The 288,358-nt window shown below is 37.2% G+C and overlaps 4 protein-coding genes across 5 annotated transcripts in view; 1 reads left to right on the top strand and 3 right to left on the bottom strand.

Moving 5' to 3' along the window:
* Positions 1–4,608, top strand: part of cpo (carboxypeptidase O) — a 4,823-nt gene extending 215 nt beyond the window's left edge. Inside the window, exons 2-9 of the mRNA XM_084106997.1 lie at positions 135–195; positions 276–377; positions 1,116–1,220; positions 1,696–1,812; positions 1,893–1,986; positions 2,766–2,968; positions 3,075–3,159; positions 4,079–4,608. Coding sequence (XP_083963123.1) covers positions 135–195; positions 276–377; positions 1,116–1,220; positions 1,696–1,812; positions 1,893–1,986; positions 2,766–2,968; positions 3,075–3,159; positions 4,079–4,344 — 1,033 coding nt within the window. The 3' untranslated portion in view covers positions 4,345–4,608. The remainder of the gene's footprint in view (positions 1–134; positions 196–275; positions 378–1,115; positions 1,221–1,695; positions 1,813–1,892; positions 1,987–2,765; positions 2,969–3,074; positions 3,160–4,078) is intronic.
* Positions 4,609–18,670: 14,062 nt separating this feature from the next.
* On the bottom strand, positions 18,671–88,559 carry nrp2a (neuropilin 2a). Of its 2 annotated transcripts, XM_084094187.1 has the most exons (17): positions 87,869–88,559; positions 78,618–78,795; positions 68,965–69,146; positions 58,231–58,461; positions 57,065–57,220; positions 55,907–56,076; positions 54,394–54,549; positions 47,935–48,079; positions 45,568–45,917; positions 44,907–45,051; positions 40,070–40,153; positions 39,465–39,626; positions 34,847–35,106; positions 32,935–33,028; positions 30,935–30,967; positions 22,846–22,905; positions 18,671–20,928 (listed from the first exon to the last, which is right to left on the bottom strand). In XM_084094187.1, exons 1-17 carry the CDS (start codon positions 87,939–87,941, stop codon positions 20,624–20,626), a joined length of 2,784 nt encoding a protein of 927 aa, XP_083950313.1. In that variant the 5' UTR covers positions 87,942–88,559; the 3' UTR covers positions 18,671–20,623. The 2 variants fall into 2 exon arrangements, with proteins under 2 accessions (XP_083950313.1, XP_083950314.1); XM_084094188.1 differs by lacking the exons at positions 18,671–20,928; positions 22,846–22,905 and adding an exon at positions 23,481–27,118.
* A 24,543-nt stretch (positions 88,560–113,102) lies between these two features.
* LOC311068249 (nicotinamide N-methyltransferase) lies at positions 113,103–115,384 on the bottom strand. The gene is made up of 3 exons (XM_084090573.1): positions 114,930–115,384; positions 114,652–114,859; positions 113,103–113,772 (listed from the first exon to the last, which is right to left on the bottom strand). The coding sequence occupies exons 1-3, from the start codon at positions 115,087–115,089 to the stop codon at positions 113,346–113,348; spliced, it is 795 nt and encodes a 264-aa protein (XP_083946699.1). The 5' UTR covers positions 115,090–115,384; the 3' UTR covers positions 113,103–113,345.
* A 4,725-nt stretch (positions 115,385–120,109) lies between these two features.
* pard3ba (par-3 family cell polarity regulator beta a) lies at positions 120,110–280,282 on the bottom strand. The gene is made up of 23 exons (XM_084095055.1): positions 279,756–280,282; positions 267,415–267,516; positions 241,148–241,316; positions 231,018–231,118; positions 223,696–223,787; positions 217,756–217,842; positions 216,171–216,296; positions 214,554–214,990; positions 210,651–210,790; positions 210,205–210,330; positions 203,649–203,834; positions 198,829–199,002; positions 190,720–190,849; positions 187,640–187,769; positions 186,108–186,220; positions 179,330–179,374; positions 172,161–172,376; positions 169,735–169,918; positions 154,375–154,479; positions 153,854–154,117; positions 147,176–147,284; positions 131,554–131,624; positions 120,110–122,316 (listed from the first exon to the last, which is right to left on the bottom strand). Exons 1-23 carry the CDS (start codon positions 279,870–279,872, stop codon positions 121,959–121,961), a joined length of 3,582 nt encoding a protein of 1,193 aa, XP_083951181.1. The 5' UTR covers positions 279,873–280,282; the 3' UTR covers positions 120,110–121,958.
* Between the last annotated feature and the right edge of the window lie 8,076 nt (positions 280,283–288,358).

Genomic DNA, 288,358 nt, shown 5'->3' with positions numbered 1-288,358 from the left:
AGAAAATCTGACATTGAGACATGCAATACCCTCTGAATACAAAGAGATTTGGATAGCCTTTTTTTAAGCATTACATCTGATGCATAAAGACAGCTGCTCTTCCTCATTTGAGTCAGTATTTTAATTCATTACAGATTGGCTGGTGGACTGGAACACAAATCTTATGACTACACAAAGTACCACACCATGGATGAGGTGAGATCATCCTGTACTTGCTGCTGTTGATTCATTGATTGATTGATACATTTATTGACCTAATCAATCTCTTCACACAGATTTCAGCCTGGATGAATCAGATCGAAAGGGAAAACCCAGACGTTGTGTCCAACATGACGTATGGACAAACTTATGAGAAGAGGAACATTCAATTATTAAAGGTATTATCTGTGTAGTGCAATAGTCCATTTGCTTTAAAAAAAAAAAAAAAAAAAAAGGCTATGTCCAAAATCGCATACTTCCCTACTACATAGTAGGTGAAAAACAGTAGTATGCCTGAATTCACAGTAGTCATAAAAGAGTAGGCAAAAGTGCCCAGATGAGTTACTACTTCCGGTGAGATTCTGAAGTGTGCATACGATGGACACTTTACTATCCCATGAGGCCACGGGAGAGGATTTGTGAGTGACAGTGAAGCGAAACAACTGTCGCTGGTAGGTCACATGATAATGACAACATGGCGAATGCTACGCACTACACACATTCATAAAACATACTTTTTTTTTGCTCTCGCAATGGATTTCAAACACCCTAATCATTGTATTTATTAAGCTTAAAACTATACACAACTCGATTCAGATTACATTCGATCCCCTTAATAAAAACTTCTGTGGCAATACCGTGATGCGATGATAATGGTTACACTTTATTTTACAGTATGTACTCACAGTGCACTTACCCAAGAAAGTACTGGTAATATAAGGTTACTGTGGGTTAAGGTTAGGTTTAGGGGTAGGTTCAGGGTTATTGTAATTGCTATAATAAGTACATATGAACATGTGGAACAGGACTGTAAAATAAAGTACTACCATGATAATATTACAAGGTAGCCTACTCAAAATAATGCCATGGTATTACCATAGTACTTTCATGTTCATTTGTTTGTATCTGATATGCAGATCGGCTTCAACAGCACCACACCAAAGAAAGCCGTTTGGATGGACTGTGGGATTCATGCCAGGGAATGGATCGCTCCAGCTTTCTGCCAGCATTTTGTTAAAGAGGTGAGACTTTATACAGGGAATTATTATACAGGATGCCATACACCTGTAGTGTTATTCCCAGAAATATCACATCACAATATAATGTACTGCATCTGTCTGTGAATGCAATGCCACTGCTGAGCTAAGATGTTTTAAGATGTTTAAAAATGCTTTGGATTTGGATGCTTATGTTATTTTCCTATACATGAACTGCAAAAAGATTTATATAGAGCTCACAAATATTGATACTAGAGGAAGAAAGTACACAGCATACTCAAAGCATTCACATGCTTAAATTAAACAATCAGGTAATGGATATGCAAAATAAATTGTGACAGTATTTTGAGTAGGCAAAATAATAATTATTTTTTTTATCATGATGGTTATGTGGATATAAGAGTTCAATTTGTGTTATGTTTTTTCCTCCTATAAAGCTTTATATTTATATTTAATCTAATAAATACAAATTAATTTAACTGTTTTTATGTTGAAAAAGATCCTGGGCTCCTACAAATCAGATTCGAAGGTAAACACATTGCTTAAAAATCTGGACTTTTACATCACCCCAGTGCTGAACATGGACGGATATATTTATTCCTGGAAGGATAACACAGTGAGTTTCAGCCATTTAAGTACTTCAGTATGACATTTGATGATTATACTTTTAGCAAACGTATGTGATGTGTTTTAAAGACTCGACTATGGAGAAAGTCCAGATCACCAGGCACTGAAGACTGCACATGCGTCGGCACTGATCTCAACCGCAACTTTTATGCTAACTGGGGGAGTAAGTAACAATTTTATTTATATATATATATATATATATATATATATATATATATATATATATATATATATATATATATATATATATATATATATATATATATATATATATAGTATATTTTTAGATTTAGTCATTTTGTTGTGTTTTGGTATTTTCATTTTGATAAGTTTTTATACATTTTTGTATTTCAGTTTTAGTTTTAGTTATTTTACATCAAGTTAAACAATATGAAAAGGAGAAAAGTTGAACTGAAGATGATATATATATATGTTTTATTTCAGGTAACTATAATAAACCACATGAAAGCATGAAATATTCACAAGCTATTTTTTGTGCCAAAACAAATTTACAGCACTGACATTTTTTTTTTTGATAACTGAATGAACTCTTTGGCATCTGAAAAATGTAAATAGCAGCTATATGAGAGATAAGGGTTATAAACATGAATTAACAGATGAATTAACAGCACTCAATGTACCAATCCCGTCTTTCCTATTCCCACCCTCTACATGTCATAAATTGCAGGCGTGCTTAAGGTGGCAGAGATAAACTTAATGTTGAAATAGTAAACAAATAAAAAGTTGCAAGGATAACCCCTCATTCTCATTTGCCGTGATTTTGCAAAGTAGCTTTCAAGCATGAATCATGAAATTGCAGTTATCAAGAGCAAAACATGCAACCAATGCTATTTATTTTTACACCTACACTGATGTACAGTAAGTACAGTACTGTCGAAAGCATCAGATCATGATCTAGTCCATCTGTCTTCGTTCATATAGTGGTCGGGATCTCCAGGAACTGCTGTTCAGAGATCTATAACGGTCCGACTGCTCTGTCTGAGCCTGAGGCCAAAGCCGTCACAGACTTTTTGGGAGCAAATCAAAACCACATACTCTGTTATCTCACCATCCACTCGTACGGTCAGCTGATCCTCGTCCCCTACGGACACCCCAACATCTCAGCACCCAATTACGATGAACTGGTAAGTAGAAGTGCAAATTAGTTCGGGATAAGTTAGGATTGGGAGCCTGCGAGCATACCGTACACTGTTTCGAATTAAATGTGCATGTCTGTCAATGTGTTTGCAGATGGAAGTAGGTCTCGCTGCGGCTAAAGTCATCAAAGCAGTTCATGGGAAGAGCTACAAAGTGGGCAGTTCCCCTGATGTGCTGTGTGAGTATGTTTAAAATGGTTTCCAATCATAACACATGAAGACAGTCATTCCAACGACCTAGAAGAAACGGATTTATTGCACATTATCGTGATCCCTGCTCATGGTGGCTGCCATGTTGAAATTGCATTATCAGCATTTTTGTGATGCTGCATTATATTGGTGTCAATGTCAAGTAGAGATGCTAAATATATAGTTATAGGCTGATATTAGAGATTTTTAATTTATAAGATTCATTCGATTTAGGATATTTAATTGTGTATGATCATTTAGTCTATTTTTACATTTAGATTTCCATCAGCGAATGCTCACTTAAAGAATTTTCTTATTGCCAATATGTAAACATCTTGCAACAAAACTTAAAAAAACAATACTTCCTAGGCTGTAGACTGATTTTTATGTGAAGGACTTTTGCCGGGAATAAGCATGTGACTTTTACAAGCACTCCTGAGAGCCTCTCTTCCCATTCTATGACACATGAAACTAATGCTTATACAATGTTCAGGATAATGCCGAAAGAGCCATTCTGTACTGTAATGTCCATGTGGCATGCAAAGAAAAGGGATTCATTCAAACTATAGTCTCACATAGTCATATCCATATAGTCTATAGTCTCAAAATATACTTTATAATCAAACTATCATAACAGTGTAATCAGTAAACATGATGCCGGTGAATTGCAGAGCTGGTGCAAATCTCAAAATGAATATCCATTCTTATACTGTACATTATGATACTGTGACGTTTACATTTACTTGTAGCTTTTAAAACATTTGTTTGTTTTTAGTGTTTTATTTAAAGATTTACTTATAACATTATGAAACTGTGAAAATAATTACCTGTTGCATCGCCCAGGAAAACATAAAGAAAAAAGTATTTGCAAGCTAATCACTTGTGACGATGCTTTAATATTCTTCACAGATCCAAATTCTGGCTCTTCACGTGACTTTGCCAGACTCATAGGGATCCCATACTCCTTCACCTTTGAGTTACGGGACGAAGGGCAGACCGGCTTCATTCTACCCGAGGATCAAATCCAGCCCACATGTCAAGAAGCTTACCAGGGTGCAATGTCCATCATCAACTACGTCCATGATAAGAATTTCAAAAGTGCAGCAATTACAGTCACAGCCACATTGTGGACAACACTGATAGCCTTATGGATATCAAGCACTAGTGTGCTTTAGACCACTATTTCTAAACAGATTTTGTCACATTTTTTGTCGCATCATGCATTTTTATTTCTCAAAGCTCACTTTGATGCTTAAACAAGAACTGTGCAACGAAAAACAACTTGGTTTGATATTTCACTGTAATGTAACAAAATTCAGATATTTTTAAGTGTGACTCATGTTCAAATACTTTTATATTTTAATATAGATTCAAATTGTAACCAGTTGTCTTACAAAAAGTTGAAGTGGTAAAACGGTGTAACCCTAACCCTAACCCATAAAAATAATTAATAAACAGAAACATACAAAAAAATATTTCATTTTTTTATTTTTATTACTATATCAGTGAGAAATAGTTTGTGTTTCATGATTTTTTTTTTATTTATATATTGATCGCAGAGCTCCATTTGGCCTGCTGATGGCAGTATATACACAGAAATCACTAAAGACGGTTTCAATCTTGTATAAACTGCTGTCAACATCAGCAACCTCAGATAAGATAAGATAAAACAATAAACGTATAACTAAAGAAAAAGGGACACAGATCAGTGCTTCTGGGAAAGATCCGATCAGACATTCCTTCCTAAACCGCACAGAAGTTAAACATCAGTGAAATGAGGGATAAGATGATCTCCCTCGCGTCAAGGCTGCCCTACTGAACACACTGAGGCCAGTTGTAGACTCGCTGAACACCTCCTCTATTTATCACTGACTGACTGGACGATAAGGAGAACAGACCTAGATGTGCTCTGTTTGTGATATTAACAATTCGCAGAGAGATCAAGATGGAAGATATAAAGTATGCCCCACTTCATTTCAACCCAAGGATTCCACCAAAGGTCAGGGTGGGGTCATTCTTTTGCACTGTTCGCAGTGAAATCAAGCTAAAAGACAATCAGGACGTCGTCAGCTATGACTGGAATGGAATATTAGTGTGCATTGTACTACATACTGAACGGTATTGTATATACTGTCGATGTGTGGATCAGTATGCAGTTTGTAAAATGCTACTGTTTAGAATAAAAATGCTCCAAAATTTTATAAAAATGTCAAAACTTATGTTTAATTGTTGAGTGTTGTCCAGTTATATATGTGCAAATAAATGGTTAACAAATAATATAAACAACAAATAAATAAAAAACAAATTTGTTAAAACCTAAAATTCGCATAATTAATGTTTTAATATTTAGATCACTTCTATTATTGATTGCTATCAGGATGTGAAGAGTGCTTCAACCAGTAGCTATGACAAAACGTTTTTATAAAACAAATTGCCTGTACGTTTAAGTAAAAAATAAAATATATAAAAAAATAAAAAAATAAATTATATATATATATATAGCCTATGAATAAAAATAAAATTTTCTTTATCTTTAATATTTTCATATTAAAGGGTTAGTTCACACAAAAATGAAAATTCTGTCAGTAATTACTCACCCTCATGTTGTTCCAACCCCGTAAGACTTTGTTCATCTTCGGAACACAAATTAAGATATTTTTGATGAAATCTGAGTGCTGGATCACTCCACAGGCTTATGTGCACTATAACTTGCTGGCCCAGAAAATGTATTAAAGACATTGTTAATATAGTTAATATATATGTTGCACGTCACCACGTAGGCTCACTATTGGGCGAGAGAAGGAAATGAAAAGTGGAATAAAGTTATTTTTGTTTGTTTTTGCGCACAAAAAGTATTCTCGTCGCTTTATAAACTTAAGATTGAGCCACTGGAGTCACTTGGACTATATTGACAATGTCTTTAATACATTTTCTGGGCCAGCAAGTTATAGTGTCCATAAGCCTGTGGAGGAGTGATCCAGCTCTCAGATTTCATCAAAAATATCTTAATTTGTGTTCCGAAGATGAACAAAGTCTTACGGGGTTGGAACAACATGAGGGTGAGTAATTACTGACAGAATTTTCATTTTTGTGTGAACTAACCTTTTAAGAATATATAATTTGTTTGGTTTTAATATGTATACTGTATATATTACCAAATTATAACTTGATACCCCCCAAAAATGTCTCTACATTTTTTTATTCATTATATGTATAGAAAGATTGGGATATTAGTTGCAGTCTCAAGGGAATTCTTCAAGTAAATGATCTACATCATAAGAGCTCAGCTGACAGAAAAGCTTGGGAACCCCTGATCTCATGAAGCAGACATCCAACCTTTACCCGCAACTATTGAACCATGCCACCCCTATACCCTCATGAACTATATAGATCTCCCAAAACAAGTCATGCCTTTGGACCGTCATGAGAAACAGTCCGTCTCAGAGACCTCTCCATCTCCACTCCTTCTCTGTGGTGGCCCCTTATGAGAAAGACAATCTGTGTGTGGAGGAGCAGTGCTGGTGAATAATGTGCATGAGCGTTACAGTACCAACAACAGCCATCCATCATAGCTGTGTGCTGTGACATGAAGGTAATGTGATCGTCCACTGGGCTCCAGCCAGATCTGTGAAGAGACGTTTGGAGTGGTGAAAATAGAAGTCAGACTTGACGTCTCATGATAGACGCACAGCTGGGCTTTAGTTTTTAGTTTTTTTCTTTTTTTTTACTGATCGTTCGAGTGCTATAGAAGGATTTTGATCATGGCTGTGGCGTTCATTTGCCATTGGTCGGGTTGTTGTTGTACGTTAATGTGCAACATTAAGGCATATTCATTAGTCAATGTCAAAACATTCAGTACATGCCATTTGTCATGATGTATCTACTGATCACAAGAATGTGATTTTTGGATCGTAAACTCATAACTAAACCATAAATCGTAACTAAACCGCTTTATTACCTCATATGAGACCATCTTCTTCAAATCACCCCCTCGGGAATTTTTTTCTTTTTTGGCTCAGAAGTTGCTCTTTTATATCTCAGGAGACTTAGTTTTGTATTTACAGTAAGTATAGACTTGGATTGTCATACATTCTTTATGAGAATATAAAACTATGATTATTTACAACAGTTCAAATGTTTGCGGTCAGTAAGATATTATTGTTTTTAAAAGAACTCGTTCATGCTCAGCCAAGGCAGCATTTATTTGATACAGTGAAAGCAGTAATATTGTAAAATATTATTACAATTTAGAATAACTGTTTTCTTTTGAATATATGTTAAAATGTAATTTAATCCTGTAATGCAGAGATGAATTTTCAGCATCATTACTCCAGTCTTCAGTGTCACATGATCCTTCAGAAATCATTCTAATATGCTGATTTGCTACTCGTGAAACATTTATTATTAATATTATTATTATCAGTCTTGAAAATAGTTGTGCTGCTTAACATTTTAGTGAAAACCACAATGCATTTTTTTCAGGACTCTATAAATATAATGATGTAATAATATAATCTATAATATATATATATATATCTATAATAAATAGAAAATTGATTTGGAATAGAAATATTTTGTAACAGTATAAATGCATTCACTGTTGATTAATTTAATACATCCTTGCTGAATAAAACTATTACCTTCTTTTAAAAAAAAATCTTCCTGACCACAAACATTTCAATGGTAGTGTTTATAAATCATTGTATTATAAATCATAATTCTGAAATTAATGTAGATAGCGTAACTCAGATCATTTGTGAGAACTTAATGAGAAATGTTTGAGAATATTAAATTACTTTTATTGGAGATTTTGGTGTCTTGGTGAATCTGAGATATTGTTGAGATCTCTTCTTATTCTCTTGAGGAGGCACATATGAGATTTCTGGGCTATTTTTTTATGCAAATAATCTGAAAAGCATGAAATGTCAAAAGCCTCTCTTTGCTCTCCATTTAATCTCATTGTATTTGTAGTTTTTCTCCATTGTTTTTTCTGCTTTTGTCTTTTTGTTGCTCCTCCCACCTTTCAGTTTTTCCAGCCTCCTACATTACAATTGTTTTTATTTCATTTCAAATTCCTTTCCGAATACCATCCCTCTGATGCATTTTTTTTTTCTCAACGGTGTATCGGTCAACAAGTGCAAAGACAATATGATGTTGGACTTCTAGGTCTTGCACAAAACCTTTATGAAATGCTAATATGACATATCATACAGTATATGATGCCTTATCATTGCAGTGCAACATTCGGAGCTGCCCACGTGCCATACACTCATCACCTCGACTAATGGGACTGTGACAGCCCTGCCGCCCACCTCTGTTTCCATGACAACTGCCACCAAGACTGCTTTAACCAGATCTGAGGCGTGTTTCTGCCACCCTGAAACATTCTGCTTTCTGTCATGTTCTCCCGGAGATACTTTTGGCTCGCCACTTTGTCAGATGATGGGGTCTATGATCAGCCGCCCGCTTGTTCGTTTTGATTCAGCAAGATCCTTGTTAGCAGCTAAAATAATGGCGGTATCTCATATCTGAATGGCAGACTGAAGCCACATGCCCATCCAGAGGAAAGAGGGTCAAATCACAATCTTTTTGATATTGCAACTATTTTCTCCAAAATGAGACCAACTGAACATCTCCATTTGCTTTCTATTTAAAGTCAAATCAAATTTGAGCCTGTTGCTTTCTAAATTCAGTTTTTGTCTCAATTATTTTTCTCGTTTAACTCATTATGGAAGTAAAATAAGTTGCAAGCATCGTGTGCTTCGCAGATGAAAGCAATTGCTGGTCCTGGATTTGCACTTATTGTCAAAATTAAACTCTTTATTTTTTAAATTAGAATATTTTTAAAATATTATATTCTTTTTAAAATAAAAAAGCTATTAAATTTACTAAAGATATATAAAAAAATAATACAAATATATATATATATATATATATATATATATATATATATATATATATATATATAAAAAAGTGACATTTAAATGGCTATATGTAAATTATGGGATAGTTCACCCAAAAATGTAAGTTATGCAATGAATTACTCACCCTCATGTTGTTCATGCCTGAAAGACTTTTGCTCATCTTCGAAAGAAATGAAGATATTTTTAATGAAATCTGAGAGATTTCTGTCCCTCCATTGACAGCTACACAGCTACCACATTGATGCTTCAAAAAGCTCATAAAGAGATCATAAAACTAATCCATATGAATTGAGCAGTTCAGTCCAAATTTTTTGAAGAGACTCGATCGCTTTATATGATGAACAGATTTAATTTAGGCTTTTATTCACATAAAAACATTGAACAGCAAACATAAACCGTTCAACCGAACCTGCTTGACGTGCGAGAATGAACCTCATTGGTTCTTGTGGAAGCTCAAGCGTGATGCGTAACACGAGAATGAACCTGATGCGTAACACGAGAATGAACCTCACTGGTTCTTGCGGAAGCTCAAACGTGATGTGTAACACGAGAATGAACCTCACTGGTTCTTGCGGAAGCTCAAACGTGATGCGTAACACAAGAATGAACCTCATTGGTTCTTGCGGAAGCTCAAATGTGATGCGTAACACGAGAATGAACCTCATTGGTTCTTGCGGAAGCTCAAACGTGCTGCGTAACAGGAGAATGAATCTCATTGGTTCTTGCAGAAGCTCAAACGTGAAGCATAACACACGAGAATGAACCTCATTGGTTCTTGCGGAAGCTCAAACGTGATGCATAACACACAAGAATGAACCTCATTGGTTCTTGCGGAAGCTCAAACGTGCTGCGTAACACGAGAATGAACCTCATTGGTTCTTGCGGAAGCTCAAACGTGATGCATAACACACGAAAATGAACCTCATTGGTTCTTGCAGAAGCTCAAACATGATGCGTAACATGAAAATGAAGCTCATTGGTTCTTGCGGAAGCTCAAACGTGATGCGTAACACAAGAATGAACCTCATTGGTTCTTGCGGAAGCTCAAACATGATGCGTAACACGAGAATGAACCTCATTGGTTCTTGCGGAAGCTCAAACGTGCTGCGTAACACGAGAATGAACCTCATTGGTTCTTGCGGAAGCTCAAACGTGATGCGTAACACGAGAATGAACCTCATTGGTTCTTGCAGAAGCTCAAACGTGCTGCGTAACACGAGAATGAACCTCATTGGTTCTTGCGGAAGCTCAAACGTGATGCGTAACACGAGAATGAACCTCATTGGTTCTTGCGGAAGCTCAAACGTTATGCATAACACGAGAATGAACCTCATTGGTTCTTGCGGAAGCTCAAACGTGATGCGTAACACGAGAATGAGCCTCATTGGTTCTTGCGGAAGCTCAAACGTGATGCGTAACACGAGAATGAGCCTCATTGGTTCTTGCGGAAGCTCAAACGTGATGCGTAACACGAGAATGAACCTCATTGGTTCTTGCGGAAGCTCAAACGTGATGCGTAACACGAGAATGAACCTCATTGGTTCTTGCGGAAGCTCAAACGTGATGCGTAACACGAGAATGAACCTCATTGGTTCTTGCGGAAGCTCAAACGTGATGCGTAACACGAGAATGAACCTCATTGGTTCTTGCGGAAGCTCAAACGTGATGCGTAACACGAGAATGAACCTCATTGGTTCTTGCGGAAGCTCAAACGTGATGCGTAACACGAGAATGAGCCTCATTGGTTCTTGCGGAAGCTCAAACGTGATGCGTAACACGAGAATGAACCTCATTGGTTCTTGCGGAAGCTCAAACGTGATGCGTAACACGAGAATGAACCTCATTGGTTCTTGCGGAAGCTCAAACGTGATGCGTAACACGAGAATGAGCCTCATTGGTTCTTGCGGAAGCTCAAACGTGATGCGTAACACGAGAATGAACCTCATTGGTTCTTGCGGAAGCTCAAACGTGATGCGTAACACGAGAATGAACCTCATTGGTTCTTGCGGAAGCTCAAACGTGATGCGTAACACAAGAATGAACCTTATTGGTTCTTGCGGAAGCTCAAACGTGATGCATAACACAAGAATGAACCTCATTGGGTCTTGCGGAAGCACAAACGTGATGCGTAACACGAGAATGAACCTCATTGGTTCTTGCGGAAGCTCAAACGTGATGCGTAACACATGAGAATGAACCTCATTGGTTCTTGCGGAAGCTCAAACGTGATGCATAACACAAGAATGAACCTCATTGGGTCTTGCGGAAGCACAAACGTGATGCATAACAAGAGAATGAACCTCATTGGTTCTTGCGGAAGCTCAAACGTGATGCATAACACAAGAATGAACCTCATTGGGTCTTGCGGAAGCACAAACGTGATGCATAACACGAGAATGAACCTCATTGGTTCTTGCGGAAGCTCAAACGTGATGCGTAACACAAGAATGAACCTCATTGGTTCTTGCGGAAGCTCAAACGTGATGCGTAACACGAGAATGAACCTCATTGGTTCTTGCAGAAGCTCAAACGTGATGCGTAACACGAGAATGAACCTCACTGGTTCTTGCGGAAGCTCAAACGTGATGCATAACACGAGAATGAACCTCACTGGTTCTTGCGGAAGCACAAACGTGATGCATAACACGAGAATGAACCTCATTGGTTCTTGCGGAAGCACAAACGTGATGCGCAACACGAGAATGAACCTCATTGGTTCTTGTGGAAGCTCAAACGTGATGCATAACACGAGAATGAACCTCATTGGTTCTTGCACATCAAACAAGCATGTTTGAGCTTCGGTTTACTCATAAAGAACTTGAACTTGAGAAATATGCATACTCAGGGCATCTTCCTCTGGGTAGTCTTTTGCTTGTAAAATTTAATTTCAGTATATGAATTATAATGCCTTGTTCAATATAGCATCACAGATATATGAGTAGGAGAGAAAGAGGAAGTTTGCTAGCCCAATTTTTTCTAACAGATGTTTGAGTACCCATGGGATCCAACATATGACACATGACAACGCCTTTCCCAAAATAAAGAACGGATATTGAGAGTATTTGTGTGCGGATTCTGTTTATTGTTGTAGATGGCCGTTGTGTGTATTCCTGGCTCAGGGTGTGTGTCTGTGGGTTGTGCAGAAAGGAATTGCACATGTGCGATTTGCTTATCTTCTGAAAGATAAGGTTTTTAAGGAGAGCAGAGTTTTAATTTTACTATATTGGTGAATATAAGAAAATCTCTTCCACTGCAGATTTTATTATAGCTTTTGTCCTGTGAAGCATAAAGGATTTTCTGCAATTTCAAAACTCTTTTTTGTTGTTGTTGTTCATTATAGGCTACTGTTCTAGATTTCCTTCATTCAACAGATATCTTTTGTCTTTATCTCACTTATTTTGCTGTGGAAACATTCTTTGTTACTTAACAAAAGCCTTTATCGTATGGTCTTGATTCATAGGCTGCAGGCAGACTCGGAAAATTCAAATCTCCCTGAGCTCATCCGGAGATTTCCATCTCACAACTTCCCACACTTCAATACACTATCTGCAGAGCCCACAGTATTTTCACTACCTGCATTTTCATTCAGTCCACATGATGATGGACCTCCATAAAGGGAACTTCCTTGACTTCACAAACATGCACTGCCAGTCAAAAGCTTATTTATTAATATTATTTCCCACATTTAGCAAAAACGACCTAGCAACAACTATAATTTCAATAGTAATAGGCTATATACTGATGTCGTCTGTGGTCATATTCAGGACAATCAATAACTAAAACACATGCGTTTGCATGAATCAAGAGTCTGCTGAGTGATACGACAGACAAGAAAGTAGCGCTGCTTGTTTCTATTGGAAGAGCGGTATACACACACACACACACAATAGTACCAGGTTAGACTCCATTTCGCCTTCAGAACTGCCTTCTTCATGGCAGAGATTCAACAAGGTGCTGGAAACATTCCTCAGAGATTTTGCTCCATATTGACATGACATCTTCACACAGTTGCTGCAGATTTGTTGTCTGCACATCCATGATGTGACTCTCTCCACCACATCCAAAAGATGCTTTATTTAATTGAGATCTGGTGACTGTGGAGGCCATTTGAGTTTAGTGAACTCATGTTCAAGAAACCAGTTTGACATTATTTGAATGTTGTGACATGGTGTGTTATCCTGCTGGAAGAAGCCATCAGAAGATCATAAAGGGTCATAAAGGGATGGACATGGTCAGCAACAATACTCGGCTGTGGTGTTTATACGATGCTCAATCGGTTCTAAGAGGCCCAAAGTGTGCCAAGAAAAATCCAACACACCTTTACAACACCAGCCTGAACCACTGATACAAGACATGATGGATCCATGCTTTAGTGTTGTTTACACCAAACGCTGACCCTACTATCTGAATGTTGCAGCAGAAATCAAGACTCATTAGACCAGGCAATGTTTTCCCCAGTCTTCTATTGTCCAGTTTTGTTGAGCCCGTATGGATTGTAGCCTCAGTTTCCTGTTCTCAGCAGACAGGAGTTGGAACGGTGTGTGTTTTCTGCTGATGTAACCCGTTTGCTTCAAGGTTCGATGTGTTGTTCATTTAGAGATGCTCTTCTGCAGAACTCGGTTGTAAAGAGTGGTTATTTGAGTTACTGTTTGTCTTTCTATCAACGCTAACCAGTCTGGACATTCTCCTCTGACCTGACCTCTGACATCAACAAGGCATTTTCATCCACATAACTGAAAATCCCAGTAGATCAGCAGTTACTCAGACCAGCCTGTCTGGCACCAACAACCATCAAAGTCAACGTTCAACCATTCAAAGTCACATAAATCACATTTATTCCCCATTCTGATGCTCAGTTTGAACTTCAGCAGATCTTCTTGATCATGTCTAAATGCATTTAGCTGCTGCCATATGATTGGCTGATTAGTGATGAGATATTTGCGTTGACAAGCAGGTGTACCTAATAAATTGGTCAGAGACTCCGTTTGAATGAGTGTTTGCTAATAAATGTGTTTAAGTGACACCTTCTGGTGAAGGTGAAACAACACTAAATGTCCAAACAGCTGAGCAGAACATTCACTCCTGAGACTCTTGAGTCTTACTTTTTTCAATTGACACATCATTCAAAGCTGTAACACATTTTCATGTAATTCTTCTAACATCTGTTCCAGTCTACCACTGTATTTAAAGAGTCTGCAGAGCAAGTGAAACTATGTATAGCTACAGCTATTGTGAAGCACAGTATGATAAGTTCACTTTAACTTTAACAATGGCCATTCTATTTACAGCCATGATTAAAATGCTTAGCCGGAGAAAGTATAAATATTCTTTATAAAACACAGCATTTTCATGTTCTTATTTTCATTTCACTTCAAAAAAGTTGAAAAGCACATACATTTTATTGCAAAGAGAAACACACCATATGGTGCTACAATAGCACCATATTTTGGTACTTTTTATAGTACAGACAATTTTACATGATTTTCAATCCACAATAAACTGTTGATAAAAACAGTTTTGACCTCATTTAGTTTTTGTAATTCTCTAATCCAGTTCCTCTGCTTATCTCCATCCGGAGCTGATTTCCTGCGCAGCAGATACTGAAGATACAGGAGAGTAGGAGGTCTGAAGCAGTGACTGCTGCTGTCACCAGCTCCAGTGGAAACACTGATCCCGCTTACCCCTCGACTGACCCAGATAAGAGCTTTCAACTGCTGGAGAGCTGCTTCTCTGGGAGGACGTCCCACTATCTGCTGTGTGAGCCAAAGGCCCGACCAGAGCTTGAGACAGGGAGAAGGATGTGGAAAATGAATCTATACTATTTGACAGACAATATAGGCCTAGTCCTTCATCTGCAATGTATTGGTAAATAAAGATGGTGTTTTGTGCTTAATGGAGGTACCTTTTAAAGGTGCTCTAAGCGATGTCACGTGTTTTTTAGGTTGAATTATTTATTTTTTTGTCACATACAGCAAACATCTCCTCACTATCCGCTAGCTGTCTGTCCCCTGAACACACTGTAAACACACTGCGGTCTCTGTAGACAGCCCAGACTCCACAAACGGCAACAAAAACAAACTGGCCCAGCCTGGACCACGAAACATAACAAACAGTGTTCCAGCCAATAACCGACAAGAATGATTTGGCGTTGGGTGTTTGGGGGGTTAGTGAGCGTGCACATGAAGGGGGTGTGGGGAGTGGAGGAGAGAGAAGCATGAAGAGTAAAGTTAGCTAGAGGAGAGATGTCCTAGACAACGACAACGACTAACGTTAGAATTATATTCTTTAGAATTTTGATATGTCCGACATGAGCAAAGAGACGACATTCTGATGAACAAATAGCAAAGAAGAGGGAAAAGGAGAAGGAATGCGCGAAGTCCCAAATTTACATCGGAAAAGCCTGTTTCAGGAAGCACGGAAGGGAGTGGGAGGGGACGGGATGAGGAGGAGCGAGGGTCGAGCTAGCCTCCGTTTTATTTGACTATACTTCGAACGTCAACAAGAAGTGACGTCACCCAACATCACTTAGAGCACCTTTAATTAGTAGTAGATGTTTTTGGATCAACATATTCGCTTTCTTCCTAAACACAGTGAGCTGCCTTGTTGCCTGCTGCCTACATACAAAGCAACAAAAATACAAAAAATACAATTGTTCATTATTTGTTCATGTTAATTCACAGTTCATTAACTAATGTTATTTATTTTTTTATTTTTTTATGTATTAGTAAATGTAGAAATTAAGATTAATAAATGCTTTAAAAGTATTTTTCACTGTTAGTTCGTGTCAACTAATGTAGTTTACTAATGTTAACAAATGAAACCTCACGTTGTAAAGTGTGGCTAAAATAATAAATAAATTATAATAATCAAAAAGATTCATTGCACACATAATAAAAAAAAAAACATAAAAATAATAATTATACATAGCACAGATACATATTTTTTTTAATTAAATTAAAACTATTTTATGGAAACATTTCAGTATTACATGAATATATAATGTCAACATTTCTCTTGTTTTGTCCACCATCTTGATTTTTTTATTGTAATTATTCCCATTAAATTTATACCAAACCATTAACTACCCCTAAAACCCTATTGATTTGGCAAAATCATATCAAGTTATTGATTCACCTAATGCTTGCAATGAGAGTTGAAGAAGGTCATGGAGTCTAATGAATTTTGCACATTTAGATATTTTTCCTAAGACCTCAGATACTTGGAAACAGTTCAGTACGTTGGATGTACAAGGACAGCTCAGAGTAATATGTGTTGGTGTGAAAAGTACCAGTAGAGCAAGTTGTGTTGTTATTGACTCTCAATGGCACAATATGCAGTTTTTTTTAAAGATAGAAACCATGAACTATTGATCTTACATTTTTCTGTATCTGTTCTGGTGTGCAAAACCAGGTTTAGTCGAGCTGAGGAGGTCTTGTAAGTGACCTAGCTAAGAAACAGCATCTGCTAAAATACTTAAAGTAAATGAAGAATCTGCAACATTAAAAGCTCTTCCTCAACAGAGACGGTCAGATGCCCAAAAACCTTTACATCAGAACTGACATTAAATTCAAAAAGCATCTGGGAATGGAGGAGTACAGTTGCGTGCCTCTAGTTCTCATCATTTGTCAGGTTCTTCTCTCTAGAGATGAATTAGCCCAGCGCTCTTTGTATTTCTTAGTGCGGCCCCTTCAAAAGCTGATCACCTATAAGCTTCAAGCGTGCAAGGCTGAGCTTTGATGGAAAGTCCGGCTTACTGAGAAAGAGGGAAAGCTCTCTGATCTTCACCAGCAAGGGCCCAGTGGAGAATTAGATTTCAATCTGACAGGGAGGAAAAACAACATTTACGAAACAAAAGTTTAGAATAATTTGGGTGGAAAGGCAGAGCCCGACAGCCGGGCTCCTCAGAGCAATTTCCTGGTTCTCCATCGCTCAGTCTAGCCTGCCGATCAAAGCCACACATCCAGATGCCTTGTGTTGAGTTAATAGACAGAACTTCATTAATCAAGAATCAGCCAATAGAGCATTTTGAAATATTTGGAAATTACTATTTCAGTCAAGAAAAACATTGATTTATTTCTTTAAAATGCCTTTTAGATTCTGCGTTTGAAATGACTAGTCAGATGTGCTAGTCAGAATTCTGATCTCGAGTGCAGTAAGAAGCGTGAGAAGGGTAAATGATTTTTCTCAAGATCTACATCATTGTCAAAGCTTGACTGTACAGTACTTGTACAGTCCATGTTCAGAGTCTGATGTTGTCCATATGTTCACACTGGCGACCCCTTTTTTCTTGGACTCTGCAAAAGTTTCTATGTCCTACATTTCTACTGCAATTGTGAATTAAACATTAATTTAGTGTTATTTTAGTCGTTAAAGATGAAAGATTGGTACAAGTATTTTAAACTTTTTTTTACTTTACATGCTGTTTTGACATGGTTTTATGACTGAAGAAAACTGAAGAAAAAAAATTGATTGTAAAATGGATGGCTGTGGACTGTAGGGCAGTTGTAGGTTTATATTACATGGCTTGGTTGAATTCTAATGTAGAATGCGGTCTGTTATTTCTTGATAACAGACCACTGTGAAGTATAACACACCGTTGCCATGAAAAACAGAGCGTTGCTATGGACGCAGGATTCTAACCGTAAAGACGGAACGGACTATTTTCTTTAGCGGAAGCAATACAATCGTTTTTAAATCAATAAACTCCTTTTTAAATCAATATTTTGTGTCAAATTATTGATTTATTTGGTAGGTAGCCATGTAATAAGCAGGATAATGTAGAGCGAGGCGGTTGTTATAGCGAATACAACCCCTTGTTGTACTCGGGGTCCTGATCAGCCTGTCGGGGTTATATTCGTTATAACAACCGCCTCGCTCTACATTATCCCTTACATATTTGATGATGATTTTTTAAGACCTATTCAATATTTTATTTGTCTGCCATAATAATGTCTTTGATTTTCTTGGGATCTCGGCTGATTCGATTGACCTTACTAGATCTTACTGCACACATCATTAGTCAGTAAAACAGCCACAGTGGTAAAGGCAAAGGCAGGCACACTATGGAGCAGAGAGGAAGCTGAGAAATAGTTAAATGGATGCAACTGGGTGGTTGGATGAGGTGGAGGGATGAAGGGAACTTTAGGGGGTGGAACAGTAAGGCACTTCAAAGCTTTGATGTTGTGAGCCCCTAAATGAAGGCGACTGAAGGTCCGTGCTAATGGGAGCCCATGGGGAGATGAGAGAAACTGTGGCAGACATAGCTGGAAAGAGAGAATGAGTGAGGGAGTTTGTGTGTATTTGGGATTTAATGTGTTGATGATGTTTATTGGAGTCAAAGGTTCTATTGGTGAACTTCTTTTGTTGTCAGTGAAGGTACGTTATGGTCTGGTATTTGTAGCATCAATTGCATGGTTGTGAGTGTGTTGAGCAATGTCTCTTCTAATCATTTAACAATCCCATTATCCCTTGCTCTTGTAACGTAGAAACTAAAGACGCACTGTAAAACACCAAACTCAGTCACCTTGGAATGTCCCTCTTGGATCCACCTTGGAGTATTCAACAGCACATCAACCCACTATGTTAACCATCCTTTATTAAATAATCATAATAACAATAATCATCATCATAAAAAGCACAATTTCTGTACAAAGTGTCCAAAGAGAGACTGGAATTATACCCAGTGCTGTGATTCTCAAGTATTTCGAGTGTTTAAGACAGACAAAAGCTCCAAAGCAGTCTTTTTCAGGTCCAGAGCCGAGGCTGGAACAGACTAGCTCCAAGGCACTTGCAAAAGTCCAGGGCAAGAGTCTTCAAGAAGATAAGGAGTACATGGATCAAGCAGGGTTCAGTAGAAACATCTAGGCTCGCCTATCAGTGTCTCACAACTCCATATCGAAGATCCCAGACTCTCATAACGTGTCTTATTCTGCAGAGGTGTAGTGTGCTTTGGGTGCATTTACTTTCACCAACTCCAACAATTCATTTTAGAGGGTGAGGAATCCCATCTGAGCAAGTAGGTAAAGATTTACGACATCTGTGTTCCACCTTTTCCCAGTCTTTGAAAACCACAGGGGAGTAGATTTACAACCAAACCTGTCTCCTGTTAACATAAAGCCTTAGCATGGAAACATAAAACAGAGTAAAAGAGGGATAAAATTCAATTGAGAATGAAACAAAGAAAAGTGCTGTATGATGTACATTTGAAAGTATTGGTGTTCCTCAAGGCTCTGTGTTAGGTCCTAACCGGTCTGAGAATAACCTAAAAGAATAACTGCTTAATAATTATTTAGCTTAATTCATGTTTTTCACCACTGACAGGCTTTGTAAGACTCATCTTAGCCACTCAAAAAGGATTTGAAAAAAATATATTAAATATTTATGTATACACTTTTTTTTTTTGCTTCAAATTGATCCAAATCTAAACTACTTTAACTCTATTTAAAATTTTGATGTGTAAAAAATATCTGTTTGACCCAAGAGCCAAGATATACTGTACATGACTGGCACAGCAAACCAGTGTAGATTTTAGTCTATTTTTGAAAATGAACTTTTCTTTTACAAACTACAAACAGTGGACCTGAACATCTCTGAGCCAATAACTGTAGCATTCTTGAAGGCCCAGAGTAAAAATGAGAGAAATTGTATTTCAAACCCATCCCTTAAGGGTCCGCCTTTCAACCATTGTTTCACATTATTTAATGCCTGTTTGCTAGCTCAAAGCTCACACATTAGCTTGGCAGTCTTTGTCTCCCAGTTACAGCAATCCATAGGTTGCACTGACAAAATCTTTAGTCGTTTCAAACAAGTGTGGTGACTTTTTTTTCCAGAACACAATTCACCAAACACACAGTGCCTAAAACTAAATCTACGAACCATTCGCTCCTTAATCTGTCTTACTTTTCCATTTCCAAACTGTCAGCTTGACAAGAGAAACAAAATGGTGGGCCGAAAGAAATGGGTTGTAAACACACAATAATGATGACTTATAATCACCCTGGGCTACTGAACTTCTCTGTACGAAAAAACAATAAAGCAACATTAAACCAATCCATCAAAGCCTTTAAAAACAATGCACCACATCCTAGGCCACAAAATTTACTTTTGGGAATGATGGAGGACAGAAGTTTGTGGCTTGAAAGTCCAGCCTCAGGTCTCCCATTTTAAAAACTAGACCTCTTAGAAATCTAAGCTGATATACTCTCATCTTTTTGGAATAGCAGAACATTGATATGTATCAACATTTATTTTGAGGCTGAGCCATGGAAAGGGTATCACTCTTGTGGCACCAAATGCTCTATTTTTTTTTTGTAATCCAGTGAAAGACGAAGAAGTCCTTGGCAGCAGGGTTAGAGCTGAGTAAGCACTGCTTGGAAAATAAGCTCCAGGAGAAGTTCAGTCTAGGAGCTCTCCAGCTGAGATGGACATGCATTCCAGGAATACTAAGAGATGAGGCTCGTCTCTTCAAAGAGTCAAATTGGGTTACTTTGAGGTCATTTTAGGATACTTGATATCTCCCCATCTGTTCTCCTCAAGCCTCAGAGCAGCAGCGCTGTTGGTTGAGCTTCACTTTGTGCTTAATCCCGTCGTACAGCTCAAAGTTGTAGTTCTCCAAGGTGGTGGACGAGCGTGATGTCAAGCCGCCATACGAGCAGGTGCAGTAAAGGAGGAGACCGGCGCACACGGCACCTAGGAGAACACCCAGAGAGCTCATGACGATGATGGTCAGGAGAATGGGGTCCAGGGAGTACAGCCATGCGTTGTCCTTATCGACCACACGTGTCACGGGAGGCTCTGATGGCGTTTCGGCTGTGCTCCACTCTGGAAACTGGAAACCTACAACAACATGAGGAAGGAAGAACACATTGAGAGGATACAAAATCATGCACATAAACTTTTTTTTCTGAACATGATACCATGGTAATACGATGGTTTACATTAAAGGAGTGTCATCTCCCCCTAAAAATAGTGATGATATCAGATGGTTACAAAAAAGGAGTGAAATTCATGTACCATGGTTTTTATATGGTAAACCATGGTATTTTCAAGAATACCATGGTACTACCATAGCACATGTCCAAAATATCACAGTAGTACCATGTCCGAAAACCACTTTTGTAAGTAAAAAAGTACCATGGCATTACCATGTTCTTTAAAAGAGTTTCATCTCCCCCTAAAAATATAGGCTGTCAGGTTGTACACTGTCATAGTACCATGGTAAAGAAATGGCATAAGATGGTAAAACCATGGAACTTAAATTTATATATGATGATTTTTTTTGTTGCAAAACATGATATTTTCAAGTGTACCACAGAACTAACATGGCATATGTTTAAAATATCACAGTAGTACCATGTCAAAAAAACAAAAAACAAAATAGGAAGTGAAAAAATTAGAATGGTATTACCATGCTTCATGGTGGTACTACAGTATTCTTTGAACTATTTGAGTAAATGCCATGGTACTCCAAAATACTTCAAAGCATACCATTGTATTGCATATACCTTGGTAAATTAATATAGAAATCAGTGGTATTACATCTATAGCATGTATTTGTAGGCATGTCTTGTTCAACATTGCAGCCTTTGGAGGCTAAACAGAAGTTTGTGCTTGTTTTCCTGCATATTATCCTATGGAGGATGACACATACAGTATAACAAACTAATGGTCTGGTCTGAGGGGGAACGGTGTCGGCATGGCTGTTTTCAGCTGACAAAACTAAGCCGTAAACTCTTTTGTGGCACCCTGCGCTTGCTAGCGGTTGCATTCGGCTTAATTAGGCTGCTTTTGACAGCGAGCCGATGCCAAAACTCACACCAGCTGAGCCGCTTTTGCACATTGACTGATATCTGTTGCATTTTGTTAAAGCAAATTTCCCTTTGCCCTTTTAGTTCCAACAAATGGGTTCCGAGGTGACTGACAGCTTGTGTAGAGCGTAAGCTAAACACAGACTTCATTACGTTGTATTAGAGTAGAAGGGAAAATGAGAAAAAGATGGAATACATCGATAAAGGAAGTCAGGGAGAGTGAAAGAAAGACAGACGGTGGGGGTTGACACTCTGTAAGGATGAACAGATTTCGGTTGGGTAATTAACTCATCCTTGTCTTTTTATTTATTTATTTAAGAGCCAAAACAAAGACATCTTTATGAGTTAGATGGATTCCAACTGTGCGATAGCAGGAAGGAGGAGGGCGGAAAGTCTGATAACCGGAGACGTTTTTTGTTTTTGTGCAGAAATGCGGGGTGAGGGTGATATGAGTGTGAACAAACACGTACATACCCACACAAACATGTCAGCTCTACCCATACAACCATATGCACAAAATCGCTGTGGAGTTCCACAGTGTGTGCCGAAAAATGACGGAATGGGAAGCGGCTTTAAAAACCCAATTAACTACATAATGTGATGTATAAAAAATAAAGGATTTCCGAAGAGGAAAAAAAGATTGAGAATTGATATAAATATTTTTTAAAATGTTCAAAATAACACATACTGACAGATCATTAACAATAAGACCACAAAAACATGCATTATTGAAGTAATAATTAGGTTTCAGAAGATTTCATCTTCACTTTAAATGTGTCCAAACCATCTGTATTTGTTTTGGCTTTATAATCTTAAAACCTAGAGAGAAAAAAAAAAAAAACCAATAGCTTCTCATCACTTCTGGTTCCTGCTCTTTGAAACCTGTTTAAAATATATAGCCTGCCAGGAAGCAGTATATTATAATGTACGTATCGTGGGAACTAACCTGCATTTATGTGGTCCTTCCCGTTAAAGAGACGCCCATTTCCAACCGTTGGCTTTTTAACTGTGGATAGAAGCGAAGACACTGTATTGAAATATACAAAATGATATAATGTGTTTTGTGCTCAAAGGAATATTACTTATTATTAATTTGCAAACTAGCTATAATTGTTGGGCCAGAAACATACTCTATGCAAGTATGCAGACGCTAACTCATGCACATGTTTGCGTACTACATACTTTGCGTGCATTCTTCAAATATATGTGCCAGACATAATAATAACAACATTTGATTATTCAGAATTCAGATTTACAATAACTGACTTCAACAAACCTGCTAATTTACTTACTAATTTACACAATTCACGTTCGCTTTCACAAACTTGCGTACTAGAGTCACGAGTCTTGGATTGACGGAGTATATTTTGAGACTTGAGGCAAAGCAATAAATTATTAAAGATACGAAAGATTTGTAACATAATTACAGAGTCCAGAAAATAACATCATGTGACCTACATAATTACTAATTGAAGCACACCACCAGCATTTGCACATTAAGGGGACACACAAATATAGCAGCAAAAGTAGGCCAATGTCTATTACTGCACTGATATAAATGGATATAAAAAGAAGTGACCATTAGAAAAATAAGATTTTATTGTCACATTTTAAAAGCAGGTTTTCAAGACACAAATCCATCAAGCAAAAATATTTTGTTCACATTCGCATTTTTAAACAATTTACTAATTTCAAAGTTGAGGTATAGGCTGACCACAGTTAGAAGGTACTTTCATAAAGCAAAGTGCATTATCATCATCATCCTCATCCTCATCATGATTAAATTCATAGTCTGTATCAGAAGCATCACCACCACCACCTAAGTAAGCTTTGCGGTGCAATAAAAGGCCCATAACTTTCAAATGGCTTTATGGATCAGCGTTGCTTTGTTCCAAAAATGTCCCAGTCGGAGCCTGCTGTGTCTAAAAGCAAAGAAATCAATGTGAGAGCTCGCACTCCATGGATGTGAAGGCGGTAGCCCGACTGGATCCATTGTGAGCGATCTATTCTGCCCAACTCCCCACGTCCGAGGAGGAGAACGCTGTTGACTGCTCGACAACCCCTGAGATGCTCGTGTCTAAAAGTAGAGTGAGTCATTCGAACCCGAGGAGACATTTGCAGGGATGTGAGCATCAACCGCAATCCTCCGCTTTTGAGAAAGACTGTTCTGCTTAATTAGAAGCTTCTCGGTTCAGTATACGTGATGCATTTAAGAGCCCGAGAAGAATGGTTGTTTGGCGTGACGCCTCGCTGGGTGACATGTGGACGGTGTTCTCAAGAGAACGCTCGCACTCATTAATGTGGTTTCCCGAATCGACGAGAGGCACAGGGCGGGGGCCGGAACGCCTATAGCAGCTTTAATAAATGCTATCTGGTCCATTAACTAATTAAAAAATATTAAGAGTGAAGAAAGAAGTTGGGGACACAATTTAGGGAAGAAAAGAGCGATAAAGTGGCTGCTTTAAAAGCACATTGCTTGACGGTGCCAAAACATCTCTTACCACCTCACGAAATGGCATTAAAAAGGCCCTGAGGAGCATGGAGGATTTATCTTTTTATTTCCATTTTGAACAGCTCTATATGTCCTATATTGAAATACTTTGACCCCTGATATTAGATCTGCTGAATGTTCTTAAAGGTATAGTTCAAATGAAAATGGAAATTCTGTCATCATTCACCCTCATGTCGTTCCAAACGTTTATGACTTTCTTTCAAATGTGAAAGACAAAAGTAGATGAAAAATGTCAACACTGTGTTTCTCAATAAAATAAAAGCGCAAAAGGGGATGAAAAAAAAAATAACAGAAAATTCTGATAATGACATTCGACAACCATTGTCATTTGCTGTTATTGTTGTCAAACTTGTATAGCAAATAATTGCATTATTTTTGCTCATGTGAAGCCATCGTATGGCTACATCGTAAACTACTTTTATGATTATATGGCGAGTTTTTTTGTGTGTAATGTTCACATAAAGGGGCAGTGTGGACATTTTCAATTAGTGTTTCACAGAAAAAAAGAAGCTCATAAAAGTAAGGTAAGTCTGAAATAACATGACAGTGACTTTTAATTTTTAAAACATGACTATTCCTTTTAAAAATATATATTACATAGTTGCTGCTTTGGATATTTGTAATATGGTATTACCATGGAGTACCATTTCAATAAAATGGCACATTCACATGGTAATCAAATGGTACGTCCACAGTTTGTTTGTGATGCTCACCCTGTCCTAATACAGAACTGATTAATTTAACCTATAAAACTGAAAGACAACTCAATTCAATAAATGATTCAACATGGCTATGAAAAAGCACATGGCAGTCTTGGACACCATTCACTGCTAATCATTCTCGAAGCTTCACGATGCTTCAGTGAACCAAAATTGCTAGCAGGTGTTGATATCTGCACAAAGTTTTCTCCCACCCCAGCGCTCAGTGCTTCCTCATCGCATGGAAACGGAGAAAGGAAACAGCTGTCTTTGTTTATGGGACTTGTTTTTGGAGCCTCCACACCAGCAAGCGTTTGCTCAGAATAACACACGCCAACGCAGTTTTGAGGGATCTTTTGGGAAAAATGTGAGAAATGTGAGATACAAAGGAATAACCTAGATACTGCCACAGAGAACACAGAAATGAACACAAAAACATGAAGACTCCCTTACACAATCCCCCTTCTCTTAACTCAAAGGTGGCGCCATCAATTCATTTAAGTTTAGCACATCATTGATATGAAACCATGCCTAATGAAATGTTTAAAGTCAACATGAAAGAACACCCACAAACCATTTTACTTCTATAATGATGCATTTCCAATTAAAATGGGAAAAACTGTAAGACGGGAAGACATTTTATTCATCAAGAATTGATTGGAAAAGGCCTTCAGTGGATTGTGGAGCAGAACCTACTTTTTTAAATCTGTCATTGTTTAAAGCAGTCTTTATTATGTTATTGAAAACCGGCATTAATCTACTGTGTTAAATATTGACAAGGTTTTAGAAAGGCTGCATTACCTAGGTTTACCAATAATTGGCACAATCTAAGCGACGTCAGCGGAAAAGGAAAGTCATTACACGAACATTTTTCTTGTTGAAATAATGCGCACTGCTCAATCACTCACAATAAGACCAAGAACATGGATTTTGATTTCATGTTGACTTTAACGGCAATGTTCATCATGACAGCTTAGGTGGGCTCTCCATTTTTTAGTCTTAACTCAAGTTGTTTACATGCAGAAACCTTTTATGCAATACTTCACCTTCCCTTATTACTAATTAAATCATGCTTGCGTTGTATTCAAAAAGTGCTAAGAAGCACATTCTCAGTATTGGAGCTCCCTCCTGTATGCTTTAATTTATCTGAACGCTTTGTGTTCTCTCTTTCACCAAAGGTCTGTTCCCTTGTTCGGCTATAATAAGGTAAAGAGGTGCTCGTGATCAATCTCAGGGACTAGTCAAAGTGCAAACATTGTGTCAGACAGCATGTCCACAACAGCTCTTAACTCCCCGATGTTCTGACCACATTGATTTAACATAAGTACAGCACACTGGATCAAAGTCAGTCCAGGATCAGTGATTAAGGTCATTGGATAACACGTCCTCTTGGCTCGGCATCCATCACGAGGCTGGATACAGATTCACTCCTGGAGAAGGTCCCTCCAGATGAGTATGAGCTGGCTAGATGTGGTAAACAAGCTGATCACACCAGTAAGACAGGGTCGTTAGTATCCAAGGAAGAAAAGAACACGAAGAGAATGAGGAAACAGAAAAATCGAAGTGTTGGGTTCATCTGGATGCATCCGAATCCAAGCATCTGGGAGCGTTCTTTAAGCATTCTCCTCCAACTCTTCAGTCCGAGATCTGCTTCATCAAGGACTTCCCTCATGAAGTCAGCATTTGCAGGCAAACCTCTAAACCTTTAGTCCAGGTCTCTCACCAGTAGGAATTCCCATCGCCCTTCTCAACCCATACAGTCAATTTGGGTGTCACCCCAGACCTGTGCACGCCGCCGTTTGGGTGATGTACACTGTGGGGGCTGTAGTAGGCCATTGTGGGTTGATTCCTCCTGGCCGTAAGATGGCGACAGCTAACGGCCATGACAATGACAATAATCAGGAACAAGATGGCTCCTCCACCAGCCATTATGTAATACCAGTTGGGCAAAACGGGCGGTACTGACAGCGTATCTATTGTTGGCTCACTCTTGCCAGGTAGGGCTCCCCCTGGTGGAGAGATATACAAACTGTGAAACACGCCACACTACTGCTAGGTTCAAATGCAAACACACTACTGAAAGATGCTGTATTGACTGTTTTGGCATACGGTCGTGTAGGGTAGAAGCTTCATGCTCCATGTTTCACTGTTCGAAATCAACATGAAATGATCGCTTTCCAGTAGAGGAACAGTTATTAGGGGATCTAAGTTGGGTTGCATAGCACCGTGTACAGTGAAACAATGGGTGTGAATGCAGTGCTGTTATGTAACGTGCTTTCAAATAGGCACCTGAGTCAGAGTCCAAGCATGTTGCAAATAAAGACCGCCAGGCTCTAGTCCTGGGGAGTGAGGATGCCATACTTTAAATCATATTTTTTGCATGCTGGATTTGGGACAAGCGGCTCTCCAGGACTACTCAAAGGGCAGATACTGCTGGTAGTTCTCTAAACCGTTATGTCTTAGGGGTACATTGGGGCTGCATTCAAACAAGAGGCTGTTTTGCCAAGCAGAGGCACATGCATTCTGTTCTCCCTCAGTTCGTCTTCTGGTTATTGCAGAACGCTGACAGATACTTGACTATAGCAGGAGTTTGTAAATAGGGCTGGGCATCGGCAACTTTGTCAGTATATTGTGATGCATCACTATATCATAAATGGACTCGATGTGACCGCATACAAGACTGATTCTGTGGAATCAGTTATAATCTTTTTGATTTTGCTCCAATTTTGTTTAAAATTATTATAATGACATGCATTTTTGTTTCTAACTATCAAACTTGCGTCAATCACATAAAAAAAGAAATTCTGGCATTTCAATTAAATGTGTATAATAATATTAATAATATATATTAATATAATAATTAATATAATATTAGTGATTAAATTCAGAGAGGCTGAACATGTGAACCTGCAACTTTGGCACCACTTTGATATTTTCAATTTTAGTAGGTAAAAATGTTGTAATTATTTATTTGATGAAATTTGATTATCAATAATTGAACTACTGAAATTATATGATACCCTACACACACCCTACACACACTACACTACCTAACCCTACACACACAAACAAATCAATAAATAAAAAAAAGTTAAATAAATTAATAAAAAAAAACATTAGTTAATAAACTAAAAAGGTTACAATATTATGAGAAAATTATTAATAATTGCTAGATGTATGAATTCATCTACACACATCCAACTTGTAAGTTAAATTACAACCATTTAACCATCTAGTGTAAAACTCGAGGAATTGCAATAATTTTCACACAAACCACAACGCTACTGAATGCTCAACTCCTCTAATAAGCAGAATTTAAAGCTGACGTGAAACGCCGCATGTTGAGTTTAAATTTAAAAAAGCTTTGACCAATTTCTGACGCTGAAAGTAAAAACAACCGTACAGTACATCTTGACGAAAGAAACCAAAATAGCACAACATTATGATCACACAACAAGTGGAAGCAGAGGGTCTTGTCAGCTCTGCTTTGTCTATCTCATGGATTAGTAAGCACAGTGTGAGATGCGAACATTTGAGAAAAGAATAAAAAAAAAAAAAAAAAAAACGTTCTCCTGGGACTCCGAGACATTCCCTGAGTCTCTGATGCAATGCTGCCATCTGAGCAGAACCCGGCACAGGCAGACATCTTGTTATGCTATATTCAGCCACGGAGCATGACTGAGACACTCATTAGGGAGAGCGACTTGGCTGCCTGTGTCTTTTATTGACACTCATTTCACAAAAGGAAGTGGAGGTGCTAATATGCTGGTAGCTTGTTTAGGTATTCTTGCCAATGCAAGGATTTTTAAAACCAAAAATAAAAACGAAATAGAGCTCCAAATATAAAAACCATCAAACTGTCCACTGTTGGACTGCAGTCATTTGAAGAAGAAAAATTCACGTCTATATGTCCGTATTCACTGACAAATACTGGGATCCCACACCTTTCCAACAATTCCCATGACTTTTCTAGTCGTTTGTGATTACAGATGAGGATTTTTCATTAGAAAAATCATTCGATTGATGATTTGATTTTCTATGTCAGGTACTAATTTAAGGGATAGTTCACCTAAAAATGAAAATGTTGTTTTCACCAAACCTGTATGAGTTTCTTTCTTGTGTTGAACACAAAAGATGATATTTTAAAGAATGATGATAACCAGACAGTTGACAGTAGCCATTGACTTCCTATACTATGGAAGTCAATGGCTACCATCAACTGTTTAATTACCAAAATTCTTTAAAATATCTAATTTTGTGTTCAACTGAAAAAAGAAACTCATACAGGTTTGGAACAACTTGAGGGTGAGTGACAAAATGTTCAAGTTTGGGTGAACTATCCCTTTAATGCGCTCCAGATAAACGATTAAGCACAATAGCAAAAAAAATATTACAGCATGCAGGTGACTATGATATTGCTTTTATTCAACAGTTCTATAAAAGGTTATTTTTAACTGTCCATGTACAATTGTGTGCAGTTATTTTGCTCTGCTAATGAAAAAAGGTCTAAATGAAGTCAACGCAGGATCAACCATTCTAAAACAAATCTAGATAAATAAATCTGCACTTTAGAGTTCAAACGTCTCCAATAAAACACAAATGCACATGCATTCATATACGAAACTAAGATTTAAACAGACCACATTTAAGAGCACCTCGCATCCCATAAGAAACGGTTTTCGTTAGTGACATTTGGCATCCAATGAGTCTCAAAGGAAGTTGCCCTTTCTTTATTTCCTACAGACTTTGAATATAGTATCAATTTCTTTAAAAGTGTTTAAACCATGAAATGTTTCCCAGGTTTTTCGTAACTGTAAAATTGCACAAGTGTTAGTATAGCTGCTTAACAGGCTGAAGGGAGAAAGATGGTTCCAAAATAGACTGACAGGATTCCCATCACGTTAGGACTGATTCGATTAGGCCACGTAAAAATGTCAATGGCATCAAACGTTACAATTTTGGCACAACCTGAATGAGATTTGAGAGCTATGACAGAGGGGACAATTTTCGCCGAATAATGACTGAAATATTTAATGCAAGAAAGTAGGTTTTGAAACGACATGAGGGTAAAATTTCAATGATTTCTGGGGAATTTATCCTTGAATGTCAAATCGTGTCACATTGTGGCACAACGGGTCTCTGCCATGAGCCTCAAGGGCTCAGCAGCCTGACCATGGGCGTCGGAACCATTGTATATGGGTGGGACAAGACCCACCCACTTTTTAAGACCAATGATATTGGACCCACTTACTTTTACCGTCTCTGATTCAGCGCATTTGTCTTTTCATAGTGCTGTCAGTCAAATCCAATTATTAGGGAATTCCTGAAGTGGAGTTTAGTTTACTTCCCAGGTGAAAAAGACGTAATGTTAAATGTATTAAAAATGCATTAAAGTATATTTGTATTGTACTAAAAACATACTCAAGTACATTTTTTATATATTTAATAGTACGTCTTTTTCACCTGGGTTGTTTTAATTAAAAGGCACCAGAATAGCCTACATGAAATGGTATTTACTCCAGTAACATTTTTCTGGGGGAGGACCCACCCATTTTTTTTTTTCTTCCGACGCCCATGAGCCTGACAGTCCACTTTGGACATCTTTCCCAATTGGGACCTTAACAGGTAATAAAAAATATATATCAGAAACGGATTGGTCACCTCAAATAACCGACCCAACCCCAGGTTCCTCAACTCACTGCATAAATACCACATGCTAGGAAGTAAAACAAACCCTATATCTTTCCTGTTAACAATAACTGCTGAGCAGGGCAGAGAGCAGGAAGTGCAAACATTCACACCCGAGGCAGAGAGTTTAAACTCACCGGTCATGTCCGGAGGGAACACGGGAAAAGGCTCTGGATGAGGGAGAGAAGGATGGGGAGAGACAGAGAAGGAGAGAAAGACAAACAGAGTAAAATGTTAATATGTAATGTAAGGTTAACGACGGGGTACATCCCTGCCTTACTGTATCAGAGGCTGATGACTCTGAAAACATGCACTGAACTTCATAAAATGATGAATAACCTACATCTGAGGCCACAGAGGAAATCAAATGAGGACACCAAAAGACTTTTCAGGAAATATTTCATCCTCAAATCAAAAGAACTATACAGTACCATTACGACTTTGTGGATTGCGGCATTATTTTCATGATAATTCAGCGTATGAATTTACTACAAAAACTCTCATTACTGTAATGTGTCCAGATGTTTACTTTTGTGTTTTCTCCATTAATAATAATACTTATTATCATATTATTATTACCATCATTATCTATTGTTTATTATTCGCAATTGACATATTCTCTATGTATTATTATTATTATTATTATTCCCATTATGCTAAATTAATAATAATAATAAATTACTATAATAAAAAAAATCTAGTACAGTGTTGTTGTTATTTTTTAAAACCTAAATATTAAACAAAAACAAATACTACTATGTATACTGTGAATTATTGATTTTCCCCCCAAAAATCATATCTATATTTTTTAAATCAACCATTCTAGTAACTGGTCACCATTTCCAAGTTTTACACCACTCTTAATCACTCTTTTCCTTCACTAGATCATTTAAGTAGTCCTGCTGTGTTGGTAATGAATCTTTAAAAGCACAAATATTCCATGAGGTCATGAAAATAATGAAAATATGCAAAAAAAATCTTCACAGTCCTTGATTTTTGGGATGAAATATGACCTGGACATGTTCTTGACAGGTTTTGAGATTCACACAGGTGCTGAATCCAAATGCTTTTTCTTAAAAGCATTTTTTCTTCAGCTAAATTCTCTGTCCCATCCTCATACAGTGATCAGATAAGGCATTTTGATTCTCAATTTGTTGGCAGAGGAGCATGTTTTCAAGTTTTAAGTTGTTTTCATGTTGTGAAGGTTTTGTTTTTGAAGAGTGAACACGGAGAAACAGAGGAGATTGCTTGAATTCTTGAGATGAAAACAATTAGAAAAAGACGAGGAACTATCGTGAGGGCCAGCGGCTCGGGGATCTCTTTTTGGCGGGAACTGCAAGTCCAACTGGACGGCTTGATAAGAATTCTCCCAGCATGCCTTGGGAAGAATCACAACAGGCGCATGGTGGAACACGAGCTCTGGAGGCTTCCAATTTTTGGATTCGAAATAAACCACCAAGTCCCGTAGCCTCAGAGCGAGCCAAGCGGCAACGCTGCGAGCCAAAAATGACTAAATCAAGAGTTTCTAGTTATGGACCAGGAATCGGAGTAGCGACGAGCACATGGTCACATTCAGATATCCTTAAGACCATAAATCACAAAGCTTCTGTGCAAGATCCGTCCTCAAAAAGCTCTGGCTATCAACTAATTCCGTTGAAAAGCTCTGTTTACAAACATGGAAGGAGAAGCGCGAAGGAAATAATGAAACAAAGATTAGCATCGGAGCCCAGGGGCATTTGTGGCCTAGATTTGATTCTACATTTTGCTTTTGATGGCAAACAATGAAGCGCACTTTTTTTTTGTGTGTCCTCTTTTCATGTTAATAAATTCTATTTTGAGAAGCTCTTTGAGATAGTGGCTGTGATGGCTAGGTTTGAACACATTAAAAGGAGAGGTTTATGGAGCGAGTGTCTTCAGGATCTAAACGAATTATGGTGAAAATGGTGGAACTGGAATATGTGCCATCTGTAATGAAGAGATAAAGGTGACTTCACAGGAAACCAGAAAGAGCGTTGCAGGAAGAAACATCTGGTAGAGATGATGCACGCCGTTGGCTTAAGTTGCCGCTATGAATGACAACAAAAGAATAAAGGATAAAACTAATGATGGAAGAAAAAAATGAAAGGTGCAGACTTACGAGTACACTCCTCCAGCGGTGTGTTCACACTCATGTGGACATTATCAATCCAAATGTGGCCTTTGGCACCCTCAAAAAATCCTTCGATTACCACCTGTGTGATGAATTATGAACACATAATGTCACCATGATATCTGTCAGGCTACCAAGACTAAACAAACAAATGTTTACGAGTAAACGGCGTCTAATCTTCAAACAAGTAATCACTTGGGCAATAGATTTAAGCAATTAATCACGTTTTGGGGTGAATTTCACTAAAATATTACATTTTACCCCACAATCAAAAGAAAGAAAATAAGAAATTATGTTTTGGGACCGTGAATTTTTGCATTGTGACATTACTTCATTATCCTTTTTAATTGTTTGAATTTCCATTATAATCCCATGTGATTTGTATTATAGTACAAAACAATATACTGTCATAAATTGCTTGTTTATGTTAAGTACAAAGTAGTACAACAAATATGTATAAATACTCCACAATTTAATTAATTTATCTTTAAATAGGCTTAAAACAAAAAAAACTTTGGGGTTGATAGAGACAAAATACACCTTTTCTTTTGAATTTGGGGTGAAATGTGTGAGTTTCTTCAATTAATCTCAGATTTTGAACACCACCATTATAATAATTATTTTGTTTTCTCAAGACCAAAACCAGATTTTCTTTGTTATATCAACATAAGTTCTAAGTTTGTTTACAATAAAGAAAACAAGGCTGTCTTGAGAAAACAAGACAAAATTTAACAATACTGCTTTTAAACATCATGAATCTAATATTTTTGCATGCTAACTTGACAGCCCTAATTTGACAGCCTAAATGTCCTTTTTGAAAAGATTTACCAAATACAAAGTTCTGTCATGAAACTCCAGATGGCGCAGGCTGATTGGTCCTTAAATCAATTTGTTATCGATCACATAATAGAGAGCCTAAGTCCCTCCCCTTCCGGTGGACCACCATGGGACCTTATTTCGGAAAAATATTGTATGGTAGTCAATGGCGAGAGACAACAAATATTTTGATCTCGTTTGAATTGTGCCCTGAATTACACATATGATGTTTGTCAATTTAAAAGATACATTTTAAAGTCAAGAAAGTCGCAGTTTGATGTAAAACTGTTGAGGTATAAGACTGTGAAAATACGTAATTACAAAGACTACAAACCCAAAAGGCGCACGTGTGACGTCATACCTTTTCTCTCAATGAATGAAGCTAACTTTACTGAAGTGTTTTGTACCAGACTGCACACATATGAGCAACGGATGGTGACGTACATAGTGCGAGACGAGAAATGTAGTTCATTGAGCGATTTTCACATAAAACTAAATGTTACTCTTCTGTTTTATGACAAACTACGACTTTCTTGACTTTCATAATTATTTTTTAAATTGACAAACATCATATGTGTAATTCAGGGCACAGTTCAGACGTAATAAAAAGATAAGTTGTCTCTCGCCATTGACTACCATACATATTTTTTCCGAAATAAGGTCCCATGAGCCGGAAGCGGAGGGGAGGGACTTAGGCTCTCTATTATCTACATGGTGCAGCTGATTGGTTTCTGTGGCATCAGCAGCCAATGAGCTTTCTTCTCAATATTCAAATACTTGGCATTGTTTGCTGTTAGCAGTCTGCAGTGCCCTCCAGAAACCCTCCACCTTCCCCAGCTCCACCTGTATAGATCTGCCACGGAGGTTATTTCATGTATGTTATATGTGCAGCAGCAGCATGTCTGTGAATGTATTGGCAGTAGCAAGTCTGTTCTTGCTCTGCAGCAGCAGCAACAGCATAAAAGATCTATTCCACCAAGACCAAATTATCAATCTCTCTGAGAGTTGTAATGACAGAGCTCTGTTTACAAAACATCACAGTTTAAAAGATATTCAACTTTTTATCATGTCTAATTCTGCTTACCTGAAATTCATTTGGAGATCTAGGTATGATGGTCCGTCCTTCTTTCCAGATGGGCTCCTGGTCTCCACGGAGGGACCAGAGGAGGGTTTCCTCTTGGTGTTTGTTCTGCAGCAGGACCCTGAGTGTTGCCTGATCCTCCAGCTGATAGGAGAAGATCAGGCAGAGAGGTCCGGTGTCAGGATCCACACTGGGACTGAACAGTCTGGCTTTCTGGCCCTGGGTCTCAGGACTGGCCTCAATGTAAAGGTAGTTTCCCAAACCTATGAAAGAACAAACATAATATAGTGTGTCATACAGTCTGTCCATGTCAGCATCAAAGACTTTTTATACATGAAGACTGTGCACTTGTATTACTATGAATGGGAGAAAGTGCAATACGCAATATGCCGGAATTAGTCCCGCCTCCTAAATAAAAGAGCCAATCGGCGATTAGTAAAGTCATCACGTCACTGCAGCTGTCGTTAGATGCTCCGGTTTTCTTGGAAAAATAGCCTATTTTTGCAGTGTTTCGTCAGTAGAACAATTAAATAACCCACTGAAGAGATGTATATCTATCCCTCACAGCCTCGCTTTCATTCCCATTAAAAATCAAAGATGGCGCTGCTGTGAAAAAGATCTATAGAAACAGTCAATGTTCTGAGACACGCGCTTGGTACTGCCATTGCACTCCAGCCTGAAAAATAAGCTTCTTTAACGCTATTTGAGCATAAGAAACTGCATTTATGATACAGTTGTTGTCAAATTTCATTGGTGATTTCAAATATTAAATTTGATCGTAAGCTTGGTGAACAGCTTTGGAGAATTTGATGTTTCCCCATTCAAAGAGGATGCATGACTGAAATAGCTGCCTGAGAGGCGTTTCAAAGATGGCCGCCGAGTGAAATTACTTGTCTTAAAGGGTTTAATTTGACTAGTTTTTAACAAGTGATAGAACCTTGAAGCCTTTTGGTTAGTGGCATGTAATCTTGTTTATTCCCTACTGGGCAAGATGTCCTTTAAACACATGACATTTTAACAGTCTGGATTATGTCACTTTGGGTCTAACCTATCAAACACTTCCTGAACCCAAACTGTGTTTTCGAGCAACATGATTCGCCTAAACATCACGCTGTGTGATTATACGGAAAAGTCAAGTGTGTCGCTGTGGGAAAAGTCAAGCGCCTCGTCATTAGTATTAGTGTCTTTCGTGAGCGACGGTAGCCCACTGGGCTCTACTGTAGGCATTTTAGGTGACGGGAGGTGTCTGTTTGCTAAGCCGAGAGTGAAAGAGCGTTAAGTGGGAGCAAGGCATGACCCCTACGGTGAAGAAAGAGCGGCGAGACAGGTGCACACTCTTTTATCTCTCTATATATTCGTGAATAATCTTTCCAGACGTTTCAAGGTCAAAAGACAGCTCATGTGGTGGCGGCCCCCATCTCTCTGAGTGATCCGATTGAACGAGGAGGAGACATGTGACCTATTGGAGTCTTAAACATTTTGAGAACTGTCAAGAAACGGCTATAACACCTTGCAGCTGTCGACACGCCTTGTTAAGTCTTTCAGAGAGAGCATTTAAAATTTTCCAAGGCAATGAATTTAAAATAGGTTTAGGATAACAATCCCCTTAATATCACTGGGAATGCATATATGAGGAGATGTGAAGGGGGGAATAGTGAATATCTTTTATTGATGTGAAAAAAAATCCCCTTTTTGATCATAAGTACTATATATAAGGGGAAACGAATAATGATCTCTTGAAAGAGGCTCTAAGTACATGGAAGTCTATGCAAAAATCCGCCTGGAAGGCAGGTGAAGGACTGGAATACATGGTTGGAAATGCAGTTTTTCCACAAGAATCTGCGCCTCTGAAGTCAAATAAAGATACTCGGATTTAACACTTTGCCACACAACAGCTGAAAGAGACTGATATAAGGGGTTATTGAACTTCAAGAAAGGAGTTCTGGGAAATTGTAATGCTTCTTACTTCTTTAATGTTTTGGAAATTAAATTAATGATTCAAACAGTATTGCTTAGCAATGTCTACACACATATTATATTATATTATATTATATTATATTATATTATATTATATTATATTATATTATATTATATTATATATGCTATAAATATATGCTATTTCTTTAAAAAAAAGAAATTAATACTTTTATTCAGCAAGGATGCATTGCATTGATCAAAATTGATCAAAAGTAGAGTAAATTATGTTCTTTTGTCCACAAAAATATTAAGCAGCCCAACTGTTCTTAATATTGATAATAATAAAAAACAATTCTTGAGCAGCAAATAAGCATATTATAATGATTTCTGAAGGATAGTGTGACACTGAAGGCTGAAAATTCAGCTTTGCTAATCACAGGAATGAATTTCATTCATATATTTTTTTTAATATACTGTATTAAAATAGAAAACTTTTGAACGGTGGTGTATAATTGAAAATATGTCAAATCAATAACATGAATGCAAACTTATGAAACTAATTGTTTCAGCTCTAAAATCTTGACAGAATGAGCCACATTTGAAGCTGTTGTAAAACAGCCAACATATGCAAACCAGTGACCTCACATCAATTGAATTCTATATTAATCTTTGGCAACCTTAGACAGCCTATAGTTAGGCGAAAGAATTATTTATTGTTTACTGTTAATAATTAATGCAATTATTTAGTGAATATTTGTGTCCCCGTCATATTGCATTGCTGCCTTTTTATAAAAGCAATATGTCACTCGAGAGAGACCCAGCATTACAGTGATTTTACCATGTCAACACCTGACTCAAACATGGTGAAATCACTGTAACGCATGCCCTCGGGAGGCATATTGCTTTACTAAAGGAAACATGAAATGGTAACCCATTTTACTTCCATTAGCTGATGTATTCCAGAATGAAACCAAATACTGATGAAGAAAAGAAATAAAAAATGTGGAATGAAGCCAGATTTGAAAAAAAGGGAGGCTGAGACAACATCAAAAGCAAAGTTTTGCATTTCATCATTTCGTTCTTTCACAGTCGTTCACAACAAGACAATAAAGGTGTATTAAGACAGTAAATATGGTCATTTTTGCTTTCTTATTGACCAACATGTAGTAATCTGCTCTCAATCAAAAAGTGATTGTTTCAGCATTCCAAGATTATTTCTGTCTTCACTGTCACTCTTTGTTCCTGGTGTACGCTTCTAATTGCGATGTGTCATGGGATAGAAATAAAGGGAGTGTGACAGTGTTCGGGAGGGAGAAAGGAAGAGAGAAAGCATGCCGAGCATTTATCCTGTTTTCCTCTTCTAGATCCCATGTCAGTGTCTGACATGTGGAAAGAGGACCGCCGTGTACAGGGGGAATGAGGTCACAGGAGTTTACGAGAGCACAAAAAAGGGAAAAGGCTGTTCTGGGAACAGTCCAAGTGCTTGTCTTTGGGGTGAGGCGTAAAAACGTTAATAGGAAACTGATTTGGAATCAGAATGAAGTCTTATTACACAGAAAAAGGGGCAAAATAGTCTGCTGAGTGAGTTTACACTGGCATCAATTTCTATGAGGATCCAGGCTGGTTTATGCTGGTTAGTACTGGTTTAGTGCAAGCCGAGATGTCCATTGCCAAAACTTTGCCAGAAAAGCTGGTTGAGCATGGCAGTAAAGCTTGAAAAAACTAGTTAAGAATCATGAAGAAAATTTCAAAACAGTAAAATAAAGTTAATTAAAACTAATGTATAATAAAATTTAAAAATGAGAAATATATTTATAAAAGAATTATATATATGTATAATATATATATATGTATAATATATTATATATAATATTTTTTAATGATGCTTAACTATAATTAACTAAGTTTTTGTGGTAACACTTTACAATAAGGTTCCTTTATTAAACATTAGTTAATGCATTAACTAACATGAACTAACAATGAGCAATACATTTATTACTGTTTTTGTTAATCTTTGTTAATGTTAGTTAATAAAAATAAAGCTGTTCATTGTTTGTTCATGTTAGTTCACAGTGCATTAACTAATGTTAACAAGATTTTAATAAAGTATTAGTAAATGTTGAAATTAACATTAACAAAGATGAACAAATGCTGTATAAGTGCAGTTCATTATTAGTTAATGTTAACTAATGTAGTTAACTAATGAACCTTATTGTAAAGTGTTACCGTTTTTGTAAATGTAAATAAATATTATTTTATATTATAAAATTATAATATATTTATAATATTTCATGTATATATATATATATATATATATATATATATATATATATATATATATATATATATATATGTATGTATATATATATATATATATATATATATATATATATATATCAGTATAAATATTATAAAAATAATATCTTAAAATATAATAAAGAAACAAAAATTATCAATTATAATTTATTTAAATATAATAAACGCTAAACTGTTAACTGTTCCATATTATAATATAATGTAACTGAATGTAATGTAAAATAAAATAATATAATGTAAAAAAAATAGTTTGTTGTGTAAATGTAATGCGTTTCCAAGCATAAAAACAGACAAGAGCCTACAGGCATGACAACCTCTCTATGAATGCAAATGTGTGTGTATTTGTGCACACAGTGTGTGTGTGTGTGCGTGCGTGTGTAATACTCACTGTTTGAGCCCATGGAGAGATCTTGACTTTGACCCAAGGCGGTGCTTTTGCTGGAGCTGTGTAGCGCCCAGCTGAGGTCAGAATCCGGGTCAAGGGTCCAACCACACAATCCTTGCTCAAAATCACACAGTCCTTTGTGAGATGGCAGGGCAGCACTGGTAACTGAAAAGAATACATCAATACATTCGCATTAATATTCATCAACCCTGGCAAAACATTGGACGGCTAAAGGCACTTTAAGCAAAACTGAGCTCTGACCTTTGACTTCAGCTGTTCAAAAATAAAGAAATGACAACAATTCTGCCAAACAATCCACTGAAAATCATGATAGAGTTACTTATGTTAAAGGGAGAGGGATATTTATTGAATAAAAAAGTGGTGTAAGTGTTGTGCTATATTCTAGATTGTACACAGCAATCACACAAACATTACTAAAGCAACATTTATCTTTGAAAATACAGTTTCTGTGCCTTACTGGTCCCTGCTCCCATTTCACATAATATGCAACAACAACCAAAACATGGATGATTTCTGGAGGTTTATGGTGTTTATGAAATGTATTCGTGCTTGAGTCATGTATTGAGAGTTAAAAAAAAACTACTAACCTGGACTGGGTCTCTGTGTTGTGGTGGTTCCTACAGAGGAAGGTTGAGTTGGTTTGGATGTCTCTACAGCTGGTGTGGAGGTTTCTGTGGATGGAAACACATAATTAACAATCTTATCCTAACCCAGAACAGAATGCATTTCCATTCAAACAAATCTCTTTTTCTTTCCATTTCAAATGAGATTCCCTTTCATTTTAATTATGCAGCCAGCCATGAGTCAGATATTCATAAATTAAATCATAAAGCTCTAAACTCGGAATTTATGCCAGCGCAGAGGGGAACATAAACTATGTGCACAGTATGCAATACTGTGCAAAAAACTATAATTTGGTCCTTGTATCGCCTGCGGGTCTTTACATCTGTCTTAAATGATGACATCAGACTGATGGATAGCGTTGCTGTAGGGAGAAAAACCAGACAAACCATGGGGTGTTGAACGAAAACAACACGTATACATACTAATATATAGGACCTCCAATCCATTATGCTAAAAAATAAATCAAAGTATCAGCAATTTTTAGCTGTAAAAAAAGTGTTATGAACTGAAAAATATACAGGAACCAAAATAACTTTTAAAGGTGCGTTTTCACATTTAAAACACACACACACACGTGTGTGTTCATGATATGTCAGTTGTGATTATTCTTTCTTGCAGTAAAATAAGCTTTTTAGGGGGTAGAAATTATTTAGCAGTCTTGAAACCTGCCTTGGAAACAAATAAACTGCATTAAACGAAAAGGTTTTAGACTTAAATAAGAACAGAAGTCCATCTAGTGTATGAACTGAGCGGTCACTCACACAGTAGTATCTGCAGAGGAAGCGAATCGGTGCATACATTAATATTTTGAATTCATAAAAGGTGAGCCACAGCTGGTGATATTTGTCACTGTAATGCCATGGCCTTTTCTGAAGCAATTAGCCAGCTAATACCACTTCCTCTGCCCTATCGCTAACTGCCTCCCTCTCTATGCCATCCTCTTTCCCTCCATCATTCTTTCATATGCCTCCACACCTGCAGTCTGCATCCATTTGTTTTTCTTTGTCTTCTGATTCAATTAGTACAGGGGTGATGGATAAATACCGTCACCTGCGCGGGACTGTGCTCTCGCACGCGTACACACGATGTGCAAACACTCTCCGCGCCGCGAAGATGTTCTGTCAGGGTTTAAAGGTCGCTGTGTGTCACGGTGTAATGATCTTGACCTTTCAGAGATGTGACAGTTGTGTCAGCACAACATACAAGACAAATACATGGAACGTCATCACACAAAGAGCTGTACTTCTACCGTCACACTACAAGGCTGTTCTAAAAGATCGGAAACGTAATTATGCATCCTTCTAAAATCTTCAACAGCTTTGTATGCAGCTTTCAGAGCAATCTAAGAATGCTCTGGGATGGGCTCACTAAAACGTTTGAACCAAGATTGTGTGTGAGTCAATGGAAAAATAATACAGAAGCACATCAATACAAATATTTTATGATTTTGCATACAGAGTAAGATGTGCATGCAGTGTTATTTTAGTATTTGTTATATAATATTATGGTATTTCAAAAAAAAAATATATATTTTCAGTTTTAATTTTAAGTTTTAAGTTTTGTCATTTTTGTATATTTCTATTTAGCTTAAATTATTTTTTTTATTATTTTAAGTTTTTTAAGTTGAAGCTTTTTATCTAATAAATAATAATAAAAACTATAATAAAATATAAATGTTAGGTGAAAAACTTAAACTTAAAAATCTTACCTTTAAAAGACGTTCGGTTTTATTTCAAATACTGAAAACGAATTTCAACAGTTTGCATTTTAGTTAATAATAACAACATTAACTAAATGTGTTAGTGTATGAACTATTTTCATGTAGCAGAATTTTATTTTTTGTCCTTTAATGCCACATTAGTTAAATGTGTAAACTATTCTAAATTTAGTAGCCTTTTTTTAACAAAACATGCACATTTTTTTGATAATTTTTGTGATTCATTCATTCATTCATTCATTCATTCATTTTCTTTCTGCGTATACTAAACACTGTAAGTTTACAGACATTCCCTTTAACCCTAGAACACAACACAAGGCAGTGTGTAAATCAAAATACGGTTAAAACACTTGTGAAAATCAATCAATATAGAAAATGTCTTTGTACTAACACCGTACGTCGGGCCATATTTTCATGGACTTTTCTTAGGGTGAAGGTTATTGCTGTTTCAAAATGGCTGTATATGTTATCTATCTCTTTAAACCGTACGTGTAACTGTACACCTCACCACAGGCTGCAGTTGCCTTAATGTGATTAAGACTAGCGGGAAGATCATTGCCTTCAGTGTGTGTGTGTGTGTGTGTGTGTGTGTGTGTGTGTGTGTGCGTGTGCGTGTGCGTGTGTGTGTGTGTGTGCGCGCGTGTGTGTCTGTGTGTGTGTGTCTGAGTGTGATGGAAGTAAGGCAAAGAAATGAAAGCATATTATTGATAGCTGTAATCTGTCTTCCATCCATTCCGTTCTGCTCCCCCTTTCTCAGCTCATATCCCATCATTCTCTTCTCTCTCTCTCTCTACTCTTGTCCTGTCATTTCTGCTTTCATCAAATTCTCACCCATCCTTAAGGAAAGCTGTCAAATCGTTCTCCAAAGAACCTGATTCAGCAAAAAAATAATAAATCAATAATGAAAAATAGATATATAAATATATAAATAAAACACCGTCAATTATGCATAAAGCTTGTCTGCATATTTCAGCCTGATAACCAGAGTTTGGCAGGGCTGTAAAGAGCAGTAGTGCATGCTGGGAAAATAAAACAGCTGCCTTTAGGGCCCCATAATTCACCTGAGAGAGACTCATGCAGTGTGCCATATATTACAGGATATATATATATGGTTTCACTTTATTTTGATGGTCCCTTTAACACATTCTGTTGACTATAAGTAAAGTTGCACCTACGTGTCTACTAACTCTCATTAGAGTGTTAGTTAAGTATTAATAGACTGGTAGGGTTAGGGTTAGATTAAGTTGACATGTAGTTGCAAAATTACTTATAGTCAGTAGAGTGTCTGTTGGAGGAACATCACAATAAAGTGTTTGCAGATATTAAGCAGACAGTCTACTTATACTTCAGTGAAAGTTAGTTGACATATAGTTGCAAAGTTACTTATAGTCAACAGCACGTTCAAAAGGGACCATCAAAATAAAGTGTTACCATATATATATATATATATATATATATATATATATATATATATATGTTTCATTGTTTCATGATGATCACAGCACATAAAACCTGAGGAACTGAGTATTCTCAGATACGTATGATGGCAAAACAAATTATTAATTATTTAAACCCAAGAAATAAGGAACACTGTAGGAACTACTGTACTTCTGGGAGATGTTGTTTATTCTCAAGTACATACTAAGTAACAGTGTGGGCAGGTATAGCCTATATGTTTGCATACACTACAACAGCTGTTCTGTGGGATAAACAAGTATAACATATGAGTGAATGTGTGTATGTGTGGGAGAGAGTACATGGGAAAGAGAGTATCATGGTTTCTAATGAGAAACAGAAAGAGGAGAAGTGAGGAGAGCAGGACCAGAAGAAAAACATTTACACAGGCAAGATCAAATGGTGGGAACAGAGAGAGAGAGACTGATTAGAAAACAAAGTTAGAAAACAAAAGAGAGGAAACTAGAGAGAAAGGTTGTGATTCTTAAAGGGACAGTTCACCCAAAAATGACATTTATATACTCATTTTTTCACCTTCGTATAACCTTCACTGAACCTTAGTACCGCCACAGTACATTTATGTAATTGTTAGAGTTTCTACATTTGCATTTCTGATCAATCAATCTATGCTGAAGTTCTCTAGAATTTTGAGAATTTGTTTTTCACACCTATAGAGCATACTGTACATTTGCATACACACATACGTGTACACACATGCGCACACACACACACAAACTCTCTCAATCAGATGTATCTCCAGAAGCTCTATGATAAATTATACAACATAGAGGATAATTGGCACAGGGGGTAGCTGTCTGATTATAGCAGAGCTGCGTGAGTGTGTTTGTCTGTGTCTTTCATGCTTATAATATCATAGACATGGGAACTGTGTATTCGTGCAGGTTGATGCTCTAGCAAGTCTGGTTACATAAACACATACAATCCATAATAAATGATTATAATAACATAAATACACAGTTGAAGTTAAACCACTGGAGTCACATGGATTACTTTTATGATGTCTTTACTACCTCTCTGTGGCTTGAAAGTGTTAGTTGCGTAAGCTGTCGATGGAGTGACAGAAAGCTCTCAGATTTAATGGAAAAGATCTTCATCTGTGTTCAGAAGATGAACGAAAGTCTAAAAAAGTCTAAGTAATTAAAGACAGAATTTTAACTTTAAATGAGTTAGAATGTCCCACCGTTCAAAAGTTTGAGGTCAGAAAAATTGTTTTGTTTTTTTTAAACAAATTCTTAGTTTTATTCTACAAGGATGCATTAAATTGATCAAACAAAAGATTTCAAGGTTTCAAATAAATGCTGTTCTTTTGAAATATCTATTCATCAAAAGCAGCACAACTGTTTTCAACATTGATAATAGCATGGTTTCTATATTTCTATTTTCTCTTCACATCACTTTTTTTTTTTTTTTTACTTCTCCACACCATAAATGAAAAGAAAAAAAATTGTTCAGGCTGCAATAACTTTCAGCTGACAGTGCGTTTCTGGGAAACAGCTCGGTGTCGGTTGTAGACACTGAGAATAAATTGCACCCTACAACTGGCACTGCCCAATCAACAACAGTGATTTCACAACAGTGGTGTATCTGAGGGCGGTGACCTACTGTACCTGGCAGGTTGCAGCCCAGGACTTCCATTCTCATTCCGATCCCTGCCGGAGACCAGCGCTCTGGATAGATGCGGATGAACTGTGCAGGCAGCTCCTCAAAACGTCTCAGCTCTGGGGTGTCATAGTGTGTGTTTCCCTCAAAAAGCTACGTACGGGAGGAAAAAAGAGATTACTCACACACACACTTACTGAATTACTGACATCTAAACAGCAATCACAGGAGACTGCATTTAGTTGGAAACATTTTGGTTGATTCCCTACTGGAAAATGGTTGCAAGGTTTTTAGCTGGTCAAGTTGGTCTAGATGAGTGATAGACTGGACTACCAGCAAGTGGACTTGGTTTTTGGCCTTGTAGACCATCTTAATCAAGACTGTAAGGACTGGTAAACCAACTTGGACCAGTAATAAACCATCAGCTGAATATGTCAAGCAGAATGAAGATGTTTAGAGCGAGAAGGTCATCTTATAAAAGCAACAAACCACTTACATTACTGTTCAAAAGTTTGGGGTCAGTACGTGAAACATTATTGCAATTTAAAAATAATTGTTTTAAATACATTTTAAAATTTAATTTATTCCTGTGATGCAATGCTGAATTTTCAACATCATTTCTCCAGTAATGATATTATGTTTATATTATGCTATAGACAAATGAAATACCTTTGACATGCTAGTCTTGCTATCCATTACAAAGTTCCAGTCTTTCCCATTCAGGCTGTGTGCTAGGCGATACTTCCGTACGTAAGCCCGGTTCTCAGAGCTGGTTCCTCCCTCACCGCTACGCGCTCCTTGGGTTATCACTCCTCGCACCGTCTTGGGTGTCCCGAGGTCCACCTGGAGCCATTCTTCTCCAGCTATAGGCTGGGCAGGGCCAGGAAACCATCCGGATCTACTGGCCACCAGACGTGCCGCTCCAGGGGCCCAGTGAAGGTCCCTCATTGAGGACGCTGAGATCTGGGAGTCAGGGAGGAGCCCGGACAGCATTCCCTGGAGCTCTGAACATGGAGCATCTGAGACAAAAGAGAACGAGATGTACACACCGACTTCAGCCTTTAAATGTTGAAATAGGCATGTACTAGACACTTTTATCCAAAGTGTCTTACAACGCACATTACAGTTTTACCGGGAAATTTGAGGTTAAAGAATAGTTATCCTTATTAAGCCTATTCGGGGCATCGGACTGGGGGTAAAACCAGTACTGATTACCAGGGCCCCAAGGGGAGAGAGAGCCCTTGAAAAGTCTGGAATATATTTTATTTTACCTGGATATTTTCATTTCCTAATTACATTTCATAATGAATGTCAGATGAAATGTAAAGTTGGTGTATTGGCTGAATAACTCTGTTGATTGACTGATTGGTCCCACCCCTTGCTAATGCGCCAAATGGTTTAGTCCATCTGCACGCATTTTGTTTATGTTAGTTAGTTGAGCATCTGGAGGAGCGCAAACTTCTGCTGTAGAAATGTCTTTCTCAAAGAAAGCCAAATCAGGCCACCAAAAAAGAAAGGAAAGACAGGAGAAGGAAAGAAAACAAAATGAGGGGAAACAATTGGTAACTGACTTCTTTTCAAAGAAAGGCGAGCACAAACTAGAACACGAAATCTATAGTGCTAAACTGCTTGAATATCTCCCGATTGTTAGTGCTAAAAATGAACTGACACAACCCATTGAAAGAGCAGAACATACACTTTATGTAATCTCATGTAATCTGAGGTAAAGGCTAAATAAATAAACTGTACACTAACAATGGTGTTTGCATAACACACCATTATAATAGCCTAAATTGAAACCTGTTTAATTTTAAGTTAATAGGCTATAATATCTAAAATTAGCAATAATTAGCAATTGTATAGCCTACATTGGGTGTTATATACAAAAAAAATATTGATATATCATTTAGTTTAAACTTAGTAACCAATGTAAAGTAGGCTAGAGAATGTTGGGAAAGGAGGTTTGAAATGTGTGTAGACATATGCACACATGACAAATTATCAGGCTACTCTAAGCATTACAGTTAATAGTTAATATCCTAAACATCTAGGCCTACAGATTCATCTGTACAGAGGCCATATTATTTTATTCACTTTTTTTCATTTGGGGGGTGGGGGGTGGTTGAGGAATGTGGGGGCCCATCAGCACTGCCTATGCATAGGGCCCGGGATCTTGTGCTTCGCCCCTGAGCCTACTGTATCATATTTGATACACACATTTCTAAGGACTCTAACTGATCAAAACTTTGCTGAAAAACCAAAAGGACACAATCTACTTCATACCTCATGTCATCTGATTGAGAGTTTATACTTTTTTTTAGCAAGCAAAAGGCCTTTAAGAATAATTCTAAAAATGTCCACATTCAGGTCATTTTGCTGAGAAATCTTTACTGTTTTATTAAGCAAATATAAGAATGACTTTTATATTCTTAGAAATATTTCAAGATGAAGGAACATTTTCCTTTTAAGGAATGTTTATTTGTGCATGTCTCAATCATTGTATTTGAACTTAATAATTTGTTGCATTGTATTATAAAAACTACAGAGATTTTACAGCTGATTTTTATGCATTTTATGCAAGTATTAAATCCTGCAATCTGCTATCCTGTAATAAAGATCTTTACATTACAAGCTATCAAAAAATTCATCAGATCCAAATAAACATATAAACATCAGCAACTGCACCAAATTGCATATTTTTGCTCAGTTTGTACATCTGAATAAAAACTGAGATGATTTTCCTTCAAGTATGAGCTCCATATTCTCTCTATATCATATGCCATTAAAGCCTGATATATCAAATATCATACTCAACAAAAAAACAAAACATATGCAAACTTTTTTTTAATATTTTGTCTAAAGCTTCAATAAACTGTTCCAGAAAAGAAAAAGAAAAAAAAGAGATGTTTCTATTATGTCATGTGTCAGGCTTTACAGGGAGTTTTATTTTCATTTTCAGCAAATATTTTTTTTTCCCCACTAACAGTTGCATTGTATGGTAAAATGATAAGAAACAATGTGAGTATAAACAGTCACCTGTAATCTGGCAACCATAAAGTTCAAAGCGTAGTGCAATGCCATTATTCCACGTCTGTGGGCGAATACGAACAAATCGGGCCAGAACGGGCTGAGGAACACGATTCAAAACCACCTCAGATGGATCAGTGTTGGCATGGAAAATCTGCAAAAGAAAGAAAACACAACACAGATTATACTTGCTGCAAAGCATCACCAAGTCTATTCATTGAAATCGCAAATGTGGACTTTTTCCACACTAGAAAGAGTTCTTCCCAAAAGAATATCATGTCCTTTCATGATATTCCCATCTCAGATTTTTGTTTTTCTGCATGTAAAATGGCCAGGAGGAATAAAACGTTATTCCTCAAGTTTTTAAGAGGTATGCATCTGACGGACATCTTAGCTTGATATGCACATTAAGAATGTAATGTTGTTTTCAAAGACGGGCTGTCTTTAAACACATTACAAATTAAAGGTGGGGACATTATAAACGGCTGCGATAAAACATAACTAACTCCTTCTCTCGTTCACATACCTCAGAACCACAAGAGATCCGAGAATTTCTCTGTAAAGCGTGATAAAGACTATTAGAATGAATACCAGTGAAAAATTGCTGTAGATAAGAGATGAACTTCCCATGTAGAGTGGAATGGTTGACTGATAACTGAAATCTAAACACAATTTTAGATTCAGAAAACATAAGACGTGCAGTGAGCGAGCTTGAGGCCTTGTCACAGTTGAAATCCTGTATATGTGTGTGTGTGTGTGTGTGTGTGTGTGTGTGTGTGTGTGTGTGTGTGTGTGTGTGTCAAAAATCAAATAAAAGAATCAAATACAAATACAGAGGAGACTGGAAGTTCCAAGTAGTGATTGTTAAAACGGTTGAAAACACATGACCCCCCCCCCCACACACACACACACACACACACACACACATCCGTGTAAATGTGAAAACACAAGACGTTTACCGATGGATTTGTCTTAGCCAACCGAAAACATTCCTCACCTGAGATGAAGTGTAACATAGGCCAAGATGGGCTCTAAGGGCTTTCAAAAGCGAACACACACACACAAACACACACACACACACACACACACACACACACACACACACACACACACAAGTATCCTGGCTCACTTACAAAGCTGTGACTATGACAGACACCAGTGAGGCAGTGAAACGGGTTGATTAAGTCAAGTGGCACTAGAAAAAAGTAGTGGATTAGACGAAGACAAACAAAGAGTCTATTGAGCTTGTTTTCACCACAGTTAAATTTCCCCCTATTCCTTTTTCCTCAAGGCCTAAACCTCATTCATCCCCATTGTTCGCCTCATCCTCTCCATCCAGTGGCCACAAGTCACGTCCCATCGAGAGTTACAGGCTCTGGGCAGAGTAATCCATATGGAAGAATCCCTTTTCTGTGCTCAACGCTCAAGGCTGCAAGTGCTTTATCAACTCCGTGTGAGTGTGTGTGTGTGTGTGTGTATTCCCAGTAGAGGAATTCGGCACACACACAAAGGACCACACTCATAATGCTTCAATGATGCAGTGTTGGAAGGATGGAGAGGTGGGGGGAAGGTTTTCTCGAACCCTTTTTTAAAATGCTGATCTCGAGTGTGTTGTGGCTGCTGAAGCCAGACAGACAAGACAGCCGGACTAGACGGATGACCCCTTTCCAGATGCTGGAATAAGGCGCATTCAGCCATTCAACTCTGTGGCAAAACATTGTGGCAGCTCTGCAGAGTTCACGGATAACGATGGAAGAGAAGACAGAGGTTAAACGAAAGAGACTGGAGGAGGAGCGCAGGGTCTGAGAGATGATAACATAGACCAATCAACAAGACGGATAAAATCATGGGGAAGAAAATATCATAGAGACCAGGATAACTGGAAATGTATGAGAAAGAAGGACCGGCCCATAGTCATATTTACTAAATGGCATATTTAATTTGACCAGAATTAACATGAGGTTGAGTGGGACAGAAGTACAGTCCGTTCAGTGGGACTCATTCATTTCTGTTTACATTTTTCCTATAACCAGACTGAAAAAAATCTGATTTACTTTGAAACAATTTTCTAATACACAAATTGGCTAATACATTTCACAAATAAGTACAAAGAAATAGCAAGTAGCACATTGAACTAAACATGAATTTTTGAAGTAGAAAGACTGAAACACTAGCACTTGTTAAAAGTACTCCAATAATCTTTCACAGCTTTGAAAAATATTTTTTTATAGTGTGAAATTACATTAATAACATATCAAATGTATTTGTAAATCATTCATAAAACCGTTTGTGTAAATTATTTGTAAAATTACATTCGTCCATGAATGTACATAACAAATTTGCATGAAAAAAAACAATTCCATTTTTTGCACTATATGTGTAATTACACTACAATTTGTAATAATGTCTAGACAAAAAAGTATAATAAATCTATTTTAAAAAAAATTCTTACATAACTCCTGTGCAATTCATTTCTGTGTAAATTGTGCATAAAATAATTTTTACATGAATTTATGTGACACATTTCTGTGCAAATAATTCGTAAAACCATTTGCATGTACATTTTTGTGTTTCATGAATATAGCGCATATTTTTTGTACCTGGGTATCATTTTGAATGATGTAGTTGCACACATTTTCATTAAAAAATGTGTTGTGAAATGAAATATAACTTAGATTTGTAAGCTCAAGAAAGTCCAACATGAACAAACTGTAATTCTTTTTTCCACTTTTTTCTTGTTTTGTTCACATCAAATGGCATCAGATCTATTAGACACAAAAAAGTTTTCAGAAAATATGTACATACGGAAAAGAAATATGGTACAGTTTAAGAGCAGCCAAAGGGGGTCAGAGGTCGAATTGCATATTGTTAATGCATTCAGGTTTTCTTCACCTGCTAAGATCAAAGATTCCATCAGTGGTTTCGCAGCGATCTTTGACCCCTGTCAATAAGCCTAGTTACACAGTTCAAAGGTTAATTAAGATCATAAAGAGATCCGAGCAACACTTGATGTCTGACCAAGTCATCTTGAATAATGGCCGTTTCCTGTACGAATCAATCAAAGACTATTTTTCTTTGTTGATAATGGGAGATCTTTCCTGATTGGCCTTTAGAATAACAAGCAGATTGATGGCATTCTTGCTAGAGGAATTCATTGTGTGTTTGCTATAAGAAAAGGTTGCGCAATTCAATACAATACACAAATAACCAGTAAATGATTAGTACTAAACCTTAAAGATGTGTTTTAAATTAAAATGGCACTGCATAACCAAATTTCAAATAACCTATAGAGCTATAAGCCGTTTAAGCTTTAAGCCATTCAAAGTCGTAAACAAGACCAAAATCTGCCTGACAACAAGAGTGTTGGTGGCGGGGCATCCCACGGCAGGATGGGTCCACCCATCCAGTTAAAGTAGAACACTAGCTAGTGTAACTAAATAATTAAACCTGCCATGTTGTGGGTCTATGAGTGATAGATCATGAAATTATAAAGACCCTTTCCACTGTCCCTCCAATGCTGGGAGGTGAAACCCTGCGTGAGCCCGTCTCCACCCCTGGGTTGGTCAGAGCAGACATCCCATGCAGACTGCTAGGGACAAAAGGTCTCGAGGTGTTTAAGTATTGATGAAAGTCGTGAAAGAGCACGTCTAGACAAAGACAGGAGTGGAGAAACGAAGTTGAGGAAAGAGTATATGTGTGTTTTATGATGTCTGGTGCCAAACGTTTTCAGATTTTATCATTTGCAGTAGAACACTTCTACAAAAAAGGAGAAAAAAAAAAAAAATCCTTGTTTATTAATATTCATATTAATTCAGTGATTCCCTTTTTTGTTGAAAGCCTTTGACCTAAATTAATTACGTCGAGTACCTGAAGATGTAGTTAAATTTTTAAACAAATAAAAAACTTTTTCATTCACTACTGAACAATATACCTGCTCCCCCTCCAGTGAGCTTTCTCTCAATGGCGGAAAGAAATTACAAGACTCCACCCTTAATCCAAATGTTTCATTTTCCTGCATCGTTGTGTCTCTCCTTCCATCCTTTTACACTCTCCCAGTCGTCACTTCTCTCACAAACGGTGAACGCAGAGGCTAAATGCCTTTATATGCCATATTCATCATGTATCAAGTGAGTGTGTGACAGATTTATTACTTGCTGTTCACAAGGGATTTATAGGAATTTCAATAATAAACAGGATATGCTGCAATTTGTTGTGCTTGTGGAGCCTTTTTGCCATTTATTGAGTGATTCAATGCAAAAATGCTGGGTGGTACAGTATATTGAATATTCATGAAATATGTGCAACGACTTTACTGTATAAAATCAAATAAAGCAAAAAAGTGAATTTTGTGACATTTTAAGGCACTTTTATCCTCAGAATAAAGTTACAATCATTCCTTGTGTCATGACTGGCAAATACAAGAATGTTTTAGAAGCATTTCTGATTCAAACGTCAATTCAAACTAAGTGAATCAATTAAAAATTCCTATGGATCTTACATAAAAAAACTCTATTTGGCAACAATTTGCATTAGTAAATTCTTTTTTAATAGTTTTTTTGAGAACAGTTGGGTTTATCAAAAAGCTTTTGATAACTTTTTGTCCGCATGGTCGGAAGATGATCTGAGCCAATTCTGGTGTAAATCAAAAGTTAAAAATAGTAGGTTTTTCGGAAAATTCCCAATGGTCCATTTGAATCGTCTTGAGCCAAGGAATCAGAGGGAAAAAAGTTATTAGCATAAACGTAAGTGCAATTTTTTGAGAGTTGGTGGCGCTGGAGGGATTGAGTTAGAGATAAAAAATTTGTTGTGTTTAATATTCAGACTGTTCACTTTCTGTGTGCCAAATTTCACCATTTTTCAGCAATTAGTTATATGGGCTGCCATTGACAAGAGTGGAAGGAGGAGGAAGAACAAGAACACTAACGGATAAAATAGGTGCCTTCACACCTTCTTTGCTTGGCCCCTAAATATAATTTCCAGCCTTTTGACAATATTCAAATAGATTTTTTTATATAAATAATTCCTTTATAAACTGAATATTGTCAAAAGGCTGAAAACATCAAGATACAATTTACCAACCCTCATTACTATATATAAATAATTTAGCAACCAGTATACAAACTAGTTTAACAATTTCCATCCCACCCAATATCATAAAAGTGATTTGAGACCAGGATTATGTTCGGATCTCTAATCCCAGGCATGTCCGCAGGTCAGTACTACTTTCACGTGCGACTTATTCCCAAACAGGAGACTAATCTTTTAATCAAAAGCAGATCCACTAAAAAGACGACCAAAAGGTTAATCCTAGCACTTTTATTACACGGCGCCCCTTGGCGTAACGTAGAGTTAAAATGCATAAGCATCTTTCCGAGGCTCTGATTACACTGTGGCCAACGCGGTTACAGTGGGATTAGTTGTCACGAAATGAGAAAAACGAACTTTCAAGCGATGGACAGCGTCAAAACAAACAGAGATTAGGATGTGGTTGGGCGAGTGGGGTAAATGAAGCGATGGCGGTTGATTGATGTTTAAATTACTAGCTGGGCTAATGCAAGCCAAACAAAAGCATTTCTGTCGAGTTTGCTCAGTTGTGTCCTCATCATAATTTGACTTTGCCGCAATAATCTTCACAACCCAAATGCTCTATATCCGTCTTAAATATTTTTTTTGATGGAGTTACTGAGGGTTGTCCAAAGCTCTGTGATTGAATTTGGGAAATTCCTGCCTTCTTCAAAGCAAAAATCATATTAGTCCTAATAGGATCAGTCTAGAAATGAAAACTTATTTGAAACAGTCTTACTGGTCTTCAAATGGGACAAAATCAAGAGAGGAAACCCTGAATTCCGATAACGTATGAACACGTATCAGCGTATCCCAGGCTGGTCCAGGTGTGACCGGTCACGCAGGTGTGTTTACGGCAGGTAGCTCACAGGCATTAGGAACGGCCAGAGAGATAAGGGTGCATAGAGAGCCTCATTGTTCTCCGCCACCAGATAACCATCTCTCAACTTGTTCCCATGTCACTTTCTCTGTTCAGACCAACAAAGTTCACCTGGCTGGAACTAGAGTTACTTCTTCCTGCAGATGCTCAACTGCCTCATTTCAAAAGATTTGAGGAAAAAACGGAATATTTAACCACTGATTCCATTTATCCATTTAAGTACGCATTTTTAGTCAGAACAAAAGTCTACTGATAGATTTGGGAAGGGATAGTGACTAAAATCTTTTAGTATAATGTGTAGTTAAACATAGTTCTTTGTGGATTGTTGTGTTTGTATTTATGTGACCTGGCTGGATTGACCTGAATTATAGCCTGCTAACTATCAGTGGTACACTTGGCATGCTTATTAATCACCTTTTTTCTCTATCACATATTTTAGAAATCATCATAAATTAGGAATATTAGGATATTGTAGTTATGGTCTTTTGCCACTTGTAAACACAAATGTATTGCATGGTCCTTGCCTTATGATTTTTTCCATGCCGATAGATCATCCAGTCCTCTCCATTAGTGCTGACTTCCAGTTTGAAGGTGGTGACGTAGTAGGACTTAAGAGTCTCCTTAGAGATGGCTCCTTGGGTAGCGATCCCGGTCAGAACCTTAAGGAACTGGAGATCCACCTGGGAAAGGAAGGTGATTGATGAAAGTGGGAAATAGGAAGCGATAACAACGCCCGACTGATCGGACCAAATTTAGTTTCTTTTGACAGCCGATCAATGAGGATTTCTGATGTGAGTAATGAACAGTTCCTTTGGAGTATATAAATCATGAACATGTATTGGAAGGACGTGGATAACAAGTTTATTCGTCCTAGTGACACCATATCTGTGGCTGGAAAACACAAGGGCGCTATTTTAAATAAACCATACCTACACTTTACAATTCAGCATGAAACCCAGACACACTAAACTAAACAACATCCTTCACGGAAGTGACTTTTGCATGGCAAAATAAAAATGCCATGCAAATGTTTTTTAAAATAGCGACATCTAATAATTGCATTTATTTATGCAAATAAACAATTATAAAATATAAATAATTTATTAGTTTGTTTTTTAAATATGAAATTCAGTTTGTAAGCCTATATAGATGTACAGTAAATTTTACAATTTGACATTTTAATGCTAATTGCATTTATCATACATTGCATATGTCCAATCATTCTTGATTTAACTGTATATACCATTCCATTTTATATACAATTTGCAATAAAAGTAGAATTCAACAAAATGATGCATTACTGGTCTAATTAAAACTCCTCGACCTCTACACATGCCGGCAATGCCGTCTTTACTCATCTGTCACATGTAAGAAGGAAAGGCTCCCAGACCCTCAAGCTATCAGGATCCTGGATGCAGGTGAGGGGTGTAAGGGGGGACGGTAAGAACTCTGAAATCAATAGCGCTGGAGAAGGTTGCTAACTACGGATTTCTCTAGACTGTCCCCATCCATCATCGAGCAGTTAGCATCACAGCAATCTTCCATGCATCGTCGGTCTGCACCAACACAACAAACGCAGCGCTCAAGCTAAGGGGCGTATGCTGACAGGCAAGATGGAGTGCACTATAGAGGGTGTAGAAGGTTCTGGAAATGTAGTGGTGTGTAAGAATATACCACATGTATGTGTGTGTGTGTGTGTGTGTGTGTGTGAGATTGAGAATCCCAGTGCATTAAAGGGAAGGACGGGGTAAATGGCATATTTAATGTGACGCAAACTAAAATGAGGCTATGAGGGTCAGCATAAAGCGTGGTTGCATTTCTGAACAATTATACTGATTTTTTATTTTCATGAATAAGACCAATTGAACAAATAGTACTTCCCATCACCACATCATTTTTCAAATCAAATCATATAATAAAAATGAAATGTTGCAGGTATGTCAAATGCACCAATAATCTCTACACTCTTAGAAGGTTCCAAAAAGGGGGTTTTCACAGCATCTTAATTTTTAATAGTGTAATGTGTGATTGGCTCACCTGTATGTATTCCTTGTTGCTGTCCTCAGCAGGCGTCCAGGCATTGTCCTCGTTGTTCAGACGGGCCTGACGGGGCTGCCAGCGACCATCATAAAACGAGGAGGAGGCCGAAATCTGTTCATCAGAGATCTTACTAGACTCCATTCCAAATGCATTGCTACAGTGAAATGCTGAATGAGAAAGAGAGATATTAAGACAAACTAAAACATTTACTTTTTTACTTTATTTTTGTTTATTATTAAAATGAATTTATTAATAATGACTTTTTAAAAAATATTTTATTTATATATTTAAAGACAACCTGAAGTCACAATAGACCATATTTCACTTTCTTAATAAATGACTCTATTCATACTTTCTAAATTTCTCCCAGAAATGTCACATTATGGGAGTTTAAATGTGCTGTGAATGCCATTTCATGTCATTTCTATGGAAGCTTGTTGTGACTTGTGACTTTTTTTTATCAGAAACGACTTTTTTCTCGCAATTCAGACTTCAAACTCGCTCTCTCTCACAATTCTGAGAAAAAAAATTTAATTGCAAGTTATAAAATTGAAAACGCGAATTAGAAACTTGCAATTCAGACTTTTTACTCGCCACTGTGAGTTTGTATTTCAATATCTGTTTATATCTGACAATTCTGTGGGGAAAAAAGTCAGAATTGTGAGTTATAAAATTGGAATTACAAGAAATATACTCTCAATTGTGAGAATAAAAGTCAGAATGGTGAGTTATAAACTCAGAACTGAGAGATATAAACTTGTGATTCAGACTTTTTCTTGCAATTGCAAGTTTATATCTCACAATTCTGACTTTTTTCAATTCTGAGTTTAGATATAACAAGAAATAAACTCGGCATTGCAAGAGAATTACAATTGATAGTGATAAAGTCCAAATAGATATAAACTCAATTCTGAGGGGGGAAAAGGCAGAATTGTGAGATATAAACTTCCAATCGCAAGAAAGAAAGTCACAAATGTGAAATAAAATTGCAATTATTACCTATTTCAATTTTTTATTCCGTGGCAGAAACAAGCTTCCATATAAAATAGTTTTATATGCATTTTTTACTTATAGCTGCTGGCAAAGGCAACTGACATGATCATAAACGTTACCTTTAAAAACAAAACAAAACCAAGAAACACAAATTATACTTACTGTCACTAACTTCCTTGTGAGTCATGTTATAGCGGGCAGAGAAACCATCTTTGGCCACAGCCATGTCAGTGTGGAAGGAAAGCGACAGAAGACCTGTAGAAGACTGGATCTCTGGAGGGATTTTCGTCCCACAGTATCGTCCAATCAGGGGTCCCACTGGACACAAGAAAATGGTGGAAAGGGGAAAATGAGCTGATCCCAGATCAGTTAGTGAGGCTAGAACCATTTCTCAGTGTGAAGTGGATCTGCTGAGGCATCGCGTGCCTCAAATTCCCCCAGCTCCATGGATTACCAGCTTTCCTCATGGTATTCCTCTGATTTCTCTCCTACTTATCCCTGATTTACTGTCCCTCTCCCTTCCTCCTGTGATCCCTGGATGTCAGCACAACAAGAGCTGAGTTTGATCCCAGATTGATAGCGTGTGAGATGGGACTGTGCAAGTAGTTGAGATGTTCACAATAGCATGAACGCTATCTTCTAAACACTATTTGTGCGACTTGATAAAAGAAGAATATGAGAAGAAGGTAAAAGGAAAATCTGGCAGATATCTATAACGATAACGATAAAGATACAGTTCTAAAAATTGTTCTCAATATTAAAGAATAGCAGAGTTCACCTCACAGCTATAATGATAATGGCACAGAGAAACGATATCGTTGGAATCATTTTCAGAACGATTTTATCCAGCTGATGAATGATAAAAACAATGAAAGCCAATCAGAATCAATCCTGCTGTAACGAGTTTGAGCATTTAAAGTGACAGATAACCACGCGCTTAGAATAAACAGAACGATGTATCCCCTGTTGTGAACGCTAATAGAGTTATCTTTATTGTTATCATTCTTGGTGTGAACGGGCCTTTACTGTCACTTTTGACAAATTTAATGCATCCTTGCAGAATAAAAGTATTCATGTCAAAAAACTTACAGACCCCAAACAGATAGATAGATAGATAGATAGATAGATAGATAGATAGATAGATAGATAGATAGATAGATAGATAGATAGATAGATAGATAGATAGATAGATAGATAGATAGATAGATAGATGGATGGATGGATGGATGGATGGATGGATGGATGGATGGATGGATGGATGGATGGATGGATGGATGGATGGATAAATAGATAAATGGATAGATATGTGGATAAAACCAGAAACTAACCTTGTGGTAGACCGTCCCAAACGTCCAGCCAGTCGTACTTGCAATCTCCTTCCCCCACCAGCAAAGGGTCGTTTTCCAGGTCAAAGGTCTGGAAGGTGAGTGTGACCTCCGTCTGAGGAGGAGCGATGATGATGAAGGAGCACTCCAAATTATGAGGGTACTTGTCAGGGAAACCGGGAGACTCAATCACTCCAGTTGAAGCACTGAAATTACGGAAACAGTGCTCGGCTCCTGCAGTGCAAACGGACAACACAAAAGAGAAACGAGGATTCAGATAACTCTGACAGTAATTCATTAGTGCTGCTTACTGCACACATTATGGCAGCACAATTTGTTGAGCATATATATATATATATATATATATATATATATATATATATATATATATATATATATATATTATATACATGCATATATATATATATATATATCATTATATTTAAGAGCATTAAAATGACTAGTTATATATTTTACACCTCATTTAATCACCTTAGCAAAATATTTAAACATGTATCTTTAGGCTCAGAATCAATGAATAATTTTATATTGCAAATTCAGTTTGCTAAACGAAAACATTTGTTATAAACATGTTTTATCAAACAGACACATTTCCCAAAGTAAGCAGTTCCTCAACCACTCGTAAATCTTCAGGGATATTCTGGTGAATGTTTCTCCTCTTGTTCAGCGGTATGTTATTGTGCTGTATTCTGCGCATGTGTTTGCCATACACTCGAGCGAGAGAATGTCATAAAATGAAAGCGTGGTTACTGATTCCTGGCCTCAGAGAGCTCTCGCACGCCCCTCTCCCCCTCTAATTCACATTTCAAACTGCTGTTCAACCTCTCCACTCCCCTGCTCGCGATGCCACCGCGTTTGGCACGCCGTCTGAATGCAGAGCGAATATGAGGCAGAGCGGAGCGAGAGAGACAAAGAGAGATTACACTAAACAAACAAGACTAAGTGGGTGGCAGAAGATGGACGCAGTTCGTAAAGTATACAGATTATGCACGCTGCTCACCTTGAGCAAATATGTGGCCCATCATGCCTTGCTCTCAAATGTGAGACAAAACTATATAAGGTGCTAACAGTGTTACTGGATCAAAGATCATTGGAGGATGGACCAGAGCCTTATTTAGGGACCAGAATATCATAGAAACTGACACTTATGATGTTCCCTGGTGTTAGGTTCAGTGTCAACATTTAACACTTTCATTCAGGGGCAATATTTGCCTCCTGGAACTGTTTTTCAGGGGCAGTTGTACGATGATGTGGGCATTTCATTTATAAACAAGTAAAAACACAAAGCATGCTGCCTATCTGTTGTCAAATACTTCAAACCTATACAACACTTGATGGATCTAGAAAAAATAAAATAAATAAATAAATAAAAATAAAAATATATATATATATATATATATATATATATAGCTATTATAGATGGATAGATATAATAAATATAAATAAAAACAGATTTACAATAGAATAGAATGAAATACATTCATAAAAAATAAAAATACATCATTTTGAAATATAAATTAATGATAAATTATTAAAATAATAATAAATTAAATATTATATATATAATATTTAATTTATTATTATTTTAATAATTTATTTTTATCATTTATATTTCAAAATTATGTATTTTTTATATATATATATATTTTAAATATTTTTATATATATATATATATATATAAATTGTAGCTCAAGGACTATTTACTTTCATTATATGCACAAGAACAGCATGATCCTCCTGCCTAACATGTCTGTTTGTGATGTACAGAAGGAAGAGAGTCCTACAGATTTAGAATTACATGAGGATGACATCATTTTTTGAGTCAGTGATGACAGAATTGTCATTTGTTGGTGAACTGTACCTTAAAGGAGCTCTGAAATTGGCTCCTTGTGTCTAACATAGCCACTACAATCAGATGTTTCTCAGTAAAACCATGTGAAAATTATTTGTGGTCTCCCTTGTTTGTTTCTCGCACCAATGACACCATCTAACCAACGTGTTTCCTCCACTGCAATGTTCCTTGTGGTAAACAGCCTGTGGAGGGGAGCAAATTACCCAGAATCCTATCAAAAGAAGAGACAGGTCTTATAGGTACTTGTGGCGGCTGTCAAGAGGTCAGTGTCTCGTCGTGTCTAATGAGGAGCAGCGGACCTGTGCAACTCCAGGCCAAATGAACAGCAGGTTCCAGTATGTTTGTGACACTCAACACATACGTGAATGACGGCTGGTACCGCGGTAAATGTATGTGTTGGGTGCACATGCTCACTTGAGCACAGACAAAAACCCCGGGAAGCCACACAAGCAGAAGGAAGGAAAGCAAAAATGAGATGAGATGTAGTGTAACACACACACACACAAACGCACACAAGCCTTCCTGCTTTTCAAACGCTACCTTCGCTTTGACGCTCTCCCACACAGTGATGGAAATATCACTGCTGCAGCTTGTGTGGAGGACGCTAACACCATGCCTCTATATTACACAAAGAATGGAACCTATATCAAGAGAAATTGGGATAATTTGCAGAAAAGTCTCTTAAATCGATTGCAAATGATAAAAAGAAGAGCATAGGGGAGAATGGGGTAAGATGAGCCATGTTTTGTCCCCTGTGAATAAAAAAAGAAAAAAAGAAAATGGGATTTTAAATGGCTAAGGACATTGTAGAGAGCAGGGTGAATGATGGCCAGTTCTGACATATAACAACAATTAAATTTAATTTAAGAATGGTAAATGAGACATACATCAAATTTCTTTAAACCAATGAACACTTAGGGGCAGTTCACACAGAATGCACTTTTCCATTACACTGGACTATTTTTTCATTGTATTCAATGTAATAACACGCTAAACAGACGTTTTTAACCATTGAGCTGTCCATATATATATATATATATATATCAATTTACCCTACAATGCATACACTACTCAGATGATAAGATCATGTACTTTGGTACATGTTTAAATATGATGAATAAGAATGCTGAAATCATGCAGTAATGCATATAAAAAAACACACTCATTTAATTGACAGTGGAGAGACACTGAAGGAGGACAAGCATAAGGAGAAGTGGGACATGACACAGGACACAGGCCAGGTTTGAACCCTGTGAGGCACATGCACAACTCACTCCACCATGGCTTTTGGAAAGCGTTTATGTCTGTGTTTGTTCTAAATAAAGTTCCCTTACATTGTGGGTCTGGATGCAGTAGCAGTGGGTCGTCCCGTCAAAGTCTGCTTCTATTACTCCACTTGGCCGGCTGCCCCACACACTCAAACCCTGCCATGCATACCGCCACTGCATGACTGCATTGTGTGTGTGTGTGTGTGTGTGTAAAACGCAGTCACAGGGAGCATGCATGCATGAGCGCCCACCCTTACTGCTTATTAGTTCATGCTTATGAACACACCAAAAACAGTCTCTTCCTCCTCCTCGGGACATGCCTCCCGCTGCGCTGCAGTGTCTGCGGCCCGCCTGTCACTACAGCTGACCGTACAGTAATGAAGGAGGCGTGGCAATGAAAGGGTTAGTTGCCGGGCAGAAACTGGGGTGGCGTGAACGCTCACACTCAACGTTCAAGGGATTTCCCCCTTCTGCTGTCTGTCGCTCGTTCAACTCCCTCTATCTGACCTCTCGTGGGACGACAAAGTCTGTGTTCACTCACCGCATTATTCACGCATTTTCACCAGTCGGCCGAGATCACCTCGATGCAGTGAATCTCTGACGTTTATGCTCTCTGTGTTTCATCCATCCCAGGACTTCTGGGACGTGTGAAAATAAAAATAACACACATCTATCCGTTAAATTGAACGAATAAATGGAAAATGATCATTCTGCTAAGTTGAGCGAGCAGGTTTGCTGTCAGTACTCTTTTCTTTTTAACAAATAACAAATGGAATATTTTCCCAGAAGATTGGTTATATGGTTTGCCATAGAGTTCTGTAAGATTACACAGTTGTATTAATAGATTATCTGTGATTACAAGTGAAAAGCGCTGCCTCTTATTAAGCCAGTTTAAGTCTCAAATCTGCTTTTGGGCTCTATGTTAGAGAAGGAAGATGAATGGAGAACAGCACTTGAGTCAGTAGAGAACATAGTTTCGGCATAGGCATCTGACACACTACTTACTATGTAGATAGATTATACACTACTTTCAAAAGTTTGGGTTTTTTAAATGTTTTTGAAACATTAATTTGATACAAAAAATACAGTAAAAATTGTAATATTATTATTAGTGGTAATTATCATTATGAATGTAAATCTATATTTTAAAGTGTATTCCTATGCAAATCTGCATCTTCAGTGTCACATGATCCTTTAGAAATCATTCTAATATGCTGATTTCCTGCTCAGAAAACATTTCTGATTATTATAAATGTTGAAAACAGTTGTGCTGCTTAATATTTTTGTGGAAACTGTGATACATTTTATCTTAGTTCTTTGACAAATGGAAAGTTCCAACAGCATTTATATGAAATAGAAATCTTTGTATCATTATAAATGTCTTTAATGTCACTTTTGATCAGTTTAATGAAACCTTACTTAAAGTATTAATTTCTTTAAAAAAAAAATCCCCTTGTGGTGAAAATCAAGTTTTTAATGTTGTTTATAGGTCTATGTGGTATTTGTAATATGCTTTAAGACAAACCATGTGCAAATTCAAAAGTCAACACCATTGCTGCGTATTTTCTCCTTAAAACTGCAGTGAACCAAAGACAACGAGTCAACGAGTGAATCTCTGAGCTGCTTTGAGTGAGTGGAGGCGGGGCTCATTTGCATATTAGAACGGCATATACTAAATGAGGCAAGGGTGTAGAGTTACACTGAAGCTATTTTAAGGCATGAAGAATTTTTTTTTTCAAGGAAAAACTTTTAAATATGTCATTTTGGTGATCAAAGATGAGTTTTAAGGGATAAAATGATTGAATACAGGGGGACTTTAAAAGAAAAATCCATTAATTTGCTCTCCATTTCATGCCAATGCTATCTGAGAAAGCTGGGTTTGCTGGCTTTAAGAAGAGGTAGTTATAGCTGAAGGCTTTAAATGTGGCGTTTTATAGGAGAAGAGGAAGCGAGACAGCGAGGCAGATGGCACCTGATTGAAAGCAACTGTTAAAGTGGTAGTAAATTCCACTGGGCAGCCAGGATAGGCTCCAGACCGCTTCTCCACCACAGGTGGGGGGCGGCACTGACGTTACCCAGAGCGACAGAGACCTACGGCCCTGATCGCTTCTTCTAGCGCTTTCTTTTGAGTGTGCACTCAGAAGACGGCAGCGGCGGTGGGCCCGAAGGCTGCTCAGCGGGAAGTCTTCCGCAGTAACCGTAGCAACAGCGTCACAGTCATGTGACTGGGGCAGGAGGGGTTGTTGTGTTGCACATGCCACTGGGGGTAAAAATCTGGCCTCAATAAACTGGGGCAAAGAAATATGGCAGCAAAGGGGATCGGGATCGAGGAACATGTGACCGTGCGAGATAAAGGGTCAGAGGTTGAAACAACTTTGCAGCAAGATTCAAACGTGCAATGTAAACATGAGGATGAGATTACTGTAAATGGATATGATGACAGAATTATTATTTTTGGGTGAACTTCCCGTCAAATTGTCACACAACAGCTCACTCTGTATCAGACAACACTGTGAATGCATTCATTTCAGTGTGTCTGGATCATCATAAAAGGCGTGTTCCCACTTAATTCCCAGTCGATCGTTTATATTCCCATCCGATCGCCAGCTCTTTCCACACCCTCAAAACGTGTTTTACTCATTTATATTGTGCAAAATCTCCTTCAAAGTTCGTAACTGCAAACTGCAATTGAGTTGAGAGAATTACAATGATACTTAAAGCATTAATTAGCCAAAGTATAAAATGAATGAGCATGCAATGCGCAGGGCATGCAACACATTTTATGAATGACAGGCGAGACAGTTGAGATTCTGCAGTTATCTGTGGAGATTATGTCCATGACCGAGCAAAGCATGAGCTAATCCACTTAAAGCTGCATGTTGTGAACTTTTTTAAGGTGTCTTGTCAGCACTGTTTAACTTTGAAGGTTTCAAACATGTTTTTGCTCTAAGCCAAGGAGCGTTAGTCAGCCGTAATGGCCCTAAGAGATCATCTACATAATAGTGTGACTGCATGTTACCCGAGGGTCTGTCGGAGGCCAGTGTGGGATTTCTGCATGATCGTGAACGAGGGTTTGATGTTCTCGCTCCCAGTGCTGGATAAGAGAACATGCATCGGAGGAAAGTGTTCACCAGAGATCATTATCTCTGCGACGCCTCTCCATATAAACAGACATAAACGCGGAGACTCACCCACGCTAACACTTTCCCACAACTCCAGTGAACGGAGCAGTTTGTAGAAACAACAGGTCCCTCAAAGATGAGAGTTGTTGTTTCTTTTCATTTTTGGCAGTCTTTATCTTTCAAAACCTGTAAAGTCGGATTTTCTGAACTACTCTGCCTCAAAACCTGTATTTTAACAGATAAACAACCATTATTTTGTGGCTTGCAGGAAAAGGGAACCGTCAGTCATTTGCCTTTAGCATCATGAAGATCTTACACAAAACACTAATGCTGCCTCCATGTCCTTCTCCTAAGATGCTCCTATGAGTTTAAACATTATAATCAGGCTAATATTTAATAATAACATTTATATGTAATGATATGAATATAATATTAATCTACTTAATTAATCTTAATTAATAGGCTATGTGCACAAGCGTCGCGACGAACTTCCGCTATTGTCAGTTGTCGGCATATCAGTTTCCGGTTTACGGCCGCTTCATCGGCATCCGCTGTAAACAAACAAGATGAGTGCTGCTGTTGTACGAAATAAAGAGATACTACTATGTGCGTGACACATCTAAGTTTCTAAGAACTGTAGGTGGATCTTACGGCCGTTTCCCACATACTCCGTGTGCAGTGTGTGTGTGTGTGCGGTGCAGGAGCAGCACGCGCTATAGTGCTTCATATATGATGCGTTTGCAGTGAATAACTGATTCACGGCTGTACCACAAACACTTACTATTTTTATTTAAAATCCAGAAGTTACGCTGCAACTTTTATTTAATAAAATGTTTTTTCAGCATTGCGATTCTCTTTGTACACATATAACCTACACTCTTTAATGGACGCATGCACGTTTAAACACAATTTAAACAACGTAGGGCTATTATTCCATGCATTACTTAAGTTGCTCAAGCAAGTGGTCAAATATTTAAATTGACAGCGCATGTTTCGTGGTCAAAATTAACAAAGATTGACATGAAAATGTAGTAATTTCACCATAAATGCATTTAATTAAATAAATTGTAGTCTCATTCGTGGAGGTGGAAAAACAAGTTCTTTGTGACATGCAAGATTTATTTTATTAAAATTTAAATGGAAAAGAAAAGAAAAGGCATGAGAGTCGGCTGTTTTTGTCAATTTACAGTTAAATATTTGACCACTTGCTTGAGCAACTTAAGTAATGCATGGAATAATAGCCCTACGTTGTTTAAATTGTGTTTAAACGTGCATGCGTCCATTAAAGAGTGTAGGTTATATGTGTACAAAGAGAATCGCAATGCTGAAAAAACATTTTATTAAATAAAAGTTGCAGCGTAACTTCTGGATTTTAAATAAAAATAGTAAGTGTTTGTGGTACAGCCGTGAATCAGTTATTCACTGCAAACGCATCATATATGAAGCACTATAGCGCGTGCTGCTCCTGCACCGCACACACACACACACTGCACACGGAGTATGTGGGAAACGGCCGTAAGATCCACCTACAGTTCTTAGAAACTTAGATGTGTCACGCACATAGTAGTATCTCTTTATTTCGTACAACAGCAGCACTCATCTTGTTTGTTTACAGCGGATGCCGATGAAGCGGCCGTAAACCGGAAACTGATATGCCGACAACTGACAATAGCGGAAGTTCGTCGCGACGCTTGTGCACATAGCCTATTATATTTGTTTTTTATTCAATAGAACAAATATATATTTAAATTAAAGATAAATTAAGAAAATATATTAATATGATACTACATATATTACAGTGTATATACATATTTTTGTGATCACTAAAATAACATTTATTTCCATCAAGAGGTGCATACATTTTTGGTCAAGATCTTGTGTTGTCAATGCAAGAGTCCAGCACTCTGTAGTCTCCTCCAGCACAACCCAAAACCTTTCAATGAATTTAAGGTCTGGTGCCGATTCATGTGTGAAAATGATTATTCAAACTCCCTCCCATCCATTCTGTCACAATCTGAGCCTGGTGAATCTTGATATTGTCATCCTGGAATATGGCCATGATGTGTCTTCCTACAGGGTTGTTTAAGAAATGAAATGCTACACACTCCATCAATTAGGGTTAGAAGTTAGACTGTTGCCAAACATATAACATGTCAGAAACATAATAATCTCTGCAATAATGATCCAATCATAGACTCTTAAGCATTTGCCCATTTCAATCCAAACAGCGACTTTTTTGGGGCCGGGCCGGGCAGTGTATGTTTATATATATATATTTCTATATATATATACTGTATATTATTGATTATTCTGAAATGACATGAAGTCAGCATAACACAAAAATGACAAGTGATAAAAAAAACATTTACAAGTCATAAATCTACCGTCTTCGCTCCATCGCTCTACACCCACACATGCTATATTAGCATCCCAAAAGAAGAAAGCATATCATGCCTTTATTAAAAGATGTTCTTGGGCTGTCTCTGGTTAGTCTAAAATGAGATTGTGGGCTTATCACGTGAGTCATACTACTAGAGTTAGCAACTGTATCTGTGGTAACAGTACCTGAGGGCAATGGTGATGATTTCAGCAATTACTGAGGTGAGGTGAAGGCTTAGAGATAGAATAACTCTGCTGTTTTTCCCATCAGCCGCGATGAAGCCACGGTGCTTATGTTACCAGGCTAATCATCGCTGTTGCAAAACAACATTAATCGCTGCACTCCCATGAGTGTAAAGGCTAGAGCAATATTTTTGATGGAACGCTGTAGTGCTAGTTAATGGTGTTTGCCAAGACAAATAACACTATTACTTTTGCTTATACTTACCTAAATGTAATCCCATTGACTTACGTTAAAGAAGGGACCTGAGCCATATCTACAGTCCACAATATTATAGAGACTAAAGGGTGGTCCTTTGAAAAAAAAACTAGCATCAACCCAGAACCTTTAGCAGAATGTTGCAGTGCATATATACAGTATATATATATATACACACACACACATATACTGTATACATATATATATATACACTGTAAAAAGTGAATAGTTGGATCAACTTAAAAAAAATACTTCAATTGGTAACACCTAAAGAAATTAAGTTTTCTCAACTTAAATTATCACGTTTTTCACGATAAAACGTGATAATTTAAGTTGAGAAAACTTAATTTCTTTAGGTGTTACCAATTGAAGTAATTTTTTTAAGTTGATCCAACTATTCACTTTTTACAGTGTATACATACATACACACACACATATATACATATATATATATATATGAAAAAAATATATATATATAAAGGTGGTTATAGGTGTTCATTTAAAAGTGGTCTGACCTTAGCCTGTAAAAAAAATACCTAACTAAATGCCTTGTTAGTATACTTCTAGCTAGTACAGTAAAATCCCTACAGATGGCTCCAAATGGCTCCAAAGTCCACAGACACAATTTGCCAGTGCACTCCAAACTCGAATTCCCCAAGGACAAGAGATCAGAGTCCAATTAAGAGGGCATTCCTGGCATGCTCACGGGGGGATGAAAAGAGTTAAGCGTCGCCCCTCCCCGCCTTTCCTCTAAACTCAGTTTATTTTATTTTCTTCTCTCCCTTGATGTTTAATTGGTCTGGGAGCTTTTCGGAAACTTTGAGGGAACATTTAAGAATCAGCGTGTCTGACGGCCTTGCAGCAGGACGGAGGAGCCGCGACCTTCTGGAACCGCGAGTTAAAGGTCGCAGGAGGTCATTCCGCTAACGAGATTTACAGCGTAACAAGAGCACCTCCAAAATCAACCTGAGCCACTCGTGACCCTCAAAAACCAGCCTGCTCCAATCAACCATCAATCAAAGAGCAAGACCGAGTGAGGCTTCACACATAAACACCAAGATCACTGAGCGACAAAAGAAAACAGCTAAAGGAAATGTGTTTTTCTTCACATCTGGAGAGACAGTGACCCAAAAAAATAATGGCTTATGCGAAGTGTTCCAAACGTTTCTTAAGAAATATTGCCTTGTTGAAAGGATAAACTGGATTCATTATGTTTCAAAATGCAGAATCCAAAAATTTGCAGAACTCTTGTCAGAAGGACCCTCACAACACATCTACAGCAGACACAACCCGTGAAAGTGTGTAAGCTGCATGTCACCACAGAATGTTCTCAAATGAGCTGGAAGCTTCAAAAATAGTAAAAAAAAAAAAAAAAAAAAATTCTGAAATCCATTTGTATTCAAGATGTAATTTAAATTGGTGTTTATAAATTTGAAAATATTTTGGTTTTACAAAATTTTATATATAAAATAGCCATAATTTAGTGTCCCATAGACATGGCATGAGAAAGTCTAAGCACCTGAGAAAGGAAATAAAGGATGGGAATGCTTGAGGAATGCTCAATGTCAGGAATAGAACATTTCCCTTGGAAAAAAGTGTTCCTCAAATTATCCATTTCCTTAACCACATAGGAGCAGCAGGATTGAGCTCGCTCACCAGTCTTGTAGATCTCGTAGCGCAGGGAGAATCCGGCACCCTGGTGCGCATAATCAGACACAAACTTGATGTGGATGACGGGACCGGAGGAAATGATGGCTGGAGGAGCGATGTTACTGCAGTGCTTTCCCAGCAGCTCCGCGGACTCAGAATTTCCATCTCGGATCTCAATGAAGTCATACCTAAAAGCGGAAAACAGTGCAAGTTCAAAAATATGTATCTCAAATTCTCAATATGAACTCAAATATTTCTTCCAAGACCAAATGATCTGAGCTGCTATCCACATTTATTTTATAGCTCTGTACTTTTATGGTGTGTTAAGTCAACAGCTATAATGAAAAATCTCCTATTTCTCCTAATGCAGAGTACTGTAAAATATCTACATCAGATAAAGTTGATATTTAAGCATAACTGAGATATCCATTATTAAGCCTCCTACGCAATAAAAGAGCAACCTTTGAGCAATAAAGGTTCCTCTGGAACGGACAAACATTAATGAAGTGCAATGCAATATCTTCTGCTGGGATGAGTTACTGTGAAGGAACTGCAAGGAGTTGTTTTAATTTGAGCTGGGGTGACCTTTGACCCTCAGTGGACTGCTGCCTTATCACAACAAACACACATTTTTTCATGTCACTTCAGAGACAGACTGAAGGAGTTGAGACAATGACCACCTGTCCAGCCAAAATAATCCCTTAATGTCCATTGCCCTCTTCTGCCAAAACACTTCACACACAATGTCTAAATGAGGCAAAAGACTCCCAAAAATCCAGCCGGCTGTCTGCATGAGAGCTTCCTTATAATAAATCTGGCCATAGAGAGGCATGAGTCAGACTTCTTCTCACACCTCAGGAATGCTTGCCCCATTTAACCCCTAAACAAGAACAAGATCCCTGTGAACACACGCCATCATTCCCAACCTAACTGCTTCAGAGCACAACATGCTGACCAGACTTCCTCTGTACTGAGAAAATGAATTTATGCAGCTTTAAAACAAACGCAGTCTTTGTAAGAGGCAAATGAGTTCCTTCAACATCCTGCAAGTTTAGATTTAACTTAGTGCTAAACTCTTAAAAATAAAACTTCACATCAATTAAGATGATATTGGTGCCAATTGAATCCCAATCAAATGATTCTTTTGAAACAATTCAAATAAATGATTCAGTCAAACCGATATAAATCACGGGATGTCCATCAGCTGAAGGCTCATGCAACAACATGCAACTTCAAAAAAAAGAGTGAGTGAATCAGGTTTATTGAACCGAACTGCAAGCATTAATCAATGCAGTAAATTAATGAGAATTTGAAATGTTACTTTTAAATCTCTAGTTCTTTACATCATTGCACTTGTGCTTTAAAGTAGCCAAAAAATGAAACATTGTTCAGAAACTCAAAAACACAATGATGTGAATGAAAGTGTCTGAGCTTTTTGCCTACAAAACCACAAAAGAATGAAGACGTTTTGTTTTGCTGTTTTTAATCTTTCCTTGTCGATCGGCACTGAGTTATCCATGGTTAAGCCACATAACTGCTGGCTCCACGTCACTCAGGGAGTGTGTGTGTGTGTGTGTGTGTGTGTGTGTGTGTGTGTGTGTGTGTGTGTGTGTGTGTGTGTGTGTGTGTGTGTGTGTGTGTGTGTGTGTGTGTGTGTGTGTGTGTGTGTGTGTGTGTGTAAACCTGACACGGCCCCGGGCCCCTCAGAATGACATAGAGAGGCAGGTGTCTCTGACTCTTCATTTCTCTGGACCCCCCTGGCCGACCGCACACTTGGTGACTTCAGGTACAGCGAAGTATATTTAGACCTAAGATGTCTAAACAACATATACATTCACTAGAACGCGTACATATCTATGCACAGCATCTGAATGCATAAGAGATGCACAAGAGTTTTATAATATATACATGTTATAAACACTGTCTGAACAAAATATCACAATCAAATTGTACAGTTTTTTGTTCAACATCACACACATAGATAAGGACATATAAATCATAAATCTAATTAGAAACATGATCAACTAACCCTAAATCGTACCTATTTTTTGTTGCATTTTAAAGGGAAAAAAAAGTGAGAAGTTTTCTGAGTGAGTGAGAGTGAGACAATTTACATTTACAAATCATTTTTAACCTTGAGAACACCACTTGACTAGATAGAATAGGTTAAAAATCATTTGTTCATGCTTTTGATAATATTCATAGAAATATTATTCTAATTTTTAGGTAAAAACACATTATTTACTTCATTTAAGAGTCATTTCTAACTTTGAGAACACCCTAGATAGGTGAAATAAGTAAAACATGATACAGTCTCTCAATATTTTTCAACCTTTTGATAATAGTATCATACATGTGTGTGTTTTCCACACTGTTTTTCGTTAATTTAACACAAAGAAGATTATTTAACAATTTTCTATATGCATCAATATAACAATATATAGTAAAATATAAACAGCAATATAAAGCAACATATATTTTAATTAATTATTTAAATGTATTAAAGTGTAGACCTAGAATTTTTAAGGGATGGCAGAGTTTTAATTGAACATGAACTGAAGTGATTCACATAAATGAATTGAACTTTTGCTTCTAAAGTTTCAATCATAGATTAGCAGGAAAAGGGAAAAAATAGACTAATGACGCCAACTTTAGGAAACTTAATGGCTCAAAATCAGTAAAACAAAATCACCCAGCCTCTCCCCGGACGACTTTTGGGAACAAGCTTTCTAAAGTACAGCTATAGTGAGGAAAGCCACACACACACACACACACACACACACACACACAAACTCTCACTCACTCACTCTCACTCACTCTCTTTCTGTGTCCATCTCGCCTCAGACACTAGAAAAGCTGGGGTGAAGGCTTGTAAACTGTGTGCAAAGGTAATTAGGTTGTAATTGATTTTGTAGGGGCTCTTGGTTCCTGGATTAACAGTGACAAGTGAGTGTGTCAAATGTGGATATTGACCATCTCTAGACGCCTCCACTTGGCTCCGGTGCATTTCGAGACACGCTTGAGAGTGGAAACAAACCAGGATGCCCATTGATCAACAAAAGTGCCTGGATCACTTATTTACCTTGCAAAAAATAATGCCTCAAATCAAGTGTATATATCAATTTTACAGCAATTGTGACTGAATGCAAGAAGCCTTTTCTCATTATCACAGCAATATAACGTTGTTTTATAGGCGTACAGCTCAAATTGTTTACCGTGGTGCAATAGAGCTGTGATTATGCATGCTAATTATGCACGATTCAATGGTTATTCAGGTGCTACAGGAGGCAATGAAAACTCCCTAGACAGTGGTATGCCTGTAAGTGTGCGCAGGGAAGAGAGGCTTGACATGAGGAGGGCAAAGGCCCTGTGTCCCTGTCTCATGTTCAGACATGTCTTCCTCTCCAATCTCACTTTCTGTCTCCTCTCCCCTCCAGCCTCTTCACTGCTAATTGCTTTTCACACCTACGGTGTTTTTCAAGCATTTTTTCCAGGCCTGCACAGTCCCCTGAGGTGTCACTAGCTGCCCTAAAGAGCAGTTTGTCTGGAGAAATACACAGACAGACAGATACACAGAGGTACGGATGCTACTATCCTTGTTTGTCTTGTGCATATACAGTACTACAGCATGTTTGTGTCCCACCAGTGATCAAATACAAAAAGAGAGATGTGCCCTGGTGACACTGGGCGTAACATAAGCCTGGACCCCATTAATCTCTAAACCGCGTGAAACCGACTACCTACACAATAAACAACACTCCAGCATGTGTTCCTTAAATCATAAGACCCTCCGGCTTGGAAAAAGTCACCGTCAAATCTTATATTTGGCTCAGGCACCCATTGCACCAAAAAATCTTATGTAATATTATGTATAATGGACACTACTATGATAGCATGTTCTTCTATGTACCTTATAGCACCATACATATACTGTATACAGACAGACAGATAGATGGATGAACGGACAGACAGACAGACAGACAGACAGACAGACAGACAGACAGATAGATAGAAAGATAGATAGATGGATGGATGGATGGATGGAGGGAGGGACGGACGGACAGACAGATAGATAGATAGATAGATGCTATCAGCTATTATGATAGGCTGCTTGGCATATCTTTATTAAGAAGACGCCCAGTAGCTCTCTCTTTCTCGAACTCAGTGGCTTTCAGAATATAATTCAGTCTGACACAAAATCACATTGGCTTTTCAATATCAAAAAAACACAATGGCCACTCATTTGAATTCTGCCATGCTTTTAAGCCAGCAGCCACAGGACGTGCTCCAGGACGGCTCGTCAACTGGCCAAGACACTAAAATTGAAATTAAATAATGCTGAGAGTCTGCATGGAAAGCTGCACGCTTGGCCCCCGGGGGGGCTGCCTAATAAGTTATAAGTGCCTGTGAAATATTAAGTAGATGCCGGGGAAGATTCCCAAGGGGGAGGGAGGGTTGCCATCTTCAATCCGGTCGGGAAACAAATAGCATGGCTGTCCGATACAGCGCTGACATTTACAGATGACTGGGGTAGACCTCAGGAGCCTGAGGCTTTCATAAACAACACTAAAACTGGCTATCAAGCAACATTTGTGTGTGTGTTTTTTCCCCTCAAAACTCACACCTTTAGAAAAGAGAATTTTCTGACGTTCCGGGTTTCAGTATGTTCCCGTCAAAACGTGCCGTCTCCCAATTCCCATTATGTTGCCATTGAAAGCCTTAGGCCTTATCAGAATGCATTAGGTCCTTTTTTTCCATCAACGATATTAAACTTTTTCTGGGAAAATTGGCTTCTCTGGGCAAAAAGATACTTTTTTTTTAAATCTTTGAATTCCCAAATGTGTCACTTTATACTGCTCCAGATTGATTGCATTTTTTGAGCTATCAATATCTTGATACACTCCGGGGTTGCTGATATATTTCCAATGCCCTAAAAACATCACTGAAATTGCTGTGTCCTAAAAAAACATTATTGACCTATTTGAATAGTTATCAAGCATATGAAATCATCATCAAGCTCTACTAAGACAAGCCTTTACTAACTGTAATGCATAGATATTTAAAGACTATAGACATCCAGAAAAATGTATTAAATGTGGCCAGTTATTGGACAAAGGAATAATGTATGCCAATTGCCAGTTATGCTGACAAACACATAGTTGCATATCCAAGTAAGCTGTGGTATGAAATGAACTGATATGCAATCACAGGTTTATGTAGCATACATGACATTAGGTATATCAGATTGTAGGAGCTGGAAACAATTCATAATGTTTGCTGATAAATTATTGATTTAAGAATAGCCATTATTATACTGTTCATTGTAACTGTGGTGTTTTATTTATATGACGCTTGTTTTGTGCATATGACCTGTGTGGCCTTTGGTTCGCTGGTTTTTGACCTTCTTGACCATGACCTCACTCTTCTGAACGTACTGGGTCCATTGATTCTTCATTAAGAGCAAAGGACATGCATTGATCCTTTGTCCCTAAGGAAAAGTGGAAATAGGGTGATATCATGCTCGCAATTTAGAAACGCTGATGCTGCTCAATAGCTTAGCACCTCAACATCTGCAAATATCGCTGCATAGTAAACGCGAGAACTTTCATCACTAGAGTGAAGTGTAGACTCCCTTGAGTGATGCAGACTTCATCGCTCACATCTGTCTCACTCTTACCAGTAATTCTTCTAGATTCCCTCCTCAGCCCAAATACTGTCTCTTTGTCAATATTTTATGTCTGAGAGGTGATTCTGAATCCGATCGGGTTTCGATTTAAGCCCTTCCACTGCAGTACAGCATTTAAATCCTTCTACAACAATTTACTTTACCCTCTGCATGCATTACATGAACTCAGTGTTTAGCATTCAGAAGGAACCTGCTGTTTGCATATTAATGTGTTAGGGTGAGAAAATATAATGGAGATCTATTCGGAGAATGATAATGAGACAAATGGGTGGACTGGACTAACAGAAGAATAGACAGACATACAGATAGATAGATAGATAGATAGATAGATAGATAGATAGATAGATAGATAGATAGATAGATAGATAGATAGATAGATAGATAGATAGATAGATAGATAGATAGATAGATGGATAGATGGATGGATGGATGGATGGATGGATGGATGGATGGATGGATGGATGGATGGATGGATGGGCGGACGGACGGACGGACGGACAGATGGACAGATAGATAGATAGAAAAAAAAGAAATGATCTCCTCTGACCTCACCACATTTTTTCTTTCATTTCAAAAGAGAAGAGTATCACATTAAAGATATGGCCAGATATTTCATTTGCCATTTTTATTGCATCTATCTCAGATCAATCTGCTCATAGCCCTCCAGGTAAAAGCCATCTGGCTTTGCTACTGGAATAAAAATTGCCTGTTGAAGTACCCCCTGAAAAATGTCGTCAATACCACACCTATCCTAACTACATCATGTGAGCCACAAGATGCTTTTTAGAAGCACATTAGTTAGTATGGTTTAGGGCACTAGAAGCTGCTTTGACCTTGTCTAGAGTAAATTTTGCAAGCTAAGCTAAACCGAGGCAGCTCCTCCGAGCAACGGAGACTCCGAGCCAGCACTCATAAGCACAAGGTGAATTTAAATGTGTGTGTGAGTGTTTGCCATCTAAAAGACGGAGCCAGGCCTTTCAATCATACATCGTCTAAATGTGCTGACGATGACTCACTGTATATATAGCAAAATACAGATGGAGGAGATGGACACTAGAAGTGGACCATTAGAAAGAGACCTGTTTCGCGAAGCACAGTACCGTAAAGCATCTGACACCTCTTCAGATTTTCCATCACTCATTTCTTGCCACTTTCCTTGCACTCTTTCAGTGGAACAGAGTAATGAGGGTTAAGAATGAGCGTGGTACATGGACAGCGTGTATTTTGTGATACCGTAATCTCTCAAACCCCAACTACAAAAGCTCAATTTCAGCCCACTACTGAACTGACAGCAAATAAAAACATTCCCTGCTAATATCTATCAACCTTAGACGGATTTTACGCTCTCAGAACAAATGTGCAAACATTGTACCATTAGGGGTACAATAGTTTGTCACTGGGACAATACCCTCAAAAGGACATTTATTTACCCCATAAAGGTTCATAGTAGTACCCAAAGGATACATATTACACTATTCTAAGACAATATGCACCTTTTAGGGGTAGATGAGGTACAATTTAGCCCTTTTAAGGGTACTACCCCAGTGACAAGCAGTAGTACACCTAATACAATTTTTAAACATCGTTTCTGATAGTGTATGGTGCACACAAAAAGGCAAGAGCTTTCCCAAAATGTCAAACTTTAATCTGATGGGATGGTTTTACTCAATATCCAGGGTGGGCAGGTTTATATCAGTTTGTAAGGAAATGAGACTTCCAAGGAACTACTTGCTTGATTTGGGATGTTATTGGCATTGAATCAGTGAAATCTATTCAAGAGTTTGGTTTCAGACACTTGCAAGTAAACAAGATATGCCTAAGGACATTTGCACAGGGACATTAGTGTAGCTCCAACCCTAATTAAACCATCTGAACCAACCAATCAAGGCCTTCAAGATCACTAGGAGCTAAACTTTGCAGGAAAGTGGCAATCCAAAAACAGGACTGAACACTCCTGTTTTACTGTAGATCATGCAAGAGATTATCAATACTAACTCATTCACAGAATTCTAGGCAACCACCTTTACATTTCTCGGCACTTTTACCTGTTCTGGAGTCCAACCAGGCATGTATTTCAAGGCATTCCTTCTCTGAAACCTCTGTATACTCTTTCTCATTTAGGAAGCCTAATCTTAACAACAAATACAGCCAGAGTGGAGCTGTCCAACCTGATGAAGCCACCCAAGCAGGAAAAGAGATTGAACATTTGTACACAGCAAAACCAGAATGTTTATTTGGGGAGTGAAGGGGGCATTAGCTTGAGCTGTATCAGCAGAACAGATCAACCACTGAGGTGTGTATTTTTGGTGTCTGTCCTTTTCTCTCTATCTATTCCCCCTTCTCCCAATGTCTCTTGACTGTTTGGATACATCTCCAAATGTGCCACAAAGCATAAAGCAGTGAATTTCTTGCTTGCTTACATAAACATAAATGAGGACTTGGCACATGGCCTAATTTAAAATGGTGCCTGTCTCTTCACAGCTGGTTGTTTTTTAGGGGAATCCTACAGATGTAACTGAGATACGCCCTCCCCCACTGCTGCTATACAAATTGGCGGCCCATGGGGAAGCCACAGTGGGTTTAAACCACTCATAAAGGAAAGTGCTTAAAAACAACATTCATTTCACACCAGCAGGGACAATGCAGCCCTGAAGAAGACAGATAGTTATTTCAGACAATAAATTCACAGACAGTAATTTAGACTAATGTATCCAAAGTGCAAGACCATTTGTCACTAGTCTATTAGAGAGACTTAATGGAATAATTTACCCAAAAATGAAAATTCTGTCATTGTTTTGTCTCATGTTGATTCAAAACTGAGGGTAAGAATCTCCCTTTCAATTTCCCAGAAGAAAGAAAGTCAAACAGGTTTGGAACAGCATAATGGTGAGTAAATGATGACAGGATTTTCATTTTCAGGTGAATTATCCCTTTAACGATGTACACCTTGTCCAGATTTGTCATGACTTTGGGGAATAGATTGCCACATTGCGATCTACTCAACTTTGTTTCATTGCTAGCTGTCACTATTCTTATTGCAAGTGTGATTGGCCATTTATAGTTCTACACCCCATTAAAAATTCAGAACCTGAATTCACTTTGTGAATTTGTTGATGAACAGAATATATCTTGCCATCTGTACAACAGTAAAACGTTAGAAATGTATTAAACAAATATCTTGTAGGAAAAGGGTGTCTAATCCTGCTCTTGGAGTGCCAATGTCCTGTTGAGTTTAGCTCCAACCTGCCCCAACACATTCACCTAAATGTTTCTAGCAACCCTGAACACCTTGATTAACTGGTTTGGATGTGCTTAATTAGAACTGGACCTAAACGCTGCAGGATAATGGCCATCCAGAACCAGGATTGACCCCTGTTTTAGGGATACCTAAGGGTAAAAGAAACGGACTGACATTGGTAGAACTGATTTACTGGTCATAATGTGAGTCAGAAGAGAGAGCCTGTGGATGAACATAATTAATTTTACAGCTGAGGGGAAACAGTTCCACAAAAAGCATTCTAGACGACCCCCTTTCCCAGTGACAGCTGCACTGCATCCCTGCATAAGCCCTTTAGGCTCGCTCTAAACCCTATTATATCTCTTTTAACGTCATTCCTCTTTTCACTAAGTTCCACCTTGCACTCCTGCTCTTCAAGTCGCCTTTTTCTCTTAAAGTCTTCGTACCACATATCTCTGTTTTCCACATTCTCCCTTCCCCTTCCCCCTGACTCACATCTTTCTCTCTCATCCGATAAATTAAGTATATTCCACATCTACCTCTTTCACACCCTCTTTTCCCTTATCTTCCACTTTCACCTCATCAACCATTCAGCACACAGGACAGGGTTTGCAAATGCTCCATCAGAGGTAAATTAATTGCACACACATCCTTATCGTTCGTCATTCTGTAGGACTACTGCTTAATTTCCCCCTTTTTCAATCTAATTTCCTTTATCCCACACATTCTTCTCACCTGCAATCCAGTCGTTCCAGCTCAAAGTGGGGGTTGAAGTTGAGCACGATGCGCTGTGAGGATTCAGGTGCGCTGATCACCCACTGGCAGCTCTGATGGGGCGGGTATTCCAGAGGGTATCCTGGAGAAGTGATGTAACCGGCATCGCTGGCATCCAGGTGGCCTCCACATGTCTCAGCTAAGACAAATGGGAAAGAGACACACAGAAAGAAAGTGAGGTGAGGTAGTGTTTCAGATAAGTTAGTTATTAGCCACATATACTTAACGCTAATTTGGCCAAGCAGAGTGGCGTGAACGCAAGGCAAATTAAATACATAAATCACAAGCGCTACCATATCCCTGAGGGAGCACTGCATGGTTAAGAGGAATACTTAAGTTGTCAAAACACACAAGAGACAAAAACACTGCTATATGAAGTTAAACTTAAACATATTTCCCTCATTAATATAAGTTCCTATGCAACAAACTAATGCATGTTAGATGATGTCACCAAGGTCTCTTGAAAATAGGCTACATCACATTATAGAAGTAAAACTGTTTGGGAATGCAGACTTAAAGCTAAAATGATATCTCCCTAATGGTATTGCTATGCGGAGACTGTATATCTACAATAAATAAAGTTTAAATTTGGCAATTCGTAACATTTACCTTATTCCAATTACCTTATTTTCTGTCAACCTTTCTCCACAATGCTAATAGAAGGATTCAATACATTTATGATGCTCTCTACAAAATATTATAGTCTACCATAGCCAACTCTAAGACAGGAAGTGACATGCAGGGCTCTTCTCTGGAGGTTCAAGGGTCATCCCCAAAGCTGCAATAGGATCCAGCATAACAAAGCCTTCTTCTATCACCCCACCCAATGTGCTTTCCCTGCTATCTTCACCGAACACTCCTTCCACATGCTAGCGTTCATTCTAACATGTGCAACCGCCCTCACACATAGCGGATATCATTCTGGTCATTATTATTCTAAATGGAGCTAAGATTAGGAGACAGAAATACTTTCTGGTCTTTCACCATGACAACGGTGCGGTGAGGGGTTTTTAAGCATATACCAGCCAAACGACAACTGAGGAATTAGCCGACAGGTCATTCCTACTAAGCAGCACATTTTCACGTAACCTTCATTGAATATTTGACAATTTGTAAATAAATGTGTTTGCTTATATCAGAACGATTATATTCCTTTTAAATTAGTTCACACTTTAAGATTTAACTGATGATGCCTTACTTGTCATGTCTCTGTGTGATATTCTCCTCTAAAATTAAAAACTAGGATACTAATTAAACATTGTTAGCAATCTATTCATTATTATAGCTATTTGTTAGCTAAACTTTTCTTTGAAATGTTGTTTAAAATCGGTGATCAATTCATAGGTTATTCATGTGTGTCCTCATGCACTTCACTTTATATCCTGTTAGTCTTCAGTAAAAACTCTTTAACCTATAAAAGCCAGTTCCTGAATGACATCATCCTCCAGGAAGTGACATCATTATTGTTGAGAATACAGCAGCTTAAGAACATGCCTAAATCATTCCAGATTACAGGAATCAGTTTGATAATATCAACATTTTAAAAACAGATGGTCTACACACACACACACACACACACACACACACACACACACACACACACACATGCACGCATATATATATATAAGCTGAGCTTGAACTGAGCATATTTTACTTTTCATATAATAGAAAGATATTCATTACAGAGGTACTGCATAAAGTGAATGACATTGAGAACATGGTTGCACATGATTATTACCATCAATCACATAAGAAGACAAGCCTGAAGATTACATTTTCTGTATGATAAAAAACTATATGTAGGCTACACCTCCACAAAAGGTGAGTGGAACTCACTAACACACTTATGTTTAGAAGGATACATCGCAGCACACATCGGAAAGGGAAAGTGGGAATAGTGCAGGTTCAGAGAGGAAGAGGGTGGTTTGATTGACAGTTCTGGGTCTGATGTTGGCTTCTGCAAATACATAGATAAACACGACTGTCTAGCTAGCGTTAGGAAAACTCTTCCTTCTCTCTGACTGAACAAACTTCATGACTACTTCATCCTTACCCCACAACAAGCTAGTGAAAGCTAAAAGCTTAAGAGAAAGGTAAAAGCTAGTGCATAGTAGAATCTATACCAAATCTATACAGAACGAATCTATACAGAATCTAGAATTTCTAACCTTGCTCGAGTTGCTCGAGTCTCTGATATTAAAGCAACACAGGAATAGAGATGAAGCCAGAGAGAATCAAAATTCAAATGAGATTCAGTAAAAATTAGACACAAAGAGACTCATAACCCCCAAATGCACAACTCCAGAACCCTCAATATCTAAGAATTTTCAGAAAACTTGTGAAATTGCCCTTCAAAAGCGAGCTGCAGGGCATCCTAGAACCACGTTTAAGATCTTCAGCGCTATGCATTGGTGTGGTGGAAAATCTTGAGACAAGGAGTTGACTATCGCCTGAAGCCAAGACTCCCATACGTGCTGATGTGCCAGTCATAAGAGTCTGAATAAAAGCTATAAGGATGGTTGGGGCTTCTTTCAAGTGTTGACATTTCCACTGCTATTATGTCTCTTTAAAAGGTACACTTAAAATGAGGTGGCATTTAAGGCAACAACCGAATCCTTCTAACCCTTTCAACTATATCATCTGAAGGGGAAAAGCTAGCCAAGCACACACACACTGAGATACTCATGAAAAAAAATCACAATTGTATACAATTAGGCTATCTATCTATCTATCTATCTATCTATCTATCTATCTATCTATCTATCTATCTATCTATCTATCTATCTATCTATCTATCTATCTATCTATCTATCTATCGTAGTGGATTTTTCCCTAAACCTGACTATCTAGCGTCTGCAAATCGACACTTAATAAATAAATCTGGCGTCTTCCAATCAACACTTAATAACCTTTATACTCTAGCTCTCTGCGTCTTCCGTCAACAACTGGCCGAGTCTCTTACTCTAACTTACTCGCTTCCCTAAACTTCCCTAATCACAAGATTCTAACAGACTTTCTAGTTTCATTTCCCAAACTATGTTATTTATACACGCACACACTCAAAGTCACAAGTTTTCCATTGGTTTCGTACAGTACATCCTGTTCAAATGTTAGATGTTAAATAAAGTTAGATGTTAGAAACGTGGTTAGTTTAATATACAGTTTAAAATGTCCACGACACTATCTATCTATCTATCTATCTATCTATCTATCTATCTATCTATCTATCTATCCATCTATCCATCTATCCATCCATCCATCCATCCATCCATCCATCCATCCATCCATCCATCCATCCATCCATCCATCCATATATCTATAGCATACACAAAATGAAGCTGATTTTGAAAACCATTACAGTAATGGTTGAAATCATTGAAATCAGCAAAGGCAGTTTATAAAAGAAATGTAAAATAAATGTTAATATGATGTTAAATACTTTACCATTTAAATAACATTTTTGTTCATTTTTTTTATTTTCATTAGATTAATGAGTATTGGGGGTTTGTTGTTACAGTGATCATGAAAATAATGTGACAATAGGAGAAAAATGGTTCTAACAATAGACTTCATTTTCTTTTTTTTCTTCTTTCCTTTCTTTTTTATGAAGATGACTTGACAATTCCCTTCCAGCCCTCCTCCTATGAATTCCTCACCTCATCTTGGTATTATTACCCAATATATTACAGGAACACAAAAGGACAGACAGATAGCAATCATTCTAGCATTTTCATTCAGTCTGCATGTATTCTCTGGCTGTGTCTATCGCTCTATTGTGTGTTTTCAGGGAAGAGGGTCTTGAGGATAAATCCATGAGGGGGGATTTTGCGTGCTCTGCACTTTTTTAGACAGATCTGTCCTTTCATGTAGGGAGACAGAAGGGGAGAGGGGCTACAGACAGCCTTGAGAAGAGATTTCAGACCTGGTTTCTGGAATGAACAAAGAATATTAAACATTTTAAATGGTTTGTTCATCCCAAAATAAAACCATAAACATGATCCATATGACTTGTACAACATCTTTTTTTTTTTGTGAGGAACACACTGAAAAAAAGTCATTGACAGTAAGCTGTGACCGGATCACTGGCTTAGTGAGTCTTTGTAAAGATGTCAGACCTGAATTAACCGATTCATTCAAAAGATCTGACATCTGACTGAATGATTTGTTCATAATGCACATCGCCACTTCTCTCACAAAGTTCAAACTTAATCAATCCGAGAGAGGCGTAGCCATGTCCGATTTGTGAACAAATCCTTCTTTTGAGTCATATCTTTTCAGTTAATCCAGTTTACAACACCAGTCTGAATATTTTGCTCACAGATCGGACTGATTCACTTCAATTCACTGACTCGGTGATCCAGTTGCAGGAGTTATGGATCACTAGAGGAAAGGATTAATAGTAAATAATGACTCATTTTCTTAAAGACCAACATGTTTTGAACGACAAAGATAATAATAATTGATAGATTTTTCATTTTTTTAGTCTAACCCTTTAATAAAATGAGGTTCTAGTTGATGCATTTAAAAGAGTCAAAATGCAGAAAAACAAAAAAGGACCTAAATGAACAGCTCCCTAAATACAAATCGCTATGTGTGTGTGTGTGTGTGTGTGTGTGTGTGTGTGTGTGTGTGTGTGTGTGTGTGCCCAGATGTTTTTTTGTTCATCTCTGCTGGTATTAATTTCTATTAATGGAATCATCGCTGTGCTGAGCTGTCACCGCTGCGATAAGTTGCATCCATGTAGAGAGGCCATGATATATCTCCATCTTGCTCTCTCGCTCTTTTTCTCTCCGTTTCTCTTTCCATCCTTCCATTCGCACCTTAATTAAAAAGTGCTGTCACCCGCGGTGAGGAAATCAGCACCGATCCATTCATCCTTACCAAAGCTCTCTCTTTCTCTTGCTCACTCGCACTCTTTCTCGTTCTCTTTCTCTCAAGTTTCATTGCTACCAAAAGAGTCCATACGAATGAAATTTCATTCTATTCTTCACACACAGCTTTCATATGGCTTCAAATGACATGAAATCTAACAGACTAAAGTATTATTGGCCTTTTTCATTGTACTTTTATGGTCTACTTTTTTCATATAAGCTTGTAAAAACATGAAGGTGAGTAAATGATGACAGAATTTTCATTTTTGAGAGAATCCCTTTAAAGAACATTCCCTTTTTCATTTTCATTGCTGAAACTTCCTGACTTCACTTTTTGGAACAGATTCCACATTCTCTACATCACTTTCAACCTTCTATATTCTTTAGGAGAGCTACAGCACTTTATAAACAGCACTGTAAACCACAAGACCAACAATTAGCCCGGAAATAAATAGAGTAAAATACATCAGTATTGAATAAATAATTACATGTAATAAAAGTAATCATAATAAGCAACTAACAGTTTTTTTAGACCAACTTTAGGCTGTTTCTAAGAAACAAAGAACAACAATTGCTGAATTATCATGGAATCCCAATGATGTGCGGTTATATGTGTACATGCATCCGCTATTTTACATAGACTCAGATTGTACAGATTTTATAATACACTCCAGTCACCAATTCCCGGTGAACATCTGATCATGCATCATGAATTTTACAGTTACTGTTCACCAAAACTTCTGCGGTGTCCTAATTTACAAACATCAATGTGTCACGTTCTCTGTCTTCCCACTTACACCCACATGCATGCTCCACTAAAAGCTCAAAATGACACGTACTAGGAGGGGCCATTTCAATTATTTATGCTATATTTTTAATTCCTCCTCAATTCAAGCAATCCAGGGAATTCTCAGCACCCACTGCCTCTGCAGGGATTGATCCGGTCGTGGTTTCCTGGCCCCAAATGCAAATTTTTGACCTTCTTTTCCGAGCTGAGACTGCTAGCTTCTGCATAGATTAGTACCTCTTCTATTCATGAACACCAGAAAAATAGGATGAAACAGCATACACAACCACTTTGGGTTTTGCAGATGAAAAGAGGATGTGTGTACGTGTGAGTAGATACGTGCGTGCATCTTTCAGTCTATTTGCAGGAATGCTGAGGAGAACTAAGTGCTTTGTTTGTTCACATGAAGTATTTATATGTGTCTTTTCATCCTTTAATCAGGTGTATCAAGCTAAACAGTGGACATAAAAAGCTGTCCTAGAGGTAAAGGAAAGCTGCTAACATACAGTAGGGTGAATATCACTATCACTAATGCTACAAATTGATTTAAATAAACCCTAAACCCTAAAAATGTTACTTTGGTTAAAATTGCACTGTTTGCGCTACATACGCAGGCGATACCTCAAACTGTGCAACTTGGAGAAGCATGCCATTACTTTTCTAAGACATCAGACTTTGGATGTTTGCCTGGAGTGTGATCAAATTGGCAAAAACATCCCATAGAAGTACCAGAATATCATAGAGACTTGGAGGTTGGCTCTTTTTCTTAAGTGACTACCAAAAATATCCAAGCAAAAACATATAGCAATCACCCATTACACCCTAGCATCATGGCAGCAAGTTTTGCATGAAAAAACATCACTCAAAAGAGTAAAAATGCAGTTTAATATGCTCTCTGCCACTTTCCTCCCTCTAAAAACATCAGCTAAACTCCTAAAACTTAAAATACACTGCAAAATGCATCAATGCAATCCTCCTGAACCTTTTCCCTTTTAAACAAGACTTTTCAAGAAAAGTCTAGGGTAAACATGAGGTAAACTCCCTGGAAGGACTCCTATTTGAGGGCAGTGTTTGACAAGATGTAAATAAGAGGTGTGGTTGGGAGGTACAAATGAGAGGCAAGTGAAAATAGTGCTTTTGATCATAAAAGAAAACAAGCCATTGCTAAGACACTGTTAACATATGGACTGTCTGATATCATTCTATGTGGGTCAACTTGTCATTTTTTGGCCAGGACAGAAACTGAGAAGGGCCCCTAAAGGCATGGACCTCAAACAAGAGATTGTGTGTCTTTGTTGTCCATAATTCAGCGTATTGTGTTGCGCTTGTTGCAGTCGGTGCTGCTCTGGGAGGGGGCGTTTCAGATGTACCTGCGAGACCGATGCATGTGTGCAGTTTCAGGCATTGGTCCAAATGGGTTTTTTAACCCATGACATTGAAATATTGCCATTGTCTGCACAAGAAATAAGCTCACGAATCAAAACTGTTTACATGAATTTCCCCCCAAATAAATATGAACATAATTATCAAATTGTTTCAAGTGATTGCAGAAAATAAACAACATTGTAAAACGCCTTCTCTATTCATCTGCTCTTCACACTACTGCAATTTATGAGCTTCATTTCTAAAGCGTAAGCTACTTTAAAGAGGTTATTCCTTCATAGAAATAGCAATTTGCAATGCCATAAGCCAGCTGCTTTTGAGTGAAAGTTTGTAAAGCTATTAAGAGCAATAATGCAACATTGGTGGAGAGTCCAAGTCAAGCCACAATGTCATCCATATTCAAAGTAAGACTCTACAGGGTTCATTCATCTGCAGCTGCAACTTTCCTTTATTTGAAGACCTTTCGCTTATTAAGCTGCTTCATCATTTTTTATTTTTTTATATTTTTTTTACCTATTGGCCTAAAACTGCAGGTGCTGCACTGTAAATACAGCATATTCTTTGAGATGACTAGGACAGATGACAGTTTAATAGGTCGTTGTACATGGTAGTGCCCACTTACACAAAACATCACTAAGATGTATATTGTCACAGTATCTCATAAGGTTTTGAGTCAAAAGACCAATTAGCCTAATCAAATGCTTAATTTCTCTTTTAGTAGCATTTAATGTTAAAATTAACGATGCATTGTTGACATCTCCCGAGAAAACTTGGACGGCATTGTGTTGTTGCAGACTTATCACTTTTGCTTATTTAACAGATTCTAATGAACCATTGTTTTGCTATTCCGGGAGAAATGGGCGAAACACATCGTAATGAACAAATGCGCGATAGGCTACATGTTTTGTACGCGCGTGCTGAAGTCCGCTCGCGCCTTGACTCTGTTTTCCAGTGAAAGCCCTGTGAAGACCAACAATCACCGTTTCAAAACGTCCACAACGACTGTTCACTATTCAACGGTGAGGAACCAAATATACAAAGACCTTTTTAATTAAAGTAAATTTCATCTGCTGATGTTCTTCTCGCGCAAACCTAAAATATATTTTTAGCACTGATAAAACCATCAACAAGACACACTAGCTCGTAATAGTGATTATATTTGTGCCTTAAAGATAGTTTTATCGTTTTCTCGTCGTTACAATGGCGAATATTCGCATTTGATACCATAACGGGACTGAATAGTTTAGTGACAAAACTATATGGCACTGCCTTTTTAAAACACTGGCTATATTTTGAAGTACTTCGGAATACCACAAATATCATGGAACATGAATATCGTAAACTTACTCAGTTTCATACTATAGCTTACCCTCATATAGACTATATAATACCATATAAAGAAGCGCAAAAACTTCACATAACAGTTGAATAGCCAAAATTACTTACGCTAAACTCGTAACGCGACGTAGTGATATATATTTTTTAGGTTTCAGTGAACATGGATTTCACTTTGTGATTTCTGCTTTTCACTGTTAAAAATGTATTTAGGCCTATATCGTTCTTTGTTGCAATATATATATATATAGGCTAAATACCCATTTGCTATTTGGTTCTTTATTGAATACATTACGGTAGGCTATTTAGAGCTGCATTATGATGTATTTGGGAAACTTACAAAAAAAAGTTATCATGCGACAGGCTCTAAAAGCCTTTATTTTAAGTTTTTTAGTCAAACTTACTTTTTATGATTATAAATGAACTAATTATCGGCCAGTTTGGTCTGGAAGTCTAAGTTGTCCAGCTTCCTAAGTCCGTCTCGGTTTCATCTTTAGACATGAATATTGTGGAAAAAAATAGGTAATGTCTCAGCAAAACGTTTATTTTAAGGATAGGCTATCAGTAAATAGTGCGAGGGAACGCAGGTCTGCATGGCTCAAATGATCTGTACCATTCATTTGCCCTTTGTTAGCTATAAAGCTGTTCTAAGTCTTCACTAAATAAAACCAGAAGCTCTCCTTTTCTCAGCATGGTTTGCCCGGACAGCAGAAACACACGTTCGCTTCGCCAGGAGAGAAATCTGTTTGCCATTTGCGGATAGCCTCACAGGATGGGAATTTAGACACACAGATACCGTTATGAAAGTTAAAGAAAAAAGAAAAAGACAAACTTACTTTCTTTTGCGCTGACTTTCAGAACGAAGCAAAAGATAAATGCAATCCCTTGGTGAGATATCCAGAAATCCATCTTTCCAAAATGTGCTGCCTTGAAGAAGTGACCTGTGTTCAACTAGTGATCTTCTTCAGGGAACAAACGTCGATAATTCAGACTAAGAAAAGAAAACAAAATAAGCCTTTTTGTCTTTATAATGCTCAGAATGTCCTATTCAAATGCACTTCTGTTGAGCCCATTGCGCACAGCAAATGCAAACTGTGCATGACATGATCTATGTCATGTATTGATAAAAAGTCATGCCTTGTCATAAAACAGCCTGTTTTAAAATAAATCAGAGGTCTTCAGCTGTATTCCGTTATAAAGCAGTCACGGATTTGCGTGCGTTATGGCGCTCCATTGCCTTATTGGTCTCCGATGGGTTGATAGAGGTTTCCGCAGGGATTTGTCCCTTAATCGTCTGCTTAAAACACGCTGCCCTCCGGACACAGCTTAAGTGTTCTGATATCTTCTTGCTCTCGTAACTCATTCGATCACACTCGGGAGGCACCAAGTTTTGTCCAAACTGGCAGACAGGAGTGGGATTGGTGTTGCGCACAGAAGCGTGTTGAAGCGCACTGGTGTGCTCGCGCAGAGCTGTGGCAGCAGCGCGTGTGGATGTGTGTGCTCGAGAGCGCGAGTGAGTATGTGTGTAATAGCATTTCTGAGCGGCGCAGCTATCGCATTACACTGAGCTTTCTTGGCCCGCCTCCCCTCTGTCACTGATTAGAGAACATCTCTCTCTCTCTCTCTCTCTCTCTCTCTCTCTCTCTCTCTCTCTCTCTCTCTCTCTCTCTCTCTTTAAAAGTTCGGTTCATTTCAGCGAATCAGTTCGTTTCAATGAACGGATCCATTGAATTGGTCATTGTAAGTTACCTCAGAGGTCCCGCGTGGCATTTTATCAGCCTATATTATTATTATTTTTATTATTAACATAGTAGTAGCTAAATAAATACAGAAGGATTCAGTGATTCAAATGATTTATATATATAAATTCGTTTGTGAATCATCTCTCTTTAGGCTTGTTCGACATCATGGTGCGCTGCGCAGACCGAAGCAGATGAAGCAGTGCATGCTGGTTAGAAATGTTGTCCGACTTGCGCAGAGAGCAGACGGCTGACTCAGCCAGCGCAGTTTCTCCAGAGCTCTGATAATAACACAGCTGTTCCCTGATTGGCTGGATTCAACGCATGACAACTATCACTTGCGTTTTGTGTTTATTCTGACACCTTCAGTTTCACTAATGCTCACAAATCATAGAAACGGCCATCGCTCAAAGTTACCACATAGGTCCGAGCGTGAATTTTTACATGTATTAATAGTTTTATTATTATTGTTGCAACTAAATAAATGCGAATGATTCAAGCGATTTATTAAAATATTTGTTTATCTTTTAGTGAATCATCCTTCTTTCTCTCGCGTAAGCACTGATAGCCTACTCGGATTTATTTGAGCGAATCGCTTAATTTCAATGAATTCTTTCAAAAATAATTTGTCAGGGTTTTTTTTTTGGGGGGGGGGGGGGGCAGAACTGGTAGCATTTTTGCCTACATTTTTTATTTGAAATGAAATCCTATTTTTACTTAGCAGTTTTTGAACAAGACAAATTGTTAATGTTCTCTCTAAGAGTCATGTGACGTACAGATGCTTAACTGTTTCAAAACAATGATTCATTTGTGAATCAGACATCATCTCTCTCTCTCTCTCTCTCTCTCTCTCTCTCTCTCTCACACACACACACACACACACACTTGTGTACCTCATCAGTTGCCAGTAACTCAGACGCACACTCACACAAAGCTACAGTGCATGTTATTTTTGGATTTTGACTGGCCTTCCTCTCTAGCAATACACAGCATGAAATGCAATTAACTTTCAAGATATCATATGACATGATGAAACTATGATAAATGGTACAAATTCAGGTTTCTAGGAAGGTGACATGCACGCGATACTAATGCAAAGTTCACAGTCTTGCCCACGTGCATAGTAATGGTCATCGTGACATGAGGCAGTGTGGGCAATGGACAATTAGGCTACATGAGGCAATGTGTGGCAATGTTTATTTCATGTTCTGCCATAGTCCAGAAGTCATTGCTTGATTCGCCCTGCAGGGGGACAGACCTGACCACACGGGTCGTCAAGGGCAGAGCAGGAGCAAAGCCAGATCTGTCGACCTTCACAGCCGTAGATTAATGTCGAGTGCATAGCCATTCCTTCCTGATGAACTAACATTTCACGGTTTCTTATTTCAAAAAATCTCATCCTTTTAGACTGTTAAAGGATACATTGGGGATTTCATTTTCCTCTATCTCACTCATGCACAATGCTCATGTTCAGAAGAGAATAGTACTTTTATTATTTGTGCAGTATAGACACCAGATATAATTTTTGATATTTGTTTACTAGTGGGTGCAGGACACTATAGGTCATTTGTATAAGTGAGGATAGCAAAATGAAAACTGTGACATATTATACCCAAAAATTCTTCATACAGTGGACTGCCAGTAAAATGTATAAAAATTTGGGACCAAAAATTATTCAGACACTTTGACCTGACCAAGTGTTTTTTCTTTAATTGCTAATTCAACCTTTTTACACCAGACTGAACAAAATTAAGCATTGCTTGGTAATTGGTTGACCTAAATTGGTATTATCTAATTGTGTACAGCTCACAGCTATTCAACCTAGTTCATTTGTGAGACAGTCTGACAGAAGGATGGACAAAACCAGTGAAATATCAAATATAACTCTGAGTTCTTGTCATCTTTTATTACCATTGCGAATAAACTGTGATAATGTGAGAAATGTTGAAGGTGTCTGAATACATTTTGGTTTGACTGTATATACAGCATGCAAATTTCGTGTTGCATAAAATACTTAAATCACCATTTGTCCAAAATACAACAGAACATACTTCCTAGAATGCAATGTGCTCAACATTCCCTTTCCGACTGAACCAAAAGTAATAACTCACAATATCTCTTTTTTTCACTCATAGTTGAGACAAAAGTTAAGACTTGAACTACATGCAAGACTACTTAATTTCCAAAATGATAACTAAATGCCACTCACATTAAATATTAGCATAAAATCTTAAACTTGCATCAAATCATAGAATAATGCTCACTGTTTAACTTTTTATGTAAAAAATACAGTGAAGTATAATGTTCCATACTTTAAAGCCTCAACATGCATTTTTTTTTTTTTTTTTTTTTTTGTGCCAAACACACAATTTAAGGATTAAAGGTGTGTTTCTCAGTCCGTTGGCAAAGACTAAATGACAAACGTGAGCTAAGGCCGAAATGTCATATGTTTCTGGACCGGCGGCCACAGAACAGAACCCACCCCACCCAAACCAAGCTGCTCTACAATCAAAAGCTCTAACTATAGACAGAGGTTTTTTAATGACACAGCAGAGCTATGCCGAAAATACTTCACTGAGAACTGCTTTCGGGGAGGCATTCACACCAGGAATTTACAGTAGTCAAGTGGAAGGACAGATTTTCATGCAACACAGCAGAATGTTTAACATTCAGCTTTAGTACTTACTTCTCAAACAGGCCAATTTATCGGACTTGTGCTAGATTTTATATATTTTTATGCATGTATGAAACTTTAAGCAGACAAGGTTGGAGTGCTTTTCATGCCACAGTCTAAAAATCTAAATAATAATAATAAAAAAATGGCAAAAATAATTTCAGATATTCTGGCCATATATGATGAAGAGCCAATCACAACAGATTCCATTTATATGCAAATCCTAAAGATATATTAGCAAAAAAAAAAATTTTTTTTAGAAGGTCGAAATAGTCATTATAAACTAAATTATGGTTGTTTATGGTGCAAGAAACTTTTTTGATTATAATGCATGGGGTTATTCTTATGTTTTGTGACCTGAGCTTGAGCACAGCTTTACCTTCACATTTTATATAATAATTTCACCTCCAAAAATCACATCCATCAACATATCTCGAATTTGTTTTCACCGATTTTGTGCTTTATGTCTGTCTGAGCATATCCGTGCATGTGTGACTTAAACAAAAAAAGGTGAGAGATATCATTAAAAAAATTGCATATTTTTTGAGAAAATGTCAGTGATATAACAATACATAACCTCTAGTTTAAATTAAGTGAGTAAATATCTTACAGCATTTCAGTTGACAGAATAACATAATAGATATAATAACACATATCTGATGTGATAGCACATAAAATAACTTAAAAGTAACAAAAATATATACAAACAGTCATGTATGGAAGACTTTTGTTTAAGGAACATTATAAATCTGCACAATAATATGGTGGACTGAATGCATCTGTATGATAACATGACTTTATAACACCATCAAATTGGCTAGATTTCATTTAATTGCATTACTCTGTAAATGTATTTTAAAGAGTTATTTTACTTTGGGATCAAGTCTTGAGGACACATAACAAACAAGAGGATTTCTTCATGCTTGAACCGAGTACAAATATAGGATTTACTTAATATTTTCAAACATTAAGTAGTTACCCAAGAAAGTACTGGTAATATAAGGTAACTAGTACATGGGTTAAGGTTAGGTGAAGGTGAAGGGTTAGTACCTATTTATAACTCAGTTATTGTAATTGCTATAATAAGTACAGTATGTACATGCGGAACAGGACTGTAAAATAAAGTGCTACCATATATTCAGAGTAGAAAGTACTGAATCCTTTCTATTATACATCACCACAAAATCATTTTTCCAGTGTGTTAGGAACAGAGAACCATGTGTACGATTGGCCATCGGGTCTTTCTCACTCAACACCCCTCTCTACACAGGAGCAATGGCAGGGCTTCAAAGACTATGAGGTCACATCCTGTTTCACTCCATAAGTCTGCTGTCATTCGCCGCTGTTTGTTTTATCCACTGAAATACATCTTTGTTTTAAATTAGGCTCTTCTATTTTTTCTTACTATATAAGGGGCCGTTGAAAAAGGACGATTTTCTAACTTCATCATGTCTTCAGAATATTTTTTTTTTTAATAAAAACTCAATATTGTGACAACAGTGTGGTCTGACGCATGTGGAAACTGCTAGAAAACAGCGAAGACAGATTGAAAGAATGCATCCTGTGAGTAATTAGTTTAGATGAAGGTACGTATGATTCAATGAATACGTATCAGATCCTTCATTTTCCTGGTGTTCCTGTGCACTTCCTTTCCTTGTGTTGCATGAATGCATAAACACTTATGCACACTCAATATGTGTTTATTGCTTGTGCCATTGCCAAGCACTCTGGGGAACTTCGGTATTTACGCAAGCATGTGAGTCATAGCTTCTCCGTAACACGTTAACATTAAATATCCCATTCGTACTTCCCTCTCCTTCGAAAAGCACTGCCGCATTATTATGCCCATCCACACGTCCCATTTCTTCATCCATGCATGGAAGGATCTGGGGAACATGAGTCAAACGTACCACCATAAAAGAACATTTAATGCTCTGAGGTTTATCGTTCCTATTTCGAGACAAAATGGAGCATTAACTTCTAAAATGCCATCTTTAATTTCTTCTAAAATTACTTTGGAAGATTAAAATACACACAAAATAAGACAGTTGCTGACATGCAGTAAGAGTTCAAACATAAAACTAAATGTGGGTAGCAGGTTAAATGATTTGATCTTGGAAGAATTTGATGATAAATGAGTTCATATTGAGATCTCTGGCTTTTGATTCCAGAATCTTGGCAATTCTGAGCACAATTTGAGACATTGTTGAGATATCTACTTCAACTGAAACATCTGTGGGAAAAGGTGATATTTGCTCACCATATATTCGAGAGATTTCACTTCGGATTTGGCTTTCCTAAAGGGTGAAACTTAGATCATATTCTGTGTCTGTATCTTAACAAAAGAGTTGATTGAGAAACACAACCTTGATTTCTGCTAGACAGACTTAAGACGGCAGCAGTAACGTTCTTTTATTCTTCATTTATTCCATGTTTTAGCGTTCGGGAAAGAGCAATGTCTTTCAGCATATCATACTACATAAAACCAACAGTGGTATTTGTGGCTACGACAAGAAATGTGACATTTCAGCTTCATAGATTTCCAAGTTTTCATAGAGTGCATGTCACAACATTGCGCTGAAAATGTTAAATCAATCAATGAAGAATGGAAAAGTAAGAAAACATTACACAAAACAAGGAGTATAGGTTTGGTTTTCATTCGAATGGCACAAACTGAGAATGTGATGGGGTGACGGCTAAGGGACTGGGTCACTTTCACGGGGATAATTGAAAAGTGATGAGGAACAGATGTGTGCTAAAGGCCTGGCTGGCGGTGGTGCTGCCACATTAAGAATACAAATGAAAGAGTCTGTAATCTTTATTGGAGATTAGCAGCGAAAAACAAAATCCAACCATCACTCTCTCTACAAGTCTTAAAAGTCATTTCTATAAAGATTAAAATCTTAGATGAATCAGTATCAGCTTTAACTTACTATTTATACAAGGTACGTCAGAGAGACATATAGCAGAAATGTATGGAAGCTTGTTTCCACCACGGAATAAAAGATAATTGTGACTTTTTATCTCACAATTCAGACTTTTTTTCTTGCAATTGTGATTTTATATCTCGCAATTCTGACTTTATAACTTGCAATTCTCACTTTTTTCTCGCAATTGCGAGTTTATATCTCCCGATTCTGACTTTATTACACGAAATTGCGAGTTTATACACTCTCAGAAAAAAGCTGTCACTGTGGCGGTACCTTTTCAAAAGGTACACCTTTGTACCTAAACAGTGCATATAAGTCCCTCAAAGGTACATATTGGTACCAAAAGTGTACATATTAGTACCTAAATGGTACATATTAGAACCCTTTTGAAGGGTACTGTCCCAGTGACAGCTTTTGTACCTTTTTTTCTGAGAGTGTATCATGCAATTCTGTAAATGTAATGTAAACTCGTAAACTCGCAATTGCAAAAAAAAAAAAAAAAAGTCAGAATTACCTTTTTTATTTTTTATTCTGTGGTGGAAATGAATCTCCATAGAAGTGGGCAACGATAAATGGTGGAAATTATAATGCTAAATCTGGCTGCATTAAAAAGTTAAGTCAATTGTTTTTTGATAGAAGCAGTGCAATAGTCAACAATAAGTCCTGTCTTACATTAAAGAGCCGATTCATTATTTTTTTTATTTTTTGTGTAGAACACATTTTTGCATTATTTGTGACAATTTGTGATACCATTGTTGTCATATTTTATTCCTGATTTGAAATATGCTATTGAGCAACAACTTTGACCAAACGTCTTGGAGATTTTGATTTCAAATATGGCTGTCAAGTGAAATGACTTGCTTTAAAGAGACTTTTCCCATCCCTAAATGTCAAATAAACAAATAAAAGTGAAATGTGATTGGTTGATTTGTATGTCAGTAAGAACACCTTTCAGTGTTCTGAAATAAAATAAAATATAAATATTAGATGGAACAACTTAAAATGAAATTTAGAAATGTTACTTTGGCTTAACTTACTTTGTTGAGGTACTAAAATGACTAAAACGAAAAAAGAAAAAAAAGCTAAATAGAAATATAAACAAATAAAAACAAACATTTCAACTAAAAGTTAAAATGTAAACTTAAAATATAAAAATAAAAGCTAACTGAAATAATTAAATGCTATATAAATAAATAATACAAAAAAAAAACGCTTCCAACCGCTTCATGCTGACAGTCAAAAGTCAAGCATAGTTTAGATAAACTCTCATTTGTGAACACGCTCACTATAAATTTCCTTCTGAGGTCCTTTTCGTACACAAAGTGATAAGACTATGATGTCTAAACGTCCATGACACACACACAAGCAGGAAGAAGCATAAAATACAACCCTCCACTGCCATAAATAACAGGATAGTTTATTATGCATGAGAACTCTTCTAAGATAGTTTATGAACAGTGCACAATAATTTGTCTTCCGCAAATGGCGAGACACAGTGGAGCGTCGACTGAAGCCTGCCTTTCCTCTAAAAATATGCACAGTGTCTCAGCCCACCCACTGCTCTTCCATCACACTGTAATTTATGTATATGTATCCTTTAATCTACCTATCCTGCTGGAGACGCACCCTTACAGTACACCACGTTTATATCACACCTTATGTTTTACACATTGAAAAACATTACAATAAACATGACTGCCATCTAATTAGCAATAACATCATGATGAGACATTCCAACTCAAATGAAGTGACGAGGAACAGAATGTATTTGTAATATTTTGAGCTAGATTTTCTGAAGAAAGTGGTAGTGGGTGGTTGCCAGGATGTTTCCATGAGGTTGCTAAGGTGTTTTGAGTGTTGTTGTTTTTTAGAATGTGGTTGCTAGGGTAGCAAAAAAAAAAAAAAGAAGAAAAAAAAGAAAGAAAAAAAGGCTAACCTCAACTTCATGTAATATTCTGTCTCTATATATGGTCTAAGTTCCTCCAATGTAAGTCTGATAGATTCACTCACCTGTTTTATTGTCTACAAATGCAGAAACCATGCACTTGAGAACTCATAGGGTCTTTCAACAGAGTGTGACTCCTAAGTCTGTCAATTAAACAAAAATGCAATGTTTAGTTAACATCAACCAAAGATAGATAAGGTTAATGTAAATATTTGATTGAGTCCCTCTCTAGAATGCATTGAGATGAACTTCGTTCATTCAATATGGCGAATATTATAAATTATTATAAATTAGAAATAATTAGGAAATTAGTAGCATTATTTTACTCAATATCTGTTGAGTGTTGAGTCGTTAGCTTAGCAACATACTAACATCTGACTCTATTGGAATCAAGTGAGTGTTGTGGATTTGCTTCACGTGAATAACTTTGCTATTGTTAACTAAAACTAAAACTTGAAAAAAACTAAAAAAAGCATGTGAACTGAGATATAACTGAAATAAAATATAAATATTACAAACAAACTAAAAGAGATAGTTTCCCTAAAAATTGTAATTGTCCCTCATGTCGTTCCAAACCCGTAAGGCTTTCGTTCATCCAAATATTAATCTCCAACGCACGTTCACGAGCGCACCACGACGCATGCGTTGTGTTCAATGTGATGACGCGAGAGCAGATGATGTTGCATGAACGCGCTTTGGAAATAAAGTGGTAAATTGTGTTTCTTTGCGCAAACAAACCACTCGCGTCGCTTCATAAAATAGAGGTTCAATCACTGGAGTCACATGGATTACTTTTTACTTTACTTTTCTGGTCCTTGAAAGTATTAGATGCATAGGCTGCCAATGGAGTGACAGAAAGCTCTCAGATTTCACAAAAAAAAAACCTTCATTTGTGTTCTGAAGATGAACGAAAGTAGTACAGGTTTGGAACGACATGAAGGTGAGTAATTAATGACAGAATTTTCCTTTTAGGTGAACTAACCCTTTAACAAGTGAAGGCTGCTTACTAGGGTTTGGAACAGAGCCTTGCATATTATCATACAGGCCTGTGAGTGTAACTTATATAAGCACTCTAACCATTTGTGGATAGAGTATTTGGACCATAATTAAAGTTGTCAGTTTACCTTAAGAGGATAATAAAAGATTCATTAGTAGATTCATTTAGTAATGGCTGTTGACTGCCAATGGAGAGAGAAAGTGCCAGATATGACATTATACTTCATTTCTCTGTTTTACTTCTTATGTCTGAGAACAAGAAAGAGCAGTCGTCAAAAAAGTTCCAAACAGCATGGTTTTATAAAGTTTTTTGGACATGATCTTATTAATATTTTAAAGTATACCACTGGAATTCATGTAACATGGTATTTATATGGTACTCCAAGGCATTTCCAAAAAATACCTTGTTATTCATGTCAAAAAAATGATAATACCGTGGTAATTTTTAGAGGTGTACAGACATGTACCATGGTATAACCATGTTTTAACCATGTTTGGTATTCTTTGAAGTATATTCAGTCAGTTAATTCAGTATAATAGTATACAAAATACCATGTATTTTAAGTACCAAAACATTGCTTTTTGGTTAGGGGTACAAATGTTTCAGTAGCACTTTATTTTACAGTCCTGATCTGCATGTACTTTGTACTTATTATAGCAATTACAATAACTGGGCTATAACTAGGTACTAACCCTGAACCTACCCCTAAACCTAACCTTAACCCACAGATATATTACCAGTACTCTCTTGGTTAACTACACTGTAGTACACGTACTGTAAAATAAAGTGTAACCAATGTTTCTTTGTTCTTCACACAGACATAGACACATATGAGCAGCTGGACAGGCACAGACATACTACTAGCCTGAAGGCAGATCAGAGACCTCTCAGCCAATCAGAGCGCCCCGTGACCCACCTCTCCTCGGGCTATTGGCTGGAGATGTGATGATGGACGTGCTTTTTGCTGGTGACATGACAGCATTCTCATCAGACGCCAGCTGATTATATAAGATGTGAAGGTAAAGCTGAGCTCACACTGAAGCTGAGGGCAGAAAACAAACACTGAGTGACCCCATATGAAGGACATTTTAATCAAACAATATGGTTCTCAGATGCATCATGGGACACAGTTACACTGCTGCTTAACAGCATGCTACGTATAATATTGATAACAGTGTACAGAAAACTAATATCAAACAGCATGAAGAACTCATCAGTGATTTAGCTAACACCCATTATTTTTCAATATGTTGACTATGTTGAAAAAAAGTACAGTTTGGAACAATGTTTTTGTTATATCAACATATATTATGTTTGTTCAAAAAAATTGTATGCCATTTCAATACTAAAATGAATTCAACTGAAGAAATACTAACATCATTTTAAATACATTTTAAAAAAACGGATACAAAAAAAGTTTAAAACGAACACTGTATATTTACACTACCATTCAAAAGTTTGGGGTCGGTAAGATTTTCTTAATATTTTTGAAAGAAGTCTCTTAGGCTGCATTTAATTTGATCAAAAATGGAAAAAAAACCCAGTATATTGTAAAATATATATTATTTAAAATTACTGTTTTCTATTGTAATATATTTTAAGCTGTAATTTATTCCTGTGATGGTAAAGCTGAATTTTCAGCATCATTACTCCAGTTTTCAGTGTCACATGATCCTTCAGAAATCATTGTAAATTTTAAATAACAGAGCAAAGAACAATCCTGTGTATTACCAACTGTTTACATTCTGCCATTCCTCAACTACCAGGGTTGCAAAAGAAAACCAGCCCAATTGCTTTTCAAAACCCGCCCCAAACATGTCCAAAACTAGCCCAATCGGACAAAAAAAACAACCCACGGCAACAGTGTAAAAGTAGTCCAATTCCACAGGGAAAACCACGGTCTTGGCAACACTGTCAACAACTTTGAGGATCAAACAATGTGGTGCTCTTGAAAGACTCATGGAGTTCTCCTTCAGCTCTCTATCCGTCTCTGTCACAGGAAGCTGCCACTCCTCCTGTCAGAGAGAGAGTTTACTGAGCCTTATCAACACTCATTAACACACTCTCATTGACTGCCGTTATCAGTGAAGAGTTCCTGGATGTGGTGTTAACAATGGGTGTTAAGAGACAATTCACGGCTAATTGTTATCAAAGTAAGAACGAAGAAAACAGATCGCACATACAGATAAATAACAGTGTTCAAACGGAGTAAGTTAGAAATAAGTTGAAGAAATTGTCAGGTATGGGTGTGGTGAAGGAGCGAGGACTCAATAATGCAGATTTAAGTCAACTAAACAAGGCAAACTAGGAACAGGCAAGACAAGACACGAGAGGTGTGTTCGACAATGAACCAGCACAGGACTGGAAACACAGGGAGAATAAATAGGGAGAGCAGATAATGAGGGTGGACAGGTGGGGCAAATTAATCAATAATCAGGTAACGAGATGAGCGGGGGTTAGACGATCCACAGGAGAGCACATTGCACAAGGAAACACACATGACACGCCATGTGCTCACAACAAACAGAACTAGAACACAAGCACATGGCCAGTAACACAAATCACAAGCCATGTGCTCACACAAAACGAGACATGAACACTCAGCTAATGAGAACTCATTACACAAAACATGACAACATGAGAGCACTAGGCTGACCAGAAAAATTCAGGACAGTCCCGAAATCTAAGCTGTTGTCCCGAATCCCGAATCCGGCCCTAATTGTCCCGAAAATTATACTAAAGCAAAATCTTGAGTAGTCATTGTCTGATAAAACATTAAAAACTGTCCGTGGAGGTTGAGTCGTCCTGCAGCCAGCCCCTGCCTAATGTCTGATGTCGGGTTACACAAAGCAAATCCTCTACACAATGATTTAGTTTTCTTATTTAATGACTGACAATTTAGTTGTAATAATAATTTTGGCATAAGGCTTATTAGCGTTAGGCTATAGCCTGGCTGAAAGGTCTGATTCACAACAGTCATTTTTTGTTTTCTTTCACAATGACATTTGAGTTCATGATTTTAATGTTGTTTTTTTGTGGCAGACTAAAGACTAATGACAGATTCGATCTTTGAATAAAAATATGTTTGGTTCTGGTTTTGAAATTCATTATATTTTATTATAGGCTATGTAATTTAATATCATAGTAGGCCTATGAATGTCCGAATCCCGACACAGAACCGAATCCAAACTAGACCGACGTGCCGGGATCCAAACCTCATGGCCTGCACATGTAACAAGGCATAAAGACAAGAGAGCGCACGACTCGAGCACACTCGAAACCGCACGCTCAGACAAGGACAAGACAAAACAGTCAGAGTGTCAGAGCTCTGTCACAAAACCAAGAAATAAACTAGACAGAAGTGACAGAACCCTGACAGAAATAAGATTAATTAGGAATAAGATGATTTTGTAAGTTGCTTTTAACTTGTTAACTTGTAAACAGATTGTAACTGTTGTAATCTGTTTCGTTTCTACCTCCAAATGTGCCTTGAGAAGCAACCTTTGCATTGTAAAAAAGTTTATTAGTTATGTTTGCTAAGTTAGATTTACTATTGTTCATAGTTAGAGAGCAAACATCTAACGCTAGAAGCCAATAAACTTTGGTGCATAACTCATCGAGCACCATTATCATGCGTCTATTACTTTTCTAAGTGAATACACTTATGATTTTTACCTTGTGAATGATCAAATTAATGAAAAAAAAATCCCACAGATCTGCATTTTAGGCCCTGTTTACACCTGGTATTAAAGATGTGTTTTAGTCGATCGGATCAGCAGTGGACAACGCTACATACAGGTGTAAATGAACGTTTTGAGCTTGTCCACTTTCAACCACTTCCAGAGGTAGTTGAAAACGCATTAGAATGGATTGCTTTAGTGTAAACGCTCATGTGGTCGAATGCGTTCAAACAGCCACAAAAGACCGTCTACTCTCCCCTGCTGACCTAATGCGTAAACATTATTGGAAGCGCACTAGTCAAACAGGATTTAAACTTTGTCGGCTGAAGACCGAAGTTTGGTTTGAAGATGAAAAACACACCAAGCACAATGTTCTCTCACCATTCCTGATTTCTAACACACTCACACTCACAGTTCGGTTGGTCTTGTGGCTGTCAGAGCAGAAACTAAAGCTGATGCTCTCTGTGTGTTTTCTGTCGTCTCTGGTCACATTCATTTATAAAATGCACAAGCTTACTTTGTCCATTAGATCGAAAGATCTGAAAAAGCCTATACATTTCCCCAGCCATAGACCCTCCCCTCGAAGAAATCAGGACAAAAGTGGTTGAAAGTGGACAAAAGAGACGGTTTAAAACACCAGGTGTAAATGGGAATGTGTTTCCCTTGTCTACTTGTGATCCGATTGACCAAAACACACCTTCAGGTGTAAACAGAGACTTAGAAAGGACCCAAGACATATCTAGAGAATTGACATTGGACTATTTTGACTTTCTCCTAAGCCCCAAGGTCACTGTGATTTTGTTCCTGGATCAACATGTCAGAAAATGTAGTCCTACACCTACCCATAACTTATCCCTAAAATCAGAGGGAAATGATAGGTGAATAACACTGATGTACAGTAGAAGCACCTAACACTGGTTTGTGAGCCTAAACTTGACATAAACTGTAAACCTGTCCCTCAAATCTTATTGGTTGATTTAAGTGTTGCTCCAGGATCAATAAAGAGGTTGATCCAGGAACATGTTGTACTTGGTGAAATCACTTCCCCAAAGCCCCAATGCCCTAACCACATAGCAGTGCTTTAAAAACTACTCAGAACGCCTTAGTAACCACCTAGCAACATCCTAGCAACCACCCAGAATGATTGGCATGTTATGTTGTGTCACAAATGGTATAGCAACATCCTAACAACCACCCAAAACACCCATTCAACAACCAAGAACTCCTTAGAAATAAAGAAATGCATTGGCAACAGACCTAACACATTCTGGTATTGAGGTTGTGAGTTTTGCAAGGACAATTAATCAAACGTTTAGTTTGCAATACAATCAGTATATATAATTTGACTGATGAAGTTGATCTGAGGGTTTGGATGGCAGTATGTCGGTCTGAATATGAAAAGCAGCGGTGCGATTGAGTTTGTGTGCATGTGGGTTTGCGGGGGCTAAACGAGGGATGACACGGCACACATATTTGAAGGAGGGGCAAGTTAGCATGTGCATCACTGATTGGAGTTTCTATGGGAATGAGATTGAGTCTGTGCTCATGTTTTTGTCTTTCCCAGTTAATGAGGGGGGGTTAATGTACACAAACACCATTTGTGACAACACAACATGCAAATCATTTTTATGTGTGCTGTGTAAAAAACCACTCATGCAAATGTAAATAAAAGCATGTAAACACATAATGGCTACATGGATGGGGGATTTTACAGTGTATATTTACAGTAACATCTTAAATATCCAACACAAAATTAATAGAAAAATAAAATAAATATCACAAATAGGATGAAAATGTGTCAGTTGCTTCTCCTAGACATAAATGGAGAGCAAATGGAGACTAAATTGCATGAACTCATGTGCCTCTCACAGATTATTTCCTGAAATATTTCCATTTTTGTCTGAAACTGTGATCGGATTTTCCAAGATTTCCGCATTTCTCATCTAGTAGTCATCCAAAACCAATCTATGCCATTAACATTAGGCATATCAAAACTTCTTTATGTCTTATTTCTCTTAAAAGGATAGTTTACCAAAAAATTAAAAATTTGATGGTAAAAAAAATCAATGGCTGCCGTCAACTGTCTGGTTACCAACATTCTTCAAAATATCTTCTCCTTTGTTCAACAGAAGAAAGAAACTCACACAAGTTTGGAACAACATGAGGGCGAGTAAATGATGACAGAATTTTCATCTTTGGGTGAACTATCCCTTTAATGAGTTTAGAAGACAAATCTGAGAAAAAGGTCAACCTGAGCAATAAGCCTTTCTTCTGGACTGCTATAATAGTTTAATGGATGCTACAGACACAAATTGCTAAAATAAGCATTTTTGATATGATTATTCTTAAACCAATTGGGGGGAAAATATATTAAAAAACCTATTTTACTCTTACTTTATTCTTCTGCCAATCAATTCACACAATAATACACATTGTCTATGTTGTGCTATGTTTGCTAACTGCATTGCTCTTTCATCAAAAATGCCATAAATTGGGTACGATAAACCTTTATTTAGTATTTTTGCGCTTGCGCCGCTTGCTCATTATGACCCAATAATCCCACAATAACAAGCAATTACGTTGACAATGGCTACAAAATGATAAAGACAAGTTCATTTCGATATTACATGAAGCTATTGTTGGATTCAGTCCTTTTAAGACTCTTTCTTTGCTTTCACTTCCCCTAGAATCTCTCTCACTTTCTCACAGTAAATGGATCTTAATTTAAGCGCAGCGTCCTTTGTCTTATAATACAGAAGCTCAGCTTTTTTAAAGTGCCACTGCGAGCGCACGGCCTGCCACAAATAAATCCAGTGCCTGTGACCATTAATGGGCTCTATTTATCACTCGTGTGTGTGGTTGGATGTGGGCTGGTATAAAAAGAATGGATGCTGGGCATCATTTAAGATCCATTTGGAGATTGCTTTTGTATGTGTGTGTGTGTGTGTGTATTCGTGGAGCCCATGAGAGTCACTCCTTTGGGGTCTGATCTCAAATTATTTCTTATCTGCATCAGACTTCGGGTCAGCATACAATTACTGACTCAAAGGTGCAACCTGCAAACGTCTTTTAATAACGACGTTGTACTCTTTGTTAAGGCGCTCATGAGTCTATATTTTGCGTGCTGTGTCTGTTTTCGTATCTGTGTCGGTGGGTGAGTGAAACCATGAGAGAGTGTGTGTGCACACTTGGGTAAAAGCCAGGCAAATAATTGCAGAGACACACACTGCCAAACTGGCCATTAGGAGACTCTCCCTCTCTCTCTCTCTCTCTCTCTCTCTCTGTGTGTGTGTGTGTGTGTGTGTGTGTGTTTTGGTGTAATGCTGGACTGCAGTTCTTAAAGAGATTACACTGAGGACTTTGCCAACTAGTACAAAGACTTTATGTTTTTGTCTTACTATACGCAAGCATAAATGTATAGACTTGCATCCTGCATTTTTTTGGTGTGAAAAATATTAAATGATCTATAAATCAGCATAAAGCAGAATTTGCAATCTATTTTTCCTTTCATAATGTACCGTATTTCTGGGATAAAAAGGATATAAAAACAAATTTAGGGCTGAATATTATTTTTTCCTTCGTCATTTGGATCACAAAAAATGTGTTTCAAACTACAATGAATGCAAGCTTGCTAAAGCATTTTATACATTAAACATTGATGAAAAATTATAAAGACAAACCTTTGTTCATCAATATGGACTGATGAATCATGTATGGATTGATCGAGCATGCTATATAAGAAGGACACATGTTGTGTATGCAACTGAATTTGTCTATATCAAAACCATGTCTGGAGAGCAAGGCAACAAGAGGAGAGAGAGAATGTTGAGAAATACCTGTGGCTTGAGGAGGACTGTCACTTTCTGTTGACATGTAATGAACAGGTGAACCGCAATAAGACTAACAGAGAGAGAGAGAGAGAGAGAGAGAGAGAGAGAGAGAGAGCGAGACGTGACTCTCATGTTGAAATGTCACGACAGCATGGGCTCTGAGACAAGGTCTTAACACAGGCCAACTGCATCAAAATTCCCCTAACGCTGCACTATACACACATGCAGCGACAATTATTATTACAAATAAAATAAACTTTAATTGAAATAAAATAAATCAAATATATACAAAAAAAAATAAAAACATTATTATTAAAATTAAAAATAAAATTATAAAAATAAAATCAAAAATTATTATTATTATCATCATTATTTTATTATATTATGATTTTTTTTTAATTCAATATTAAAATAAACTTTAGATAGAATAAAATTCAAACAAATAAAAATAAGTTCATTTCACTATTATGGGAAATACTTACTTTTATAATAATATTTTTTAATGGATGTCAATGGAGGAGAGGCTTCACTACGCTGAATAAACTGCTTTTGTGGGAAAACGGCTGATCAATGAATGTTCTTTTTGTCTACTAATATGTATTCGGACACACTACTCTGTTGACGTACAGTTTTCCGCACACTGTATAGTAGGGAAGTATTCGATTTCAGACGCAGCGCTAAACTCATCTATTTAGGGCAGATAGCTTGTGAATCAGAATATTATTTTAGTATAATTGAGATACTATTATAGCTTTTATAAATATTTTGATTTGTTATATTTTACATTTTCATTTTAGTTAAAGTTTTTGTAACTGCACTAGTTAACATGAACTAATAATGAACTACACTTTTACAATATTTATTAATCTTTGTTAATGCTAATTTCAACTTTACTCATACATTATTAAAATCAAAAGTTGCATCTGTTGACATTAGTTAATGCACTGTGAAGTAACAGGAACAAACAATGAACAGCTGGATTTTTATTAACTAACATTATCAAAGATGAACAAATACAGTAACAAATGTATTGCTCATGGTTAGTTCATGTTAGTTAATAATACATTCACCAATGTTAACAAATGAAACCTTGTTGTAAAGTGTTACCACGTTTATTATATTTTTTTATGGTTTTAGTTAGGCTAACTATAATAACCCTGATTATAATACAGCCATCAGGCTAAATGTCATGTGTGTGTGTGTGTGTGTGTGTGTGTGTGTGTGTGGGGGGGGGGGGTTCTTTCCCCATTTCTGTCAAAATACTCAGTGATTTATGACCCAAGGTTCCCATGGTGCAGATATGAGATGTGCTTCAGTGACCAGAGTGCCACCTTTGACCGCCTCCACACAAGCGCACACCACAGAGACATTTAGTGTAAGTGAGAGTGTGCAACCAGTCCTGCATACATGGACTGAGATCCTATGATAACGTGTGTGTGTGTGTGTGTGAGAGAGAGAGAGAAAGAGTCTGGACAGTTGCTGAAAGCAGACATATATCATCCTTCACCATATTCCTAGTGTTCACAGACTGATGCCAATGAGCCCTGACCTGAAAAATACACGGATCCCAGCACACTTCATTTGGCGTGACCCCGGTAGAGCGCGCAGGTTAACCACAGAGCAGCGGTGGCGGTCAGAGCGAGTCCGACGTGTGTCTGGACGTGCCTGTCGGGGATATGTGTGTGTGTGTGTGGGTCAAAATCAAGAGCGAATGTTTTAGCTCAGTGTGTGTGGGTGTGTGTTCAGTCGGTCCAGGCCTCGGTTTGCTCATGTCAACAGTGTTATCATAGAGGACTTATCAGCTGTTGCTCTGAACGAACAATAGCTCTGCTGTTACCTTGACACTTCCTTCAGCTTTGTCAGTTGCATTTCAGAGAGACAGACTGTGGTGTAATATTCAGAATCAAAATTTACAACACTTTCATGGTATCAAAAAAGTGAAATAAATAATTAATTACAAACGTTTAACCATTAGCACACCTAGTTCTCAACTTTTGAGATTTTTTTTTTCATATGGTTAGTGCATTTTGTTAATTTGATATGAAATTACATACAATAGTTTTATTAAAATCTCAACATGCATCTATTGTATAGCATCAATAAACAAATAAAGATTAGTAATGCGCTTACAATGGGAGTCCAAGGGCCAAGATCTTGTACCATGATAAACGTTAAATACCACAAGTGTTATCCGATCTTTCAACTCCTGTTAAGACCAAATTAAGCTTTTAAACGTTCAAAATTTGGGGGTCTAAAAAAAAAAAAAAAACCGAATTAATACATTTATTCAGCAAGGTTGCATTGAGTTGATCAAAAGTGGCAGTAAATACTTATATAATGTTATAAAAGGTTTATATTTCCAATAAATGCTGTTCTTTTGAACGTTCTACTCATCAAAGAATCCTGCAAAAATAAAAATCACACTTTCCACAAAAAAAAATAAAAAAAATTATTGAGCTGCAAATCAGCATATTAGAATGATTTCTGAAGGATAATGTGATTTTTTTTTTTTTTTTTTACAAACTGAAGGGCAAATCAAAACGATTGTCTCTAGTAATCTGATGGATGTTTTTGATTATTTTCAGACAATAATTTTAAATTAAGCTTCAAAACATGAATGGATGTTTACAACCAATTTATTTCTAAATAAAACAAGGTATTCAATGAGGGGGAAAAAAAGTAAGGCAGGACTTAATTTTTGTTCATTAGGCATAGACATTGAGAAAAGTCACAATGAGACCGAAACATTTGCCGCTTTTTCATTTAAGTAGTAGTAAATTGTTGGTTTCCCTCATTGTTAGAGTGTGCAGATTTTTGGCCTACGCACCTTTTTCAAGACATAGTGAGCATCTGGTTATTCTTCAGGACTTCATTTTGTCCATCAGAATTGATTGCATTGTTAAAAGTGGGCATAACTTGAATAGGGCTAGACGCTAACAGTATCCAATAATTGTTGTCAAACCCGAATAAGTTGGCAAAACTCAAAATATTTAAGGCAATCAGTTGCCTCAAATTTTTTAAGTTGAAAAATTCTAAGTTTAAGTAAGCAGAACTGGCAGATTTTTATTTTGTACTTATACATTTGAATTGTTCTTGACTTGCAATGTTTGAGTACACTAATTCATACATTTAACTTTAAACTTTCATGTAATCTCAATGTGAACACTTTTATTAGTATAAACTTAGCTAGCTTTGACAAGCTAGTTTGCTAACATACTAATTCGTTAACATGTTAACAATAGTATGTTATAGAGTAGCACTTGCTGTATGAGTACAGTAATATAAAGGTTTTATTTGCTCTCAAATCAACTATAACTATCCTAAAACCAACATTAACAGAAATTCTTCTAAATTAGCATAACAAAACATTAATCACTACTACATCTCCCACTTAACATTAATCTTGCACACACACACACACACACAAAAAACCCCATTATATTACACTTAATTTTAGCATTTACTCTCCCTTTCGAGTGCCATCAGCAAAGCATGCTGGGAAAAAGACATCCCAGCCGTTTGTTAAACTTAAGTTTGTCTAAATTAAAAGAAATAATTTTCATAAAACTCAAAACAATGAAACAGTTCAGTTTACTTAAAATGTATTAGTTGTGTGAACTTGAAAGAAAAAGAAAGGGCTAAATACTCATAAAAGTTAATTTGACTTTACAGTGAAACGTCGTTTCAGAGGCAGAGCAAGTTGTTCAAAGATTTTGAGGCCTTTTTTTTTTCTCTCTTTGGAAAAACATGCACAAACGAATCATTCACAATAAAAGCGGGACCATGCATTCAGAAAGTAAACAATTGTGTTAAAAAACAATCATGAGACAAATTCCTTATTTGAATGTAATGACAGCTTTTATAGGTACGCAAGTCATTTAATAGGAAAAATCTTCCATTTCACACCTGTAATGGATGAGGATTGAGGACTATGGAAAGTGATAAATAAGATCCACACGGGTAGAATACAGTGAGCCATGCCTGAACCGTCCAGTGAAGCCGGTCAGAGCCCAGCGAGGTGGTAACCCAAACCAGAGGAATGAGAGAGGGATGGAAAGTTTGTGCAGGAAGAGAGGAGTGAGTGAGAAGGGCAAGCAGTTGGTGGTGGTCACGGGGTTCGCGGGTGATTGGGGTCGAGTGAGAGAGTGTGTGAAGGAGAAGAGGGCGGGGGGTTGCTGCGAGTGGATGGATGAAAATCACCGTTTTGCTTGACAAATGCTAATTTATAAGGGTCTGATAATAACAGAATAATCAACTGCATTTTTCATGCAAACGTTTAAGGCAAAAACCTCACAGTACTAATCTTACATTTTTTTGAAACTATAGCCACCAAACATAAACATTATAGTTTGTAGTGTGAGACGTGTGATAAAAAAACAATGACTTTTACTATCCTTGTAAAGTGACATCCAATCTTTTAACTTCATTGTCATGATGAACCGTGCACGTGATCTCCACTCACATGAATTGATTATACATTATTTTATTATATAAAATAGAACCTCAGTATACCCATGATTTAGATTACTTACAGCTCATGTTTATAATCAATGCAATGCATAAAAAAATCGAAATTATTAATTAATGATTATATAAAATTAATATATATTAATTATATATATATATATATATATATATATATATATATATATATATATATATATATAATCATTAATTAATAATTTATTAATTAGTATTTTATACAATTATTTTATAATTAAAATATGTTTATAGCTATAATATAATAATTATTTATATATTTATATTATATACACATTTGTTTAATTTATATATTTTTTATATTTTTTATTATCATAATTTCTGGTCTTAACTGGTACTAACCCAGAATCAGATTTTTCTCTGGGGGAACAGAATGTGCTTTTATATGATTTTAATTTTTTTGTATATGATTTAAATTTTTATATTTACTATATACCATGGTTTTACCAATTGTAGACATATTTTCACCATCAACCAGTCAGGGACTATAGATGAAAATTATTCTGTTGGGCTAAATTTGGCACATTTGCATGATGGACTTACAGGGATAGTTCACCCAAAAATGAAAATTAGCCCATGATTTACTCACCCCTGGAGACCCTACACCCCTGTTATTAACCCCCCTGGAGCCGTGTGGAGTTCGTTTATGATGGATAGATGCACTTTTATGGACTTCAAAACAGAAACAGCAATTCACTGCCATTATAAAGCTTGGAAGAGCCAGGACATTTTTTTAATATAACCCCGATTGTATTCGTCTGAAAGAAGAATGTCATATACACCTAGGATGACTTGAGGGTGAGTAAATCATGGGCTAATTTTCATTTTTTGGGTGAACTATCCCTTTAAGAGCTCATGTTGATTATTGTGCACTGTCCCTTTAAACAAAAAAAAAAAAGAATAAAAAGAAAGAATATAGGAAAAAAAACTTTTATGTAAAACATCTGAGACAAAGTCTCCAGAAAAAGCACGATCTCTGAGCAGTAAAATGATTCTCCTGCTACATCCCGTATCTGTTAGCAAGGGTTGATATTTTGTTCAATGCAAAGTGTTTCCCAAGCTGTTTTAAAGTCTCTGTTAGGAATTGCCTGGGAAATGAGCCCTGAAATCACACAATTCCGCTCCTGACCGGCCAATTGTCTGCCAGCTGGAGAAGAAAACAAGCGTGAAACGTAAAATCAAATTTGTGAAGTCGGTCAAGATCTGGATCCGTCTGCAGGGAAATTGCAGTAGCAAGTGTGACCTCAGAGTTTATTTACGCTTTGCCAGTCTCAATTAGACAGTAATTGCACATCTTAACGAGAAAGAGAAATTTCTCAGCTGTTAATGAATCGGCGGCGTCGCATTAAACGAAGATGTGTGGCTTTCGTGCCAATGTGACGCGCCCCATTCCCGGCGGTGCCTTGACTCTGTACCAGGACGTGTGGAATTCTCCATCTGGAATCTCTCATTGGATTGGCGTGCCGGTTTCTACAGTAACTGTATATGCGACGACGGAGAATTCTGGAATGCATAAACATGGAGGGAGAGAGAGAGAGAGAGAGAGAGAGAGAGAGAGAGAGAGAGAGAGAGAGAGATCCATCAGTGTGATTTATGAGGGCTGCAGAGGTCTTGTCCAAGAACTATGATTTAATTGAAGGCACACACACAAGCCTGTATCGCTTCGTTTTCAAAAATGCCCTTTCCCGATTATCGACTAAATGAGTCAGAAGAAGAAACGGGTTGTTGTTCTTGGTGGTTATCCATCCAGACTGAGTCTGCAGAAATGTATCAACTGAAGTTAGCATAACTCAGACTGCTAACAATATTATATTAGTCTGTAGTGTAATGTAATCATCAATCTTTTAACCCAGGACATTTTCTAATTTAAATTTGCGCCATTTTTATCAAAGTTCAACCCCAGCATTGTCCAACATAGAGGTTGATGTATTAGTGTCACTATTTAGCTTTTGTTTTGTTGAGCTTATGAAAATGTATAGGTCATTTCCCTGTAGTGATGCCATGGTACTTTGCTAGATATCATGGTACTTAATGATCATTCAAATAGCCTAGCATGGTATTTAAACCAGTACTGCAAGCAACAACAACATCATCATTAACAAAAATGATAGTATCATGGTACCTTTTTGTTTGCGTCAACATACAAATGCCCATTTTGAGGTTGAAATCTCTAATCAGAGGCATCCATTTATCTTATATAGGGCTTGTGGTAATTTAAGAATGTCAAAGTAGGAGTTACTTCCAAAAGTACCATGGTAAAATACACTGCGGTAGTACCATAGTACAGTAATGGTATCAGATGACAATACCATGGTATGTTCATGGTAGGCTACTCCCAAAGGTTTTTTTTGTAACATCATGGCACTTCCATTGTACCATGTAGGCTAAGTCATGGCAATACCTTGTTACTCAATGATTATATTCATTCCATGCTTGTGAAATGATACTGAAAGATACTTCAGAGAATATTATGGTACAAAATAAACATAGTATTACCACAGTATCATGTGTCACGTTTTGAGTTTGTTTTTGCTCTGTTTTTCTGTTCTGTTCATGTCTGAGGGGCTGTTTACACGACACCGTTTTCAACTAAAAACGTAAAACTTTTTATGCGTTTTGGACGTTCGTTTACACGACAACAGCGTTTTGGGTGCCTGAAGACGCAAACTTTTGAAAACGCGTTTCAAAGTGCAAGTTTTTGAAAACGGTCTCCATGTAAAGAACAAAAACGCGAATTTCCGAAGCCGATGACGTCATGCACACGCATATTACGTGTTCAGTCTATAGTGTCAGAGAATGTCTAATAGGCAGAGAATTGGCACTCTCTGGTTACTTCCGGTTTCTGGACTGGCTGCAGTAACCCGCCTCTGTCCATGCGGGGGCGCTCACAGACGAGTGCAGAATGAATGGAGGTCTATGGCGCTATACCCATCAAAATCCACTTTTCTCAGGATATCATTTTTAGTCTAGTAATTTGAATGTTGTATTCGAAAGGAGATGCAAAGAAATTACACATTGCTGGGTGTTAGATTTTCACTTATAGAGAGTCACTTATTTGCTTTAAAATGTATTTTAAAGTGTCAATGACGTCATACACATCGTACGACCAGAGATACTGCTTTACGGCAATCCTTCAGTCACTTTGGTGCTTTCGCGCTCTGCACTTTCTTTTCTCTCGAGGCATCGACAGTTTTAAGAGTTATGCATTCCATATTCATCTTGTGCTGTTTATTAATAAACAATAAAAATCAAAACCTTTCATTATCATATTTTTTTCAGAGCTGTTGTGTATACAAATTAAAATAAAAATCAAATAAGACAGCAGGTTAAACTATGTCCTCAGAACAAGAGTGAAGTGTCTGTTTTATCGGTAAAAGCCAATAACCAACTGGATAGAAACAAACTATGCTTAAGATTTTTTTTTGTCCAGAGTCTTCCATGCCTACTCTAATATGAAGCATGCCACATGTGTACAACTACACCTTGTAAAAATGTAACATTAACTTTGCAGACATGATTCATATTAAATGGCAATATATTTGTTAATAATTAAGTGATGACTGAATACACCAAGGCCAAGCTTGGCCATATTTTCAACCAACCCAGGTAACCAACTCCCCCATTGTCTGTCACCAAAAGACTTCTCAAATAATACAAGGCTTAAGTGTGTTGGTTATTTCCCATATGTTGTGGCTTTCTGTTTTTAAAATGGTTCAAAGGCAAGGCAAAGCTCTCTTTTAAAGAGTGTCATGTAAAGAACACAAGTCATGAAATTGATTTCACAGTATGCCAATGTTTATTTCATTAGTAAATAAAAGCCATAATAAAGTAAAAAACAAAAAAAACGTTAGTTGATCAAACAGTATATATGTGTATAGTTTTAAGAGTTATGCATTCCATATTCATCTTGTGCTGTTTATTAATAAACAATAAAAATCATAGTTCTATAAAACAGGATTGATTGCATGCTCAAGTTTTAAATGCAACCGATTTTGCTTTATTATATAAATTCCTCAATTCAGTCAGAAGGTTTTCTCGCCACAAGTTGAAAAACAGCCTCAAAGTCAGACACTGAGTTGCTCTTCTGGTCTTCTACAGGCAGTATATTGAACTCGTGGATAGAGAGGCCTAAACCTCTGAGCGCTTCCTCAATATCATACTGACTCAGTCTAAGACAAGAAAAGGACTGTTCATCCACCTTGTAGAAGGTCTCACCCAGAACACCTACCATGACCAGAAGTCCACCAGGACGCAGGAGCTTGGTCAGCCCATGTAAAGCACGACGGTATGTCTGAATGTCTTTACACGCTGCTTCCAGGCACAGAGATGTAATGACGCAGTCAGCTGGTTCCAATGTGTGTGGATAGAAGGGATTCTCCAACCGGACATCACATTTTAAAACCTTTTTGACTCGTTGCTTAAGTGAAGCCTCCAAATCAGATGGGCTGAATAGTTAAAAGATTAATGAAAACCGATATAAATAAATTATAACAAAATACCAAGAAGAATGGTATCATGATAGGCTTGGCTCTGTAATTTTATAAATGGGTGTGTTTTTTTGGTTTGTTTCATCCTTAGCCTACATAGTTGAATTAGCCATTTAGCCTGCAAGTTAAAGGAACCGTATGTAAGATTGTGGCCAAAACTGGTACTGCAATCACTTTCAAATTACTGTAGAGCAGTGTTACTGTACAGCTATTCATTTAGCTGACGCTATAAGTGAAAGCGACCATGTGTTTTTTTTCACTACGTATTTCGGATTCATAACGAGGTCTTTTAGGTTTCGTAACGTTAGACATTTTTTATCCGACATGTTTGTAGCTGCAGCTGTGGTAACTAGAGCAGAGCTGGCAACCGGGATGCCGAAACACTACTGACTTCGTGATTGGTAGATAGGTGGAGGGTGGCGCTTCAGGCCAAAACACAACATGACAACATCAACATCAGTTGAGGGCTGCAACTTCACTTTTAAATGACAATATCCTGGCCGGACTACTGTTGTCAGTGATGTAAGTATTTGAAATGAACATGATTTCTTAATGTCTAGTGACATATCAGGGCCATTTTATGATTAATTGAAATACATTTCTTACATACGGTTCCTTTAATTCCAAAATTGTTTAAAAGCCTATTTCGCTGTTATTATAATGTTAGGTTCTATAGTTTGAAATGTGATGAAAATAACAATGTTAAAGTCAGGCATTGTTAGGTAATTAAACTTTAGAGAGTGAGTTTATTTTTCAAGTCCAAAGTCCTTAAGTCCAAAGAACCAAAAACTTTGAATAAACGCACAAATATAGCCTATAGCCTACATGTAGGCTTACCTTTTCCCCTCCAGTTCACAGATGTGCTGCAAAATAGGTTTCCAATCTAAACAGCCTTCTTGATTTTTCAACCATTTTTCGATTTCCATTCGATTGTTGTCAGCGAAATCAGACAGCACAATCTCATCATAGTGTTCGCACGCACTTAAGACGCTGTGGATAGATGGTCCGCTGCCCACATCAACCAGCCTCTGACCTCTATGTTCTCCTTTAAAACAAACAAACATTTGTGTTAAACCTATTTACTAAAAGTAAAACATTTAGACTTGCTTCCTTACCCGTGGAGAAAACTCGGCTAAGGCATTTTAAAACGAAAGTAAGGAAATCCTTCTCGTCAGAGTGACCGCGAGGGCAGGAATAGAAATGTTTAACATATGCACGCGAATCAAAATGCCTCTGATAGAACTCTCCCTCAGTGAAGTTCATGCATTCACTCATGATTACAACACGTAGGCCTATATGTTGACGACGACAGTAGTTGTTTTTTAAGAGTAAACTGTCCTGTCCTTAGTGGACCAGTAAAGCTAGGTTTGGTTTATACTCGACGCGTCCGCACGTGCGCGAAGTTTGCGCGTTCACGCGGATCGTTTTGACAGTGGTGTCGTCTGTACGCAGGAAAACTCAAAGAAAAAACTTCTCTGTTTCAAGCATATCGTTGTCGTGTGAGTCTCATTGTTAATCTTGTAGTCTGCTAAATAGTTCAGTTCTCATCTGTTCTCTGCCCTGTTTGTTTCTATGGGTTCTGATTGATTTTGGTATGCTATTCAGGTGTGTCATGTTAAACATCTCGTCTATTCTCGTGTATTAAAGATTTATTTTGAGTATCTCTTTCCTCATGCACTTCATTACAGCCACCGACCGTGACAATGCACAGTACAAGAACATGATAGTGTCAAACAAATCACAATGCTGAGGTCAAAATCTTTCAATACAAACATAAATTTAGCTTTTTCTATTGGTCTTATTGTAATTAACAGAAGTCAAAGTACACGTTACTTCAAAAAAGACGGTACTACTATGGTAAATGTAAAAAACAAACAAACAAAAAACAGAAACAAACAAACAAACCAAATACACCATTTAGAGATGTCAATTTACCATTTATGTGGTTGGGCTTATGGAAATTTCTCATATAAAATGGGCTGTGGTGGTACAATGGTATTACCATGGTATTTTCATGTTGCTCCAAAGTACTTTCAATAATAATATATGTCCAGAAACCATGTAGTTTTGGGTTCTTAAGTAGTAATTGATTACCATATTCATATACCATGATAGTAAAATGATACTTCAGCGAATATCTTGGTATTACCACAGTACTTTGTGTGCAAGGAAAAATGGCATTCCCAACATCAGTGCCAATGCAGTGAGTCTTAGATACACATCTCTTGGCTGCCGGCCGCAGCTCTTAGCACTAAGCTAATAGGAGCGTTCCTTTTATCCTGATGCAGGAACCCGATACTGCGGCTGAAATGTGGGACACGAGCAGCCCGCGCTGTTCTGTCAACCAAAACACCTGGCAGCACCTCCAACGGCCCATGCCAGCCGGTCAGCTGAGGAAGGTCATTAGCTGTGTGTGTGTGTGTGCATGAAGTACTATAGATCTAAATTAAGCTTCATGTCATTCTAAAGGAGGACGATTTGACTTGACCTTTGCTTCTGATACCACAAAATGTAAATACGCATACATCATTGATAATCTATTCAATTCTAAGTGAAGGACTATTTTCTTAAACAATGATCAATAGTATGAAGATCGCGGTTAAAGTGACTTTGGCTGACGTCACCTCAGTCATGTGGGCTGTTGGTAATGTTAGCCGTTTAGTCATTGGTTGTATGTAATGTAGGGTTTGTAACATCTTGCTAATAGCTACAGTAATGCAGTCATCTAATGTATAATATAATGCATGTATAACTGAACTTGATCTTCGGTCTCCATGCACGTCCTGGTCTACAAGCCTCTTTGAAAGTGGGTTTTGGTGGCGTTTGCATGGTAAACTCTGTGTGTGTGTGTGTGTGTAGAATATAACACTGAATCTGCAGGCCAAATCCAAGAAATAATGGGAGTCTGAACAAAAACAGATGGAAGAATAATTAGATGTTTGTGCGTTAGCAAAACATTGACACTCCTGTTATGCGCTGAAGTTTGATCAGTATGTGCTCAATGTCAGAATTGGTCAGCAAACTATATTTTAGTTAGCATCAGATTTCTGAGTTAAAAGCAGGGCGGATGTCTTGGGAGTGTGTTGGCTGTAAAACAGGTGTGCTCTTAGCAATTACATGACGCACTCGTGACTGAAGGCACTTACATGCAGTGTTTAAGGCAGGTGAAGGGCAGGCCAGTGTTTTCTCTGGCTGGTCTGTTCTGAGGCTCCGCTGATAACGTCTCGCTGGAGTCTCTTATAATGGCAGCATAATGAAATGAGCAAAATCCACTCAACTGGCAAGATCAGCACGGATATGAGACTCGCCAATGAAAGGAGAGGACATAATTGAAATAAACGGTTGATGACTGTGAAGGACAAGAACACAGGGATGAAATGTGTATTTCATTTTCATAGTGAGGTCATTGAGAGCTTCAAGGCCATTACAGGGGGCCTATTGGGAATGGTACATGAGTCTTAGTAGTATATTAAATTTGGTGTAGTGAGAGGTCCAATACTTCAAAAATAATTGTCAGCGTATACTTTTTTAAAACTTATTCATTTAAAACGGATTATTTAATTTTATATATATATATACAGTGGTGGTCAGAATTAATGGCACCCCTGGTAAATAAGATCAAAAATGGTGGTAAAAAATAAATCTGCATTGTTTATCCTTTTGATCTTTCATTAAAAAAATTCGCAAAAAATCTCACCTTTCATTGAAGTAAAAGAATTGAAAGTGGGGGGTAAATCACATTATAAAATAAATGTTTTTCTCCAAAACACGCTGGCCATAATTATTGTCTCCCTGTTATTAAATACTTTTTGCAACCTCCTTTTGCCAAGATAACAGCTCTGAGTCTTCTCCTATAATGCCTGATGAGTTTGGAGAATAACTGACAAGAGATCAGAGACCATTCCTCCAAACAGAATCTCTCCAGATCCTTCAGATTCACAAGTTCATGTTGGCGCTTCTTCTGCTCAGTTCAGCCCACTCATTTTCTACAGGGTTCAGTTTAGGGGACTGGGGCGGTCATGACAGAAGCTTCATTTTGTGCTCAGTTACCCATTTTTGTGTTGATTTTGATGTTTGTTTGTTTTTTGTTTTCTGTTGGTATTTGCTAGAATCTGTTTTTATTTTGATTATTTGACCAAAAAAAAGTCGCTGTATGGATTTAAATAGGCAAATGCTTAAGAGTCTATGATTGCATGTTATATGTTTGGCAACAGTTCTTCTAACCCTAACTGATCGAGTGTGTAGCTTTTTATTTCTTAAACAACCCTGTAGGAAGACACATCATGGCCATATTCCAGGATGACAATGTCAAGATTCATCAGGCTCAAATTATGAAAGAATGGATAAGAGGGAGTTTGAATAATCATTTTCACACATGAATTGGCACCAGATCTTAAATTCACTGAAAGTCTTTGGGATGTGCTGGAGGAGACTTTACAGAGTGCTGGACTCTTGCATTGACAACACAAGATCTTTATTACAAGAGTCAAGCACCCTGTAAAATCTACTCCAGCACATCCCAAAGACTTTTTTAATTATTAATTACAGATTTTCACGAATTAAAGTAATAATTACCAGAGCTTCTCTGTGATTTTAGTCCCGTCCGAATGTGCATCTCAGTGATCATTACGGACAATGTCAGTAAAGATTACGGTGACTTTTACCTTCAGTAAAAAGGTCTGGAAAAATGACCTCAGGTAATACTAGTCCCGTGCAAATAGACCCTCTTTAAATATGTACGTAAATATTTTATCATTTCGTGTTTAAAAGTAGTTTTCCGTGTTTTTTCCCCAAGTATGGAGACGCTTGAAAAAGCATTCAGTTGCGTTCTAGACGCTGGGACGAGTCTGTGGCAAAACTTTTCCACAAACCATTCAGATCAGAAAGAAGATCGAAAGCACTTGTTAGAGGCACGAAACATCTTTTAGCGTTAGGAAAGTGCCTATTACCAACACAATCCAATCTGAAGTTAATTAATACATCGTTTGACCGGACATAACTGTTTTATATAAATAAATATAGGTTATATGTGTTTGCGCACGTGATATCAGGAAGCAACGTAATACGCACATGACGACATGAGGGTGACGGCGGTGTGTAAATCGAGTTACCCCTCCCACTTCTGCTAGTTTACTGAGATATCTTATCCCGTGCGAATTGGCCATTAATATTACAGACGTCCTGTGGTAAAATTACATTACTCCATCCCGTCCCAATAGTGCTTATGAAAGCCTGTAAACTTTTTATTAACATTTTTTTTTACTTAAAATTTTTATCTGAAGGACTCGGGTTGTTTGAACCGAAGTGAATATTTACTATGTCCAGGATAATGCAGAGAGAGCTGTTCTGAAAAACTTCCCCGTGTATATCGGGGCCTTGAATCACGTTCAGTCTTTTGTATGTTACGTGCGCACGAGCAACAAGTTGCTGACTGCAGTTCACTTAACGGCCACCGATGTCGCTAATAACAAGGGTTTCTGAATCCTACATGTAGCCCCTTTAAACAAGTTTTTGCTACTGTACTTTTAATAAGTCTGTATGTAGTTGACTTAAAACTTATAAACATCAGAGGAAATCTGCAGAATGTAAGAGGTCACGCAACATGGCAGATCCCAGTGAGATGAGCACATGATAGAAAATGCATCAATGAGTCAAAGTTAATACATGATTAATGAAATTTTCTGTTGATTATTGTACTGTAAGTTCTGTAAATCATTATATTGTAAACAAATGCTAGTTTCTTTATCCATATTAAAACAATTTAGTATAAGTCTATGTAGTATAGAAATATATACTACATATATTTGAGCAAGAAATAATGTTGGAGCAAGAGATTGCTGAACATAACCACGCGTGGTGGTCCTCTCCCTAAATAATGAAGATTAAACTGATATCACACAATAGATACAGCTCTTTTCTCTCTTTTCAGATTTGATCCACCTTTTGTTGCTCTTACAATGCATTAATCCCACCTAACATCTCTCTGTCCTCATCCACGGGTTAATTAAACAGAAATTCTTGCCAAGATATATGCAAACACTTTAATGCCAAGTTCCTAATCAGCAAGATTTCCAAATAGGTCCATTAGACCCTAATAACTTCAGCGCAGCCCTCCGTAGCTTAATTGGTAGAGGATGAATTAGTACTAATCAGCTGGAGTAATTATCAGTAATGTTAGATAAGTATGTTCACTCAGTCATCATTATAAATTTGAAGCTATACGACTGTACAAAAGAACAATGAACACGAAACAGCTTCACTGAGGGATGTCATCATAACTGAGGTCATCATCAATCTGTCATAAACCAAAACCATTTTATTTACAAAAAAACAAACATACAATATTTGATTTAAAATTAACAAATAAGGTACCAAAATGTCGTAACCATTCTTAACTGATGTCATAACCATGTTATTTGCCGCAAAATTGACGCCTATAACATCTAGATTCATTTTTGTTAATGGCGTGTTTAGTAGCAAGACACACGTTTATTTCCATTTAATACAACATTTGCACAGCTTTAAAAAAATAAAAACTACACAGTAAGAATAAGGTATCAAAACAACAAAACTTTGTGTTGTCATCCATGTTATTTGATTTCTCAAGTTATGCAGACCAGCATCTTGATTTTTATAAAAATATAAGAGCCAAAAAAAAAAAAAAAAAAAAAAACTAATTTAATTTTACAAATAAAGGCTAAATAAGAAAAATTGCACAATATTTTATCTCTTCTGTTAACTTTCATAATAAATTGGAAAAAAAAAATCCTTTAACTGCTGTTAATAAAGAAAAACACATATAAAAAGATTAAATTACAACATTAACATAAAATCCAAGTAAAATAAACATAAAGATAGATTTTCCATGAACATTGAATGAAAAATGTGATATAAAAATATTATCCAAATCAACTTTTCAGTGACGAGACAGACACAAGATGGAACATCGATTGAATATCCATACATAGTATTAAGTTGATTTATGAGTAGCATGTGTACAAGATAAAAAAAAAAAAAAATAGAAACTTCATGTACTGTATTCTGCATGTTCTCAGCATCTCCAGTTTCAATCTGGCCATTTTACTGCAAACCACTTCACTCCGGCATTAAATGTGCAAAAACTGAATATAAAGTAGGTGCAAAAAGTCATTATGTTTGTTTTCGAAGTTGGTTCTTACGGGATCCTGTTTTTACTGGTAACGTGTTTTCTAACGACAATAAACAAACCAAGGACACTGCGCAACAAGTTGTACTGCGCCTAGGGGGCAGCGTTTCACACTACGTTAAAAATAAATGCCAGGAATGTTAAAATCTCAAACCCAAGATAAAAGTCAAAACAGTTGTTCGAGACTTTGAGATCAGATCAGACATTTGTGGAACCTCGCCCGTTTCCTTGTTTTTGGATCCCAGAAAAGTTTAACAAAAATGAATCAAGGAGGAAGGTGATAGAAAGAGAATATTACCCTTAAAAACATTGCACGAAAAAAAAAAAAACACTTTAGGATTGATTCATAGAATAAAACCCACAAAAAGTTAATGGAGTGTTGTAGGATGACAAGGTTACTGCAAAGGCAATAAAATGCAATAAAAATCTAAAAGAAAAACATTCTTCAACCACAAAATACATAAACTGATGGTAAATTTCTTCTCACCCGAGCTAGCATAAGGCACCCAATATATAAACATCTGGAAAAATCATAAAGCAATCTGATATTTTAGCATAATTAGAGGCTATCAATGACATAAACAAAACGAAAGGTACAACTAGGGTGGCCATACTAACCACAGCGGACCATCATATACACATCTGTGTGGCGTCATGAATTAAATACATGCAAAACATACATATACAGTATACAACCCTAAATGCTTTGTAAAGCTGTACAATTCACTGAGTCGATGTCCAGAACTGAGCAATACACACATCCCATCCTGCTAATTAAGAGGAAAAATGGCTGACATCCAAGAAGAAAAAAAAAAGAAAAAAAAAATCACAAAGTTTACTTAATCAATCAGTAATCGATGGCTATGAATACGTCTAAGAAAATGAATTAGATTGTTCCTTCAGTGTCCCCTTAAATGGACAAAATGACCTACTTCACACAACCACTTGCCTTTTCAACACAAACCTACTTCGTCCTCCTCTAGACAGCTCCGATTGGGTTTTTCTGCCGGGGATCTTGGTATTGTTCGTCTCCGTATGGCCCGTAGCGATCAGGACTGGCCGTCCGATAGTTCCCCTGGTTTAGCGTTTCATATCGCGGTGGTCCTCTGGCACCTGGGTTGAACGAGGGCGGGATATCGTGCCTCATGGGACCCCTCTGTTGCGCTGGAGAGGAAGGGTAGTCACCGCCCGTGGCCTCCATGGGTCTGGGTACGGGCAACCGGGGAGAGCGTGAAGGATAGTTGTCTCGATGGGTCTCGTAGATGGGGTTCGGGTTATGGACGGGGTCTCTCTGGCTGGACCAGTTCTGGTTCGAATAGTCCTCCACGGGCATCCTCCTGGAAAACCAAATCCAGAGTTAATGAAGGAACTAGTAAGGCTAAGATTTTTAGAGGAATAGTTTGGTCAAAAATTGGTCATTTTTCACCATCATTATTCACCCACCATAATGTTGTTCCATATCTTTGTTGTTATTTTTTTCTATGTAATACAAAACGATACATTTTTGACAAATTCCATAAATGTTCCAAAAAGTCATATGACTTTACGATAACTTAATTATTTGACTTCAGTCAAAATCAAGTCTTTATTCAATTACATATAATGACTTAAATTTTCATTTGTTCATCACAAAACTATCATATGACTTCAGAAGACTTGAAATATAGTCATAACGTGATTTATAGTCAAATATGACTTACTTATGGCGTTTTAATTATGTTTTTTGCCTTTTCTGGAGTTTGACGAATGTGGTTAGGGTTTTAAAATTCTCAGTATTTGTTCCATGGCATAAATAAAAAAGCATATGAGTTTGTAAAAACAGGAGGGCGAGTAAATAACGGCAATTTTCAAGGTCTAACTGGCGAACCAACATAACCACGGTTCTTCTGAAGCTGGTTTATCAAAGTTTTGCAGGTTAAGCTAGTTAAGAAGCCTTGCAAGGAAACCAACACACCATCATTCCATGCTAGTGAACGCAACAGGATCTTACTGTTCGGCCAAAGATATATTATTCTGTGTTTTTTACAGGTTGGGTTCGCTCTTCATCAGGGAACGCTGACAGCTTTGTTCTGGTACAAAATCAAGGAAGGTAAACCACATTAGGAAGAAGGTTAACTCCATAACTGGAACACTTAATGTGTGAACTTCCTGCAAATTAAACATTTACATTCACTCAAAGAGAGCTGATTTGCAAAAAAAGGCTGTACTGTTTATCATTTAAAGTAAATGTGTCTTGTGAATAATAAATGAAAAACAAAAGGGAATGTATGCAGTCTGGGAAATTAAGCCAAAAAGGATAAAAGCTGCAGCTACAGCAGGACCGAAGAAATAAAAAGCACGAAGCAGGGGTCTTTACAAAACTACGTGAATAAATGGAGGGCATCTGGAGATAGAAGGGTAATGGATGCTATATGAAAGAAAAGAAAAAAAACTACATTATGCATTTGCATTCTTAATATTTTCAGGGTTATGGCCTACATTACATCCATCTACGATCCATCAAGCTCCACGTGGCCTCTAAAAAAACCGAACACCGGGGAGCCGGCAACCTTTATGTCAAAGCCTGCGCTGCAGAACACGTGTGTGAAGGTTTCATGCATGCAGCGGTTGATGTTTAATATAGTTCACTCGAAAGCGTGACTGTAGTCCGTTCACTATTTCACCTGCCAAAGTTAGTTACAAACACAAGTGTGTGGGTGTGTGTAGACTGTGCACTGTACTGTGGTGTGTGTGTGTGTGTGTGTGTGTGTGTGTGTGTGTGTGTGTGTGTGTGTGTGTGTGTGTGTGTGTGTGTGTGTGGTTATGATCCGTCGGCAGCGTGTGTAGTGTGTCTGTCAGCTCTGACCACCCAAGAACAACTGAAACAGAAATACTGCAGTCTTAACCCTAAACGCAGTGTGTGTGTTCGTTTAAACGCTGGAGACAGATAAAGGCCAAACATAGCCAGACTCAAGACTCCAGACTAGCAAATGCAGTTTCATTTTGTTCTTTCAGAGCGACTATGTCGCCAGCACTCATAACACAAATGCTTCTATGAAGCATTCATTCATCATTTATGTTTACAGCAAACTAATAGGTAATAATTGCAGGTGGATTTCACAGGAATAAACATTTGTGAGACCTCAGGGAATGCATCCTTAAATCTTTACAATTCACTTTATATATAGAGCTGTTAACTTAAACTAGAGTATGAAACGCATACACATTTAAACAAATGATACAAACCTCACATACAATATACTAGGATATAATATTTAAAACACATTAGCATTAATGATTTATACATGCATACTAGAAAATGTATCTTATATACTGTAGAATGATATATACTTCCTACGATAAATCATATAAACTAGAACATATGATAAATATTATATATACACTATCATTTGACACATACTGTACCCCATGTACACTATAATATATTCAAGTCCATTTAGTTATGACATATAACCCACTAAAACATCTGCAATGTAACTGCATATATCATTAAGGCGATAATACATGATATATACCCCATTTACACCATAATATTTAAATTATGACCCATTTAATGTGCATTGCATGATATATACCTCATATACAATAGAGTATTTACCATGCCTCATTTTCACACACATTTGAAATATAAGGCAGTAATACATAATATATACCCAATTTACACTAGAATATTTCACAGGCATACACCTCAAACACATATATGGTACAAAGCCCATTTAGTCAACCATATATAATATATAACCTGTACACTAGAATATTTGATGTAGACTGAATTATATACCCCAATTAGTGTACAATAAATGATATATACCTCATATACTCTAGAATATGTGTATACCCCATTTAGACTGGAATACATTACACATACCCCATGCCCACGATACCGTGAGATAACTACAGTGGGCTTCGAGACGAAGTTAGCGTGCTAGATTAGCCATAATGAGAAATGCCGTGGGTTATAGACTGTATGCTGGCAGCTGAGGATTAAAGCAGACTCACGCTGATGCTTCTCCGCTGGGACGGACACAGCTACACTACAGCCATACCCTACAACTGACCCTGTGATCCAGTGACCTAAAGTAAGCCCAGAGGCTTAGGGTCACAGCTGAGCGAGCAACGGGTGTGTGTATGTGTGTGTGTGATGGCCAGATGTGTGCAAGTGTTCGTAATTATGTGTGTGAGAGGGAGTGTATGAATAAGCACATGTGTTTGAGATCGATGGACCAGCACGTGCATGTATGGGTAAGAGATGGACGTGCTGTTATGGTAAAGGTCATGTTTGTGTGTGTGTTATAGCACCACATGTGTTTATTTGACCAACTTTGAATTCACATTAATAATGTGATGGAGAACGCAGGCCTGTTTGGGAGTGAACATGTCTTCGAGCTTGCGTTTGTGTGTGAAAGACACTACAGCCTGCGGTAGATGGTGTGATTTAACATACACAAGCAAAAAACAAAGTAATGACAAGTCCTGCAATCCATCTCTCTCACGCTAGCACTAATCAACACTCGACGCTCGAAGAAACCCGCGTGCGAGTGAGCGAGCCGCCCGCGAACATATTTTCCGTCTTACGACAAGGGAGGAATCCGTTAGCATGAGCTCCCTGCACCTGCCCAAGACGTTCGGAAGGAAATTCTTCTCTTGGCTCCTAATTTGACCTCGACTCCTGTGTCTTCCCCCAGAGACAGACGTGCACACACAATGCCAAACAGCTGGTGGGTGAGGGCGAACAAAGGAGGGTGTGTTGAATTAGAAGTAACAGGATGAAATTATGACTAGTCAATGAGTGAGAAAGGATTAATGGACTGACTAAACAATAAACCACAACAAAAACAAGACCAGGAAATTACAGTTTGTACGTAGATGGATAGACAGACAAACAAACAGACGGACGGACGGACGGACGGACAGATAGATAGATAGATAGATAGATAGAATGCAAGGATATACAGACAGATGATAGATAGATAGATAGATAGATAGATAGATAGATAGATAGATAGATAGATAGATAGACAGAAAGAATGCAAGGATATACAGACAGATGATAGATAGATAGATTAGATAGATAGATAGATAGATAGATAGATAGATAGATAGATAGATAGATAGATAGAATGCAAGGATATACAGACAGATGATAGATAGATAGATAGATAGATAGATAGATAGATAGATAGATAGATAGATAGATAGATAGATAGATAGAAAGAATGCAAGGATATACAGACAGATGATAGATAGATAGATAGATAGATAGATAGATAGATAGATAGATAGATAGATAGATAGATAGATAGATAGATAGATAGATAGATAGATAGAATGAATGGATATACAGACAGATGATAGATATAGATAGATAGATAGATAGATAGATAGATAGATAGATAGATAGATAGATAGACAGATAGATAGAAAGAATGCAAGGATATACAGATAGATAGATAGATAGATAGATAGATAGATAGATAGATAGATAGATAGATAGATAGATAGATAGATAGATAGATAGATAGATAGAATGAATGGATATACAGACAGATGATAGATAGATAGATAGATAGATAGATAGATAGATAGATAGATAGATAGATAGATAGATAGATAGATAGATAGATAGATAGATAGATAGATAGATAGATAGAATGCAAGGATATACAGACAGATGATAGATAGATGATAGATAGATAGATAGATAGATAGATAGATAGATAGATAGATAGATAGATAGATAGATAGATAGATAGATAGATAGATAGATAGATAGATAGATAGAATGGATATACAGACAGATGATAGATAGATAGATAGATAGATAGATAGATAGATAGATAGATAGATAGATAGATAGATAGATAGATAGAAAGAATGCAAGGATATACAGACAGATGATAGATAGATAGATAGATAGATAGATAGATAGATAGATAGATAGATAGATAGATAGATAGATAGACAAAATAGACTGACAGACAATCCATCTTACTGAATAGACAGACATATAAACAGACAGATACTGTGTCTATCTACCGATCTGCCAGACTATATAAATCTATAGCCAATTATGTTTGTAGAATTGGTTAGATATATTTCATCTATGGCACTAGTTCCAGACATTAAGGCCGTAGGGAAAACAGAGGCAGAAAACAAAATAAGAGTTTCATTTCCAAACACTGATTTCATTACGGCTTCTGTGTTTCAAGGCAAACAATGTTAAAGCAGAACGCAGTCGCTGCGCTTTATTTACTTGGAAGCAAAGCGGCAGCCGCAGCCAAAACGCAATATAAAGCGGAGTGAGATGTCATGAGAGGATGAAAAGAAGTAACAGTGGTTTCTGTTGCCAAGATGAATGAACAAAGAAAAGCACACTCCTTCCTGATAATCTGAATCAAAACATCCTTTTCATAGAGGCAGAACCTCGCCATCCTAAATAAACGAATACTTCTAAATCACAATGTCACTGCATGCTCTCCAGCAGAGCTGAATGTTTTCAGGAGTGCTGCTTTTATTGGCGGTCGCACAACTGGTGGCTTTCTTGACGGCTCTGTTGTCTGTTCCAGCTACATGGAGCCTTTCCTTTAATTTTAATGATTTGGTTTCAGGGAAACTATTGTTTCAAATGAGCTAATTTGAAACACATGCTGGGACGGAAAGATCCAAACTGTACTCAGTGGAGTCCGTTCTCAACCTCTGTTTGCAGACAACCGTGGCGTTGTGTAACCTCCTGCCTCTGGCTGATCTTTATCCAATCAAATGCAGGCTTAAGACTCAGACCGATTAGCCGGCGAGTCTGCTGGGATAGATAGAGCTCTTCACCCTAATCCGCCTCCCGCTGAGGTTAAACGCTAACGGAAATTATTCTTTTGTATGCAAATGAAATGACCTAAGACACAAAGCATTCCTTAAGTTTATTACCAGTTTCTCACATGGTGACGAGGGTTATGCGAGAGCAGTAAAACAAACCTGTTGGTAGCAAAACATGGATGTGTTTATATAGTTCAGGAAAATATATTCTTTTATATTAAATGAAATGCTATACAGTGTAAACAACACAGCACAACTTAGGCCGTGTTCACACTTGGCATGTTTGGTTCGATTAAAACGAGCTCTGGTGCGATTGCTCTGTTAGTGCGGTTCATTTGAATAAGTGTGAACGCTGCCATCCGAACCCTGGTGCCACCAAACAAGTGGACCGAGACGCTGAAAAGATGGGTCTCAGTCCGCTTCCAAACGAACTCTGGTGCGGATCGAATGAAATATGAACTCAACACGAACCAAAGACATGTAAACAAACCAAAAACAGGACATGATGTCACAAGATGTGACTCTAAAAAGAACAGAATGCTTTTTTTCTCGTCACAGTCGTGATGTTTCCCATCACAGTTCAGTACAATCATCAGAACCACGCGTCTCCTCGCTGCAGGTCTTTCTTTGTGTGTGTCTTTGTTTGTGTGTGTGACGGAGGGATTCCTGCCACTGTTTTGACTCCTTTACACATTTGATAAGCTCTTCACGAGTTCTCAGCTGGTCAAAATTTAGCGCATTTAGCCCAGAACACAGCATTGTTTCAGGTGTTCGGTAAGTTCCGTCACCAGATATACGTAATAAAAGCCGACCAATCAGGTTGAACATATCCCTATGCCTTAAGGTTCAGTATCTTTAGGTGTTAAAATGCCAATGTGAACACTAAGTGGACCAGGACTTTTTGGTCTGGACCAAACGAACCAAGCGAACCGAACTACAAGTGCGAATACACCCTTAATGTAATGCAGCATAATGTTAAAAAAAAAGAAAAAAAAAGGTAAAAGAGGTAAAGACAATTGGTAAAGAGACAAAATACAACAATACTGTAAAAACATGTAATGAATCATATAGAGTATGTTAAATTACATTATAGAGAGAATAATACCTGTAAACTTTTTGAAACAAACTATGATTACTAGTTATTATGTGAGAGAATTACATAAAATATATGTAAAAGGAAACATTTTAAACAAAAATGTAACATAACAAAACATAAAACGGAGTGGAAATTTCAGCGCCATGAACAATAGTGACGGCTCACGGTTAGTTTCATTTGGGATTCAAACCAGCAACCTTCTGCTTACCAGCTCTGAGCTTTAACCACTACACCACATCACCCAGCCTCAGGCCAGCAGCAAACTGAGTGATTGTGTGTGACTGCTGCATTATGGCTCCTACAGAGGAACACAGTATAAAATTGCTCTCTGTGACAAGAGTGATGTGACATACTGTTTGAAGTGATCGGTTTCAGCCTTAAGGAACTTTTAGAAAAGACAGAAACAAGCACTTTTGCTTCTACTGAGTCACACATACACACACTGGGAGAGCGAGAGAGAGAGAGAGAGCGCACTGGGAAATATATGCTAATGTAACGGAGCGCAGTCATTTGAAAGGAAATGGGCCTGAATGAGCACCCCGAGGGAACCACAGCACAAAGTTCAGCCCTGAAAAATGTATTTCATTTCATTTAAATAGTCCGCTCTTATGAATACAGCGGGGCTTCGGGGAGAGCTGGGAGCCGCAGGAGGGCTGAGGTGGGAGTTTATTTTGGGGGAAAATATCAAAACAAGATGTGGAGCCTAAGAAAAATCAAAACAAATGATTTTATAAGTAAGGAAAACTTTGTTCAACTTGCTCTGATGTCTCATTTAGGTGTTTTACAGGTCTAAGTTCTAGAAATTATGCTCTGATGTGGCTTTGGGTGGATTTCAAAATGACTAAACGGTCCAAATCTACGTAAATTGCATGGTTTTACTACAGATTATGGTAGTACCATAGTATAGTGCTAACGTATACCAATTTACTCAATGATTGTCATATTTATTTGCCAAAGTTTTTACTAGCATCCCTACTAAGATACTTCAAAACATTGCATTATTTAACAAAATAAATGTGGTACATGTCCAAAAAACACAAACAAAAAAAACATGGTAATTCATGGTACTTATAAAAACAGGTGTCTCTTAGCATTTAGGTGTAGAAAATCTCAAAATGCAGTTTTAACTAACTTGCGTGAGAAAACTAAATTAAGAAAACAGTTGATGCTAATGCCTGTTTCTGTGGATTAGCAGCATCATCAAGAATATGCAACATATTTCTTTTTGCATTCGGATTTGATTTCAGACACATTTCGGAAAGAAATTTGCGAAGATAGAAGGATTGTGTACTTAAGTAAGTTTTTTTGGCCTTAAAAGGATAGTTCTGTTATCATTTACTCACCCTCATGTTGTTTCAAAACTGTGTGGGTGTGTCTCAATCAGCTCTCTAGGTCGTGAATCAGTATATCGTGTTCATGAATTCGGGCACTGGTAAACATTAAGGACCCTGACTCACTACACATTGGGGCACTGATAACTATTTACGGCGACATTACAACGTTCTCATTGTACAACATAAGTACATTTATAGCTGTAAACTAACTATAAATGTTAGCTAGATTATGTTCACTACCTGTCTAGCGATGTGTGTTTATGCTGGAATATAATTCAATAACGGTTTGATTATTCAAAACACCTATCGTGCGTCATTATATGTTGAGTGATTTGTTTTGGTTTTCAGAATTTCCATTAAGAGAACAGAGTGAGCAGCGATACTCCCTGGTTTCACGGTGCATTGTGGGACTTTTTAGGGAGCGAAGGATTACGCACACTGCAAAGATTTAGCGATTGAGACAGGCCTTAAAATAGTCCGACTCCCTGACCAGTGCCCTGACTACTGAACTAGGGAGCTGATTGAGACGCAACCTTTGACTTTCTTTCTTCTGTGTAACATATTTTGAAGAACGTTGGGGTCCAAACAACATGAGACCCCACTGACTTTTTTACTGTATGAACAAAAAACGTTTTTCCTGTATGAACAAATGACTTTTTTCAAAATACTCGAAGATGACAGAATCTTCGTTTATGGGTTCAAAACAAAGTGAAAATTGATAAAATGTTGTTTTATTGTTTGTAAACTACAAGAAACCAAGAATTCTCCACGTTTTTAGTGAACATTTCCACAAATTTTGCCACATCAGTCATGTCAGATCGCTTAAAAAATATCTAAATTATAATCAGAGTTAAGTTTGATTCTAATATGACTTTCACTGGCCTTTAGAATCACACAAAACCATTTTGCTTATACTATGACCTACTCATAACCAGACGCCACAATGGAGCCACGTCATATCTGCGTATGTTTCAGGAGAAAAATGATTGAAGCACTTAAGATCCCGGGATGTGAGCCAGGATAGCATTCCCAGCTTCCTGTCTGGATCCCGGTCCTTTGGGAGCAGATCAGGTGAATATTCCGGGATGAGGAAAGCTCTCGGAAGGCAAACACTCAAGATTTAATTAGGGAGCTGAAAGAGGATTAGACTGAGTGTGTGTGTGTGTGTGTGTGTGTGTGTGTGTGTGTGTGTGTGTGAAGGAAGGGAAGTCCCTCCACCTTCCTCCGTCTTGTTTTGTTGACTCTACGGATCCAACGGTGCCACATATGTCCAGCATATGGTACAAGAACAAACCTGGGTATAAGTGAAAATGCACACGCAAACACAGGCTTACCTTGGCACGGAGGCATACGGTCGATCCACGTCGTTGTATCTCGGAGCCATTCGTGGATCAGGCCCTCTGATCTGCGAAGCACAGGAAAATCAAGTAAGATTATGTCACAATCAGCTAATGTGACATTTAGATGTGGTTTTAAAGGTGAAGAGCGTAATTTCTGTACACAAGCATTACCCAACGGAAATATAAAGATGTGAAATCACAAAAAAAAGCATGGATAACTGAAAATTAAATGCATTATATAAAAAAAACATGTTTTTTTTTTAAATATGCAGGATTCATGAATTATATAACTACCTTGTGTAATGCTATAATTACCATCAGCATGAGCTGTTAACCTGATAAGTTAGCACAACCCTCAAAGTGCAGAGAGAGAAAAGAAAAACCCGAATAGACTGACAAACATGTTACTTAATTATCAATGAATTTTTTTGTCTCTGTAAACAGAAGAACATTGGATGCATTATTTTCCCATTACGTCTCTTATGGTGTTGTTATGATTACATTGAAAAAATATAGCTGCAAGCAGCAATTATCGGAGCCAAGCGCAAGAAGACGATAAGACATGCCAACATGGCTGGGAGTGTCAGACCAACTGCAGCAAGGAGCAATTAAAGACATTTTAAGATGATTTAAGGCAAAATAGCTGAATATTTATATATTCAGTAACTAAAAATATGATTGAATGGAATATCACTTTCGACCAATAGGTGGCGCAGTTATGAAATTGATGTGATGTGGTCAGAGTGAAGTGACGCCATAGGGTGCAATCGAATCGGCTTGAGCCACGTAATCAGAGGAAACAAGATTTTTGTTTCTAGCCTTTACGGTTCAAAAGTTATTTGCATAAACATGAGTGAAACTTTGGACAGTTGTTGGCGCTAGAATGAGTTAGAGACTCCAAATTTGCTATGGTGACAGTTCAGACTGTCTTCTATCAGTGTGCCAAATTTCATAACTTAGCCATAGACGTCCAGACGGAAGAATAATAATAAGAACGCCAACGATTTCAAGAGGTGCCTACGCACTTTCAGTGCTTGGCTCCTAATTAAAGCTTATTTCTCCTTGTGTGACTATTCCAAAACTTTGCAAGCTTGTATAAGATAAATAAGTGGAGTACGCCACACACCGCAGGGTTTAACAGTAGTCTCATATGACCGCAGTGGGATTGTGGGAGTTCTGCGTGTGGCAGCTCCTGACAGATGAAGGTTACAGGCATTATGTAAAGAAGGGCAGCTCATTTCTGGGGACTATGTGAGGAAAATGGTGGCATTTGTCTCAATGAGGCGTTTATAAGCGCATGTAATGGCGGCCCTCGGCTCTCTCCTGCATGCTAAGTGTGATCTTTAAACACAAAGGTGTCTCGCAGGGATCGAATGTCACCGAGAGTAAGAGAGACAGAGAGATGACGACGCGCACACGCCGTAAAGGTCAAATTTAGAGAAGCGAGAGATGATTGTGGGAATGATAGACTGCAGCGCATGCCAAATGATCAGAACGATATACAATTCCCCGCTTTCCTCTGTTCCTCTCATTCTTTCATCCGTCTATTCTGGCCATACAGGTGATCAGTCTTGCCTATTGTCAGAATTTATACTACCACTCTCCAGCTTCTCTTTCTTCACAGATAAGATCCCACTTTTGGGAGCAATGACCCAGGGTTGTATGTGTGTATGTGTGTGTGTGTGTGTGTGTGTGTGTGTGTATACACATCTAAAACTAACTTTTTACCACACCTGCCAATGGCCGGTAACTTGTATAATAAACTCATAAATACTTTTTTTCCGGCCATGGAGCTTATGACACCAACATTTTAGATACCAGTGAAAATTCACTTTTCAGGTAAAGAAATTTAATAAAGTTATCAAATGTAAAATAACACTGCTTATCCTTATTAAAGTTTCTCAAGTCAGTAAAATTACTAAACATTAAATCGCGCTTAAACCGATTCGGCTTATTGCGATTAGGGCTGCACAATATATCGAAAAATTATCATTATCGCGATAATAGTACATGCAATATCTGTATCACAGAGAGGTGTGATATATTACATTTATTTTGTGCCAAGCATTTGTGTGTTGCATGCATAGATTGTTTATCCAATTTCAACCAATCAGATGGGGCCTTACTATCTTTATACCCGCCTCCCCAGTAGGTGCTATTATGCTATTGGCTAAATCAGGCCCAAAGGGGAACCTAGTGGCTCAGAGCAGAGAGTGGAAATAAAAACTAACGGCCGGAGTAGAGACAAGCGAGGAAAATGACAACAGCAAAGAAGCTGTGCCTAAAAAGAACTGTACGTCTGAAATATGGCAATATTTTGGCTTCAATAGAGAAGACATGTCACAAATGCAGGTACTGTGTAAGGGGCCGTTCACATATCGCGTCTAAAAACGCCTGGAAAGCGTGGCGCGGCCGCTATGCAACAATGAACTGTGCTGAGCGCTTTCCATGATGACGAGGAAGTATCAGCAAAGGTTTAATTGATTTCTAGCCCTTGCATTAGCTTTACTTCTAGATATATTTATGGAGATGAGAAAAAAACCCCCGCCCTGTACAGCTATGATCAGCTGTTCGGCCGAGCTTTCGATGTTGTTATGGAAAGACCGAAGTTGATCGGTTGGTCTTTGTCACATGACCTGCAGTGAGCTTGCGGCATTTTGAAAAGTTGAGATGTTCTCATCTCGTCGCGGCATAGGCGGGCCTGGAAAAACGTGCTTCCGTTATGAGCGCGCTTTCCACGGCTACATTTGAAATAACAAATTTGCACGTGCAAAAAACGCGATATGTGAACATTAGTGAAGGTGTCACCAAGTCGTGCCGAAAAATTGTGGCCACGTCGAGAGGAAATACAACTAATCTCCACAGTTATCTGGAACGCAACCTCAGGGAGCCATATGAAGACTTCAAAAAGTGCAAGCCCAAATCTACCAAAACTGCTAACAATAACAGAGTCTCACAGACAACCATTAAAAGTTTTGCAAGTGTAACTCCTCCTAAAAAAACTGAGATATTCTTCTGAAGATCAGAAGAATATCTATTAGCCTCCCTGTTTATTTTAGTATGATCATTACATATATAAATGATTTAGAAAAAAAAAAGAAGAAAAAAAGCTTAATAAAACTAGCATTTCTCGAGGGAAATGTTATATCACAAGAAATATTGTTATCGCAATACTCAACAACATCACAGCCCTAATTGCGATTTGCTGTACAGCCAAAACAAACGTTGTTTTCCTGTTATCACTGTAAAGCCGCTTTGAAATAATCTGTATTGTAAAAAGCGCTACATAAATAAAGGTGACTTAACTTGACTATTCGCAAATGTTTTATGTGATATTACAATTTTGTGCACAAGTTAAATTCGTAACTTTGGATGGAAACATAGCTATTGTCTTCCATAGTATTTTCAATAGGGAGGGTGAGTAAATGATGACTGAATTTTAACTTTTGGATGAACTAACCCTGGATATTAATGTGATAAAACACTACCTAGTTGCTTCCATAGCGCCGGTTATTACAAAACACGAGAGACTCCAGTGACTTTAGATCTTCCACATTACCCAAGTGTTTCTCTTCACTGCCCACAGATGTTATCTTGGGCTCAGGCGATTGATCTTTACTGGGTAATTAGCATTTTAGGCAGAAAGGACAAGACGTGGGCCTGCTGCCAGACCCTTGACTCCAATTGAGAGAGAGAATTTGAAACTTTGCCACAGCAGGCTTGGTGGTCTGGGCGAGTTTTACCCTGTGGGGTCAAAAAGGATCAACAAAACCTGCTCAACCCTGCTAAACCTCACCAAAGGGAGTGGGGGGCATTGGGGCACCATGGCAACCGAGCTGCCAGAAACCAGTTAAGTCTTTGCGGTGCTGTTATCAGATCAAAACGGCTGTGTGGACGGATGAAGGACTCGTGTGCTGCTGTGCATGTTGAGAAATGTGCATGCTACGCCGGCGAACTGGACTGAGACGGCAAATACTTGCCACAACAAACGTGCAAACATTTGCAAATAGGCAAACAGCGCTCATGCGTTCAGATGCAGGGAGATCAGATGGATGTATTTGAGGAGTTTGTTTAAACATAGACACATGTTGAGCATGAACAGCAAGGTCACCGGGACTCACTGGGACTTATTCAGTCACACCTTTTTTTATACCTCGAGAACAAAACAAAACAGACATAAGCAAAGACGTTTAGCAATACACATTTAAGCTATACGTAAGAATTAAATAATATATAATATGTAAAAGACCAACAAAACTATTGTCAATTTTAAGATGTTTTTAAAAGAAGTTTCTTAGCCTGCCAAAGCTGTATCTATTTGATCAAAAATACAGTAAAACAGTAATATTGTGAAATATTATTAGTTTTCTATTTTAATATATTTTAAAAAATGAATTGCGATTAAGAGTTTATATGATTATGAGTTTATGTGGAATGAACTGAAAATGCTCCGTGCCAGTGGATGTTTTTTTTTTTTTTACAAATTAGCACCAATTCGGGGGTGGCAATTGCTTGAATGGTGGGTTCATTATTATTCTTAATATAAAAAAACACAACAACTAGAAAAAAACAACTAATTCTTTGCAGGTTCCCTATTAGCATTGAGTTTAAATCCAAAATATTGCCACATAGGTGCTTTTACATTTCGCTTTGGAACCAAATCTTCCGACATTGTCTTGTCAGTCAGCTCCTCATTCTCGTGATAAATTAAATCTGACTCCTGCTGCAACACTCGTTCGGCTCGCACTGCATTGAGCAGACACGTTCAGTTTTTAATTGTAGTGTCTGTTCTCTAACTGAACTAAATGATTGTTATTACAATAAAACAATCTAAAAACGACGGTGCCACAGTAGGCAAGTGATGGCAAGCCTAATATATATATATGTTGGACATACACGCACTACACACAAACTTAGCGGGTGCCACTACCAATTTAAAGTCCTCAGTAACTTTTGTTCTTTATCATTACTTTTTGGTAATTAGATTCCATTGATCTGGGCGCAGAGTCAAACTCCATTCCAGAGGGAATTGGCAGTCTGGACTCAAGTGAAGTTTTGTGGTTGGACTCCAACAGGACTCAAATTTAGCATGTTTCTCAACAAACACAAACTGTGCTCAGCGTTTGTCACAAGAAACTCAAGCTGTGAGTGACGTCCCTGAAAACTCAGCTGTGCTTCGTCACTTGTTCAGCTAAGTATATGTGGACCACTGTGAGCTAAAACTTCACCAGACAGATTCTTTTTTTTACATCACAGTTACACAAACAATTAAAACAGCCTGGCACTATATTAAAATAAATAACTTGTGCACTTCATTAGAGTTTATCATATACAAAAAAAAAAAAACCCTACTTACAGTTTTAGAGTACTTACAGACTGATAGACATGTTTAAAATGTCACCAAGTAATGTTTACAAAAATGTATATACTTTTCTTTACATTAAAAAAAATAACTTTCATTTTATGAAACAAAGTAGCACTTCATTTCCTAGAATGCCATTACCTATTAAATTCCTCTAAACTACAATAAATTCTACTACAAATTCTAAACTACAATAAATTATACTTCTTGTAATTCCAATTCAGTTTCTTGTGTTAAAAGCCAATATTTAAAAACCTACTGTGAAGCCGCTTGAAGGCTGCAGATTTTCACAGCGGCTATTTAGTGAGTCTTTATTTGAATTAATCATCTGATCAACACAATATCTTGGTTTAGTTTGGTTTAGGTGGGCCTCCTTCAGTTCTTAAGGCCTCGGTTCACTTCACTCTGTAAAATACATTGCAAGTTAAACAAGCTACTTAGATCAAACTTTCCACAAAGTCGGCACCATACTCCACCTCAATGCTAAAACAAACACGCCTTAAACATGCCGTGATCCTATCGCTTGTTGATTCTCTCCCTGGAGTCTCCGTGGCCGCGGTGTGTGCAGTGTTCTGATCTTTGATGTAGTGCTGCTATTGCCCAGTGCCCTCTAACGTGCCCTGAAAAGCCATGGTCATGCCGCCCAGACGGCCCAGGCTTGTTAGCAGCAGATGGTGGAACCATTTTGAGAGGGTAATTTACACACAAGGCTGTAGGAGGCTGGTCATGACCTCCTCATGTATCGAGCCCAACCCAGTGAAAGGAAGGTGCTTTTGCGGTCTAGTACTGGAGTGATGTGTTGTCCTCTGTACGACGTGCACGTGGATTGTTGTGGATGATACTAAGCACAAATACATTGGATATTTTGTCCCTTTCACATCAACAACTGAATTTTCGTTTTGTCCAAAAGTGCTGATTTGTCATAACTCTGGAACTGTTCCAATTCTATGATTCAATGGTCCAATGCTATCATTTTATTTTTATATTATATTATATATTTAAGTATTTAAGTAATATATATATAATGTAATATATATTATATCATAATCCTAATATAACATATGTATTACTGAATGATCTAGTGTTTTTGACCGAATTGTTTAAGTGATTCAATGACTCACTCGTAAATACTTGCTTCATTTCTGAATGATTCAGAGTTTTTAAACGAATCAGATGAATGAGTCACGAGTTATTTGTCGTCAACTACCGTAGCTGTGTAACCTGCAGAATGATTCACTGTAAAATCCCACCACTGATACACAGACTGACAGTCTATGATGCAAACAGTGAAAAGTCTAACTGCATAAAAACACATTTAGAAAATGTTAGGGATGTGAAAACTATAAATAGTGCTTTTTATGAAAACATAGTAACCGTTTAAATTGCCATAATCTGCCACCAAAGTGCAAAACATGTTTAAGTCCAAATAAAGAATTCGGGACACAGTTATTATTCTGTCCTTGCTCATTCCTCCCCTGAGGTCCATCTGACTGCTCCCTCCCACCGCTCTTTTCTTTTTGTTTTAGTGGCTTCATTCAGATTCCTAACCAGTATTTCCTGCTCTGAAACAAAGGCCAAGGCTCTGTGATGTGAGTTGGCTTGTCTTTGACCTACCAAGGAAGGTGTGACCTGCTTGCTAGAGCAAAGTAGAGTCAAGGCCTTTTGTTCCTCGTCCATCCCCGCCTTTCTCACTTTCTTTCACTCTTAATCTGTCTCCGTAAGCTCATGTTGATATGATTTGACATCCCAGACACCTGGTTTTAGGATTTGGGATTATTTGTCGGCTCTGCAGAGAGCCACCTAGTCGCCGTCACTCAATCTTTTTACACTCCACCGTCACGGCTGCCCGTCAAGCCGGTGTGTGTGTGTTTGGAGATGCAGATGCTGGCTTAATTAGACCTGACAGGGCCAGGATGCTCGTCTCAAGCTGTTCTGTTTCGAGGACGAGAGGATAACAATCTGAATGACAACCGTCTTAATTTTCCATCTTCTCTCTCTCTCATTCGGTTATTTTTCTTTCAGTCTCCGCATCTGCCGTCTCCTCTCTGTTCTCATTTTACTTGGATGTTCAATGGGATTACTAAGGCATTCTGGGTAGTTGCTAGGATGTTTTATGTGGTTACTAGGGCATTTTTGGTGGTTGAAATGGTTTTCCAGGTAGTAGTTAGGGTGTTCTGTGTGGTTACTTACTGGACCAGAAGAGCCCAACCCAAACTCCGTATTGGTGCTTTTCCACTGCATGGTATACGGCTCGGTACGGTTTGGTACGGCTTACTTTTGGGGGGGTTTCTACTATGTACAGAACCTAGAACTTTTTTTAGTACCACCTCTGTTGAGGTTTCAAGCGAGCCGTACCGATACTAAAATGTGACATCTAAACACTGCAGATTACTGATTGGTCAGAGAGAATTGTCACTTCCAGCATCATTGGATTTGGCACAACTATAACAATCAGTCTATAATCCCACCCACTTTGATGCGGTACTAAACTGCAGTGGAAAAGCAAACCGAGCCAAAGTAAAGCGAGCCGAGCAGAGCCATGCAGTGGAAAAGTGGCATATGATAATCTGCTCTCTAGATATTGTTTGGGTCCCTCCTTCAATGTAAGCAAGAAGGCAAAACTGTAACTTAGAAAGGTAAAAGTAAACCTCCCTTCAAGAAGCCACACAATTTGCTGCCCATAGCACAGTCTTTCAGGGGTTTGTTCGAATCACTACCCCCAAGTATGATAGCAACAGTGATGCTAGCCTTTGGAAACACCACTAATAATGTACTAATAATTATTTCTTCCATTGGTCAGAAATTCTCTACTGGTTCATCCCTACTTGTGCGGTATGAGATCATAGACACACACACACACACAAACACGCACGCACGCACACAGTTACACACGAGACAGACACACACGAGACAGACTGAAGGTCTGTGAAAACCAGTCTGTAATCCAATTAAATTCTTCTGTTGTTAATGAATCATACACCACAGCCCCTGCTGTGTGTGTGTGTGTGTGTGTGTGTGTGTGTGTGTGTGTGTGTGTGTGTGTGTGTGTGTGCGTGCGCGTCTACACCACATGCTAGTCCTTATGGTGGCCTGAACGTCCTTCTCCGTTTCTTCTGTTATTATGACAGCAACTATTCATTTCACATATTCATTCATATATTTCTGAGTAAACTGCCGCTTCTCAATGAAGTAGTAAGTTCATTTACTACACGGACAGTCAAAACCTTTACCTATGATTTTTACAGTCAACATTACCACAACTACCAATCAGCTCTAAATATGACAATATATGGCCCAAGCAATGGTTAAATACAACTATTAACTTATAGTCATTGATTATAAGAAAAAAACAGAAGAAAAAAAACCCAATATATACTACTGTTCAAAAGTTTGGGGTTGGTAAGATTTTTTAGTAACACTTTACAATCAGGTTTCATTTGTTAACATACAGTGAGGAAAATAAGTATTTGAACACCCTGCTATTTTGCAAGTTCTCACACTTGGAAATCATGGAGGGGTCTGAAATTGTCATCATAGGTGCATGTCCACTGTGAGAGACATGATCTAAAAAAAAAATCCAGAAATCACAATATATGATTTTTTAACTATTTATTTGTATGATACAGCTGCAAATAAATATTTGAACACCTGTCTATCAGCTAGAATTCTGACCCTCAAAGACCTGTTAGTCTGCCTTTAAAATGTCCACCTCCACTCCATTTATTATCCTAAATTAGATGCACCTGTTTGAGGTCGTTAGCTGCATAAAGACACCTGTCCACCCCATACAATCAGTAAGAATCCAACTACTAACATGGCCAAGACCAAAGAGCTGTCCAAAGACACTAGAGACAAAATTGTACACCTCCACAAGGCTGGAAAGGGCTACGGGGAAATTGCCAAGCAGCTTGGTGAAAAAAGGTCCACTGTTGGAGCAATCATTAGAAAATGGAAGAAGCTAAACATGACTGTCAATCTCCCTCGGACTGGGGCTCCATGCAAGATCTCACCTCGTGGGGTCTCAATGATCCTAAGAAAGGTGAGAAATCAGCCCAGAACTACACGGGAGGAGCTGGTCAATGACCTGAAAAGAGCTGGGACCACCGTTTCCAAGGTTACTGTTGGTAATACACTAAGACGTCATGGTTTGAAATCATGCATGGCACGGAAGGTTCCCCTGCTTAAACCAGCACATGTCAAGGCCCGTCTTAAGTTTGCCAGTGACCATTTGGATGATCCAGAGGAGTCATGGGAGAAAGTCATGTGGTCAGATGAGACCAAAATAGAACTTTTTAGTCATAATTCCACTAAACGTGTTTGGAGGAAGAAGAATGATGAGTACCATCCCAAGAACACCATCCCTACTGTGAAGCATGGGGGTGGTAGCATCAGCTTAGGTAGCTTTGGGGGTGTTTTTCTGCACATGGGACAGGGCGACTGCACTGTATTAAGGGGAGGATGACTGGGGCCATGTATTGCGAGATTTTGGGGAACAACCTCCTTCCCTCAGTTAGAGCATTGAAGATGGGTCGAGGCTGGGTCTTCCAACATGACAATGACCCGAAGCACACAGCCAGGATAACCAAGGAGTGGCTCTGTAAGAAGCATATCAAGGTTCTGGCGTGGCCTAGCCAGTCTCCAGACCTAAACCCAATAGAGAATCTTTGGAGGGAGCTCAAACTCCGTGTTTCTCAGCGACAGCCCAGAAACCTGACTGATCTAGAGAAGATCTGTGTGGAGGAGTGGGCCAAAATCCCTCCTGCAGTGTGTGCAAACCTGGTGAAAAACTACAGGAAACGTTTGACCTCTGTAATTGCAAACAAAGGCTACTGTACCAAATATTAACATTGATTTTCTCAGGTGTTCAAATACTTATTTGCAGCTGTATCATACAAATAAATAGTTAAAAAATCATACATTGTGATTTCTGGATTTTTTTTTTTTAGATTATGTCTCTCACAGTGGACATGCACCTACGATGACAATTTCAGACCCCTCCATGATTTCTAAGTGGGAGAACTTGCAAAATAGCAGGGTGTTCAAATACTTATTTTCCTCACTGTAGTTAACTACATTCATTTACATGAACTAACAGTGAAGAATAGTTCTAAATCATTTATTAATAGTTAATGTTAATTTTAATATTTAGTAATACATTATTAAAATCACAAGTTGTATCTGTTAACATTAGTTAAAGGGGTGGTTGATTATGATTTCACTTTTTTAATATTAGTTAGTGTGTAATGTTGCTGTTTGAGCATAAACAACATCTGCAAAGTTACAATGCTCAAAGTTCAAAGCAAAGGGAGATATTTTCTTTTAAAGAAATTGCTTTTTAAGGACTAAACGGCTGGTAAGGACTACACAACATTCCTCACGGGTTAGTGACATCACCAACCCTAAAATTTACATAAACCCCGCCCCCGGGAACGCGATCTATAGATTATCAAGACAGATGCTAATCAATGACTAGAAGATAACTACACATAAACTACATAAATTCATCAACTAACCATTCAGACACGTCCTGTTGCTTCTACATGTTGTCACTTCTTCTTGAATCTCTCCATCATTGTCTGACTCTGGTTTTAACATAAGAGGCTAAAAGTTTTTGATATTGTCTGTGTGAGGTAAAAGGACACAAGCTCTTGAAGCTCCGCCCTCTGTGCCGGGAGCAGCAGCTCATTTGCATTTAAAGGAACAGACACAAAACGGTGCGTTTTTGCTCACCCTCAAAAAGTGACAACTTTAACATGCTATATAAAAATATCTGGGGGGTATTTTGAGCTAAAACTTCACATACACACTCTGGGGACATCAGAGACTTATTTTACATCTTGTGAATAGGGCATAATACCACCCCTTTAATGGACCTGAGCTGATATGAACTAACAATGAACAGTTGTATTTTTATAAAATAACGTTAACAAAGATTAATAGATACTGTAACAAATGTATTGCTCATTATCAGATAACATTACTTAATGCATTAACTAAAGCTAACTAATGGAACCTTTTTATGTTTTTGAAAAAAGTGTTATGCTCACCAAGACTGCATTTATTTGATTTTTTTTTTTTTTTGCCATTTAGCAAAGTAAATAAAATGTGATTTGATTCTAATTAAATGTTTAATGCTGGCCAGAAATATGTTTAGACTGATCTGAATATGAGTAAATTGTGTAAACGTTATTCACAGAAATTGTATAATGGCACGTTGTTCAAACCAAATTTAAGTTGGCTGGCGGCAAAAAGCAATGCAATCTCACCAGCTAGTAAAACTGTTAATGGTCGTTAATCATTACACCATTCATTAGAACAACTGTGATGTACATTTGCTTCAATGCATCCAAATTAAAGGTTAATCTATTGACAACTCTAACCTACTGTATCATCATTTAACAAACAATGCAAGAAAAACTATTTTTCATGCAACATCGGACACTAGATACGTCACTTTCTTTCCAGCATCAGAGCTTCTATTTTCTCTCTCAGTCGTTCCTGGAAAGTCTCAATGAAGATGTGTGTAATCATATAACTATAATTGTAAACTTTGCCGAGCCCTGGACACAACCCTCAATCTCTGGAAAATGAAGTGCTGGACATCTGGGTGGACGCGAGCGTGGCTCCGGGCGCTGAAATGACAGAGTTCAGGGCTCCGATAAGTGCTTCTGAAAAAAGCCTTTATTCCAATTTAGATTGAGTTTTTGTTTTAAAGTGCCCAGAAGAGAACGCTGACAGACACCCTTGCCATTTTTAAACCATGTGATTTCTAGAAGGGATTTGAGCGAAATTGTCTATTTTCTCATCTCTGTGGTTCTGTCTGGCTTTCCCCCTTCTTTTCCTACTGTTTCAGCATATTTTCTCTCATACTTTTAATGCATAATAAATCTCATGTCTCATCTTCATAACATCTTGTTGAATGCCCCCATTTGTCATTTATTATTTTATTTTTACACAAGGAGCAGACTGTGCAAAAGAATCTTGAAAGGCAACGAGCTGAGCAAGTTTTCTCGATACTATTTTAACACTAAAAGAGATAGTTCACCCAAAAATGAAAATTCTGTCACTTCAAACCTGTATGATTTTCTCTCTTATTTAGAACACAAAAGGAGGTATTTTTTAAAGACACTGGGTCAAAACAACATTGGACCCCATTGACTTTTACTGTATGGACAAAAAAAGCATTGTTATTGTTAACTAAAAAAATAAATTAAAAAAAATGTTTTTTGGTCATTTAAATAAAGAAGAAATAAAATATTAGATGAAAACTTGTATACTTTAACTTATATATTAGATGATTAAACTTATAAATCTTATATATAAAAAAATGGAAATGTTGCCTCTGGCATATAACTGAAATAAAATAATAACTAAAAATATTCAAAATAAAAATAAAATAAAAATAAATATAGCTATATAGAAATATGTTAAAAACATAATACAAATGGAAAAAAAACAGCAAAATTTAAACTAAAATGAAAATGAAAACAGAAATTATAAATAATTCAAAATATTAATAAAATGTATATATAAATTATACTAAAATAACACTGGTTTGAAGTGACATGATTCATCTTAAAAAATAAGGAATAATTAAATAAAAATAAATAAATAAAAAAAGGCATGCAATTCTATGCAATTGTCTATTGTTTTGGATGAATTAACAGTAGAGAATATTAAAATGGCTGCGGAAAGATCTTGGCATAATCTTTGTGCCCATCTCAAATTTATGAGTGAAAAGAGAGCATTAATGCTAGCACTCATCTCTGAGCATCATCACCATGAATGACAGACTCTCATAATGCAGTGGGAGGAACCACTGAACGAGACTAACGCATGGATTAGACGGCGAGATGCATATCTTTCTTCCTTAATGACCCAAAGAGTTATTTATTAATACCGTTTTAGTTATGTATTAAGCGAGACATGTCTGGTGCTGGGAGTTTATGGGTGATAAACAGCCCTCGGTTTGCACATTAAGACCAAGACGATACTAAGACGTGCTGCTGTCATAGGGATGAAAAACAAAACCCTGACGGGAAGCTTGGAAGATTATTGCAGCTGAATTTGCATGAGTGCCCAGCGGTGCGGCGTGTAGGTGCAGGATGTCAAGGGATGGGTCAGCTCACTTAAAGCTCTGGGCAATGCAGACGCCCAACCACACACACACACACACACCCACGCACACACCCACACAAACTACTACCTAGAGAACAAGCCAACTAGACAACATCAGGATCTAAAAATACATTTGGGTTCATACAGTATGCATGCAGAAGACCATACCACGAATATCGTAAGCCTTCAATTTGAAAGCAAACCTCCAAAAAAAGACACAAAGGGGTTGAAAAAGAAAGGTGGGGATATATGGAAATAAGTGGTTGCAATAGAGTTTTCAGGGCAGATCAGAAGAGAAACTGACTTGATTAAAGGGTGAAAAAGCAACTCAAATTTGAGTTTGGAGTTCATAAAGTTGCAGGAGAATTCACACACACACGCACACGCACAAACACACACACGCAATCTCATTTTAACACAATCACCTTTGACAATGCACTTTTGAAAGTGGCCCTCAATGTACAAAATAGGGCTTGAAACCCTAAAAAAAATTGAATTATTTTCTGACAAAGACTGTGGAATGGAGGATCATGACCTTTAGAAAATATGAACAGAAATAAATCCTATATTATTTGTTTCTGACGTCTGGAGTTTTTTCAGCCCTGTTACCAAAATCTGGGACATGTCTGAAAAAAAAAAAAAAACCCAGAGTAATTTTGTTCTTTTTCAAGCAGTAAACAAAAATAACAAAATAAAAATAGCTTAAATTATATATATAAATTGTGTAATACAAATAATTATATACAATATATGTATTTATAATAATATATGAATAAATAAAAATACATACATTCATAAAATGTAATAAAAAGTAATGATTAAGATAAATAATAAATGTAAAATAATATATAAATAAATAAGTATACATACATTTATCAAATTGAATAAAAAGTAATGATTAACAGTTGAAGTACCTGAGTTACCAGATTTAGCCTAAATGATGCTGTCATTCAGCAACATCTAGCTAGTTTGGAACCAAATGTTGATCTGTAGATATTAATAAACTTTAATTACTTATAAATTAAAGGAAAACATCAGTTTGATATTACAACAACTTTGGTATGCTGGATGCTTGAGCTCGACAAATGCAGTTAACACTATAATCTGTGTGAATAAAAAAAAAAAGAGCAAGTGGAATGGGATTATTTACCCATCATGCTTTAGAAAGGGTCCAAATGATGCAACTTTCCTGTAAATGACAATTTTATGTGATGTTCCATTTTTTTTATTAATAGAAAATGATGCAGTAGATCATGAAATATGACGTTAGGTTTGTAGTACTGGAAAAAAAATCAATAATTATAAACAATCACATTATAATATGTATTCCCGTGAACAGGAAGACAATACTCGCGTTTCCATTACAGATTTGCACAAAACTTTTGCGATTTTTTCTAAATGTCGACAAAAAAACTATTGCGAAATGACGGCGTTTCCATTAACCGATGTTATGCGACTAAAACTTCATTTTTTCCTCTCGCGATAAGTAAAATCATTCCATTATTATTAATCGAAGGAGATGTATGTGTGTTTTCCAAGCATTAATGGTAAGGAACGACCCTTATTATACTTGTGAGCGGCACATATGAGGTGTTTCTGGGTGTTTCTCCCTCATATCTGCTTCGAGGTCTTGATTGTGGCATTTATTTGAGGTTTAGAATCCATTATTCCTGTAATTCTTTTGTCTTATATGAGTTTTATAAAGAACTCTGTCTCGTATTCTGTCCAAACACACCGTCATCTACATCAGCTGACCTGTAAATGTGCAAAAACTGTTTCCATTGCAGTTTTGCGAAATATCTCTATTTCGAATTGCCTGAAAAACCTCCTCATGCGAGCGGAATTTTTTTTTTTTGCGATAAATGGGAGTTTTTGCGAAATTGACGTGTTTCCATTGGGCGTATTTTCAATTCGCAATTTCAATTTGCGCAATTTGAAGGGTAACGGAAACGCGGCTAGTGAGCGGGTCCTGTGTCTAAGCAGATGAACAGATTAGTCAGAGTACTTTAGATTTGGCTTGAAACACACAGCAAGATGAACCCTGATAATCGGAGCTTTGAATCAGTGCCTGACAATCCAGACAGACTTCAGTCTGTCACTTCCTGAAAGAAAGCAAGAGAGCACACATGCACTCACTCGTGAAGGGTCGTACTCCTGGCGTCTTCGGTTACTCAGGTCTTCATAGGATGGAGCCGGTCTCACCTTTTGAAGCTGATTTCGGATTTGCTGCAATCGTTCTTCGTTACTGCAACATGAAGACAGAGAAACAAGACAGACTCCCATCAACCACTCTGGAAAACATCTTCACAAATCTAGGCAATGACCTCAAGGATAATGAGATCAATATATTCTGCTATCGGTTACAATTTATTTTACAGTATGTGTACTTACAGTGTATTTACCCAAAAAGTACTGGGTAATATGAGGTAACTGTGGGTTAAGGTTAGATTTAGGGGTAAGTTCAGGGTTAGTGCGTAGTTATAATAACCCAGTTATTGTAATTGCTTTAATAAGTACATAGTATTTACGGGGAACTGCACTATAAAATAAAGAGCTTCCCTGCAATCGATCACAATAAAAAGAAAGTCCATCAGATGAAAATGTAAGGGGAAATCTAGAAGCACATAAAGTAATCATGTATACCACAGTAAATCTGTCTCATCCTAGCGTTTAAAAAGTGTTTGATTTGAGGCCAAAGTTAATGTGCAATTCTGTTTGTCAGATTCCCAAATCAAATGCAGTGAAAATAAACTGCACTTGATGTAAAATTCAGTGTATTAAATTATCCATCTGTGAGCTCCATAAACACACATGTAACCTAAGGGCATGTATTGATTCAAAGCAGAACTTGCATTATAAAATCAACCATTTAAACTGCTTCAACTTTCACTTCAAATTCATGTAAAGCACCTTAAACAATAACAAATTTAATGTATTATAATTGTATTATTGTATTAATTAAATGCAATTATTATTGTATATTTATATTGTATTATTATTAAATCTAAACAAATAAATATAACTGACTTACACTGAACGCAAGAAATTGTCAAGTAGTGCTATGATGCATGTCAAAAAATGTTTTTACATTGGACTTACACATACACTACACATGTATAACTTTCTAGAAACTACATCCACAGATGTTGCCAACTTCAAAATAATTGAAAATACTAGAGGCAGCGATCTATGGCACTCCAGCAGCTGGTGGAGGACACGCGGAGCGGGAACGGCATCCATTATCTAATCCCAAAGAACGCAATTAGAGCTGCCATTTTGATTGAGAGTCCACATGACCCTCTGAATGAGAAACACTATCAATGTTTAATTAGCTCCCGTCGAGCATGTATGCATCATATTCATATTAGTTACAGGACTGGAGCAGACCTGGAGTGCTTTAGAGGGAGAAGGCTGGAGAAACAGAATATAGCACACAGAAATCCTGCAAAAACACATGGATGCTTAAACACACACATACACGTATAAACGAGAGCGCTTCTGAAGGCCGGCTGTCATCACCAGTTCATTTGGTGTGTTATGATAGCGGTACCGCGCAAACCGTAGAAAGGCCGGAGATATTACCTTTCCTTCTTTGAGACAGAATTAGACAAACAGAGCAATCTGAGATCATCATCACGGACCGTGTCGGTTTCCTGCTGTGTTTCACCTGTTTATGTTACATCTGAGTAAAGCTAATTAGCGCTTGTGTTGAGCAACAGAAAGCAACGCTACCTATGAGTGTGTGCGTCATCTAGTCGTGAATGTGAGCGATTTTCCTACCCTCTTCACATCAAATCATCTCAAAAGTTTTGGTTTGAAAAAACTATTTTTATATATTGCTAAATATTTTATATTTATATATATATGAAAAAATATTTATTTATTTATTTATTAGTAAAATGTTCAAATATTCATTAAATTTACATCTGAAATGTTGTGCTGTGATAACCCTTTTTTATTTTCCAAAATCAAACTAATCATTAAGGTATCCAAACGAGAGAGAGAGAGAGAGAGAGAGAGAAAGAGAGAGAGAGAGAGAGAGAGAGAGATTATTATTTTTTTATTTGTTGTATTGTTCAATAGTTTTGATGGAACAAATTGTTTGTGAATATTTTATATTTCTCTTTTTGCTTTTTCTGTGTCAAATTGGACTTGTTGGTGTAAACAGGCCTCTTTAGTCAATAAAACTTAAAATAAAACATACACTTTGACCCAAATTCCGATTGGATACGCCATGTTTGAAGCTGCTGTAAAATAGCAGATAAACTGTGATTGCACTATTATCATTATTATTATTTTTTTCAGGATTCTTAGATGAATTAGAAAGTTCAAAAGAACCACATTTATCTGAAATAGAATCTTTTGTAACACTGAGAGTGTAAGCCTTGCCTATCTAAATATTCAAGTGCAAGAAGACTTAAAAGGGAAGTCAATTAGTATCAGTATCAGTATATTGGATCCATGCTTTAGGTCTTAAAGTAACAGCAGCCTAATTATCCTGCTCTTTTCTGCATTTTTAATGTTCATAAAACAACAAAGGACAAAGAAAAAAATAACTAACTGCTCTCGACGGAATAAACTTTTGTAACTTTAATAAGGGTTAATCTGTTTAATTTCTACAGTGAAAACTATATTTACATTTATAGCCTACATTTATTAGTTAGGCTAGTAGTTTTAGCTGTGGTATCAAAATTGTAATTAAGATTTGTGACTTTTCAGTGGTATCTAAAATGTCGGAACCATAACTGTCTGTTTTTGCAAAAACAGTTTCATGGTAAAATATTCAAGTCACCGGCAATTGGGGCAAAAAGTTAGTTTTAGGCCCTGTCTGACAAGGAATGCTGGTCCTGGATCAGTTTTCACTGACTAATGAATATGATTATAGATGGGGGAATTAATCCACAATCTGACTGGGAAGCTGTCAACAAAATGGAGCCTGGACAGCCAAATAATCCCTGAATTAATAGATATTGACATACAGGTAATGCTAGAAACCGTGACGCACTTCTCTCCGCTTCTCCGTTCATTTCATCTCTATACCTCTATCTTATTTCTGCAGGACGTGTTTTATAATGAGATCTGACAACAGGCTGCCATCTTTTCCGGCTGGACGCCACCACACAGGCCCGTAATCAGAAGCGACACCCTTTTCTAAACACACCTGCCATTGAGGTCTTAATGAATATGTCCACTCCTCAATTACACAGTCTTGCTCTGTCGGGATAGGGCTGTCAGAGATGTGTGTGGCCACAAGGATCAGCACAGGAAATGCTCATGAATATCTTTCCATTTATTTCTCTGATTAATTGGATAAACATATTGAAAATATAGTTATAAGTTTCAGGATTATGGTTAACGTAATGTACAACTTTAGTTTTCCTCTTACACACACATACCATTTCAGGCCAAGACATCTGAGTTATTGTTCCTACAATTAAACTGTAGTACATTTTCATATGGAACCTAGGATTTGTTTTTCATATACATATTTTTTAATACAACTACTACTTCTATTACTACAAAATATTGTTGTTATTATTGTTACCACTGCTACTCCTAGTATATATTTTTAAGTACCTACATTATGAAATGTTTAAGTCATAGTCAAAGCCATTTGACTATTAAAATAACATTTTATTAAAATCTGTATATTTTCACACGTAAACATATATTATGTATATGTATATGTGTGTATTTTGTATGTGTGTATAATTATATGATTTATATATATATATATATATATATATATATATATATATATATATATATATATATATATATATATATATATATATATATAAATCATATAATTATAAAATAAAATCTATATCTGTATCTTTTTAGACATGAAAATATATAATGTAATATATTATGCATCAACAAAACTGAAATAAAATTGTAAACTGTAGTAGATTTTCATTAGGAGATTTCTTTTTTAAAAATAATAATAACAACAAGACGACTATTTGTATTATTGTTATTATTATATTTTAAGTACATTTTCATCAGGAACCTATGGGAATTTCCAAGTCTGTCATAGCACTTGAAGATAAAGTAAAATAATTCAAATAAAATAAAGCGAGCTTGAAAGAGGTGCCTCAATAATTTATAATAAGCAATCATTTATAATTTTCCAGTAGAAACAATTATGGTGTTACGGTGGAAAGTAGTCATCATGGTAAAAAAACAGTTTTGTGAGAGGTAAACCTAATTTTACAGTGCAATGTAGAAATACAAGCAATATGTCTACAGATCCATCTTAACAGAGTTTACTGCTCCAGCGTGATGGAGAACAACACGGAAATGGAGGGAAGGCGTTAAGAAACAGCAGTTTCTTCACAGAATTAGAGTTGGCCACAGTACACGGCTGGTGGGCCATTAGTTCGATTAGGCCCATTCCTCAGCGCTGGATGCGGTCCAGATATCTGGAGCCAGCTTTTCTGGCTGCCACTGACTCTGTGTCAGCATTTCTGCTGAGAAATGGCCGTGCGGCGCTCAAACTCTCCCAAACAAGGAAAGCGAGGCTCTATTTTCCATGTTTGATCAGCACTAACATTTATTAGCCACATCTATTATGCACAAAATGCCAGCAAGAACAAAGGGCTGTTAGGAGCAGTCAGGCGACACACGCGAGAGAGAATGGTAATTAAGTACCCTGCTAAAGTAGATGAGACATCAGCACTCGGAGAAAGCGAGACAGCGAGATGAGGAGGGGGCTTTCGCGGATCTGTCTGGCTGTTACTTTGTGGTTAATTGACCGTCTCTTTCCCGCTATCTTTCTCTCTTATTTGCTCTCTGACATGAAAATCGAGACTTGTGCGCACACACTCTAGCGATGGTTTCATTTCATAGGTCCAGGCGAGACATTTCTCACACTTTCTTCTTTGATAAGACCCTGTGTAATCTGCTCGTACTGTCACATTAGTGAGTTACACTTGTCAGACGCTGACAGATTTGACTCTATGGTGACCCAAACACGGTGCCATGATTGTTCATCATTTACTCAACCTCAAAACTAAACTACAATAAACTGAATTAAATATAGATAAAATAACTGTAGTATAATGATAATGTTTTTCAATACGTAATAAAAATATATTTTTAAGTGAATTTTCATCAGAAAGCTGTGTATTTTATATATATATATATATATATATATATGTGTGTGTATATATATATATATATATACACATACACACACACACACACACAAATATATTATATGTTTACAAACATTTATATTAGATGTGATTAATCAATTTGACAGGACTAGTATAAAATAAACATTATGCTTGAAGGAGATCCCATAATAATTTATGATTTTCCAGAATTTACAATATATGTAGGAATTATGGTAGAAACGTGGTTACCATGGTAACCATACTATCTATGTCATTTATCATCATGAAAATCATCCGGTTTTCTGTATTTATTTTAGTAAATAAAAATACATTTCCCAAACCTGTATGAAGACTTTACAAAAAGTTTGACAGTAATCATAGTTTCTGCCAAAATAGAAAAGTTGCAGCAGTTTTTCACCACAATAAATCTGTGGTCTAGTTGGTTTAGCTATGTTTCCCTCCACCTATTTTTGTGTGCATTTTGGGATATTGCATAAAAAAACACTGGATGGAAACACAAAGATGTGCATAAATTCCAAAAATGCACATAAAAAATGTATGCGCTCGGTTAAGGCGGATACAAAAAATTTATCAGATAAGAAAACATGCGCATAAACTATGATGGAAACACATTTACCGAGTAAATTCCTCGATGCGCATCAAAAAAGTCATGTGACCTTTTATCGTCAAAGTGATTCGGTATAATTATTCGGACTGCGTTCCCAGACAGCAGCATCCGATAACAGCAAGATAACATGACCGAGTTTTGTCTGTGTGCTCTGAGGCGCAAATTATTTATTATATATGAAATAAGATGCAAAATGGCTTCTCCTACTGCAGCAACTTACATTTTTCTTAGCGATATATGGCACCTGTTTATCAGGAAGTGACGATTTTGTTCGCTTCGTCTCGCTGGATGGAAACGGTGCTTTATTCCCAAATGTTATATGCGATTTACATACATTTATTATGATTTTACAGTAGTACTACTGTAGTATATATATATCGTGCTTTGTCAGGAAATGTGGTGTAGCCTTGAGAAGGTATCCAAATGTGTTTCTCAGTGTATTTCTCATGTCTGTGAGTGTGATAGGATTACAGCTCTTCTGAGCTCGGTGGACAGCACAGCGCAAGGAAGATAATCTTGTGCGAATCGATGGCAGGACTAGAGCAAGAATGAACACGGTCCCCACGGACACTGCAACACTCACGCATAATTACCGCCAGACAACAAATCAATGGGCTCGGTCGTTGAGACCACTCAACCCGGACTAAAAACTCACCAGTACATTCCCTCTGTATATATACAGACTGTACAGCTACACAGTAAATCACAAATGACTCCAGAGACACGTCTGTCAATATTTCAGCTTGATTCGACTAAAAGGCTAAAGCGTTCGTTAGCGATATGCCTGGATTTTTGGTATGTTGCATGTATTATGAATATTTTAATCATAATAATAAGATGTTAAACATATTATGATTATTATTCTTTTATCTGTTTATAACTTACTGTTGTAGTCAAACAAATGTCTAATTATTGTGTCAAATAGCCAAAATAAAACAATTACAATTATTCTGCTACTGGTTATCGGATACATAATCGGTACTGGTCACACACAAAACAAAACACACAATATTGCACAATATTTGTCATTTTATGCAATAAAAATTAGTTTGGACTGGTTCCCACCTGTCAGTCTTTGGAGGGCCGGCTCTTTGCTTGTTCACTTTTGCATAAAGTCCCTCTAGCTCCTCCTCATTGGGCGGCTCTCTGTTCGGGACGGGGACAGGAGGCTGAGAGTAGTTGTGGGTGGGAGTCCCGGATGGATACGGGGAGTGACTGGAGGCAGGGGGTTCTCTGAAATTGTTGATGCGAGCATAGTTGGGATCCAGGTCATCATCTTCGACGTCCGGGAAGGTGAAACGGTCAAGAGCAGGGCTGTTCCTTTCACTCCTGTGGGATTAAAAAAACACTCTTTAGAAATTTTTTGAACACTATTAAGCAAACATATAATAATTGAGTTTATTTTTTTCCTTCCTCTTTAATTACGTTAAGAAGAGAACAACTAATTATACAAATAGAGCATTTAACATCCAGAACTGGTTTAAGCATTTCTACATTGGTGCATTAGCATATTCTACTATTTTATTATTGAATTTTATGGGTTAAATAAAACATGTTACAATAATACTCTTATAAAGCAAACATACTTCGACAGAAACACCTCAGGTTCACTCTTGTCCATCTCCTCTTCGCTCAAAGCGCCCAGTTGTTTAGCCTTAGATTTGGCTTTATCCTCTTTTTTCCTCCCAAACCTGGATGAGGGTTTGAAGAAAGTGAGGAGAAAAAGAAAGAAAGAGAAAGAAAGAAAGAAAGAAAGAAAGAAAGAAAGAAAGAAAGAAAGAAAGAAAGAAAGCATGGACACATAAAGAGAAAAAAGGAGGATATGTTATGTTTTCATAATTGGTGACTCAACAGATTCCCTGCACTTCCAAGTACCAAAGCAGAATTTTCTGTAGAAACTTTAATGATTGGTTCCCCATGTACCAGCCTGAAAACACAAACACACACGCCTGCAAAACCAAGCGCATCAGTGCCCAATATGCCCTGTAGTGATTTCTCCAGCACATTTCTACGCCCAAACCTTCAAAAACTCACATATTCTTCTGCACTGATCTGAGGTCAGGCGGGGTCTCCTTGCTGACAGGCAGATAAAGACAGAAGAGGAAAAGGTTATATCCAGAATAAAGCTAATAATGAGAGAGAGTGGGTGAGATGATCACACGGACTCAGGAGAGTGACGCCGTAATGAAACATCAGCGTCAGGCTTTTGGTTTACTAGCTGTGTGATCAATGTGAAACTCGTGAATAGGTGCTTAGTAATGATAATTATTCTTCTTAAACATTAAAATCCAAATGATATACAACCCAACAAGAATAATGTCCAAGGTAAATTATTTTGCAAATGGTTGTGATGGGTGAATCTCAAAATAGAAGTCATATTTCACAATAAAATCAAAAGAAAAGAAAAAGGAAATAATATTGTATTATAGGAATTTTTTTGCATTGTAATATTCTTTTCATGACATTTAAGCACGTTTACATTCAATAAAAAAAAATAAAAAAAATAAAACAAAACAAAAATAAATAAATAATAATAATAATAATTTTTCTTTCTTGTAATATCAGGGTTTACAACCAAGAGTCCAACAAGTCCTACAGAAGCCTGTGAACAGTTATATAAAACATAGAATTGTATTCAGAATATTCAATTTTATACTGCATAAATTAAATTCAGGTCAACAAATAATATCATGATGCAAACTTACAATTGCACTTTTTCGATAGTATATAATTTAAATATTATTTATATTAATATACTATTTTTTAAAACATTAATATTATATAATCACAGAATAAATATTATTAAAGCATGTAATTTTATGTAAAAATTTAATATTGTGTAATGTAAATATTATAATATATAATGTTTAAATATTATAAATCATTTGTCAGAGTAATGAGAATAAAAATTGTATCGCACTATTGAAGGCAACTAATTTGGGAAGGAGGAAAATGTGCTTAATTGTCACGTCACAAAGCAATAAAATCTTAACGGTCCTAAAAATGGGCTTCATTATAATAATGCAAACATAAGATACACTTCTTTATTTATTTTTGTGAAAAATGACCTGAATATTTCTTGACAGTTTTCATGAGATTCACCCTGATAAACATATATTTGAATAACAACTGCACAACATCAATTAACAATTGAGAATTCAATTACATTTCCACAAACGCACACTCTAGTCGGGAGTAATCACAACCCTCCACTCCCAAGATTCCTACATGTCTTTTTAATTTGACACAGATATCGCCCGAGGCTTCAGTTTACTGACATAACGTACATGCATGTTTGCTGAAGATAAGCCGTGACTACATGATCCAAACGCTGAGTCTACGAGCGACTGAAGGGTCCGGTTGGATCCTGCATCCCCTCGTCGTGTCTCCTGTGTGTTATGCCTCAATAGTACTCCATTTCCCAGCCCCACACACACGCACTAATGACTGTATTTATCTCATTAGGCTGGAGCGATCTAATACCGGCAGCTGGCATGCTAGCTCTGCCTTGCCCTTAAGCACTGTCATTAAAACCAGAGGAAGTCGTGGCCTGAATATCAATGTGCCGCAGTCTTGCTCAATCCGTGTGAGAGCAGCGCCGGTCATCACGCAACACAGAGCTCGCACAACTCTACTTGATTATTGGCCACACAACATTTTTCATTGTGAACATAATACAGTACAGAGTGACCTGATCCTTATGGAAACTGACTATGCTAACCATGGTATGGAGAATTTCCAAAGTTAGATGATTGCTACTATTGTAAAAGCATAATAAATAATGTGGGATCTCCTTAAAACAGCATAATGATTTTTTTATTTATTTAGTTTTCACACCAGGGGATATATATCGTTCTGTTTATTCCAAGCGCGTGATTGTCTGTCACTTTAAATGCTCAAACTCGTTACAGCAGGATTGATTCTGATTGGCTGTCTGGATAAAATCGTTCTGAAAGTGATTCCAACGCTATCGTTTCTCTGTGCCGTTATCATTATAGCTGTGAGGTGAACTCTGCTACTCTTTAATATTAAGAACGATTTTTTAGAGCTGTATCTTTATCGTTATCATACTAAGTCATAATTATGAGATGAGTCAAAATTGACAAACATCCAATTTATGACATACTAGCATATAAGTATGAGATAAAATTTGAAATTGACATACTAAGTCATAATTATGAGATAAAAAGTCGAAATTTACATAAAAAGCATGTCATGATGTTATGACAAACATACAAATTATGACATAAGCATTAAGTATGAGATAAAAAGTTGAAATTGACATACCAAGTCATAATTATTAGATAAAAAGTCGAAACTGACATAAAAAGCATGTCATGATGTTATGACAAACATACAAATGATGACATACTAGCATATAAGTATGAGATGAAAAGTTGAAATTGACATACTAAGTCATAATTATGAGATAAAAAGTAGAAATTTACATAAAAAGCATGTCATGATGTTATGACAAACATACAAATTATGACATACTAGCATATAAGTATGAGATACAATTTGAAATTGACATACTAAGTCATAATTATGAGATAAAAAGTCGAAATTTACATAAGAAGCATGTCATGATGTTATGACAAACATACAAATTATGACATAAGCATTAAGTATGAGATAAAAAGTTGAAATTGACATACCAAGTCATAATTATTAGATAAAAAGTCGAAACTGACATAAAAAGCATGTCATGATGTTATGACAAACATACAAATTATGACATAAGCATTAAGTATGAGATAAAAAGTTGAAATTGACATACTAAGTCATAATTATGAGATAAAAAGTCGAAATTTACATAAGAAGCATGTCATGATGTTATGACAAACATCCAAATTATGACATACTAGCATTAAGTATGTGATAAAAAGTTGAAATTGACATACTAAGTCATAATTATGAGATAAAAAGTCGAAATTGACATAAAAAGAAAATTACAAATTGACAAAATGCCCAAATTATGACATACTAACTCATAAGTATACAAATTTAAAATTGACAAACTAAGTCAAAATGATCAATACAATTATGATTTACCAAAGCATGTTATTCATGTTAATTGAAATAAAACATAACTTAGCAAAGTCATTCACTACCATACACTGCAGTGCTGCTTTCTGCCATCTTTCATGTAGACATGCACCTTAAACTAAACCTAAATGTCACGTACAAACAAACTGAATTATAGTGGCTACTTTACATGTCATATCTGGTCATAATAAGCTGCAAATAGGACCAGACTTCATGCTGAGACTAAAGGCTAGCTAAGCTCTAGGTTTCCCAACACTAGTTTGCGATTCAGTGCGTGTGTCTTGAAAACCCAGCTGATGGCTCAATCTACCTGAGGCCTGAAGCGTTCAGGTGCATTCGATTGTCGTAGTAAATGCGAAACATGCCCTTGGAAGCTGATTACACTTCTAAAAGTTGTCAGCATAAGGCTGAGGCATGTAGCCCAAGGTAGCATACTAACAGTTTAATATGGTCTAAATTGAGTTTGCAAAGTGAATTAGCATCACTGTGGTTGTTAACCTGAGATTAAGATGGTCTATGTAGCTCTTGAGAGACTTAAAATTCAGACTGTGGAAATTACAGGCTAACATTAAGGGCGAAGATGTGTGAAATGAGACAAAAATGACACGAATGTTGATGAGAATCATATGCATGTGCTGTAATTACAAATCTAAAACCCAATTATGTCGTAATGTAACCTACAATACTGAAGCCGTGTTCGTGAATAGCTTTTTCTCCGGCTCTGTGCTGGCAGCTCTCGGTTTATCGATTGACTCGAGTTTACTGAGTGTTGCAATTTATCAGTCTAAACCGAAGGCTCATATTTTAGCAGACCAAACCTCAGTTTTCACACAGACAGACAGGCTGATCCATGGGAACTGGGGACGTACTGCTAAGCTGATCATTATGTTTGCATATTAATGCCTGTTTCTCCCCCTTCTGGTTTTTAAGGATCTTTCTAATTAGGCAAAACTGTCAGGAGCGGATCTGCCCCCCGCTCTCTGGTTCCTGTCTGATCATTGTTTTTATGCCTTAAAAAAAGTATTGTTTTTTTTGTTGTTGTTGAATTTATTTTACAATAAATCTTTTCACACATGCACTACTGTTCAAACAATTTGGGGTAGGTAAGATTTTTTTACGTTTTCAAAAGAGTCTCTTATGCTCACCATTTATTTGATCAAAAATACAGTAAAAATAAATAAATAAATGATTTAAAATGTATGTTTTTAAAATACAGTTTAATCCTGTGGTCAAAGATTATTTTCAGCATCATTACTCCAGTCTTCAGTGTCACATGATCCTTCAGAAATCATTCTAATATGCTGATAGCTGCTCATTTCGTTATCATCAATGGTGACAACAGTTGTGCTGCTTCATTTTTTTTTTTTTTTTTTGTGGAAATCATAATACCTTTTTGATCAATTTAATGCAGCCTTGCTAAATAAAAACAGTAATTTAAAAAGAAAAAAAAAAAGTTGAACTGTAGTGTTTTTTTCTTTATAATGGCTCTTCACAACCACAATTGAAGCCATTTATATATTTCTTTGAGGGTAATGAAATGAATCAAAACAGTTCACACATCAACAAAATCGATCTTTCACATGGAGGATGATAAAATGGGAGACAAAAATACCACAGCAACGCCTAGGTACTCCCAACAAAAACCCTGAACACCCTAGACACTCCCTAACAAACATCTACAACACCCTAACAACTGCAAATCAGCACCCTAGTAAGTAACCATTCAGGACACCATTTAGACAAGTGCCAAGTAACAAACACCCAGACAACCCAATCAACTTGCTATCAACAGAAGCCTGTATAAAACTGCCCTATTTTAGCTGGTAGAAAAACTAAATGCAATATTTCAAAGTGTATATTCTAGTATTAGAAAAAGCATTTCCCACAATGCTCTGATATGACTTTATTAAGTGACTTTTAGTTGATAATCAAGGACAAACTGTGCAACAAAGTACAAGAGATTTGAACAAGGAGAAATTAAGGAAAAGGAAACAATAAATGAGTTTCAGTAAGAAAAGAGGTTTGACGGATTAAACACAGTGACTATAATTAGCCTCAAAAACACAGTAAAAGGGGATTATCATACTAATCCCAAACCAGTGAAAATCTGACTGATTAAGTAAAGCTATATTTCAAATGCTGTTGCATCATTAGCAGTAACAGAGATCACAAAGAAAAAAGGCTAGTTGCTAAACAGAAAATATAAAGCATGAAGCATTGACCACTGAACTAAGATTAGTCACAATCTTGGAATTAATTGCAAGATCCAGCCCATCTGGCAACAGTAAATTACTTTGTTAAACACTGTAAAAATGCCATACTACAGTTGCTTTTGTAAGTTTCATCATCACTACAACATTAAACATTAGACACTGACAGTCACGTTTAATATTATTCTAAATGTAAAAGTTTTCCTCAAATACAAACATGTTTAAATGTTAGTGTTACTTATATCATATGGAGCTACTGTACAATTAAAAGAAATGGTAAAGATGTTCAGTGAAATAGAGCTATTGCAATGATAATGTATTCTACTTTATAACCAAATTTTGACACTAATTGGATGAATCAGATTCTCTTCATCATCTTCAACTAGTGCAGAAAACCAATATGTTCAGACATTGCACTAATGATGCAGATTTATCAAAACAGTTAAAAGTTGTCAAATATTTTTCCACCAGTGTCAGTGAGGTGATGAGCACGTTCTGTGACACAAATCTTGTCCTTCTGGCATTAAACGTTTAAAATCATGTGTGTTATGTTTTACACGTTTGACCAAAGTGTAAAGTCTTGCTAGTTTTGAGTGGCGTGTGTCCAAGCTGCAGATGGCGTCTTCCATAAAGCACATATCAATCAAAACGGCCGACGATGCGCTGTAAGAATGACACTTTGACTGTCGTTTGACAGCCTGCATCTGTCACTCGCCGCGAGACTGGAGCAACATCTCCGTATCTAATATTCAGACAGATGACGTTTATGGACTTCTTACCATGATGTCCATTTGAAAATATTAGTTGTCACCCATGCCGTGAAAAAAAAAGAATTCTGAAGCAAAATTATAAGTGATTTCTGACATATTAAAGTGCTTTTTTTTATATCAACTTTCATGCGGTGTGTAATGTAGCTGTTTGTGAATGTAAAAGGTCTGCAAAGTTTTAAAGATCAAGATATTGGTGATAAAGAATCGATTCTGAACTGCCAAAACTTGTCGTCAGCAATTTCAGTCTCACTTCATGTTACAAACAGCATATGGTCTTCATTGGCTGACCGTGAACAACGTCTACTTTACCCTGCCCTCAAACACTGTAGTTGTACCTGGAGTTTGGATCATGTTGTCGACATGTCGAAAAGACGCGGTTTTCTGTGCTGCGAATCCACTTCAAGGGCCCTATTTTAATGATCTGAAACGCAAGTATCAAACGCGAAACGCAAGTAACTTTGTGGGCGGATCTCGGATCTCGCAAATCTAAAATGGGTTGGTCTGAAGTAGCTTCATTACTCATATGGGGGGTTTGGGCGTAACGTGAAATAAACCAATCAGAGCGTCATCTCACATTCCCTTTAAAAGCAGGCGCGCTTGTTCCATGGCGGATTGCTATTATAACAGCGGATTTGCCAGGAGCGCCAGGAGTGGTTCACAGCTGAGGAGACCGATGTTCCTTTCAGGGCCGTAAAAGACAGAGAAGTGACATTGTATGGGGATGGGAGAAACCCACCCAAATTAGCTTCGGTTAAACAGGCGTATAATAATTTGGGTAAATGTGTAAGCTAGATTTATGCCTATTTTTCACATCTTCATGGACACCACAATGATTTCCCTCCTGTGGTAATATTTTTCCTTGTAATTATGTATAGTTTGCAAAAATGGGAACTGTGTAGATGAGAAAAGCAAAGTGTATGCGCGTTGTGCACACGCTACATTATGGCCAAGCATGTGCCCTTAAAATAGCATCTGAACGCGCCACTGACTTTAGACTAGGTTTTTTCTGGTCAGTGGCGGAATTGTTTTCTGAAACGGCAAAATAGCACCAGGGAACGTTTGCGCCGGAACACGCCTCCTCTTTTCGCTGAACCGTGACGGAACCTTTTTACTGACGTGCATCTGTGGAGGGAAAAGTCCGCTGTGCGTCAGGTGCAAAATAGGAATGATACATGCGTCGGTGTACAAAGTCAATTGCGCTGGGTGCAAGATAGGGCCACAAAAGGATGAGGATTTGCGTTGGAATTGATATGGAAAACTGACGCCATTGTTACTGCTCGTATCAGTGTGTAGCAAGCGCTGAGGAAGCCTCCGGAGCTGAAATTCAGATATGGTAATGAGCGTTTGGCTTCAGACAAGTGCTGTAAGCAGTAGACCAATCACAACAGACTGGGCTGTCTGACCAATCAGAGCAGAGGATGTTCGCGGAAGGGTTTAGAGAGACCGAATCTTTGAACGAAACGTTTCAGACTCTTTGAGAAATGAGGTGATGCTGCAATGTTTATTATGAGAAAATTTAAGTGTTTTTTTTACCTTGGATGCATGTAAAAACCTATTGTAGGAGACTCCAAAACTAAATTAGGAGTCTTTAAAACTTGACTTTGGACTTGGACAAGTCAGAATCCACCGAGCAACTGCACACAACGTGCTCACAACCACTCAGAACACAGTTCTGAACCGCATAGTAACGCCCTGGCATTTAGTGGTACATTTTGAATTTATAACCATTTTAAAACTTCCTATAATAATTTGCCCATGGAAAAAAAAGAAAAAAGTTGAAATTACCACCCATGCTGTTCCTCTATATGTGTGCGTGTTGAATCTCCACGAAGGGATTTTCTTTATGCAGCACTTGCTAATATTAAAAAGGCGTGAAAGTAAAGGTTAATGTGATTTGACCACTTCCAGGCCAGGCGTGTCTCTGATGGGAAAGAGGCTGTTAACCTTTACCGTCAGAGCAGCGTTCCCTGAGACCGGGCCTGCCGGAGAGAAGTCCATCAATCACAGAGCTGTCTCAGAACGCCGTTCACAATGTGCAGGAGATGGAAGACGAGGAGTATGTGTCATGGGATACCGCTTGTGGTTTCCAGACTCAATACAACAGTGTACGCTTAAACTGGCTGTATTACACAAATGAGCACGCACATACAGTAATGCAGTACACGCGTAGTTGGGAGTAGTTTTACATATCTTTGCCAACATGCTTTTTTTCACAAAACACAACTGTATTAGTAGTGCACATTTATTATCTTTTATAATGTGAAATATTAAATAATTACACTAGTCATAATAATGTGCCTACACAAATAAAAAAGCTCATACTGATATAATAATATGATATAATATTGTATAATGTAATATTTTATTAAATGGAGGCACAAAAGGAGATATTTATAGCTGAATGTCTACAATAATGCACTCATGAAAATAGAAAAAAGCTCATATTACAACTGCAATATATAATACAATAAAGGCTCATATTGTGAAATATAATTAATATAATATAATATAATATAATATAATATAATATAATATAATATAATATAATATAATATAATATAATATAATATAATATAATATAATATAAATCTGTCCTTTTGTGTTCTATGTAAGACTGCATTATAACTAAACGTCCAAGCTGCTCATTTTCATACAATGAAAGTGAATAGTGACCACTGTCAAACAATATTTTCAAGGCAGACTTATTAGTGAATAAGTCTGTTTGTCAGAGAAAGCTATCGTTTAAGACTTGGAGTCTTAAGGACTTAACGAAGAATGGAGTGCATGAGGCATCTGGACTCATTTTAGGATGCTTTTATGGTGCTTTCATGTCTTTGCACAGCACCTAGTTCCAATCTTATAAACCTAAATATGAGCAGGATGTCTGTCATCTTTTTACAAAAGTTATTCTTTATATAAAGTGACTGAGTTTAGTCTTAACCTGCCATCTTGAGCTGTTTTAATACACACAGGCTATAATACCCCTCGTAGACGATTTAAGCGTTTCATTACGTTCAAAAAAGTTTGAGAGACGTGCACCGCATCAAGACTTGTGAAGTTTGAAGACACAGATGAACCTACAAATGAACCCTCACAAACAAACACGGAGAGGAGGGCCTGCCACGAGCGATTAAGTATGCAAAAGCTCATTAATATTCATAAGTCAGTGTTCCTTCTCTGCTAATATGAATATGTGTTTTTAGTCCACAACGCCTGACTGACAGAACACATCGGCATGAATAAATGAGGAAATCACTGCAGAATGGGGTTCAATTTTAGAAACAGATTTCAGTAATTAGCCTCTCGCAGGCTGCACTGAGCGATTGTGTTAACAGCTTCATATGTTCCCACTCAGACGGCAAATAAAACATGATGTGTCCATCTTGCACTGCGCTGAAGCATGTGTGCCATGCTAAATATCAGCTATAATTCTACACAATAAAAACAGATATGGAATCCATTATAAGCGTCATTGTATGATTATATGTGTGTGTGTGCAAAGACAGATAAACATACTAACTACTTTTCACACACATCATTTGTCTGTAAATAACCTCCTAAAACCAAATCAACCCATTTGTATATTTCTGTGAGGGTAATCAAAACAGTTTCAACTACTCCATGCATCAACAAAGATGAACAGACTTGCGTTTTTACATGGCAGACGAAAAAAATCTTGCAAAACACCTTGTCAACTGCTTCATTAAATGGCTTAGCAAATGCTAAAAAAGCTGTCAGGCCAACCTCAACCTCATGACAACGCAAATACCATTAAAACTTTCTTCAGAAAATGTAAAATCAAAAGTATTTGTTTAAATATAACCACACTTTAGAAACATAAAGACCAATTTCTGTTAGATTGTCAGCCGCTAATGCTTGTTTTCACGACGCAGTGAGTATTAGCTGTTTTATAGGCTCTGTAACTGAAGCCACGGATAAATGTTTCTCTATGGAGCCGTAAAAGGCTGTGCACAGCTCAGCTGCCATTCCTGTACAGAATCTCAAGCTCAATCTCAAATGATCTTTTCTACATGAATCAAAAGCCAACATTCATAATAGTACAACTTTTGCACACAAAAAAACCTACAACTTTAAAAACACGAAACCGTGAGAGCATCACAAACATTCAAAAACATGTCAAGAGCGCAGCGGGATTTCTTTGAAATCACCCAGGGATTAAACAGAGCCAAATGCTCAATTTAAGTAAATTAAAGAATCATCTCCATTTCAGATTACTGTCAAAGCCATCTGCTCACATTAATAAACAAACACTATGAGCGTGTTTATAGCTAAACTAGTATACGTCTAAACGCTGTTGGCTTAGGAACGCAAGATGAGGGTTGGTGTGTAATCTCACTGTGCGACACGACTCTTGTGTGATGCATTCTGGGTAGAGGAAGAACAGGCGTGCTAATTGGCTTGATGCCGCGTTGGATTTGTTGGTTCCGATTTGGAACGCTAAACGGAATTGAGGTGGACGGATCGGGAAGCAGCAGACGTGAGTGTCAGTGAGAATGACACACCAGAGAATGGTGTCAAAATTTGTGTTCAATGTCAAAGAAAAACACATGAGAGGGTTTTATTTATTTGATGTTGTATGATGATTTTCCATGTTTAAAAGGATGGGTTTTGTAGTGCAGGTTTTTAAGTGATTTTTCGCAAATATTTAGTTAAACATCCAATATCATAAAAACCAAGAACTGTTTTTTTAAATGCACAAAATAACATTCACAATACTTCCATAATGTGACTGAAATAGGATTGGGATATGTAACAACCTATGTAATATAAAATGTATATACTGTATAAAAAAACCTTAAATTATTAAGAAACAATGTCAGGACGATATATAATATTTTATTTTAATATACATGCATGTATGCATGTATGTGTACTGTATATACTGTATATATATGTGTGTGTGTGTGTGTGTGTGTGTGTGTGTGTGTGTGTGTGTGTGTGTGTGTGTGTGTGTGTGTGTGTGTGTGATTTTGTACATGCATTTGACTGCATCTATAGTATTTATGTCCCTGTAAATCATTTATTTTAAGTGGAGTTAAATAAATAGTTAAAATGTGTGTGTGTGTGTGTGTGTGTGTGTGTGTGTGTGTGTGTGTGTGTGTGTGTGTGTGTGTGTGTGTGTGTGTGCGTGTGTGTGTGTGTATAAAATATTTTTTATCACAAAAGAATGTAATTTAAAAAGCACCACAGATAACATGTAAGATATATATATATATTATGAGACTGAATGCATAACACACACAGCCAAAACATCCATTATTATACTCTTATGTCTAAAAGGAACTGAAATAATAGAGGCCGCTTCAATCATCGTTTACTGACGCTTTGCTTATGCAATGAATTGAATGTAATGCCTCTAATTGTGAAAACACTGAAAGAAAAGTGAATCTAAATGAAGACGGCTATAAAGCGCAAAGCTCCAAAAATCTGATGCTCTTTTGTTGTCACGTTGAAAGCCTCCCACAAATCTTTCTGTAACTGCGGCCCATACAAACAGCGCATCTGTCTTCAGAGCCGTACTCTGTCACACGATAAACACAGCATTTCCACCCATAAAAGGGAAGAAATGAAAATCACCAGTTTGCTTTGCTGCAAAGTTGAGAAACGAACCATGAATCACGCTCTCACATGTTTATAATTTGCCTTTTTCTTTTTTCAAGATGATGAAATACACCCGTGAAGACTTTACAATTAGATTAAATTGCACCATAACACAATGGCTAATTAAGTCATTTTTCAAATTCAATAAGGAAGCAGATTGGAAAGCAGAGATGTGATACGAGTTGTTTGGCAAAAACCCTTGTCCAATACGTCCAAGCTGTTTGGCTGACTGAAATTTGGCCAGTTCCCAGGTTGGATTTCTGGGAATTTCATCAGCGTTAAAGCAAGAGGAACTGTGAGACCCTTTCACGTGACTCGTGTCAAGGTTTCAACGCATCTCTCAACACAATGGTAGAGTCGCTTTGACCACTGCGTGAAAACCGTTGCAGTTACGGAAGGACGATTTTAGCTGAGTAGCTGAGTAGCAAAATGTGTGCATCATAAATGGGGAAAATAGTAAAGACAAATGAAGCGGTAACATATTTTAGCAAAAAATAAAACAAAGTCCTTGACATGCTTCCACCCAGTCTTCAAGCAGAAGGAACTAGATGAAATATTCTAAATGATCCCGATCTACAACCTGACAGTTAGTACAACTAATACCACACCATGTTGATTCGTTTTAGCCAGAGGAAAACTGGTCCCCGACTGAGTCTGTTTTTTCCTCCAATTCTGCCACTGATGGAGTTTGGATTCTTTGAGTTTGGGTCGCCTCTGGCGTGCTTAGTTGGGGACATTTAATATTAGGGCTGGGTATTGACACAAATTTCACAATTCGATTTGATTTCGATTCACAAGCTTGCAATTATATTCGATTTCGATTACGATTCGATTCAATATTGATTACTTTGGATATCAGGTACAATACACGGCGAATTTTCTCAAGGAAAACAAATCTCAAAACCAATGCTGTAAACTATGGGAGTCAGTTGTAGACTATAGGCTTCATTAGCCTACTATTATTGAAGGTAAAAATTAACTGATTTGTATACAAACACTTACACTTTTATTTATTTTTATAATAATAAAGTTATATGTAATATAAACATTTAAATGGTGGCTGTCATAAAAACTTGCCAGATTTATTCAAACATGCATTAAATATTGAAGAACATTTAAAAATGATAATGAATATGTAATATGGTGCATATATTTAGCAAAATGATCCAATCTAGAGTTAATTTTTCTAGCTGACTAACGAGTTTATGGTCACTGGATATGGTTTTTCTGAGGTAAATGTGACGTTACATGACATTGTTTACAAGCTGTTTTACTGACGTCTTTCCACGGTTGAAACACTGATTGAGTGATTCATGTGACATGATACGGATTCCGATAAGTTGTACTCTATCTTTTAACACACTTTCAGATGCTCATTCATGTTTATTTCGCGCTGTAACTGGTATTATTAAGGCGGAAGAGAAGATCATGTGCTTCTCTTGAGCTGAGCTGCGCCAGAGCGCCAAAACGGTATTTATGTTTTTGAATTTCGTAAGAAAATGGACGTAATTTGAAATCTGAGACTTTGTTTCATATCAATAGTAACAAATTTTATTGGATTTGCGATTTATTGGATAGGATGCGCGCTACAATGTTCCATTCATTCATCAACTGAAAACAGGATGACTAATCGATTCTTGGGATTTAAGAATCGATATCGGTTCGTAAAAATGACAATCGATTAAAATATGGCGCTTTTCCATTACCAGTACCGGCTCGACTCGACTCGCCTCGCCTCGACTCAGCTCGGCTCGGCTCGCTTTTCGCTCCGTTTTCCATTGCAGATAGTACCTCCACAATAGTACCTGGTCGTCATAGCGACGCGGCAGGAAACTGCAGTGACTTTAATCTTTTACGCGAGACTCGCGAGACACACCCGCTACCACACACACAGGACAATGGAGGAAATCGAGTGTATGCTGTTTTTGGATGTTTTTGCTTTTGTTTTTGCTGTTTTTTTATTCGGGATACTCCGTCTGGCGCGTGCAATGATGACGCAGTGAATAGTGACGATTCTCTCTGACCAATCAGCAGTCTGCCTTGTTTTCACGTCACATTTTAGTATCGCCTCAGCTCGCTTAGAACCTCGCCGGAGGTGGTACGAAAAAAAGTACCTGGAAGCCGGTACAGGTACAACTTTTACACAGTGGAAAACCAAACAGAGCCGAGTCGAGTCGAGTCGAGCCGAGCCGAGGCGAGCTGGTACTGTGTAGTGGAAAAGCGCCAATAGAGAAATCGATATTTTTTACCCAGCCCTAGTCAGCAATATTATTGATTTGACTGTACATACACTATCGGATGAGAACTGAACTGAGCTGGACGATGACATACAGAGCTGCTTTATAACTGAATTGAATCAACACTGAACTGACCTCAGCTAAACAATGAGACTATTTCTTTTTAGAGCTGCTTTACAGCAGAACTGAACTCTGTTTGCATCACTGAATCATAATTTCCCTGTTTAACCCTGTAAAGCTTCTTTAAGACAATCTGTATTGTATAAAGTGCTATATAAATAAAGGCGACTTGGCTTTTTCTTGTTGAGCATCATATTTCATGTCACATGACAGAAGTCAAATGGGTTGTGAATACAATTTCATGTCAACTTTACAAGCTAGCAGTGACAAAAAATGGTGACACTTTCCAAAGCTGATTAAAATGAATGGTTTCCAAGCAAATACAAGTATAAGCTGATCAATTGATAGTCAGAGCTGGACAGGGGTCAGTCCTCACAGAGGAGATTTAGAAGGTCTATTTGATAGTTTAGAGAGACATGCACTGCCATTCAATAATCTTTCATCTCATACCTGTACATGAAAAGAGTTCTCAAGTCCGTCAAGAGGGAAAGAGATTATGCATGAAGTCCAAATATCAAACCCTCAAACGCAAGCCTGTCGATCTCATTTAAAGACATGGGGTTCACTGTATGTCTGTCATCTTATATGTTTGCCTATATTTATAATATCACACAAAGACTGCATATGGTGAGTTCACTTGTTTTGCCCTCATGGTGCTGCACCGGAAGGCCTCCATATGCAGCTGCGTCAGGAGGCCCTTATTATTCACCTTCTCCAATAACCTCACTATATCAATGGATCAGCACAGGGACAAATTTAGACTCCTTCATTTCAGAAGAGCTAGGATAGTCCTGTTTCCATGATATGGCCTTTATCCAAACACTGTATGGGGAATCATTTAACACAAATCACTGCATTTGTCATGAAGATTTCCCTTTGTAACTTTATGCTCGAGTGAAACTGTGATGTGTGTGAATTTCTAGCAGTCAGACTCGTACCTCAACAATCCAAATCCTTTTTTCTTTGCCTTTTTCTCGGGGTCTTCGGGCTCATCCTTCTTTTTGCTCTTTTTCTCTTTCTTCTTTTTGGTTTTCTTTTTCTTTACCTTGTTGTCATCTTCCAGTTCCTGGCGAGAGGATCCGCTGGCGGGAGTGTCTCTTCCAGACTCTTCCTCAGAGTCATCTGTTGGTGAAGAACAAAGACACAGACATGAGCAAACTCCTAATGTCATCTAATCATAAGGAATCATGAGAAAACAACAAGCTCCGAAACAGACTCTCGCTTGTCAGTAAATGATGAAGAAAGTCTTTATTTATGGTATATTTACCTGCAAGTCAAATGTAAAAGTCATATGCATTAAAAATTACACGTTCTAACCATGTTTAAAAGAAAAATAAGCATATAAAAGGTAAATATCAGCAAATTTGAAAATAAAACTAATCAAAAAAAAAAAAAAATAGATTAAATGGCAATTAATTATTTTCATCTATTTATTAAAAGCAATGTCATATTTCACAAAAAAAGAAAACTGTTTTTTTTTTTTTGCATTTTACATACATTTTCTCAACAAAATCCTGTTACCATAATGCAAAACATTGCTGCAATGTGAACACAAATACTTCTATAAATAATATTTGCATCCTTAATGCACCCACAATATGCTTCATTTTATTATGGAAAATGTTTATTTATTTATTTGTTTTATTTACTTATTTATTTTATTTTTGCTTTTGATGTGAAATGTGGCCTGGACATTTTTCATTGTGTGATTCACCCTCAGCCTCTTGTTGCATTGAATAGGTTGTTACTAAAGCCGATATCCATAAACCTCCATTCATCCAGCACCTCCTCTAAGGGTGCAGAAAGCACGACATTTATTCATGAAGTCTGACACCTTATAGGTTCCAATCGAAGGCTCTGGCTATTGCTTAGGTTCTGTCTCTATTTCTCATTTAGAAAGGGTCTTTAATGTCAATGAGAAAGAGCAGGGTGGATACGTGCCCTTGAATGTGCTGACTTGCTGCTGGAGCTTCAGACAGAAATCCCAATCCGTGATCCTGATGCATTTGCTGATTCACTCCTCACTGGCTCACAAAGCTCAACCAGTCACTGAGAGTCAAATTCATCTCTCAAATGAGCTACTGAAAGTGAGGGAGTGTCACTGGCACCCAACCGCACTCAACTTTAGAAGTTTTTTCTTTTTACTTTATGTTATTGTATTTTGATTACAAAAACATTTTGTTTGGAATACTGTGCAATAATGAATTTTGACTTTCATTTCCACAGTGCAACAGCATAAACTACAATGAGGACAAAATGCATGTTGAGAATTCTAAGCATATGGGGTATATTGATGACAGTAATGAATGTGAAGGGTGCAGATGCACTTTTGGCAAAGTGAGAAGCAGTGGTATGCAGCTGTAACTGTTAGCACATGTTTGGCAGAACTGGTGAAAATCTCGCTACTGTGCTCAGCAACATGCTTTAAATGGTATGCAGTGCACACACACTTTAATGTACTTTTGCTGTTGTGAGCAATAACTGCAGAAACCCACTGAAGGCCTTCTGTTTAAATGAAAACACTAGCAGAATAACATTAACAATAGGAGGACATAAAAAGAGTTATGTTGCATTAGACATGATCAACTGATGGTGCACTAATAAAAATAAAAAAAATGTCATGCTGGTTGTCATGATCAGTTAAAACACAAATTAAGCACTAACTTAAACTTAATAAATCAATAACTTAATGAATGTATAAATGTCATTGTCAAATGTCAGATGTAAAAAATTATCATTATAATATTAATAAATATATTCTTAACTGTACATAAAATACAATATTAATACATTAATAAATATTATATAAATATGTAATTTTTAATAATTGGAATAAATTTGACTAGGCAGAATTAAATTAAAAATGTACATTAAGATACATATTAATAAATGTTTTCTCTAAATTATGCGTATATATAAATGAATAATATTAATAATAAAAATCACATTATTTATATTTAAAGAAATTATTTTTATTATTGTTATTGTTAATTGTCGTTGATTATTTCTCGTTGATTGAAATAAAGCTAAAATAAAATATAAATATTAAAAAAAATTCTTACAAATTAGAAATGTAAACAGTTACCTTGGTTACTAACTGAAATATAGTCGGTTCAACTAAAGTACTAAAATGACTAAAACCGAAATTAAAATAAAGCTAAACAGAACAAACATAACAAAATTACAAAATTAAATACCTCAAATTAAAATGAAAACTGAAATTATAAAAATTTGAATTCAAACTAATATAACAATATATAAATAATGCTAAAATAACCTAGTCTTAAATTATTCTAATCATTAAAAATAAGTTTATTTTAATTATTTAATGAATGCTGCATTTCATTATTTGCACAGAACTCACCATCCTCGGGTTCGGAAGGCCCTTCGTAGGACTTGTCGATGGCGTGGCGGAAGCTGAGGTTGCAGCCTCTGCCTCTGACCATGTGTGCGCGAGGACGATAGAAGGGCACCTCGTCCTTACTGACCTCCTCCATCGCTGTCTGGAGACTCTCCAGAGAACTGGACTTCTGAAGACCTAACCTGGGTCCCAGCGCCGTCCCGTTAGAGGAGGGGGGTTCTGAGACGGGGAGATGGAGGGATGTCAGTGATGGAGGGATGGAGGATGGTAATGAAGGGTGAAGATGAGCTCAAGATTAGAAACGTAGCGTATAATGCCCTGCTGAAAAGACCAGCACCATCATATATATACATACATGTATCAAATGAGGACTAGCCTGGATCATCAAGGAGATTCCACCTGGTCTAAGCTGATCTTTTCAACAGGGTGGTTGTAAGTTGTGAAATAAATGCAACAGTTGTGTGGTGAGCTGAGCTGAAAGTCTAATGGATCTGGACGCTTTCAAAGAACAGACGGAGATGAAATATGAAAAGACATCTGTAGTGGAGGAAGAGGACTAGAGAAGGGTGGATGATGAAACCTCAAGGTGAGGGTGAAAGAGCATCACGGAATAAATGAGGTTGCAGCAACATGAAGGAATATTAAACCGAAAAGTAGCAGTGGTAGTAGTCCAGGGGAGAGGAACATAAAGTGAAGTACTGAGAGACGAAGAACAAATATGAGGCCGTAAACGATGCAAATGGCTGAGAACAAGGGCAGCAGGAGCAGGAGGAGAAGGTGAGGGATTAGAACAAGCACAAACAGGAGAATAAAATGGAGGAATAGAACAAATCCAAGGGCTCCAAACACTGAGAGGGCAAAAGAAAGACAGGGGGAAAGAAGAAAAGAGAAGTGCTTGGTGCTTGAGAGGTAAAACGTGTCATGCAGGAAAGAGCTTTAAAGGGATAGTTCAGCCAAAAATGAAATGTCTGTCATCTTTTACTCACTCTCATGTCGTTCCAAACCCTTACATGGAAAACAAAAGGAGAAGTTTCCCAATTGTGTTCCTCAGAAGAAAGAAAGTCATTTGTGTTTGGAACGACATGAGGGCGAGTACACAATGACAGGGTTTTCATTTTTGGCTGAACTATCCCTTTAAGAACTATTCTTTCGTTCACAGAGCAGCACTTAAAAATGTGTATACAAAAGAAAGAATAATAAAACAATAAGCCACTGAAGCACGTACATAATTTTACTATAGTTAAACGGCATTTCTAAGCACAAAACAAAGTTTAGCTGTGGTAAAGTCACTGTAAAAATCACAGTAACTTTTAATTTGCATAAAACACCAGCAACAACATTATGAAGACAGTAGAAGACATTTAGAAGACATTTTCAGGACTTCATATTTTTTGTAGAAAACACGATACGCTGATTTTTGACTCTTTAATAAATAGAACGTTCAAAAGAACAACATTTATTTGAAATAGAAATCTTTTGTAACTGCCACACTTTTGATCAATTTAATATAAAGGGGTCATGCCTTGAGAAATCAAATTTGCCTTGATCTTCTGACATACAAGTTGTCTTTGTACCATTAAAACATCCTCCTTATTATAAACACATAATTTATTTCTTTATTAAGCTTTAAAAATGGCTTGTTTTGATGTTGCAGGATCTGTGACATCACACAGGCAAATACATTTGCATATGCCAGAGCAAGACATCGACGAATAGACATACATCATCACAGCAGAGGCCCCGCCCACTGGCGTCCAGTTGCTTAATGGCTGACACTTGAGCCTACACTTGAGCATTTGAGTCAGTCGACAACAGGACAAATGGAAGAGTGAAAGAACATTCGCTCAGTTTAAACAGCTTGTTTGTGTCTCTGTAAGGACTTCAGAAGGATCCAGCATCTGAAACAAGTGGATGGTTTATTTTATTTATCACGTCGGAAGATTACATGTTTGTTTTGAGCATTTGGTTTGGTTTGGGAACAAGAGCTTGTCGAAAGATGAAGCAGCCGACTGTATTGGATCTGACAGCAGCTGCATCACAAAAATGATTTCATAATGTTTTGGCTGTAAATTATAGTTTTATATAGATAATGTTTTACATGAATAAAAACACGTACTCACGTGCAATAGCACTGCCAATCATAACAGTGGCCGTTTACTGACCAGCCTTAAAGGAGCCGCCCTTAAAAACAGATCATTTCAGACAGAGGGTTACCCTGGAAATCCTGGGTAAATTGAATTTGCTCAGCGAGTTTACTCCGGCGTCGAGTAATGATGCTCATTAAATATACCCTTGTATCCGGGCTGGCTGCACCAATCACATCGGGTTATCTGATATAGGCGGGCCAGAGGCGAGCTAAACAGAAGACGACAGCGCTGTGACGTCGAAGTCATTAGCAAGATGGCTATGGATGAACACCAGTTGTTTGAAACGGCTTTGGCCGCTACAATGAACAAGTTAGACTTGGCTTTTTATCTAAAACAGGAACAGAAGACGCCGCTCGAATCGTTCCTTTGCAAGAAGGACGTTTTTGCTGTTTTGCCGACCGGATACGGCAAGAGTCTAATCTACCAGTTAGCTCCACTGGTAGCTAAGCGTATGAGGCTTGTTGTGATTGGTCGTAGTGTTATCCAATTGCATGCAGTGAGATTTTCAAATGCATGCTTGGTGCCGCCCCTCGAGCTGGCCGATTTTCATTAGTCGATGCCAGACCATTAATCTTTTAGATTTAGGTCTGGATTTCCAGGCTACCAGAAGGTCAGAATGAAGGTTGAAAATAATTGTTCTTCCGCATATATATTTGTTTTGTTTTGTTTTTGTAAAAAAAAAAATGTTTTCAATTAACATTAAAAGTGAATCTCAAGGAACATAGAAATATATATTTTTTAAATCCATGTAATGACCCTGTTAAACTAATTTTTATTTATTTTAAATCATGCTGACTTCAAACTTTTGAACAGTAGTGTATTTAAACTGAAATTTAAGTTGGAATAAACAAACGTTAAAATATACAAACTCTAGGATCCATGACCGGTCCTTGTTCTGGAATTTCATTATGCACAAATTAAGCATTGGATACATCTATATCATTTCCACAAAATGCAGCTGTAATCATTATGATCTAAGCAGTGAAATGTTTAAAATGTAGATTTAATTTCCACAGCACTGCACTCATGTGTGCCGACACACATATGACCCTCTCTGGGATGCTTACATAAATCAGTCTAAACTGGCACAACATGGCTGCGCTCTACCTGAATCAACAGCAAACTAGAGGAACGCGAGGAACAGAATTAGACCAAGAGAACTACAGCGAAACAGGAATGAACAAGTTCATAGGAAATAAAACTCTAATTGGCAAAGTCTCTCTGGCAGACAGATACCTGTATGCTGCCATTATCACGAAAAGGGAAAATAATGAGACGAAGACAAAAACAAACAAATCAGCAGAAGCAGCGCTGCAGGGCCGAAGCCGGCGAACGAAGAGGAAGAGAGATGAATGAAGAGATGGTGAACTGTGAGCTAAAGCAGAGCAGAGCCCGTGAGCAACACAGGCTCTATGAGCGGTCTTCATTTGGATGAGAGGTGCCACAAGAAAGTGTGGGAGTGTTGGAGGAAAGCCAGAGAGAGAGAGAGCGAAGCCTCCAGCATCTTTCATCTATCCTCTTAATGGACATGTTCTCCTCTCCTGCAGACTGGGACTCGGCTCTCCAACCACACACACACACGTATACAAACATGTACACGTTGCTTTGATGCTAGCAAAAAGGTGAGTTATACTCCACTAATTTGGACACATAAATGATGAAAGTAGTATTTAAAGCCAAAATAAATTATATTCTTAATTCATGTTTCTGGTATTATTGTGCATGATTCAACCATGCACTTTAAGAATCACAACATAACGCATGGTTAAAAGCACAACTATCTGACCCTTACGCAAGAATCACATAAGAGGTCAGTGATTGTTGAGCATCATCTAACAGCTTTCACCTCCACAGAAAATATTCAAGTTTATATTTGAAAGTAGCAGAGATAGCGAAAATTTAATTATAAGGAGAACAGTCGAAACGCATATGTTCATTCCTGTGACTAGTTGGAAAATGGATTGAATATTAAAGAAAATTTAAAGAAAACTTAGCTGGTTATAAATAAATAAAAAATAATAAATAAAATAAATAAAATAAATAAATATAAATAAATAAATAAAAAAAATAAAAAAAAAATATGTTATGTTATATGTTATCTTTTCTTTTGTACAGTTTAACTTTACTTGGGAAAAAGACAAAATTGCTTGTTTTTAATTAAACAATGCAGAATACGGTTTTCAAAATTTCATTCAAAATATTTTATAATAAGTTCACTAGCCATTAACAAGTAAAGCAAAACATTTTGGACCCTATGCGTAAGCGTTTGTGTACATTTTAACTACACACACAAACACACTATTTTAGACTATTAACTACTGTATATGCTATATCACTATTGTTTTTTACAATAATATCTAAAGCTTAATATGACCATTAACAGTGAAGAGTGTTTCACTCATTCTCTTAGAAAAACACCTAAGACTCTCTTTAGAGTTATTTCCAGTGGTTTAGCAACCACCTCTTTCTTATGAACTCTTCATAGAAACAAAGGATTATGGTTTCCTGGATACAATTTTCACAGACACGCAAGTCATATGATTTATTACTAACCATAAAGGGAACATCACATGAGTGCAATGTTTTTTCTAGGTTGCTTAAGGGAAGGCTGGCATTCAATAGTCAAGGCAATAAATCTGGTTTTGACATTATGGATAAATAACATTATTGCTGTGCTAGATTTTTTTAATTAATAATAAGTAACCTAAAACACATTTACTAAAACATTTAGTAGACACCACAAAAACCTATTAATAATAATGATCATAATAATAATAATAATAATAATAGAGACAATGCTGGACTAGATGGTGAATTTACAGGAAAAATACATTTAAAAATATTGCGTTTACTGCAAAACAGATGCAAGGAGAGAGAGAGAGAGAGAGAGAGAGAGAGAGAGTACCGCAGTGGTTGGCTTGGCCAGCACTAGCTCGGGGTTTTTAGCCAGATTAAACTCCGAGCGGCCACGTCTTCAAGACCATCCTAATAATGAAATATGTCAGAGCATATAAAGGAGTCTGGCGTAGGTAGAGCGTGCCAGAGGGAAGAGAGAAAAATGAGTGCGTCAGCAGAATAGCCTGCAGCTTGTCAATATCTATCGGATCCCACATCTGTAAAACTACACTCCAATCAGTCTTTCATGTATTTACCATTGTCCCTGACCCCTGAGAAGTATACAAAACAGTCGTGTGAAGACTATGCATGTAAATGTGTCTGTGTATGTTTTTTTATGCAGGCACATGCTGCGAGAGCCGCTAAATTGACTGTGTGCATGTGGTTTTGATTTTGATGCAATTTAGGATCCAATGCCATGTGTTTGAGTTTACGCGTACAGTACAACTACGATTGGGTTGTTATTGTGTGTGTGTCTGTGTGTGTGTGTGTGTGTGTGTATATACAGTACCAATCAAAAGTTTGGAAACATTACTATTTTTAACGTTTTTGAAAGAAGTCTCTTTAGCTCATCAAGGCTGCATTTATTTGATAAAATATACAGGAAAAAAACAGTAATATTGTGAAATATAATTACATTTTAAAATAATGGTTTTCTATCTTAATATACTTCAAAATATAATTTATTCCTGTGATGCAAAGCTGAATTTTCAGCATCATTACTCCAGTCTTCAGTGTCACGTGATCCTTCAGAAATCATTCTAATATGCTGATTTATCATCAATGTTGGAAACGGTTGTGCTGCTTTATATTTTTTTATAACCTATGATACTTTTTTTCAGGATTCTTTGATTAATTCAAAGTTAAAAACTTATATTTTCTTTTGAAACAATATACACTACCGTTCAAAATTTGGTGAAAATCAAAATTGTTTTTTTTTTGTTGTTTTTTTAAAGAAATTAATACAAGGACGTGTTAAATTGATAAAAAGAGATAATAAAGATTTACATTGTAAGAAAAGATTTCTATTTTGAATAAATGCTTAATGCTTATGGGTGGCAGTGGCTCAGTGGTTCATGTAGGTTGTCTACAAACCGAAAAGTTGGTGGCCATAGGTCTGTGAAAGCGCTATATAAATGCAGTCCATTTACCAAATGCTGTTCTTTTTAACTTTTTTATTAATCAACGAATCCTGAAAAAAGTACCAAAAATATTAAGCAGCACAACTGTATCAAATCAGCATATTAGAATGATTTCTGAAGGATCATGCGACACTGAAGAATGGAGTAATGACTGATGAAAATTCAGCTTTGATCACAGAAATAAATTATATTTTAAAGTGTATAAAGTATAAAACCATAATTTTTGTTATGTAACTATAATTGTAATAATATTTCACAATATTACTGTTTTGTACTTTATTTTTGATCAAATACACGCAGACTTGATGAGCATAATAGTAAAAATAGTAATGTTTCCGAACTTTTGACCATAAAAACGTGAACATTAACATCAGCAAAACTGTTTTCCAGACCGGAAATGTTATATTCTGACATGTATTACTGTTGAAAACGAGGGTTTTGGAAGAGAGTCTGTAGGTGTCTGTGGTCTTGTACCTTGCGGTCACTGCTTTCACTGTGTGTGTGTTTCCTCCACTAACTCAATCCCTCCTCACAGCAACTCACTCTCTCACCTCAACTGACAGACTTACAAATGGGCAGCAGTCGCCCTCCGTTTATCTTCATTTGACTTGGCTGAGACACAGCCACTGATCTGGGGTCAGATTACTGGCCTGTGAGTCAACTAACACAGCTCTTTACAGATCGCATGCTTGATCTTGGGCCAGCCTTGTAGCGTTTGACCATAAATGAGATGTTGGCTATTAAGGCAGTATGATGGAACTGACATTGCAAAGCTGATAAACTCTACAACTTGGCAGAGGAATTGTTTACTGCAAGTATTGTTTATTAATAACATAATTACATACTGAACACTGGTGTCTTTTATCATATTTGTTGCTGCTGTTACACTTACAAAACTCCTTAACCGTGGTAAAATCATGTCCTTATGTGGCTCGTTTCTTTAATATGTGCTGTGTGTGTGTGTGTGTGTGTGTGTTCAAATTCTTACCGGGTCGCTGTCCTTGAATGGAGGCCATGTTACTCTCATCCGCCACTGAAACACACAAACATAAAACATCCATTCTTTAAATTCTCATTTGTGTCACATTAACAATTGTAAAGTTTATGTGTTACGGTAATACTTTTTAAACATTTGCACTGCTATTGTTAGCTGATTTTGTTGACATTAGCTTATAAACAGCTTCAAACTTCAAAGCTTAAACAAAACTTAGAAGGTTTAAACTTAAAGGTCTTCAAGCCTGGCCAAGCTGCCGTTCAGCTGGTTTAACTGGGAGGCAGATGGTTTCCCAGCCTGACCAGCTTAAACGTACCTAAAACCCTTCTAAAACCAGCCAACTGACAAACATAAGCCTTCAAGGAAACCAGATAGGACTAGCAAACCATCTTATGCTTTACCTAAAGCCAGGTTTAGGCTTTATTTAGCAGAGTTAAAGCCACAATACTCCAATTTTTATATAGCCCTTAATAAAAGTAATTGTAATGGATCACGCCTCAAATCTCGAGTCCAAGCATAACTTGTAAAATGTATAATAACTTTAAAAAACAGAAACTGACTGAATAATACATTGGATTTGGAAAGATATCTTCTCCTAAATTCTATTGGTAGCACATTATTTTACAGTCCTGTTCCCCATGTACATACTCTGTACTTCTTATAGTAATTACAATAACTGGGTTATAACTAGGTACTAACCCTGAACCTTCACCTAACCTTAAACCCATGTAGTTACCTTATATGACCCAGTACTTTCTTAGGTAAGTACACCTAAGTAAACGTACTGTAAAATAAAGTGCAACCATTCTATCTTTTTCCACATGTGTGCTGGTGTATAGATGTAGCTCTCTGTCTTTCACTCTGTCTCTCTCTCTCTCTGTCTCTCTCTCTCTGTGTCTCTCTCTGTGTCTCTCTCTCTCTCTCTCTAGTAGCCACACTTGGTTTTAATTAGGAAGAGCTGTGCAGGGCCAGTTACGCTTCTGTACAGCTGAGAACATCTGCCGTTTGCCTAAACACACACTACACACATACACACAATTGAACAGCTCGTGTTACATTGTGCACACATAGCAGAATTCATAACAAAAAAACAAAAAACAGGGTATTTATATATTTTTGTATTATTTATTTGAATTTATTAATTTTTTTACAGTGTACAGTATCCTCTACGGAAGGTCTGTTCTGTGTAATTTTCTCAGCTATACTATCGTTAAAAAGTTTGGGATCAGTAAGATTTTATTGTGTTTTTGCAAGAAGTCTCTCCTGCTCATCAAGACTGCATTTATTTGATTAAAAAAAATACACTAAAACAGTAATATTGTGAAAAATTCTTACAATTTAAAGCTGTTTTCCATTTATATATTTTTAAATGTAATTTATTCCTGTGATCAAAGCTGAATTTCCAGCATCATTACTCCAGTCTCCACTGTCACATGATCCTTCAGAAATCATTCTAATATGCTGCTCAACAAAAAAATATGATTACTATTATTATTATTATTATTGAAAAGATTTGTGCTGCTACATAGTTTTAATACAAATTTCTTAGATAAATAGAAAGTTCAAAAGAACAGCCTTAATTTGAACTAGAAATGTTTTGTAACATTAAAAATATCTTTACTGTCTCTTTTGATCAATTGAATGCATCCTTGTTAAATAAAAGTATAAATTTATATAAAAAAAATCTTTCTGACAGATGTTTTGAACAGTAATATCATATTTTAAACAGTAATATAGAATATAAAATATATTTTTGCCTTTCATTTTGCCTCTCAAACAAATGTATCTTTTTTAAGAAAGCTAAAAAAAAATCCTAGAAAAAAAAAACATTTTTGCAGTGCATATGAGCGACTACATCTGTGCAAGCCATGATGACACATCTAAGACATTTACAGTAGCGCCCCGTGGAGGACAACAAGGAATTATTAGTGTGTGGGCCTGAGTGTGAGTGGTGAAAACGAGAAAGTGTGTGTCTGTGTGTGAGAGAGAGAGACTAATCCACACAAACAGGATTGAGCAGTGAAGAGCAGCTGCTGCCACAGGCATTGCACCATGGGATACAATAATGGGGTTTCATTACACTGCAATTTCTCTTAAATAAGCCTTTTCATCTTTTATGAGCTCAATTTCCCCAGCTGAGAAATAACACTGGAAGAGAGGCTTGTGCAAGCCGGTGTGGGTTTACACACGTGTGTGTACATATGGACACGTATGTGAGAGAACACAAACAGGGTTGATGGGGGTAAAATAGGTACAGAAGAATAAAGGGGGGAGGGGGATAATAGTTTGCCTTTGAATGCTTGAAAGTGCGTACAAATCTGGATTATCCACACTCAACATAGCACAGACACAATGTCACACTCATGCATGCAGAAAAACACATCCAAATATCACACACGAACAAGAAACATAAAAAAAAAAAAAAAAAAAACATCCTTCACAAGCACATTTATAAAAATGTATTATATATTTAGCTGTGTTTGCCAAATCCAGCAGCCACCCTGAACAACCTAGCAACAATCCTGAAAGCCCTAGCAACCACTCTGAACATCCCAGTAACCACCCAGAAAACCACAGCAACATGCAGAATGCCCTAGAAACCACCCAAAACAGCACCCAGAATCCTCTAGTAATGCCTTTGCTACCAACCACCCGAAACCCCTTAGCAACACCCTAGCTGAACATCTCTGCAACAACAAAAACACCCTAGCAACATGCAGAACACCCTAGCAACCACCCTTGCAAAACACCCTACCAATGTGGTAACCACTCAAAACACCAAAACAATGCCCTAGCAGCAATCCTTAAAATCTTAGCAACACCAAAACACCCTAGCAACATGCAGAACACCCTTGCAACCACCCAAAACACCAAAGCAACACTCAGAACACCCCAGGAATGCCTCAGCTACCAACCCAAACACTCTAGCAACCATCTAGAATTCCCTAGCAACACCCTAGCAACACTTAAAACACAATAGCAATGTGCAGAGCACCCTTGCAACAACTCAAAACACCAAAGCAACACTCAGAACTCTCCAGGAATGCCTCAGCTACCAACCCAAACACTCTAGCAACCATCTAGAATTCCCTAGCAACACTTAAAACACAATAGCAATGTGCAGAGCACCCTTGCAACAACTCAAAACACCAAAGCAACACTCAGAACTCTCCAGGAATGCCTCAGCTACCAACCCAAACACTCTAGCAACCATCTAGAATTCCCTAGCAACACCCTAGCAACACTTAAAACACAATAACAATGTGCAGAGCACCCTTGCAACAACTCAAAACACCAAAGCAACACTCAGAACTCTCCAGGAATGCCTCAGCTACCAACCCAAACACTCTAGCAACCATCTAGAATTCCCTAGCAACACCCTAGCAACACTTAAAACACAATAGCAATGTGCAGAGCACCCTTGCAACAACTCAAAACACCAAAGCAACACTCAGAACTCTCCAGGAATGCCTCAGCTACTAACCCAAACACTCTAGCAACCATCTAGAATTCCCTAGCAACACCCTAGCAACACTTAAAACACAATAACAATGTGCAGAGCACCCTTGCAACAACTCAAAACACCAAAGCAACACTCAGAACTCTCCAGGAATGCCTCAGCTACCAACCCAAACACTCTAGCAACCATCTAGAATTCCCTAGCAACACCCTAGCAACACTTAAAACACAATAGCAATGTGCAGAGCACCCTTGCAACAACTCAAAACACCAAAGCAACACTCAGAACTCTCCAGGAATGCCTCAGCTACCAACCCAAACACTCTAGCAACCATCTAGAATTCCCTAGCAACACCCTAGCAACACTTAAAACACAATAGCAATGTGCAGAGCACCCTTGCAACAACTCAAAACACCAAAGCAACACTCAGAACTCTCCAGGAATGCCTCAGCTACCAACCCAAACACTCTAGCAACCATCTAGAATTCCCTAGCAACACCCAAGCAACACTTAAAACACAATAGCAATGTGCAGAGCACCCTTGCAACAACTCAAAACACCAAAGCAACACTCAGAACTCTCCAGGAATGCCTCAGCTACCAACCCAAACACTCTAGCAACCATCTAGAATTCCCTAGCAACACCCTAGCAACACTTAAAACACAATAGCAATGTGCAGAGCACCCTTGCAACAACTCAAAACACCAAAGCAACACTCAGAACTCTCCAGGAATGCCTCAGCTACCAACCCAAACACTCTAGCAACCATCTAGAATTCCCTAGCAACACCCTAGCAACACTTAAAACACAATAGCAATGTGCAGAGCACCCTTGCAACAACTCAAAACACCAAAGCAACACTCAGAACTCTCCAGGAATGCCTCAGCTACTAACCCAAACACTCTAGCAACCATCTAGAATTCCCTAGCAACACCCTAACAACACTTAAAACACAATAGCAATGTGCAGAACACCCTTGCAACAACTCAAAACACCAAAGCAACACTCAGAACTTTCCAGGAATGCTTTAGCTACCAACCCAAACACTCTAGCAACCATCTAGAATTCCCTAGCAACACTTAAAACACAATAGCAATGTGCAGAACACCCTTGCAACCACTCAAAACACCACAGCAACACGCAGAACCCTTTAGGAATGCCTTGGCCTAAAACCCAAACACTCTAGGCAACTATCTAGAATCCCCTAGCAACAATGCCTAAAGCCTGGTACTTTGTTGCTTGTGCTTGTGCCGAATTCCCTATCAAAACACCCGAAACACCACAGCAACACCCAGTGCCTTCTAGCGATCCACTCCGAACCTCTGTTTAGGACCACTGTGACCTGGCATCCAGCCACAACAGTTCAGCTTTAAATGTGGGTTTTTCACCAAAATGTTCTGCAGAAAAATTAAACATAGTTATAGGCTACATATTCCGATAAAACCCCATTTGGCTAGTGTATTGCACTTTTGCATAGCTGTAAAGGTAAATGGCCTGAAAGCAATCAGCAAATGAGAAATTAAGAGCATTTTCACATGAACTCCTGCCCAGAAAAACACATACAGCTGCTAATGATGCGACTGGCAGGATAAACCTCTTTCTGAGAGACTCGAGCCGAGCCAAAACTCCAGCCAAATCTTTCATAGGGATCACGCTTGACTGAAGAAAACCTTTGTCTTTCAACGTTTCGCAATATCACAGAGGAAAACATTAGCCAGACTGAAATTAAGCATCTTGAGGACAAGAAAAGTGGACCCTTGGGTGATGGATATATTACCTTAAAGGTTTGTAGAATGCTTGTAATTTACAATGAATAAATATGCTGGCTATTTTTGCATTTGGATATAAATGACCTGTATTACTCTGACAGCAGTTAATGCTAGAGTAAATGTCTGTAATTGCTTTCAACTTCAGTCGCATTACAGATGACCCTGACTGGAAATCCATTACCCAAAAACCCTCCAAAAACAATCCCTTTGATGGTAATCGTTTTTGAATTTTGCATGCATTTTACAGCTTTATCTAAGACTCGAAATTGAAAACTTATTTAGTAATAAATATAAGCAACCACATATATGCACCCTAATGATTCTACATTGATGCACTTTTTTGTTAAATTATTATTAATATGTACCTTTAATGAATAATCCTTTTATTAAATTACTATGGTTTTATTTTGAATGTTAAATGAAAAATAAAATATGAAATATAGACATATGAAAAATAACAATACATAAAAAAATATATATATAAAAATTATAAAAGTTATACATTTTTTAGTGAATGATCTAATGCTGATGCCTATGTAACAATATGATTCTTCTTCTTAAGGGCATTTTTAAAGACTTGCATCTATTCAGTTTAAAACTACATAAATAGTGTATACATTCATTTAAATAGAAATAAAAAAAAGGACAAAAAGAAATGAAAAAAAGGTCAAAGACAAGGACAAAAAGAAACAGCAACTGAACCACAGGCCACAAAGCCTACACAGAAAAATTGAAAGAGTAACTTAAAGAACAAAACGAAAAAGTGAGAGAGAAAGATAAAGAAATAAATAGAGGGGAAAAGGTCTGGATGGAGGATAAAAGATGGCAGCAAAGCAAGACACTATGAGATGTGGGTAATGAAAACCAATCAGCTTTCAGCAGCGATGAGATTAGCGCAGTGGCAGTGGCGCTGAAGCCAATACTCCACCCTAATGAAATGTAATTGGAAACGGGCGAAAACTTCCCATTGTGGAGCACAGAAATATCCCTCATGTTTCCGGAGCCGGTGGAAAAGAGAGAGGATAAGTTATCGGGGTCATCCATGGCGAATACTGGGAAATGTGTAGCTATAGGGCTTTATTTTGCACTGAAGGCAATTGGTTTCCACTATGTTCAGAAATTCAGACCAAAACCTTAAAAAGTCTCAGTATAACCTTTAAGGTTTTTCTATAAGGCTTTAAGAACAGTTGCAACACTATAACACACACCATTTCACTTATTGACCAACCTCCCACAATCTAAGTTAACCAAGCGATAAATGCACAGAAGTAGCACTTCAAGTCATTGTCAGGGTGCAGTCTGAACAGTCCCAGTATAGTATGCTAGATTGTGGTAGTTTGCTCCATCCTAGCACTCAAAACCGGTCTGTTAGATGGGGAATTGCATATATATATATATATATATATATATATTTTTGTGCTGGTCAGCCTTGCTTAATTGAGTTGGGTGTTAAAACTATGTCCACAAGATGTAGTTCATTTTATCTGGACATTATTTTGTGGGTAGTTTCTGGTAGATGTGGTGTATGTGTGTGTTTCCGTACCTAAATCCATGCTCTTAGAGGACCTATTGTTGGAGTAATCTGGGACTTTCTGTTGTTGAGGGTATTGTTGGTTGTTGGGGTTGTTCACATAGGAAACAGGCTCCATTTCAGCCCTACAAGACAGATTTAAAAAAAAAACTTCTTGATGGCATTGCTAATTGTTTTTCACAAGTCAGTTTGGTTGATCTAATCATAGATATCATATATAAACGCTAGATGTCTTATGGCGCAGTCACTTCCGGCATCACCGTTCGGCCATCTTGTCACAGTGAAGCTGTGAATTAAGGTGAGTGATCAGCATGCACACAAATCCTCTTATCTCGCTGAAATCTTGACGGATTTACAAACGGTTTGGTTTCTTACAAACGTTATTAACGTGGCTATAATTCCGAATGCTTGAACATGTATGTTATAATTATTCATATGTATGCAGTGTCATAACTACATCTCTGACGTTTATAACAAACCAAACCGTTTGAAAATCGGTAGAAAATTGAGCAAGTTATGGTTATTTAAAAGTACATGCACCATTAAACGAGTGAGCGAGCACACTGTGGCAAGATGGCCGCCACGTGCGGACGTCGACCTCCATTGGCCAGTAGCGCGCACGAGACATCTAGCCTTTATATATGATATCTATGGATCTAATATCTAAGCAACAGCCTGTAATGCGGTAGTATAAAAGTTTAAAACATAAAATACAAAAATTTGGGAATTAAAAGTTTCTGAATGAAGCCTCTGATGTTCACCAAGGCTGCATTTATTTGATATTAATATTATGAAATACTATTACAATTTAAAATAACTGTTTTATATTTGAAATATAATTTACTCCTGTGACACTAATCTAATTTTCAGCATCATTACTCCAGTCTTCAGTGTCACATGATCCTTCAGAAATTATAATATGCTGATTTGCTGCTCAAGAAACATTTATTATTATTATTATCAATGTTGAAAACAGTGTTGTGCTGCTTCAGTTTAAATGAACAAAAGAAAGTTTAAAATAACAGCATTTATTTGAAACAGAAACTTTATAAATGTCTTTACAGTCAATTTTGATCAATGTAATGCATCCTTGCAGCATTTAAGTATTATCTTAAGAAATTTCATATATGTTTTTAGTACTGAATTAGAGTATTTACAATCAAAAATAATTTCATTTCTGTCCACCATTTTGTATATGATTGTTTCCGTGTGTGTGTGTGTGTGTGTGTGTGTGTGTGTGTGTGTGTGTGTGTGTGTGTGTGTGTGTGTGTGTGTGTGTGTGAATATGCAAGTATACAAGTAAATAAGAATATGTAAGTGGATAAAATTAGGTATTTGAATTAATATTTGATGGCACAACTAGATAAATGGCATAAATAATTCTTCTACAAGGTATCATTGTGTTCAAGTCTTTGAAATAAGCCTTCAGGATACTGAGCGTTGATCAAAGTACCAGATTATCTGGCTTCATGATAAGAGAACTCAAAGAAATTCTATGAACTATGGTTATTATCTCTGATGTTATTCTGAGCTCTATAACTAACCGATCTTGTTGGTGTTTGTGCAGAAGGTTTGTTTCCAGCAGGTCCTGATCAGAAGGCGGAGGGGGGAAATCATCCTCATCGTAGTCCTCCTCCGGCAGTTCCTGTCTTTCGCCATGGGATCTGTGTGGAGCTGTTATATGAGATTAATGTTAAATACCATTATTAGAGCTGATGTCCATCACACAAAGCCATTGTATGGATTCAGAAGATTTGTGTTTTTTGTCAGTTTTAGAGCTCAACAGCCGTAGTTCACTTCTATTGTATGAAAAAGCAATGTGCAACCTGACTAACATGTCCTTTTGCATTTCACTGAGAAATATAAAGTCATACAGGTTTGAAATGACATGAGGGCGAGTTATTTTTTTCTGAAAAACTGAAAATCCTGCCATTATGAGGAATAAGACACACTTGACCAGGTTCACTCAGTTGAGAAAAACACACACGGCTGTGTTTGAGACCTTCTCAATGACCACACTACACACCACACTAACATTGAAATATCTCCATTACTGCTCAATGTTCTGCACTACTGTCCCAGTTTCTTCCACCATTTAGACATTTATCATATTGTTAGTCATATGCAGTGACATGAAATATTAATGCTGGTAAAAACACGCGATTAAAAACTACACCTTGTTAAAACTCAACAAAATGGCATTTGTACAAGTTCTGTTTGAATTTTATTTTATTTTTTTCCAGATTTTACCAAATCTAACTGAAACAAGCATGGAAAGTAATCTGAATTTAAAATGAGATGCGTGTAAATATCACATCCCTCTTTGTGCGACTAAAGTACAGTCACATACTTTGACGGACAAGAGACGCTAATCAGTAAACAATGGTTTCCAAAAAACATGGAAAAAGCCTTTTGTGTTGGCACAGCAACTCTCTGGAGAGCGCGGGGAAAGAATAGTGTGAATTTAAAACAGTTTGTTATCCGTTCTCGAGCGCTCGGCACAATTGCGAGTATGCTAATAAGGCCCACTTAGAATCCATTTCATCAGCTTAATGATTTCAAGGTCAGGCCGCGTTGCATAAAAACGGAAGGGAATGTAGCAAAAATATCGTCATTGGCTTTTTCATCCCTATTGATGAGATGGGCAGATTTCCAACTTGTATAAGTCGAAAAAGCTAATGGAAAGCTACGCTGGCATGGAAAATGAGGCGGCAGAGAAAATGAACTCATTTGGTACTCTTACAGAGGAGCAAAGCTCTCTTCACGTGGTGTTGATGATGAACGCATGCTTTCTATTGCTGAGCACTGATCAATTTCTTTTGTTTCTTTAACAGTGAGAGAATTTAGATGAAAGCACTTAACATTATATAAAAGCAATTACTTTTGTCATTTGGTGTGCTGTTAAAAATGCACTCAATAAGTGAAGGTGCATTCACACAGAACGTGATTTGGCGACCACCACCAAAGCGATCATGCGAAACAATGTGATCCGTCACATGATCCAGTTGGAAACCTCAGATGTCTAGGAAGCCCAGTAAGAACCAGAGCATGTGTGTGAAGCGGAGCGGTGTGACGCTTAATATTTCATGCCAGTGCACAACCTTCAGTCGCTCAAGCAAACGTTCATTCGTCTTTCTGTTTGTGATGAACTTCGTAAATATCTCATTACAGTAGGCCTATAGATAACAGTTATGATATTTGTGGCTTTAAAGCAATTTCGTATAAATGGTATAAATTGAGGTGACGACTGGAGTGGCGAATTGCAGAGCTCGTGCTGTTCTCACCGCTGTTGTTTTTGTTTTATGTTTATTTTGTTATTGAGAGGAAAGTGTGCAGCACATGTGACTCATGCTGGAAAACTTTGTCGTAATGTGCATGGACTAATTACAAGCTACAGGCAAAACAAGTGAAAAATGATTTGAGGTTCACAAAAATGTGTTAAGACCTTGTTTAGTGATCCCAATGCTCCAAATAGCAATTAAACATCTAAAAGTATCTTTATTTATACGTTTTTTTCCCTTTGTTCATGAAAAATGGCATTTTTCTCTGCTTGCTTCATGACGACTGTACTTCCTCTCTGCACAAGTTTGGTATTGTTTTAAAGCGCAAATTCCAACTTTGTGAATATTCATAGCAAATTCTTGATGGCATGAGTCTGAACCAATGAAATGTGATGTTTAAACTCATGCTGATGTAAACAAAACGATCTTACTCGCGCTGACTGACAGATCCGAAGCGAGCGCACAAAGACGCCTCAGACAGCACGCGATCCCGATATACACATAGCCTACACAGAACAACAGTATTTAAAAATGTCTGTTTTGGCGAGTATTCACGCACACATTAGGCTATCTGTTATGTCTTAACTGGACGTTATATTTACTGTTGGGGAATATCATCTGATATGTAACATTATATTAGATCCATGCGGTACAGTAGGTCTTAATATATAGGCTGTCTGTTTCATTCATGTTAATCAAACAATTGTGATATCATGGGGAAAAAAGTTGAATAAATATTTGTTCAATAGATATTTGGGTTTGACTTGGTGTTTGCCAAATTTTAAGGTATGGTTGCTAGGTGATTTATCTCAAAATTGACTGAGCTACACCTGTTTGAAGTCAATAGAGTCAGCAATCATGTTTTGTCTGATTCCAATAAATCATACATCATTTTGAAGGTTTTTTAATAGGGAATGTGAAATTAAATTCACTCAAAATTATTTCAAACTTATTTTTACCCCTAAGCAAAGAACGAAAAAGAACTTCACTGTGAGTTTATCACAAAATGAATCTTTGCTTCTCCACACACCCCTTCAATTTCTTCTCCTTCGTTTTAAATGTAGATGTTTACTTTGCATTTATGTATAAGGTTCGCAACTTAATTAAAACAATATTTGAACTGCATAACCTTAGAGCTATTGCTTATTTCACATATTCTCAAACCAGCATATCACAAAGGGCATTCTGGGTTGAGCTAGCGGCCCTGGGCGGAATCTTCAGAAAGGCGCTCTGGAGGAAATATTACCGCTCTCCTCACATGCTCTGGTAGGAACTAACAGTACAGCAACTTTCTGTGACCTCCAGCAATTTAATCAATGCATGTGAGGCTTATGAGCACTTACCAGGAGCAGCTTCGTACATGCGGCTGTTCGCTGTGGATGGTGGTATGGAACTGTTGGTGTAGTTGCTGTTAGGATGATGATGAACAGGTGAGTCGTTTCTAGGGAGAGATTGACTGTCTTCCTGAATTTCCTAGAAGAGAGCAAAATTGGTAGAGAATTAATGATCTGGAAGATGCTAATGGAGAGAAAGGCTTGACAACAAACACAGAAATGTTTAAAGCATGGTGACCAATGTCCATATCTGTTCCATGTTTGGCTCATGCTGTCAGACTGTCAACAAGAGGAAACTTGCCATGCAGAACAATAAAACAAGGTAAAGGAATTGGAGTTCACTCAAAAATGGTTTACTTACTCTCAACTTACCCTCACATGCATGCATGAAATGTATTGAAATTTACATTCAAGTATATTCAAATATGGAGTGCAAGACTGGAAAAAACTGGAAGAGAGGGCAACTCTCTGAGAGAACAAAGGAAATCAACATTTGAACTCACTCTTGTGCACCATTCGAGATGCAAGTCTCACCTCAGAATCATCCTAATCTACATCTCTTTCCCTCTTCCCCCATTCCTTCTCTCTCATACTGAGATCACCAAAATTCACCCAAGAATCTATATGGTTTAATGTGAATAATTATATATAGTATATAGTATTACACATGTTTGGTATCATTTGAAATGTCTCAGTGCGACTGGTACAAAGGTCTCATTCCCAAAGAAGTAAACCAAAAGGTAATAAGGTATTTAAGAGTTTAGAGATCACTCGCACACAGAGGAGGGTGTGTCTTCCAGGCAAATGGCATCCTGCTCCCGAAAGGTGTAAACTCTGAATGCAAATTCCCATTGTTAGTAAATGTTTTCATGTGAAAGAAGTTCCTGTCTTGGTCTGGGTATATAATGAATTGCAACAAGAGGCTCTGGGCGATTTGTAGCTCAAATTAGCCTGTGATGCTGAGAGTGGCCGAGACTCTCAGCATCATGTATTTTCTAATGTCAAGTTCGCATCTTTTCTATTTATTCCAGAGCATTTGATGTTTTGTATTTATTATCTTTGAACTGATTATGAAATTGGCATGATATATTTACCTGACATAATAAATTGTTACATTTGATTTCATTCCGACTGAATTTGAAATTGTTTTCCCAAATAGATTAAACGGATTCGTATGTTTTGCGACAGATTAGTGACAACTAATATTTGGCACTAATTCAAGTGTACGTGTTTTGCAAAGACAAGAAGTGAATTTCCATTTAGGGCAGCAAAAGTGCTGCTTGACCAACCTAAATCTGGGTGTGTCTTACCTCTGTTTTAATTTAATGTTACTTTAGATAAGTGTCCAAAGCTATTATAAGACGAGTAAAGTTGGTTGACTTATATCTGTAGTAGTGGCCAATTGTATGCAATCACTGGGGCTATACCAAAGTATCTTTGATTGTGTAAGCGTGAATGCGACCAATCTCAGGTATATAGCAATTACCTCTGTTTAGTGACCGAAGCTGGCGAGCTTGTGATCATTAAACAAGATGTGAGGACCTCTGAGCGACATAGCTTCCTAATATGAACGGGTAAAATATAAGAGTTAAATAGAACAATCAAATGTATTGCTAAACTATTATATAACTGACCAATAACCAATTGGCAAAATAACTTAAATTTGAGGTCATGATAATATGAAGTCAGATATAAAATGGAGTCAGATAAAAGCTTAAATGGAATTAAATTACTTTGCCACGCGGAAAGACAGTAACACGCAGAGACCTTCACTCGTTCTGGCAGAAACACCCATTTGGACCAATAAACGGGCTTACAGGAGCGTATATAAACATTTCGTTTATTAAAGTTAGTCCAAGTCTTGTCATTTTCATCAAAAGTAGCATGACACATCATGATGCTCCATGCCTGAATGCAAGCAACCTACACTACCGCTCAAAAGTTTTGGATCTGCATATTTTTTTGAGGTGGGAAATAAATAAATACTCTTATTCAGAAATGATGCATTAAATTGACCTATAGTGACAGTAAAGACATTGATAATGTTACAAAAGATTTGTATTTCAAATAAATGTTGTTCTTTTGAACTTTCTATTCATCGAAATATCAAAATGAAAAAATTTAAATGCATCATGCTTTCCATAAAAGCATGCATTCCATAACATTTTTTAAACATGGATAATAATAAGAAGAAATGTTTTCTGAGCAGCAAATCAGCATATCAGAATGATTTCTGAAGGATCATGTGACACTGAAGACTGGAGTAATGATGCAGAAAATTCAGCTTCGCATCACAGAAATAAACTACATTTTAAAATATGTAAAAAGAGCCATTTTATTTTAAATTGTAATAATATTTAACAATATTAATATTTTTACTGTCATTTGGTAAAATAAATGCAAGCTTTGGTGAGCAATTCAAAGTGTAAAATCGTGCATTTTTTAGACGGAACACTGCAGAGACTTAAAGACACTGACATCTCAAAAAAAAATGTGAGAAAACTACCCTGATCTAGAAAAAACATATTGGGAAAAAAGAAAAACTGTTGAAAACAAACTGTAAATGACAAAAGGATAAAAGCAACCCTGACATATTTAGAAATATTCATAAGCCAAAGGCAATCCTGCCAGACAGTACTAGTCAAGACAGACACGGGAACATGTGTCAATATGAAGACGTGAGGCCACCGAATGACGCGTCCTGATGGATTCTTCTCAGACGACAAAGGAGCTACAGCTGTCACTGTATGGACGGCTAACCCAGAGGAGGAACACTGTAGACTTTATACTGTCATACAAACCACATTCTACAAACGCAAACACACTACTCACAGCCCAGGCTCACTGGACGAACATGAAAGGTATTAGGATATCACCATATCAAAGTGTGCTTAAATGCATTCATACCGTACTATTCCACATGGCGGGGAAAAACAGATGAAAGCCTCGTTCTTTTGTTCCGACGTTAAGCCTCAGCTGGAGGACAGTCATTAGCGGGGATGATGGTTCTTTACACGTGGAAACGTCACTCTTGTCATCTGCCTCCTGCTCGCTGTCTCTCCAGACGCACAGGAATCATTAATGGACCAAACACAACTGATTCCCAGGCTCTCTTTCTCCTCAGAGATTATGTTTGTCATAAAAACGACTCTAAAACCCCCCATGCTGAGAATAAGCAACATTTTTCGCTGTCTTTCACTGTGATCTGTGCCTTTGACAACGGTTAACGTAGGCAAGTGTCTAACACAAAAATAGAGAGCTGGCAGGAAAATATCAAAAGGTACTTGAAGAATGATGGGACAGCAACTGCTAGAATCCAGACGGAGGGAAACTAAAAATGAAAAGTCAATTTAAACAGTCGAAATTATTGATTTACATGTTCACCTCCAACCGACTTCAACCGCTGCATCGTCCTTATTAGTGGAGCTTGAGGATCACTATTACTATTGCTCACACTGATTTAAACAAACCCCGGGCCTCTAGTACTAATCTTGCAAAACTAGTACTAAATCTAATCTTGCATGCAGCACTATGTGTGAAACAGACATGAATGACATCTCAAATCATGTGGCTTGAGTAGAAGAATGAATTTTGCCAGGTGGATGATAAAATGCAACCACAAAATAAAAACAACCACCTAGAGCACCCTAGTAGCAACAGCATTACAATGCCTTGAACAAGCACTAGCATCTGAAGAAAATGTCAAAGTATAATTTCTCCCTGCATCGGTCAACATGTCTATAACATGATCATATTGTCATTTAGTTAAATATCATCTTGGTTTTTGGAGTACAACTCCCACAACGCCGCGCACACACACACACACACACACACCGAGAATCTCTCTGACATCTTCAAAGACTGTGTGCTGCACGTCTTAATCAGACAACAATGACAAGGGAGCTTGGGTCCACCGCCGAAGACAAAGAGCCAACAAAACAAGCCCCTAAACCCATGGATGTCTCCTCCCCTCTTCACACGGACAACAGTGAGGGTGAGCTGAGGTGAGGAACCCTCAGGGTAGCCCCGGGCAGCCTTTCATTAAAACCCAAAATTTGCCTTTCATTCATGGAACCCATGGCGTAATCTGATTAACTTGCTGAGCAAGAGGAGATCCAGCGAGGTAACGGGATTAGATATCAGACTGGGCGGGAAGAAACAGGAAGGAGAAGAACGAGGAAGGAGGAACAAAGATGGAGGTTTCACATGAGATCATTGTACTATAAAGTACTCTACTGTGCAATAGTTTGCATTTCTTTTCAAAGAAATTAACACTTTTATTCAGCAAGGATGCATTAAATGGATCGAAAGTGACAGCATTTATTTGAAATCTTTAAAATCTTTACTGTTCTTTTGAACTTTCTATTCATTAAAGAATCCTGAAAATAATGTATCACGATTTCCTCAAAAATATTGTGCCGTTTTCAACATTGATAATAATTTTAACTGTTTCTTTAGCAGCAAATCATCATATTAGAATGATTTCTGAAGGATCATGTGACACTGAAGACTGGAGTAATTCAGCTTTGAATCACAGGAGTAAGTTACATTTTAAAATACATGCAAATGGAATAGTTCCTTTAAATTGCAATAATATTTCACAATATTACTGTTTTTCCAATACATGCAGCCTTGGTGAGTAAAAGAGACTTCTTTGAAAAACATTAAACAATCTTACTGACCCCAAACTTTTGTACAGTAGCGATAATTACAACAAATAATTAAAAATAATTACAAAAAAGTGGTGTGCTGGTACCATGGTACAGTGATGGAATACTTTGAAAATTCACTTTTTTGTCTAGTATTAATCTAGTATTACCAAAGTCCAAAAATCCATGATAATACCATGTTAATTGGTTTTATACTTTTTTTTTAATTATTATTTTGAGTATTTTTTCTTGAATTGAGGAACCATCTCATTAAGTTTAGTCCACAAACACTTTTGATTCTCTAACCTCCCACTCGTTCTCTTATCACTCAGCTCTGTCTGGGTGATTAATGGCATATTGATCGCTCCGTCTGCATGTGATTAATGAAGAATGCATCTCAGCGACACATCACCTTCTATTGAGCGCCATTACCGCCCGCACCGATCACCATCTTTCTACCACTAGATTGGGTTGAGGATAAGCTAATGTTCCCCAATAATACTCCAGTCTTCACCCACCCAAAGTCAGACCGCTGAAAGTGGAGTCAATAACTATTTGTCTTCATTTTCATTGGACGTTGATGAGAAGCTGTCGGAATTGATGAACCATCCCAGTTTAACCTTGGATACAAAGACTTTAAATTCAAATCAAGTCACATTTGAATACTTCTAAGCATTTAGAAACTTTACCATGTGACCTCGGAAGATCAAAAGAAAAACTTCCGGCAGTTTTTTTATTATCTCTTGGCTGAAAAATAATGTTTTAGTGAGCTGCCGACTCATGGAAATTGATCCACCTCCCCATCAAAATGCGCTTTAACACTAGTTCCCATAAAAGAAAGGAAAAAACATATACTGAATATGAGCCTATTTCTGAAATAATATGCTTAGATGACAAAGACACCCATTTCCTGAAGTGATAAACATTTTTCCATACATACATATAGTTTGGAAACTGTCTCCATTATCATGTAAAATTGTATTTTTATTGTTTTAGCTGACTTGTCTGATTTCATCATGTGAAACCGCATCTATTATCAAGGATTTCGTCATGCAGGGTCTTTAATACACAGAGTGACTCCTTAAACTTACCACCACATTAACAAAAGGGGGGCCCCAGTGAACATGGCGGACCCCCTGAAACACATGTAAAACTGGCAATATTAAAAGAGGGAAAAACTTCTGAGCGAGTGTCCCATTAATGCAAGCACAAACAAAACCTATATATACACTGAAGACCTAAAGACACTGAAGGTTTCAAACAGGTGTTTAGTGGAAATGCATGGGTTAACATTGCATATTTATAGTGCATTAACTGCCTATAAGAGAATGTAGACTCAATTGAAATGCATTGATCTGATGCAATGATATGCTTCTCAGATTCTTGCTTTCTAATGCTTTCTCATTCTTAAATATAATGTTCACCTGTAATTTCCAGTTTAATATTTCATTTTTTGTGATTTTCAGAATATTTTGATCAGATATAGCATATACACTACCGTTCAAACGTTTGGGGTCATTATCATTATTACTTTGTATATGTTTCTCAAAGAAGTCCAGTGCTTACCAATAATGCATTTATTTAAAAAATAAATATTTATTTAATATATAATTAGTTTCTCTAGTATATTTCAAAATGTTATTAATTCCTGTGATGCAAAGCTGAATTTTTAGCATTGTCATTCAGAATCCTTCAGATCCTTCAGAAATAATTACAATATGCTGATTTGCTGCTCAAGAAACATTTCTTATTATTATCAATGTTGAAAAAAAATGTTGTGCTGCTTAATATTTTTGTAAAAAACAGTGATAAATTTAAGGATTATTTGATTAATAGAAAGTTCAAAAGAACAGCATTTATTTTATAGATGTTCTTTACTGTCACTGTCAATTTGATGCATATTTGCTGAATAAAAATATAAATTTCTTCTTTTTTTTTTTTTTTAATGAAAAGGTACAAAAATCTTACGGACCCCAAACTTTTTAAACGGTAGTGTACACACTGCATACACAACTCTATCTCTACTGGATCTATCTTAAGAACTGGATAAATCTCTCAAAAGCTGAAAGAAAGAAAAGTATGACAACACATGCTCTTTAGAGAATAAACAAAGAAGATCCAGGGAGAAAAGCCCAGAGGGTTAAAAGGAAACAGAGTGCATGCAAAGATTTTAGATTATTTTATTCAATAAGAAAACTTCAGTGATACAGAAAAGAAGTAAAAGAAAAGCAGACATTGACAAGTATATGTTCCATTAATAAATAAGTGAAAATAGTACATGAATATACTTTACAAGCATGTGCACGAAGTTAGTATAAAAGCAGGAAGCAGGAGAGAAGAACAAGCGCTTTCTCATGAAGTCAAGGAAAAACAAGAACAATCTTCAACGTGTAAAAAATAATAATAAAAAAATGGATCTATACTGATTTAATTTCAAGGACCTCCATCTCAATGTCCACAATGATACTGCAATAACTCGCATGGCAACTCATATAACAGACCCCAATTTTGTTTGGCTTTTTTTACTGGGACAAAGAGCTTTTTAATCAGAAGCCTATTTTCTGTTCTCCTTGTAGGATAACAACAGTACTTAAGTAATTTAAATCTTAGAATAAGGAGGAAGTCAAAACCATTTTTCCCCTTTCAGCCACAGCATGTGTGTGTGTTTCCTTGTGCACATTAGCTAAGGCCCTGTCTGCACCTGGAATTAAGATGCGTTTTGGTCGATCGGATCGAGTGGACGACGCTAAATAAATACAGGTGTAAACGGGGTCTACATTTTTTTTGAGCTTGACCACTTTCAACCACGCATTCAACCGGATTGCTTTCGTAGCTTAAACACTCATGTGGTCGAATGTGTTGATCAGCCACAAAAGACCGTCTTCTCTCCCCCTACTGACTTACTGTGAAAACATTATGGGAAGCGCACTAGCCAGACAGGATTTAAACTTTGTCGGCATTCAGATCCAAGTTTGGTTTGAAGAAGTAAAATGTACCAAGCACAAAGTTCTCTCACCATTCCTGATTTCTAACACACTTACAGCGCAGAAACTTAATCTGCTGCTCTCCGTATGTTTTCCGTTTTGTTCCCCCTTTTGTGTTTATATGTAAATTGCGTGAGCTTATTTTGTCCATTAGATTGAAAGATCTGAAAACCCATACATTTACCCACCCATAGACCCTCCCCTTAAAGATATCAGGACAGAAGTGGTTGAAAGTGGACAAAAGAGTCGGATTAAAACACCAAGTATAAACAGGAATGTGTCTGCCTCGTCTACATGTGATCAGATCGACCAAATGCATCTTAATACCAGGTGTATACAGGGCCTACCATTCAGAGGTCACCTGACAGCCTGTGATGCCGATAGTGGTGATGCCGGTGGGCTGTGGTCAGTGACCTGGGTTCAGAGGCCCTGCGGGTAAGCGGTCTGTAGTGGTACACATGGTACGGTACAGGTTCTGGGCATACCTGTGCAGGCGAGCGCTCCAGAGCACGCAGAACCACCAGCTGGATGGTTCCTCTGAGGTTCCCTTCAGTCGACATGGAGTACCGCAGGGTTTCCATGGCATCGTGGTTGGAGCGTCCGAGCAGGGATTCACTGTTAACAGCTACCAGCTGGTCATTGATACGCAAGCGACCATCCTGCAAACAAGGCAAGACAAACACCAATGTTACTCAACACGTAGAGCTACTCAGAATTTACAGTAGTTAAACGTCTGTGGAAAAAACGTCTATTTTCTAAAAAATCATCATCTAATAACTAAGCACTACACTAACTTTATTAAAGTTTGTACTATTTTTATTATTTGTATTATTGAGTCCCAAATCATAATGGTTATAGACAGATTAATATTTTTAATGCACTTACATTTTTACTGTAGTACTACTGTACACACTCATATACATTATATTAAACATTATTATACACACACACACACACACACACACACACACACACATATATATATATATATATTTACCACTTGGGAACAACCCAAGATGGCTTTTTAATATATATATATATATATATGTATATTTATATTTATATTTATATTATATTATATTATATTATATTATATATATATATATATATATATATATATATATATATATATATATATATATATATAATAATAATAATAATTATTATTATTATTATAATATATATATATATATATATATATATATATATATATATATATATATATATATATATATATATATATATATGTAGATATATACATTAATTTACCTACAGATTCAGTGCCAAAATTAAATAATAATAACAACAAAAAACTGAACTACATACCATAGTACTAGTTATAGATGTATTGAAAAGCTCTTACATTTTCACTATAATAAGATATATAATTTATCTATAAATTCAATGGCATATTTCAAATTAAATATATTAAAAAAAAGAAACAAAACCTATATAAAAATAAAAACAATTATAAATCATCATGGCAGTGCTTACATTTTCAATGTAAGATAATATAATTTACCAATACAGTGCAGAATTTAAAATTAAATATTAAAAAAAGAATAAAAAAATACAATTCATTTCATAGTACTAGATACAGACAGATCAATACGATTACAAGTTCTTAAATGTTTTACTATAATATTATAACTATAAGATATAAAATGCACATATACAGTGAGGAAAATAAGTATTTGAACACCCTGCTATTTTGCAAGTTCACCCACTTAGAAATCATGGAGGGGTCTGAAATTGTCATCATAGGTGCATGTCCACTGTGAGAGACATAATCTAAAAAAAAAAATCCAGAAATCACAATATATGATTTTTTAACTATTTATTTGTATGATACAGCTGCAAATAAGTATTTGAACACCTGTCTATCAGCTAGAATTCTGACCCTCAAAGACCTGTTAGTCTGCCTTTAAAATGTCCACCTCCACTCCATTTATTATCCTAAATTAGATGCACCTGTTTGAGGTCGTTAGCTGCATAAAGACACCTGTCCACCCCATACAATCAGTAAGAATCCAACTACTAACATGGCCAAGACCAAAGAGCTGTCCAAAGACACTAGAGACAAAATTGTACACCTCCACAAGGCTGGAAAGGGCTACGGGGAAATTGCCAAGCAGCTTGGTGAAAAAAGGTCCACTGTTGGAGCAATCATTAGAAAATGGAAGAAGCTAAACATGACTGTCAATCTCCCTCGGACTGGGGCTCCATGCAAGATCTCACCTCGTGGGGTCTCAATGATCCTAAGAAAGGTGAGAAATCAGCCCAGAACTACACGGGAGGAGCTGGTCAATGACCTGAAAAGAGCTGGGACCACCGTTTCCAAGGTTACTGTTGGTAATACACTAAGACGTCATGGTTTGAAATCATGCATGGCACGGAAGGTTCCCCTGCTTAAACCAGCACATGTCAAGGCCCGTCTTAAGTTTGCCAATGACCATTTGGATGATCCAGAGGAGTCATGGGAGAAAGTCATGTGGTCAGATGAGACCAAAATAGAACTTTTTGGTCATAATTCCACTAAACGTGTTTGGAGGAAGAAGAATGATGAGTACCATCCCAAGAACACCATCCCTACTGTGAAGCATGGGGGTGGTAGCATCATGCTTTGGGGGTGTTTTTCTGCACATGGGACAGGGCGACTGCACTGTATTAAGGAGAGGATGACCGGGGCCATGTATTGCAAGATTTTGGGGAACAACCTCCTTCCCTCAAGTTAGAGCATTGAAGATGGGTCGAGGCTGGGTCTTCCAACATGACAATGACCCGAAGCACACAGCCAGGATAACCAAGGAGTGGCTCTGTAAGAAGCATATCAAGGTTCTGGCGTGGCCTAGCCAGTCTACAGACCTAAACCCAATAGAGAATCTTTGGAGGGAGCTCAAACTCTGTGTTTCTCAGCGACAGCCCAGAAACCTGACTGATCTAGAGAAGATCTGTGTGGAGGAGTGGGCCAAAATCCCTCCTGCAGTGTGTGCAAACCTGGTGAAAAACTACAGGAAACGTTTGACCTCTGTAATTGCAAACAAAGGCTACTGTACCAAATATTAACATTGATTTTCTCAGGTGTTCAAATACTTATTTGCAGCTGTATCATACAAATAAATAGTTAAAAAATCATACATTGTGATTTCTGGATTTTTTTTTTTAGATTATGTCTCTCACAGTGGACATGCACCTACGATGACAATTTCAGACCCCTCCATGATTTCTAAGTGGGAGAACTTGCAAAATAGCAGGGTGTTCAAATACTTATTTTCCTCACTGTATATCAAGAGCAGTATAATTAAGCTAAAAAAAAAAAACTAAAGACATTTTATACAAAATCATTGTATTAACATGCACATCTCATTCAAGATGACAGCATTAAATGTACTTTTAACCCGATTTGTGAACAAACTGTTCTTTTGAATCTGTACTTTTCAATGAACCACCACTACTCTTTACGGTCACATTACAACATGTGGTTAAGTTAGTAGCAGTGCTACTTTTAGCTAGCTACTCCCAGCACTAAACCCCTATAGTGTGATTTAAAAACATTTATGCAGCGTCTAGCCCCACTGTTAAATGTTTAATGCATCCCAGTATGAATCCAGATACAATTACAGATGCATATCATTAGTGTGAAAGGACCAGGCCGGAGTGAATTGGATTAAGGTTCACAGCTGTGGTTTCCTAAATAAAACTCAGCTGAGGAGGAACAAAAGAGATTAGCAGCTAAAAGCCACTGGAGCCGCTAAAGACTCCTGAGAGTCTGTGTCACGGCGGATGATCCTGACCCTAGAGCGGGGTCACTGACCGCAGACCACTGATACTGACCTGGGAGGGGGTCTCAGGCAGAACGGACACAAACACTTGTGCCCATCTATTGAGAAAACATACTCATGCATACACAAGCAGACCGTCTGGAAGATCACAACCCAAGACGGCTTTTTAAAGCCCTCGTGAAGGACGCCACCTCATGAAGAGCTCCAAAGATAGCCTACGACATGTTTTTCTTTATTACTAAGCAGAGTAATTGCATTCCGATCATTTATTCTAGAAATTATGGAGCTTTTAAATTCATGCCCATTTTATCTCAATCTTGGAGTGCTTGAGGAGCAACAGAATGCGAGTGATAAGGGTGAACGGCCGAAGTCAAATGAAGACCTCAGCCTTTGAAAATGTCTATTTCTTTGAGTGTCTCTCTGATGGAGGCCTGTGATGCAGCTCGATCTCCACTGGAGTGCTGATAGGGGCCAGTAGATGTGGCCTTATCTTCACACACACACACACACACACCTGCTGCCTGACTGGACTGATTGAGGACAGGATACGAGTATTCATATCTCTCTGATAACACTTGCTAAGGTTCACCTATTACAACAGATACAGCATAACCCGAACCACCACGACAAACCTGAACAGGCTACGATGGCCACTATTCGTCTGATCATTCATCTACTTTTGTTTTGTTTTGTTAGTTTGAGGCCATTTGGGTGAATCACAGTTAGCATACTATGGTGTACTCTACAAAATATAAGCAAGATTTGTATTATTGCTTCCCAAAACATAGTGCTAATTACAAACTAATACAATATTTGGACCATTTAAGTGGGTGACAACTATGCCTTATGAATGTACATTTTAGGGTGTCAAATAATTTTGTGTGAATTTATCATTCATATTACGTAAACCAAGTGTTTACTTTGAATTTAAATAGGCTTAAAGTAGTTAATGCAATAGTTAACATTAAAAAATAAAAATTCACCAATGTTGTTATTGTTAAATAAAACTAAAACTATTAAATCTCCTTTTTAATTGAAATAAAGCTAAAATAATTAGATAATATATTAGATTTAAAAAAAGAAAATTGAAGTACTGTTTAAGTACTAAATTTACTACTATTACTACAGAAAGCTAAATAGAAATATTTAAAAACAAAATAACTAAAACTAAAATTAAATGAAAAAATACAAGCTAATTTTAAATATTTATAAATACTATAGTGTAAAAATAACACTAAAAAGACAGATTTTTTATGCATTTATTAATCTAATTATAATATGTACAAATACATGTACAAATACGTACAATTTTAACATTTCAAGTTGAATGAATTATGTATTATGAGCAAATGTATATTTATATATTTCTTAAAGTATGTACCGGTATGTATTTAATCACTTTTTTAATTTTAAATGATTTTTATTAGAACTGTGTATGTTGCGACATGCACAGGTTTTGAGTGACTTTCATCACTGAAGCTCTGAAATGAACGGACGTTAGCGTTGACGCCGGCCGCTTTTACCTTGTTTGCGGCGCCACCGTGGATGATGGACTTGATGAAGATGCCCAGGTCTTCTCCGGTCTCTCGGGACTTGTTACCCTTCAGACTGACCCCCAGACCAGCTGAGCCGGAGTCGTTCAAAGGAACTTCAAACATCAGCTGCTCTCGTCCGTCCTCAACCAGCAGTGGACCTGACGGCTCTCCTTTCTGCAAATAACACACTTCGGTCAGCATCTCAGTTGACTTTAAAACTGTATTAATGTGAGCATTTACCCCAGTGCAACATCCTGCCGCATTGACTACAACTGTAAGTGGATTACTGGACATGCAATTTTTTGCTTGCGTTTACAAACTACACGCCGAGTCAAAATGATTGTCGGTGGTAATCGACATGTCACAGATGCTGTCGATAGAGTTGAACTCGTATTGAACCTGGAACACTCCAATAAGATAATGGATGTAAGTGAGATGAGCACATGAGTGTTTACATTTTTATTTTATTTTTTTATAGAAATCTTGTATGCTAACCAAGATAATATCATTAATTGAAAGTAACTATTTTCTATTTAAAGATATTTTAAAATGTAATGTATGCCTGTGATGCAGTTTTCAGTGTCAAAATCTAATATGCTGATTAGCTGCTCATAAAAAAGTTGCTTCATATTTTAAAATATACATTTATTTGATGAATAGAAAGGTCTAAAGAACAGCATTTATTTGACATAGAAATATTCTGTAACATTATAAATGCCTTTACTGTCACTTTTGATCAATTTAATCCATTACATTATTCATTTATTTAAAAAAATATATCTTATTGACCCTAAACTTTTGAAAGGTATTGTATATTTTAGTGATGGATCTCAGTTAAAATACAGGCAGGTTGTACACATGACCAAATGGATGGAATTATAATGGATAAATATATAAAGTAGAGTTTGGACAGAATGAATGAATGTCTAATGGTGAGGCAGGAAAACACATCGGGGGTCATTTGACTTGAACGTGAAAGGTTTCGAGCATAAGAACGTGCCAGATCAAAAGGAAACATAACAAGCTTTTGTCAGTGATTCATTCAGGAGGGCGGGGGTTGGAGAACGACACCATTTAAGACTAATAACTCATTATTGAACACACTTACACACACACACTCAGAACTACCCACACATTTCACTTCTCTTTTTGCTTTCTTTTGCTGCAAAACATCATTATCAAAGAGATCAGGGGTGTCAGCGCCATGGCCTTTGACCCTTTCTCCACATCGTGTCCTCCTCCTCTCCACAATCGTATCAATAAAACCTAGCAAAAAGGCCTGGAATAAAGTGCATCGGCTAAACGCGACTGACATCCTTCTGGAAACCACATTAAACATTAGCCTGTTGCTAAGCTACTGTGGAAATGGGCCAGGGGAAAAAAGCAACAAAAATGACTTTGTAAGAGCACGAAGTTGGGCAAAAAGCATTAACTAAGAGCTAATGATGAAATATAGGAGGGCCAATGGGGTAAAGCTTCAAGTAGTCCTTTTAGTGTGTCCTCTTACTGATGATAATGTGTCGTACATGGCCTGAGGCGGACGACAAATCTGAGTTTTAGCACACAATAAAAGGCCTGTTTGTAAGTGAGGTCAGACTTTGGTCCCAGCGAGAATATCAGATTGTCTGATGTCTCCTCACACGAGGAACGAGGGAGATGCCGCTTCGGTGGTCCTATCAACACTCGAGGCCCAGACTTCACATGTCCTCCTGAGGGCAAATACACACTCATATGCTCTCATACACACCATGTGATTAACTATTCTAACTAAAAGTACATGAGTAAAAGCTGGGAAAAAAGGTCAGTGACACTTAAAAGGCGGATTCACGTTGGGAATAAGTGGAGCGATGTGTAAACACAGCATTGCAGCATACACATAAAACAGGCCTATGGGTAATGCAAATACAATAAACATACTTGGAAAACTGTATTTTAATTTTTTTTTAAATAACATTAGTATTAAAGTAATTAATATGAACTGACACTGTAAGTATGACAAATATAAGTAATTAGTTATATTAGTCATTAGTGTTAATATATAATATCAATAATAACTGATATTAATATAAATAAATTGTATTAGCATTAATACTTATCAATAAGTATTAACACATAATTAATATTAACTGATAATATTAATATGTATTATTAATATCAACACTAATGATATTAACAGGATATTACATATGATACTAATAGGAATTCATTTTAGTATTAAAAAATAATATTAATATTAATTGGCAACATTAATAAATGTTATTAATATCAATAGTATTTAATAAGTATTAACAATTAATTAATATTAATAGTAACTGATATAATAATAATGCATTTACACAACAAACATTATTAATATCAACATTAGTAATTATATATTATTTTAATAGGACTTGATATTAGTATTAATAGTCGTTAATTTTAACAAATCATTAATATTAATACATGTATACTGATATAGTAATTAATAAAAAAGTTGGGTCAGTGCGCTTCAAGAGCTTAATATTAATATTATTTAAGGAGAAACATCAGAGACAAAATGTATCCTTAATGATAAAACATAACCAAGATATCCTGAGCAATAACATTTTCCATAATTGATTTGATTCACAACGCATTTTAAGAGGAAGTCTTTGTGTCATTTACACAAAAATAATCCACGGGAAATGTGTTTTGATGCCCCTGGCTAGAAGTCAATGCACCTTAACCCAGATACTGAACTAAATTAGAATTGATGTCAGAACGCCATCTGCTCTTACATGAAAGCATCTACACTTTTTATATTACTCACAGCTTTAAAAAGCGTCCATTGGCTTTTGGAAAGAAGTGGCCGTGACCCAAATAACAAATATAATTAAACAGGCCATGACAAAGCAGAACACATCCTGTGTAGGAAGAGGAATTATTACAAAGACCATCTCAAGGACTTCTACATGCTCCACCAGCCCTGTGCCCGACCTCTCTTCCTCTGAGTGCAACTGTGTGCAATGTGCTTTCTGACCCCTCCATCCTCACAGAAAACCTGAATCAAAGGGTCTACAGCTCAAACTCCACAGACCCTTCAAATTCTGTTGAAAAATTGGTTACAAAAATAAATATTCAGCTTTTACAACAAATATCTTGTCCGTCCACCATGAACGCCATGGTTCAAATAACACAACTTCTATCAAGACTTGATTTTAGATCATTTATCTTGAACACGCGTGTAATTTGTCTAGTGGAATACCACAAACATCACTAAATATAGTCACTTTATCATTCTTTTAAATACATTTTTGCAGTGCATGCCCATGTCTTGTGGGCACAAAACATTTTTACATTACATTTTAATTTGATGTTTGGCTGATGTATTGCTACTGGCTATCAGGTAAAATGAATATGCCACTGAAGACATTAATTCCACCCACTGCATTCATTTAATCTCACAGCACGTGACAAACCGATGGCAATATCAGTCAGCTTAACTTTAATGCAATGCTCAAATTTAGGCCACGTTCACACTGTCAGTTTTTGGGATTGACGATCGCATTTACTTACAGGTGTGAGTCTCGAAATGTCCCGTTCACACGGCAATCGAACACAGTCTGAAGGAATGTACAACGGGAGTGAAGCCAGTATTCTCTAACCAGGAACCATAGCGACAGTGACCAAAGTAATATCAAAGATGCCAAGATGCCACGACAAGAGTCCAATCAAGCCACGAGTTCACCCGTCAAACCATCATTAACAACAGCAGCTTTTACATCTGAGTGGAGAGCGGATCATTTGAGTCCTGCGTAGAGCAGCTCTGGTGGAGAATGGTGAACTAAATCTAAAACCTTCAGCTCATATCTCTGTCACTGTAAGTTACTGAAGGAGCAGACGGTGGACACGTGTGTGTGCAGCACAGAACGGCTCTCTCGCACTATATGACGTGACACACAACTAGTTGTCCAGCCCGGTTCAATTGAAAATTTACGGCGTGAGTATGCGACTCCCATAAATAACTGAACTTTGTGTGAACATAACCGTATTAAAGACTCAAATACAGAACTGACAACCGTATTCTGTTGCAGTGTGAACGTGGCCTTCGACATTTATAGTTCGTCATGCTCATTAATGTACATTTACTTAAGCCCACAGAATCTAATGCATGTCTGATTAAGTTCTACACAACAATGCAAATACATATTAGAGATGTGCCCGAAGCGGAATACTGTTTAGAAAGGAAACGACGCATTCTACGGAGCCCCTAAAGGGACATGGTGATGGGAAAAAATATATTTTAATGCTTTTGCATTCTCTCGCAATTATATAGTTGGGTAATTATATTGTGTATTTTTATGGGTATCAGGGAGCCACTATCAATATGCGGGGTATTGAAATGTCTTTTGAATGCGCGCTCGTACGTAATCCATGTATAGGGAGCGGCAGTACTGGCCTCAAATTTTACAAGATATTTGTTAATGACGATCAGGATCTGTTACGCATCAAATCCTATGACATCGTCCTTTCAGTCATCTCTCTCCTTACTATCTTCATGTGATAAATGAAATCGGATGTGCTGTAATGTAACCGACTAACACAGCAAGCCTAACCATGTCCCTTTAGGGGCTCCATGCGTTACTCATTTTCCATGCCTTTCCAAATTCGAATATAGGCTTCACACATCCTTAATAACAAAACATTACTAAAAATTACCATATTTTTGGCCATGTACGATCAACAATCTAGATTCTACACCAGTTTGGACCAGCTAAAAACCATCTTGTGAGAGTTATAAATCAGGTAAGCTAGGCACCATTAGATGATTATAGCTGGATTTTCCAGCAGGGCCGGACGTTTCGGTGACACACTCCTGCATCCAGGATATCCAGTCACCAACACATCAGCACCAGGACTAGATCCCAAAAGGTTGATTCAGAAAAACAAGGCTTTAACTCTGTCAACGGTCTCTAAATATGGGTCATGCCGACTGCTCCATCTCTAAACAGACACATCTAGCTGCTTAACAGGATGGACATTTATGGTGACGTCCATTTCCTGTCTAAAAGACCTGCTGGATTCTAGCAGACTGTTATAAAAGATGCTTTATTTTTGCTAATGGCTGACCATCAGCCAAATCTGCCTTTTTAAATTAAGATGGCACTGCAGTGGGTGGTTAAAGAAACCGATGAATACTGTATGACGGTGGGTGTTTATGGAGGGTATTTCAGGTTTGGATGCATTCATTGGTTGGAATGAAATATAAACACACACACACACACACACACACTCATATCCTTTAAAAAGGCAGATGGTGAAATCTACTCAACACTGTCATTATATCTTGTCATACTCTTCCATTCTCTGAAAAAATATTTCTCCCGAGTGTGTCATTTTTTCCTTTTGCCTGCCGTCGCATTTCTGCCATAATTTACCCTGGCTAAGCAGTGGCACAGCTAACCCACTTTGAATTTGAATAGGGTGGAAAGATGGAGAAGGTTTTTCTCTCTGTGAATAGATACTGCAGAGCAGCGCTTTATGACGTTTTTTTGTGCCTAACAAGAATTAATGGTCCAATAATAGTCATTGTCAATGACATACAGCTGCTCTTCTTGAACAGATCTGGGACAGCAAACATTTAACAAAGTACTAAAGCTAAATCCATAAATAAACCCCACATTTAACCGGGCATTAGTTTTAAATTTTCGCAATAAAAAGATAATACAAATTCTGAACTAAAAAAAAACAAACAATAATAATAATAATAATCTCAGACATCTAATTGAGGAAGTAATGCATGAAAGAAATTTTTTACAGTCAAACCGATTATGAATTGTTTGGCAGCCCACATATATCACAGATGACCCGTCTAAACCAGAAGCCTTTGATAAGCAGACACTAGAGTGTAAATGAACTGAGGATAGACAGAGACACAATGAAGGGATGTGGTCTTTCTTCCTGCGATGATGGATCTAGTGGCGCCACAAGTGCGCTTTTACTCGTTGTTTGGATTCTAACGGGGGTCTGATGTTTAGAAGAAAAATAAAGATGCTTTGAAAGGGGTCAGCGATCAACACGCCTCGCATATAACATCTGGGTGAAGGGATGGACCAGCATCAGCCCAAGGCTTCCTGTTAAACTGCTGTGTCGTGTGTACAACTTCCCGTCACAAGCTGATTCGACACATTCAAAATAAAGGAGGGGACTGATGGGGTTAGCAAAAATCTAAGCACGTTGTTGGTTATATTATTTGCATGCATATTTTGCAAAAGTTTATTGCAAAATATGCATGCAAATAATTATACAAATATTTAGTATTTTGACAGCATAGCGAGACCAGCTCGATTACGTCATTAGTGAGCTTTCCCAGCAAGTTCATTTAGCCAGTACTGTAGTTTTTCACCACAAATTTAGCTATTAAATTATTTTACGGATGGCTTCAATAAAAGCAAGCATATACCATCGATTAACAACCTTGGAACTCACAGTAGGTCTGTCTAAAAGTTTATAAATCATTGGTAAAAATCAATTTCCTTATGGAAAAAATAGTTTTTACTACTCGACTGTTGCACTACAGTCTTACCAGTTCTCTGGGCAAAAACTCCTCTTGTCTTCCAACCATCATTGATACGGTCTCTCCCAGTTTGGTGCTCCGCAGCATAGCCACCAGTTCCTCTTGTGTGCGTCCTGTAATGTCCACTCCATTTACCTAGAGAAAGCAATTTCCAGTAACCATCAAAACAGAGAGCAAAAATGTCCATTTACACTTTGACGAGATGGAAAACATGTCAGTATTAATTGTGTCTCTTGGCCAGGTGCGATACAAGACAGACAATTGGCCTAATTACGTCCAAAATGCATTATGCATTCTGAAACAATATATTTAGATTGCATTTAAAACAATACCTTTTAAATGCATAACTGGTCGGGGAAGGAACAGCATAATTTAATGTTCTATAAATAAGCTCTGATTTTGCATTTGCCAGGTTGTGCTCTCATGATTGCACTGACGCAGAAAGCATGTAATACCTCCAGGATACGGTCTCCAGACTTGAGCCGCCCGTCTTTAACGGCAGCTCCGCGAGGCAGAATGCTCTTGACCATAATGGGTCCTGGACCAAGAAGAGACGAGTCTCTGGTTACCACGGTAAAACCGAGGCCCTCCGTGCCTGGGGAGAGAAGAAGGCCAGAAACATTCAGCATTTATTTAATGACCCAGTGAACCAGACAAATGGGCTTCTTACCGTGTTCAACAGTGTGGAAAACAAAAGCTACACTAACTTCCGAACATATTTTACTCTGCTGTATGATATAAAATAAGGTGCCAACAATTGAAAAAGTACATAAATGTTCCACTTATATCCCTTCCACAAGGCTCTAAAGACTTGCTAACATCCTAAGGCTCTATTCACCGCAGGGAAGATCACTGAGAACATTTTGCAAACTTAAATGAAAGATGTGATGTTCTGGTCATTTACTGTACACTCTTTGATGTACAACACAAACTTCAAAAGACACAAAACTGGAAAAAGACAAAGAGATTGACTAGTTTTAGCGTGAAAATCTAAGGATGTTGACAGATATGAAGGAGAATCTGGAATGCCAGTTGGAAATACATAATTCAAAATCTCTTATATCTTATTGGTTGTTTTTAATGTTTTTCGACTAGAAAGAAAAATGTATAGCCTTGCAAACTTTTAACTTACAGACTAAAACTTGAACTGTTTATTGCAATGAATATTCCACATTTTTAATAAAAAGTTAGTAGCTCTGAAAGTTTTTACAATTGAAAGGCTTTTGGAAAAAACTTCCAAAGAAAATTCAATTGAAAAGGCCTGTCAGAATGAAACTTAGAATTTTCTAATTAAAAATGTCAATTTAAATGCTCGTCGAACAAAACTGCCAATGAAAGTTCGATTTCATTTCTGTTGGGCGGAAATCTCGTATCTCCATATTTCGTCTTTTTTTTTCATAAATCATTACTATTGGTCACTCCACATCTGTCAGTGGGTTTTGCAAATATTTAACCAATGAAAAGTATTAAAAAGAGCTTGTGACTAAATCTCGTAACTCCATTGGATCCTCAAACTGTCAGTCAAACCTCATAACTCCACCCGCCTCTATCATGAATGAAGTGCCGCACACAGTTTGGACCGTCTCTGCTTGTCTGCAATGCAAGGGTAAATAAAGAACTGTTTGTTTGAATAAGTACAGCATTTTCTTTACTCAAGAAAATCTATATATGTAAAGGTGTACTTATGTACTTGAGGAGCGGAGAAGAGTGTCTTAGTCTGGTATTTGTCATCGAGTCATGGCCAATATTGTCTTAAATAGTCCTTGCGTAGCACTTCATCTTTAATAACATGAGATTTTGGCCAAATGACTGAATAAACTGAGAGCCTACATAGCTAAAATAAACTTTATAAGCTGTAAGTTAATGAAAATGTAATGTGATGCCGTTACTGCCTCAGATAATACACGTGTCCAAAATTCTCTGGTCAAAAACTCCATTTGATCTTGATTTTGGTAAAATGTTAATAATATAATGACACATGCAAGTGTCTGACCATATATAAAGCCACAATATCAACTTTGAATTTTTTTTTCCATTTCCTAAAAAGTAGTGTTTTGGAGATGCAAGGTTTCCACCCAACAGCGAAGATTTAAAGGCTTGTCAGAATCAAAGTGTCACTATTATCACTGAAGTCTGGTTTAGAAATGATTGACTGCTGATATGGGTTCTAGAGAGCAAGATGGTGGATAATGGCAAAAACTGTATCAAGCTCATCCGATCCAAGATCAGGTCAAAAGGTCAATGGTACGCTGATGAAGGCTTTCAAGCACTCTGGATTGATAACCTGTGTTTAAGCTGTCGGTTTCTCTCAGTCTCCACCCCTGCTCGTTGATAAATGTTTCCTTACGGGGATTAGACAGCTCTGCACTTTAATTTCACACGTGAACACATCTACAGGAGACGGGAGATGCAGAGAGCAGGATACAGGATGAGGAGAGAGAGAGAAATGGTGTGAAAGAAGAACGATAGAAACAATGACAAAGGGTGTGGCCTGAAAAAAAAATGATTAGAGGAAGTGGAAGCACTGGAAGAGGGGAAGCGGAAAAAAGAAGATGGAAGAGTGAGTCTCACTAAAACATGCAGGGTCACATTTCAAAATCAATCACAAGAGCAAGCGAAAAAAAATATTTGTGTATTTCATCCATACATATTACTATTAGGTTGTTTTTTATATTTATTGCACATATTTATTTTTTATCTTTATTGCGTAAGCATTAATATTTAGTTATTTTTATATTTACTGGATACATATTTTAATGTTCATCGCATAGCTTATTATTTAGTCATTTTTATACCTAATGCATGTATATTTTAATATATATTATATTCATATTTATGTATTTATTGCATTTATATTTATATTTAATTATTTTTATATTCATAACAATTTTACCATTTAAAAATACTACAAAATACTAGTATAAAACTGGCAATACAGTGATTTTTTTTTTGTGTAAAATCAGCATAAATTAAAGGCATTACACTACCAAATAGTATCATGATATAATAAATACACTTTATCTTTAACAAATTTTTACACTCTTATTTTATTGTACTGGTACTGATATTGTAGCTTATTTGCAAATGAGCTTATTTGTCATTAAATGTTGCAATACAAGGCTTACATTTGTATGAATAAAATACAATTATATAATGAATGAAAATAATTTATATTTTTCTTTCCTTTGATTTTGGGGTGAAATATGACCTGGACATGTTACTGACAGGTTTCATGAGATTCACGTAGAAACACAATAAGAGATGAGAGAGAAAAATGAGGCTTAAAGAATCATGCTAAGATAGCGATTCCCTGGAGTCTCTCGTCTGAAGGGACACGTGAGATTACTGAAGCTGAGAATTGCTCTGTCTCTCTCTCAAACACACTTGAGGGAGAGATGTCATAGAGGATAGCGGCCAATCCAGCATACTAAAGACGGCAAATGATGAAATCTCAAGTCCCAGAAGAGCACCTGACATTAAAGTTTTAAACAATAGCAGCTGTCAATCAGCTGAGAGGAGTGATAAAGAAGGTGAGGAAAGGTGAGAGGTGAGGTTTGACATTCACAAGCCATTTTACTTCTACAGTGGCTACGTTTACATGCACAACTTTTGTTTCAGTCGGACTGAATTCATTCCGATTGATGAATCTGAATGTAGTGTTTACATGAACGCTTACCATGTGATCGGGTTGATGTGCACGTTTATATTTCACAATGCACGAATATACAGTTTCCTGCTGTTTGTGCATAATAACCATTCTCCAACATTCTTTATTTGTTTTAAACAGCAAACTTAATTAGTTATCCATTTCTGTTCATAATTTGGAGATAATGAGCATATCAACCGTTGTGCCGTGCTGCTTATATTTATCACACAGTAAAAATGCCCAAAACCAGTCATCTGTGGATGAGAATCCGAAATAAAGACGGTTGGGAAGTTGTCCTGCTCCACTTCACAGACGCTGAGTGAAAGGAGAATTTTAGAATGACGGGACACTCATTTACACGATCGCACATCTGTCATACGTCATTACGCTATTTCAACGTCATTGCACATGCGCAGTCCTTTCAGTCTCGTTTTTCAATCCAATCAAGTGTTTACATGTTCTCTCGATCGGATTAGAAAAGGAATAAACCACCCCTTTCATTCGGATCGAGCTCAATCGGATCGATTAAGGTGTTTACATGAAGGTTTTTCAGTCCCACTGAGCCGTCAATCCAATTACTAATGAATTATTTGGTTGCATGTAAACGTAGCCAGTGTAGCATATTTTTGAGTAAAAAAATTATATAGAAAGAATGACTAAATTGAAACATTTTTTTAAAATGACCTGGAAATTCATTTCACTTCCAGCTTACCTTTCTTCAAATCGATCTTCATTTTCTTCCCAGGCTTTTTGCCGATCGTGTTAACCAGCGCAGCGAGGGCTGGGCTCGTTTTTGGGGCGGGGCTCTCGCTACGATCTTTGAGGATGGGTGATGCGCTGACGGGAGGAGAAGGCGTATCTCTGTGATGATTTGATTCAACAGGGGAGTGTCTTGCAGGGCGAAGCTCCTCCTCCTTTAGGGGCGGGGTCTGTGAGACAGGGGGCTCTGGGGACGGAGTCGCCGCTTTACTCGGGCCGAGTTTATGGACCAAGAAAGGACTCTTGACTTTAGGGACCACAGTGGTTGGTTCGGCGCTGTTGAAAAGCTGACCGATGAGGCTCTTTTCGTAACGGAGCTTGTTGGCAACAGGAAGTACCTCCAAGCGTACGGTCGAGGAGGACATGGCTTGGCGAAACACCTCCTGGGACCTGAAACATCAAGAGCGACACCTTGTCTTATTGTTCTGTAATGCACATTTGTAGATCACATGAATATAAAGACATCCCTTAGGTCCTTCAAAGATTCAGAAGAGCTCTAGACTTAACAGCCTCCTTAATTAGCACCATTCAAGAGCCTTTTCTCTAGAACTTCCAGTGGGAATCACTTCTCAATGTTTCCATCTTTTTTCATGACTCCCTGGAATTGACCCTGTCACTTTAGACTGGTGTGATTATGTTAAAATAATAAGATTAGCAAGGTGGTGCATTACAGATTTTACCACGGTTAAGCAACAGATTATTCATTTCTTATTGTGACTTACATCAAAGTGAAACGGAAAAAAAAAAACGTCAAAATAAGTCTCTCACTTCCATCAATATGGATCAATGATTTTGATAACATCACTCTGCACTTACTCTTCTCATCAGATTTTCTGTCTGAAAAAGTTCTCTTTCGCATCTTATTTCACTGTCAAATACATAAGGTTTACATAAACACAGTCGTTTATATCTTAAAGGCCCACTGAAGTGCCTTGAAACGTGCAGCATTATTCAATGTGTTGATACTATTATCTTTCTTCAAAGGCAGATCATGGAGACACTTCACTCTCAATTTAAAATCGTGATAATCGCACAATTCATGTGTGAAACTTTTTGGAGTTCAGTTCAGGACAAAGTAAAGGAGAAGTAAAATTGACTTGCTTGACTGCAGTCTTTCTTCTTTTCTACTTCAAAACCTTTAACTCTCATACCCATTACTCTAACTCTTCCTCTAATAGTGCCACTTGGTTTAATCTGTCACCCTTTTGATGACTGTCCAATACCGTTAGTGCCACTTAATAGGGCAATTCCACACTCGCGACAAGAAAAGATCATTTTCTTTTGTTGTGTTAAAGTTATAGCACTGAAACTCTGCAAGAGATGGATGGATGGATGGATGGATGGATGGATAAAAGGATGGATAAAAGGATGGATAAAAGGATGGATGGATGGATAAAAGGTTTGCACGCTATAAGCGAGTAGGATAGACAACAATTGCATGAAAGTGAAAATAACACAAAAGATGGATAATGAAGAAGGGAATGAAGTAGGGAGAAAGAGAGCGGGTGGATGATTAGTAATCCACCTGACAACAATGAAAGTGTGACAGATGAAGGAGTCAGACACTCACTGAGCGAAGGACTTGTCTATTAACTCGATGTCATTGATCTGCACAATGCACTCATCCTCTTGAAAGATCCTCTCTCGTTCAGAGCGGCTGTTCTCCTCGATGGATCGGATATGCAGACCCAGAGTCCTGAAGACACATGCACAAACAGATGTAAGACAGAAGGGCATAATTTGAGACAAACAATTGAAGATATTAGTTGTATTTAAGTATCTGAATTCCAATACAAATACAAAAGAAATATTCAAAACTGGAGACATTTATTAAGCAAGGCGTTTCACCCGCTTATCAAAAAAAAAAAAAAAAAAAATGCAATGAATGAATGAGGAAATGAAATGAAAATGAAATGATAAAAAAAAATGATACAAAAAAAACATATGTCTGGTATTTACCAGGGAATGTGTAGGATAATTTAATCTGGTAAAATATGGAGTGGTACACGAGGAACAGGGCTTTAATTCTTTTTACTGTTTTTTTAATGATTTTAATGAAAAATATCAATCATATTCCAGGAACTTTCTCTGAATTGTCTCTCAATATTAGCAATATTTCAAGAACAGACTTCTCTAGTCAACAATTTCAATGATCAATTCCGTTACTACTGGGAAAATTAAGTAAATACAGGATTTAATTTGCTGTTACTTCCTTTACGGTTTCCTTTGAGACTCGCACAACCCAAAGAGTAGTTCACCAGGTCATCGGACAGGTTTGACCACCTACAGAGAGAGGGTCTATTTCCATCCGGAGCTCAACAGGGCACACAGGCCCCAACAACAGGAAACATGTCACCGTCCACCCCGGGAGGACTTCCTGTCACGCAGCACGTGTGTGTCCTTGCCCTGAGCACTTAACTTTTGGCCTGTTCATGCAGTCTGAAAGAGCCATTCACCTAGCTACTTCCTGAAAGTGTGTGAGTGTGTGATTATGGGTGAATATGAATGGGAAACTGATGACTAACAATACTGAAATTAAGTAATGCACGCATGTCCTACATACAATACAAAATATTTATGTAATATTATCTGAATTTTACATGACTTTGAAATAAATTCAAGAATTTTGTATGCGTTACATGTTGTCAATCCTTTTAATCTCATGTTGCTAGATTGTCAACTGTATAAAAGTTTTTCTCTAAACTACTACTTCTAGTCTATAGTCGATTAAGAGTCAAAGCATGAGGATCGAAGAGCAGAATTTCTACAACCGTGCAGCTCATAGCGGTCCATTATCATGAAAATATGTAAAACACCATGAGGGTGTGTGTGTGTGTGTATATGTTTGTGTGGGTGTTTGGTTCTGTTAAACCCTGGTAAACCCTACATTATAACCCTACAAAATGTCCCCAAAAAGATGACAATATCCGAAATCCTTGTCCTTGTGGGAAAAAGTTTTGGTCCCCATGAGCAAAACAGCTTACAAATCATACTAATGAAGTGTTTTGAAAATGTAAAAATGCAGAACGTTTTTTGAGACAGGTAGGGTTAGTGTAAGGAGATAGAATTTACATATTGTACAGTATAAAAACCATTATGTCTATGCAGAGTCCCCACAAAGATAGTGAACCAGTGTGTGTGTGTGTGTGCTTTACCTTCCACTCAGTGAGGAGCAGTATGATATGACTTTGATTCCCAGAGGCCCGAGGTCTCCAGAAATCTTCACCATCCGTGTGAGACTGCTACAGTTAGGAAAACACAGTGGTGCCAGAGGTTAGTTGTTAAATGTTTCTTGCCAGAAAAAAGAAAACAACTTCAAACAAACTGAAAAATGTATTTTAGAAGTGGAAACTTTCAGTGGAACGCAATTACATTAGCAGAACAACAGTCACATGTCAAAATGACAAGCCCAAAAACCATTACGGTAGGAACTGTCTTGGATATCAATGGAGTGCTCCCCCAGTCACCTGCATCATTTCCTCAGGTCGAGAGCTCTTGAAAAGTGTGTTGCAATGTAGCATTCAATCACACTCTGACTGTGTACTTACATTATACAAATAGAATACACTAGATTTTCACATATACTAAGATGGATGGATGGATGGATGGATGGATGGATGGATGGATGGATGGATGGATGGATGGATGGATGGATGGATGGATGGATGGATGGATGGATGGATGGATGGATGGATGGATGGATGGATGGATGGATGGATGGAAGGATGGATGGATGGATGGATGGATGGATGTGCCTGGACTTTGGCGTCAGTCCATCTATCGCTGTTTTCCATGTTCGTTTACCTTTAACTCTCATACCCATTACTCTAACTCTTCCTCTAATAGTGCCACTTCGTTTAATCTGTCACCCTTTTGATGACTGTCCAATACCGTTTGTGCCACTTAATAGGGCAATTCCACACTCGCGGCAAGAAAATACCATTTTCTTTTGTTGTGTTAAAGTTATAGCACTGAAACTCTGCAAGAGAGGAAAAGATGGATGGATGGAATGATGGATGGATGGATGGATGGATGGATGGATGGATGGATGGATGGATGTGCCTGGACTTTGGCGTCAGTCCATCTATGGCTGTTTTCCATGTTCGTGGAGTAAGTATGTAAACTAAGTTTAAACAGCTTTTTAAAAATAGAGGGTGCTGGTGTTTTGTATGGCATGCGTTCGGCCAATCATCGTACATTTACATCACTGGTCATTGCTATTGTGCTGGGTTAGACCCTACTCTGAAGTAGGAGTTCATTTATCCCCAGTTCCTGAGGTGTGAATACAGCAAAAAACAGACACCTTCCGCCAATAGTTATAGGAACTATGAAAACGTTCCTCCGGTGCAAAAATGTGACCATACGGAAACACACATTTAACCTCTAAACAAAACAAAACAGGTTTATCAGTTTTAATGGCACAGGCATTTGAAGGTAACTTTTACACCCTCTACTTGAAGTTTGATACTGTCACTGTAATGCAATAAAGCACGATAAGACCGCGTGTCCACCAAGGCGTTTTCAGCAGAGCGCCTAGTGTTTTCAGCTGGCTAAAAAGGCTAGGCGCTCTGCTGAAAACACCTAGCTTTGGGCGCTTGAGAGCGTTTTGGCAGCGCAGCATTTTTTTCAGTTGAGACACTTTGCTTGTTATGATATGGAATATCCGCGAAAGTGTTACTAGTATCTCATTTCCATAGACTGTAAAAAAATATGGACGTAGTGTCCATGACGTCCTAAAGTGGGCGTGGCCGACCGTCGCCATCTTGGCAGCGCGTCACTCCCGAATTAATTTATTTTTACAGTCAGACAATGAGCTGAGGTAATGTGACGGCTAACAAACAGCAGACAAACGGCTAATGATGACTAATGACCACAGCAGCGGGAATCCACCTGTCACTCAAAAGTGGACACACCCTTAACTATGCAAAAATTTAAAGCTTAATATAATTTAAACGGATGAGTTATAAAAAATTTCACCCCCTTCACAGTTGTCATGAAGGGCAAAATTAGCTGTATAGACCAAAGCCACTTTTTGCTCCAGGCTGTAAACATGTTTTTTTCTGCTGTAAAGTTGGGCATTTCAACATGGGGGAGATGCAGATTTGACTCACTTTTGCAGCCAGCCTCAAGTGGCCAGTTGATGAATTGCCATTTAATTCACTTCCGTGTTGGTTTCAAGAGAGAGACAGGGAGGTTGCCGCTTGCTCATTTCACACATATTTTGTTTCTGTGTAGATTCTAAATTAAAATGTCGATACAAAATAACGTATTTTCTCTGGCTCTTGTTTTAAATGATTTAGTTCCGTTATTATGCTTGTTGTTGCCATCTGTTGACATTGTACAAGCAGAATGTGGCGGTTGGTCAGTGTGGTATTAGTCCCGCCCCTCCTCCACTGCGATTGGACGGTTGGGTAAAAAGTGACAGTGATGAGCGGTGCCGCTGCGTTTTACTCAAAGTTGAAAATTCTTCAACTCTCGGCGACCTGTAAAAAACGCAGAGCGCTCAGCGCTTCAGCGTGAAAAAGACGTTCAGCGCCTCGTTACGCTCATGGTGTTTTAAAAATGAGGCGCTCCCATTGAAAACAATTGAAAAAATACGCCAGCCGCCTGAAAAAACGCTTTGGTGGATACACACAAGTATATGAATGGGACATTTGCGATGCATTGGACTAGCATCTGCATCTGTGTACTTGCGGTAGAGAACGTTTCTGGCCTACAGCAGTCAGAGCATTTAAGACACACAAACAAAAAAGCAAAAGTATTCACCATCTACTTTGTACTCTTGTCGACACACGCACGCAGCAAATCCATTTGCTGTTTATGTCCTGCGGGACGACATTAATGACCAAACAAATGAGCCGAAAGCCAGCGGAATCACTGCCATTCAGTGTGTCTGAGATGAGAGCTGAAGGCAAAGGTGTCTACCTGCATCTCTCATCACAATAAAGACAGAACAGAGGAAGAGAGAGGAGGAGAGAGCAGAGGAAGAGAGAGGAGGATGTCAACTCTTCCATCTTTGTCAAAAAAAGGCTTTTCTGGAAGATTCAGGCAAGCAAGACAATCACAGTTATTCACTAACTGAAATGTTTTATCATATTAAAAACAACTGGTTTCTATTGTAATATATTTTAAAATGTAATTTATTCCTATGATGGCAATGCAGATTTTTCAGCAAACGTTAGTCTCACATGATCCTTCAGAAATCAGGCTAATATGCTAATATTTGGTGCTCAAGAAACATTTCTTATTATTATCAATGTTGAAACCAGTTAAAATATTTGTAAAAATCGTGATGCATTGTTAATTCAAGATTCTCAAATGAATAGAATGTTAAAAGGAACAACATTTATATGAAACAGAAATCTTTTGTAACATTTTAAATGTCACTTTTGATTAATTTAATGCCAATTGTCTGTATATAACTAATACTTAATTACATTAATTCTGCACAGAACCACATAAACATTTTGCTCTATTTTTTTCTCTGAGTTATATCTAAATTTTAGATATACTAGCCCCTAAAGTCATGTGAAAAACTGTTCAAATGGAACATTCTTGTCTAAGTGGGCACCAGAATAAACTACCATGTGACTTATACCATGTGATCATGTGACTGATAATGTAGTTACAGACACATCTGCTAAATGATGACACAAACTCAACCAACAACTGAGATTAGGAAACATTCTTCAACACAGTCCATTACCACAGAAATAAAACCTCCTCTCCATTCATTTGCATTATTCCCAAAATAAAACCCCCCCTCTGCCAATTTGCATGTGCCCAGTGTGGCGCAGAGCATCCATGAATTTACATGAATAAAAACTGAGACTGGCAGCAGCTCATCAAACAGATACAGAGCTTATTACTGCTCACACACCACAACAGCGAAACACACAGAGTGCGCAGAGAAAGTGTCAGAGAGGGGAAATCATTTTCTCTATTCCTGTGTTTCAAGATAAAAGAGAAAAATACTTTATGAAATACTTCCATACCACAATTCCATAAATTATCTGAAAAAGAAATGAGAGAACAATTTCACATTTGAATCACACAGCCTCAGAAATTCATGCCATACTACTTGTCTTTGTCACTGTCTTGCTGAATGTTTATATTTTATAATTTTTTTTTCCTTAAATTTGAATAAACTCTTAAATTATATTACAAACTTACAAAATATCCCATAAACTTACATTGAGCGATGGGTTTCAAAGTATGTCTAGAAATAAACTAGAACTTTCTGTCACTGTTATTTATGTGGTTGCTTTGGCCAGACCATGTGTAAAACACAATAAAACTTAATAAATTGCCTAATTTGATGCAAAAAAAACAAAACAAAAGAGGCTGTTATCAAGGGACCGAAGTACAGACTATTCCATTATATATTTGCCACAGTTTCTGTCCATTAGAAATGTGGAAAGACACATTTCCAAATATGTTGGCGGAAAGACCAACACTAGTCCCTCACATCCTCATTTTAATTTGCGTCAAATGAAATGGCATCTTATGCAACTTTACCCAGTGCGTCTACCCAACTTGTGTGGTTTGGCTGTGGTCAGCAACTGTTCATAGTCAGCCGAAAATAATAATGACATTAATATGAAGACTAAAACCTCAAAGTTTAATATTAACTATTAGGCAGGAAGGGGAAATGATTTTATCTCACAGAATACACAGAGAACTTAAATAAGCTATCTTATTAAAACTTGATTGAATCCCAGATGGACCTCAGGGGCTTCAGCTGAGGTGATGTGGTACTGTAAACGGCTTCAATGTTTAATGAGCTGTAAAAGTGTGTGTGTGTGTGTATCAGTAATGCTGATTGACAGAGGCACTGAAGAGAGGCGAGAGATAAACTTCATCCCTCTCTCAGGGAGAAGAGATGAGGTCACATGACCTGTGATAAGAGGCACTGGTGATGCAAGTCTCCTATTCTGTGACTATGGCAACAAGTGTACATATTAATGACGATATACACACACAAGCTCTAGTGCTACTATGAAATACTGAATCTGTGTCCTGCCGTACGCATTAAAGTGAAATCATCTACTGAAATGTCGTTTCCATTATTTTCGCTTAACAAGGATTTCAATAAGAAAAGCTACTTCTAGATAAGCATTAAAAAGGTTGTTTAAAAAAAGAATAAAGCACATGACATGAATTCTGACTTTAAACATAATTTGTCTGACATACTACAGTATACGGCTCAATGCTTGTATAGGTGTTTTACTAGGCTTAAACGTGTGATAAACAAGGCTCTATTAAAAATAAATATTTATCTATTAAATATTAATCTAATGCATTTAGAAATAAAATATTGGTTATCGTATTGGTCGATCAGTGTTAAAATCTGTTAAAGTGAATTACTAATACTGTATATATAATAAGCATATATGTATGCATTCAAATAAATATAAATAATTATAAATAAATATATTTAAATAAATGTGTCCAAAATAAAACAAGTAACTACTTTGTATTTATACATATTTATTTATTATATTTATTTAAATACATATGTATATAAAATGTAATTATATTTTATATTTATATAATTATATAATATATTATATTTTATATATTATAAGCAATTATATTTTAAAAATAAATCAAATTAAACACTATGTACCTATTTGTGTACTAAAAGTCATAAATAAAATGTAAATCATTTTATTTAAAAAATATGTGACTGTTTAAATATTTAAATAAATATAAATATTAGAAATAAATGTATACAATTTTTTTTTAAATAAATAGATCCAAATTAATGTCACAGATAAATGTCTATATATATATATATATATTTATTTTTTTATTTTTTTTTATTTTTTTATGAATAAAATAATTAAATATATATAAAAATGTGGCAACCGTAAGCAAAGACAAATGTCCAAAACACATAAGGGCCACAAAACCACACACTGAAACAACCTTAATCTGACAACAAAGAAATTTCACAAAACAAAGACCCAAATTAATCTCCGAGCAGAGAGCTCGTACTAATCACTGAATTAATATGATTTCAACCCTCACTTATGAATGTAGAAACACAATCATACACTATATACAGTACAAGCATACATAAAGTCCCTCACCTTAAGCTGACTTGTCCAGTCCTAAAGTTTGGGACGTCCACCTTGGGTTTGTCCATGGCTCCTCCCTTCACAGTCGTTGCATGACCGACTCCCTGTCAACACAAAAATACACTTATGGTGACTTCAGTTTCTCTAGAGGATCCAAAACAACGACACCAAGCTTCAATGTTCCCTCCTGAGCAGGATGCCAAAGTGATTAAAAAGTTTGCCACTGAAAAACTGCAAGTGCATCCTTTCCGTCTATCTCTGTCGGTCTGATCTCATCCACTGTTTTCCTTTCATTTTTTTAAGCGATTAATATCTCATCTGGGGACAGTAATCAAAACAGATAAAATGCAAATGAATAGAAAACATAAACAAAGATGAGGAAAAACAAAATGATGCACCATTAAAGGGAATGTCCACTTTCCTCACTGTGGAGCTGTAGCTAATGGTGGTCCAGAACACACCCTGTAATCCACTCAAGGCACACACACAAACACATGGGACACCCCACCCCTCCTCATGGGATGCATCAAACACACAAAAAGTGACCTAGATTATCTGAGTAGAGAGCGATTATCCCCCCGCTAGGCCACATGCTCCTGAGGGCCACAGGGGCAGCACAAGCAGTGGGCTATTGTTAATGTGCATCTCCCATCTTTATTGAGTGCACACTGTTCACATGAGGTCGACAACAGAGATATAGGGAGTTTAATGGAGAGACGGTTGGTTGACATAACCTTTCTGGAAAGGGAAAGCAGAAACATTAGCAAAAAAATGACTATAGTGACGTTTTGAGCATTGGCGATACTAAAAAAAAAATTTGTTTCTTGAGCACCAAATCAGCTCATTTTTGAAGGATCATGTGACTGGTTATTGTATTGGATAATTACATTTAAAACACAGTATCAGTTATAGTTATCATCAAATCTGTATCAATGGTTGTAACAGCAACCATTGTTTATTGTAACTGATTAGCTGTAAAATATTAGGTTTTTTTTATTATCAGGTGATCAGTAGTAACCGATTATGCAGCCTCAAACTTTATAAACATCAATAGATCCATTTTTTACACACAAAAATGTATAATATATTCTTGATTATACAAAGCTGAAAGTAGATACAAAAGGCTAACAGTGTGCATAGGCAAACACTTGAAAATGTCAGAAAATAAATAAATAAATAAGTGAAATTAGCCAAACTTATTAAAGATTGGTCAAAAATGTGAGAGGTGTTTCAAACATGGCAGCCAGGTGAAAATATTTGCATTAAATGGACTCTGAATAAGTCGCAGAACTGTTCAGATAAAAAATAAAATAAAAAAAAACATATATTCCTGACAATGCGGTTTTGTGGGTCTTTGTGGAAACTAAACAGAACAACAAGGAAACAAACTGACTGTAATGTGAGGATTCTGCTGATATGTTTACGACCTAAATAGGTTTGAAGTAAACACAGTAAAACATTCATGGTCAGACGCATCAGCCGAGGAAGCAGAGTCTATATTAAATATGTGTGTCCTTGGCTCTCGGGGTGCGCGGTCTGTTTGTGTTTACATAAGACTTATGAGCAGTGGGTACTGGGTAAACTCTTGGGAATACAGTAATTGAATAAATGTCAAAGCCTAATGAGAAAGTTTGTAAGAGATTGTGTGGGGATCTGCATCACAAATGTGTTTCTCTACGACCTTTGAGTCCATCTCATCCATCCATCCATCTAGAGCTGACTGAGATATTACAACAGCAAAGCCTGATCATCAATCTGCTTAGCATAAGTGCTAACATAAGACATTTATATACAATGAGTAGGGGTGGGGGGGAAATCGATTCTTAGATGCATCGCAATGCGGACGTGGACGATTCTGAATCGATTCACAAATTGCAAAAATCGAAAAATCGTTTTTTTTCTTCTAATAACGTAATATTGACGGAACGCAAAAGATGGAACTCTAAAGTGAACGTGCAGTGCGCGGAGAGTCTGTATCATGCACATAACAGAGACGCGCACATAACAGAGACGCATGATGGTTGAGCGCCAAATTCGAACAGCACCCTCTTCGTTAAAAGCTAACATATGGAAAATTGGCAATTTCATTGTGACCTATTTAGTATTTTTTGTGTGAGAGCTGGAAGGAAGGAAGGAAGGAAGGAAGGAAGGAAGGAAGGAAGGAAGGAAGGAAGGAAGGAAGGAAGGAAGGAAGGGAGGGAGGGAGGAAGGAAGGAAGGAAGGAAGGACAGGTGGACAGAAGGAAGGAAGGAAGGAAGGACAGATGGACAGAGACAGAAGGAAGGAGGGAAGGAAGGAAGGAAGGAAGGAAGGAAGGAAGGAAGGAAGGAAGGAAGGAAGGAAGGAAGGAAGGAAGGAAGGAAGGAAGGAAGGAAGGAAGGAGGGAGGGAAGGAAGGAAGGAAGGAAGGAAGGAAGGAAGGAAGGAAGGAAGGAAGGAAGGACGGACGGACGGAAGGAAGGAAGGAAGGAAGGAAGGAGGGAAGGAAGGAAGGAAGGAAGGAAGGAAGGAAGGAAGGACAGATGGACAGATGGACAGATAGAAGGAAGGAAGGAAGGACAGGTGGACAGACAGACAGACAGACAGACAGACGGAAGGAAGGAAGGAAGGAAGGAAGGAAGGAAGGAAGGAAGGAAGGAAGGAAGGAAGGAAGGACAGATGGATAGATGGATAGACAGACGGAAGGAAGGAAGGAAGGAAGGAAGGAAGGAAGGAAGGAAGGGAGGGAGGGAGGAAGGAAGGAAGGAAGGACAGGTGGACAGAAGGAAGGAAGGAAGGAAGGAAGGAAGGACAGATGGACAGACAGACAGAAGGAAGGAAGGAAGGAAGGAAGGAAGGACAGATAGAAGGAAGGAAGGAAGGACAGGTGGACAGACAGACAGACAGACAGACAGAAGGAAGGAAGGAAGGAAGGAAGGAAGGAAGGAAGGAAGGAAGGAAGGAAGGAAGGACAGATGGATAGATGGATAGACAGACGGAAGGAAGGAAGGAAGGAAGGAAGGAAGGAAGGAAGGAAGGAAGGAAGGAAGGAAGGAAGGAAGGAAGGAAGGAAGGAAGGAACCAACAAATGAATGACCAAACAAACAAATGGCAAACGAACAAAAAATAAAGCCAAGAATGAACCAACCAATTAATGAGAGCAAAAAAAAACAAAAAAATGTAAAAAATTAACCAAAAAAAAACAATGAGAGGAAGAAACAAACAAACAAGCAAAGAACAAACCAACCAACAAATAAACGAATAACAGAACAAAAACTAAATGAAAAGATAAAGAAACTAACAAAAACACACAGCCACACTTGAATGAAGGAGCAGATTCTTCAGCATTGTCCCCACATCACAGCACTGTATGAAAATCAATTGAAGGTCCCAGGTGTTTATGAGAGCGCCGGCCATAATTACACATCTCATGTTCATGTTTATGTGTGTTCAACCTCCTCAACACATCTGATAATCATCTTGCCTTCAGTCTAAAACATGATTGACAAAACCAAGCAGAGAATCCCCGCCCCGTCTCATAATTACCCAGGTCTCCTGTACACACAGCAGAGATGTGAGCAGAGCACAGCCCCGCACAGAGAAACTCCTCAAATCATTTAAAGGTGTGCCATGCTTCAGTGGAGGTGACCGCCGGCTGTGAGCGTGAGCTCCTGGGACGGATGATAAGGGACTGGGAGAGCTTCAGGGTTCCCCGTCTCTGCTGTAATGTGAGTTCAGAGTTCCTCCAGGTACTTTTCAAAAAGGACTTCCATTAGATCAGAAACTGCAGCATGTACTTCAGGTACGTGATTTACACTAGTGGGACATTCTGTTCCTGGATCAGATGGTCTTGGAACAACATTCCTATTCAGCAATCATTACCTAACCTTACTCCTAAAATAAATAAGGTTCATAAGGATATTACTCAAGATTCAAAACATAATCCTAAAATCTGGTCTGGTTAAGAACAGATGCTGTTCCAGGAACATGTGATTTTACACAAGCACAACATGCTCCTGAATCAACAACACTGAGCCTGGAACAACACTGATATAAACCCATGGAGATTTCCCTTAGATTTCAGGGGTAGGATCTGGAATAACACTCTTAATTACCAAGCATTGTTCCCTGATTTTAGAGCAATGCCGTTTCTAAAACAGACTACAAAACAACATCCCACATCAAAACTGAATTGCAAGGTGATCTATTCACAAATTGTCAAGAGTGTTTACGCCAAGGCATGTTTCCATAACACATTAACAAAACATTTTATTTGACATTATAGACACTAATAACAATACAATTACAAATTACATTAATATTACTAATAAAATTATAGTCTTTAGTCATCAATCAGTCAATCAGTCATCAATAAAAAATAAATAAAAAAAGAAAAAAAGTCAATATCATTCATGTATGGTCCACACAAGAAATATTAAGCCAATAAATTAAGATTTTTTACCGTTATCAGCACTGAGATAGATTGATCTCATCATGTCTGAGAGAATTAATGTGGAGTGCAGCGTCAGATGCCAAAAGCTCGTCAGTTTTTGCTTTCACTTTTTAGGGAATAATTGACTGTAGTTTGAGTTGCCGACATAACTCTTGTGCAAAGTTTGTGAACTGTGCGCGTGATATCCACAGGCTCGTCCTTTAGGTGAAAGATTTCTATGCAACGTGACATTTTTCCAACATTACTCGCAAAATGATCGAAAAAGATTCTCATTTCCCACCATAAAACGAAGTAAATAAGCAAATTAATGATCAAATCAGTAAACTATTGCAAAATGTTTCAGTTTTTAAATACAGGGTGGGCCATTTATATGGATACACCGTAATAACATGGGAATGTTTGGTGATATTAAAGTCCTGTTTGTGGCACATTAGTATATGTGAGGGGGCAAACTCCTCAAGATGGGTGGTGTGTACTAATATATACTAATGTGCCACAAACAGGACTTTAATATCACCAACCATTCCCATGTTATTACGGTGTATCCATATAAATGGCCCACCCTGTATATTCAAATAGAAAGCAGTTGTTTTAAATTGTAATAATATTTCACAATATTAACTGTTTTACAGTATTATTGATCAAATAAATACAAATAAATATTAGGGACCCCAAAATTGTGAACGGTAGTGTACATTTTTTAAGATACTGTTTGAAACTGACAATGTGGATGCAAGTTTTTTTGTGAATGTGTGAGACATCTGATTCATTAGCCTCTAGTCTACAGGGAAATAACAAGAAGAAAGTGCAGTAAACGGTAAAACTATTTGCACTACAAACCAGGGTGTTTATAATTGCGACAAAGCATCAAGCAGCATAGCGAGATGTTTTGTACAGCTAATTTGAAATTAAAGTGAATGACACAGGAAAACAAAGATATTATAACATGAATTAAATTAATAGTTATTTCAAACAAAGGCAAATTTGAAATTAACATTTTCTAAATTTTCATTTTCAGACTTTTCAAGAATTGTTGTTAGTCTGGCTATCACCAGACCAAGCTCAATCTTTTAAGATCTTCTCAATCTTCTCAATCTTTTGCAGGTTGTGCAAAATAAAACATGAAAGTGAGTGGTATTTACACCCACTCGAGCGATTTGTTTGCTAAACTAAAGAAGCCATTGAGCATCATCGAGAGGTTAAAAGGAATTGGATTGGATTAAACCCGCCAATAGCGCGCCAGGTGGATGAGCCAGTTTGTGATTGGTCCCTGCAAATTTGTAATGGAAGCAGGATAGAAAAATGTACAGGTTTCCAGCCTGAGATGCAGGGCGAAATCAAATCGCAGGCAGATCAGGCTGGGTTTACCCAGTCTAGAATTTTTGGTCAATCACAAGAAAAATCATTCCTATCATCGGGTTAAGATGGCCTGATTGATTGATATGAATGTTGATCCAGGAACACTATACATGTATATAAATCACATTGTGAATGGAGCCTTATTGGAATCTGGAACTAAAGTCGCCAGGATTCTTCAGAGTGCTGAAGAAGTTCTCCAGGAGGAAGAGGAATCTGCAGCGGTGGCACTGACAGAAGCAGATATTTATTTGCGTGTAGAGAGAATACGCACATATTTATGAATCCTCTCTGTCTCAAAAGTGCTGTGGTTGATGCATTAGTGGTACTCACCCTGTCATTGAGGAGTGCACTGCAATGATTACTGTCACTCCGAGCAATCTGGGACGGATGCGTGCGAGTGTCTGCGCGAGCTGTAATTTTGCAGACCTTATGAATCGTTAACAATAGCCGCGCACATTCTTTTCCTGTTTGATGCTAATATTTTAGAGACATTGGACAGTTTTATGTATGTAGTCCTGATACACTCAGCAGTTTCCCAAGAGACTGAAAGTGGTACAATTTAGTAAATGTCACACTCAGAATTAAAATATACTGCGTTAGCTTTCTGTGTGAGTCTGAAGTACTGAGAGTTCATACAGCAAAATCCTAAACGCGGTTCACTCATTCTCAAACTTAAATTACTGCTCAAAAGTTTCTGGAAGTTAAAAAAAAAAATTGAACTATTCTCACCAAAGCTGCCTTTATTTGATCAAAAAATGCAGTAAAAATAGTAATATTGTGAAATATTATTACAATTTAAAATAATTGTTTTATATTTTAAAATGTAATTTATTCCTGTGATGGCAAAGCATTATTACTCCAGTCTTCAGTGTCACATGATCCTTCAGAAATCATTCTAATATGCAGATTTTCTGCTCAAGAAACATTTATTATTATTATTATCAATGTTGAAAACCATGATATTTTATTTCCAGGATTCTTTGATGCATAGAAAGTTCAAAAGAACAGAATTTATTTGTAACATAATAAATGTCACTTGAATTTCTGAAGTATTTTGAAGTATTCATTTCTTTTAGAAATAAAAACAAAAAAATCAAAAAATTTGTGCTGTTTGTCTGCTAGAATCTGAAAAGCAAACACTGCTGTAAATGTTTACTGCTGTAAAAAAGAGCTGGTTAACAGATGACCTCAAAGGAAGGGAATGAAAGAGAGATATATAGAGAGAGTAAAAGCTTTGTTGATGAAAACAATACTGGAAGAGAGTAAGATAACAATGGTTGCGGGGCTAAAAGGCAAAACTTAAGCACAAATACAATATGACCATGAATGTTGACTGTGACAGTGAAATTCCTGCAGACAAGGACAGGTTAAATACATAAGACCACCAGCACTACAAAAAGAAAAGTAGTCTTGCATTGCGTCCTCCAAAAGCTCAATACAAATGTGGCCTTCATTTTCTTTAACAACTGAAAAAAAGAAAGTTGACGCTTTCCCAGACACTCCTATCGGACATGAGTAGGTGATGTGTGTTCATGTTCACTCACGGTTGACTGGGGTCTGCTGATGTCCTCACGGTCCATTGAAATGACATCCAGGTGCTGGGCGAGGGCGGGATCACTGCTGCTCCGCACGGACAGAGGGGTGGCTGATGGGAAAAAACAAAGAATATTGTTAGAAATCTAAAATAGAAACTCACTGCATTTGCAAATCTAGGTTCATTGTAAAACAATGATCTAGACCTTAAAAAAGTACTGTGGCGGTACCATGGTACATGATAGTATCATTGAGATTATTTTTATATTATATATTATATTATAGTTTTGTTAAAGGGATATTTCACCGCTGGAAAGATGAATGTGTATTTAAATTGGGTCATTTATGTAGTAAAAATGTGAAATTATTTTAGAAGTTGGTGCCTTCTAGACTGAGAAAAGCCAGAAAATGTATTTTTGGCTCATGTGGATGAAAGACAACAACTCCCAGAATGCACTTGCTTCGCTGCCCTATGAGGACACTAACAAGCCACGCCTACCGGTTACAGAGGGCAGTGTCGGAAGAAATGATACAACTAGGCTACTAGTCGACTCGAAACTGAAAAGACGGCGTTTTATCGTGAGATCCTCCTATGGGCGGGTTGAAGACATGCGGAACGAGCTCCTCCTACTGGCTGGAGTCTCTCGCCTCTGGACAAAAAAGGCCTCCGATGACGGAAATTGACGATTTTTGCGTCATCTGAGGTTTTTTTCCAGACACATGATACAGAAATCTGTCGTCTCAGGGGGACATGAGGGAGGGAAGCACGGTCATTCGAAAATACTACCGGGTTTCTACTGATACAAAGCTTAATGCTAATCAGTGAAGTATCCCTTTCATATTTTGAATTCGATTTTAATGTTTTCAATTTTATTTTAGTTAAAGTCTTAGCAATTTTGTTGTTTTTGTCATTTTATTATATAGTTTTTATTAAGTTTTAGCTTATTTAATTTTTAGTTACTTTAGTACTTCAACTTTAAATAAAACTATTGCCTTGGCAACTAGCTGAAATAAATTATGTTTAATATGTTACATTTTTTCTTTTTTTTCAGTGAATTTTTATTTATTTCAAGTAATGAAAATGTGTATTTTTTTTATTTTATTTTTTATTTTTTGGTAGTTTTTATGTACTTTCATTGTACTAGCATGGTAAAAGTCATGGTAAAAGACAGTCAGAGATATGACCATGAAATGAAGATAATGCAGGTTCATTTTATCTTGACTCCATTTTAAAAATGAATTTGTATGCATACATAAAAAGTAAAGCAATATATGATCATTTTGAGCCAGTTCCCATTTTGTGGCATTTTTTTGTTATTTTATTCATTTTATGTATTTATGCATACATTTACCTATGTATTTAGTTATGCATGTACTTATTTATGCACTCATTCATTAGTTTTTTTTAAACAAACTACATAAAATAAGTCATTTTTAGCAGTTATTTTTGTTCATTATTCAGTTTTATTTTGTTCATTATTCAGTTTTATTTTGTTCAGACAGTCAAGCACAGATCAAACACTAGTTGAACATTACCTAGAGTGTTTTCTGTTTCTTTTCAGACACACATTGGATCAAATAAACACAATTAAAATCACACTAAACTCACCACATGAAAGCACAACAATACAGTCTCACGCAACACAAACAGAAAGACATCTGAGTGAGTCAGAGCAGCTTTCCATACACAGACTCATCAGTCCTGCGAAACGTCTCCCATCACACGCATTTGTCTGGTTTCCATAACAGGGACAAGAGCCAAACGCTGGAGCCATCGCTAGACTCAGCAGAAACGGCAACGGGAACAGGATGCTAGATCCATCAAAAACAGCCCTGTCTTTTACAGGAACAAAATAAAACTCTATGGAAAAAATGCAGTGAGGGAGTTTTATATCAGGACCATCCAACAGAATGTCCTTGGCCTCCATTCTGAAGAAGTTCTCCAAGACCTTCTGAGATAAGGCCGGAGACACTGTGACATCTCAAGGATCTGAAGTACACAAATGTGTTGAACGTTGGCAAGGTCAAAATTCTTAAACCTTTCTGCTGAAGAAAGGAGCTAAATCGTGGGAAACAGTGTTTTCTACTACAAGGAAAACAGCTTTCACTAGTACCACGTATATATACACTAACATAAGAAATATGAGAGATACACTAAGCTGCAAAATAAGACTAATTCAGAAACAGTAACTTCATTAATGAGCACATTAGCATACAAGCATCTACATTTACATAACAACAGGTTAGCAGTCTTGAGCAATTTCACCCACACTAATGAATGACAGTTTGTACTATATGAGGTTAATTCACACTGCATGCCGTTCGCCTAGATTTGCATACAAGTGCTCTTTCACATGATGTGCAAAGAAAAAGTTACATAGATTCACACATAAATTTGATTTTCCCTTCGGTTCTTCATTTATATAGTTAAATTTAGTTAGCTGTGTGCCAGATAAACACTGCTCTACTTGTAAAAGCATGTATCTTCTGTTACATAAGTAAAAAGATATTGCCTCATTCAAATGTTGTGCATGCAGTGCAGTTACATAAATTAAGAGCTTGTTGTGCAGTTACTTACATTTTTTGGGTTATATACTTTACATACATACATACATACATGCACACATACTATATACACGCATATAAACATATATAAAAGGTCACATATGTATACGATATATATAAATTCTAACCTAAAAACATAATGAACTGCACTACAAGCTCTTAATTTATATCTGTGTGTGTGTGTGTGTGTGTGTGTGTGTGTGTGTGTGTGTGTGTGTGTGTGTGTGTGTGTGTGTGTGTGTGTGTGTGTGTGTGTACAAGTTTGTGGTCAGTGAGATTAGATTTTTTTTACTTTTTCTCAGAAAGGATGCATTAAACTGATCAAGGGTGACAGTAAAGACATTCATAATGTTACAAACGATTTAAAATAAATGCTGTTCTTTTCAACCTTCTAATATATTAATATATATATATATATATATATATATATATATATATATATATATATATATATATATATATATATATATATATATATATATATATACAGTGAGGAAAATAAGTATTTGAACAACCTGCTATTTTGCAAGTTCTCCCACTTAGAAATCATGGAGGGGTCTGAAATTGTCATCGTAGGTGCATGTCCACTGTGAGAGACATAATCAAAAAAAAAAAATCCAGAAATCACAATGTATGATTTTTTAACTATTTATTTGTATGATACAGCTGCAAATAAGTATTTGAACACCTGAGAAAATCAATGTTAATATTTGGTACAGTAGCCTTTGTTTGCAATTACAGAGGTCAAACGTTTCCTGTAGTTTTTCACCAGGTTTGCACACACTGCAGGAGGGATTTTGGCCCACTCCTCCACACAGATCTTCTCTAGATCAGTCAGGTTTCTGGGCTGTCGCTGAGAAACACGGAGTTTGAGCTCCCTCCAAAGATTCTCTATTGGGTTTAGGTCTGGAGACTGGCTAGGCCACGCCAGAACCTTGATATGCTTCTTACAGAGCCACTCCTTGGTTATCCTGGCTGTGTGCTTCGGGTCATTGTCATGTTGGAAGACCCAGCCTCGACCCATCTTCAATGCTCTAACTGAGGGAAGGAGGTTGTTCCCCAAAATCTCGCAATACATGGCCCCGGTCATCCTCTCCTTAATACAGTGCAGTTGCCCTGTCCCATGTGCAGAAAAACACCCCCAAAGCATGATGCTACCACCCCCATGCTTCACAGTAGGGATGGTGTTCTTGGGATGGTACTCATCATTCTTCTTCCTCCAAACACGTTTAGTGGTATTATGACCAAAAAGTTCTATTTTGGTCTCATCTGACCACATGACTTTCTCCCATGACTCCTCTGGATCATCCAAATGGTCATTGGCAAACTTAAGACGGGCCTTGACATGTGCTGGTTTAAGCAGGGGAACCTTCCGTGCCATGCATGATTTCAAACCATGACGTCTTAGTGTATTACCAACAGTAACCTTGGAAACGGTGGTCCCAGCTCTTTTCAGGTCATTGACCAGCTCCTCCCGTGTAGTTCTGGGCTGATTTCTCACCTTTCTTAGGATCATTGAGACCCCACGAGGTGAGATCTTGCATGGAGCCCCAGTCCGAGGGAGATTGACAGTCATGTTTAGCTTCTTCCATTTTCTAATGATTGCTCCAACAGTGGACCTTTTTTCACCAAGCTGCTTGGCAATTTCCCCGTAGCCCTTTCCAGCCTTGTGGAGGTGTACAATTTTGTCTCTAGTGTCTTTGGACAGCTCTTTGGTCTTGGCCATGTTAGTAGTTGGATTCTTACTGATTGTATGGGGTGGACAGGTGTCTTTATGCAGCTAACGACCTCAAACAGGTGCATCTAATTTAGGATAATAAATGGAGTGGAGGTGGACATTTTAAAGGCAGACTAACAAGTCTTTGACGGTCAGAATTCTAGCTGATATACAGGTGTTCAAATACTTATTTGCAGCTGTATCATACAAATAAATAGTTAAAAAATAATATATTGTGATTTCTGGATTTTTTTTTTTAGATTATGTCTCTCACAGTGGACATGCACCTATGATGACAATTTCAGACCCCTCCATGATTTCCAAGTGGGAGAACTTGCAAAATAGCAGGGTGTTCAAATACTTATTTTCCTCACTGTATATATATATATATATATATATATATATATATACTTTTTTCAACAATAGTAATAATAAGAAATGTTTCTTGAACAGCAAATCACCATATTAGAATGATTTCTTGCATCAAATTACATTTTAAGATATATTCAATAAGAAAACATTTTAAATTGTAATAATATTTTACAATATTACTGTTTTGATCAGCCTTAATGACCTTACCGACCAACTTTGGAACGGTAGTGAACGTACAGCATGCACACTTTTATGAGTGGCTTGTAGCCTGTCAAAGTAGTTTTAAAGTAGCTTCCTGAAGACTGACAAAGACCTAAATATCTTGCATGTGGTGACAGAATAGAATACTGAGTACTTCCAGCCACAATCAACAGAAAGAGCAAGTCTGACCCTGAAAAAAAGATCAAGATTAAAAAAGAGAACAAAAAAAACGCAAGCACAAAGCTTGAAAAAGTTATCATTTTCCCTGGTCAAACACAGACACTTCCATCAGCAAAGACTGCTCATATCTTCACAGTCTGCTACTAGAAATAATCAAAAAAGGCCTTTCAGTATGATCACACTAGCACAGAAACTCTGATTCAGGTGAAGCTGGTGTGTCCTGGCAGTCATTAACACAGACTCTTTGACTCACAGCCATTTTAATAAGGTACTGGAACCAGAAGCAAGCTTTAACATCTTCTTTAGTCTGCTTTAGAAGCTACTTCATTAAGAAAACCGTTGGTATTCCTTTCTGGGTTAATATTACTCATCAGGGCCATCTTCAAATGCATCACTGACCTATTGAACTGTACTTCTCTGTATTTCAATGGCAATGTGCATATGAGACGTATAAGGCCAATGAAAGAGACCTAGACAGAGACCCAGACTCTTTTGAGGCCTGTTTTACCTCAGAGCTTAGAAAGTTTAGTAAATGTGCAAGTATCTTTTGTGCTTGAGTGGGCATACATGCTGACAGATGGTGTAGATATTTTATTTTAAGAGTTTTGTTTGCTTCCTGTGTGTGTGTGTGTGTGTGTGTATGCCACCTTAGAGTAACTCATTTATATACACCGAAAGACCTCCAACATCAGCCAGGTTCTCCACTAACTACCCCCTGATGACTCTCAGACCTTCGTGATGTTTACAAATTCTCATAGAGGAGTTACATCTGCACAGCGTCTAGATGAAGAGTCGCTCTCAACTCCATCAATCTCCTCAAACCTGCAGAACCTGGTGGAGCTCGGCTCTATTTTCTCCAGCCTCAAGGTTAATCGCCAAAAGAAACGCTTGTGCAAACTAATTTTAGGTGTTAATTTCGGTTTTACGCCCCTTGAAATAATAGAAGTAAGAATGTGTGGGAAATCTGTCAAGACCACAGCGATTTAAGGTAAAACCTTTAATTATTGGCTATTCTGACACAGGAGTGGAACAACCCTTCTAGTGGTTTCATCCTCCAGGAATAGTACAACATTCAGAATGTGCTTTGAATATGTCTTTTCAGCTGAATAAATAAGAGGCAATCCCACAATACGAGTAATAGGGCTGAAAATATTATTTTCTTCAATTAAAAGAAATGTTTGCTTTCCAAAAATAACATAATATAAAAATTAAATAACCAAACTTGACTTCAAAAAAAACCCCTAAAAATTAAAAGCATGTTACATTTTTAGTAACCGCATTGTTTGCCTCACAAAAAAAAAAAAAAAAAAAAAAAAATCAATAACTATAAATAATCTTAATTAAACAGCGGTTACAGAGATACGGAAATTATGCACTCACATCTGGCGCGTCTATATAGGGGCAAAGATTGTGTGCAGGGGAACTATGGGGGAATCCAGAGTCTGGATTTCATCAACGCAATATATTTACGATGGAAATTCCCCATCCTGAATAATGTGCTGTGTTTGAATCGAGATACTTCTGTCAAACGTGTTATTGCCGTAAAAATCAACATGAAAGTCCCAAATTTTACTGCAAGCTCCCAGATAGCTTCCCAACTCAACTACAATCGCTTAGCGTTATAAAAGTAACAAGAAAACCACTTTCAAATCTGGGTTTAGGATGAAGGACAGCAAGGCGAATCCTCTTGACCTTTGACCCCTGAGAGGTCCGTCATGTGAAATGGGGTCACATTCTTTTAGTCACGCGTCGTCTGTTTGTCACGGCTATATGCCGTGTTTATTCCCATCTGTGGCACATCACTATGAGGAAAGAAAAGATGAATGTGTAAAAAAAAAAAAAAAACAGAAGAAAAAAAAAAGTTGTCGGGTACCAAGATGCCAAATTCGAAGTCTGAGATGGTCTGTTAACCTGTAATTCTGTCTCATTGGCAATCGATTGCTGACAGGTATGAGCGGCCGCCCCCCTCAGGTGCTGCTGGGAGTCGTGAGAGCAGTGTGAAGACTGGGAGTGTGTGTGTAATGAGCGCGGGTAGGTCAGGGATCGATGCCCCTGTAATCAAAGCTTCGTGCCGCAGAGACAGTCAGAGGAGAGACAGATTTGCCCCATTTCTGAAGACTATTACGGCTCGAGCAGGGACAAACTCCCAGTCTCTGGTTGGCGGAACAAAGCACCGTTTTATAATTACATCAGAGCAGGAAAAAAAAAAAAAACTTTCCTCAATCCTTTCCTTGTGTGCTGACTAAGTAAACATGAACAGCAGGTCTAATTTGTTTAAACTGCATTGCACTAATGTGACACCCATGGTTGGAGTGTGTTAACATGAGATAGATAGATAGATAGATAGATAGATAGATAGATAGATAGATAGATAGATAGATAGATAGATAGATAGATAGATAGATAGATAGATAGATAGATAGATAGATAGATAGATAGATAGAGTCTTGTGTCTGTCCATACAGCAGGTGTGAGGGCGGTTCATTGAGCTCTGACAGGCATCTGTCACGCTGTCAATCACCCTCGGGATGATCTCCACCTCTTTAACCTCACATTTACTGAGTGCTTTAATGTGTCTTTGACCCACAGACTGAGTGCTGACCCACTGGCCCCCTCGAACCATCTTCATTCAGCAGTCACCACCTGTCACTCACTCTCAGGCCCCGCCCCTGACAGAACACAAGTAAAAGTGGCTTCTCAATCTCATTGTGCTTTTGTACAGGACGCTTTGGTTCCCTCAGAGACTCACTTCTGGAAAACTGCAACAAAGCAATTAAGTAATATCTAATTTGAAAAAAATTGAGTCAAAACAGCAGCTCACACTTGTCACAACACGGCCACTGCCTGCAGACACACTGCTGACTGCTGACAATTTTGGATTTTTTTTTTCTCAATATTGTGTGAGGTTTAGTGAAGGGAAAAAAACAAATAGCAGTTAACAGCTATTAATTAGCTATGAATTATAATTTTTTAAAAATCTTATTTGATAAAAAAAAATATAATTATTGAATTATTTTAAATTTAAATCAAAACAAAAAGTATGAATGATGTTTGGTAAGCAAAAATCTGGGGACAAATTTAAAAAAAAAAAGTAAAAAAAAATAAATAAAGTTCATTTAATAAAAAACATGAATAAGATGCTTGGTCATATATAGCAAACTTCTAGGGACAACGTTCAGAAACAAAACAAAACAAAACAGTTAATGATAAAAAATAAGTGATAAAATAAAATGTTGTAAAGCATATATATATATATATATCTCCATGTAAATAGATATTACTTATTAATTGCTTTGTTTTGCAGTTTTCCATGCGTTATTGTAAAAAAAAATTCCATATTTAAAACTTTATCGACTAAAATAAACGGCCGTACGCATCGATTTATGGCGAAAGACTAACCCTTGAGCTTGACGCACAACGTAATGACGAACGCGGCTGACCAGCCCTGTTTGTTTGAACCGCCAGAGGCGTCATAGGCGCAAGTCGACCTGCGTACGGCCGTCTGCCGGAAGCTATAGTCGATAAAGTTATAAATATGAACATTTTTCTTACAAGCTTCGCTTCAGAAGGCTTTTATTAACCCCTCGGAGCCGTTTGGGACACTTTTATGATGGATAGATGCACTTGAGCATTCTTTTTTTATTATTTAATAAAAAACATGAATAAAATGTGTGGTCATGTATAACAAACTTCTGGGGATAAATTTGCCCTCAAAGTATAGCAAAGTAAACCCACACACACACACATCTAATCAGATTATCAGTGTACACTGTTCAGAAGTTAACTGAGGTCTGGCCAAGCATGAACTCATTCAAATGCTGCCATTTATTCCAGTTTGCACCCCACACACACACACACACACACACACACTAATTAAGTTACCCCTGATCCCATGAAGGCTTTTCCTCCTCCTTAGTGCCACTGATTCAATAAGACTCTTCTTTTGACTTCCCTATCGCCTCGGTTACGTTTCAACATCAAATCCCAAGTGCTGACACACACACACACACACACCAGCGCTACGGCACGGCTACTAAACTACATTGGGCACGGTTTCTTTGTCCTCAGCATCATTTAATTGATAAATGAGCGAGACGAGCATTGTGTGTGCAGCTGACAGTGGGCTTTTTGTAATGTAATGACATCGTAGTGCTTGAGGTGTACACAGGGACATCTGCCTGCAGTCTGGCTTCAGAGAGGGGCATTATGGGAAGGTTAGCCAGGGCAAGCCTGAGTGAGCAGTCACAATGATGGATTCAGAAATGGCAAGTGTAACATTTGCATTAATTTGAATTGATACAGCTGTGACAGTCGTCTGTGACACAAATCTGTTGCTGGATGGTTGCTAGGGCATTATGGGTGGTCACTAAGGATTTTTAAAGGGATAGTTCACCCGAAAAAATAAAAATTGTCATCATTTATTCACCCTCATGTTGTTTCAAAACACACAAGTTAACACCAAACCACACAAACATGCACACAAAATCAGCTCAATTATAGGCTGCAACTAATGCAACCACACATTCACACATAACTATGAAAACAATCTACAACTTTATACCGCACACACACTTTCAAACCACCACACACACTCATGCCGATGTGCACATACAGATGTTTTCTCCATTCAGTCGTTCTGTGGTCGCAGGGAATGAAAGACACTTGTGCATGTTGGAAGCAGAGAATTGTTTAACCCTTCGAGGTTTCAGCGATTCAAACTGAACCCACAAATATACCTCACTCACCTACAGTTTTACAGCCTTTTAAATCTCTCTTTGACCGAAGTAGAAGTATAAGACGAATAGATTTAAGATCTTACTATTTGACAGAAGAATTATCTATTGTAAAATAAATATAATAATTTTATAATAAAAATAGAATAGAATAAAATACAATATAAAAATATTTTAAAAAATAAACAATAATAAAATGAAATACAAAAAATAAATTAAATAAAATAAAATAAAATAAAATAAAATAAAATAAAATAAAATAAAATAAAATAAAATAAAATAAAATAAAATAAAATAAAATAAAATAATGTTTAGCATGATTCTATTATGGATTTTGTTTTTGACATGTGAATTCTAGCGCTGACATACGTACTTGATTTGAGGGCAGATGTGGTGACCTCGATCTCGCTGCCCAGGTCGGGCTGCAGGACGCTGAGCTCGGGTTCAGAGTGGTCAGGGCTGGAGAGACCCGACCCCACACTCCCCCCGGGACTCACCATCGCCCTCTGCTGGAGCTCCATCTTCTCGTACACAGCCTTCAGCTGAGGACAGACAAGAAGAAACTTAACTAACAAACAAGACACACAGCTGAAAATATATACACACACACTATATACTATTTATATTTTATATTTTACAAGGGCATCACAAGAGACACACAATGTTGGAAACAAAGAGAACTGCAGGTACTAGTATACTATGTGTGCATCTATCAAACGGTTTTCCTTGTTTGTTTTAAAACAAAATCCATCCCATGAATCATACCCAACATGAACTACAGCATGTGACTGCTAATATTGAATTTGTCATATTTCTTCAAGCTCATAAAGCTCAAAAGGGTATGCATAAGGTGTTCTTTGGAAGGTAGAGAGGATGATGTGTCTGATACTGTGTCATAATGCAATACTGATATTTCATTCTCACTCGGAGAGAAGCCCTGAATGAAAAACTGGAATGTCACTAGTCAAAATTAATTACTGGGAATGTAAGACTGCAAAGAATACAGTAGTTGCAGTATGTGAATGTGAAACTCCTAAGACTCCTGAGCAAAATGAGTTATTGTGGCCCCAAAATATATTTGGATACTTCAGTCACACATAAAAACATCTGAAAGCAATATATCATATTAGATGACAACCGATATCAAAAGTCAAACATTCAGTCAGTAACAGCCATGAGTGTGTCCAGTTATTATCTCAAATATTAAAATAAGTTTTAAAGCTTGATTTAAAATATTGTTATAAATTAAAATTAAACATTTTCACAAAAGTATTGTAGAAATACTTTAAAAATATAAATGTATTTATTATTTAAATAAAATGATTAATATTTTCATATAAAATAAATAAAATAATCTTAAAGATATGAAAACATTAAACAAAATAAAAACATTTAAAATTGCATTAAACATTAACAAATATTTATAAATTCATTTAAATAGAAATGCATTAATATATTTAGCATGTCTTGATGTTGGCAGTCCAATTACAAAGTGAATCAAGAAGAACATGCTAAAAATCACAGCTGATGCAACCGCTGGTTCAGTCACCACACTGGAAAGGTCAAGTCGAGTGCATTGCATTGTGGGATACAGCGCTCCGTGGACTGTTCGCCGTTCACATGTTGGCAAATATAGGTAATCCTGATATTTCATGCATTCAGAAACTTAGCAAACAGTGCACATTATGCATACTGCAAATATACTGCAAGGAGTATGGTAATATGCTGTTCAGAAAATACACACCCACTCACTTATCTCTCGCTGAGAGGATGCTATTATTCATGCAGGTGTCTCATACGGGGTGAAAAAATAGTAATTACAGACAAATTAATGTACACAACCATCAGACAATAATTAGACACATTACACAGGCAACCATACTTTAATTGTCTATAGATCAGACTCTAATGTAACGGCTGAGAGCTTGTGTGTGAAATGCATTCGGGTGAGTTAGCTTACAGTGTGATAAACAAATATAAAATGAAATTAAAAAATAAAATCTGAGCTGACAGGTGTCTGTGTTTGTGAGCACGTGCGTTAAGCATCAATGGTCAAATTAGATGTGACAAGGGAATCAGAAGCTGTCAAACATAATGTCACGGTAGCGTTATGAGCCGAGAGGAAGTTGGCGGTAATGAGAGAGAATGCGTGTGCGCCCGCCGTGGACTCTGACCGTCTCGGATTGGAACGTTGACAAGCGGCCATAAAGCCGTGACGGCTGATGAATTCATTCGCCTGGGAATAATGAATTAGCACTTCCCTTCTTTGCCCGCGCTCGCCTTTCCAATCACGTCAAAGGCCTGGCAGAGGAAACAATGGCTTAATGAAAGACAAAAAACCTCAACGGCGTGGGCAGGTAGCGAGCGCAGGAGGGTGAGAACTAAGGGAGCTCGATATGAAGTCATCTGCATCCGTAACTGTTTTTCAGGAAAACAATAACTGGTGACACGCGACAGGAATACGGATCATCAATCATGGGGAAATATTGCGCCACGCTCCCCGAGCCCGGTCCGTGTGATACGTTTCTCGTATCTGAAAAATAAACCGAACTCGTCCAGATCAGATGGCAAAAGTGAGAGAGAGAGGGAAAAAGTAATCTCAGGGAATCACTTCTTCACGAGTTTTGATAGATGGCCGTCTTTCTGTGCGTCTTCTTCTAAGTGCTTCATACCTGATCAAACTCTGTTTCTGGGCCTGAAGCGTGCGAGCTGAGATATTCATCACCGAAGCTGTGTGTACTGTACACACACTGCACATTATTCCTGAAGGATCGTCGAGGTGTGTGACTCGCAGAAAAGAGCGCACGTCAATTTCAGCTAATCACAGAGCAGCAAACTGGACATAAACAATGAAAACTCCTTCCTTCATAACAGTAGCTGGGCAATAAGCTGCATAATGCTTTAAAACACCACTGGAATAGTGTTAATGATGGATGGCAGGTCACACATGTCCTCGTGAGGGCTGTAACATGAACCCACTCTCAGCTTTTAAATAAAAATAATAATTTTAAAACAGTCACAGTGAGAAATGAAGTCAATTTTGTGGCATACAAAATCTCTTTGTGGCATATAAATTCAAAATTGTGAGATAACCAGTCAAAACTGTCTAATAAATTCTCATTGTGCCATATACAGTCACAATTGAGATATTAAAGGTGCTCTAAGCGATGTTACGCGTTTTTTAGGCCAAAACATTTTTTGTCAAACATCTCCTCACTATCCGCTAGCTGCCTGTCCGCTGAACACACTGTAAAAAAACACGGTCTCTGTAGACAGCTCAGGCTCCACAAACGGCAACAAAAACAAACTGGCCCAGCCTGGACCACGAAACATAACAAACAGTGTTCCAGCCAATAACCCACAAGAATGCTTTGGGGGGGGGGGGGGGGGGGGGATTTACATCGGAAAAGCTTTCAAAAGGTGGCGAGAACTCCGCCGGCAGAAGGGCTTCTAATCCGACATTCAGGCGGCTCTGTTTTTGCTGGACAGGTGTGTAAATCCAGTTTGTTTTTTCTATATGGTTCATGATTGTTTCTGGAAGCATGGAAGGGAGGGGGGGGCGGGATGAGAAGGAGGGAGGGTCGAGTTAGCTTCCGTTTTGGTTGACAATATTTCGAACGTCAACAAGAAGTGACGTCATCCAACATCGCTTAGAGCACCTTTAAGTCTCATTGCGGCATATAATAAATCGTTACTGTAAGATATAATCTCATTGCATAATATAAAGTTAAAATTGTGAGATATAACATTTACATTTATGCATTTGGTAGACGCTTTTATCCAAAGCGACTTACATTGCATTTCAAGGTACACATTTACATTCTTATTAGTTCTTGCTTTCCCTGGGAATGAACCCATGACCTTGGCGTTGCAAGCGCCAACGCTCAACTGTTTGAGCTACAGGAAAGTCACATAAAAGTTATATATAAAGACATACACAATAATGTCATATATGAAACCAGGCCTAAAAGTCATAATTTAATTGTGAGATATAAAGTAAAAAATGTGATATATAAAGTCAATTGTGGCATATAAAGTTACAATTATCATATATAAAGTCATTGTGCCATATAAAGTCATAATTGTGAGATAAAGTCACAATTCTGACATATACAATTGATTTTGTGGCATATAATGTCAAAATTGTGAGACAAAATCATAGTTTTTTTTCCATTGAGAAACAAGAGCATCAGTAAGGTCAGATCCAAATGTTGGCTGATCGGGTCTGGCTCATACAGTATTTAATCTCAAACGTGTTCAGTGGAATACTAGTCTTAAAGAAAGATGGACAAACAGGCCACACAGAGAAGGACCAATTGCCCAACCAATACTGAAACCTTCCTGCAACTACTCAGCTGGCACAAACTTTCTTCTCACTCGAGAAACAAACCCTGTGAATTGATTTGCATTCGAGTTAGCAGCCACCTCGCCCTCTTTTCTCTCGGCTGAAACGCAGATATCGGCCTGAGGGAACATGATGTCAAACACTGCTGACTAATGTCACTTCCTCTTGTAATCCATTACCTGCTCTCCACCTGCATGCTAATAAGAGATGGAACCTGTTGCCATGCCAACCCCACCTGCCAATCAACGCCTAGGTCATTCGCCATTGCTAAATTATGATGATTTTGAGTGTTATGGTGGAGAGCAGGATCATCTTTAAACAGCTGATGTAAGACGTCAGGCAGGTCACTAGTTTTGAAATATAGCTGTGAGCTCAACATCATCATTTCAAGTTTATCTTCCAGAATTCTCCTTCCTTTATTAGTGGCCTATGAAATTCAGTCAGTTTAAAAAAAAATAATAATTTCAATTTAATTCATTTTAATTCCATTTTAAGAATCTAAAAGGATGTTTAGGGATCAATTTAATTCATAAAACTTTAACATTTGAATAATTTATTATATTTTTAACAATAATACTTCCCTATGAAATGTGTGTTTTTTTTCTGAAATTCTGTGTTGTCCGTTTTATTTTTCAGAATTACACATTTTATAATCTAACACAAATTTATTATCAAAAACATTCATTTGTTAATACTGCTTGAATTAAAACATGGCTGAAAAATGTTGATACAGTATTCCTTAAAAAGTAATGATTTAAACTGTATTATCGTTGCTGTTTTTACTTTGAGAAGTACATTCTATTGAACAACAATGATATATCTGATAATAGTTTTCTCAAATGAAATGAGTCTCACAGCAGATCTGGAGATGATGTTCATGTGTTAATGTGTAACAAGCAGGCATCATATGTAAATATTGGTCTTTTTGCGGTTTAAAAGTCCACACCGTGATTTATTCTTTAAATTTTTTGCCAAATTCCTTGCCGTTCCGCAGTATACCGTAAATTCCATTTTTATAGCTGGATTTTATGACTGTCAGTGTTTTTGCATGGCAGAAATCATCGAGCCTCCTTTATATCACTTTCCTAATTTTCGCTCCCGTTCACTGTATAGTCTTCCATCTTCTCAATCTCTCCCCTTTCTCACTCTAGATGACAAATAAACCTGACAAAAAGTCTCTCTAAATCTCCTGCCGTGATCGCCCACAGAGGGGCATCGACATCAATCACACCCATGTGACCTGCGCCGAGGCCTTCACAAACAGAACCTCGGCACACACAAACACAGGTAAAATCCTCGGAATGTGATTGCTGTGCAAACAAGCCTGGAATTACAGGGATTAAGGAGGAGACCAGACTAATCTGAGACCGGCCGCCATGTGTGTGCTGAACATCGGCTCCAGATGTGTGAGATTACCTCTCGAAAAGAAACACCTGGACCACAGTATTGGATAACCACTAAAATACACACACATTCGAGCGCTCAAGTGTTCATTACACACAGAAAAAAAAAAAAAAACAGTATACATGGCAACATAGTTTAAGGTCTTTTATGTCTACTGTGTCTAATATGTTACTGGTGGTGTTTGCTAGGCAAAAAGGCAAGTAGCACTCACATTTTCTAATTAAAATAATAAATCAAATTATGTTATAAATAAAATTATAAAAAAAGATTTGTACATAAACACTTACTTTTTAAAAGGATACTGTAATAGAGAAACATTATTTGAAAAAGTATTCTGAAATAAACAAATTAATGTATAAATAAACAAAAATAAATAAATGTAAATAAATGCATACATAAATGCAAATAAAAAACTAAATGCATGAATGCATGCATAAATGAATGCATACACATTTTTTTAAATTAAAATAAAATCATATTAGTTCAAAGCTGATATATGAATGTGACTGCATAACAACTAGATTGTATATTAATGTGCCAATCACTCGTTTATATAAAGTATACATTTATACTTTAGATATGCTAATAAACTATATCACTGAGTGTAAAAAAATAATTATTGGATTTATTTAATATTTTTTAGCATATTACTGCTGCTGCTGCCATTTTCTAAAAGCAATAAGGCTTATCATTTTAATGCAAAGCAGTGTGATAAAAGATGACTATGTTCACTAAAAAAGTAAATGTATTATTATTGTCTCATATTTATGACATTGCAGCCTAACAATTTATTCCTTATTTACTCTCACTTATTTTTTGCTTCATACTCTCATACTCATATACACACACACACACACACACACACACACACACACACACACACACACACACACACACACACATTTCTAATCTCAGTTGAATTCCTCTTTAACAAAGTGTTGGAAACACAGCGACAGGCTGTGAACACTCAGGAAATGAAGCACCTCATTCCCAGTCTTTGAAGAGAACATGACGCCTGACCCCTGCTAATCAAACACACCTACAGCTCTGCATGCGTCTGCGTGTGAGAGAGACGCCTAGTTCTACCATATGCACTGGAAACCTGCAGTAATGTAGTGGTAAGTGTCAGATAACGAGAGAACATGACTTGACTGGCCACCAGAGACAAACTAAAAGAAGTACCACGGTGCAATCATGGTAACATAGAAATACTATACATTTTGAGATATAGTATATACACACACACACACACTGTGAGTGAGAGTGTGTGTGTGTGTGTGTGTGTGTGTGTGTGTGTGTGTGTGTGTGTGTGTGTGTGTGTGTGTGTGTGTGTGTGTGTGTGTGTGTGTGAGAGAGTGAGTGTGTGTGAGTGAGTGTTAGAGTGTGAGAGTGTGAGAGTGTGAGAGAGAGTGAGTGAGTGAGTGAGTGAGTGAGTGAGTGTGAGTGAGTGAGTGAGTGTGTGTTAGAGTGTTAGAGTGTGAGAGAGAGTGAGTGAGTGAGTGAGTGAGTGAGTGAGTGAGTGAGTGAGTGAGTGAGTGAGTGAGTGTGTGTGTGTGTGTGTGTGTGTGTGTGTGTGTGTGTGTGTGTGTGTGTGTGTGTGTGTGTGTGTGTGTGTGTGTGTGTGTGTGTGTGAGAGAGTGTGTGAGAGTGTGAGCGAGTGAGTGTGAAAGTGTGAGAGTGTGTGTGAGTGAGTGTGAGTGTGAGAGTGTGTGAGAGAGAGAGAGTGAGTGAGTGAGTGAGTGAGTGAGTGAGTGTGTGTGTGAGCGAGTGAGTGTGTGAGCGAGTGAGTGAGTGAGTGAGTCTTGTCCTTGTGGGGACATTTCTTGGTCCCCATAAGGAAAACAGCTTAAAAAAAAAAAAATCATACACACACACAATCCCACAATCCACAGTCTTTTCTTGTCTGGATGTTTCAGCAGTGGCAAGACATTTTCTTGAGTTGTGCAGCCTATATATATTTAAAAATAAAAATGAAAAAATAAATGAAAGACAATCAAAATAAAACATAGTAATAAAAGATTATATATTTTATGTTTACTTGCATGTGAACATTAACCAATATCAGAGAACCACAAACATGCAAATGTGTCACTAAATTATTAAAATATTAAAATTAAAATCTCAGGGGGTACTTTTCAACAAAAAAAAATCTGAAAAGTTGTGCTGTAAAGGAATTGAAATGGAAATGAAAATGACGTATTACAAAGGGGAATAAAGCAAAGAATGAAACGGGAAAAGTGAGAATGTGAGAGCGATGGCAGGTCAAAGAGGAAATGGTTATTGCGGCGGCACTGCTCCACAGGTATCCTCTCTTTAATCACTCCTTCCATTTGAGCGTCAGCCCCTCCGGTGCCTCCGAGGGGGGCAAACGTGCCACTGAACGAGGCTCTTACGAGAGGGTGAAAGAGAGCAGCTGGCATTAGCTTAGCATTAGAGAGAGCTAATTATTAGACCGTTGGAAGGGGGAAAAATACATGACGGATGTGTTTGCATGAGCTTCTTGATGAATGAGTGGGCTTTTTTAACGTAAGCTACTTTGTGGGAAGCACAATGTGCCAAAATCCCCCCGGGCCTATATGGTGTGTGTGTAAGATTAATGACAAATTTACCCTTTCTCTTTATGAATGCTTATAAATAATAATAAGACCTGTCACGTCGCAGGGTGCGCTGTGCAAGCGCAGCTGCCTTTTACTGGAACCTGCAGTAAATCAAAGCGTCTGTGTGCGAGTGTGTGTGTGGAGGGGGCTGTTCTCCGTTCGGATCTGTGCTTCGGGGGGTTTATGAGGAATCGCGGCTGCGACACACGTTTGGAAACATGTTGAATGTGTGTGAGCTCGATTTCAGAGCTGAAACTCGCTGTGGTGTTTCGTTCGCACGTCTGAGCGGCAGGGAATCATGCGGCTAGGTCAATGAAAAATTATCACCAAGATGAAGTGATGATGAAAATGTTCAAGAAAAATGCATTCATTATGTTTGGTTTTATTGTTGTTTTTTGTAAAAACACATCAAGGTTTAGTAAGCTTTTTAAATATCATGAATATCAAGAATTTTTGGCATTGGCAGACTTTTTTTTAAAGCTCTCACTTTATAAAAAATAAAAAAATCACTAAAATAACTAAATAGCTAAACACATAAATAAATAGGTAAATAATTATTGTACTATAAATGCATGAATAAATGTACAGTTAAACCAATGCAACATTTCATATAACTATTTATATAATAATGTATATGCATTGTCTATTATAGATCCAGACACAAAAAAATGGGCATGCATAAATGAAAGAGACAGAATCAGACAAGAAAATTACATTCACTGAGAAGGTTGGGGGGGACAAATGGGTAACACTGTATTTTAGAGTGTGATTGTTACATATAGTTACTAAATGATGCATAATTACATGCAACTAACCTTAAACTAAACCCTAATTCTAACTTAACCCTATAGTAAGTACATGTAGTTAATTAATATTACTCAGTACTTAAATGTATAATTGCACTGTAGCAGAACACATTAAAATAAAGTGTAACCAACAAATGTTTCACCCCGGAGTCGGCAGAACGTGGTTTCTAGGGAGTTACCATGGAGACCAAAACACATTAGTGCTGCTTTGAGACCAGTAGGCAGTTTTTTGGAACAGTGCTGATGCTCAGAAAAGCCAGAGATGTTCATTTTCTGGCTTTAAGAGCCTTGCTATGGTAGTAATCACACTCACACACACACACACACACACACACATACACACTAGCACAGCTTGAGACAAATTGACTACAAGGCGTTTGACATCCCAGTAGCTGGAAGCAAGTTGTCCATCTCACTTATATGTGTGGCCTCTTTGTTCCTCAAGCCTGACCTGCAGGAAAAGGAAGGATGCACAGAAAAAAGAAGCACGGAGGAGGAATCAAAAGCACTAATCAGGCATCTCACAAGACCTAACGAGCCGGAAACTGAGAGGTCAATCAGACCTGATCAACCGCCCATCCAACGCCCCCTTCCCCACACACATGGACCATGCACAGGATTCCATATTTTATTATTTTGGAACCAATCCTAGAGGATATTAATTGGAAATATGTTTATGTTTTTAACATTCCACAAAACAAAAACTAGATTTTGTAGAAAGCAACAGGACTAGTATGATTCCCGGTATAATAAAAATGCCTGTGTAAAAAATGGCAAAGAATTTAAAGAATCTCTTCTTTTTTTTAAGTTTCCCATGGAATTTCCTTTAGCATTTCCTTTAAGATGTTATTCCAACACAACAGCCAATTGGATTCTGAGAGTCAAATATGAATAAAAAAACCCTGTACGAATAACAGTTTGTCCACTAGGACCGTATTTGAATCTGAATTTAACATGATCCCACTGGGATGTTTTAGGATTGGCTCCAATTACGACAGAAATCCAACTAGGAATTCCAATAAAATATTTAAGGCATGCAAATCCAATCCAGGCGAAAGTGTGTGTGTGTGTGTGTGTGTGTGTGTGTGTGTGTGTGTGTGTGTGTGTGTGTGTGTGTGTGTGTGTGTGTGTGTGTAGGGTTTAATGTGTTAATATCATTGGTCGTGTCACTAAAATTGCAACTGAAAAACAGACAAAACTAAATGAAGAGCATTAAACTAGACCCCGCCGGTAGCAGCCATAGACCTTATTCACAGCAGCGCCATCTTTGATTTTTAATGGGAATGAAAGCGAGGCTGTGAGGGACAGACATGCATCTCTTCAATGGGCTGTACTGTTATTTAATGTGTTTTTGGATTGAAACACTGGAAAAATATCTTTCCAAGAAATTTTAGTTGACAAAAAACATGGCGCTGCTCTGAATAAGGTCTATAGGAGGTGTTGATCTCCCAGCAGAGGGCACACATGCACACATACACACATGCACACAGTGTTCAGGACATCCACATGCTAGTGGCCCATTTCCAAGTGAAACAAGATAAAGAAAAAAATATGGTGGGACTTTTTCTATCCATTAGGAATTCTCTCTATACGAAAGGTGTTTTTATCTATATCTTGTATCTTTATATTTCTATATCTATCTGTATGTCCGTCCAGTGTTTCCTATAGATATAGATAGATATTTAAGTATTAAGCTCACCAAAGCTTAATACTTAAAGGTGCATTGCGCAACATTTCATGTTAAAAATACCCGTTTTTCTAACCCATACATGCTTAAACAATTGCCTGATGGGCTTAATGAGCCCTTCTCTGATCACTGCGATTGCCTCTATAATCCTGTACAGTAAAATAAATAAGAGGGATTCGGGACGGAATTTGAGACTGGGTGTGACGTCATGCGCGTTCACGCTCACCTGGCTATGTCTGGCAGGTTTGTGTATTCGCCGCCATTCTCCGTATCAGCGAAGACAACTTGAGCGACAAAACTTTAGTCAACTTTCGACAAAAGTAGAAGATGGATTCAAAGAGGCTTGTAGTTCATTCCAAACCCCAACGCAAACTCCACGTAAGACAAAGAAAAGAAAACTTTTGTCTAGTGCCACAGGCGTCGGAATAAGACGAGAGTCAACATCGGGAAGTCTTTCAACAAATGGAGAGATCTCCGGTCTGCACACACTAGGAAGCGCCCGCGCCCGCGCCCGCGCCCTCAGATCACTTGGACGTGGCTGTGTACAAAAGGTAAAAACGATATAAATACTGTTCGTTGGAATCTCCGGTCTGCTCTAGGGCTCAAACGGGATCCTCAGTTGGCTTTTTTCTTGATAAAACGGTAACGTTAAGATATAGCCCAGTCTCTAATGTCTGATACGGCAAATCTATGACAACAAATGATGTAATAATCTGTGAATATTACCTTGAGACATTTGAGTGTACTTTGTTGACCAACTGTGTATGGTATGATTATTATTTTGAGCTTTTACAAAGTAATAACAAAGTAATAACTTATATTGTTCATGAACGTGTTTCCATAATAATACAATCATAAGTGGATACAGTAAACACATAAAACAGTTCAACATGGAGATAGATGGAAACAAAAACCGGAGTTTTCTACTACCCCCGTTTTCCCCTCACACGTAAGTGTGTAATTTACTCAAATGCCTTTCCTTTCACATATTTAAAATGACTTGCAGATTTATAACTTTATTACCTCTGAAGACATTATGACTGTAAACAAAAGATTTGTGCGGCTGATGCTCCTTTGGTTATGAACAGGTCGTGCTCGTGCAAGCGTGCGTGTGCGTGTGGTCCATGAGCGTGCACACCTCTGGTTGCAGTTTCGCTTGTCGCCAGAGGGGGCATAGTTCTGCAAAAACTCAGAGACTTGCGCATTGCACCTTTAATACTTAATATAGTGGAATATTATTACAATGTAAAATGGGTGTTTTTTTGTTTTTTTTTATATATTATAAAAATGAAATTTATTCCTGTGATGCAAAGCTGAATTTTCAGCATTATTACTCCAGTCTTCAGTGTCACATGATCCTTCAGAAATCATTCTAATATGCTGATTTGCTGCTCAACAAACATTTCTGATTATTATCAATGTCGAAAACAGTTGTGCCGCTTAATTTTTGTGTGGAATGATTTTTTTTTGTTTTTTATTACAGGATTCTTTGATGAATAAAAAGGTTCAAAAGAAAGGTATTTATTTGAAATAGAGGCTACCGTCACTTTTGGTCAATTTAATTTGCTTAATAAAAGTATTAATGTCTCTCAAAATGTATTCACCCGAAACTTTTGACAGATGGATATATGGATAGACAGATATATAGAAATATAAAATATATAGATAAAGCCACCTGTCATAACTCTTAAATCCTAAAACTCCTAAAAAGAAGTCTCACCATATTTGTTTCCTATATATCTTGTTTCATACAGAAATGTTAAAAATAAAAATAAAATAAAGTGGCCTAGCTCAGAAAGAAGCCTTGTTCCAGTGCAATATATGCATCTCTAATAAAAGCCATTACTTTATGCTAAACCATGAGAGACAAACAATTACAATCCATCAACGCTTTGAGACGTTCTCCGAGAAATAGGAGGTGACAGCATGTATCTGATAAGCGTGTGTATCCAGCCCAGACAAACCACGTCTGTTTCAAGAGGGCTATTGAGACTCATTACTATCTCATCAAGAAAGGCCCATTCGTTAAGACAATTAATTAGTAGCGAACGCCTGTGGAAATTGATAATAATAATAATGAAGGGTGTGATGACTGCTGATTGGTCGACGGGGCAGGGACCCAGGTGCGGGTTTACGATTTTTTAATTGCAGTCGAGCGTTTTGCACAATGTGTTTTATTAGTTGTGTTCGCCGTGGTTGGCTTGCTAACCTCTTCTGAAGGGGTGCATGAGGAGCGCTGATATGTGTGACTTCTCACTTATGTGAAGAGTTAGCAAATTATCAGTGAAGAGGATGAGCTGAGATTTGAGAAACGTTCTTAAGATGTCAGTCAAGTGTTTCTGAATGTGTGAGGCCTAATGAAGACGCCGTGGAGCTCCGCTGGCACCCTGGAACATGGATTTAACAGTTTAGAAAGGAAACTAAAGCGTAATGTCAGCACATTAATTAAAGCACTGGTGCTAAAAAAAATAACAAATACCAACTCCACACACCATAAATCCCCATCAATTGTGCATGTGTACCATTTGTGTGATGAATGAGAACATGATTTAATTCTTAATAAAGGTTTATGAAAAGTTGGTCAGAAATATGCTAGTACAATTTTAAAGGCCGAAAAATTTTCGCACGTTAAAAAATTAATACGACCTCACGTTATGTCAATCACGCTTGCACACTGCCTCCGAAACTTTCGTCCGTCATAAAAAAATTCGGATCAGGTTTGATTTTCTGCGTTTTTCGCATCCGTAGCAAGCATTTTGAATGGTGTTTTGACATTTCAGAGCCACGAATCACGAATACGCATGTTTATTTCGGACTCAGTGTGCAAGGACCTTCACACCGATGGTTTGGTCACTATAACAAAGCCATCTGACCACCTGAAAGAAAGAAATCTTCAATGCACAGAATGGTTGTTAAACACGCTGTTCTCATCAGCAAAGAGAAACTGTCAAACAAAAAAGTAAGTAGAGACTTGAAAAACAAAGTCTGACTGACACTTTGACTGTTTCAAATGTGGAAAGTTGTGGAATCATAAATGAGCAGAGGAAGTCCCAGTTCATTTTTTTCATTCATCATATGCATTACCGAGAGTCTAGAAAGATGATGGGAATAATCCACTGAAACCCTTACAGAGAAAATAAAAAAATACCATGATATTACTATAAATATGTCAAGTAAAAATCCACAGCCATAACATTAACACTCATGGTTGACTTTACAGGGTTTTTCCAGGGTCAAAAATGACAGATGAACATCATCCACACACAGAACAAAGTACCCTACCCACGTGACCTGTGAGCGCAGTACTGACAATAAATCCTAAATAAATGCAAAGAAATTGTTTGTAATATTGAAATATCCTATTTATTCTTTACACTTTAAGGACAGATCATAAAACAAAGTGCTTAGAACTTTTACATTTAAAAAAATCTGTAAATGTATATGTAAAAAGTCACAGTAAATCTGAAAAGTTGGTAATACAATGAACAACAAAGTAACATTACACATTACAAAGAAAAAGTGGCAGGTCTATTATTTTGCAATTACACTACACTACAAGACTTAAGGCACAGATCATTTTACATCTAGTATCAGATTGTTTTGTTCAGTCCATTGCCATGGCTATCACTGTCTATCGGATTCAATCGCACATTTAAATACGCTTATCAATCCAGAAATTGTGTAATGTGTAGTTAGTTAGCAGCATGAAAATATATATTATATAAAGAGAGCAAAAACTTCTTCCATTATAATCACTGAAGCTGTCAATTACAACGTGAGGTACAAAGCTGCACTCTTGTGAAAAATCCTGTTAGAATCATGAAGTTATGCAAAGAATCTCTAATTGACATTGCGTTTATATTTAGTTGGTTATAATGAAAGGATTTGCGAGCATGCAGAACTAATGCTGAACAAAAACTGAGCATTTTGAGCATTGTTGAGTGGATACTGACTAACTTAAACATCTGTTTGGCCATTGTGTTCACGCACTCAACAGATAGATACAGTGCTTAGCATAAGTGAACACACCCATGCTAATGTTGATTAAAAGACGAATAAAAAATCATCTTTTGGAAATTGATCTTAATGCCTTAATTAAAAAAATGAGGAAAACTCCCACCTTTGAGGACACCAGTTTTCTTTGTGAATGAATAATGTATCGTCAATAAATAAATGTTCTTTCTTAAAATACAGGGTGCATAAGTCAGGATACCCCTATGTTAAATTCCCATAGAGGCAGCAAGATTTTTAATTTTAGTTTGCCCCACATCATCACATACCCTTCACCATACCTAGAGATTGACATGGTTTTATTTCAGTTAGCCTAATAGCTGGTTTGATTTGCACTGAGAGATGATCTTATGGAAAGTACCCCATGCCAATCTCACAGATAAAATAAAATTAATAAAATTAAAAAGAACATTTATTTATTTACGATACATTATTCATTCCTCAAAGGTGGGAGTTTTCCTCATTTTTTTAATTAAGGCATTAAGATCAGTTTCCAAAAGATGATTTTTTTATTCCTCTTTTTAGTCAACTTTAGCATGGGTGCGTTCACTTATGCTAAGCACTGTATCTTTGATTGGCTACAAAGCTCAAGACTGCAAAAACACGTTGTAAATAGAAACCTTTGACACTCTTCACAGAGCGTAAACACAAAAACTCAAAGTTTAAAGCTATCGGCAAATACCAGTAGAACAGCAGATATCATCACAATAAATGATCAAGTAAATCTTTGGTGACACGAAGATTAATTTGGCGGCTGCCCAAATATTTTCAATGCAGGAAAAACCCTGCTTTTAAAAACTGATACCGAAATAAACATAGGCCTAGTAGCTGATATGTAAATGCTGATTATGTAATTTAATGATGGCAAATATCATTTACAAAAAAAAAAAAAATGCTAAAATGTAATGAATTATTTCACACAATATTTACTTTAATAAAAAATATATAAAAAAAATACCAGATGTACTTCACTCTCTACTGGCAATGTCAACAGAGAGATTATAAAAGTGATCAATAAAACAAAACAAAATAAATAAAATAAAACAAAATAAAATAAAATAAAATAAAATAAAATAAAATAAAATAAAATAAAATAAAATAAAATAAAATAAAATAAAATAAAATAAAATAAAATAAAATAAAATAAAATAAAATAAAATAAAATAAAATCTCCTATACTCCTCTTCAAGGATTAAATCTTTACTATAATCTATTGAGATCTAAATTTTAAAATAAACAGAAACAACTAAATATGCGAATCTGTACCAATATATTGTTAAACAATAACCATATGGTGCTTGTATCGCGCATCCCTAAGGTCATCAAACAGCATAATGGCATTAGCAGTTGATACCATCAATGAATCATAATACTTGCACAGTACTATTTGTATAAAAACGCTATAGCAATACACAAGTTGCAAATGATCAAGCAAATTAGAAAAAATACAATTTACAAAATATCGATATCAAAATATCTAGTTCTCAAGCCCCAACAAAGAATGACTGAATGAGTGTTCATTTGTACTTTGAAAGAGGTCAGTCTCTAAATGACGCACGTTTCATGTTTGTTGCTAAAGATCTGATTAAATAGAGAAGTTCATAACAGTGTGCTTCTTTTCTCAGTGTGTTCAAAACTAAACTACTGGCAAAAGGACAGAGTTCTCTGATCAAAGCTTTTGTTCTCAGAGTTGAGAAACATTATCCTCTTCTCGGCATTGATTTCCTAGACTGGGTTAGAGCAAAACACATGGAAATGAGAATGCATAATACATGGATACCCAATGAGATCCAACCTGCATCATACTGCTGGATTCCTTTCTTCTGCTAATATTAGAAGCCAAAACTAAAAGCAGCTCATGCTCTTAGAAATGCAAAGTGACAGCATCGGCCCACCCATCACAACTACAATGAATATTAATATTTAGTGTCATGGGAAACTTACTGCTTAGCAATTGTGCTTATAATCACGCTCTTGCAAACTATTATAACTCGAACTTTCTTCTTTTTTTTTCTTTTTTTTAATAATGAATAAAGTTGAAGTCATGTGACCGTGGTGTAGTCAGTTTATATCCTACATTTAGACTTCAAAATTCATAAAAGTGGCGTCCATCTGTGAAGATTATCATGATCAATAAAACATGTAAGAATCATAAACTTTTGATAGTCACACAGCTTATTTTTGCAATAACACAAAGCCAATGGGGAAAATCCTATTGGGTTTTTTGTTAACTTCTGGTTTGGCCTACAAAAACACATCATCACTGCAGCACTCTATAGAAATATATCAGAAAAAAGAAAAAAAACAAGATCAGTAAGATGCGAATGCAGAATAGGAACAAAAAGATACATCTAAGCATTAAAAAAAAAAAAAAAAAAAAAAAACACTTACAAAAGACATTATATTGTAACTTTAAAAAGTAAGGCCAAAAAAGCTGGAGGATATAAAAAAAAAAAAATGTGACCCTGGATCATAAAACCAGTCGGGTATATTTGTGGCAATAGATTGTATACATTGTATGGGTCAAAATTATAGATTTTTCTTTTATGCCAAAAATCATTAGAATATTAAGTAAAGATCATGTTCCATGAAGATATTTTGTCAATGTCTTACCTTAAATATATAAAGCATTTATTTTTGTGAGTGAATGCAGCACAATCGCGAACATAAATGCACAACTTTAAAGGCAATTTTCTCAATGTTTTGATTTTTTTGCACCCTCAGATTCCAGATTTTCAAATATTGTCATATCCTAACAAACCATACATCAATGGAAAGCTTATTTATTCAGCTTTCAGATGATATATAAATCTCAATTTCAAAAAATTGACCCATGTGACTGGTTTTGTGGTCCAGGGTCACATATATCAGATCATTGACCAACTCACAAGAATATATTTTCAGAGAATATCAGTGTAAGTAATTCTGTTCACTCCTGAATGCTTCATGTAGCTGAAACTGCAAGTTTGCGGCATCAAATCGGAGCACGAAATCATGGCTGTGTTTTGTTCATCAGTGAAAATGAGTTCCCACAGCTATTTCCCCAGTTTCTGAATAGCCTTAATCAATCAAATTCTTCATGTATTATGAGATTTTTTTATTAGAATCATCCTTCTGCATTTGAAATGTAATCGAATGAACCCGCGGCTCATATTAGCTGAATAGTGCTTAACTATGCCGGCAAATTGAGAAAACCGCAGTAGTTAAACGTTCAGCTTGAGCAATCAGGCTCTATTCAGCAAGCATGATCGTTCTCTCAATGACGCCAGACGTGAAATGAAAAAAAGACAAATGCATTTCAAAATTAGCTGGATGCCACTGATGCTAACTATTGACTTAGCATTCATGCTGGCCCGCTATATATTTTAAATGTTTGTGGCCCAGAGACACAGCACAATCTGCATATTAATTTGCAGTCTACAATAACGCCAATTACTCAGAAGTCGTTTATTCTGAATTAGCTTTTGAAATATGTGCTAATTAGAATGGCAAATTCATAAGGCCTATTTACAAGGTCCAAAACATCACAAGGATGACCGTGAGTTAGAGGGGGGGGAAAAAACACAAAACTAAAATAGGGGAAAAAATATTTATAAATTCATCAGAAGTATGCAAGGAATGAAGAGATGGTAAATTGCACAATTTACAGGCGTTAAAACAGAAGGATCTGAATTATCATTGAAGTTCATTAAAATGATACAAACAGACATCTGACAAAACTGACTTTTATCTCTTGCACGCTCATTCTTTACTTTTCAATAGCGAATTTCATTGTTTTCCCATCACAGATAAACTGTTAATAAGATATTGAGTATTAGGGGAGCTTTTTGTTTGTTTGTTTGTTTTAAAAGTGCATGATGAATACACTATATGACTGTAGAACTTAAAGGGCCCTATTTTAACGGTCTAAGCTCATGGTCTAAAGCGCAGGGCACAAGTTCACTTAGGCCGTGTCTGAATCCACTTTTTCTAGTTTAACGACTGGAAAAATGGTCGGCGCACCAGGTGCATGGTCTAAAAGGGTTGTCCCTATTCTCTTAATGAGTAATGGGTGTGTTTTGGGATTTACATGCGTTAAACCAATCAGAGTTTCATCTCCCATTCCCTTTAAATGCCAGTTGCGCTCACGCCATGGCGGATTCGCTATTTACAAGACAGAATTTGATAGTGGAAAGACCGAACGCGTCCCCAGAGCGCAAACGGATCTGCTCGTGCGCGAGGTAAAAGTGTGCAAGCCGAACATCTACGGGACAAGCCGGATTCCACCATATCTTTATGTACACAATAATAATATTTTACATTGTAATCCTTTTATTTTAAATATTTGGCATGTTTGTGTGCTGCTGTGCGTCCCTGTGTGTGTAATAAGCAGAGTGCACACGGCTACGCGCATTGTGGACCCGCCTATAGGCGCACATTACTAACATTCAGTTGGTCAGTGGCGTAGTTATTTCTGTTGCCTCAATATAGCAACGCACCAACAATGCGCCTGAACACACCTCGTTTTCAGACCAGCTCGCCCATGGGCGCACAAATGGGCGCAAATGCATTTGCTATTTAAACAATGTGGCGCAGGACGTGAAAATGAAAACTGTGTCGGGCTGAAACTAGCAAAAAACACTTGCGTCGCGCTTGGCGCTGCATTGCACCGGGTGTAAGATAGGGCCCAAAGGCTAAAAGAACAATAGGTTGTTTAGTTTGATTAACAAGAGGCAATAAGACTGACCAGCATGCCATAAATCAAAACCGAAGATAATAATCAGAAATGTTTCTTGAGCAGAAAATCAGCATATTAGAATGATTTCTGAAGGATCATGTGACACTGAAGACTGGAGTAATGATGCTGAAAATTCAGCTTTGCATAAAAGGAATAAATTACATTTTAAAATTATTAAAATAGAAAATAAGTTATTTTAAATTGTAATATTATTTCACAATATTGCTGTTTTTACTGTATTTATGATCAAATAAATGCAGCCTTGCTGACCACAAATTTCAAAAACATCTTACCAACCCCAAACTTTTAAATGGTAGTGTATATAAAAACTATGAATACTGCCATAAGATTCTCACCTAGAGTAAAAAATTGATCTGATCACCAAAAAAGTGCATTCATTTTACATAATTCTAATATACCGTTATTCCAATACTATTCCATTACAAAGAAGTGAACATGACTAATCAAATAAAATAATAAAATTCTGTAAACAAATATCAGTTCATTAAGTAAGATGTTAGAGAATCCTGAGAATGAAAAATGATTGGTCCCAAATTAGGATGGAAATTCCAATAGGAATCATGTACTGATTCCATTTGGAGTTTTTCCTGACTAGGTGCTGAATAACACTCTCCTCTCTAATGGCTGTTAACCTGCCCGTACTGATGGACCTCTATGACAGCACTAGCACACAGGGACAGACCCATAATGCATCAGTGAGTGACAGTGAGTGGAAGTGAATGATAGGGCTGTACAGGTAATGCGGATCTTGGGAAAGTAAAGTGCCCTGTTATCATAGGGTGTTGTAGGGGATTTAGGTCATTATCTGTGACTCTGTAAAGCTCAAAGAAACACACACGTACACACATAATCACCATTCATCATCTGGAGTGGCTGATTATGGGCATTAGGCAAAAAGATAAGTGGGCTGAACGCATGACGATAAGCTCATGAAGGTGGGTGAGGAATCCTTTATGGTCAGTGTGATAATATCTCAGGATATCAGGTATTATTGACATATTGTACTCTGAACATTTGTCTTTGGAGGCTGACAGCAGTTTAATGCATGGGAAAACTTAAAGGGTACATAACATGCACAGTTTCACCTAATCACATGTTAATCTTAAGTACCTATAGAGTAGTAGTGCATCCTTAATATCTCCAAAAAGTGTTTAGTTTTATTATATTTATAAAAGAAAAATACAGCGGTAGTGCTTGATTTCCAGCAAAAGACAGAAATCTGATCCAGTTGTACTTAAATGAATGGGGTCTTTTATCACTGGGACCGCTCCACGTTTTAATAGCAAACGATTTGCAAATCCAGCGTCGACCTGGGCCTTGTTAATAAAACATTCGTCACTGAAATGACCAGAACACACAACCGCACTTGGTACACTCCGTTGCTGCCCCGGAAAAACAAACTGCATCCACTGTTCCTGTAACACTGGGTTCTTTGGAAAACTGAACACGGTAAGCTTTCCCTCACATCCAAAAACACACTTTTTTGGAGACATTCTTGAACAAATCCTATGCTTTTCCGAGAGAAATGCTCATATAAGGAGTTCCACTCTCATCTACGTCATTAGATCCACGATCGAAAAAAAACAGCCGAAACTTGTACCAACCCGGAAGTAAGATTTTCGGCACAGAAATTCTCCGTTATTCGTCCAAAATATATTTTTTAAACTTTGCCCATGTTTAGCATGAGAATCCATCTCTTTAACACTGTAAACAACTCTGAATACATGAAACACCATTGTACCCCCCCTTTAAACCTCAAACCGGCAGCTGATTCCTGTGGATACTGGATAGCATCATGTCGAGAAGACTTTCACTGCCCAAGGACGAGCATGTGAAGAATCAGTGGTTAAATTCATCTTTACCACAGCAGTATAATCCTAAACTTTTGCTGTGTTCCCTTTATTTCCCTGACGAGTGCTTCTCAAATCTCGGAGTTCAATGCAGGATTCACAAACCGCTTGCTCTTGAAAGATGGTGTTAAAAATACTTAGTTTTGAGTTTTATATTGTGTAGGTCTCCTGCTAACTGGCTAACTCACGTTATCACTGTCTTACTTAAATACTTCTGCTAATCAGTTGTGGGCCACTATTACCTATAACTGTGTCTATTAATGCAGATTGTCTGTCGTTCTCACTTCTTTGAGGAAAGATTAAGCATGGAGCAAGATCTGTTTTACCAACGTTTATGTTACATCAGTCATTCACGCTAGAGCTCGGCTAATGTATACATTGCATACATGCACTGTTATTGATACAGTTTCCACGTGTTCACCGCAATATATTAGAAAAAAACTCTGTAAATAAATTATTACAAGTAAAATAATCGGTTTGTTGATGGACATGCACTTGTTAATGCTGATGGTGAGGAATTACAGTTGCAACATCTCATAATGTGCCTCAAACTGAGTAGTGTATCACTGAGAAACGTCCTGCTCGAGTCGTCCTTGCGATGGAGGTTCGGGTTCAATTACTAGTTCTTCCAGTGTTTCATCATCGGACTCGCGCTCGGATTGATATGGTAAAATCGACGTCATTGTTCGTTACTGTGTTTAGTTTACGGTGTAGGAAGCCTCAGGACAAGCAGAGCTGACGTTGTTATGGCAATGGGCGGTTTTGTTTTCGACGCGCTGTACACGGTAAACCAATCACAACAAACTGAGTTGTCTGGCCAATCAGAGCAGAGTAGCTTGCGGAAAGGAGGGATTTAGAGAGATTGATTCATCTGACGAGTCGTTTGAGAATTATTGAAAATGTGATGATGTGCAAATGTATATTATGAGGAAATGAAACAGTTTTTTTACCTTTGATGCATGTAAACCTGTTGTAGGAGACTCCAAAACAACATTAGGAAACTTTAAAATAGCATAATAGGGGCACTTCAATAATAATAATAATATTCAAATTATATTTGAATTCTAAAATACATATTTATAGAGGAAAAAAGTCATGTATTTTCTCCTAAGGCCACAAGAGGTTGCAGCGCAATGAGCAAATATAAACCAAATTAAGCACCTGATTTTTCTACTGAAATTAATTTTATTGAAATGAAATGACATGACAGATGTTCATAAATCAATTTCCAAAATTTTCACGCAAAGAAACTGAGTTAACAAAAGCGCACAGATAAGTGGAAATATGAGAAAACTAATGCTTCAACAGACAGACAGTGTAATGTATTCATGGTGTTAAACGAAGTCACCCTGGACTGTTTTAATGCGTGTTCTCGAGTTAGATGTTGTGGAGTGATGTCCAGTTTCTTACACAGGAGGAAGCTGAAGTATTAAAGACATTGAGGCGCCGGCGCGTTCACTTGTATTTTTTTTTTTCAGCTTTTAAAATACTCCATTTTTGGTCATACAGATAAGAGTAAAGACCTCATTCGAAACTGTAAAGGGTCTACTTTAATTTGTGTACACTCCCAATAACAACAAAACATTGTACTTTTGTAAAATAAATAAAACAAACAGGATGCGCTTTCTGCCGTCTCGGTCTCCCTGAACTGCAGCGCGTCACATAAATGAATCGAAACTCAGCGTATAGGCTACTTGCCTCACAGACATGAGAAATATATCTATAGAAAGCTTGAAATGTCTACTTTTAAACAAACCAATTCAAATAGAAAAGAATTGTCTCTGATTATGTAATCCGTATGAAAGGTGCATTTCTCTCTAGAGGAGAATCCACTACTGCGGAGATGGCGAGTCAGCATCGTTAACTTCATCTTTGCAGCCGATCTGTCATCATCTGACACATTCATAATATTTACCTTTGCCAAGCTTTATGCGTCAATTGGGCAGAGAACATATTCCGCCCCCCAGTATTTATGCACGAGTCATATGGACCACTTTTATGGTGATTATATATTTTTTTTCCACTTTAACTGTATGAAAAACAGAAGTTCAGAGATTATGTTAGCTAACTCATTTTGTATTCCACTGGAAAAAGAAAATCGTACACAATCAGATTTACTCCAACATGAAGGCAAGTAAATGGAAATCATTTTTGGATGAACAATCACATTCAGACCTCTACCCACACAAGTAGACACCAAAGAACATCATAATCAACTCAAAATGTGTGTAGGTTCATAATACCGCCACAAAAACAGAGTAATACATTTAAAAGAGAAGAACTAGAGTGATTAATCGTTTAGTTGACTAAAGGAAACAGTGTGGCAAGTCCTCCTAGCATGACCTCTCCGTCTCCCAGAGTCCACCGGGGGCCCGACTACAACAACTCTACGCATTAACGTCATTCATCATCCCGCCCTGAATATTCATGGGCAGGGCCCGGGGGTCAAGCCAAGCGCCATCATTTCCTACTGGGGGTTAATGTGCATCAGAGCAGGGGTGGGGCCGTAATCTGATTCCATCGCCATGGCAACTTCACCCTAATCAACCTCCGTTGGAGGTGAAGAACGGTCTAATGAAGATGCTGTGACTCCCTCGCACTGGCTTTGCATTAAAGTTGATTAGCATGCGCTACTAACGGTGAGACCTCGTCTCGGTGGAATGTTTCCAAAGGATGATAAAGATTATTATAACAGAGACGAAAGCTGCTTGACTGCATAATGGGCAATAATGGGCCCGGTCAGTGTGAAAAATGAGTTTGCAAGAATGGTTTTTCAGTCTAAATGGAAGGAAAACACTTTCAGGAAGAAAAAGAAAAATGCGTTTAGAATGCAAAATCGTGCAGGAATCAATAGCAGCGAGTTAAAGAGAAAAAAGTTTCTCATTTCCTATTAAGCCTAAATCTCACGCCAGAAAGTTTGCCAATAATCTGTTTTATTGGAGCCAAAACAGCTCCGTTCCAAAGAGAGAAGCTTAGACAGCAATTTTAGGCATCAAAATGCTCTTTATACGAAAACAGGATGAAACAAAAACACTAATGCAAGCATCACTTTCGCTGTTGCTCAAACTTAAGGTTAGTAATTTGAACAAACCTATAACAACTAAAGGATTTACAGGTTTACTAACGGCTTGCGTCAACGCAAACCCTCTTTTGCCGTTAAAACTACAGGATTTGCGCAGTGAAAAATTGGCGCTGAAAAAACGCGGACGGGGTATTTTTGTGGCTGATCTTATGCATTTGTAGGAGTTTCCCTTTCAGATGCAAAATTTTGGGGAGGAGAGCATTTAAATGAATCATACACGGTGATTTACTAAGGTTTGCACTAGTCAATTAACTGGTGTTTGCGCCATTATTTACCGCCCGAAAAAAGCATGTCTTAAACAAGATGCTAATTTGCGCTGCTCTTGGTAGATTATGTTGTTCAATATGGAAATGATCCGGCTGTATCCGGATGTGTTTTTTTATTTGTCAGTAGATCAAGCACAGAACTTTTTGGGAATTGCGCTCTCATGCTAATTTGCCCTGTTTAGTAAATCTGGCCCTAAGTGTTAAACCTCAGCACACAGTTCGGCCAGCACCATCTGTGCTACAGACATGAATGACATCTCATAACAGGAGAGCTGGTTTATTACTTACTGTAAGTGATCTAACTTATTTTCACCAGGTGGACAATAAAATGGGTAAACAAGTTCCACTAGTTTATATGAAACATCTAGAGAATACAAAAGCAACCACTTAGCAACTACCAAGAACATCCTAACAAATGCATAGCAAAATGCTTAAAATACACACACACAATACTCAGAACACCTTAGAAACTGCATTGCAACTCCCTGGCAACAGTAACATTAATGTAATTTCATAAATTATGAATGACTTAATACACCCTATAATATACACGTGTGCTCAATTTTCATGCGTCCTCGTGTCAACATCTGCAGATATTTGTAAGTTATACTTAATACAACAAAAGCACAGGGTTTATATAAAACAAATAAATTAGAAAGCTGCTCAGAGTGAAATATCATATCATTTTCCAATGTCCCCAATAACATTCGGCCACTAACTTCTCCCCCAGAACAATTACATTCCTAATAAACTGATCCAAATTCAAATGAAAGAAAGTGACTTAATCATTATAAGCTGCTCTGAATATCATATGAATATTTTATTAGTAATTATTCAGCTCCAACTGACTAAGGTTTTATAATTTGTTCCATTTATGCGACTTATTATCATGCTTATCATCTGAATTTATTACAATTTATGAGATTATGCTATGCAAAATGGACATTTATCACACAAATGGTGTGAATATTAACATTCATATTATGCTGGGCAGATGTAGTTATTCAACAAGCTGAAATTATTCAGATAGGGCTGAGCGTTTATAGGGTTTCACAGTTTGTTATACAAAAAGACAGACAGAAAATAAGTAAATGTTGCCAAACTGGTTCTAAACTGAAATAGTGATGATGTCATTGGCGTGTAGACCAATCCGCTCAAGGCAGGGAGGGCCGGCTAAACAAGTCTCAGCTAAAGGTCGGTTTAGCACACTGAAGTAACTTGCTGTGCTAGTTCCCACTGCTTGACTGCAAAGATAAGACAGGAGTTTTAGTTAACTGCAGCTTTGAGATCTATAAAGTCGATTACACTCTCAGGAGGAGGAAACATCTTGTTTTTCGCGAAAGAAGGTACAGCCTCCATGTTGCTGTGACTGGCTGATTACCCTGTCAATGCAATAACGCCCACCAATAATGCTAATAGCTGGTCCACAAACCTGCATGAATGTGTCAAACTGGTAAATATAGACAAACTAATTACAGACTAAACAACCCACTGCCTCACTTTTGGCCACATCCTATGTCTGTGACCATCACAACACCGACTAATGCTCAGAAAAAAAGGAGATTATTATTAGAAATATCCAAACAATTGCTAGAAATACTAAAGATTGAACTTGGAGGCTGTCTAAACATCAAATGAAAGTTGAATTCAGTGAATTAAACCGCAATTCAGGGGTCCATCACAGGCCACTGCTACAGACAAGCAAAGTGATTTGCCACTTCCAGACAAACGTAACTACATTTGAACGTGTTTACCGCACATTTTCGTGACAAACATGCTAGATAATGTTCATAGTAAGTACAAACTCTTCAGTCCAGCTCTAGTGTTTGTGTATAGGTACCACGGTAGACTTACCTTGTCTTTGTCCTCCACCAGGTCTGTTAGCATGTCATCTGGGTCCAGGATCCCCCCGTCCTCGTACTCCACATGGTGCGTCCGTACCAGGAATTCCCCATCCTGTTGAAAACAATAGGTCCATCAGTGAAGTCCCCCGTTCAACAACAATACCAGAGACTAATCAGATGAATTTGGAAGTTTTGGACTATTAAAAACTATTTCTGTAATCAAAGTATATACAAACACATTAGCAGATTGAAAGGTCATGTTATATTTATAATTCATTAGGATAGTTCTGACTAAGCGCCACAGAATAATAGTTTTTGATTGACGTTTGAGAACATCTCCATTACAAAAAAAAGATAACACATGCAAAATATGCCCTCGTTTGACATGCTAGCTGAAAGAACTCGCATTTGTTTAGCCAGAAAGCCCTTTAGTCATGATTAGGAAACAATAGCAGCTTTTATGTCCATCTGTGTTTCCATGTGGATGAATGTATGGAAACTAAGGAAGTGATGACAATAAAAGGTGTGTTTCCTGTTGCTGAAAGGTTTAATTTTACAGCACATTTACAACATTACCATTACAGCACAGACTGACATCTACGATCCACAGAGCATTAAGGAATAAACTATGGCTATGCGATGTTATGAATATATTGACAGCTAAAAGGCATTTTTATTTTATTCAGCATGGCCTTTAGTGCCGTACTGCTTTAAGGCCAGGTACAAAGCAAGAATCACTACTATTAATCACACTGTGACTTAAACCATTTACAAAAAAAATTAAAAATACACATACATGCACTACTGTTCAAAAGTTTGGGGTCAGTAAGATTTTTCTTAAAGAATGAAATTAATATTTTTATTCAGCAAGGATGCAGTAAATTGATTAAAAGTGACAGGAAAGATATGTATAATGTTACAAAAGATTTCTATTTTAAATGAATGCTGTTCTTTCAAACTTTCTATTCGAAGAATCCTGAAATAAATTATCATCCTTGCACAAAAGACTGTTTTCAACATTGATAATAATACATTTTCATGTTTCCAGAAAATCAGCATATTAGAATGATTTCTGAAGGATCATGTGACACTGAAGATTGGCATAATGATGCTGAAAATTCAGCTTTGACATCACAGCAAAAACTTTTAATTTTATAATATATAGAAGAAAAAAAAATTAAATTGTAATAATACTTCACAAAACATCAAATGGCTGCACTTGAAAGTGTGTACAGTGGGAATGCAAACTGTCATGTGTACACACATGTAACCAGATAAGATAAGTCAGATGGGTAAGTTTTCATAGTTTGAATACCATCAGCTCATTACCAAACAAACTTGCCGAACGACTTTCCTACTTGGGTTGGGGAAGAAGAAAAAAAAAAAAGAAAAAAAAATACTACAATGGTCTAAAAGAACGTGTTTGGCTAGTAATGCATGATGACAACAGATCCAGGTCAACGCCTTTTTTTCAGCAGAAACCTCAATTAAACTGTTGACACACATGACAATAAATGCTAAAAATCATGCAATCATTAAACAGTTAAACAGCAGACAACTAAACTGTTGCAGTTCGATACAATGAAAGTCTATTTCAATGAAGGTCTTTGTGAAAACTGCATTAAATGTTCTATCATTGTGAACTAACATGTGCAATATAGAATAGAAACCTAGAAGAAGTTTGGTCAAAACTGTGAATGATCTGTGATAGTCTTGGGTGCATCAAACAAACTAGTATATTTGTGCACCAAAAGTGTACACATTCATAGCTTCCATGAAGTTACATTAATGCAAATGAAAACCTAATAAAATGTCTAATAAATTATGTGTAAAATATTTCTTTGAATCATAAAAACTCATTGTTCAATGAAAAATATAAATATTTGTTTTCTGACAAAAAAATAAATTACATATTTTTTTAGATTTGGCCAGTGGAAATAGTACGTGATCCAATAGAATATTTAAAGAAAACATTGAGGCTGTACTGAAAATATGATTTATTTTCTCTTTATTTAAACCTGGGAATAAACAAAGAAAATAAAAAAGTTTACATAAAAACTAATATTTAAGAATACATGTTTCCGCACTCAGTAGGATTTTAGTACAATAAACATTCAGATTAAATTTTTTCACAGAAAGTGTGTTTTATTTCTTATATCTTTTTAGATAACTGGTATCAATCTCAGACAGGTTTAAGTAGTTCGTCAGGTCTTCTTGGGTACATTGAAAATGTAAAGAGGTTGTTCAACATTGTTTAGCAAGTCACAGTTCAATGGGGAGGGAAGAAAGATTGTTTACCAGGTGTAAACGGGAATGTTTCTTGGCTGATCACTTGTGATCGCATCACCGAAAACGCATCTTAACACCAGATGGAAACAGGGCTTGTCCCTTGCTAGCTTGATATTCCCGGGAAATTGAAAATCTTGATATTCCCGGGAAATTGAACATGCATATAATTTTATAACGTAAATACATGCATATAACGTTACAAATCTGCGGGGACCAACCATAAACTGGCTTATCCACCTGGTGCGCTATTGGCTCTCGCACGACCGTCAATCCAATTCCTTTTAACCTCTCGGCGATGCTCAATGGCTTCTTTAGTTCAGCAAACAAATCGCTCGAGTGGTATACCATTCACTTTCATGTTTTTTGTTTTGCACACCCTGCAAAAATCACTCGATCACCCGCTGATCAATGCTACAAACCAACACGTTTGTTGACACGTTTCCTGCCTGGAAAGTTTTCGCTGCGAAGTACGTCACCCGGATTATTGGTCTAATTGGTTGAAGGACTATCCAATTGCGTACAGAGTCATTTGAACTATGCCCGTTGATCACGCATCTTGTGCAGTAGAACATACAGACTAATGTTCAATCTTAAAAGATTGAGCTTGGTCTGGTGATAGCCAGACTAACAAGCACATATTCTGAAGTTCAAAAGAGAACCACTGCTCAATCTATTCAAAACCATCCAAACCTCCATAATTGTTCAAAAACGCAGTTTCAACCCTCCAAAAACATGTTAAAATGGAAGCTGATACCATCAGACTACTGAAAAAGGCAGTTCCCCCTATCCAGAATGAAACAGTGACTCTCAATTCAACCCAGATTAACACACACTGATATTTTTTGTGAAGGCGCTTTCTCTGCTTCAGTCTCAACAGGAAGCGGCAGTTTGCGTCCACCCTGCTGGTGTGGAAAAGTGTTCACGCTGTTTAGGCAGATATGTCTGCTGGGACTGTTTTCATGAAACCATCTGAGAAACATTTGCTTTGGATGAACAACACACCTGGTGCCTTTTACACACACACACACAAGCTCCCGTAACACTGGAAGAAACCGTTTTAGACATTTAAAGCTTCCCACAGCAAAAACTTGAAATGTTAAGACGAAACAAATAAATATGGAATACGGAAAACTATGACTATTTCGTGGATCTGCACAATTAATCGTTAAAAGTTTGTGATCTCGATTTAAACACCCACACGATCTTATTCCTAAATGACAAAGATTCAGCTATGTCTATCAAAACCTTAACAAGTATGATCACAGACAGTGAACATACAAATTTGCGGATCCAGAGAATGCAGTTATCATATATAGTTATGAAACGATCATATCATTGTTTCTGTGCTACAATAATTTGAATAATCACAAAAGTACTGGAATAAAAGTTTATAATTCGCACAACTTGACACTTCAAATAAAGATTGTATCGGTTACATCTAAAAAAAAAAAAAAAAAATGCTGATTCATCCAATAATGAAATAAGTGAAGTCTTTATGAGTGAGTCATTGAATCATTCATCTTAAACTGATTTAGAAATAATAATAATAATAATAATAATAATAAGTCAATTCAATTAAATATTTTTAAATAGACTGCAGCATTTTGTCAGAACATCTAATAAATTACATGTTATTTTGTTTAGTTGCCTTCTATTCAGAATCGTGGGAGAATCACCATCTCTAATTTAAACAAACTAAATTGTGAATTATCCAGTGATTTATTGTCTTTTTGTTTTTTCTCCCACAAATCCCATAAAACACTATGAGAAATCCGAAAATACAAGATCCGTTTACCTGTGATTAAAGGGGACCTATTATGCCCCTTTTCACAAGATGTAAAATAAGTCTCTGATGTCCCCAGAGTGTGAATGTGAAGTTTTAGCTCAAAATACCCAACAGATTGAAATTTTAAATTGTAATTTTTTGGTGCTCAGAAAAACGCGCTGTTTTAGTGTGTGCCCTTTAAATGCAAATAAGCTGCTGCTGGACGACCCAGGGGGCGGAGCTTCATGACCTCGCACTCAGTCTCTCAGGACAATTTCATCTCACAGAATGATGATAATATCAGAAACTCTCAGTAACGGTGTTCATTTCGAGTCGGACAATAATGCCTACAGAGTCAGAGTGCTGTATAGAGATGGAACAGGTATAGTTTAGTAGTTTAATTACGGTTATTATAACGTATTTGTCATCTGCTTGTATGTATCCATTATTTATTAATAGCCTACAAGTCTGCTGTCCGAATGATGATCAAACATATACTGATGAGTTTAATAAAGTTTATTGTACATCACACAAAAGATGAAGCCTCAGTTTTACTCCAGAAAATCACCGTAAGAGCTGAGTAAACAGTATAAGAAGTGCGTAAGTACATAAACGAATTTCGGTAGAGTTGAGGGAGCATTTTCTTTGAAAACAAAATAATTCCACCTCGTCTTCAGCGGCTGCCTCAGATTTCGGGAGTAAATAGAGAGCGCTATGTGGATGAAGTGAGTTTGGAGTAAATGCATGTTATTAAATGTTGTCTGTTGTTGGACAAGAGGTTCATAAATGCTTATGTTTTGGAAAGATGTTTGACGCGTGTTGTTTTTTCAAATGCATATTATAAGTAAGTGACTCAAACTCACAGTGCTTTCAGATGGAGCAGCGTTTACAGAGCCATACATCAATGACAAACTACGCATTAAAAAAAATAATCGCAGCCTTTGCGATTTTAAAATCGCGATAAGCCATCTCGATTTAAGTGCGATTACATGGAAAGTGTGATTAATCGTTCAGCCCTACTGTCAACACTCGTGGGCGGGGCCTGTGGCTTTAGTGACGTCACTAAAGCCACATTCTGAAAACAGGTCGTTTGGAGACACTGCTTATGATTTATGGGGATTAATAAAAAAGGAGTGAGTGGATTTTTATCACTATTGGGTGGTTGTGTACACACACTGCCAACACACATTTATGTCCAAACAGCATGCAAAAGTGAATTTTGCATAATAGGTCCCCTTTAAACAGCGGGAAGTTGTTTGATCTCAAATGTCAAACACAGTTATCAGCGTCTCCACCTATGAGAACTGAGAAGTAATTTCTACATGCACTATACTGAGGGTTAATAATCTATCTGAACAAACCCCTAATGCAAAGTATGAAATGTCAGCATGCAATTCATCCAGAACACGTACGTTGTGATACAATAACTCAAATCATGCAGCTTATTGATAAAACAACCCGAAAGACTTACATTTCGCAATCATGGAATGCACAATAACAGTGGTATTTTACATTTGCTTCGATCTTGAAGTCATTAATCAATTATGGCTAAAAACTGCCTTAAAATGTGCAACCCATTTTAGCTTCATAATCTGAGGCCAGTTGCTTAAACAAAGCCATTAAATTAAGACTGTGTTGTAAGAACCAGTATGACTAACTAGCTGTTATAGGGGCAATCAGTCTTACTTTTCAGCATCTAATTAGACCAATCTTATGAAAAGTTATGAACTACTGTTTTTCATATAAATACAATAGAAACCATACATTTTACCATGGTAGTGAGGTGCTAGCCTATATGTGTGGTTTTAACTGTGGTTATCACGATCTAAATCATTATGCTTATCTTATGTTATCATGATGCTTGCTTGCTAAATGTATGCTACTATGGTTCATTTTAATAAATCTCAAACAGTCAGAATATTTAAATTTTACCATTATAAAAATTAGGTTGTTACAATTTTTACAGTTTTTGTTAATGAACAAATACATCTGCATCCTAACTTAAGCTACTACTACTGTCAAATGTACGTTTCTAAGAGACAAAACATTTATCATTATTAATATAGTAATATTATTAATATTGCACCCTGCACTGCAAACTGTGCCGAAGATACGTGACATCAAAGTCAGGCAGTGTTGGGAACGTTACTTTAAAAAAGTAATTAGTTATAGTTACTCACTACTTGTTCCAAAAAGTAACTGAGTTAGTAACTGAATTACTCTATAATAAAAGTAGCTCATTACCAGGGAAAGTAACTATTTGCGTTACTGTTAAAAAAAAAAAGTTGCTATATGTCAAAGAATTTGGATTTGAGCAGTTTTCACAAGTCAGTTGAAATGAGTAGAACAGACAGGTCTTTGTACATAACTTTCGATATTTATTGCACGTCGACAGATATAACATTATATATGTTTTATATAATTAGTTTATTAATTAAATTAATAAAAAGACAAAAAGACCTTGAGATATGTTTGGTAATTGTACCTGAATGAATTGAAAATTAATTTGCTAAATTTCAGATTAATATATTTGTTTTCCTTAAAATTTTAATTAGCAGTAACTTAAAACACTTTGCAGTTTGGATGTCCTGTATAAACAAAATTACGGATTATGTTTTTATGTTTCCACTGTTCGATCGCGTCCGCGCCTCACACGCACACAAATGTAAACACTTTGCGACTTTTCGATCGCGCCCGCGCCTCCCTCCCTCCCTCTCTCCCTCTCTCTCTCCCCCTCTCCCCCTCTCTCCCTCTCCCCCTCTCTCCCTCTCCCCCTCTCTCCCTCTCTCCCTCTCTCACAAATATAAACACTTTGCAACTTTTCGATCGCGCCCGCCAACTTTTCAGTCAAGATTGCTCCTGACTCGCCATCTCTGCTGCTTCATCGAATCTCTGTTTAGCTGGTGTGTGTGTGTGAGTGGCGCGTGTGCTGGCATGTGTGTAAAAACACTGGCTCTGATTGGCTACCATGAAACACATGACACTGCCTTAGCCAATCATAATCGCTTACCTCGTTATTAACCCACCTCCTCACTAGCTGTGCGAGCCTGAATGTTACTGAAAAAATAACGTCGTTACCTAACGCCGTTCCTTTAAACGGCGTTATTCCAAACACTGAAGTCAGGCAACACCAACCCGTTCCATGATTTGAAACAATGTCACCCATAAGCACATGCAGAAACTAAGAAATACATTTTTCTATTAAGATATTTATTTTGTTAAGGGAAAATTACTGGAAAAGTGTAAAGTACACAAGTAAGAAGTTCTTGTTCAGTAAAATCGCTTGTTTGGACGTTTTTTTTGGACCCTTGGTTAACTATGTTTCGAAATAAATGTCAAGCTAATCCATTGCATATAGCTTGAAGATATTAAAACATTTAGAATACGTAAATGTGGCGCGCTCAATTGTCTCGCATGTTTTGCACATGAGTTTCATCGATTAAATTATTATCGACAATTAATCGATCGTTGATTAATCGTTAGCATCCCTATCAATCAGAGGGTCAGAATGAAAATAGTTTTTCTGCATATACATTTGCTTTTTGTGCAAAAACACCCTTTAACATTACAAGTGAACCTCAAGGAACATCGTAAAATAAAAATAATAATAATATCATGTCATTTCAGAAAGTATGACCCCTTCAGAAAGTAAATAGGGTCAGTTTTCAGCATATAGGAACGGTCCTATTGGACTCGATATTGCATACCCATTGTGACATTTAAATCCAAGGCAATTTGTTGTAGGGATGGCTGCTGACACCAATGGCTTTGTGCTTTTGGAAGTGTGCCGTGTGTAGTGATCTCAGCAGCGCTGCCTGCCAAGTCAGCTCTCCAACAACCCTCAGAGGTTAGCACCAGCCCAGCTATGGCAAGATAATAAAGCAGTTTTCCTCAGATGTGAGTTAATCTCAACCAGTCAGTCAGATCTTGCTGGACACGCAAACATTACCGAGTGGGACGGACACTTTTAATTCAGTATTCTTATAGGATTGGTTTTGGGGGTAGACAGACTACTAACTATATTTTCAGAAGCATAGCAGCAACTTAATGATGATAATGTTGATATGTTTTCCAACAGGCAGCAATTTAACACATTTATACAGACAAGTGAATGCTTAAAGACTCTCCTTAAAATATCTTTGTCTCTGTCAGATAGTGTTGGAGAGTCTGATTCATTTTCTCAGATCAGTTTTTTCAAACAGCTCTGTCTAACATCAACATAAAACCAAAATGTTATTTTTATTTAATTTTCTTAACATACGTTCTTGGTCTTAAAGGTGCCATAGAATGTGAAATTGAATTTATCTTGGCATAGTTAAATAACAAGAGTTCAGTACATGGACATGACATACAGTGAGTCTCAAACACCATAGTTTTCTCTTTCTTATTTAAATCTCGTTTTTGAAAAACACCCCTGAAAAACGGGCGAATCTCCACATAACACCAACTGTGACGAAACCGATGGGATCATTAATATGTACGCCTCTAAAAATTTGCATATGCCAGCCCATGCTCAGTGCCAGGCGAAACTGCACAGCCGAATCATCAGAAGTTCTGCAGGTGAAGAAACAAGCAGGAGGAGGATCATAGGGAAAATGGCAGATCTATCTATAATCTATCTATCTATAATCGGATACCGCTACAGTTTAATTCGAAGTTGTTTAGTTGCTCTGCCCATTTCACCACGGACTGTTACAACAATATCAAGCAGCCAGGCTTCTCTCGGCGTCTCAAACGGACGAAGGGGGCAATTTCAACTAACGTTATATTCCCGCAAGCGGCAAGTAGGGATTTTATTAACGATAATTTACATTGTGTTATCTAGATCCAGCGCGATATTGTTTTTTCCTCGAGAGACATCATGGCTTGCAAACGAGCGAACGAAGCATGGCAGTTGCTCAGTGTTTGGTTGTACAAATGAACACAAAAATATTTTTTTGCTCCTTCATCCGAGCCTCTGGAGAACCAGTGGGTTATGTGAATTTCTGATGTGTAATTGTTCAAATTCAGACAGATAATCTTTCTCTCAAAGTCGTTCAATACTGTTTATGCATCAGTATATCGCGTTGCAGTGATAAGATCTTCATTCACGCGATCAACAGGCTGTCATCTGCTCAGTGCTCATCACTGAAACCTTTTATGTGATGGGAATAGATCTAAATACTTTAAAAAAAACTTCTCATGATTCCTTAATCCCGATAGCTGTAATAGTAAAAACATATAAAAGCTGTAATAGTAAAAGTTTTCCAGATAGCTCTACATGTAATGCCAGATATTTCATATGCAAGCATGTCAGCCAATCACAGCAGTGGGCAACAACACTGAAGTCTCACAGCAGACACGCCCCTTCAAACAGAGTGTTCAAATCAATGGATGAAATCAGGCTAGGAAATATGCCTTTTATTTCTAAATTATAACAAATTTTGATCTAAAAAACATACTAACATTATAAGGGCACCCCAGGAAACATTATAAAATAATAAAATAATCCATTCTATGGCACCAGTGAATAAAATGATTCACCAGTGCATTGCGTCAGTTTTCCTAAAGAAAACAAAATGTTGTCTTTATAACCTTTTTTAAAATTTAATGATACATTTCTCCTATTCTGCAACAATTTTCATTAGTCAGATTTCCATCCAAGGATCATTTTTTTAAAGCAGATTTAACGTGACACTAAACAAACATCATCCAAGAACTGAGAAGAAAAAGTGTTGAAATTAAAGGGGTGGTATAATGCCCTTTTCACAAGATGTAAAATAAGTCTCTGATGTCCCCAGAGTGTATATGTGAAGTTTAAGCTCAAAATACCCCACAGATATTTTTATATAGCATGTTAAAGTTGTCACTTTTTGAGGGTGAGCAAAAACGCACCGTTTTGTGTCTGTTCCTTTAAATGCAAATGAGCTGCTGCTCCCGGCACAGAGGGCGGAGCTTCAAGAGCTTGTGTCCTTTTACCTCACACAGACAATTTCAAAAACTTTTAGCCTCTTATGTTAAAACCAGAGTCAGACAAGAGAGACTCAAGAAGTGACAACATGTAGAAGCAACAGGACGTTTCTGAATGGTTAGTTGGTGAATTTATGTAGTTGTAGTTGTCTTCTAGTCATTGATTAGCATATTCTGTCTTGATAATCTATAAATCGCGTTCCCGGGGGCGGGGTTTATGTAAATTTTAGGGTTGGTGATGTCACTAACCCGGGAAGAATGTCGTGTAGTTCCTACCAGCCGTTTAGTCCTTAAAAAGCAATTTCTTTAAAAGAAAATATCTCCCTTTGCTTTGAACTTTGAGCATTGTAACTTTGCAGATGTGGTTTATGCTCAACATCTCAATGTTAAAAAAGTGAAATCATAATCAATCACCCCTTTAAAGTAGACAGGTTGTAATTTGAATGCATATTTCAGCCAGACCACTTAAAACTTGAACATTTAAAGTTGCCATTGCATCAGTGCACACAACAGAGATGTCTATCGTTGATTGCAATGCATAAATGCAGCAAATGTAGTGTATACTCATTAAAACTGCAGTAGATCTAAATGGGCAGTCAAAATCATAACCTGAAGCTTATTTGAATAATCATCCGGTCACATTTGGAGCCTGGTTTTCATTAATAATGCATAATGTGTTTTCATTGTTGACATCATTGTAAATCGGCCATAACAGCTCATCTCTCAAAGTAAATGTAAATTAAACATGCATCCACCCATAGACACATTTGCATTTCAAAATTACAACTAACATCAACACAAACTGCTTTATGCTGTACGTGAATATGCACAATGTCTAAGCAAGGTGAAGTGCATCACGGACCGCTATCATAGATGAAGGGCTCAATACTAAAAATACAGTGACGCATGAGACCCGAGAGGTGGGTTGACAGAATGGATAAAGCGCCCACGTCTACCCCAGCACGCCTGGCAACGGCCCATCCCATCCGACTGAGCCAATCTCAGCCGATAACGTCCATCAGTCTAAAACCCCATACTAAAACCTCCCATAAAGCCAGCCATCTCAGCCCAAGAGCCCAGGCCAAACTAATCAAACACAGCCTGCCACCTGCATTTGGAGATAGGGAGCGATTAATGACACGGCTGTATTCATCACATAAGTCCTGCTTTATTCCAACTGGCATTTACTGCAGAAGCTGTATGCACTACAAAAGGACTAGCATAGTTAACAGTGACCAAGCATTGCACTATTAAAGTGTGATGTTGCTCAGTGAGGACTAATATAAGCATGTATTGATATCAAAGAACCCCTCTAAGTGGAATATAGTTGGGACATATTTATTTATGTATAAGTTAATGATGATATTAACAATTCGAAGATCGGAGTATTGCAATAATTGACTCATTAGAAGTGCACTTCTAACATTTTAACACAATAAATGCATGACACTTTCACATAAATGATCAATCTGAACAATCACCAAGCTGTCAAATACTGTCAAATAAACTCCAAAGTAATTGTAAATAATGCACGCACACACACACACACACACACATACATAAATACATACATAGATGATTTCTGAAAGACTGGAGTAATGATGCTGAAAATTCAGCTTTGCATCACAAAAATAATTTATATTTGAAAGTATATTGAAATAGAATACCATTATTTTAAATTGCAATATTTCACGATATTGCTGTTTTTTTCTGTATTTTGATCAAATAAAGGCAGGCTTGATGAGCAAAGAGACTTCTTTCAAAAACAATAAAAATAGTAATGTTTCCAAACTTTTGACCAGTACTGTGTGTAATATGTATGCATGTATTTATATTGGCTAAATAAAAAAATGTGTGTGTGTGTTATAAAACTGTAATAAATCCAAACAAAAGTGAAGAGAAAGTCACTGGTAACAGAACACTAACAATCTAAGTCAATTTCCCAGACATATAATGTTACTGTGTAGACCTAAAGATCATATTTACATATTTGAGGCGCAGAACAAAGCTTTAACCACAGTATCAGACTGCAGGAATGTCTAAAGATAATAAATATTTAAAACAATAACCAGAAATCTGAAAAAGAGCAGTGTTGACAGCTCAAGATCACGTGATATGAGCTTGAGGGCACACCCGGTTAACAGCCGTATATGGTGAAGCTTTAATATTCATGAACCAGGCCTTCGCCATAGTAGGATTCGCCAACAGGTGTAGTTTTTAAAATAATTCCGATTAAATATGCCAAAGTAAGGAGATTTAAACAATCCATAGTGAATAGTCGGACTCATAAATTAATATTTATCGGGTTGTGTTACGATTTCAAACTTAAAAACAACACGTTAAGTTACCTGTTCAACAATCTTCTTGTATCTTTGAGTGGCTTGATCGATCAAATCCCGTACCATCCAACTGTCTTTACACGGGACGACAACCCTCGTTTCCCCGAAATTGACCGTGACTTTCATCTTATCTTGCTCATCAAACGTTCAGATATCCTCTTAGTTTGTTTAAAGCACAGTTTCTCTTAAAACCAGCGCCGAAGAGTCAACAGGTGTCATTGGTCAACTGTAACAGGTGATGTTCCTCCTTCTCTTTAATGTACTAATAAAGTCTTCAGTAAGGCAATATTAAGTCCATGAACGGAAAAATCGTCCAGTAACCACATTCCCAAACCACACTTTGAAGAGAATGACACAATCCTGGATGACAGAGAAAAGTCCTGATGTGTTTTTCCCGAGTTCGCGCGCGCCGTAGTCCAGAGTGAAACCGGAAGCGGCAGATAGTGCATAACTATCGTGATTGACAGCCAGCTTTAAACTCTCAGTTCCCTGAGAATACTCACTGCCGAGAGGAAGGTGCACTTACACTGAGGAATGACTCACTTGACACAGAATGAATAAGTAGCCTACTAAAGTTATAGGGAATCTCACATATTCGAAGAGAAAATAGAAATAGAGAATAGAGAGAGTTTCTCCTTACTTGACAGTATGAGTAAACTCTCATAATGCCATATTTGCATAATAAAAATAGAAATAAAAAAAAAATTAGATGTGAAATATGTTACATTCTTGAGCTTTTGGAGGGGATTATCTGTCTTTGATAGATAGATAGATAGATAGATAGATAGATAGATAGATAGATAGATAGATAGATAGATAGATAGATAGATAGATAGATAGATAGATAGATAGACATTTATTGAACATATATATAATTTATAAATTAACATCTTTTTTCCCCTAGGAAACAGCAGTGGAAATAGCTATTTTGCAGCAGAGACATACTTGTGCAGAAATTGATTATTAAAAGGAAAGATACCCTGAGAAATATTCACTGCATGAAGTAAAAAGATTGATGACTAGCCTGTGGGCTTAAATTACAGTACAAAGTGCATCTAAATTAAAGAAGACTTCCTGACTTCCTGTTTGAAATATTAGTGCACAGTCCCCAGGCCTTACTTTGCAACTACATATTCCAATGACAATGGTCTATTATCAAAGGACTATTGTGTGTCCCTAGTGTTTCATTGACCCAATTACACTATCAACCTCTCCAACCTTCTTCTACACCCTTCTACAGCCTTCTCATCAGCCATATACATGAAGATAGTGATGTGACAGCTTTATTATTCCCACAGTTTGAATGAATATATATATATATATAATTTATTTATGTATTTTTTTCATTTTACCGACCCCACACATTTGAATATTTGTGAACATTAGTGTAGGGCCTACATGTTTAGACAAACTTTGAACTCTTAAACCTTAACAGTTCTTATTAGCATTGAAATGCAGTATAAACACCAGTATGACAACAATACACTTGATAGCTGGCGCTGCTCCTTTAGTCCGAGGTCGTCCCATCATTATAAGAGGAGATGCCAAACTCTGCCATCTGGAGGAGTGACTGTGCCAGCCAAAATCCAGACTTGTCTCTTTCTGATATCCAATTTTTAATCCGCAATTCAACAACCGATTTAATGCTAGCATTACCACAGCCATTTGGAGAAAGTTATGGTTTACAATCCCTTTCCTCGCCATAAAATATAATGGGTATAATGGGGAAAACAAAGCGCTAAATTTTTTTGGAACACTCATTTGTTTAGGAAGGGTATAGATGGTCTCACAGCACATAAGGTTTATGAGGCACACATTCAAAGCGAGTATGACCGATGTGTCAGACATCAAAAATACTGCTTAGCCAGCACAGAGGAGTTAATGGAGCTGGTGGAGCTATCCGGTAACCATTATAACTATAAAACAGCATGCCTCAAATGCTCAGAATTTTTTAAGCATGAGAGCATTAGATAAATCTCAAGGGTATCAAGCTACTAGTTAACATGATGGCTACAATCAGCGGGAAGCACTAACATAAATCAACTATAAGTTCTAACATAAACAAGCCTTTCACAGCCAATTAACTTTGCTAGCCAGTCAGATGCTCTCATATCATTTATGCATGTATATATTCCATGTTGTTTTCATGCCTGCTAGGTGATTAAGTAGAGGCCTGAAATGAACTACAAATAGATTAGAAATACTTTTATTGTTCAGTGAAAAAGTGTGCATGTTACAGACTGGTTCATACATATTTCTAAATGGAATTTTAACTAAACACCTACTATATGTTTGTGTTTATATATTTGTGTGAAAAAAAATAATAATTGTGAAGAGATTATGAGGGTCCGCCAACTGTCTATAGCTTATCTTACTGTGAATGAATCTCCACTTTGCCAGTACTATTTGAGAAAACCAAAATCCAAAAAACTTGTGAAACCAAATGTCAGAATGTCAGTCTGAAGCCATTCTTAGGCTCTGGGACTCCATCGAATCACAGGGAGAGCTGCTTTCTCCAAATGAGGAACATTGGGAACAGGAGTGAATTCTCTCAGGGTTGCTCAGTCTGTCAACATTTCACCAGGGTGGCCATCTACAATTATCCAGCATGGCAAAAAATGGAAACATTTTTTGGAAAATGGAAAATTGAGTTCTATTGCGTCAGTTGTCATTAGAGCAAAATAAAATAGTTACAGGGCAAATGTGGGCTTTATCCGAGATAGTGTTAGAGCAGGAGACGGATCTCTTGTTGAAAAAAAAAAGAATGGGAGAAATTCAAAACATTCAAAATGGCAGCTGTGGGAAGGAAGTCTCGCCTTTCAGTTAAAAATGTCAGTTGTTTGGTCTCTTTGTGAACTTGAAGTCGGCATGAAATGGAAGTTGTGATAGTATTTTCGTCCCTGTTGTCATGGATGTCCGAGTGAAACGGCTTGTAAAGGGCAGGACTTAATTGTGTCCATTGGGAATTTATTGGATGGTTGTGGTTTGCTATTGGTCGAACTCATGTGAGTGACAGGTTGTCCCGCCCCCACACGCCAGTAAACGTCATCAGAGAAGAGAGGAGATATCACTAGTGTTGTAGGTTTTTTTTGTCTGGGTCTTGACTCTTGTCTCAGTCTCGAACTAAAAGGACTCTGGATTTTATTGCCGGTACATTGTCTGATTTATATGTTAACATCATTAATGTTAAACTTCCTGCTTCAAATACAATCAATAACTGATTTTTATGATATTATATAAATAGGCAATATCACAAGAGCAGGAGAGCTGTTTTAACAATTTGAAACGTGACATTGACGCTATACAAACATAATATATATATATAAAACATTAATCTCAACATTACTTATGCAGTTGTAATTGTTCGAGTTCAGTTGCAGCTTCTGTGCCATCTCTGAATGAGTTTTGTTGTTAGTGATTTTATTTTATTGGTAACAGCTTGGTGTCTTATTACTGTATTAAATATAAGACATTTTTTCTGGCAGTAAATGTGGATATTTTGGAGCGCTGGCCTGGTCTCGGTTTAGGTGGTCTTGACTACAACACTATGTCATTACAAGAGGGAGGGGAAGTTATTTTGATTAAAGATTATGAGGGCACATAAAGTAAAAACAAATTATAATAATGATGGTCACAGATAAATCATTTATAGTATTAATCATTTAATACTGCTGTATTCGATTAAAAAATAAGAATTGTCAAGTTTGATTTTATGGTAAATTTAAGGGAATAGTAAAAAAAAAAAGTAGGCCTACATGAAGATTTCGTCATCACATTCGTGTTAATTTTTTTTTCATATAATGAAAGTCAATAGGATCCAAAATAACATTATTACTTTATTTCTATGGCAAAAAAAAGTGTAATTAAAGTAGGCTACTTTAATTGTATGGCATTTCAAAATGTTAGTATGTGAGTAAATTATACATTTTCATTTAAAGGTACAGTATAGCATTTTTCGCCACTAGGGGTCGCTAATCTATTTACAATAACAAAGGCGTAGATTGATGACGCAACATTTGCTAAGAATTATGGATCTTGTCGTCAACGTCAAGCCGACCGATCTAATAATGTTTATGGATGACTGAATACATCGATGTTTTTATCATGACTGTGATATGAAGCAGTTCGGGATTGCTAAGAGACAGCTATCAGCTCCACACGCGACGCGAGTCCCTCGGATATAAAAGGAATATGGACATTTCATTCTACCGAACTACACACAAGTGCAGGATTACAACTCACAAGTCAGTTTATTAGACAAATTAAACTTGTGAGGTAACGCAGCGCTGTTTCACTTGGTCTAACATTACACTAGCACACTAAACTGCATTTGAATGTGTTTAAATGTATGTGTTAGTCTGTCTGTATGAGACTAGCAGTAAACTAGATCAACATTAGAATAATATACAGATCATATTCTGACATTTTATCATTGTTGAACTATAAAACATTGATTAGTTTTATGTAAATGTGCTCACCTGTTTAATAAAGTACATGTAGGAGCGGTCGAAGTCTCGGACGTGGAGCTCTCGTTTATATACTGTCTATGGGAGCTCTAGGCATCTCGAAAACACCGCGCTGATATTGATTCTCGTTTTAGTTCTCCTTTTTTTATCCAAAGTCTGCTTGCCATGGTCCATAATGTTTGAACGAAACAACAACAGCGTGCAAATAGACATTGCGAACTACAAAGTTGTCCGCGTCAGTCGCTTTGGTTACTATCAGACGGCTCTGGTTCATAGCTCTGGTTGCCATGGCAGCACGAGCGGAAACCAGGGACAACGCGGATATGACGCCATTGGCGGCGACAAAACGGAAATAAAGAAACGGGACGTTTCTCGAATTAAATTACAAATTTCTCCTGGTTTGAAAGTTGTTGGAGACAGTCGGGATAATGTAAGTACACAACTAAAAAAAATATATAACATAGATATAGTGATTTTTGCTATTTTTAAAGCAAAAAAGTTACATATTGTGCCTTTAAATGTACTTTGGCTAAAACTAACTACAACTAAATGATGTTCAGGGAGTCAGAAATGGAGCGTCTTGGACAACATGTCTGAAACATATCGTAAGTAGACACTGCATTCCATATCGACAACATCAACCAGAACTCATGATGGCGTCATGGTGTGGGAATGCTTTCCTATCTCCGGCTGGCCTGCTCTGTTCCAGCACGTTCTGAATCAAACGTCCCATCATACATCTGGAAGTTGAACTGAAGCAAAGGAGATTCAACAAGTCAATAATTCAACAGTGAGGAAATAATCGAATTACTTAAATGGAACTATTTGAATAATTAGTCAAAAGTGAAACAAGCAGTTCCTGAAAAACAAAACTGAAATAAGTTCTGTTGAGGCTAAAATTCCACTAAAGTGAAATAAGAGACTGATGTCGAATTTCAGTGTTTGAGTGTCGTCATGACCAGTTGTGTGAGGGAGGAATTCATTTTCACAGTGTTTAAAAAACTTGGCATTATTTGTTCAGTAAGCTTCCCTTTATCTTATATAATTTTTTATAAATATCTTAACAAAGAAAAAAGAAATGAGCAGCAACAGATTAAAACAACAAGGAAGCTAATGTTGTTTTCATGGCACTGTTGCGGGAGCGTAATATAATTTTACCACTCTCATTTTGTGTGGCGGCAAAGTATTCATTTCACGCTTATAACCTCGTCTATAGTGTTTTAATTGATTGGGCTTGATTAAATGCTTATTTCGATTGCACTGGCAAGTAGTAAAGAATTATGACAGTGAGCATCATTTCATAGCTCACTCAATGAGTTCATGGAGAGGGCAAGAGAAAGAATGAGGCTCTGTTTTTGTTGAAGAAAAGCTGTTTATCTTTTCCTTGTTGTGAAATAATGTGCTGAGGAGGGATATAGAGGCCAGCACGCAAAAATAGCTTGTTCAAACGAATGATTATTTGATGTTTTCAGTTCTTTATATACATGGTTTGTCTGCAAGTAAGAGAGATTATTATACTGCTGATGGAAAAAGAGGCATATACAGTTGCTGTACCTTCTTTGAAGTAAAAATTTGGCATTTTTAATCCAATTTTGTATAAAAACTGTTTGTGTCTTAACTCTTTAAAGTTCTATCAAATAGTGAAATTACCTGATAATATATTATTTTATACAAATGTTGTTATAAAAACTGAGAATTATAATATGTATTGTTACAAAAAATATGCAAACGTCTTAGGCACTCAGATGGATCATTGAATCATTCAATAAATGATTCAGTCAAATGAACCTGAGTGAACTGAGAGTTCAGTAATATGAATCAAACTTATCAATGCTTCATATGCAAAATATTGCTATGTAAAAGCATAAAGTACTTTGTAGAAAAATATTGGTGTACAACTGTAAAAAAAAAAAAAAAAAAAAAAAAACAAGTTGCTGCCTTAAATTTTTAAGTTCATTCAACTTGGATGTTTAAGTCATTTCAACTTAAATTACATTAAACTGACAGAAAATGTGTTGAATCTTGTATAACTTATTAAAAAAGTTACTAATTTTGATGAGTTAAAGCAATGTTAAAATATATTGTCATAACCTATTGATCATATAATTTTTTACATTACTTTTAAAATGTAAATGTAATTTTCACATAGAAATTGCTAGTGAATTTCATAGAGTAAGACTAAAATAGTATTCTCTTGTAAAACATACTCCAGTAATCTTTGTTTTATTTACAGTGTAGGATTTAGTTTGAAACTATTTTAACTCAGAAATTACTAGTACATTTCACAAATGAAAAATAAAAATAAAAAAATGTGTCTTATTTACGACTTTGAAAAATCATTTATTATAGTGTATACTTGCATTCCATGCATACTATATTGTGCAAAAACATTAAAGGGATACTCCACTTTTTTTGGAAATAGGCTCATTTTACAACTCCCCCAGAGTTAAACAGTTGAGTTTTACCGTTTTCGAATCCATTCAGCCGATCTCCGGGTCTGGCGGTACCACTTTTAGCATAGCTTAGCATAGATCATTTAAAACTTGACTCTTCTGCAGTTACATCGTGTACTAAGACCGACGGAAAATGTAAAGTTGCGATTTTCTAGGATGATATGGCTAGGAACTATACTCTCATTCCTGCGTAATAATCAAGAAACTTTGCTGCCGTACCATGAGTCCAGCAGGCGTAATGATATGACGCAGCGCCTGAAAATAGGTCTAATAGGTTAGACAAACTTAGTCCCGGTCACGTTGGAAGTTACCAAGCTGGGGACTACTGTCACATCATTACGCCTGCTGGACTCATGGTACGGCAGCAAAGTTTCTTGATTATTACGCAGGAATGAGAGTATAGTTCCTATAGCCATATCAGCCTAGAAAATCGCAACTTTACATTTTCTGTCGGTCTTAGTACACGATGTAACTACAGAAGAGTCACAGAAGTTTTAAATAGGAAAAATATCGAAACTCTTTGGTCATTTTTTTGAGAGAGATGCTAATGGTCCTGTCCGATTCAATGATCTATGCTAAGCTATGCTAAAAGTGGTATCGCCAGACCCGGAGTTCGGCTGAATGGATTCGAAAACGGTAAGACTCAACTGTTTAACTCTGGGGGAGTTGTAAAATGAGCCTATTTCCAAAAAAAGTGGAGTATCCCTTTAAGTATAGTATGCTAGTATGCTAATTCAAACATAAGTGTATTGTAGTTTGGATCATTTATCAAATACCTTTGTTTAGGGAGCACTGTTGTTCATTAGTTCTTCCTGTTTTGGGAGGAACTTTGTGGTTTATTCTCTGTGAACCTGGTGAAGCAAAGGGAACAGATCAGCTTAATACACTGTGTGTCTGTTTATAGAAAAACAGCTTCCTAAATGTTATCTCATGCCGAGGAGATTTTCACTGGACATGACTTCCCCCATGATGCAGTTCTGCTCTCCTTATCTATATAACCACCAATAGAGATAATTTAGACTCGTGAGAGATGAAATACAAGGCCTGTTTTAAACTTCCCAGGTCAGTGAAACCAAATTACGAGGTACTAGAGTACAAGATGTATGCTTGTTTATCATGTAAATTCTTCATGCATGGTTGCGCTCCACATTCCTTGCATTAGTATGCATGCACATGACTTGCTTTGGACTCTATGGTGTATTTGCATTAGTGTGTGTGCAGAACGTTTGAGCACAAACAAACAAACCTGATTGCATTTTCAGAGGTTACCTTTCCTCTGAAGATCTTTGCGGACATTGGCTCTTATTCAATAATTCTCATCAGCCTCTCCTCCACATCTGCCCAGTATCCTCCATTCAATCCATCACAGACCCCTACAGATACCGTTCACTTTGCCTGAGCAGAAGACATATTGTTTTTGAGGAATATGCTCATTACGCACAGTTATGGCAGGCCAGGGTTTGGATGTGTCAGGATATGACAGGCTTGTGCAAACAGACGGGATTGTGTCATCTGTTTTCATTGCCTAATCTGGTCTTCGGTGGGTACCAAGCGATGTTTTAACAATCCTAAATCAATTTCCCCCTCATAACCAAACAGCAGACGGGGTTCCCAGATCTGTTTGCCTTGAACCCACCATGTCTGGAATGAGAACAGCTTAGATTCAGCGGTGTAAGCAGAAATGGGATATAAA

The sequence above is a fragment of the Abramis brama genome (genome assembly GCF_963993115.1).
Source record: "Abramis brama genome assembly, chromosome: 2".
Lineage (NCBI taxonomy): Eukaryota > Metazoa > Chordata > Actinopteri > Cypriniformes > Leuciscidae > Abramis > Abramis brama.
Note: the sequence above shows the minus strand (reverse complement) of the source record. Positions and strands in the feature narration are given on the sequence as shown.

What these genes read in the sequence shown, in the direction of transcription:
- nrp2a (XM_084094187.1), bottom strand. Translation starts at nt 87,941, where the DNA reads ATGGATTTCTGGATATCTCACCAAGGGATTGCATTTATCTTTTGCTTC. An exon ending in CTGGAACGACTGGATTGCAG is followed by an intron (nt 69,147 to 78,617) that starts GTGAGAAGAATG and finishes TTCCGCTTTTAG; the next exon opens with GTATGACTTCATTGAGATCC. An exon ending in GCAAGACTAGCATGTCAAAG is followed by an intron (nt 45,052 to 45,567) that starts GTATTTCATTTG and finishes TCCCGTACGTAG; the next exon opens with CTTTTTGAGGGAAACACACA.
- LOC311068249 (XM_084090573.1), bottom strand. Translation starts at nt 115,089, where the DNA reads ATGAGTGAATGCATGAACTTCACTGAGGGAGAGTTCTATCAGAGGCAT. An exon ending in TAGCCGAGTTTTCTCCACGG is followed by an intron (nt 114,860 to 114,929) that starts GTAAGGAAGCAA and finishes TTTGTTTTAAAG; the next exon opens with GAGAACATAGAGGTCAGAGG. An exon ending in TGTGAACTGGAGGGGAAAAG is followed by an intron (nt 113,773 to 114,651) that starts GTAAGCCTACAT and finishes TTAACTATTCAG; the next exon opens with CCCATCTGATTTGGAGGCTT.
- pard3ba (XM_084095055.1), bottom strand. Translation starts at nt 279,872, where the DNA reads ATGAAAGTCACGGTCAATTTCGGGGAAACGAGGGTTGTCGTCCCGTGT. An exon ending in TCAGCAGACCCCAGTCAACC is followed by an intron (nt 223,788 to 231,017) that starts GTGAGTGAACAT and finishes TTGTGTTGACAG; the next exon opens with GGAGTCGGTCATGCAACGAC. An exon ending in ACTGGACAAGTCAGCTTAAG is followed by an intron (nt 217,843 to 223,695) that starts GTGAGGGACTTT and finishes TCCTAACTGTAG; the next exon opens with CAGTCTCACACGGATGGTGA.